This window comes from Polyodon spathula, chromosome 24 (genome assembly GCF_017654505.1).
Source record: "Polyodon spathula isolate WHYD16114869_AA chromosome 24, ASM1765450v1, whole genome shotgun sequence".
Lineage (NCBI taxonomy): Eukaryota > Metazoa > Chordata > Actinopteri > Acipenseriformes > Polyodontidae > Polyodon > Polyodon spathula.
Genome location: NC_054557.1, coordinates 7922971 through 8211328, shown reverse-complemented (window position 1 = coordinate 8211328; position 288358 = coordinate 7922971). Strand labels below are relative to the sequence as shown.

At 37.7% G+C, this 288358-nt stretch overlaps 7 protein-coding genes and 1 long non-coding RNA gene across 18 annotated transcripts in view; 4 read left to right on the top strand and 4 right to left on the bottom strand.

Moving 5' to 3' along the window:
• The window catches only part of vps13c (vacuolar protein sorting 13 homolog C), a 102462-nt gene extending 52898 nt beyond the window's left edge, over positions 1–49564 (bottom strand). Inside the window, 28 exon segments of the mRNA XM_041226200.1 lie at positions 697–756; positions 1572–1651; positions 2921–3071; positions 3482–3597; positions 4945–5035; positions 5712–5844; positions 6149–6266; positions 7797–7929; positions 8307–8443; positions 8672–8786; positions 9385–9577; positions 10930–11072; positions 11217–11311; positions 12120–12258; positions 12599–12661; positions 13335–13506; positions 13797–13903; positions 14824–14951; positions 15874–15931; positions 20905–20985; positions 22012–22071; positions 23352–23411; positions 23990–24099; positions 32267–32368; positions 38650–38745; positions 45974–46016; positions 48147–48190; positions 49383–49564. Coding sequence (XP_041082134.1) covers positions 697–756; positions 1572–1651; positions 2921–3071; positions 3482–3597; positions 4945–5035; positions 5712–5844; positions 6149–6266; positions 7797–7929; positions 8307–8443; positions 8672–8786; positions 9385–9577; positions 10930–11072; positions 11217–11311; positions 12120–12258; positions 12599–12661; positions 13335–13506; positions 13797–13903; positions 14824–14951; positions 15874–15931; positions 20905–20985; positions 22012–22071; positions 23352–23411; positions 23990–24099; positions 32267–32368; positions 38650–38745; positions 45974–46016; positions 48147–48190; positions 49383–49482 — 2928 coding nt within the window. The 5' untranslated portion in view covers positions 49483–49564.
• A 2123-nt stretch (positions 49565–51687) lies between these two features.
• Positions 51688–53510, bottom strand: c2cd4a (C2 calcium dependent domain containing 4A). Its single transcript, XM_041226785.1, has 2 exons — positions 53350–53510; positions 51688–53128 (listed from the first exon to the last, which is right to left on the bottom strand). Exon 2 carries the CDS (start codon positions 53105–53107, stop codon positions 51764–51766), a length of 1344 nt encoding a protein of 447 aa, XP_041082719.1. The 5' UTR covers positions 53108–53128; positions 53350–53510; the 3' UTR covers positions 51688–51763.
• A 9709-nt stretch (positions 53511–63219) lies between these two features.
• Positions 63220–198719, top strand: tln2b (talin 2b). 2 transcript variants are annotated; one of them, XM_041226351.1, is made up of 59 exons: positions 63220–63294; positions 112679–112724; positions 135252–135424; positions 138559–138656; positions 139508–139637; positions 140409–140561; positions 142769–142911; positions 145417–145544; positions 146338–146401; positions 147000–147104; positions 148871–149026; positions 150122–150223; positions 150986–151062; positions 151331–151511; positions 152078–152191; positions 153268–153376; positions 153688–153896; positions 154282–154380; positions 154539–154706; positions 155226–155520; positions 156670–156836; positions 158589–158717; positions 160702–160815; positions 161860–161973; positions 162632–162766; positions 163181–163309; positions 163455–163557; positions 165134–165342; positions 166237–166356; positions 167325–167522; positions 168344–168483; positions 169047–169140; positions 169882–169971; positions 171579–171701; positions 173111–173254; positions 175033–175194; positions 175848–175988; positions 176891–177072; positions 177729–177861; positions 178108–178209; positions 178310–178480; positions 178995–179141; positions 179943–180044; positions 180465–180584; positions 181107–181253; positions 182315–182481; positions 183223–183406; positions 183905–184030; positions 184261–184377; positions 185023–185208; positions 185847–185954; positions 186666–186771; positions 187270–187275; positions 187676–187800; positions 191424–191549; positions 192999–193061; positions 193251–193433; positions 194022–194147; positions 195437–198719. In XM_041226351.1, exons 3-59 carry the CDS (start codon positions 135289–135291, stop codon positions 195563–195565), a joined length of 7635 nt encoding a protein of 2544 aa, XP_041082285.1. In that variant the 5' UTR covers positions 63220–63294; positions 112679–112724; positions 135252–135288; the 3' UTR covers positions 195566–198719. The 2 variants fall into 2 exon arrangements, with proteins under 2 accessions (XP_041082285.1, XP_041082286.1); XM_041226352.1 differs by lacking the exon at positions 187270–187275.
• Positions 198720–228189: 29470 nt separating this feature from the next.
• tpm1 (tropomyosin 1 (alpha)) lies at positions 228190–243006 on the top strand. Of its 9 annotated transcripts, none has more exons than XM_041226176.1 (10): positions 228190–228402; positions 228984–229109; positions 234456–234589; positions 235292–235409; positions 235764–235834; positions 236645–236720; positions 237178–237240; positions 237345–237414; positions 238366–238444; positions 242532–243006. In XM_041226176.1, exons 1-10 carry the CDS (start codon positions 228289–228291, stop codon positions 242548–242550), a joined length of 870 nt encoding a protein of 289 aa, XP_041082110.1. In that variant the 5' UTR covers positions 228190–228288; the 3' UTR covers positions 242551–243006. The 9 variants fall into 9 exon arrangements, with proteins under 9 accessions (XP_041082110.1, XP_041082117.1, XP_041082113.1 ...); XM_041226183.1 differs by lacking the exon at positions 238366–238444 and adding an exon at positions 229278–229403; XM_041226174.1 differs by lacking the exon at positions 228984–229109 and adding an exon at positions 229278–229403 and having other exon boundaries at positions 228197–228402.
• Positions 243007–255139: 12133 nt separating this feature from the next.
• Positions 255140–260540, top strand: lactb (lactamase, beta). Of its 2 annotated transcripts, none has more exons than XM_041225672.1 (6): positions 255140–255683; positions 256677–256743; positions 257488–257678; positions 258236–258593; positions 259368–259533; positions 259788–260540. In XM_041225672.1, exons 1-6 carry the CDS (start codon positions 255276–255278, stop codon positions 260317–260319), a joined length of 1722 nt encoding a protein of 573 aa, XP_041081606.1. In that variant the 5' UTR covers positions 255140–255275; the 3' UTR covers positions 260320–260540. The 2 variants fall into 2 exon arrangements, with proteins under 2 accessions (XP_041081606.1, XP_041081607.1); XM_041225673.1 differs by having other exon boundaries at positions 255644–255727.
• Positions 260541–262101: 1561 nt separating this feature from the next.
• LOC121298548 (beta-1,3-galactosyl-O-glycosyl-glycoprotein beta-1,6-N-acetylglucosaminyltransferase 3-like) lies at positions 262102–263482 on the bottom strand. The gene is given in 1 exon segment (XM_041225674.1): positions 262102–263482. A coding segment is annotated over 1 exon segment (1230 nt). The 5' UTR covers positions 263332–263482.
• Positions 263483–264646: 1164 nt separating this feature from the next.
• On the top strand, positions 264647–267159 carry LOC121299321. The gene is made up of 3 exons (XR_005947383.1): positions 264647–264817; positions 265765–266640; positions 267013–267159. It is a non-coding gene; the product is annotated as an uncharacterized LOC121299321 (long non-coding RNA).
• Positions 267160–267241: 82 nt separating this feature from the next.
• Positions 267242–288125, bottom strand: LOC121299320 (proprotein convertase subtilisin/kexin type 5). The gene is made up of 16 exons (XM_041227003.1): positions 287821–288125; positions 283241–283444; positions 282551–282619; positions 281786–281828; positions 279682–279827; positions 276604–276798; positions 275206–275292; positions 274499–274697; positions 273761–273984; positions 272949–273191; positions 271684–271929; positions 271378–271573; positions 270956–271161; positions 270490–270590; positions 269724–269895; positions 267242–268966 (listed from the first exon to the last, which is right to left on the bottom strand). The coding sequence occupies exons 1-16, from the start codon at positions 287993–287995 to the stop codon at positions 268560–268562; spliced, it is 2913 nt and encodes a 970-aa protein (XP_041082937.1). The 5' UTR covers positions 287996–288125; the 3' UTR covers positions 267242–268559.
• Positions 288126–288358: the final 233 nt, after the last annotated feature.

Here is a 288358-nt window from a genome sequence, read left to right as displayed (position 1 = left end):
TTGTTAAGAATTAAGACTTTCTACTCACACTTAACCAAACTAGAAAAGGTTCATTCATGTTGACTTGATATTTGTTTAAAAAGCTTTTTTTTTTGTTATCCTGAACACTGAGTTCAGTATGGACCTACATTCACAAAGGGAATTAGTTATGTTGTAGGGTATTAGCAACATACAAACTGTTACACAAAACCCACTAACTCCATGATTCTCCTCCACTATCCCCTATGGGATACTAACTTGTCATAAAGATCAACTGGTAATAAGATCAACGTTGGTAAAAAAAAAAAAAAAAAAAAAAAAAAAATAGTCCTTTCTGTCCTTACGGGATTTGGAAATGTTGTATCAAGCCTTTTCAGCGAGATCAATGAGCTAAAACATGGTAGCCTGTTCGGCAATGTGTTTCTTTAACATTAAAAGCATTCAGAAGAAACAGTTTAATCTAAGAGTCATTAATTTCTCAAGTCAATTAAAACATCTCATAAAAGGCACTGGTAATGTTTTAATCATGGAAACACTTTTATTAAAAGCTTCTCTTATCCTTTCCTCACAAAGTTATTACCGGTCGTCATTTTACTGGCACAAAGGGTACGGCACACAGTATTTGTGGGTTTAAAATGTTGGCAGGAAAACAATATGAACCGTATGGCACTGGTTGCCACGGAAAACCAAATATTAACAAACCACAACATTACTCACCTTTAGCGTTTGTTCAGTATTATCGAACGTTGCTTTGAAGTTAGGACCATTGTTATCAGCCTGAAAGTTACAACACAGTGAATATGCATTTACCAGGCAAATAAAATTCTTAGAAAGGCCTGCATTATTGGGGGTCACAGTAGTCATGTCAGCCAAGTTCGAGTAAATGACTTGACTACCTATATAGAAGTCTAGGGTATTTCCAGTTGCTTCAGCACCATTCAAATGTTTTTTAGGCGGGGAGTTTTGGCAGCTCTAAACAGTCTAACATCAAACAGACAACACTATTTTAATACCTGTGGATATATTAGGAGATAGAGGCAGTCAGAAATGGTAAAATTATTTTTCTTTTTCTGCTTGTTGTTCTTAAAATGTATAGCAAATAAAACAGCTCTTCATGAAACCCTGCTAACTTGTGGGGAATGATATGAACTACAGAATGCAATTTGTTTGTAAATAGGGCTGACCCTTCATTGTATACATCTTGGTCCCTTCTGTAGCTATCACATCTTTATGTGGCTGGTCCCTTTATGCTAACATAGCAGTTTTTGTGCACATGAAATGTGTTTAGACAGATAATTATGCCATTTACAAGGCGATTCCTAAACAAGGCATAACAAATAAAACAATATAATAAATTGTTCAAATTGAGTTCAGAGAACGGTCTGGCACATGGCCATTCTTTGACTCCTGTCAGCTGAGCCATTATCTAAATTGTGTGTTGTTGCATTTCCTCATTTGTCTTCACTTTAATGGTATTATTATATTGAAAGAAATAACTGCCAAATTTGTTGCAGCTTCAGTACACAAGGCCTGTGTGTGTTTAATGCATTAGAAACATGAAAACCAAAGATAGCTTCTAAAAAAACACTTACCTTAATGAATTCTACTTTCAAAAGGTCTGAGCCAGGTTTATCTGAAGAACTAATTAAATGAATAGGCTGATTTTGGGGATCTGAAAGAAGCGACGGGATGTTTAGTTTATAAGGGATTTATTTTTGACACATTTATAAATAGACCTAAATAAATGAAAATACACATGAATTTATGATAACAAATATATTAGCTGTGAAAATCCCACTTAAAAAACAGGTTCGCTCGACCCTGAGCTATCGTAACCAACTCATAAGTACCTCTCTCATACAGGCCCAGTCCTTTTGAATTCTAAATAAGACGCCTTGGTGTCTGTTTATGACAGCCTTGTATGCATTCAGCTTCATTAGGAGGACAGCAGGTTTACAGTACAAACAGTACACATTTCAAGGATGACTTTAGCCTCCAAGCTCTTTCAGGTAGATCGTTTTTTTACCATGAAATAAATCTCTTTCAGACAAGCACTAATGCCTGAGCTAAATCAACTTCACTAATCATTACTGTGTTCTCCAGACCCAATAAGGCAGTCTAATTTAGATCATGTGATTTTTCAGTATATGTATGCATGTTTTATCTCTCTCAACTGAAACCACCAAGTAATACATTATACAGTACCCCACATGCTGTACAAACTGCATCACCCAGAACCAACTTCAACAAACAGAATGAAAATAACTGTTGCTTCATGCCTAGTAATATGCAGAGAAACATTACATGCTCGCTCTGGAGTGCACTGTGTGCAGCCTAGCTCTGTTGGTATGACATATTAGTTTATAGATTAATATCCTTTGTATGAAAGGAAAACAAATCTCTGGGGTCTGACCAACAGGGATCATTGTGGCAGAGTAAAGAGAACCAGCCTCAGCCTTCTTTCTGCCCTAGCCTTTGGGAGAATAAAGGCCAGTGCAGCACTCCCTCTGGTCCCCAGCTAAACACTGCAATACTGCAGCATAACCAAGATTTGAACCAGAAAATCTGCTGCATGACCCATGCCACATCCAATAGAGTACAGCAGTACGGTACAGTAGGTTAGCCAATAGTCACATGATATCGGGTTACCCACTATATTATATATATATATATATATATATATATATATATATATATATATATATATATATATATAATACATATATTATATATATATATATATATATATATATAGTATAATATGTCGTGCAATATAGTAACGTATATATATGATATATATATAATATATCTTAATGAGATATATATGATGATATATCTGTCTAATATATAATATATATATATATTGCAATTGTCTTGCAATTCCATACTGCTTCTCCACTTAAAATGTATTATAGTATCACAAGTATCTATTAAGTCGTACCTCTTATTTCACAGTAATCCAAGTTGACTTTCTTTAAATAGGAGGTAACTGTTAAATCATAAGGTCGAAGTTTGACTTCAGTTCCCAGCTGAGCAATGTTCAGAGCCAGCACAGTCTCCTGGCTTTCCTGCTGTGTGAGTTCTACAAGTACCTAAAACACACGAAACAGACAAAGATGGAATACTATTCAATTCAAATCCAGTGTATACAGTTAGAAAACACAGATGCAGAAATGTATAAGCTAACCATATACAGAGATGTATCGGCTGATACCGTCTGAGAAAAGTTCATAGCAACATCTATTCAAAGAAATTATTCTGAATGCTGTCTTTGCATTTAACTGTAGTCGTAATGCTCGATAATGCTTTTCGAAAAGCACTGTAACACAAGGTACTTTGATATTATTGATAAATGTAAGATCTAATTTCAGCCTCAAACATATTGTCAATGTAGACAGACAACAAAACTTGCTTAAGGACAGACCCCTGTGCAGCACCCTATGTAACACAGTTAAATATATACACATAAGTTATATCCATAATTTTATTTTTAAAAAACTACCTCTTTAATTTCAAACTTGAGCTGCAGGTCAGTGAGCTCCACCTGTGCATCACCTCCTGGTAACGCCAGCTGATCATGTCTGCCTGGGGAGTGCCCACTGATATCCTCTTCAGATGCTGAGGAAGCGAACAACGAAACAAATGAACTGTTAGAGGTTCAATCAGCAACCGATATCCTAACCTACAATCAGCACAAAGAAACAAAAAAAAAAAGAGAGACAAATAATGCATTAAGAAAATGTTATTATTCTAAAGCAAGAAGCAAAAAAAACACATGTGTAGACTGACTTTACAAAAGCCTTCAAATACCATACATCTGCAAAAAGTATGTGCATACTAGTATACATACTGTTGTAATATAATATATGCTTTTAGAACTCTTAAAAGCCTTCTAAACACCACTGAAAACATGCATGTGCTAGTATGAGGCTCCTAACAGGTCACTGGGCGATTATTTAATGTTTAATTGAGGCTTGCAAAATAAACGCCTTAGAGATCTACAATTGATTAAATCAAATAATTGTTGCACCTCTAGAAACTGTGAACAGTGAAGAGAAAAGGGGGACTTAATCTATAAAGCTAACCTAAAAACATAAAAAAATAATGAATCTGCATCAATTAGTGAAAAGCACTACATGACTCTGTAATGTAAATCATAATACACTTTATATATTTATTACAAATGCACAGAGACACACAATCTGCAAAGAGCCATGGACTCTTAAACACTGCAGATCTGAACAGAGGTCTAGGAAAAATAACTCCACTAAACACTGGAGTTCTGGAAGTATAGGAAACATAACTCCACTGAACACTGGAGTTCTAGAAGTATAGGGAACATATATCCACTGAATACTGGAGTTCTAGAAGTACAGGGAACATAACTCCACTAAACACTGAAGTGCTAGAAGTATAGGAAACATAACTCCACTAAACACTGGAGTTCTAGAAGTATAGGGAACATAACTCTAATGCAACAGACAATTAAACTAATCTATTATACTAATATGTATCGATTTGCCCAGGGAAACTACCTTTCAGAATCTCACAGTAAATCAAATATATATATATATATATATATATATATATATATATATATATATATATATATATGATATATATATATTTGAACAGTATAGCAATAATAACAGGAAATAATGTGTATGCTTTCCAATTATGACCTACAGCTCTAGTAATAGTTTTACTATAAGAGTCATACATGAACATACTGCATACCACAATCTACAGAGTAGTACATGCTGTTTATGGAGAATACTGTGCACATTTTTATTTATTTTTTTACCGGCATGTCATGTTAGATCAGTTATAAACAAGTCTCATGTGATTTAATCTAACCTGCCAAAACTGATCATAAAACATGGCTTCTGAATAGCCCCAGTGAGTTCTGTTCTGTGATTTATTCTGTCTTACAGTAATGTGTGTTAAGAATAGAAATGTACTAACCTGTATCACCAGCTTCCAGTAGCACTGCGGCATTCAAGCTTTTTTCAAAACGTACTTTGGTTCTACCATCTGCTAAAAAAATAGCTGGTACCTTTAAAAAAAATAGAGGAGTTAGTGACCCTGTAACAAGTTGCCATCTTCAGTTTTATATGAGATTTAAATGGTGTTCCTTGAGACAAAGGGTGCCTATATTAAGCACTAAATACAATAGTAAGAAGACTTCAGCTACAGGGTGCTTTATGAGCCGTGATAATTAATAATCATTAACTTATTATATCAAAGAGCAAGTAGCATCACATTCAACTGTCCCCTTACCTTACGGAGTTTGCAACCATTCCAACTGGTTATTATAGCAATGACTAACGTCTGTGTAATTTATTTTGTCTGTCATTTTAAGATCTGTTCTTCTAATCTAGCCATAGGCTAAAACAGCCAAAGTGTCTTTATATTTGTAAATCGCCAGCACTCTCTTGTGCACAGTAGTGTATTGCCAGCAAGACTAAATGAAACTGCTCCAAACTGGCAGACCACTAGAGGGTGCTCTTTAAAAAGACACTTCGGCCTACGTAACAGCACAAATGCATGCAACTAGAACCGAAGAGCAGCTCCTGAACTCATGTGAAAGTACCTTAATATAGTCCTATAGATAAAATATAGAATTTGAGTAATTACAATATAAAACGTCAGAATCATTGCAAAAAACTCTATCTGACGATGTTGAAAAGGAGTAAGACTTTCAGTATTTGAATGCTATTCAGTGTACCAACCTTCTTAGCTGTGTCAGTCGGGGTAGATGGCCTCTGTGGTAATGGGATGCTTTCAGTCAGCTCCATGACCTCTTTGATTTTTTGATCTGACATCCTCACATGCAACAGAGGAAGTTCTCCTGATACTTTAAATCTGAAAAGAAGATTATAACAGAGCAACAATGCAGACTGTGGGATGGTTTGGTATCACTTTACTTGAATTTGACCTAACATGTTGCCCTAACACATGCTTATGTGACTCGTATTAAACGTGTTGCCTTGATTATAACATATATGGTTTCACAGACCCCGATTAGCACTAATTATGGTCTACCTTAATGATAATCGGGGTCTGTGAAATTGCATAAATACTACAATGAGAAGTCTGTGTCAGTGCCTTTCTTAACGTATACCAGAAAGGGTGAACCGTACATTAACATTAGATAAGGAACTCATACTTAGCCATTCTGGCATCCATGTCGACCATTGACTTAGCCAGCTGCACTTTAATATCCATGGGCTGAAGAATGTGAAGTTTTGAAGACTTCTTGTGACAGGCATCTTTCCAACTCTCTCCTGAAGTGAAAAAAATGATATCCTTTATTGGTGTATTCCTTTGAATTTAAGACGCCCTCGAACTTAAGATGCAGACCAAATTTCTAACCCTCAATTTGAGGAAAAAAGAAATCATCAAATAAATATGCATTTGCAAAAACACAACCTCAGTTACGCATATGGAGGCAGTTTGCGGCCATCTGCTATCACACAGAGCATTACAGTTATGAGCTGCTGCTCATTTCCACTGTTGTTCTCCCTATTTGTGAACTGTGGTATTTTCTTGGCATGTTGAAAAATACAGGGGTCTGACCAGCATTTCCAAGCTGGTACTGTTTGTTAGAAACCCTGAAATTTTAAAAACTTCTCTTTGAATTCCTCAGGAAGTTAATTACGATTCTTTGAAAATGGCTGCCTGTATGTCATGGATGATTCGAGATCAGGCAGTAATGTTTTCGTTCCTCTTTTCTCTGCAGTCAGTCACGTTGCTGCTTGTGTACTCGGGTAGTCATGTCTTTTGTTGGCTATTTTAATACACACTTTACTACTGTACTCGAATTTAAGATGCAGGCTATTTATGAGAAGTAAAATATAGTTCATAAAGTGTGTAACTGTGAAAAACTATAAAACTAACAAATACAGATACAGGTACAACATATATACCACACACTAAGCATGTCTTTAAATCAGTACCAACATTTATATTTAATCCCAGGGTATTCACATTTTAAAATACATCCTTGAAGGTGCTGCCTTTCTCCAAACCCTGACTTGTACACAGCAAGTACAAAATACTAGAAGACCCTTGTACTAAAGCTTGAAAGTACCAGGGTAGGCTTCCTTTTCATGCTCTTTATAGCCAATGCCTAGCCAGGTGACAGTGGCAATATTGTCTACTATGAACAAAAGTACAAGTCAACACATCTTTACATCTCATAGTTAGGCGTAACTCTAAAAATATCAGCCCCAGAGCCACTCGAAATTACTTATTTTGCTAGAAGAAACAGGTTATTTTGGACAAATCAGCAATTGCAGCACATTTGTAATCCCTTTGATGATTAATCAGAAACAAAATAACTGCACTAAGCATTGTGCAATAAATAACAAGCATTCCTTCTCCCCTCGTTCACTATTATCTAAAAAAAAAACTAATTTACATAAAGGTCTGCATGGAAATGCACTCTGTTTCAGATACAAAGGAAAACATGTGAACTGCTAAACTTTAAAGCAGTGATAACCAAGGTTATTTAATCTGTTTTCTCTTATTAGCACTACAGTATATCCACTAGTGTATTCTGTTTAATGCCCTTTTTTGGCAGGACTCCCCCAAATGGTCAAGCTGTGATCAGAGCATGTGACTACTGTATAGCACTGCATTCCAAAAAGAACTGCAAATCTTCAATTTAAAATAAAAAGTGAAGTACTACAGGATTCTCAGGCTGGTAATAGGGTACTGTTAACAAAGCTAAAAAGAGGTAACAGTGTGATTTTTAAAGGACTGGTTATCATTCTTTTCAGGTGTTGCAAGTTTTCTTTTTTTTTTTTAATTACCTGACTTGCAATAAAGAAGTTGGACACTCTGGAGTTCCAAGTCAAACTTTTCATAGGCTCTGTCCATGATTTCTTCTAAAGAGTTGAAGCTGGGGTAAAGAGGCTGCTGCCCACCTTGATCCACACTGTTTAACTGGGGTACAAAAAAGAATACATAACAGAACTGCATATCTGATAAACACAACCTGTCTAAACTTTAAAACAGGAAGACCATCTTCTTATTACTCACAACACCCTCATCATGGCACACTTTAAAACTAGATGAACATCAGTTTTCCCTTAAAAGAAAACTACATGGAAACCCAAATCACCTGAAAAGATGACACTACTATTATTAGACTACTATTTTGCCATGGAAACCACGCCTTTGAAGTTCAAATTCTTTCAGAACAGGTACAATATACACATTTTGTCAGTATTATTTTCTAAGAACTTTGTAAAATTCAGTGAAAAACATTTCGACTATAGGACTACTGGTTTGCAATAAGTGAACTGCTGTAATATACATACCTGCAAACTACCAAAATCCAGAATCAAGAGATTTGATTTCCCATCATAGAAACCAGTTTGCGGCACAAGGAGGTAGGAGGGTTTTAAATTGATCCGGAGGTCAAGAACTTTATGAGTTTCAATAATATGTGAGCGACCTAAAAATAAATAAATAAATAAAAAATGGTAACATATTATTCTGAGGGTTACAAAGGCTTTTTAACCTCACAACCAATGGAATAAAAAAAAAGCAAAAACATCACATAAAACAACCAAAATATGGTTCATGTTGTTGCTTTCAGAACTTCACAAGAATAGTACAGTTTAGAAATGCCTTTCACCTGTGCTCCAGCTGGTTGGTTTCTGATTCCCTGTGCCTTGTTTACCTGTCGCTGTCTTTTCTTTGATTTCTTCCAACTTCATCAACGTTGCAGAAGTCAGCATTTCAAGGTCAATCCCTTCGGCCGACTGGAAAAACTCTGCCAAGCCAATCACTGTTCTCTAAGAACATCAAATGATAATTTTTTCCTTATTGTTTGGCATGGGTCTTTCACACTAGGATTCACAAGATATCTAAAATGTATATTCCTCAGTGACTGTTTGTCCGTAACACCTGCCCCTACAGTATACAATACAATGCTGTGTTTGTTTTATCTATAACATCATAAAAGAAAACTGAAGAACAAGTATATTAATCAAACCCTTATTTTAGCAGAACATAACTGTCTTTTATTACAACACAGGATCATAAAAAAGGAAAGACCAAAGCACTTGTCATACCAGAGTAGCTAATGTATACCTAAAGGATGCATGGCGTGTAAGCGGAGACAATCCCAGTCTCTCCCCTAGTATCCCTCCCCAATATTGAGAAAATGATCCACTTGGTATCCCCTCATATACTTGTATGCCCTGTAGTTTTCTTCTCGTATCTTATATTAGTAGCTGTGTGGTTCACAGGATACTGTGTATAAATAATGGAACGACTGTTAAAAAGATGCTGCATTGTGCAGTACGTAACACAGTATCAATAAACATGTTACAAATGAAATGAAAATGCAGTTTGGGCTAGGCTGGCTGGGGGGTTACCAGATATACTTACGGCATCATAAATAATCTCAACGGGCTGAGACTGGACGACTAGCAGCTGGTCTGCAGTGCTGCCCTCTGGGTTGGTTTCAAACTGGATATGGAGTAAAGACGAAGTGGCACCTCCTACAGAAGCGATGAGAGAAGGAACAGCATCTCTCTGCTGGAGCCCTGTTACATACCAGTGTTCCAGCTTAGCTTCCACTCTGAAAAACACATTCAACAGAAATAACAGTTAATACAATCATAATTGGGACAGGCAGAATAAAAATGCTGCTCTCTGAGTAGGAGTACCCTACTTTCGTTTCATTAATACATGAAATAAATATGGGTTTGTGGTTCAAGGTGGGAAGTAAGGGGATAGTGTGAATTCTGTGTTTTTCTGGGAAATGATGTACAAGTGAACTGAATCAGGTAGTTCCTACAGTATTCTGTTCATTTAACAATATATTGTAAAGCTTTATTTCTTAGAATTACTCTCATTAGGTCAAGCCCCACATCTGCCTAGCAGAACAGCGATATTTACAACAGTTTGAGTCACCCAGTCTTGTTTTGTTGGATTTGAATGAATGCAAGAGTGATTCCAAAATGAGACTATACAAAATACAAAATAAAATAGGTCACGAGGCAGCATTGAATATGAAAACGTTAATGGATGCTAGATCGCTCAACACTGTTTATACAAAGTGGATACTATTGTATGATACTTGCAATTTAGAACAAGCAGGGCTGGCAGAGTTGACAGGTCATATTGTCATATGATTTGAATGGAACGAGGAATGCTAGTCAGCTCAAATACATATGATCTACTGCCCAGCTCAAAGGCACATAATGAATGGAAACAGAAATACAGAAATAAATCAATACATGAATAAATACAAAAGTGTTTTTGTATACTGTATGTATACTTATCTTTTCATTTTTACACCATGTTTTTTTTTTTTTTTTTTTTTTTTTTACAATTCAAAGCATTAATTTAATTTTAACAAAACACAGTTTTCACTTGCGCATTATACAGACTTCCTAGAAAAGGACAGTATACTAAAAAAACAAAAGCGTTCTTAAGCAAATATTTAGCCCTATATGAGGCACATTATACTGAGAGTAATACATGAGTATATGAAGGTCAATTTTCGGTAAAAGCCCTTTTAATTAATCTGATGTTCAGGACAGGATTACTTTAATTTTGTTAAGAGAAAAATGTGCAGTTCAGCACAGAGCATGTGCAGCTGCATATATACTGAGGGCTGGTACCGAAGTGGGGCTGAGACCGCAAGGCTTCACCAGCATACTGTATGTGACTGCTGCCTTGAAGTAATAACATATATATATATATATATATATATATATATATATATATATATATATATATATATATATATATATATATATATATATATATATCTATATATATATTGAAAAGGAACACTAACAAAAATAATAAATAAAACTAAAAAGATTTTATATATTTGAGATGGAAAGACATGTACCATAAGTACTGTTCTACATGTTAAATGACATTACTGTTATAATGATCCAAATGCAAGATTCAACTCACTTCAGTGCCTGTGCTCCTGGCCGCTGGGAGATGCTGGTACTCAAGAAAATCATCTGCACCTTCAGTGTCTCTGGAACACCAGGCTCCTCTCGTACAGTGATGGAGGTGCTTAGCAGCTTAAAGGTCATAATACTGGCAACATACTATATACACAAACAGAGCACAGGGATGACATTAATTTATTATGCTAAATCTGTAGCAGGGGGTGATCATGACATCTATTCTTGTACACATTTGGGGGCACTCACTTTCTTTAATAAAAAAGTAAACATAAAAAAAGTGCAAACCTCTTTGGGCAAAGCGAGATTATGGGAGCTGCCACTATATCCGATTGCAGTGTAGAGTTTAGCCTTCTCTTCTGCAGTCATAAACTCATCAACACCTAAAGAGGGGAGTGAAATACACCTAACTTCACATGCTTTCAGAACACATGCTGTGTCCTGTTGTGTATCACTCTGGCTCCAGACTAAAGTCTAATAAACTAATACTACACATATACAGAATTAGATACTTTATTAAGAAGCATTGCAGTAGTAGAGTATTCCAGCAAAAATAATGACTTAAACTGTTAACATGGAAAAGACCATGCAGAGTCAGAATGCTGTGCTATTGGGAGTCAATGAAGATCAGAGAGTATTTGGAGTATATGATGCCATATATTAAAAACAAGCAAAGCACAAGAAGATCTATAGCTTAGAGCCTTTTTCAGTTTTAACATAAACCCTCCGCTGCATGACATGACAGACACATGCAATGGACCAGTAAAACACAGCTCATAGGTATGAGACTTTAAAGAGATTTGGCAAGCTAGCAGTGGACAAACATGATTAGTGTGCTCTTTGGGATTCTGAACTATTTACAAAAGGTTGAAGCTTTATAATACAAGTATTTTAAGAAAAAAATAAAGGTTGCCAAATAAAAGACAAAATGATCAACTGCAGCAGAAGGGAGGTATACAACTACTCATCCATTGTGGGACAGTGCTGCAACACGTGGTACAATAAGCAAACCAAACTGACATAATGATTACTAAACTAAACTAAACCTGGCACAGTCACGTTTGTATTGAAACGTATTAACATCAGCCTTTCTTTAATACTTTTCTGACTGTTGCTGGTGTCAATCTGGTCACTCTTTCCACTGAAATGGATGATATATACAGTATTTCTGAAAACACAGCAACAACATACTCTCAGGTGCCGATGACTCCTCCTCTTGCACTTTCTTCTTCCCTTCTTTCTTTCCAAAAAAGCCACCGAACCACCCCCCTCCCCGCTTCTCCTTCTGCGTAGTCTTCGTCCCTAACATCTTCAGCCCAGACCTGACCACCTGGAGAAGAAGAGTCAGCCATCAGCTAGGGAAGCACGACCAACTAAGCCAAGAGCAGCACTGGTAAAGCAGTCAACACTTACAATAGCTAAGTCCAGTAAGGGATTTACAGTAGCATACTATCATAATTCCCTGTGTGCAGATTCTCAGTTTCCCCATATCTTTATGTATTTGATTAGTAATAATAAAGAAAAAAAAAACATTCTTTGAATAACTTAAGTTAAAGCGTTGTGAATAGAGCCCATGTAACCCCAGTAAATGCCTACAACAGTAAAGTAATGCTGGGGTGAGCATCAACTCATTAATTCATTTAGCCTTGAAAAGGTTGAAGAATGCAAACCTCCACGTGTGCCTGCTGCCGGGCTAACGTGATATTAAAAACATCAAGGGTTCTTTCCAAGTCCTAGGGGAAGAGAGACATGCAGATTCAAATACAGATTTGAACTACAGGCTACTGACTAAATACAAGTCATAACCTTTTTTTATGATGACTTTATCAGAAACAACCCAAACCAGTTATTATTCAAGCCCAACTAAGAGAAAAAAAAGTAGTTTATTCATATCCAAGACAAATGATTCTACAAAAAAGTCTTCATCAAACACTCCTCTTTAATACATATAAGACATCGTACTGGGGTTCAATGCCTCTGTGACCGAGAGTGGAAATAAGTTTGTACCTTACAGCAACCTATAATTATAAACCTATAATATAATATATATATATATATATATATATATATATATATATATATATATATATATATATATATATATAATAAAAGATAGTTAAAAGAAAAAAAAAAAAAACAGTTTAGCTACAGATACATGTTGACCACTAAACGGTGTGTTCCAAGTTCCAGAAAATTCTGGCTCCTTTCCATGGAAAATGCAAGGCTTGTATTTGGAAATCAAAATATCTGTCTGTACTGCCTGCTATGTATCAGAGAGAATTACTGTAGGTTGGTATATTTCTTGATGACATGCTACACAGTTGGCCAGGATTTTCTGTCTAAATATTTGTCTTAGATTTAACCAGTTTTTTTTTTTTCAATGCTGTTTCTTTTATTGAAACTCACCTGAAGTTGCTTCAGTGTTTCCTCTCCACACTTGCTTTGTGTTAGTTTGGTTTTGTAAGCTGTTTTGTAAGCTCGAAGATGCTGTCTGTGCTTTTTGATGGAGCTCCAGAGCCACATCTGAGTGGGCCTCCTGATGTGGACCTCTAATATGCTAGTAATGGCATAGCCCCACCTGAAACAAAGAACATTTAGAAAAAAGACCTTGTCAAAATCGAAATGCAGGATTAGGACAAGTGGCTTTGAAACGTTCTCAGCCAGTTATAACCTCACCATGCAAATATATTTGCTCTCCTCTGCCAGCTACCACTGCACTTCGTATATTTAAAACATGCATTAGTGTGATGAAGAAACAGAGATTGTTGTACTGTACTGAGACAAGTGCATGAGAGGAGTTAGAAGGAGCAGTTTGTCCAGGGCATTTTTATGCATTTTTTAGAAGGTCAATTTCTTTTACTGACTTACCATTTTCTGGCATTGTTATGGAGTGGTAGCTCTGGTTTGTATTTTCTGTATGGGGCATTTTTGACCATACAATCCACCGATTCAAGAAGGTCCATCATACTGAGGTACTAAAAGAAAGAAAGAACAAGAAAAACACTGCCAGTGATAAAACGTTATGGTTGTCACACAATTACAGCCAATATCAAACCACATGTAGCACAAATATGCGAGTCTGTGGAGGAGATGGGGTATTAGGATTACCTGATATGACCTACCTTTTATGTACCCATTTCCCGAGTGTCAATGTTCCATGGTACTGTAGAAACATAATGGTCTACGAACAGCTACCTGCCATTAAACTGTGTTATTATTTTAAAGAGATCACTCATTTGTTGCTGAATTATAAAAGAAAGAAAGATTAAACTAACCTTTTTGTTTGATGTTCTAAGAGCATGGAAATGGCCCTGTACAGTATGTATGACTATTCACTTACAGCTATGGCCAAAAGTTTTGCATCACCTAGAATTTTAGGATTAAGACTGATTGATTTAAAAATAATAAACTATAGGAACATAATTTAGATATTTTATTTAATATCATGTAAATCGAAGAAAACTACAAAATGATATCGCAAAAGTCTACCGGAAGCCATAACAGTAGTACTAATCCAGGAGTCCTAATAAATGAATAATCTAACTCTTGTTATACACTGAAGTACTGGGGTCATCATTACAATGTCCAGGCTGTACGGATGTGTGTACACAACTGCTTTGAATGTTACACAATGAAGCCCTTCACATTGAAGCCAGTGTCTCATAATCACACAGGAATGGAGTTCTTTTGATGCAGGTGGCATTAGTGAAGACTGTATCTGCCAGTGTTCATTAAAATTCATTAATCTGTGCTTGGAGCAGGGCCCAGCTTGATATCGCATTATCAGAATTAGATTAATTCCAGTCAATTGTCAACTCTTCAGACAACCCCATTCTCTTTCTGACAGACAGGGTTGTGCAAAGGTGAGATGCACCAAGCCTGCACTTTTTCTTACCTGTGGCCTGGTCATCTCTATAGCAATACTCTGGACTTCCATGTCAAGGTACATTTTGGGGGACTTGAGTTCGATCTCAGCATGAGGGTTGATGCAGAGTTTTGCTGAAGCGAATATAGGTCTGAAAACTGAAAAAGAAAAAATAGAAAATATGTATTCAATCTTCTTATTAACCAAGGGAGTGTTGAATCCTTCTTGAAATAATGCACTGTTGCCAGTTTTAAGTTGTTTAGGCCACTTCAGTTCATGCGCATTACTGTGGAACCTATTCTCCAAAACGAAATATTTCTTAACCAACCACACTACTAATGGTTATATAAAACCCATTATATATTCTACCCACCACCTCGCTTTTGCTGTCTCTTAACTTTGATGTTTGGCACAAGTAGTCAGTTACCTCTTCAATATTAGCATTGGCGTGGTAATGGTAAAAAACTACTACAGATATTGCTCTACAGTATATTGCCAATGTGCATATACTGTACATTAAAGCTGTAACAAATTAGTATTTTAATTGCGGGGTAAATGCAGTTCAGACAGTGAAGTCTTATTTCTTTAAAGTTCATAGAGCCAACGTCATGAATCTCACATGTTCCCATGGAAAAGGTGCACACCTTATGTTAAATGTGTATTTAATGCAACTTGCTTCTGGGAGTTAAGATTTCTTGTATTTGCAAGGAGAGATCAATAACTTTTCTTCACTAAGAACTTTCCCATTCTCACTTTCTACCATTCCCATTTACCATAATTTATGCATATTTACTACAGGACAATATGAGATAGTTATGAAATGGTGGCAACGTCTGTTTGGTAAGATTTGCTATAATTATTTTGTTAGCTTTAAGTACTTTAGGCTGAGAAATGCTCCCAAGCTTTAGATGGAACGGACCCACAAAATACCTTTCTATTAAACTGCTACAAAATATGTGTTAAAAGGTATTTTTTGTAGATGTCCAGTGCAATACGAAATTGTGAGTTTGGACTGCTTGTTAGCATTGTTTTGGTTTCCATAGAAACCAGGTGTATGTTTTTGAAATACAGGTTACATACTGTACTGATAATCTTGGGGCTCCTTGACACTTGAAGCAATTCCTTCTTTCAGCAGTCCCTGTAAAGAAATACAGAGCAGATAGGAGATAATTATAAACAAGAGCCAAACTCTTTGATAAGCTCAGGACTCTAGGATGTTCTAGATTCAAGAAACCCTGGACACAATCTTGCAACAAACTTTGTTACAGTTCTTGTGGGTTAATGAGTTGTAATTACCCTTATAAATCAGCACCAGCAATAACAATTACATTGCTAGTGGGTTTTTGGGGGGAAAGAAATGTAAATACAGATCATAATGACATTATTTTAAAGTTGACATGGAGGGTTGTTCTGGCAGACTGTTGGTTTTGTTTAAATGTGCCACAGCGTTTAGTTTTTAGACTACTCCAGAACCCCCTGCCCATAGACAATTGATATTGTATGGCTAGGAACAGTCTTTATTTGAATTTTAATTTCAATTCATATTAGAAATGTAATTGGTAGTACATGGTATATACAAGACTCTCAAAACACAGCAGTTGTTCTCGTAGCCGTGAAGATTTACCACCTGAGCCCCTTGTAAAAGTTATTTTGACTGCAGCTCTGTTTGGTGAGTACTCTCTCAGTTTTAAACTTGCCAGTTACATATTTTAGTTAAAATGTTGCAAACTCGTGCATAACCTCTGTTTCTCCAACACCTCATTTCAAGCACTGCACACAACCACAATAAAAAAAAAAGAATGTCATCCTTCTGAGCAGTTACACATCCTTGCCAGACCAAATAACCTTAACGGTAGTCATAACTGTCAATTGCTAAGCCATATCTAAGCAGAAACAACCACAGCATTGGCTTTCATCATGGAGCAAAGACAGCATTAGATGTGAAAAACAACAACAGATACAAAGTTTACACAAAAAGTAAGTTCAGAACAAAATAGTCATGCATTCACAGCGCTCAAAATAAACCTGACCTTGAGCACTTATTATATCAACACAATAAACAGCAGGAAATCACTGCAGAACAAGTACAGTACGTGCTGTAACATTAAATCAAACTTGTGTAGGCACTGGAAGCCACTGGGTATTATTCATAGTTTACCATAAACATGAACTCAACCTCGTAGCTACAGCAACATAAGAATGAGGAATAATAAGCAGGAGCTTAATGAAATGCATCTACACAGATACCAGGATAACATGAACTTCACTCTAATGAGCACTGCATTATTCAACATATCTCTTTGATGAATCTTGGAACACCGACTTCTTGAAAGGGTTTCTGAGTAAGAAATGAACTGTAAGTTCTTCCCCGATTATTCCACATTTCTGAGATAATGAAGTCTAACAATATACCTGTCATATAAACATTGCTGTTAAAATGATTAAAACAGGGCAATGCCTAACATTTTAATGAGAGACCTATTTTTATTAAATGCTTAGACTCGCCTCCGAGCGGTCAATAGCACCCTCTGACTCCACATCATTATAAACAAAATGGCGGGCCAGACACAGCATCACAGATTTCTCTGAGTGAATACTTTAATAAAGCAGATATCATCTTATAGTGAAAAACTGCTCCCTTTGGATTGAAAGTGACTCCAAAAAGCAACGAAGTTCACTGTTCATCAACCTTGGGATAGGGTTGGACTGTGAGGATATTATCTTCCATTACATCACTCTCCCTAATTAGCAGTCTCTCGCACACTAACTGAAAAGCCGGTATTTAAAAAATATTTAAAAAAATGGGGTAGAGCATCATGAATTGATAGTATTTAGATTGGTTACCATCAAATAAATGTCTGTACATGCCTCTCTAAACCACTTTTATAAAACATTCCTTTTATTTACTTATAGAACTGGACATAAAATATGCAACAATGACACGTCTATCTTTTATCCTGCTTTGGAGTACAAATGGTGATGCAATACCATTAGGCTTGTCAAGCTGGAGAATGATTAACTGGGTAGGTTTTTAAAGAAAAGACTCATTCAATATAACCGGATGGTGGATGGATTTAATCCCACTAATAGAATCACCTGTTTCCCAATACTACTTACTTCTTTGTGACGATCCTTTTCTCCCTTGGCAAACCTGGACATATGGTTTGTATTGACTATTAATTAAGAGCAATGGCTCGTATTCACACAAAACCTAGAGCTTAGGAGAGATGAGTTAAAGACTAACCTTTTTAATTAAGTGGTTTAACTCAGGCACCACTGGCTTGACAGAAAACACGTGGTGTAATATTAAAGTGGTAACAACCCATCATTTTCATTAATGTCAGATATCTACTATTACCTGGTGTTAGCTGAACAGTAAGTCACTGAGAAATTGTGTCTGCAAATGAATAAATTAAACTGAAAAACATATTTCAACACAAGCCTCATTTCCATCGGCACGATGAAACTTAGAAATCTCATTCCAATATCAAACTGGGGATGCAAAAGTATACAAAAGTGATCACATTTTTGTACAATTGTTATTTATGTTGTAATAATTGTACAATTGTTATTTAATTGTTATAAATGATACAAACAACCTCCATCATTTCCCTGACAGTATAAGATAAAATCAACAGAATTTAAGTTCTGCCTACATTTTTTTTTTATTATTTAAAACCTGCCTCTCAGGTCCTTTGCACTGGACACTCATTAGGTAACTTTCACCATCAGCATGTTGCCATGGTTCCAATTGAAATCTATTTAATTTCTGTCTGCTGCCCATGGAAATGAACAATCCTAATTTCAAATTGCTTTCAAGTCCATTTTTTTAAAACTCAATTTGGGTATCTCTGAATCTGGGGCCACAGTCTTATTTAGAAAGGGAAAATATTTTATATTCAGGGATAATACTAAACAAATGGAGGTAAAATGCTGAGAAGCTTTCATGTGTGTATAAATCTCCTTCTATTAGGACAGGTACGAGTCACTCATGCTTCTAGAGGTTTCTGCCCAGCACAAGTGGATTTTGAAGGTTAAGATAAAAGCACATACAGGCCACTAAATCGGATCAGTGGAACAAATGCACATAACCCAATACAAGAGATGCAAGGTGATCACATCAGATTAGCATTCAAGTGCTGGAGTCAGGGCCGTGCATGCAAAATGTATGCATTACTTTAACAATTGGCGACTAGACAGCTGTCTCATTTTTTTTTTCTCTCAACAAAATAAAAAAAAAGGATCCTGTCACTGGCTTCTCAGAGCATGTGTCACTGCAAGAACAGCTCAGGCTCTTGACAGGAGACATGCCGTCAGTCAACTAATTGAACAGGGAGGCTCGGCCAGGGTTTGGCTGAATGGGAATCCCTGATTGGCTGGGAGGAGCGTGCCCCAAGGCACACCCGGCCAATCAAAAACAACAAACCAGTAAACACCTGTGACCCTGTTCATCTGTGCAAACGAAGACTCACTGTGTGTGTAACCGGGACCTGTTATTGCTTGTGGATTAGCGTTTAGTTTAAGGGATCAGAGAATGACCCCCAACCAGTATAGTGAGGGTGTGTAGCGCAGCGGGGCCCTCCTTTTAGAGGAGGTAACGCTCAGCCGCCTGTAGCCAATCTATTTTCTAGCTGTGTTTTCACTGTTTTATTTTTACACTGTTTGCTGCCGTTTTCTCTATACCTTGTTTACACTCCAGTTTGTGTACATGTCCCTGTGACCTTACCCATGCTGGCACAGTCACATGGTTCCCTGCTCTGTCTCACCCCGCACTAGGTATCAACATTGCTGGTACCCTGTGCCTTCAATAAAACCTGTGCGGGATGTCAAACGCAATTTCTGTGTCTGGCTCTTTATACAGTGATCCTCCCTTTCACAATCAGTTCAAATGTTTCCGCTTTTTAATGTTTGCACTGATTAAATTGCACACAAGTTTACACAGCATGCTTCCCAACATGTACACACAGCATGGCAAAATACCACTCAAATCATACAGTGTGAGGAGAACAAGATCCCGGGTGCCTTCATTAGTTTAAGCACTAGACACTTCAACAGAGCAATTCATCTTTGGCTTTGCAGAACACCAATTAAGAGACTGTAGAACAGTCCAGTGATCAAAGCAGGGTAAACAAAATAATGGCTAGCATGAACATAGGGTTTTTGTTTGACAGCTTAGAAGCAGGGTTATCTTCAAAAGACTTCATTTGCTCTTGCAGACACAACGTGTTTCTCCTGTTTTCTATGTCAAGAGCCCCCGACGTCATCTACCACCCCTAAGCTACTTAACTTTTGAAAAGCCCACAGACAGACTGTTACAATCACTTTGTCCAAGCTGAATTCATTACTATCCTCACCAGTTAAAGGATACTACATCAACAAACAAGACATGTCAATAAGATACATACATGTATCCCCTTCAATGCTATATAAATGTTATAGGTGTTAGAATAATTACCTACATGCAAAGCTTATAGAATATTTTAAATGTCCATGCACAGTTTAAATGTTTTTCTATATGTATATCTTTCAATCGTTCTGCCAATCACTGTACAAAAAAGTAGATCACCATGACAGAGTCACTGAGCTACTTTAGCCTTGAACATTTTATATTTAATACAATTTCATATTTTTCTCACTTTTCTGTAAATTAATACTTACTTTTAAACTGCATTTTGTAAAATTGCATTAATGTATTGTTCTTGTTCACTCTAACTCTTAGAATGTTTGATCCCTTTCACGGTATGCAGTATTTTGTTTGCATATGCAAATTATTGTAGTGCAAGAGGTTAGGAGGTAGGATAAAAAATTGCTGCTTTTATTAAATACAATTGTCCCCCAATCTGTAGTAGAGGGTGATTCTTAAAATGTGTCTTTATTAAACTATGCCTTTTAATCAATGTACCCTGATTAATGCACATTTCCTGATATTAAAATACACATTAAATAAGCTACGATGAAACGGTGATGTTCTACGATGTTTCTAATGGTCGAATTGTGTGTGAGGTTTCTTTCACACAGAAGTACCCAATGTACATGTTTTTTTAGGACACAAAATAAAAGAAACATTACTTAGGATAACAATATAAACAAACAAAATAACATATATTTTACCAGTATATCTTCCTGGGAACCACGGTAAAACATTCTGCTCTTCACGTTCCAATAGGCGCACAGGCAGTCCAAACAGACAAGCTGGAATTGATCAAACACAGAGCAGTCAGGCTTCCTCTTATGATGCAGCGTACTGTATAAGCAGGGTTAACACCAAGGTTGCTTGTTTTCGTATCCCAAACAAACCAGTATACATATTATACAGTCCCACTTAATGTGGGACTAAATAATTACATCAAGTTTACATGTTTTGCAACTTGGAAAAGAAACACATGCCATAGCAAGTGTGTATTTTCATAGACAAATTCTACCTGGTATTACACTAGGGTTAAAAAAAAAGATTCACTGTTTTCATTCCTTACTCTCAGGGAATCTTGCACTTTCTAGAACATTTCACTTCTGAAAAGCATGTTACTGGCTGAAAGCATGTCAGTCAATAAGGGAAGCAGATGGTTGGTTAAGGAAATTAGTGGGGACAAATTCACCCTCCAGGTAAAATTACCAAGGAAGTGCAACACTATCTGAAAGCATGGCTCACAAACAGAGATTTCATAACAGTGTAATAAAATAAAAGAGCTTTTAAAGACGTACAGTATTTAACAAAGGGATGTGCACAGATTGATGGAATTATTTTGTTTGCTACAATCACTTCCAACAACCAACAAGCAAAATACAATTTCAGCAAAAAAAAGAAAAGAAAATACTGTTGTAAGATCACAGGATCTACACAAGTGTAATGATTTTAATCCATGACAGCTGATGCATGCATTTACCAGTATGGGTGCTGTATGAACTGACTGTTTAAAGGTGGTTATGATTATTTTTTCAGTTTGTTACTGACCAGAGACACACATGTCTGTTTAATAAAAAATACAACTTTTTTTTTTCAAAGTTTAAGTTTCAATGTGCTTATAAATGTATACAGACTACACCAATAATTCTTTACTAATTACTGATGTATATATATATATATATATATATATATATATATATATATATATATATATATATATATATATATATACCACTGATAAGCTTAGTTAGAATCTAGCTTAAAAGAACACCCATATATACAGCCTATATGTTTTTTTATGTTTGTGAAGTTACCTTGTAGATGATTTTGGCCGCATTGTTTAGTATGCATGGCTTCCAATTTTCATCGGCTGTCTGTAAAGAAAAGAATTTCAAAGTTATCGCTCTGCGGTGGGTTCTCTTCTGTTCATGTTCACAGTAGAGCCTGTGAGTAACTAATTTAACCTTCTAGTATCCAGCTGTGGTGGGACCAGAGTAAGGGCGGACATGTAAAAAGTCGGATGAATGAATCCTGTTTTAAATATCATTATACACAGCTGTAACAATTACGATATTCACACAATTATTGTTTTGAGATTCAGATTTAATTAGGGAGCTCCACTAAATCCCTTGTTTTTAGATATAGGGTATTAACGCTTGTGACAGAGTAGCCATCTGCCGTGTGGGTGCGTGCATTCGCTGCTGAGTGACAGGCAGGAGACGAGACGGAGGTTGAAGTTGATACACCCCGCAGGCGGATATGATTTATTTACATATCAACACACTGAACAGCTCACGTGACACCACCAGCAATGGCTGCTCACAGCGCACATACAACACAGTGTAGAAAAAATTTGGTAGAGACTAATCTTCTCTGTTCAATAATAAACTAACGCTGCTGAAGAGATTGATCATGGCGGATAAACGGTTAGGGCAGATATGTGATGGGCATAAACGCGATGGATTATTGTATTGGGAAATACCTGCAGTGATTTTTATGATACAACTGTCAATCCTGGGCAGGGGTGATACTGTCTGGAGAACTTCTTATTAAATTGTCATGAAGCATGATAGTAAAATGACTTGGCTTAAGTTATTAAGAATATCACATTCTTGAGATATAGGGGAGTGTCTGTCCGTTCATTCATCCACTTGTATGTTCTGCTTATATTTTTGCACTAATCTGGAGTGTGGCTTATCACATTGCGATTAAAGATTGTGTTGCTAATTTGTATTAATGCTATTCTGTAATGATGTTTATACATTCATCAACATTTCCACTATACTGATTGCTGATATTTTGAATCTGGAGCTGCAGAGGGGGGTGTATGTTACTGACATGCTTGTTCTTGCTCAGGAAATCTGCAATAAACAGAAGTAATGAAGAAGTGAGAGCTGAAGACCTGAATGTTTGCTGATACAGAAAACTGACACGTAATTGAATTGCTTAAAAGTTCAGAGTGCTGCACACTGATTAGACCTTTCCCAATGCATTAGGCTGAAAGCTTCCTTAACAGGAACTCAATGTTCTTCTCCCAGGCAACTGAGAAATTGCTACCCGTTTATCCTACAGTTGCAAAACAAGGTCAAGTAGACAACAACAGTGTTTCTGATGTATTAATCACTGAAAAGAGAGAATACAATCAGAGCTTTACCTGTAAACTGAGCTCTTCCAGTGTAACACCTGTTGAGAATGGCTGCTCAGGGTCTGTAATCTGGGAAATAAAAAAAAATAAAAAAAAAAAAATAATATATATATATATATATATATATATATATATATATATATATATATATATATATATATATATATATATATATATATATATATATATATACATATAGTAAACTTTCTCTAAAACTACAAGTGTTTCCCATGATTATCCTTCCAATGTGCTGGTAACATGGCTGATTATTCTATGCGCTCAGAAAGAAACCAACACAATTTGATTAGATTCCCAAGTTTTAGCTATAAGGACACAATATCCTCCATTCCCTTGACTTGATATTTAAGATTTTGAGTTGGATCGTCCCCATAAAGCTACACATCCCCAACAAACACAGTTTAAGACAGCCTTGAACTATTTAAACATTTAAATGCCAAAAGAGCTTCGCAATCACATCACTTCACTTCACTTCTGTGTCCATCGTCTGGCCCAACTGGTCCTTCAAACAGCACCAATGTTAATAGTAAATAATTATGTAATAAAATACTATCCAGTTTCCCTGTCCAACGGGAATGTATACAATAACACAAGCACATCATCATGTGACTCTTTTGAGGTATACTCACATCATCTTCATATCGGATATGAATGTTAGTTATTTTGACCTGCAGATTCTTTATGACCTGAGTCAGTAGCTTTTCTTGAAACGAATCCTTCTTCTCATCTTTAGGATTCTCTAAAAATAAAACATCATCAGACAAAGTACTTTGATTCACCAAAAGTAGTTCAAAATATTGCAAATAATATTAAATTGTTAAACAAATCTGGAATGAACAAATCTAAAGGGTAAAGCCCTCTCACAAGACAGTATAATGCCAGTTTGAGAAGGAGCTATTAAGTACTACAGATACTACATAGATACTGCACATACATACCTTGTTTGTGCTCACGTTGTTTAGATTTCTTAAAGTGTTTTTTATGCTTTTTATGCTTATGTCCTTTTTAAAATGCAAGCATTAGGAAGAAAAAAAAATTAGTAAAGAGGAAAGATGCAGCCAAGCAAACAAGACAAAGGATTACAGAACGAAAAAGATAATGACAACACTACGCATTCGACCACCGAAACGTGAACATCAACACAACAGCATGCCCTGTGCATACTGTTTGGTACATATCCATAGAATGTATAAAAGCGACTTATATTACATTAGAGAAAAAGATCTACATAAAATGTAAATGACTGAGTGCATTCACTTATGTAACCTATTTAAAACCGGAACAAACTCAAATTAATATTTAGAATGTTAAGCAGCATTTTTTATTTTTTTTTTTAATTGCAGTATTTGAGAAGGTTATAGACATCTATTGCGTACACTACCACGCAAGATGTCGGATTAACTGACTTCCCACACTGTAAAGTAACATTTGAATGAAAACAGTGTGCCTAATTATTTATCTGGTTTTATTCCCAAACTTGGAATGTCCAGTTCACCCAAAACACAGCTAATCCCCTCAGCAGCTCTGGAGAGCTGAAGGTCAGTGGGCTTCCTCCGATCCCATGAGCGAGTCAACTGCCTCTTCACACCCAGGAGCTCTACAGCAGGTGTCACCTAACCTGATCTCTGGGAGTCTCTATAGCGCGTTAAGGAGAAACACTCCCATACCCTCCCTGATGAACTCCCAGCAAGGATCAGCAACTTCACACAGCCAGGACACAAACCTGTGCTCCCCTGACTGTATGACTCACCGTACACACCACACGGTTCTGCCTTTACCAAACGAGTCCCTCTGGGTATTATTTAAAAAACAGCAGTGGTGATGAATTATCCCAATCAGTAGAAACAGACTAGGGAAAAAAACACAAACAGGTGTTTCTCATTCATTTGTAGATCTGTATTTGTTTTATCGGAATTGACAATTGTATGGTGCAACAATTTTCCCTAAATGCCAGTGCATAGTAATCATGAAAACCAGACAAAAGGAAAATTCCAATAAAAAATAAAAAACACAATAGCTGGTATATATATATATATATATACCTATATAAATATATAATATATAAAATATATACTAATATATATAAATATAATATATACCTCATGATATATACACGTGTGAGTGGGGCGTGTGACCAGGCAAGGGCAAAATTACAAGCATTATTGCAGAGGGATATTTTTTTGTCAAAAAAAAAAATCAAATTTGGGTGCATAACAGGAAAGCGTATAATCAGTTTCAGATGGTGATAGGCTAATCTATATCTGAACTGAAACCATCATTGTTTCTTCTGGAGTGGGGCGTTGACTCAGGCAAGGGCAAAATTACAAGCATTATTGCAGAGGGAGTATTTTTGTCAAAAAAAAAAAATCAAAAATTGGTGCATAACAGGAAAGCGTAATCAATCAGACTGCGGAGTCTACATCATCTGAACTGAAACCATCATTGTTATCTGAACAGAAGATAACCCAAACCCTGAATCATTCAATGCACACAACAACTACTTCTAGGCAGTTTTTTTTTTCTATTCATGTGAGCCGCTATATTTCCCCTCAGGCACTATTGGCACATGGTTATTAAAAACCTGAAATTAATGGTGAAAAGTTGTCTATAAAAGATGACATCATTCAAGGAGAGTTGCATTGGTTAAACACCAAGGCATCTGTTGTGTACACCATAATAAAACCCAAGTGGCTAATTGGTTTTCAAAATCTGTCTCTTCATCAAATATCATGTTGTGAAAAAACAATACAGCAACAGATCTAAGTGACACCTTCACAAGATGACAATTTTATTATTTGCATATACTGTTTTTGCATTCATGCCTTTGTGGCACAATATTTTGCAGAGAGAAAGGTCAGTGCAGTATAGTAGTCAACCTTGATAACATAATATTTTTTTTTTGTATTTCTCAAATGTGTCCAGTCCATTTTTGGAAATCTTAACAGTTTTTCATTACGTGTGCTAGCGTTCCAATGAGACTGCCTCTTAGAATAAAAATGGTCTCAAATGTGCAGTTTTGAAAGATATGTTTTAGCAAAGAAATATATAGTTTTGTAACTGTGGCAGGGCAGAAGACCTGCTGTTGTAAACAATGTTTGTGGGAATGTAAGATTGCCAGGGATGCGGTTAAATCTATCCCTGCCAGCAATCAAAGGTGTGGCCATTCCCCAATTAGGTAATTGGTGCTAATTTGGGAGTGGCCACATGTATATAAGGAAGGAGAAATCCTTTGTCTGTTGGCGGAGCTTTCTCTGGGTCTCTTTCCTGCTGGTAACAGCCTCGGCAGTGATGCTACCCTGTCACATGACATACACGCCACTGAACTACTGTAGGTGGTCTTGCCTTTGCTCCTGTCATTAACCAACCAGCTGCTTCTCCAGTACCTGGAAGTAATGCATGCCAAGAAAACTGAGAACTTTCTTTAACCTAGTGTAGCATCAGATATCATTCTTTAAAATGAATATACATGTCTGCTGTTACAAGTGTCTCTTTCAAAACTGAACATCTGATACATATATAGCGAATCACGACAGCCTGACATGTAAGAGTTATGGAATTATTTAGCTACAACCACTTTCATCACATTTATTTGTATCAAAACTAAGTATTTATCCAGGGCCAACGTCAAGGGTTTTAAAGGTATTGCAAAAGCCTAGTTTGAAGAGTCTTGATAAATGTTTCAGACTTTTACAAAAAAAAAAAAAAAAACACAACAGACTAGCAATACAGCTGGATTTAAAAAAAATATTAATAAATAAAAAACCCACAATGTATTCGTAGGTATTTATCGTGTTAATACACTACTTGTATGCAGGTCGACTCACATAAATGCTGATAACAGCCTTTGTACCTACCTGGCTTGACATCTTTATACACATAGCTTTCCAAATCGAACAAGAAGTCTCCAGTTTGAGTGCCTTCATCCCACGGTAGCAAAAGGCAAGCAGCAAAAACCATCAAACTCAAGTTATGTTCAAGTTAAGTTTCCCACCAGAAATTCAGATGGGAAGAAGACGGCATGGTGGCAAACGCATGCATCATGCAAAGAAGAAAATAATTGAACTTAATTAACACACCGTAAAAAAGTATGACCTTGAACGCTAGTGTGGTGCGCTTTACAGTATGTTTAAGAACGTCTAGCCTTAATTACAAAAGTTCATCAAATTCAGGCAAATGGGATCTAATGAAATTGTGGTATAAAATCATAGTATAGAACCAAAGAACCCTACCCAAGAAGAGGGCAATTTTATGGACATCCTGAGAGACAGCGGAAGGATGAAGGACAAAATGATGAAACAGGAAATAAAAGGCAGAATTACTGTAAACGTGCCTTTGTATTCCTTGCAGACCTCTGTCAATATGTACACTACGCCTATACTGTACTGTATGATTGGATTGAGCAGAAACAAGAGCAATCTTAACACTGAAATTGATCCTGATAGTAGGACTGCCTTTATCATAAGGTACTTTTTCATTTTTCCTCCCCAAAGACCTGGGTTTTACATACAGTGAACACTATGCCCAGTAGTGAGATCACTTTCTAGAATTAGCCATGTATGTTTTCAAAATGCTGGTTTCCAAACAGTGTAATAATTTCCTGCCAAACAAGGACAATCAAACATTTACCTTGCGGAACTTGATAAAGGATAGTTAAATAAACCATTGTAATAAACTTGAACTGCAGTAATAAACAACGTGATGTAACTGTTTCAGGTCTCCTGTCATTCTAATTTACATGATGAAAGTACATTTTATCAGTCTGTTTAACTTTTTCTCCCAATTTGGATATTACTTGTGGAATTCCTGATGTAATCTGAGCCCAGTACTTCATGTGTTCTGCAGCAAAGCAAACATCCAGTCTCCTGTTTACTTGAAATGATGGCATAATTTGTTTTAAAGGCATTGCAAAAAAAATAAACAGGACCTGTCTTTGGGTTAGTACTGAACTGTTACAGCTAAAATTTAAATCAATAGCACCTTAGATCACAGACACGAATAGCCGTTTAATGACAGTGTAATAACTGGGTAATTACTAATGGTTCCTGACATTGTAAACTACTGTGCAATTACATGGGAATGACCTTGTGAACAACATTACATGATCACACCAAGGCATCTAATTGCATGATCACACACATATATTTCTACCATTTAGGAGCATTAAAGCGGTAGTTGGTAGTTACCCAATGACATGGTATCTAAAGTACGAGGTCCACAAGTGTTTCTCCTTGTAATGGGACAGCATGCTGGCTTAGGATGAAATTAGCTGGGTTGGTTTAGCTCACCATACCACAATGTCACCTACTAATGAGGTTCCATCTTCTGCATAACCTACTGACTCTGTGCCAAGTACACACAGTAACCATCTCTATTCACAACATTTTAATGTAGGAATTATTTAAGACTCCTCTTTTAAAAGTTCTCTGATGCATGACAAAGTGGAGTTAAAATAAAATGATTTCTATGTTGTTTTGTTGCCAGAAGGGGCCACCCTTTATACAGAGAGAATTCTAGTGAATTAAAGAGACATTGCAGGCTCTGAGCACCACTCACCACATAGTAATTACAGCACTTTGTTAAATGACTACACTTAACCATACCCTTTTAAAACAGATTATTAAAAAATTTTCTGTAGCACTACATCAGGCATTATCATCCCGGTTTATCCCAGGTAAAGGGAAGTAGATGAATTGCAGATGCATCAATTAGTTAATGTACTTCAAGAAGTTGGCCTCAATTGTTAATTGTTGTACACCACATACGTGGCCAACTACTGTCCTCCAGCTTTTGGCATATGTATTGTTAAATGTCCTTGAGAATTTTTATATGAAAAATGAGAAAAAGCGTGTTGCCTAGAGGATGTATATTGGACCCTGACGCCACCGTTAAAACGACGGAGAGCTTGTGCAGTATTTGTTAGCCTATTTGTTTTTCTATGAGTCTCTCGCTATATCAGTCTAACAATCTAGTTTAGTGTTGGCGTGCTTGGATGGTAATTAAACTGCCGTCTCATGATATAACCTTCAACCTGCTGACCTGTTTTGTTCTTGACATGTGCCAATGTCATGTAGCAAGTTTTAGAAAAAGATAATCTGCAATATTCTTTGAATGAATAGCTACTCATCTTTGCACAAACGACAAATAAGCAAATGCAAATTCCACATTTCATAAGAAAAAACACCTTTGTCTTTTATCTTGCTTGTCACAGTCAAAGCAACAGGGTTTTTTTTTTTATTATTGATTAAACTAATCACTTTGACCACTGTTAAAGTGTGATTGAAAGTACCAAAACATTTACGTTCCCTAGCAACACAACCATTGTTGATAGTAAGGTATGGTATGCTCATGTAAGGTAATTTTCACTTAGGTACTTTTACTATCAAATCAAAAAAATGTTTCCACTAATGAAGTCTTTATCAACGTAAGCCCACACACAGAGCAATCAGTCACAGTGTTTGTGTACTACAAGTCAGAATACAAATAGAAAAACCTGCTACCTTTAGTAGTTCTGTCATACCGATAACAAAGTAGCAGTTACCACATTGTTATCGACTCCTAATTATACATCTTAAAACATTTTATATTTTACAAATGTGTCAAATTCTTGACTTCTGGGGGTTTCAATAATTTACCTACATAAGGGGAGTTCTAAAACCAAGGTCTGGGTGAGTGTGGATTTCAAACCCTGGTCATTCAGTGATGAAGTTTAGTCATAATAAAAGATTATTACAGAACAGATTGCAAGAATATTGAACAGTTGTGCGGGTCTATTTGAGAGCATATCTTTAACGGAAAGGCACAGTGCTTCCTTCTAAAACATATTTGCCAATAGTTGGCCTCTAATGCCCAGGATACATAAAATGATCCATGAACAGCTTAGGGAAAACTGGCTGTAAAGATTCTTATCTGATGTAACTCTCACTTAGACCACATCACAAAGCCACCACACAACTGGGGGAGTATAAATGTTTTAAATCAAACTGCAGCCATTACAATATAATGTGAAAGCATAGCCACTGTTTTCTGTTCTATTATTGCAGAAATTTATCAAATTAATGTTTATTTCACAACTATACAATTCTTATTAACATCACACCTCTATCACAATGGAAGAATATTCTAAAGCGCGTTTCTCATCTGCAGTGTTAACGACTGGGAAACAAGGAACCTATATCCAGGGCCAATGCTGATAAGGCTCAGAACAACGCAGTACTCAGACAGCAGTATTTACTGTGTTTAAAAATCCTCTGGATTTCCCTCCTAAATAGGCTTGAATCAATGGCTTTATCAAATGAGATGCTGGTACATTGTTCAAACCATTTCTTTGCGTATTCAATCCAAATCCATACATATTAAATAATATATAGAAGCATTGTACGTTATCTAACTGCATGGAAGAAAAACCCCTGCTGTTGTTTATAATCACATTTCCAGGAAAACACAGATAAATCAGCCAAAAGGCTTGTTGTCTTGACTCAGGGACCTATTCTCAAACAGTTTTAGTACAGTCTGTAATTTACTTCCTGTTGGGGAAAAAAAAATATGTAAACATTTGAACAAGCACACACTGAAATGTATTCAGTGGCAAAGATGATGATGACTGTATCAAAAGATTAATTAAGTATTAATACACCAGCAAATTCACAGCACCCCAGTGCAATTACTGGCATGCTAATGGTTTAGGAATATGGCCCATCGGGTAAAGGAAACCAATGCAAACATGTGAAATAAACAACACATGCGTTTGTGTTTTCCTATTTTGTTTATAAGGTAATATGAATGGGCAGCATTTTTAAAAAAGCCATTTGTGATTCTTTGTGTAATACAGTACACTGATGACTCACTGATAGGTACGGATTCACTGGATAAAACCCAAAGCCGGCAGATTTTTATTGATTCTGTCAATGAGTGATGGGGGTGACTTTGTGTCTCATCTTAGTGTGAGTCCAGGAACATTAAGGTAGTTTATTGCTCAGCTAACAGTGGCTGCAGCTGTGAGTTTGCAAGGTGAACAATAAATCAGCTTCAATGAGTTTTGTTAAAAAAATACCAATACTATCAGCTGTGCTGCATTTTCAAAGTGTGTAGGCGATGCAGAAGACGGCATTAATTCAGCATTGAATTCCTGCACCTGACTCTCTATACTAAAAACACTGTGGTATGAAGTACAGAGATCCTTTAGATGAGGGCTGTAACTAGTCTTCTGTGTATACCTGGGATATTTATAGGTGTTCTGTCCAAATTGCTTGCAAGACGTTTTATTTCCAAAACTGTGGTTAAAAAGAGATCTTGCTGGTGGTTTCAACGTCTGACCACTAATACCATTGGATTTAGCTTTACATAGAGAGAATGTCTAAAAAGAAAAAAATGATATTTTGAGCAGTAATCATTCTTCTGTGATTTACAAAAAGCACCACTGCAATCCAAGAGACTTTTCCTTTACAAACCTGTGACAATCTAAAGATATAACGACATGTCAAGATACAACCCCTTTCCATACACCCTGTCTCCCATCCCCAAGATGCAACCATTATAGGCTATTCTCTACAGTAGGATAGTCGGGACAACTGGTTTAAAATGTACAACAGTAAAGACCCTTTATAATCAAAATGTTTTATTACGAATACCAGGACAAAAGAAAGGTGTAGGAATCATTGAAAACAAATCATGAAAGGAAATGGTGAGAGTTGGTATTATGCTGTAGATTTCCCATTGATGTTCCAGTACAGTAATCCCAGTGTTGTGCCTGGTGGTGGTTTAGCTTAATTTATTTTACAAATAATTCACAATGTATAGGTTAAACAATGCATTAACAGCATAGAAAGTTAGACTGACAGGACAGCATTGGAAAAGCTCAAATAGCAGCCATTATATTACATGGTCTACCTTTCAAACGCACAACATACCTCTCTCTGCAGCCATCTGCAGGGTTTCTTCAATGCGCAGCAGTTCCTTCTGTTTGGCCTCCTGCAGGTATTTTTCCTCTTTTGCTGCATCATATTTAATACCTGCCAAAAATAATGATATAGATCATTAACACATAACTTTTATAAAAAAAAAAAAAAAAAAGGCCTGTGTATATATATATATATATATATATATATATATATATATATATATATATATATATATATATATATATATATATATATCTCAAGGGCGGGGAGTTGTTTAATTGTTTAAGTGTAAAGAAAGTACAATAACTAAAAAGAATGATGGGGTGCATTTTAATTATCTAGAGCACCAGAGCTTAATACCATCACTCTTTAACTCTATGTTAACCTTGCCAGGGCCCGTCCCCCCCCTTGTGTAATTTATCGACCGACTGAAGTCAGTTTAAATAATAAATAAATAAATAAATCATCTTTAGATTTTTCAGGATGGCAGTGTTAGATCCAGCACTGCTAATGTCATTATCACAGACCCATATCACATTAAAAAAAAATACACTTTGTATAAAGCCTTAAATAGATACAGTACAAAGGGAACATTAGGAATCGACATTATTCTTTGTACAGAAATATAGGTAAATTATCCCCACGTTAGACATGGGACGGTCTCTGTTCCAGGTTAGGCATGTTCACTGAAATATCAATCCGATTACATTTTTGTAACACCTGTCATGGATGGTACTGGTGCTATGGAAAATGACACCCTCAAATGAACCATGACGAAAGAGACACGATGAGGTCTTTCTAGTTTACTGGAAAAGGACACTTTCTAGAAAAGCGTGTCTGTGTGAATTCAGGAAACAGATACTATAAGGGTGACAGGTTACTGTGAAATGCCGTGTTGTGTGTTAAACTTCATATTGATTCTGCAATAACATGTTTAATATAATCTAGAATTGTTACTCTTAGTCTAGAATTATAATTAAAAAACATAAATATTGTGCATGTTTGTGCATAATTTGGTACATCAAGCTCTTGACGGGTCTTCAGAGTGTTCAAATAGTATTTAATGAATGTTCAAGCATATCTGCAAATGAATACTGAAAGCGTTTTGAATATGTTCATTGTTTTTTTAATTGTCTGCAACTTAAAAGAATGCAGCATTCGTACAATACTCAAGTTCAACCACGACAGATCACAATGCAGCACAGCGACCTGCTGTAGCAACAGCCTGACTGTGTGCAGCATGTTCAATCCTCAACCACATCCCCATATAACTTGACCCTCAGATGATCACTTACAGGAAAGTATAGCAATAAACAAGGCTGAATCTGCAGAGTTGGTAAACTCCTCTCCCTCGCTCTTTTTGAAAAACATGTTTATTTTTCTGGACAAGTCAGCAACTTGCCAAGAGAGTTAATGAGTTAGAGTGAGAAAGCTGAAAGCTAACTGGCTTCTTTGTGTTTGCCAATGGTTGGCTGTCAGTTTACTGTTTGAGTTATTACTTTGTAGTGGAAGAATTTCCCAAAATATCATGAAATATGTTAGCTCTTTATTAACAGTCACATTTTAGCTTTTTATTAACAGCTTGCTGACATGTTTCCTAAAACTGTCCAGTCTAAGACTGTCAGTACTTTTCTGCCTTTGTTTGACCTACCAAGCGACCTTGTGGTTAGCATAAGGGTTGTTTGTTGTTGCCGTTAGCCCACAGATGAGCCTAAAGTGTACAATAACATGTTTTGAAGTATCAAACACAGCACACATTACCACGTGGTATTGGTCACAAGTTACAACCACGCTTTGCTTCAGTAATTTCTTTAACAAATATACTCCAATTTTAAATTACTCCACCAAAGACTGACAGAGCTGTATGTTAATGTTCAAAAAAGCTGCTTTCACACATGCAGATGGGGGTGTTTGTATGTGTGCGAAATGCCAAAAGCCAAAAAATTCCGTACTTTAACGTCAGCTTGATGAGTTTATTAAAGAGTGTGAATTGTTTAAAATAGTAATGTTACCCAGTGAATTGCAGCACTTACCACTGCAAATTATCAAAAAGTGCAAATGAAATGTCACAACAACAAACACCAAACAAGTGTTGCACAATAAAAGAGGTGTGTGGGTTTCCTTAGGCTTCAAAATAAGGCGGAAATGGGAAATGATGCTGTCGCTTTCAACAGTTCATAAACATGTAAATAAACCTCATTGGGAAAACATGAATCCTCTTCATGTGTGTTGTAATTACTAATGTTTCTGATTGAGCTATGGAGCTTTCACAATAGGCTTTGCAAAAGAAGAACAGCCTAATGTAATCTTTTGCTAGGCAACAATTTCAGCTGTCATTAAAATATATAAAGATTAAACCAGAGGCCGAATCTATTGAATACCAATATTTAAAGTGGTGCCCTTCAATTAAATATATGAGTGATGTTAATTTTGCCGTCAAAGGGGTTGCGTAGAGCTCAGCTCATTAACACGCATATACTGTGCTTAGCACACCATCTTCTTGTGTTCAAGGTTATGATGACAACTTAACATGCTTTTTTATTTCACGAAGTGCCTGCAACAATACCTTCACTTCAGTCCACAAAGGGAACTTTAACTATGTATATGTTTTAAAGCTGTGGTATCCACAATCATGCTCAGAATAGGCATGCTGCTACTTACTTGCAGCGGCAGAAGGTTATTAATGACAATATAAACTTGCCCTCTTGCAACACTCTGCCCCTAGTGGATGCAAGAAGGACATAGAACAAATATGACATTTCTTATATCCACTGGGGGCAGTGTCGCAGCAGGACAGGTTAATGGTTACTCGTTTATTAATGAATTAACCATTAAATAAGTATTGTGTAGCAGATTGCTACGCGTGCGGACTGGCAGAGCTAAAATCGTGTTATTTTCTGAGACAGATACCATACAGCTAGTTCCAAAATTGCACGCAAGGGGCTAGAGTGGCAGACTCTGGGCCCACAGTTTACTTGCCTGGCATTTATTGCATTTATTGTAAGCAGGCAATAATTGACTGCAAGTTGCACATTCTTGAGAAAAACGTGAAGATAGCCAAATCCACACATTTGGGCATCGAGCTAACAGCAACTTCTGTTACAAACGATGGATGATGGCTATGGAAACTGAAACACCGAAGCTAGCTAACAACCTAAGAACAACAAGTTCGAAAACAATAATTTTATGCTGAAAAGCAATTTTCAAGCTTACCTCAGCACAGGACACTAGCAAAAAACACAAAAACATTACACACACAGTACTAAGGAAAAGGAACATTGTCCCTGCACTATTGGTTGAGTGCCAGGAACAGGGCAGTGGAAACACCCAGTACAAATTAATGTCTGTAAACTGTAAAACACTTTGAATTTGTTTGGTTCTATATCTGGGACCCGATTCCCTACATGTTAAAATAAACCTTTTATACATATTTATAATGTTTTTATACTTTTAAACATTTATTAAAAAAAACAAAGGACTGTGTTCTTGGTTGTCTTGGCAAGGTTGTGTTCTCAGAACAAGTTAATCTTCAACCAAACAACACATCTATAAAATTATGTTATTACCTTCAGTTGGATTCAATTGATTACTGTATTCATGGAATAGCTGTATACACTTAAAAAAAGGTTTAACATATGCATTTATATTAGAAAAAAATGCACAGCTGTGCAAGGTCATAACAAGCTTTAACAGGCAGCAGAAGAATACTGCATTTACTGTAATCTTCTCAAATGACAAATCAATTCTGTTAAACCACATTTCTGCTGAACAGACAGAAGAACCCATATTGAGGTAAAAAGGGATAGAAACAGGCAAGAAGAAAAACATTTGGGAGAATGCTATAACACTGTGTATACCGTGCAGTATCATTCCATAACCAGAATTCAGAAATAACCAAAGCTTATAAACATTTAGTAATTTCTGTCTGAAAGCTTCAATCAATATATTTGTCGCTGCTGAAAATGAACAGCAAACTGCAAAATTAAGATGCAATAAATAATAAACAAAGGTGGACCAATGTGTCATTTTACAAGAGTACAGGGAAGTGCATTTAGCTGTTTTACATAAATGCGAGTCTGATAAATAGTTTCAAGAAAATCATAAAATGTGTTTTCAGTATAATAATTGAACAGGTTCTTGAGATTTCTGTATGTCTCAAAATCATGTAGCTTTTAGAAATCAGCTCCCCGCCACCCTTTGTATCAAAAACATACACAGAGGTAGGATAAAATGTAAAGTTCCCCTCGTGTATTTATGGCTATGATATGCAAACGTTTTTAGTTGGGTTTTTAATTTAACACTGACTGTAATCGGCATGCATCAGGAGACACAAAAAGCAGAACTGATACCAATAACAAATGTACGTGAAAACAAAACATTTAGTAATTTCTGTATGAAAGCTTCAAATCAACATATTTTTAAAATAGATTACCAGTAAGCTCCCACTGATACAAAACTCACTGAATATGCTAGAGCACACTAAATATACCCTAGACCAGGGTTTCCCAACCCTGGTCCTGGGGACCCACTGTGTCTGCTGGTTTTCATTCCAACTGAGCTCTCAATCACTAAACCAGACCCTTAACTGAACTGATAATTTGCTTAATTAGGCCTTTTTAATTGTTTTCAGCTCTTAAACAGTTGCTTAGTTCAAGTTACTTATAAAATGTTATAGCTGTACATTTACAGTGTTCATATCCATTGGCACTGTAGATCATTAAACTACGGCCTGCTTTTACACTTCTCACCAGCTATAGCACAGTGATTTCTATGACTATTACACGTAGGGTATTCATACCTTCAAACCGCTAAACAATGCTCCACTGTTAACCTGCTGTCAGCTTTGTGGTTAGGAACCACTGACTCTTTAGTAATTACACTCTCTTTGTATATTCACTTCCACCCAGAGTTACTAAAGAGAAAAAAAAAAGCATACTGTCCTTTTGATACCACTATCATTGTGTATTCATTGTATAGAGCCTCAGATGAAGAACACATGGTCTTACTGTATACATATTTTCTGCAAAAACAAAAACTGGATATCTTGTTAAAGCAAATCACCTACTATACTATGTCAAAGTGCTATGCTTTTAATGTTGACTTTGTGTTTGCAGGAAAACTGCACCTCTTGCTTCAAATGCTGAGAAGAGGACAATGCAAAGGGGTTGTAGGGGTTCTGAAGTCACAATGATCAATCTGCTGTACATTAAGATACAATTAAAAGGTTAAGCTTTTATTCATTATGCCAAATCTGTGAATGGTAAATTAAAGTGGACAAATAATAAAGTGGCTAAAGTCTCTAAGTGTGTACTTGTTTAAATGTTGCACCCACACACAACTTGTGTTGTGAAGGATTGCAAAGATTGTAACGGGCACAGGATGCAACAACGGATCTGAAGCTTTAGTACACTGTCATAGCTGACAAAACCTTCCTTTTGTGTTGTTAATTTCCTGTTTTGCCATGGCACCATAGGACACGACTTTATTAACAACGCATTTCTGTGTCCTGTACATTTAAAGCACCCTAAACCCTCAGTTTAGATGCAGATTTGTTGGATAAGCAAATCAGTCTGATAACAGAAAATGTTGGATTTGCCTTGACTCTACCACCTTAAGTACATAATATGTCAGGAAAACTCTTATCTATACCAGTCTCAGCTGAAAAAGACAAAGTCATTAGTAAATCTTACTACTATACTAGTTTACCGTGCAGGACCCCTAAATTTTTAATTAAAGCAATATTTTATGTTATCTTAATTTCCATAATAATTTATTTAGCATCTATTTAATATTATATTCTGTGTGTTCTTCATTCTCTTAGACTATTATTGATCTTTTTGCTAATGCAAGATTATTTTCAACATAAAAACAAAATTATGGTGGTTGGAAACTATGCTGATATCTCAATCCAGTTCTATACAGTTAACAACTACTCTCTCCTGTTCTCCCAAATCTCTCTCGGGGACAGAGCCCTCCACTCTACAAGTTTAATTAAAGAGAGAATCTTCAGGTACCCAGTGTTACCCTGTACTTATGGACTTTGGTTTTTATTATTTATGAGGTGATCTCCATAAACAGTACTGGACAAAAACTTGCATTATGTTTGTAATATAAAAGCTGCATTTCCCTGTTGAAAGGCTGTTTCAGTCACGATGGGGAAGACAGCAGCTCTGACAGTTCTAGAAGATTTCTAAATGTTATCAAAATAATTAGATTTGGTGAGGAATGTTCCCTCCATTCAGAACATCTTCACACTGAATCAGTGCAAATCTGCCTTACACCCCACTGACAGCAGGCTTGTTATTTCTAAAAGGCAATTTTGTTCAGGTCCTCACACAGTAGATGTCACAGTTAGATTGGGGAAGAGAGAAACGTATTAATATTTAACTTACTTGCTCCAGGAACAACAAGAAGATAAAGGCCATCTAAGGTTGCCACTACAGCATCATTGTACAGATTCTTCCACGGGATCTTCAGAATCAGCTTACCTAGAAACACATGATTGAAATAGTTTTTAATACTGTTTTTCAGTGAAGGAGATTACAGGGAGTAAACAGCCTTCATCTGTTAATTTCGTATCAAACAATGTTCCATCTAAAGAAACGAGACACATCTATGTAATGCATGCTAATGGCAGTTGGGTACATGAAGAATGTTATTTTCTTTTTCTTTAAACAGTAATGCATGTGAAACGCTTATAGTGTCTGTTTGTTTGTTTTTTCTATAATTGCAAATGGGACTTCTAAAGCACTGCTTGTCCTGTCAGAGTGGTCAGAAGCAAGGGAAACTAATTCTCTGATTTGATTCCAAAAGATTCTTACTGGACACCCAGAGCTACAGCACATGTGCTGTTTTAGCACATCAATATTATGAACATATCTGTTGTTCCTATTACAAAAAACCACTGTTATTGTACATATCATGACCACTAAGTATTGTGATTATCCCAATACAAAACATTTGGTGTAAACACTTTGCTTGAAATAACCCTCCTTCAGCTAATTTTGTTTTTCAAAGAAACAAGGACACCAGGAAGTACTTCTCCAACCACAAACTAGAAAAACTAAACCCAGTTTGTCATATTTTTAAATGAAGCGTACTACCCAGCCTTGCCAAACTGAATGTCCACATGTGTCAAATACTTTAACAGCGACTTCAGACTTTCAAAATCCAAAGCATTCTTCTCACGTGATTTTCTGTAAAATGAACCGGCATTCAGCATGCTAATTCACTAGTCTCTCATTCGTTTGACCTTTGGAGGCCTTGGGTTGCCAAACTCTCACAAGTCAAATGAGTCTAGCGGTCTCAATCTACTGTAACCCCTAATGACACTGGCAATTTTAAAATACTGTGGGTTTTGTTATGTGGACCAGTCTCTTACCTGAGAGAGTCAGAACTCAATGCTTTAGACCAGTTGATTTCAATCAGTGTACTGTATTGCTGTCCTGAAGGCCTTGAGGTATTGGAAGGGCTGTTTCAACACTACTCTGAATGAATCATCTCAGTACAATTTCCAAAGCAGTAGGCTGGAATAATTCACTGAATAAAAATGATACTGCAGGAAGTGATCCTGCTTGTTAAATAAAAATGAATGAGATTACCAATTACATAATATACTAAAATGTCAGGTGGTTTCATGTGACAAATCACATGTTGAATTTGACCACTAAAACCTGGTAAACAGCCACCTTTAAATGTCACCAGACATACTATCTGAGCAAAAACCTGATTTTATTTATCACTTCTATCCAGCTAATTCATGAAACAACATAAGGAACCATGCCGCTGCAGTGTTTAAAGCATTCTGAATGCAGGGCTTATACTGTATGCCCATTCCTTAATGAATAGTTAATTAATTCTGTAAACTTGTACTCCAAACTCATTCATCTCAAAACCAAAATATTTCTATACTTCACTGCACACAGACTTCAGGGTAGTTCATTTTCTAGCCAATCTGGAAGTAAATGAATCTTCAGCTGCTGCATATGAATGCTGACTCACCTCAAAGTATTTAAGTACGGTGTTAAGCCAAATTTTGCATTACTTTGAGCTGTGTTTTGATGTTTTAAAAGTGCAGCCCCTATATAAGCTTTTATGGTGTCTCTTTCACAGTACCAGATTTTTCTAAAGCAATACTTGTGTGTTAAAACAAGCTTGAAGGATTGGAAGGTAGCCATGGAAATGACAGAAAGTATCCCTAGAACAACACACAGTTTCTCAATTAAGATGTGATATAAAACCAAATACCGCTGAAAGGTTATGACGGGTTGATATGGAGCACAGCTAATGTGAGCAAACAGTGAGGACAGCAGAAGACTAGATCAACAACTACCATCTAAATGTGCAGGCCTCAGCCTGATTGAGTACTGGTTCAAACTGCAATTAATGGGGTTGCCCGGCAACCCCTTCTCTAGCCTTCCCTGTAAACCAACTGAACACTTATCAATTTATAAAGTGTGCGCTAAGCATATTTACTTGCCTTGTTTAATTTCTTTTATTGGTTTGGCAGCCCTGCTTTAGCTGCTTTCAAAACCCATCATCCCTTCTTATCAGGGCAGTTCAGTCTGCCTTTAGGCCAAGCACGCTACTTTTATTGGATTTCGAAGTCATCTATGTTCAACCAGCAGGAGCAGACTGGCTGTCAAAGTCAACAGCTATGAACGTCATACCAATTAGATCATTAAGGCTCTTCAGGCTGTCTTTTGCTCAGAAATAATAAACAAACAAACAAACACAGGGATTAAGAGCAATATGCTTTCCCTTCTCATCTTGTAATTTAGGTTCACTTAATCTTTTACTTTAAAAGTACAGTTTTAAATTAGATCTAACAGTGGAGCTGTGTGTTATTTATACAAACTTACCAGTCTATTTTAAAATTTAAAAAATATAGAAATATTTTGGCGCTCTTGAAAAAAGTTTGGGATAAATGATTCTGGTTAATGTCAAGCATGGTCTACTGTATATTCAAACTGAAGGGAAACCAAGTAGGAGACCCTAGGATCAGGAACGGTTAGTGAATTTCTAGAACTGAAACTCCAAAAGGTGGTATATCCCTTTATGGAAAATTTAAAAATATGTATTATTGTACAGCTTTGGTTTTCACCAATTTTCACTGAAATTAAGCAAACTGGTTACTATGCACTTATGTACTGTGTTTCCTTGAAAAATCTGCAGTTTTCAGAAGATCCAGAGAATTAAGAAACTTTGAATAAAAGTATGAATCAGGCAAAATTAAATACCTAGCCTTCAGAATGCCCAAAGATGACACGTGCAATAGTCACAAGACACCAGTAACTTGACATTTAACAATACACAGGGTCTATATTAAATTGCTTTGAGGTTAGTGAAGCATTCTTTAATATCCAATCCAACACTGGAAGCACATCATTCCCTGAACTGCTGTGATTCAGAATTTTACATGACACATAATTAAAAATTTATTACACAGACTTTGTATTCTCCTATCAGGAGCTAATAGTGAATTGCAGTGGGTCCCTGTGGGGCAGGTGTTAAGTTGAATTAATGACTGAATTGCACAACACATCTAATAATAATGAAAGGTATAAACTGAACCTATTTAAAACATCCCATCCTTTTCTTCCATCTTCATCAGTTTTAAATTAATGCTGGGAAGTAATATTGAATACTCTTTCATTTAGAAAAGGCCGGGAAAACAAACGTGTTAGTCTCACCATATTCTACCAGAGAAACACAGTTCTGTACAGTAGAATCTATACTGTTATATGAACGAATACAACATGGTCAATTTTACCACAGGCTTCTGGGACATGTTGTACAGACCTCTGTTTCTAGTGTTGCTTAAAACATGAAAACAGATTATATATGTCTATTTTAAGTGTAGCACTGTGATCTAAACAGCCAGAATATCAAACTGTATCAGACACCTTGACATACAACTGTCAGAAATCACAGCTGTTACCTTATTAAAGGCAACGTTGTGCATTAGTACAAACCACTAAATAAGACATTTGCGCTGGAGCTAAAAATAAATACATATAGTAAAGTATTTCATTTTAGCATTCAAGTGCTCTCAAGGAAATGAAAAGTTCCAGTTACTGCATGTTTGATACAGTTCATTTCCTACTGGGGCACAGTGACCTTAAGAAGGTGACAATCTTATATAATCTTGTTCTGAACTACTGTACTAAATATGGGCATTACAATCTGTTTGAGCACGCGAGGAGAATGGTACACTGGTTCCACAGAATGCTGTGCCCACCGCTTACACTGGCACGCAAGACTTTTTGGGGAAATCAGTTCTTATCCAGTTCTCAAACAAATACCAGGTGAACTGCCAGTATAGATTAAAAACAGTAAATATTATTTTAAAGTACAAATATTGACGGTTCTTCACATGTGACAAGAAATACTAGTATTATGCCCAGTACAAAACAAGATAATTTCTTTCTGTGAATGAAAACAAAGCATCCAGAATAATGTGAGGATTAATGACATCTCTGTTGGCATATTTCGTAAAGAGATAGTAAAAATACATATTTTTATTATTGACTTTTTTTTTTTCAACTTGAGTCACATGACTATAAGCTAGCCACATAAAGACAGAGGTCAATATCATAGTCTCAGTTTATATAACAACTATGATATGTCCGAGATATGAGTCTTTCACACTTCCAAGGACAGCTTTGGAAAATTACTGACATGCAAGGGTTAATTTTTCTTGGCTGATACACTGAAATTTTACTTCATTTTGTGGAAAACAAAACCAGCTGCGAGACAGTTTATTAAGATACTCTTCGTTGTACTGACTGTGGAATAACTGCCCCCATACTATCACTGCCCCTCCCCCCATGTTGAAGAGCTAGTGGTTCTTTAATTTGGAATAAGCAGAGATTTCAAAGAACACGCTTTAGATAAAAAAGATGCTGCTGGCATCTAATCATTTCACGTTTTCAAACTCACTCCAATGGCCTGGTTTCATTTTATAATATAAAAATTAATTCAGAAGAGTCACAAAAGCTATTGCTTTACTAAATCAATAACTCTGATTACCTGAAAACTCAGCACGTAACTAAAGTTCCCATCCACAGGGTGCAATTAAAATGTCATTAAACTTTCATTCGCTGCCTAAAGGAACACATCCCACACACTATTAGCAGTAATCAAAACAGACAGTACTCATCTATAAAGTATTTTTTTAAATAAAGTGTAAACTACAGCATTCTTATAGTTTTTCCAGGGTTATCTCCAAACAAGAAAAGGGCACCTTGCCCTTGTGTATAGTCTGAGTAAGGCTAAGAGAGAGTATGGGTGCAATTTAACACTTAAAACATACGTGTTTCTTATGAACTAGTGGATTTTGTTTATGATGTTAAGGGGCCTGTAGCTAGATTAAAGATATAGACATTCTGCCCAGGCAATGACACATTTATCAAAGTGCACTTCATCCTACAACGATACAAGAGCGTCTATATTCATAGAAAACTGTAGGAGCCCAAAATTACTGCAGGGAAAACCAATCAAATAGTGTCTCACACAGTTCCAGTTGCTTGTATAGGAATAGGTTAGTGAGACAGGAAAAGTACAAGCCTGCAGACTCCTTGTTAGGCAGACAGTGGATTACCAACACACAAAGGGTAGTGTGCTGGGAAATAGAAAATAATTATACATAATTTCTATGCTCCACTGGCTTTAAAAGACACAAATCCATTGGGAGATGGATGATGACTCAAACACCGCTGGATGTTCAGAGCACTGCCAGGCTTGTGTGGTAATTAATCAGTGGGCAGACTGGGAAGACTGTAGACTAGAGCTAAGCGGTTGATTTGATATGCCACATCTGGGTTTTCTATAAAGCATTTTACATCACTGGAGAATCCCCCTGGATTACAGAAGCCCCTAAGATTCTGATTCTAATATAATGGTCAGTAGCTACTTTATTTGACAGGGACAACGTACAATTTGTAACATTTATGACATGTCACAAGATGTATTACACCCATATTTTGCTATGAGCTAATTTTCATTTGCAGTCGAAAATTGCCAGGCAGGTGTATAGAAAGGAAGAAAATAAACACAATAAATAAATAAACACAAAAGCGAAAAAAGAAAATACTAATTAAGTAACATTTACAGAAGGGAGAAATTTGCAATTGACAGTATAGGCAAATAACTTGAAGTTATCTTTTCAAATGTAATGCAATTATTCCCTCTAAAACAAATAATACTGAACAGAAAACAGCTAAAATTCATAGTACCACAGTAATAATAATTACCCTCCCACCCGATTTTAATAATTGCAGTACAACAATTTCCAAAATCTACTAATATACCAGAGTTAATAATAACTGACTTGAGCCCTTTCCCTGTGTATCTTGTACTCTGTGTGACTTGTATCTCACATTGATTAGCTCCATATACTTTAAAACAACCTCAATTACTGAGTGGCAGCAAATTCCTACATTTTTATTACAGGACTATAACATGCTTCCAAAATTTAAAACAAGATTACAATTAGAAACGGAGGAGTGTTCTTGCTCGTGAGATTTAAAGCTTTATTACAGTTCCAGAGGGAGTATTTACACTCTCATAGAACCTAACCCTAACCCTAAGCACAGAAACCCCAGAAGAATATACCAGTGACCAGAAGGACTTTGTTGTGGAAGACAGCAAAGGAAAGAAGGGACAATTGAAGTGTGCAAGTACTGCTGAGCTACTATACATATTGTGACTGAAAAAACCACCCACGAATTTTGGAAAGTGAACTGGAAACAATAATTTCATACAGGAATATAAAACAAACAAACAATTCACATAAAACTCAAAAATAGCTAAAAAATAAGCACTGAAAAATGAAATAAATAAAAACCGAAAAACAGAAGCCCTACCTATGCTTTATTATATTTTGCTATGTTTTCACTATGGTAAACTTGTATAAGGTGCACTAGATCTTTAAATTAATTACTAACCCACGGCAAAAAAAGTGCCTGCGTTCGTTTTCTTTGGACAATTTGCAGAACAGGTTTCATGGTTTTCTTTGTTAATATAGGTAACTTGCGGGATTAACTACATCGTCCACATTGTTTATAAAACTCAGGAATGCAACAAGTGGCTTGTGATCGTCAGTGCAGATTCATCATCAGTCTTCTTGAATGTTACCTATCTGAGGTTGCCTTTCTCACTAACTGATCAATTCTACTTTGTGCATAGCTGATACTGCAGGGTTCAGTAACAATCCCACTTTCACTACACAGGTTATGGTGGGAAAGTCACAAGCCTCTTATGTTAGGCCAGTGGTCCTCAAAGATTTACATGTGTATTTCTCAAAAGTCTGAAGGAGTGATAATTACCATAACTAACTACTAACTCCAATGAGTAACATAAAATGACACTGAAATATTGAATTATCAAACAGAAGCAGAGGACACAGAATAAGTAAACTAATGACTTTAGTTCCTGTCCCAATACATCAGTAATGTAGTATTCATTATGCTATTTGCTGCTGTCACAGGTCAAACACTGTAAGGAAAGGATTGCATCCATGCTCTTTGATCTCTTGGTGTTTTTTTTTTAGAAATCTTCAAAAAGTGAAGGTGGATGTTTAACACCCTGAAGCCTAAAGAGCACATTGTAACTCACTTGCAGCCTCCCAGGAAGTCATTGCTTAAACTAGGTTATATCTAAAATGGGCCTATAAAAAGCTAAACCTTGGACCAGGACAGATAGATAGGTACTCACCAATCTGCCCTGCCTTTACTTTGAAAGGAACATTGAATTCACTCTGTAAGAAAAAACAAAAATATGTTGGCTGGACAAATCCACCTGTCCAAATGGAAATGTGTATATTTGGTCTTGTTAGTCATATTGCTACTGGCACATACCATTTAAATACTGTAAGGGACTGGGTGTCCAAAGTAAATACAAATCAGAAAGAAATAGGAGGCTGACAACAAAACAAATCTTTTCTAAACCATATGCCTCTCAAATGTGGTTCAACACTTGAGTTTCTCATGTCTGACAAATTGACACCAGTAATGCATTGTAAAGCAGGGCTTGATATGAATCCACTTACCTGCCACATTAGTACAGGCCCAGACACAAGCAAACATAATAACCAGAAATAAGGAATACTTTCTTTAAAAAATTAAATAAATAAAAACAGGGTTATAAATAGAAATGTATGTAGCTCTAGGCTACACAAATTTCAACAATACAACACAATATTCCAACTATTTAAATCCAGCAGTTAGAGACTTAAATAACAATGTCACTCAATAACACACAAATCCCCAGCCAAGACGAGGCTTGTGTACACCTGTCACCATTGCCTTTAATGACATTGACTTTAATGTAGAATAGTATAACAAACTGCTTTAAAATCAAAACCACATATTCCCAAGATGTAGCTTTTCATCCAGGTGTCGGTCCTGTAAAACAAAGTCACTGTGGCCTTCATTTCTTGGGATTAACAGTTGGAACAGGCTTATTAAATACAGAAAAGGCATGAATTGCTCACAGTGAATGCGTGTAGGGTTTTATGGATGGGAAACAAGCTTTTCACTTTTGATTTGTTTTCTTAGGTCTGCTTCCTAGATTCCTTCCTGTTTCTCCTATTCTCCAGAACTCTAGAAAATTAATCCCTTTTAAAGGTATAATGCAACTCTAAGTGATTATATCCAACGGGCATTATCAAGTTTAAAAATAACTAGTCCATAGTCCACCATTTTGTGACACTGGCTTATTCATTTGCAGCTTTTAATGCTTATTAGATAACACAGCTACCGCACCTTTTGTATAGACATTAAGAAATGAAATACATTGTTTTGGCTACTTCCAAGACTATAATGCAGTTATCCACCCTGCCACAACTGTGTGTGAATGAACTTGAACAACATGTGCCACCTTGATCCTTGTGGCGTCCTTGTCACGCAGTGACCAGGCTGTGACCAGGGCAAACGATGCACTACATGAATGTGCTCAATTTAATTCAGTTTTATATCTTATTTTAATGAATCACTAAAACAGGAATGTGTTACAGTACTACAGTAATCCAAAATGGTTAAATTGAATGGGGAAAAAAAAGACCATCCGTAAACAATCACTGAACTCTCTGGCACTGCCAGGTATTGTATAAATAATGACTATGCTGCCTGTATCATACAAAAACACCCACAGCACTGTGCAGCACAAGTAGCCAATCAATCAAAAATATCAGGGTGTCTATTTTATGACAGCATTCTGACAATACGTGCATATGAAGAAGGAATACTGCAAAACAATGTCAGCTTTATTAAGAGTCCAGTCAAAGTCTATTTAGCTGTAGGGATATTTCACTGCATTGCATAGGAGCAATAATGCAATAGTCACATACCAAAGTCTTAACTTTGCCATTGGTCTTTTAGTAAAAGATTGCTTTACAATATTCTCAGCATAGTGGTTTTCAGCTGATCGTTCTGTTTCCAGATCCCAGTTACCCTGCCACAATGCTGGTATGTTTTATTACATGTTAGGGAGCAAACAAGTTAACGACAGGTAAGAAAAATGAAATGAAGGTCTGGAAAACAAAAAAGACCCCACTGAGAATGTCACAGTGGGGTCTATCTGATCAACATATAGCCCACCAGGACAAGCCACAGCTGGATTTTATTAGAGCTTTTTACAGCACTGCCTAATTACCCTGGATTGCATCAACCACCTATCCGTGGTTCTCCCAGAATCACCCCTAAAAGTGATGCAATCCACAGTGAATCCCCAGTCCTGTAAAATTATCTTTAAATCTAACCATTCCTGTGGGGATTGTACAGTTATCATGTTGTGGTACTAGACTCTACAAACATAGTAAATGTGTTACACTAGGGATTTAAATGTATATGTTAACCCTCCCAATTAAAAAAAAAAAGAAGCCACTCACCAATGCATTTTCTTTGACTTTCAAGTTTTCAAGAACTACATTGCCTGTAAGAAGGAAGAAAAGAGCAGCATTAGAAATTCCAGTTTGGCCCTCTTTGCAAACTCATGCTCTCCCACCCTCTCCCTCAAAATACTGGGCAAGTCAGTGGTTTCCATTTTTTCTCAGACTCAATAGCACGTGTGCTGCTTGCCTGCTTGCTTGTTTTACATGACATGGCTGTTTTCAGAGCTTCCAGTGCCACATAGTCAAGAGAGATGTTTGACAGTTTTTCTGGTCAAAGCAAATGGAGTTCCCAGATTCAGAACACTATCACCAATGTGCGTAACGGAAGGCTTAGTTCCCTGCATGTTAAACGCATGCCAGGTCTAGCAAATATTGGACATATAGTCAGCCTAGTTGAAGTGCACGTTTAAGGCATAACCCAACCTGTACTGAGATCTACGAGAGACATGAATGAAACATAGGAAGACTCATAGTTCCCAAATGGCAACGTCACCCTTGATTACTTGGGTAGTTATTTCTGGAGAATGGAAACATGCTTGATTCCAGGTTTTATTCACATTAGGCTCTTTAAAAACATGGGGAACGCTTTGCAAAGAGGCCTGGGGAGGTGCTTGTACACAAAAGTCCAGTCAAGTAACTTCCCAGCTACAGCTGGCAAGGAAAGTGTGATGGCATTTTAGGTTTAAAACATTCTACACACCATCTATGCATACCTTGCATTAATCAACTGGATATTTTTTCTTTAGATAACCGACATGTGTAGAAAGAACATTGTACCAAGAAGTTAAATTTTAACGTGACACACCTGTTTCATTATGATTGAAGGGCTAGACAGCAGTCATTTTCTTTCAAAAAAAATTTAAACAGGATATTCGCCTGGTATATATATATATATATATATATATATATATATATATATATATATATATATATACGAGTCTCAGTGACTCCAGCATCGGTTTAGTGTGTGTTCCAGTGTTGTCAAATGCATGTTTTCATAATGTAAACACAATTGATTATTCCATTCACGTGCACCTTAAAAACAGACAATTTAACGGCAATGCAATGCATTTTAATGTGGTTTCCTTGTTGTGGCTTTACACACTAAGGTGGCGTTATTAGAATATTACACCCGCGTTGCTTCATAAATATCATTAGATGACGCTGGTGATCTTTGCAATACAGCCTGGTTAATATTAACCATCTGATGGAAAATGTGTATAATTCTCTTACCTCCCCAAATGCCAAGCTTGAGTTGGGACTTGTCTAGATTTTCCACATAGTCCCCTATAAACTTGTTAAGAAGGTCTGCGACAAGAGACTCGAACACCATGATTCTAGCTGCATCTAGCCTACTGTAACTGGGTTGTTGTGTTGATTCTGGAGCAGTCCCGTGATCTTCAAGGCTCGCACTAGTGCAGAAACGAAAGCGAATTGTTCTGAGATCAACTCGCCCTGTCTGTGATACTGAGAGCTGTCACACGTGAGCACTGATACCAAGAAAATGCGAGCTGTTGTCACGGTGTCTGTAGTTACCATACAGAACTACAATATTTTATATAGAGCATTAGGAAGAAGTGCTAATAACCCGGTATCTTGAGTGTGGAGAGAACGTGATATCAAGACGTGTACCTGTAGGTTGATAATAATAACAATATCAATGTGTGTTGAAGTAATACTATGAGACTGCGGCTACAAGTAATCCATTCAGTGCACCCATTCAATGCATGAGCGACCAGATGTCCTTTAAATTAAATAGAGTTTACATTGCTGGCAATATTAACAGTGGAAGGGGAGTGGCAGTAGTGCACATCTATTACATTTATGAAGTTATTATTTCAGTACAGTATTTCATTTGGACAGTGCTTTCCAACTGGTTTTAAAAGCGTATCAGAGAGTAAAACAAGAAAGGTCAAGGCTTTGTTTGTTTTATTATTATTATTATTATTATTATTATTATTATTATTATTATTATTATTATTATTATTATCTACTATTAAGGATGCAACCATACATGCTAAGCCATGTTTAGAATGTGTGGCAACTGTGTTACATTAAGGTATTGTTACACAGAGGTAACATTGCAGTCTTTGCACTGGTTATACCTTCATTAACTGTCATATATAGCAACAACCAGTAATCTATGGTAAATACATAGTTCTGGTTTAGAGTGATCATGGTGAAGATTACAGTGTACTATGCTACACTTTTCTATGTATGGTGCACAGGAATTGTGGCATCAGATTCACAGGGTGATAGCAATGTAGAGAAGCCCAGAGCAAGTCACTATCCTGTTTTTCATTTTGCATAGCAGTGTGGGTCCCTTCCTTCATTAGTGAACCAGTTGTGGGTCTTTTTCATGGAAGCTATAAAAGCAAGCTGATAAATGTTTTGAACTTTTGTCACACACACACATGCGCATCAGTGATCTGCTTTGAGAACCGTTCATGTTCATTTTTGCATTAATTTTCCTTATTCATTTTTAAAGATAAATCCTTTGCAATTCAGAGGCATAATGCACAAGCTGTTAGGGGCTAAACTGTTACTCTTATAAAACTAGTAACAAACAATTTAGACAAAAAACTGTGCTAATTGCATTCTGGTGTAAAGAACATGATAAAACGGTCATATTATCTTGGATAAAAATGCACTAATGAGCCTGTACACTTTTAAACCCTGTGTAAGCCACAGTGTATAGGTAAGAATCTCAGGTGAGTCATATTAAACTCATTGTAAAACCAGAAATGGATCCAACTGCTATGTAATGGGAGTCTTATTTCTATAATAAATGCGATGAATGAATGCTAGTAGAGTAGAAGCAGACTCTGGTTTATCAGTTGTTTGTCAGGTGCAGTGAACCAAGTGGTTTTAAAAACATGATAGACATTTAAGAATGTGTTGACTTATAAAAGGTAGAAATACAAGCTCTTGTGATGTTCAGTGTACAATGCTGTTAGCAACAAAGCCGTGTTTAACTTGTGTTTTGTTTGATGGTTTATAACAGAGCTTTGATTTGGCTGTCAGTGCTGGTGATAAGCAAGGTTATAATGGGTGCTAAAACTTGTTGTTATGATTGCAGCAGTGTTAAGCAGCACGGGTATATAAAAAGAATGGGGATTACCAAGGCTGAAATTACAAAACCTTCAGAACACCTATTAAGAAATGTATGAAATCCTCATTGACACAATTATAGAAATTGCCTTACACTTGAGAAAACCTGTACAGAGACAGAGAGACAGAAGAGGTGCACTTGTTAACAGAAGGAACAAAGCCTTTGTGATGAGGTCTATGAGAGCTTCTATTTGCAGGCTGCAATGTAGCATGATTTATACTCCTAATCAAGAGCTCGGCAGCTACACCGGTACTCTAGAGGAACAATGGGGAAACCTTTTGCCCTAAGTTTAGAAATGTCATTGAAGTTTTATAAAGTAATAATTTTTAGTGAACAAAGAAAGCTACTGAATAGTTTTTCATAGTTTTATTATAAATAAAACAGACTTGTGGAGTGTATAAAATTATAAATAAACTCTGCATGAATCTTGTACTCACAAAATAAATATATCATAATTACACACACACACATGCACACACACACACACACACATAGAAAAACATTACTTGGGTAAGATGCTTGTAAGAGGGAGCTCACATTCACCTAAGGCATAGTCTCTTTTCATACTTGACACTTTGTTAACCACTTTCATTCTCAGTGATCTGAAACACAGCTCATGCTCAGAAATCCCATCAAAGAAAAAGTCTTCGTTAAAAATGGGATTCCTGCTTTTCCTAATGACGGTGCTGCGCTGCTTTTGGATTTTCCCCGGCACCAAGGACATGCTGACGCAGCAGTTGATACTTTTGGGGTCCACAGAAGAGTCGTAGAGTCCTTCAGCACTGACCAGGCGCACCCGGAGTCTCTGATTGTCCTGGCAGTACTCAGCAGAAAGTCTTAAGGTACCTTCTCGGCCCACAGAAATTATGTTTTCTTTTATGACTCTGTCCCTGTAGTGCACCAGATCCAAGGGGAAAACGGTTGGAGGCATTAAGCCATAAGCAGAGGGCATAGGCTCCAGCAAGCATTCAGATGTTCTTCTCATGATGTTGGGACTGCTGTCTGTGGAGCTCCCTTCGTCAGTCGACAAAGAGTTGTTCCTTGACACCATTGTTCTTTTTACAGTCCTGGAGAAGAGTTTTTCGTGACTTATTGCTTTGAACAAAGAGGACTTGGGAGGAGATCTGGCAAGAAGCGGGGAGCTGAAGGGAGAAGATTCTGTTGAAGATGCAGTGTCACTGTCCAGGGTGCCTTGCCTGTGCAGGCTGAAGTTTTTGGGAGACAGTCTGGAGGTCAGTGAGTTTAAACTGAATGAGGAGGAGGAGGAAACTCGGGAGTAAGTGTTGGACCTGCTTCTGGGGATCATGATGGGGATGCCACAAGTGTTTGGGTCATTGTGGAAAAGGGACTCTTTCCTTCTTGTATGGGGGCTTTCAAGCAAGGTGCAAAACCCGTAGCTGGTTTGAGCTTTTGGCAAGTGGGGCAAGGAAAGAGCTGCTTGAGATTGGGGATCAGCATTGGTGCTTTCTTCATCACTGTATCCACCATCATAGGGCATCTCATCCACATTTTCCACTTGGATCACATGCATGTTGACCATTTCATGGAAAGTGGATTCCTTTTTGTTAGCAGAGTTTTCTGGTGTGGCGATTTGGATGCTGGGGGAGTGTTTGTTCCTCTCAGGAGTTTTGGGCTCCAGATGAGATGATAACTTGGGCGGTATGCAGAATTCTGGGATTCTGTCCGGGGTGATAATGTTGGGGCACAAAGACATTTTCTTGTGTTTCTCAGACAATGGTCTATCAATGCTAAACATGATGTCCCTGATTTTAAAACTGTATTCTGGGATGGGAAGAGTCAGACTGGTTCTTTCCACAGACACACCGATTGTATCCAACACCCACATAGAAATGTAAAATGCAAAACCCTGTCAAGATAAAGAAAAGGAAAATTAGGATAGAGTTACACTGAAAAAGCAGCACAGTTAGAAATATCACATTAAACCACCAATACCAGACATGTATGAAGCACTTTTGGCAGGTGGCAAGCATTTAAAACTTTGTTTTTTCTACATAGTGAATTAATCTGAAATATTTCAAATGTATATATTATTAAGACTATTAGCTGTTCACATTTTAATACTCTTACCTTCAAAGTCTTCAGAAACTCTTCTGGTTGTCTTCAATTGCGGATTAGGAAGATTGCTCCACAAACAGTCCTGTATGTACCGTACACTTTCTCTGAACGTCTCTCTGTGTCTCTTGTGGACATTACTCCAAGATTCAAACCTTGCCTAGCTTTGTGGTGCTCAAAAAGCTGCCCACTGTTTAAATAGGCTGCTCGATCTAAGAAGGATCCAATCCCCTCAAAGCACACCTCCACTGTCAAAGCAAGACCCTCCCCTTTTCCCTAACAATCTGTTCACATGGAGACGACCACGCGGAGAGAGAAGGAAAAAGGGGATAGAAAAAAGGTTAACCAGATAAGAAGCTGTAAGTAAACTCTGCCATGAAGCAAAACAAAAGTGTATTTGATATTGTAATAAGTGGTAATTAGCGTATTTGTTTTTCCATCTGTAAAGATACAGCAATCTGGGCCAGATTAAGGTAGTGGTTGTGGTTCCCCAGGCAATTGATGCTCTCACTGTGTTCCTTTTGTCCCTGCGTAATCGCCCCACTATTCCTGTGTGTGCTGTATATATGTAAACAAATTAGCAAAGTGAAAACGTGAAGCAGCCTGTGTTTGGTTTTTTTTGTTGTTTTTTTTTTTTTTTTTTTAGAATCAGCCAAGCTGTCTGCAGATCAAGTGAGGCATTCTTTTAGATAAGGTTAAAGCTGGTATGTAGACTGGCACCTCTATAATGGATCATAAAGTGCACTTAAGCACAATTCACGTACATATCAGAGTCCCACTTATATATGTTTAATGGAAGAATATCAGAAAACGTGTTGGCTCCTTAGCAGTATAATGGTATAGTTTTGCACTATAATGTAGAGCTTATCTTCCTGAGCATCTGCTTAATTATGTGGAATGGATATTTGAAATGCTAAAAGTTATTTAATAACTTATTAAATTCAAAAATGTTTTGACGAGAAGACTTCTTCAATGTCTTCTTCAGAAAAACTTTTAGTTGAAACATTGAATTTATCAAGTTACTTTTAGTATTTCTAAGTGTATCAATTTTTATTGGTTTTTCTAAAACTATAACTCACTGTCAAAGTTCTAGAACTCAAAAATAGAAAGAGTAGAAAACTTAACTACTCTCAGACACACCAGGAGCAGACATACTTTAGGAACTCAAAGTATATTTTTGTAGGGTGATGTGTTATACTAATATGTATACCTATGTCCGTTTTTTTTTGTTTTTTTGGGGGTTTTTTTTTTGGTTTTTTTCAAGACACTAAACTGGGTTTAAGTACAGTAGTTACTTGTATCTTAAGGTAGTCTACATGTAACTTACTTAGCGCTTACTTATATTTGGTCTAATTATTCCATTCTGTTGTATGAATAGTTTCTACAGACTGCCAGATTTTTATTTAACCTTTCTTATTGACCTGTATATATTGGGTATAGCAATTCGATTTAGAATCTGTTTTACTGTACTTTGGCTATGCTATATGTGATTCTGTGGAAATGACTCTGAGAATGGGAATTTGTGTGAGTTTAAAAAAAGAAACAGCAGTGCCCTCTTGTGGACAGTAACCGCCATTATTATCTAATGAATTTAATTATGGCAGCGCTATACTTATAGCAGCCTTCAAATAACAAAACCTCTGATACATAGGTGCAATTATTTAATGCTAACACTGCATAAAATGGCAAAAACCATCAAAGTAGTTGCAGTTTTGTTATCTATAATGTAATCTTAGTGTAAGAATAATTTACTGACATCCCATGCTTCGCATGCTCATTTTGTTTAACAAATACTCATTTAGTTCTAGGTATTTTGCTGCAAACATATTATTGTATACACAGTTTGGGCTACCCCTTTTTTACATATAAAGTATGTCTTGTGGAAGTAGAGAAATATAAATTCTTATATGTTGTAATTGATTAATCCCACACTGACAATTCACTTATAACAGAAGGAGTTGTTTTGTTGTTATTGGTGCTACAGGCAACACCACTACAGCTCAGACTGCGATTAGCTTAATCTCAGTTCATTTCTCTTCATGCATTAATATAGAAGGTTTTTTGAAATCATTGTTGTACACATGGGACACTGCAATCTGTACTGCATGTCTTTGCTAATCTAAACTCACATATTAGTCAGGATTTTATTATTTGAAGTGTGATCCTAAAATCCCATCACCCTTTATATTAATCCCATTGGCCATGTCAGCAAGTCTGAATGAGATCCACAGTAGTTTTAGGGAGGCACTGTTTGGCTCACATACCCCACTCTATATAAACACCAATCAATTTCAATACCCTGGGTATTGAATGAATTTCAAATACAGTATGGGTCTTTCTTTGTTTATCTTGACATTATTGATTTTTCAAATAGTATATGAAACAAAAAGCTATCAATCAGCACATAGTATGAAACTTCAGGTGGCAAAATGTCCATGTAACATTATCAACATTTTGTGCACTGCAGTGTAATGATAGCAGCCTGCCTGTTTGTATTATGACTCTGGAGCATCTTCCTAGATACAATAGCATTCCTAAAGTACAGATTCACTCCACAGCACAATTTATACATTAAAGGATATTATTATTTGTTAACTCCACAGCCGGCACTAAAAATCAATGCAAGATTGCATTTTATGGACAAAACATGGAGTCTCTCTATTTAAATACAATCCTATAAGGAAAACCCATTTTTTTTAACCAGCCCATTGCCATAAGCAGACAACTACCCTCCTTTGCTCAATTAGCAACATTCAAATCAACTCTTTCTCATGAGGAAACACTGTGATCCATTAAGAATAAAATAAATCACAGATACAAATTAAAGGTCTATTCAGGCACTATGTGGGGGTCATGGTATCTAATGCACATCATTATTTAAATGCAGAGAAGTATTTACATTCTAAGGTGGCCTGTAGCATTAGGCAAAGATATCTATTCAAAAAGGATGCATTATACGTTGCAATTTAACATCAGTGCCCAATAGTGACAGCTGCTGGAAAAGAAGTGAATGGAACAGCTGCACATTTCCTCAAAGCCAATCACATCTACTCCCTGCTTCTGCCACAGCACGGGAATAATCAAGGGTGACTCTTTCAAGGTTCTATTGCACCACACAAGTATGTGAATGGGCCTGCATTTTCACGGTATAAGATAACATTAGCTATTCTTTGGACGGTATTACAGTAGCATGATTATATCAGTGCACCGTTGAAACTGTAATACTGTGTAACCTAAACTCTGGGAAAACAAGCAAGCCCAGACACTCCATTAGTGAGCTACTGTTTCCTGAGTGTCAATATGGCATTGTGACAGGCTGGCGTTGCGGTGACGTCAGGCCAGATGCAGGAACAGAAAACACATAGGCAGTACTGCAGTTGAACAGACGCGCTGTGCGCCATTTATTTGAATACAAAAATAAAATAAAAAGGTTGAACAAAAAAGATTTGCTCACAGAGCACAAAAGAAAAGGTTTAAACAAAAATAATCACAAACACAAAACAACCCTTAAGGCCCGGGTGGGCAGTAGCCTTCACGGATCCTATAGCGTTGTTTTTTTACTTTAATCTCTGGTTTCACTCTCCCATTCTCCACTTCCGAAAACCCACACCCGGAACTGAGAGTGTTGCTGGTTTTTATCTTGGTGGTCATCTCCCAATTAATAAATTAACCAATTAGACTTGGGAGATGACCACTTTCTGAAAGAGATTTTATCATGGATGGTGCTACCCATCCACACTACAAAACACAGGGCTCTCTTAGTCATATTTACAATAAATCATACAACAAACAAATACAATATAACACAGGGGCAGGGGGGGAAACCCCATTCTAAAATAAACAAATACAAAATAAAAACAAAACAATAACATGGAGGAAGGCACCACACTCCTCCTTCACTTATAAACACTCCTTATAGCTGGACTTTCTACTGCCCTGCCACAGGCATCGTAGAACTTTTCCTGACTTTGTCTGCCAGCAATTTGGATTTCGCCTTTGACCTGGTAGTGGTAATTCGATGCTCATATTAGCTCTCTTCCCCTAATCCATCTTTCTTTCCTCACAAAAGCATTACTACTGTGTGCTTTGTCCTGTAATGTAATCACACTTTTAGTTTTTACTCCCATTATGTATTTAGCTTGCTTTACATAAGTATTGCTCATTCCCGCACTGGAGTGTTTCAATGAATGTGTGTTTAAACCATAATAAATCTTCATTAAGTATTAAGTCTTGTAGTATATTTATATGCATAGTCTTTTTCTTGCATTCTGCTTATCAGACATATTCATCCTACTTCTCTACTCACAGCAGGTCAGACGTAAATTAAATAAACTGTGTCTGGTTACCGATATAAAACCAGGTTAAAAAATCTGCTATTCACAAAGACGCCGGGGGCATGCTCGCCTATCAACAAGTTCTGTAAAAAAAAAAAAAAAATCTTCTTGCCCACTGTTTGGGTGTAGATCTAGAATTAAATTACTGAAAGTCTTAGCAAGATCTAATTTAGGATCAGTAGCATCGCATTACTGTATATCGTAAACACACACATTGAAATGTGATCTTTTAAAGATGCCAGCTCTCGCAGAGCATACGAGTAGAGCACTCGACTCCAATCTGCTGCTGGCTTGAACCTGCTGTCTCTCTCCTTCTTATTCTCTGGATTTCATTCATGTTTTAAGAGTCTAAACTGGTGGCCACCAGCACCTGAATTTGACTTAAGACTTACCGTCATTTATAAGAAATAACCTGTAACAAGAATTGTAGCAAATTTAAATGATTCCAAGTTCTGTTTCCTTAATATTTCAATTTTTTTCCAATCATTCTTTTCTATTACACAATTTAACTGTTGTGCGCCATGTTTTTTTTTTTTTGCTTTCTGTGATACTTCAGAACTCATTTCGTATTGTGACCTTTCAACTCTGCTGGGGAGGGGGAAGAATATATTTAAGTTGCTTTTGTAGTTAAATGTACTTAAATTAATATCAATCAGCCGAAAATGCGAGTAGGATTATACTTGGAAATACAGTTTCCTATGAGAATGCAGTTAATCTTTGTGTTTTGTATACAATCCCTTTTATCTATGTCAAAGGTAGCTCCCAAGGTGCAAATGAAAGATGCTGGTGCTAAAAATTAAATGGTAATCTATAGTATATCTAAAATGCCATTTTAAAGTCATATAGGGTTCTTTTTTTACTTTTTTTCAACTATTTTCTAAATTGGTCCCACATCTTGCATATGCACTGGGGAGTGTGTGGTACATTGTCATGGTAAATAAAGCTCTAAAACCATGCCTGGCTCTTTTGCATATTGTCCTTGTTAGCCAGTTATTATCTAGTCCCTGCCATATTATACATATGTGTCACTGTGTCTCAATGTGTCACTGTGTTACAGTTTCATCATTGGAATCAAAGTTCAAGAGTTCACTCTTTCCAGCTTCCAAGTTCTATTATTTTATCTCTTACGACACAGTGATAATGATGGATGATTATTTATGAAAAACCAAAGAAAGGGTAAATAAACCAAAAAAAAACCCCACCCTGGGCAAATCTCACAATTCAGATTATTTTTACAGTGGCCATGCATGCTAATCATTAAGTGTTTACTTGATTCATTATGAGCGACTTCACTGCACTAAGAGTGATCTTGAGCTGTGTTATCCCTGTGCAGATCTTGAGATACCACTTCAATATAGTGCACATTGTTCAAACCACATTTTGCAAGCTTGCTTTTAAAATTAAAGCTCACTTAAATACACTGAACCTAATTTTAAATACACTGATCTTGTGATAAACTTTGCTTTAACACATGTAACAAACCTTCCCAGAACATCTGTGGTTTTACTGTAAAGATCAGGGCAAAAGATCACCACCTTCAAGTTAGATTTAATCATTTATTTTGTATCAAAGTCAATATACTTTAGAAATGATTCACACATTCATAATTTTGTATGTGAAAGCAAACATGCACTATATTAGGTTAAAGAAAGTTCTCTGTTTGCTTGCCCTACTTTTCAGGACTGGTATGGTTTCACTTCCGAGCTTAATCTCAGCAGTGTCTTTGGGATCAAAGCTTGTTAGTAATACAGGAAGCATCTGGTTAGTTCATGACAGAAAAGAAGGTGTGTGGTTAATTTCACTATCCGGCTGACAGTATAGTGATGTGTGTATTAAAATCATCAACAAAAGACGTGACTACCCGTACACAAACAGCAAAGTGACTGGCAGTGAAGAAAAGAAGAACAAAGACATCACTGCCCGAATACACAAGCAGCAATGTGACTTACTACCGAGAAAAGACGAACCAAAACATTACTGCCCGATCTAAAATCATCCATGACATATCGGCAGGCATTTTCAAAAAAGCATCATTAGCTTCCTGAGGAATTCAAAGAGGAGCTTTTAAAATTTCAGTTTCTAACAAACAGTACCAGCTTGGACAGATCAGAAATGCCGATCAGATCCTTGTATTTTTGAACATGCCAAGCAATGCCACCATTCACAAATTGGGAGAAAAACAGGTGTGAGTAATCACGACTGGAAATGAGAAGCAGCACATAACTGTAATTCAAAGGAATATGGTAATTGGCTTGGTGGTGAGATTGAGAGGACACTCACTGACCTTTAGTTCTCCTGCCGTGAGGGAACATAATTTGATATTTTAAAAACGGGTAAAATAATTAGGCCCTCTAGGTATAGATAGATAATATATATATAATGTTTAATCCCCAGAAGGCTTTTGTGATTTACAAATACTTAGTGCCTCCACTGTCATTGACTTTGTGTGCCTTCCTGTCATTATACATACTGTATTGCATGCTAATTAGCACGGCCCTATGCTTGTGTTTCAATTAATTGTTAATGTACCTGAGACTTTTCTGTACATACACTTAATTCAAGCAATGCAGTTATAACACAAGCCCTTGATGGCTGTACTCTTTTCCATTATAGCTTGAAGGTTTTGATTGCTGTTACAGTATCTCCAAAACTTTTTAAAAAAAGCAATTGCAGTCAATAATTGCCTTGTAAATATAGGTGTGGCATTATATTTTGGCAAGGATATGATAATTAAAAAAAAAACAAAACAGCATTCTTGCAATCACGCTAAAAAAGCCAAATGGATGATCTCTTTTTGGATGTACATGTCAATGATACTGGTGGTGCCTGTCTATCCATACTGTACATCACATTGCATTTCCAGCTTCTTCATGAGCACCAGTCCAATTGTCATAGAAAGTGGTACTGTATGACACAAGCTCCTGAGAGCATTTGAAATGCATGTGGTGACCTACTTTTGTACCTCTTACCCAAATTTTATTCCACATTCACATCACAGTAACACACTTTAATTAGCTGGTATCTGCTTGGCTGAGAAACTGAAGGATATACCTTGGGAACATTAAATCATTTTTACATCTGATAAAAGGTTGCTCCTGTCTGACTAAATGCTACTGTCATTGTAAATAATAGAATGTAACTGCTGGAGTTGAAAGAGTGAGTTAGGAATGCTACCTCTGAAGTGAAATACATTCCTGGACCTGTATCACTGTGTGTTCGAGCAACACATTCCTTCACCATAGCAACAAGTGCTCTATGCTCTGTACCAGTTTCAGGGTCTGTGTTAACAAACATAAAGTAAAAGAAATGTAGAGTAGTCCTACGAGCCAAGACAGGACACAAAATTAAAAACAGACAAGTTTAAAAAAAAAGTAAAAAAGGCAAATCCTCTTACAACACTGTTAATAGGGTTATAGGGTCACCACATATCCAGGTCAATACTCAGTATTCAGTACTCAGTATAACAGTCTGTAGACTGTTAAAATTGTTTTAGAGAGATACGTGACCAATCCTCAACGATTTTCACATCCAATTCCTTTCAGGGAAGTCTTCCCTAGGGAAGCACCATCAAGCCGATTGCCCTCTAACAAAGACTATCAGATCTGTGGCATTGCCAGCTTATTATATCCCCTTCAGTTTTTTTTAGCAATGAAAACCCATGAGTCACATGACCACCATGGAGCCTGAAAGGTATATTCAGTCCAGTAAACACCAACGTGAAAAGTTGGAATCTAGCCAAAGTTGATTTAAACAGGGGGTGAATACACAGACCTTTTTACAGGCAGCTGTATCTACAGTATCTATAGCCCATTGACACAAGGATGTGTGGTATATATTACATAAATCTCCCAGACCAGTTAAACAGGCCTCTAAGCGTTAAAGCAGAGCGTCAAATCTAGGCAACTTGATCTTCATTTAATCTGCTTTAGTTTGTGCCCGACTCGTATTCATAAGAACATAAGAAGATAAAAAAAGTTTACAAACGAGAGGTGGCCATTCGGCCTATCTTTCTCGTTTGGTTGTTAGTAGCTTATTGATCCAAGAATCTCATCAAGCAGCTTCTTGAATGAACACAGGGTGTCAGCTTCATTACCGGGGAGTTGGTTCCAGACCCTCACAATTCTCTGTGTAAAAAAGAGCCTCCTATTTTCTGTTCTAAATGCCTCTTTGTCTAATCTCCATTTGTGACCCCTGGTTTCTTGTTTTGAAGAAGTCCCTTGAGTCGACATTGTTAATACCTTTTAGAATTTTGAATGCTTGAATCAGGTCGCCGTGTAGTCTTCTTTATTCAAGACTGAATAGATTAAATTATTTTAGCCTATCTGCATATGACATGCCTTTTAAACACGGAATAATTCTGGATGCAGCAATATCCTTCTTGTAGCGAGGTGACCAGAACTGAACACAATATTCAAGATGAGGTCTTACTAATGCATTGTACAGTTTTAACATTACTTCTCAATTTAAATTCAACACTTTTCACAATCATCTTATTGGCCTTTTTTATAGCTTCCCCACATTGTCTAGGTAAAGACATTTCTGAGTCAACATAAACTCCTAGCTATTTTTCATAGATTCCTTCATCAATTTCAGTATCTCCCATATGATAATTATAATGCACATTTTTATTGCCTGTGTGCAGTACCTTACACTTTTCTCTATTAAATGTCATTTGCCATGTGTCTGTCCAATTCTGAATCTTGCCTATATCATTTTGAATGACATTTGCTTCTGCAAGTGTTTGCCACTCCTCCTATTTTTGTGTAATTTGCAAATTTAACAAGTTTGCTTACTATACCAGAATCTAACTCATTAATGTAGATTAGGAATAGCAGAGGACCTAATACTGATCCCTGTGGTGCACCACTGGTTACCTCACTCCATTTTGAGGTTTCTCCTCCCTCAGTACTTTCTGATTTCTACATGTTAACCACTCCCTCGGTTTTGTTTCCCTTTTTCTGTATCGGTATTATGTTTGCAATTCTCCAGTAATAATAATAATAATAATAATAATAATAATAATAATACCTAAAGCATAATAATAATAATAATATGCGTATAGCAAAGGGTCCGACCATTTCTTGTCACACATACATCAGGGTCATACTCGTATATATATATATATATATATAATGAGCAAATATATATATATATATATATATATATATATATATATATATATATATATATATATATATATATATATATATATATGTTATCCATATCTATATATATATATATATCTGTATTATATACCCTTAATATTGTAATTAGATATACCCTAACCTGTGGGGGAATGGATAACATTTAACCTAACGAGTGTACTATTTGCACACTTGCGAGGAACATGCAGTATGAACTGAAATAATAACAATAAAACGCCAGAGTATTTATTGTTTATATTTGATTTAGTCCTAAAGTACCTTCTCTCTGGAAAGGCAAAGTAACTGTGTCCCATGAGGTGACACTACTGCTCAAAGTGCGTCCTTCTCCTCTCTCTCTCTCTCTCTCTCTCTCTCTCTCTCTCTCTCTCTCTCTCTCTCTGGGAGGGGTTAGCTAGAGAGGCAGGGACTTGCTGCACATCCCAGCTCTGCCAGATTGCAATGCAACACTAGCTTTTTCACAGGTAAGATTTCATGCATTTCCCGGTTTCCTTACCTGATGCATGGACGTACCTCCATTCAATTTGTCGCTGGCATTTGTGGATTTTGATTTGTACATTCCAAATCTTGCAACGTGCATGAGGCACACCAGAAAGTAATACTATTGCAATTGGATGAATGGAACAGGAGGAAGGATGCCACGAATCTTTGAGTGTCATTTTAGTATTTTGTATTGGTTATTTTAAAAAGTGTCCTGTTTCGAAGGTAAGGGTCATGTGTGTGTTTTTGTTGCTATCACTCCTTTTTTTATTTTATTTTTTTTAAATCTCCATCATATTACAAAAGTACTTTCACTTCTAAATTAGTCCCAAATGTAATTTGCTAAGTGATTTGACTGTTGAGTAATTACATGCGAATGAAACTGACAAAATACATCGATGTGTGTAAAATATTAAAATCATATTGTTAGCTCCTGTCGGGGGGTTAGTGCACTACAAAAAGTCCCAAATTGTAGCATTACGACCGCAAGTAATTGGAAACACATGCGGTTTAATACGAGATAAGGGGGCTTGCTTTGTATCCTTTGTGTTTTAAAGCTAACCAAGTTGATCACAGAAGTAAAACTTATATAGCAAATTAGAATCCCTTTCTCTTTTTCTGTGTGTTTGTCTCATTAATTGTGATGTGCCCTGGTAGTGGTCTAAGTTGAACATCCCCATATAACCATATCAGCGAATAGATTTGAGCCGCCATATTTTAATGGATCTTCCTTAACACATGGGATATCGGTACCTACGGTCATATTTATTGTCTGATGATGTTTGGAATAAACTTCGTGTTCTCTGAGAAGTAAAGATTCTGCATGGCAGAGACTGAGTTTGAATCAGTTTGTAAAAGTGACTAATTTCTAATTTGTAAAAGAGAACGGGGGCATGCAGCAGTTTAATATATTTGACACCCCCTGCGTCGTGGAAATTTTGTTTCTATGACTGATGAAGGAAAAAAAAAAAAAAAAAAAAATCAACCTACTTCTGCTACTGTATAGTTAAGGCATATATAGAGCCTGTACGTGACGTTTTATAATCATCTGGAACTGTGGTGCACATCGTTGTTTTATTTACATTCTTAAGTAAACGGTAATTGTTATGCATTTATTTATGTGATTTGTCAGATGTGTGTGCTATAGGGTCTTTAAAGTGTATGTCTTGGCTTTTGAAGAACAACACATTTAATACATCACGTTTTCTAACATGGGTTATGTTCTCAGTGTTGTGTATTGACAGATGTAATATTTATTTATTTATTTTTATTTATGTATGTATGTATGTATTTTTTTAAATACCGTCTCAAAAACATTTACCCTATGCAATTGCCCAGAACTTTATCTGAGACTCCGATACCTTGTTTCAGTATTGAGACGTTCTTTGCTTGGCACTCTCCTGTCTTTTGTTGCCCAGGTATCTATCTATGTAACATTTAGGAAACGTGGTAGCACTTTTTTTTTCCGATTAGCGGAAATACTGCTGCAATTACCCAGACAGTTAAACATTTGAATGCAGATATGACGACGATCATTAATCACAGAATAGGCGTTTATCCGATATTGTTTTAGGATTATGTTAGTAAGAATCCTTTTCAAATTGAAGGTAAAAATCCTGGTTTACTCGCATTGTTGCATGCCTTTGCGGTGTGTCGCACCCCCCGAGTACTATGGGATTAATTTGTGTTGGGTAATTGCTTACACTAGGATTTGGGAACAAATGACAAAACGCCAATAACGTATAAACAAACCGTATGCATTAATGGGATTAATGCAATTTCCTTGCAAACAATCCTTCAGTGTCACAAGTATAATGCAGTATTTAACAGTACTGTAATTGTACAATGATGTAATATGTCCTACAGTGCACAGTAGGTACTCTGTTTACTGTGCAAAATTGCATATTTCTGTAGAGGATGATGGTGGCTGGTTATAGTTCAGAGGTCGTAGAATGCCCTGTGGAGCTTGTTTTGGTCTCCTGAAGATCTGTTGGCAATGGTACTGTAATTTACAGAGCCATACACAGACTGCATCTCTCAGGATATCTGGAATGAATGACCTGGGTCAAAGGTTAACCCTTTGAGACCGTTAGGAATGATTGAAAGCAGTCTATCGGTAAGATTGGTTAAGGGGGGTGGAAGTAAAGAGCAGTTTTAAATTACTTTCTCCTGAAGAGTTCAACAACTCCTCTGATGTACCCTGTTTAAGATGCACACTCTTGGTCTCTGTAAATGGAAACATGAGTGGCAGTGTTCAAAGAAACCTACAATGCACAGTGTAATTTACATTTCAGACTTTTTACGTTGCTTCATGTCTCTTGGCCTCCAACAATAGTTTTTAAAATTGGTTTATTTTATTACTGTGTTTCCCGTGATGTCAAGCTGGAGAGTGGTGTGTTTTGATATTTGAGACTGAGGTTTAAATATGCATGTTTAAGCTGGGGTTTTGCGATTGCCACATCTGAAGTGTAAAAACCTGAAAACAGCCTTTGCTAAAATTAAAATATGCAAACCCCCCCCCCCCCCCCCCCCCCCCCCCCCCCCCCCCCCCCCCCCCCCCCCCCCCCCCCCCCCCCCCCCCCCCCCCCCCCCCCCCCCCCCCCCCCCCCCCCCCCCCCCCCCCCCCCCCCCCCCCCCCCCCCCCCCCCCCCCCCCCCCCCCCCCCCCCCCCCCCCCCCAAGATTTCCTACCATCACAATTACTAATATTCCTGAATGCAGTTCTACTTTAGAAACAAAGTGGGAAGTGAGCTGAAGTCTACTGGTTCATCATTACCATATCATACGAATTTAATGCATATTTTTTATATTTAAAAATATTGATTGACTGAGCATTTGTAATACTCTAGAGTTTGCATAGGAGATCCAAAGTGAAGAAGGTCAAGAACTAAATTCCCTAGAACCATAGCTTTTTAATCAAGTTCTTGGAATTACCAGCAGTACCTAATTGGTAGACCTCAGAGTCTACCCTTGAGGTTAAGGAAGCCTAAATCAATGTCAGTTTAAATAAATAGTTATTATTTTTTGGAAATGTTAGCATGCTACCTATGGAGGTACATATTTAATAATTGGTCTAGTTGTAGATACAAGTGTTGGCAGGCATGCTGCTATACCAGCTGATAAGCCTGCTATTTTTTGTGTGGCTGTGACAATAATTTCTTGTCTCCTTTATTAGCTGGTTTAATTAAGCTGTTAAATTGAAATGTATTTGGGCTTGATGATCTGTAAGTAGGCTTTAACGCAGAAACTGTTCATATTCCATTAGTACTTAGAATGGCAGGAAGTTGACACTGGATTCAAAGGAAGAAAGGGATGTTTGAAATTGCTGTGCAAGTCACCTTTTGACAGGTTTATGAGGATGCGTAAAGCAGTGGTTATGGATTTCCTGTTTGAACCTTGGTCTATCAGAAAGAGCACCATTCATATACATCTCTAAATGAGCTGTAATTCTAAGTTTTTAAAAAGGACTGTGTTCAAGAACCATTTGGTGCACTACAATGAGGTTTGCATTGCTTTTGGTTATACGTAAATGGATTGTTGACTTTTGGTGGATAAACTAAAGTTAAATAGTCATGAAACTCTGGAAAGATTCAACAATGAATCCATTCATTGATTATTGATTGTCATAGCTTTTATTTTGTGAGAATCAGTTAGTCACTTTGTCTCCCTATTTGGAGACTCGCTTAGCAAGCTACTTTAAGTCTATTCTTGCAGGTTGCTAGACTAAAGCTTATCTGTTTGAATTTGTTTTCTGATGGAAAATGGTAGAATGACACAATCGCCTTTCAGCGTTTCAGTAATAGTTCTCAATGCTTATTATATTATTATCTCTAATAGTCAAATGCATTTTTTAATGTTGTAGTCTTTTTTTGTGAAGTCTACTTTTGAATACTTGTGGCAAAATGCCCTCCAGTGTGTGTATTTTGTGTTATCTGTGTGTGTTAATGTTGGTGTATAGTCATTGGTACACGGGATATAAACGGGTCTGTGTAACACGAGTGTTTAAAATGTATATGTGTATTTAGGCATGAGGATTGCACAGCACTTCACGTGCAAGTAAAAAGTAATAGTATGTGAGCACGGGGAATTGCACTTTATTAATTCACGTGCAGTTGTACCGCGACTCCAATTGAATAATTGATTAGCAATCGAGTCTCGGTACAGCTGCATAAAAGCAACATGTTTTCACCCACTCTGGGTTGTGTGTTCGGTGAGTGGAGAACGGGATTGGAGATAGTAATAATCATAATCATTAAAATATCTGCTCACCGTGTTTTGTCTGTATAGTCCGTTTTGTTTGTCTTTTTATTTTGGCGACAAGTGCCGTGTCCTATATTTTTGTATGTTACAACAGTTTATTTCCTGTCTGTTCTGTTCACTCATTAAATGCTGAGTGAAGCCATTCGCTCAGCTCCACCAAACTCCATCTCTCTTGTTGTTTATTTCCTGCTTCTGGTCTGACGTCACCCACTCCAGCCGTCTTTGTGACAATACTACATTGTTATTTATCAATTATTTGTTTTATTCTCCAGTGGTCTTTTTAGTATTGGTTTGTACTGTTTTTAAATAAACAGGTGTATGTGATTTTTTTTTTTGTAGACATGTTGGTTTCATTAAGTAAAAATATTTAAGTACAAGACAATATTGTGTAGCGAGATATAAAGTAGTATAAAACAAAGCCCAAAACTAATTTGTCTAATGTAAGTATTCGGGTGCCCCTGACTCTGTACTGCTGCTGTTCCATTTTATGTATTTATTTCTAAGTGTTCTGACAGCTTTCAACCATGCGGACAATCAATGTGTTTCGAGTTATACCAATCTTTATAAAATAAATTGAGTGTAGTACCACTTTGGTAGTTTATCCATATGGTCGCCTCTCAAGAACATACACTCAAATTCTCCTTTTTTTAATATAGAACCCTAATGGCACTTCTATAAATTACATGACCCTTGAGAGACTACTAAACCAACAGCTGCTGGTCTTTCAGAGGTTCATGACAAGCATTAAGCTAATTCACTGATCCAGGTTCTCAGAAGCAAAGAAAAACAGATTTTGTTTTTGCTGTAATGATAGGATATATGTTTAAAATAAGTAAGTGGTGGCTGAAGTTGGCATTAAGTGAATGTAATTGTGGTATATGCCGTGTAAAAACAGTGGCCTAGGAGACAGCAGCAGTGTTTTTAAATGGTCAGTCACTGGTAGTTCTCACCCACCAATTACTGTAGTGGTAATTGTGTGTATGTAAGTGTTTTCAACCATTGCCTCAAATGAAAAGTGCAAGTCTAAAACGGCTGCTCTTGGGCATGTTGGCCAGGTGCCAGGAGAGTGTGCAAATTCTACTGTGGGTGGAATAGAAATCAAAATTGCCATGAGAATAGGGTTGTTCCTTTTGACGACTCATCATAGTTTTTGCTAAGCCCTATGTGCACTGAAAGCACAGTTACCAGCAAGTGGATCATGCCGGAAATGCAGTATACATTTATTAAAAGAGCACATGTATTTATTTATTCATTTATCCTATTTTTTTTTTTATCGGTTTGCTTGCCCTACCCATCATTTTCATTCCTACTCAAATATTTAAATTGCTGTCGATAAGGGAATATGCCATGGCCCAACTGAAGATATCGGATATAATTTACAAGTTAGCGTAGCCACAGGTGATGTCATAGAGAGGTTATGGCCTAACAAGTAAAGCAACCGAATGCTTTCGTTTCAGCCGTGGCTACAGTGCTATCATTAATTAAGCAAGTCTGCTGTTACTATGTATAGTGTGTGGCCCAGGCTTATTCTGTTATGTCCACAGAATCTCCCAATATGTGTCACAAGTAACACATTTATTTTTAGATTTATTAATCTTTGTAAAATGTTCACACTTGCAGTGAAAGAACATGAATTATATTTCCTGTATATACATAAGTTATAATACTTGTATTTTTCTATACTAGAAACCCAAATGCTTTTAGCATGTTTTTATAATTAGCATCAGGCTGCACTATTAGTCTGGCAGTTCGCTGAGATATTATGGCATGTAGGCTAGTTGCACAAATTGCCACCTCAGGATTGCAAGGAACTGCTGAGTACCGGCTTGCCAGCATCAACTGATAAAATACTATCCCTCAGCTGTTTACAGAATGAAAATGTACAGTCTACGCTCCACAAGGGTTGCATGAATGATACAGTAAGTACAAACAGTATCAATAGCTGTAATACACTGCCCTGAGCCTACAGTGTGTGGGCAGAATTGGAATATTGAATATTGAAGACTCCACTGTGTTTCAAATTAGAAGTGGCTGGCTGCCAGTGTTGCCTCTCATTGTTACTTGTGCTTGGCAGTGCCATTGTAAAAATATTTGTTGAAATTTGTTACATTGAGGAAGTGGCTTTTTTCTTATGATATGGGTAGGTGGGTACAGCACTGCCATTTGATAAGAGCAGTCAATTAATCCCATGTATATGTATTTTACTGGCCTCTTTTATGCGTTGCCTATGTTGTAAATTCATAGTAGATTACTTCTATTTTACAATGAAGAGCAATGAGACGTTTCTGGAAGAATCCTTTTTTTTTTTTTTTAATTAGGTTCCATACTGTAAAGCTTGCCATCTACAATTGTGGAGTCATTGTGAGCAGCAAGAGTTGGGAATTGGAATTAAATATAGATAACGGGGAGCTTTATAAAATGGTGAACATGTTTACAGACATATTCATTTATTAAGAATGACTTCAGAATTTTGCAGTATAGAGACCAATGATCAATGAATGTTCAGTGCTTAATACATGATTGTTCGATCTAGCATTGTTTTAGTTCATTTAACTAGACAGCCAGCTTGAAGTATGACATCACCGTGACTATAGAACTGCTAGCAGCTGGAAATGTATTGCTGTTCAGCTGGCTGTTTGTCTTAATAGACTCATACAGTTAAACGTTTTTGTCTTTGTTTGTCTCACTTCTCCTTATGTGACCTTGAGTCCTTGCATCAGCAGCATGCTGTTTATATAGGCCTATGTATAGTATTTCTCAATGTTTAAATTGCTTAGGTTCTGGTTGGTAAAATGTTTCTCATTGTACAATTTTACTACTTCATTTGATTACATCTTACTTTTCATAATGTTGTACTGTTGTCATATGTAGTTTTACTCCATGGAATACCTGATTTTTACTTTTTTTTTTTTGGCATAAACTATGATCACTATTTATCATTAAGTGAACACTTTTGTAAAGGAATGCAATGGTGATTTTCACTGTTTCACTATATACAGTGCTGTAGCAGCCCTTTTTCTTAATGATTTTTAATGTATCTAAGTGACCATATCACCGTTGATGTCAGTAGTTTACCAGTACAACTGTCTCCTTGCTTAATTTCATATTGTCTCAGAGAATGGAACCTGCGCTTCTATGTAAGTAAAAGGAATTTGTGCTGATCTGGTGAGTGGCAATGGTGGCTGGGAACATTGGACAGCAGAGTTATTGTATACAACAAGAATACTTAATCTTTACCAGCATGCATAATAACGGCATAAATAAAATCAACATTTTTGCCCTTATTTAGACTGGAAAATAGCTGGACATTTTGCAACTGCTCAGTTATTGAGCTGAAGTTCATATAAGGAACTTCTGTGACTAGCCAAGGACTACACTGGCACAGTGAAAAATGAACACGCATCTTACTGAAAGGTATAGAGCAATGAGTACTAAAGATTAAATATTTACATTTTCTTAATGTATTTGCAGTAGTGGCTGCATTGAGAGTAAGGTTCACATATTAAAACAGCATACCATTATAGTTTTGTCACCAACAGTGATAGCATAGACAGCTATGGTTGACCTAAATAAGCTTGCAAAAGTGTGGTCGGGTCAGTAGCCAGTTGCAACAGTTGCATAGAAATAGTGGAGCCAGACATCGGAAAGCAACAGCCAATACAAGACAGGTTTCCAGGGGAGCAGTCTGAGAAGCAGTGCATATACTTGCTAATTGTGTTGGCTGTCGTTGAATCTGTTGGACAATGCATTGGACTTGAAACTTGGATGGTATGACAACCTCCAATGGGAAATTTGATGCCTGATATGGACTCTGACATCCTATCGAGTATGGCTATCTGGAAACCATCTTGTTGGTTGATCCAAAATGGCTGAAATGAATTTCTTTCAAATTGTATTAGGCAGTGACCCTTCAAATATAGGTGTGCTGATTTAGATTTTGGAAGTGACTGATGGTAATGTTTTACCCCCTACCCTTCAAGTAACTACTAAAGCCATATAGAGGCTGCAACGCATCTCTGCCAGCAGAGACTAGCATTTTCAAAACGGATCATTTTATATAAATCTAGCACTGATAGCGTATGCTTTTGGTAACATTAAGCTGGATAGGGAAATGAAAAAGCTTCCTGGGGTTAAGAAGATGTTACACCACCTCAAAGCCTATGTCTTTGCCAGATTTATTCCGGCATTGCATTCTGTCAGTAGAAAGGATTTTGATATCAAAGGTGTGGTGCTGTGTCACCCTGGAAAGGTGACTGACTATGCAGCTGCCCTTCGTCTGAAACTGCAGAAATAAGATCCCAGATGGCATGCCTTAATGTAGGGCTGTTGAAAAGCATTGTTATCACAGTTCCTGCTCTCTGAGTAGCTCCTGCATGGTAACCCATCTCATCTTTGCCACTAATGATGCTTTACCTTGACTGCAATGTGTGGATAAAGGAGAGCGTGTGACATATGGAAGACAGAGTGTGTGCGCTTAAGTTTGGCTTTTAACAAAATTAGAAATGAACAACCATTTGCTAACCGGGTACTTGTACAGTGGTGCTATATTATACTTTAATAGTAGACATTTCTTGGAAAACACTGGTGGAGAGAAAATCCTTTTAATAACTTCTCCTTACCTAATACAATGTGGTGCTATACCGTGTATAAGTTAATACATTGTGGGTGAGGTTGCTTTTTGTGCAAATTAAAATGTCTTATAAGAGATGCCCTACACATGACATATTGTCAAATTATAAATCATAGAACAAAGAAAAACTGCTATCATGCAAACCTTAACCGTTTTATACTTGATTTTATTATATGCTTTTCAATGTCCTGCATGATGGCAAAAGGTCACATGTTTCTAATGTCTCACAATGACGCAGCAAAGGTAAATGTTTACTGTAAACGATATTGTCAAGTAAAGGAACACCATATTGTAGGAATTTCTTATGATAGCTTAGATATATATATGCACACACACACACACTGAGTGTACAAAACATCAGGAACACCTTCCTAATATTGAGTTGCACCCTCTTTTTCCCTCAGAACAGCCTCAATTAGTTGGAGCATCGACTCTACAAGGTGTCGAGCATTCCACAGGGATGCTGGCCCATGTTGATTCCAGTGCTTCCCACAGTTGTGTCAAGTTGGCTGGTAGTGGATCTCTACTTTGAATAGCTTGTTCAATCTCATACCACAGATGCTCAATTGGATTGAGATCTGGTGACTGGGCAGGCCACAGCAGTAAGCTGAATTCACCGTCATGTTCATGAAACCATTCCTGGACAATCCTAGCCTTGTGGCATGGGGCATTATCCTGCTGAAAACATCCAATAGCAGATGGATACACTGCTGCCATGAAGGGATGCACCTGATTGGCAGTGATGTTCAGATATCCTGTGGCATTCAAACGTTGCTCCAGTTTTATCAAGGGTCCCAATGTGTGCCATGAAAACACACCCCACACCATCAAACCACCACCACCAGCCTGCAGTGTTGACACGCGGCATGATGGATGCATGTACTCATGTAGTTTTCTCCATACCCTAGTCCTCCCATCAGCGTGAAACACCAGGAACTGGGATTCATCAGATCAGGCAATGTTTTTCCAATCCTCCAGTGTTTTTGTTCCTTAGCCCACCTCAACCGCTGTTTCTTGTGTTTTGCTGAAAGAAGTGGAACTATATTAGGTCGTCGGCTGCCATACCCCATTCATGTCAAAGTGCGACGAGTTGTGCATTCTTTTATGGGTCTTTCGGCACCAATGTTGTACTGGACTGTCAGTTGACTAACTGTAGCTGTTGCTCTGCACAATTCGCGTCGGCCTCCTTTGGCCTCTTTCATCAGTGGGATGTTTTCGACCACTGGCCTGCTGTTGGCTGGATGTCCTTTGGATGGTGGACCATCCTTGATGCACATGGGAAACTGCTGAGTGTGAAAAACCCAGCAGCGTTGCAGTTCTTGACACACTCAAACTGACACGCCTGGCACCACTACCATACCCTGTTCAAAGGCACTTAAATCTTTTGTCTTGCCCATTTACCCTCTAAGTGGCACACATGCACAATCCACGTCTCAATTGTGTCAAGGCTTAAAAATACTTCTTTAGCCTGTCTCCCCTTCATCTACACTGAATGAAGTGGATTTAACAGGTACATCAATAAGGGATCATAGCTTTCACCTGGATTCACCTCATCCGTCTATTTCACGGATAGAGCAGGTGTTTTGTACTCTGTGTGTGTGTGTGTGTGTGTATATATATATATATATATATATATATATATATATATATATATATATATATATATATATACACAGTACCAGTAAAAAGTTTGAGTACACTTGCTTGAAACCAGGTTTTTCATGATTATCTATGCTTTTAACTGTATAAACTTGTCTATAAACAATTAATATTTCATTATGTGATACATGTACTTATATAAGCTGATAATCATACGTGAATTGCATTCAAAAGTCTAATTTTTAAATGAAAATGTAAATCTTGTCAATTTCAATGAAATGGTTACCCAAAGCAAGGGGATTTCAGTCTGAAGCCCAAGTCAGTTAAAAGTCTGAAATGTGTATAACACGGTGTTAGAACACTGGCCTAAGTATAAAGATGTCTTTGTTAGATGTTCTCTGAGTTAACTAGCATGTTGCCCAATTAACCTTTTGTCACCAATTATTGTTAACAGGGGAGGGTCCATGATTACTATAAATATAGGTAGCAGAGGCACAAGTTTGTCATTCCTGAATGTAAGGGAGCAGAAAATGGCAAAATACGCTCAGTTAAGCAAAGAATAAATTACTTTAAGAAATGAAGGTCAATCTTCAAGACAAATCGCAAGAACTTTGCAATTATCCATAACTGCTGTGGCCAAGACCATCAAACGATTTGAAGAAACTGGCACTTGTGAGCACTCGTGAGGCCAAGGGTGACCACAGAATCAGAGAACAAGTTCATTCGAGTCACAAGTCTGCAACACTGGCGATTAACTGCCCCTGAAATACAAGCTCAGCTAAATGCTACTAGAAGTACAGATGTTTCAACATCAACTGTTCAGAGGAGATTGTGTGAAGCTGGACTAACTGGAAGAATTGCTGCAAAGAAACCATTGTTACAAGTGCAGAATAAGAGGAAGAGACTTGCCTGGGCCAAAAAACACAGAAACTGGAACGTTTGAGGAGTGGAAGTCCGTCTTATGGACCGATGAGTCAAAATTTGAAATATTTGGGTCCAACCGCCGAGTATTTGTAAGACGCTGAGAGGGTGAGCGCATGAGTTCTGCTGTGTGGTTCCCACTGTCAAGCATGGAGGAGGCAGTGTCGTGGTCTGGGGTTGCTTTGCTGGTGACAGAGTTGGTGATCTTTACCAAGTCCATGGCAAGCTCAACAGCATGGCTATCATAGCATACTTCAGAGGCATGCCATTCCATCAGGATTACGGCTAGTTGGGCAGTCCTTCATTCTTCAGCAAGATAATGACCCGAAACACACCTCAAAGTTGTGCAAGAACTATCTGGCGAAGAAGGAAAGGTGAAGGACAACTCAATCTAATGACCTGGCCTGCCCAGTCTCCAGACCTGAATCCCTTGAACTTGTATGGGGCGAACTGGACAGAAGAGTCAAAGCAAAGCTACCCACAAGTGCCCTACATCTCTGGGAATTTCTGCAGAAGAGCTGGGAAGTAATTTTCAATTTTCTTGAACATTGCTTTGATACTCCTTATGTTTTGTATATTGTAACCTGTGTTTTCATTTTCAAGTATTTACAGTTATGAAAAAAAAACTAGTTTCCAGCAATTGTACTCAAACTTTTGACTGGTGCTGTGTGTGTGTGTATATATATATATATATATATATATATATATATATATATATATATATATATATATATATATACACACACAGTACCAGTCAAAAGTTTGAGTACAATTGCTGGAAACTAGTTTTTTTTTTTCATAACTGTAAATACTTGAAAAAATATATATGTGTGTGTGTATTTAAAGTGGTTTCAAAATTTCAGTTTCATTGGGGGGGTTCTCACATTTTGGACCAGTGTTCTGTTTTCCATGTAAATGTACAGTACACATCCTTTGAATGTCTGTCTGATGTCTTAATCTTTCTTTTTGCATGTTTCCAGTAAGAATTCTGTTGGATTTAATCACAGGACTTGGACGCCAGCTCACATTATCTCTGCTCTCAGTAATTTGAGATTCCCCATTGTGTTGAGGGGGTGAGACTGCTTGCAGATATTGTTTTCTATTATGAGTTTACCCAGTGGGCTTTAGAGGTCCTATACATTGTATAGTAGTACTGTAGGTTCATTAATGGATTCCATTAGTGATTAAACTGGCTCGGTCAGCCTGACCCGCACAGCCGTTGAGGAAGTAGAAGCGTGGGAGCCACAGCAAAATAGAATGTAAGGTACTGAGCCAGCAGCTGGAGAAGGGAGAAGGATGAAGAATGCTCAATACATTTCCTCACTTAGCATTCCCAGAGCCCTTGCACTGCTAGAGGTGACATGAGATGCCTCTTTGTGTCTGGGTCTCCAGTCAGTTCACTCCCTTCATACCCAGCTTGGGTTTAAGGTTTTAGAAAGCAAATAGTGTGAAGTCTCAGTCTGTCTGAAACGATCAAGTAAGCTACTGTCAACAGAAAGCTTGACACACACTGGATCTCGAGAGCCACTTATCCAGTTGATGCGGTTTGGCACATTTTTATCACAAGTTATAGGGGCACCAGCTTCTGGGGGTATATGGTATCTGTCTGTCCATAGGTATGTCGGGTATTTGCTGCCATGCTGGGGGATGGAAGTTACTAATGTTCTTCAAAAATAGTATGTGTGTCTCTCTATCTCCTTTTTTAAATATAAAAATAAACAGCAAGTGATATGATCGCCAAATGATTGAGTAAAAGAAGAAAGGAAATGGTGTAAATAAAATATAAAAGAACTGATTAGAAATATTGGTCAAAAGCAAAAAGGGGAGCGGGTTAGAGAATGAGAATTTGAGGCTTTGGCAACTGTTTCAAAATATTCGTGGCGTGCGTATTACCTTTTCTCCAACATTGCATCCAGTAAAAGTATGAGGATCAGTGTCTTGCCATATGGAATGCTCTGCAACTTGACGTTTACACTGGTTGGTTTAAACAAGCCGGTTGGTTTGGGGTATGGTAAATGCTAGTGTCAATACAGTATATGTGAGTATCGATTGGTCTGTAATCCCAACCCGAGTATGACGCCTGATGGGAGTGTTTTTTTTAATCTTTCTGGTTTTCAAATGATAGTGCTTCTGCTTCCTTAACTATGCATTGACCCTCATGTCAAAGCAAATTAGTGGTTCATCAATGTGTTTCTGTAAGATGTGCTAATCATAGGCCAGAAGTTTAGCAGACAGGCGATTAATGAATGTTCAGTATGGCTGCTTTCCTTTTGCTTTATTCACAAAATGGAGAAAATCCTAGCACATGAAAGACGAAAAAGTGGATTAAATATGCAGATTTCGAAATAGTCGTGCTTGATATCAAAGCAGCTGACCCGTGCTGGGAGAGCGTGAGATTTAATTTTGGTAATCAAGCAGCAGTTGCACCTGGGCTACTCCTTTGCTGTATCTGCCATCGTTTAACCCTTTATCATGTATGAAATAGTATACAGTAACTAGGGCTCTTCTTTTGAGGAGCACACAATAATGTAACGAGTCACTCGCTTAAAATTATCCAAGCAAAGTGCTTCATTGAAACAGTGAAACCTGTTAATTGTCAGGTTTCTCAACTCAAAGCGATATTAGGCAGATATATGTAAACAATAGGGAAGCAAATGACATGGATTGAAAACATATCTGATGATATTTTAATGGTATTATTTGATTAGATGTTTATCGTTCATGTAGAATCAACAAAGGTTTTAAATTGAGTATAACTAATAGAGTAATTATTTTAAAAATAGATTTCAATGTTTCTCGATTTTTGGCACAAATTTTCAATGAAGACCTGTGGGCTTTTTCTTCTCAGATTTGCTATAACGTAATATCCACAAGGCAGGTGTAAGATTTGATCGACGCCCAGCTGGTCTGCTTGTTGTCTTGGGAGTACTTATCAAAAATAAAAAATGAAGACCCCTATTTATAACAGGAGGCTGGAGTACACCTTGCTGCTCTTACTCCTATTGGCTTGGTATGTTTCCTTTTGATAGTTTATCTTTAAGACTCATCTTTTGAGTCTCTTTATTCTGCAGGACTGAGCTTGACAGTCGAGGCCCTGTAAATGAAGACTGATCTTGATAGCTAAATTATGCTTGATTACTCTGTTTGTGCTGAAATTATTTGTACCTGTACACACACATTTTTTGTCAAATAGGGTATTTGGCATTTTTTATCTCTTTTGGAAGTGGGGAGGAGGCTGTAGTGGGTACAGATGTGTTCAATTTCTAGTAGTGTATGCTTACCATTGTGAAACGCATGGTTTCTGGCCTCTCTTCAGTAATGCAATTTAATGAAACTTTTAATTGATTTTAATAATTGTATGATTGTCTGCTGTCCCTAATTTTTTTTTCTGTCAACTGATTTTTGAGCTGTTGTAGTTACTACTGTGCAGTGAAACGACATAAGGCAATTCATTCATTGTTTATTATGGGTGTATTCAGACACCGACAAGCAAGCATCCTATTAAGAAAGCTTCTAAGGGAAATGTAGGCAATGTTTATATGTAATGTAAGTCCTTATGTGGAGAAAAAAAAAACTTTTGCATGCCTTGTACTATATGCAGGTTTGATTAATATGTGTACAGTTAGTGCATTGTGTTCATTTTGTGTAACACGACAGCTGTCATTCTTTACCTTTTCCTTCCATTAAAAGAAAACTAAATTCTGTTTACATGGAGCTTGCATTTTATTTACAGTTGCATACAGTTCATAGAAGAAATGCTAGGAAAACCTTGCGTGAAATGCGAAAGTAGGTCAGTGGATTTCAATTTAAGGCACTGATGCATGGCTGAAGCTTATTGGTACATTAGGTAGAATGGACCACAAAGCCAGGACTGCCAGAGCTTGGTCTATGAGTTTATATAAATGAATGCATATTTGATAAGTCAAAGGTAATAAGCTACCTGCATTTTGCCATACAGTTGGAAGATATTCTACAATACATTTCAAATGTGATTTGATGCACAGATAGTAACAGGCCCCATACATATTACACACTCCCTTAGATAAACAGAGCATACTTATGGCGTTCAATCCCCCTGTTGCTGCAGGTAACTGTAGAAGAAAGGTTTCTGTTTAGGTCAGAGTGATAAAGCATACAGAATGCTTTATGGAAGTTGGTAACGTGTGTGCCTACAGCTAAACCTACTGTAGGCCATGTAAACAAACTGATCAGCCAATAATGACTGCATGTTTCAAATGAAACGGACCGCTAAACTATGGGAGAATGTAAAAATAAATACCCATGAATTATGTTTGAGTGTAAAATTGGCAGACGTCAGCATGCCTATCTGCTTAACAAAGGGAATTGTTTAATATTATTTCACATTATTTGGCAAGGGCAATTTGTTTTCCATTGTAGAATGCTGCCTGGAGTAACTTTTGTAGTTGAGACCATTGCTTGATGAAGCAGTGGATTGATTTTAAAACAATAGGGGCGTTTTCAGACCTGTTTCGGATACACAACAACCCAAGGCTGCCAGCGACAGCTGATGGTTTAACTGTACTGAAGCTGGGAAATAATCTGTAGCTTTTATTTCTAAATGAAGGAACCCAGGGTGAACCCTTCTGTCAAGTTTTATATAAGTGTTGGCCAAAAAAATTCTTATTTATTTAAACACTTGTCCTATTGAGTCAGTGCTGTACTAGATATCCATGGCACCCTATTGACGGTATTATTGCAGTTGTTCAATATCTCATTTAAAACCCATGATATATTAAGCCACCAATGGCAAACGTTTCTACTTAAATGCCTTTCAATATGTGGAGAAAGTCAGTGTGCCAGTGTCTGTAAAAAATGTGTGCATTAGCGACCCCACTTTTAAATATGAATATGTCCTTTTGTGACTGTTCACATATTTGAAACCGTAGACATTTCTGTCTCGTTGGCTGAAACTGACTCGTATAAAATTGCAGTTTAGAATTCTTGACTGCAGGCCATGTCTTTGTCACACACTTTTCAAGTTGTCACAAGAAGTACCCCCCCACAGCTGCTAATTAATCAGTGCATTGTTTGTGGAAGATGGGGTTAAATGGCTGCCTCGCTGAAGAATGACAAACATTTAATTAGACCTGTTGATAGTTTTTCCCCCTAGAGTAGAAGTAATTAGCACTGCACAGTTTTCATTGCACGACACTGGTCAGTCGTGTTAAATAAATAATCAGTTTTGAAAGAGGTTGCTGTGATAGAAATAATGAGGACTGCTGGATGACACATCAACAGATGAGAAAGATTAAACAAGTATGACCTGGGTTTCCATTACTGTAGGTGGTCAAAATCTGCAATTAGGAAGTTAAGGATTCACATTCTATGCTCTTGTTCCTGGGTTTAGCAGGTGAATGTTTTCTTGTCACAGCTCGTCAAAGTGTTACATTATCTGTTGTAGTTTAGGGTTATGTTTTTGGCTTTCAATATACAGAAGTTGTCTGTTACTTGAATTTCAACTATGGTTTCAACCATTAAAAAAGGAGCATTGTAAACACCCAGTTGAAATTGGGTGGAGCTTTGTACTGGCGTTTTTATCAGCCTATTCAGGTTTGAACAATGCATTTTAATTGGGGACCCCTCTCCTCTGTATTTAAAATAGAAGAGGTAGAATGTAGGCAATACAAATATAATTAACTTTTTTTTTTCTGTAAAGACTTTCAGATCTAACTGGTTTAGAATAGGCACTTGCGGGTTTTGTGCTGTGTTATAGGATATAAGTGGTACAATTCACTACAACAGCAAAGTCTGCCTGCACTGTTGATTGGAGGGCTGCTTGGGAGACCAAGCCCAGCAGTTGGATAAACCTTGCTGTTTGACAATATTGGTAAAGGTAAAGACAGTGGATACTAATATGTGGAACTGGAATGAGTCGAGTTAGTCATATAGTGCAGGACATGGTATTGCTGGCACTCTTGTTAACTCTTTTGTCTTGGTGAAATCCCATTGTGGGTCAATATAACTGTGGCTAAATTCCTTCTCCCTTGATTAATCCTCAAACAAACAAGTCTGCCTATTCCCCAAGCCACCATACAAACGAGAACCTCTTGTCAATTTAGCCTACCTGGTTCAATAAATCATTTCCTTTTAATGTGTTTTGAGATCCAGTATTTTGAGTTCCAGCTCAGCTTTTGCGGGTTAGATATTAGTGTGACATGCTGTTTGAAATTTCTTATCACAATGATCATGTTTAAAATAAAGGGGTTGAATTAGTCACTTTCCGGTGCCTGTTTTGTTTTCGTGGTACTGAATCCATACTCCTGGCTTGGTGCCCTGTGTCTTTTTATAGACAAATCAGTGACTGTCAAAGCTAATTATCACCTATTTTAACATGATTATGACAATACGTTTTCAATACAGTTATTAATAAAGACTAAACAATTAAAACATTACTTTAATTGCTGATTAATACAGTCTATCTCAATTTTTTAAATTTTTTAAAAAGTCTTTTATTCCCCCATTTTGAAAACTGAAGAATGGAGAGTCTTTCCCACTTTGAATACATATTTCTGTTTATCAAACAGGCAGCTGTTGCTTGGATAACAGCTGTGGTGCTCTCCCCATGTGTTAATGATTTGATAAGGAGATTTTTTTTTTTCCCCCTGTCCATTTAAAAAAAAAAAAACAAACAAAAAAAACAAAACACATAGTTTCTTTAACTGGAATGTTGTAAATTACGTCTTATCAACAGACATTGGTTTCAATGTAGATTTAGATTTTTTTTCCCTCTTCATCTGAAGATGAACTTAAGTTTTTGAAAAGAAAATAAAGACTTGGAGCTGTAGTTGTCGCTGTTTTCTTTGGAATTCAACTTCAGAATGCTTATGAAGTATTGCTTTCTTATGGTTACTATTTAAGGTGAAGGGAACTTTTATTGAATTTGCAAATCCGCGGCTTCATAGACTAATGCTAATATGTCATAACTTTTTAGTATGCACCTTTCATATTTGTATGAAGTCCCTGATTAGCACTAGTCTCAGACTACCCAATGTTATCAAGTCAGGCTGTCCAAGATTGGTGCTAATCAGAGGCTGTGAAACCAGCTGCAAATGTGTTGGTGATCATGACATTGTGCGCAGACCTAAAATGGCTGCCGTACTTGTTGGGTCATTTGTGTGGGTTTTTTTTTTCTTTAATCCTAGTGATATGAGCACGTCCACAGACACACACATCGCATTTCAAATTGTGTACCGCTGCCACCACAGCCCACTTTAATAAGGTAATAAAATATGACTTAGCTCTATAAACCCAACAAGATTTGTACTGATCCTTTGATGTCTCCCAAAAGGAAATTAAGTTTCTGAAAATTGATACAAAACCAGAAAAGCTATATAAGGTTCTGAAAGCACATCCATTTCCCTAGCCATTCTTTCTAATATGGAGTTATTGTTGTAGCATAAGGGCAGTATATGAACGATGTTCTTATATGATTCCTAAATTGTTGTTTTTTTTCCAATTTTTGTCAGCTTTCATTCCCAAATCATGATGTAGCAACACTAAAATAAACTTTTAACAGGAAGCTGCAGTGCTAAGCACTGCCACAAGGTAGTTAACAGTGGAATATTCAGGTAGAATAAAACATGCATAAAATAACAATAAAGCCACCTGTTTCTTTTTGCAATAAAACCCTAATTATTGGGCAAACCTTGGTAGTTTACCTTGTCAAGTGGTCAGCTACCAGATGGTAAGGCCCTGTAATTGGGGTTCAAGAGCCAAGAGATGCAGAGAAAATTGGGTTAGTTTTAATATCATTTGCAGGCATCCGGTGTTAATATGCATAAAATACTTTGGGTCTGTCGCAGACTGAAGGGAAGAATTGAGATTCTCTGTAGTAGGGTAGCCCATGTGTAAGAAAGCAGTTAGAAAGAAAAGCATTGCAGCGTTAACCAGAGTGGGAGGCTGCCTTATGGTAAATGGGTTTCAATAACAGTGATACTGTAATGAAATATGCTAACATGCACGCTGCTTTCAACTGTGTGGCAGTGTGGAAGGGTTTAGGAAGTCAGTGGAACGGGGGATGAGCTACTTTTCTAGTGGGTGGCATTACTGTATTGTTTTATATCTCGCACTGAAGATTAGTGACTGGGGAATGATGATTATTGAAGCAATAATCTATTACAGTGCAGCCTTTTAGCATATAGACACAATGTTATTGTGTAATACGTGTGGAGTTTTGGGGGTTACGATAGCTAGACCAGCCCATTCCTTTACTTGGACATTACATAATGAAAACTTTTATATTAAACTTGTCCTTGGGACATCAATTACTGTAGCACTTGCACTGTGGTACAGCAGGCAATCCTTTGGTAGATCTTTGTGATTTGATTACTATTCACAAGAAGCACTTTTGTGATTGAAATACTGTAGCTAATAATCCCATTAACTTCTGCTTCACAATAAACATCAATTTATTTTTTTTTGTTTCCCGCAACGATGCTAGTTTAAAGGTGTTACCAAGATTACATGCAGTGTTTAAAATACAAATCTGTTTATTTGTATATTTTGCTTTATTAAATTCTAAATATGTGTTGGGTCGATATAAAAAGCTATCGCAAAAAAAAAAAAAAAAAACTGTCCCTTTTTTGCTTTAAGCTGGCTGTTGATTCAAAGAATGGTGAGCAGGATTCTGGAATATTGACTGTACATAGGGGGAGAGAGCTGTCTGTGCTCTGAAAGCGTCTCGTGTGTCAGAACTCTGCAGTGTTGTCGACGGGATACAGGATCGGCTCTCAAGAAACCTCCCTCTTGGAGAGCTACCCTACGAATGACGTGATCCTTCGTGGTGTTCTTTCATTGACAGCAGAACAGTGCTGACTTCAGCTGGAGCAAGGACAGGACAGGGATAGGCAGGGAGAATGGATAGAATATGGTAAGGGGTAATGGCTTTTCCTGCTGTCTGCGTTGCAGCACTAAAAGGATCCAAATTGATTTATTGGTTAGTAATTAGTTTATGACCCAGGAGAAAGAGATAAGACAAATATGATTGTCATGAAAACGGAGGCTTATCCTCCTGAGCTGCTGTTTACAATGTTACAGTAACATTCGGGTGATTTTGTTTTTGTAAGTAATGCTTGTTGGGGTTGGTGCTGCACGTCTTTAAGTCGCACCAAGACACTGCAGGTACATGCCAATGAAAAAATTTTCTTTTAGCAGCAGCAGACTGCAATGTGTAAAACCTGGGGTAATTGTCCTTTACTATCAGGGCTGGTATTGATAAAGTGAATGTAGTTTAAGTTTGGGTGCAGTTGGAAATGAATTAACCCAATATACCCCATGTGATATTTTCTATCCCTGCTTCACACTGCACATACAGATATTTGCCGTTTACTCCAAAACCATTCCAACACAAACCCAGTTTTTGTCTCAGATTTAAAAAAAAAAAGTGCTGTTAAACATCCATTTAAATAAGAGGCTTATAGTGTCTGCTCTCAGACTGGTCTGAGTGGGATTTCTCTACATCTATTCAGGTGGCAGTCCAATTTACTAATATGGGAATGCAAGCAGACAGTATTTATCCTAATATTTTCTTGCCATTTAAACTGCACTGTATGCAGCTAGTGCTTGAAGTAATCCAATCCATCTGCCTATAAATAGACTATTCAGAAGTGAAACAGGTGCAGGTTCTCTTAAGCACAGACAAGACAAGCCCACGTTATCCAACATGAACGAGCAGCGTTAGTGCTTGTGGATCTAGGAGGAACGAATTTGTGTTTTATACAACTGTTTAGAAGAGGCCACTTCAAAATGAACAGTATATCGGTCTATAATGCATGGGGGATCTGCAAAGTTGTGTTTTTTTTGGAAAAAGGTAAAAAGTTGGCTTTCTCTGCAAGAGGGTTTTTATCAGTTAAAGCAGCAATGCACCTTTTTTTTTTTTTTTTTTTGCTTCCATTACTTCAAACTGTTTTGCTACTTCATGTAGGCACAGCACAACTTGCTTTAGTTACAAACAGGCATGTTTGTACAGAGTACAGTATCTTTGCTATACAAATATCCAGTTCAATACTCGTACCGTAGTTATACATTAGTTAAGGTGCAGTAGTTTTTATATGGTGAGAGTCCAAGTTTTTGAAACTCTACAGGCTTCACTTTTTGGTGTTCCTCAGTAAATTAACACAGTATGACCAGAAGGCAGGGGGCTAGTCTGAGACGTGACAGACTGGGGAGGAAAGCCCAAGGGACAACCATAAAACCCCATAAATGAACATACATTTGGGATAGCTCTTTAGTTTATTGTCCAAAGTGACGTTATTCCTCTTCTGGGTCGGAATATAAACATGTAACTTGAGGGGGTTAGGACCCCTGCGACAGTATCCTTGCCCCTGTTCCACCCGTGTGCCTCGGGAGGTTTTTCATCTGCAAAGCAGGTGATATCTTGGCTTCACTCTGTCCTAAGAATGCCATCTCTTGCTCACATGGCATGGACTCTCCAGTTTGTATTTGTATGTTAAAAAAAGGTTGCTAAAGAATTAGCTGGATTTTAACCTGTAAAGTGAGCTCTATAATAGCTACCAACCCTGTATTATCGACTGTGTTTTAACCCTTTGTGGTCCTATGTTGGACCAGGTCCGACATTACAATTTTTCCATTCCGGTCTGATGTCGGACCCTGTCAGACATCATCAAAAAGATGTCAAGCACGTGTCTCCAGTCGTTTTTTTTCTCCGGGAAAAAGCAGAGAAAACCTTTCATTGGCAGAGTGAGACCAATAGAAGCTGAAAAAAACAAAAAGGGGCGGATCTGAGCAATACACACAGTCTCTGCACCACAGACTTAACATGGACATAAACCGTCAAGATAGCTACTTCTGCGTCCAACGCTCAAAAAATGTCACGGACATTTGCCAAGCTTTTTGAGATGTTACAGTTAATAAAATAATGACTTGGATCGCATTATTGACGAGTTTAGTGAGAAAAAGAGTGATCAAGAGATGATTTGTCAGTATGCATGACTATGAAGAGGTATGTGATCGATACAGCAAACAAGGGGTGGGGCGGGGCTGGCGATGCAGTACTGAGTGTCCTGTTGATATGCAGTGCCTTTTTTTTATACCTGTTTTACTATGAATAAAATTACTTTTAAACAGCATGTGTAAAATAAACAGCGTGTGTGAAAATAAATTGGACCTGACACACCTGACAGGTGATGAATAAATGGACCGCAAAGGGTTAAATATAAAAGGATCCTGGCAGAGAGTTAGGAACCAACTTCATGATCCAGTTGGAATCAGACAGGACTTGAATCAGTCGGTACTGAAGGCAGACCTGAATAATGCTCCCAGATGTAAACCATTCCTTGGTGTTTTGAATGTATAAATTGCCTGTCACAGAATTAGCTCAACAGTTTCCTGGCCCAATACCAAATCTGAGTTTGGGTTTAAGATTGCAGTACACGTAGTGTATCCCATACTGTACATGCCAGAGCTTACAGTACCTGCATAGTGCACATTTGATTAGCTCTTTTGAAATCCTAGCAGTCAAGGATAATTAGTTACCATAATCTCTAATTGCATGAGTTAATTCTGCCTTCATTACTTCGTTCAAAAAGGCTAATTTCCTGGCTGTCGCAGTGTTTGCAATTCCTCCTTTCCTCCTGGTTGATTAGTGAAACTATACTTATTTAAGTGTGCTTCAGTGGGACTGAGGGTCATGTTTTATGGTATCTAACATCAATGTTAAAAGCATTTAACATTTTCTATTTTTCTATACCTGTAGAATGTCCTGCAAAAATTACTTATTTTGGGAAATAACAGCTGTCTTTACAGTACATTAAGGTTGTAGCTAGCATAAAGTGTCATAGTATACTACAATTCTGCAGTCCATCTGTATTTCACCCTGCGTATTTCCACAGGATTTTGGAAGCCTATTGACTATTGACTACTAGACTAGATACGAAGTGGGTCACGACACAGGACTTGAATTTCATTTTTGTGTGCTGGGGGGATTTCCCCCCTATGCTGCAGCTAATGGGGGGGGTGATTCCAAAATTTTAGGGGGGAATGGCAAAAAAAAAGGCGCATATAAAAAAATGTATATATTTTACTGCTTCATCATTCACAATGGTGTTGCTTTAAACTAAGCTGCTTTCAGGAGACCTAACAGCTGTTCATCACTGTGAGACAGAGCACTCTCCTTTTGCTTTTGCCATTGCCTGACTGAAGAATCCCAGGCAAGAGGCAACAGATTCTCCTGATTTTACGTTGCTGCAAAGTCAAAGCTTAAAGCCTCATTCGTACTCTTGAAATGTCAGACTTCACCCATGGCATTGATGGTGTAGGATATGATGTTTTATTTAATTACCCGTACAGTTTTAATTGTCCATGCAAGAGCAGTGTGTCTAGTTAGGGTACCCGAACAAGAACATTTATTACATTTTTTTGGCATAAATATTCTGCTTGTGTACCTTTTATAGAGTAGCACATGATGTGGAATGTTGCCTCAGAATCTGCTTAAGTACATCACATCTCATTAGACCTGGTCTACACTGATACTGTAAGTATTCAGTGCTGTACTAAAAAGAACAAGACACAATGCAGGTGTTTATTAAATGGATTGTTGGAAACAAGCTACTATAGCAGTTGGAGGTTAAAAAAAAAAAAAAGTGATTTAAGTTTGTCTTGGAAACTACTGTACAAGACAAGCACTAATACACATTTTTGACAACAACTTCCAACAAAAAACACCCTCCTATCTTAAACTGTAGTTGTTTTCTTTCTCAGCAGGGTATTGCAGTGAGTCCTAGCAGACCTTAATTGGGACTAAAAGGTTTATTGTAACCCTGTATCCAATGTAAATTTCTCATAAACACACTCAAGCTAAAACTGTCAATACCCTGTTATCTCATGGATGCAATTTCTTCCAGTAAAGGCCTGCGTAAAGAATGATAAAACTACTTCCTGCCTATACAGGGACAGAGCCAGTTCTCTGGCAGTGAGATACAGACATGAACTTGCCACCTGGGTAATACTGTGTGGGACCCCAGGAACCTCTTGACCAACCTGTTTGGTGATGCATTATGTTTTTTTCCCCATAAATCTCCCCTTGCATACTGTAGTGCTGCCACTAAAAAACTTGTATTTGACGGTAACCATGTTATTTTGTGATTGCCACATTTTTTAAGTCTTAAAGCATTAAATAGCTGTACTTCTTCTATTGCAGTATCCTACTGTACCACAATCTAAAACTAGCAGTAATTGAGAAGCATTATGAAAACCCCTCCCTCCACCCCTAAACTGTAGTTTCTTGACACAGTGAGATCCAGATTAAACTTAAAAGCCCTCCATGATTGGTGGTGAAAGTATTTTTTTTTTTCCACTGGGAAACTGTGGAACAAAAGAATTTAAATATTCTATTGCCGTTGTATGCCAGCAAAGAGACAATAGTTCACCTTCCCAAGCTGTCAAGCATCTTGGCTTATTTAAAAAAAACACCTACCTAGTTCTCTAGTGCCAAACTATTTATTTATTTATTTATTTATTTTAAATGTCTTGTGTCACACAAGTAAACCTTGTTTAAAACAATCTTCGGCAGCTGCATGCTGTGCATTCTTACTTTTTGTTCTGCGGGTCATACAGTGGAAGGTTTCTGACTGATGCAATTGCTTGTGTCACGGCCCCTGTTTCGCTGACCCCAGCTTCTGTACGGCATGTCTTTTGATCAGGTCCTGCCTTGAAAAAGTTCCCCATATGAACCCAGCTGACACAGATCGCAACCCTGAACTGCAAACTTCTTTCTCCTCAACAACGACCCTCTCTCTGCAGTTCCCCGACCCCAGATAGTTTAGAATTTCTATTAACAGCAGCTGCAAGGCTATTCGCATATTTTAGTATTTCCATTTTATTGTGGGAATTATTAAAATTTCCCCCAAATCTCTCCGAGCTAAGCCAGTTTTCTGTACAACCTACATGGTGACTGGACTGAGAAAATCAAGATAGACTAAACAAAACGATCTGATAAGAATATGTGTGATAGTTAGTTTAATTTTCAGCCTGCTTTCAGTGGTCTTGATTGTCTTCATTTTAAAGGTTTTTTTACAGACTGGGGAAATAATCATTTGGCAGGTTGCTGTTGAATTTTTAAGTTGTTCAATGTTGTTTTAAGCCATTTTATGAGGCTCTACCAGATTGTGTCAAGGGAAAAAATAACCAAGAAAAAGAATGAATGATTTTGAATGCTTCCATGTTCTGTAGAATCAGCTTTTTTTTGTGAAAAAATCAAATAGTGACAACCATTTTATGATATTTACTGTTACCAAAATGTACCTAAATCAAATGTTCTAGAGACACAAGAAATAAAAAGTGAGCTTGCTCAACTTTTAATTTGCATAAAGAAAACCTTTTCAATAAATGAATATTGATTTTTAGATTTCACTTATAGAACGTTGACCTCTTTTAAAATAAAGTACAGCAGTAGTGTTTCATTCTACCCCTGCCCTTGCTTTCTGTCAAAAGGTCATTCGCCTCAGTGAAGCCAGTGATGTTTAACTCTACAGTAGAGCATCCTGCCAGTTCCCTTGGAGAAGAGCCAGGTAACACATTAATTCCCCACATGAAGGTCAACATGTTCTTGTTGGAACAATAGAGTAGGATGTCTTCATTTTTGGTTTAAGGAAGATCGAGAAAGCCAGGGCTCTTTTTAGAAAATATCAGCAACGTCCTTGCCCTTTTAAAAAGGAGGGAGCTACTTAAAGTACATGGAGAAAGGCTGCTGCTTTTACCCGTTTACGAGATTATAGAAACACTTTCTGTGCCCAGAACCTCAAGGCTCAGTACTGAAATTGATAAGACCCAAACCAGTTTCCTTTTTAGGGTCTTGGTAAAGGTGGGGGTGGATGTCGTACTAGCATTTGGTGACTTCAGACAGGTGGATGAGTCAAGTTATATCCAGCTTAGGTTCCTTGTGGAAGGAGGAATCTCTATCATCAAAGTGAAGGATAAGCCGTGTTTCAGGACCAGCATGCATTTTGGTGTCGTGGAGTTATCTCTTTAGATGGGATGGCGTTTTAGCTCTAGACTGAGGTAAGTGGACAGTTTTTTTTTTTTTTTTGAAGACTGCATTTTTAACTTTACAGTATCTAGGGTGTGCTTAGGTTATTTTTATTGTTTGACTTTTTAGTTACAGGGATATTTTAACAAATATACACAGTACTTTGATTTGTTATCCCTTTTCCCCCCCCTGTGTACTTGAATCTGTTGTCATTCCAGTTTTGGTTTCCACATATCTTTGTATATAAGGGCATATCTTCCTGTAAATGGATCTGGCATAAAAGCGCTTATTTTCTGTTCAAAGTATTTTTTGTTCCCTCGTGGTTTCATGCCTTGTATCTTTTAATGATCTCATACATTCGTTATCCCCTCAGGGTGGAATAGAAGAGGAGAGGGGAGGAGGGTTTCTGCTGTGATAAATTTTTTGACCTCCTTAATCTCAAGTCGTCTTGTTTTGTTCCTCAGATGAATGCATCCATTGATACATTCTCTAAATTCTTCCATGCTTCTAAAATACTCTGAAGAGGTTAGTGCTGCTTGCAGAGGACTATTGTAAAAGGACGACACAGAAATGGAAACTACATAAACTTCCATACTGGGCTACAGTTTACGAACTGAAATTTTCTTGGCCTCATTGTTCTTCGCATACAGTTGACCAGGGGTTCCCAAACTTTCTTTGATAAGGGTCCCACTGACATCAAGCACCCTAATAGAGGAGCCACACCATAGCAATGTCAAATGCTCTGCTTACAATCCCACCCCTTGTTGTGTATGGGGTTCATGAAGTCATGCTTGGAGGACACCATTGCTGCTGTTTCAATTGTACAAACATTGCTTTGTCAGCTATCAGTCTCCTGGATCCCAGTTATTACTCTGGCGACGTCAAGATTCTGCTACAGCGCTTCGTTTTGTTTGTGTAACCTATATCATTATTCATGTCAAGTTAGCTTCATTACAAGATGCTTGTTTTCATTTGTTCTCATTTTGGGGGAGAAGAATGCTTGGAAAATATTCAAGGGCTTGTTGTTCTGCAACCAGTGCCGCTGTGATCTTTAATATCTGCTTGGTAATAATACAGGCATGGCGTTTTTGGGTTTCTCACAGCGAGTTAGTCATATCAGGAGTGCTTCAGTTGTAATCCCATTGGATATGAGGATAAATGACGGCAAGTTCTGGCAGGTTTAGAGTCGCTTCATGTAAATAAAACCAATGAGCCAACATACTGTAGACCTTTACGTCAGTGTTTTGGATAACTTGGATGTGTGTCTGAATATATTTTCAGTAACAGTGAAACACGGAGAGTGCTTTTAATTCTCTCCTCTCCACAACCGTTCTCCACTCACCGAACACATAGCCTCGAATGAGTGAAAACATGCAGCTTTTATGCAGCTGTACTGAGACTTGATTGCTAGTCAGTCATTCAATTGAAGTCTCGGTACAACTGCATGTGAATTAATAAAAGTGCAATTCCCCGTGCTCACATATTATTTTACTTGCACGTGAAGTGCTGTGCAATCCTCGTACCTAAATACAAAATATAGATTTTAAACACTTGTGCTCGCAACCTATATTTATATCCCGTGTATTGTATACCAAAACACCAGCATTAAACACACTACATGCAACAGAAAACACTTATGTACATAAAGGTCCGGGACACTCCGCCACATATGCCCCCCCTTGTGCGCAGCACACCTGGCCTCAATGGCCACCTCCCCCCTCAGTCCCAAAGTCCCGGTTTATAGTCCCGGCCCAGGAACAGAGGTAGCAATCGGTCAAATGTGGTGGCCATGGTGGGAGGTCCTCCTCCCACCCCAACAGCTGTAGCGGCCAGGCCGACTGTACCCACGCAACCCATATTTATAACCCGTGTATTTTATAAACACCAACATTAAACACACTATATACAACAGAAAACACTTATAAACATAAAGGGGCGGGAGACTCTGCCACACCTACACACTGGCTAATCACTCTTGAATTAACACCTGGAATGGGTGAAACTGCTGTTCAATACGAGGCTTACTTCCATCCCTGCAGTGGAATAATTCTATTATGACCACAAAATGGAGTGGGTCTGTAAAAATCCTCTCGTTCCAATATCAAACTAGGGCTGCTGTCTACCATCCAATCTGCAACTGGATATTACATAAATATTATTGCATCGCTGTAACATGCTTTGTATAATAGCCAACTTCCAATATATACTCATCGTATAACTAATAAGCCCCCCTCTGTTCTGCCGAATATAAATCGGATTCAGATCGCTTTCAGCTAAATCCCAGTGGCAGATGGAAACAAGCATTAGAAAGATGGTCTTTATTTATTTGTTTTCTGTTGTACTTCTACATTTGTGCATGTGTGAAAAAACTGAAATCTTATTATCATATAGTTGTACTGTATACAGTGATTTTTCTTAATGCAAAGCAAGATTAATTATTCATGCAGAAACGATGACAGCATTTATTTCTGATTTGACTTGTTAAAAAAAAAAAAAAAAAAAAAAAAAAACGAAAAGAAAATACACAGTACAATTTCTCTGGTGGAGAGCTAAACATATTTTATACATGTTGTGGTCTGCAAGATCAGGTGGCGCTTGCCGAGTCCAAAAATTGAGTCGATTTACATTATCCTTGTCCGATGCCAAGTACAAATAAATAACAGGTTCTGTTAATGGAGTGTTTCAGTGGTGAGCTTGTGCAACATTTGAGAGCTTGTCTGTAGATATTTGCTGAAATAGGTATACTGTACATGGTTTTATAATTTGCTTATGTTGGCTTTATGGTGCAGAAAAAAAGGGTAGTGTACTATGTAATACAAGATGGATATCTCCTTTTCATATTTTTTGTATAAGCAGGTGAAAATAATTGTCTGCTTACTGTGTAAGGGTAGTATTCTTGGACATCCTGAGAACTGTTTAAATCCAGTAACCGCAATGGGAATCTCTGTTGCAACCCAAATGATAAGGAATTAAGAAAAGTAGGCACATTTAATTATACAGGAGTGGAATCATCTTTTTTTATATATATAGAGAAGATGGATAACTGCTGAGTTTTGTAAGTGTTAGATTCAATTTTTAGGGAGTAGGTGTGCAGCGTAGCAGGTAGCACTGAACTTAAACCAGGACTGTCAACTGCTAAGACGTGTGGACTGATAGACCAATCTAGAGCCTTAATAAAAACTGCTAACTATTGATGATTAGTATCTCATTTGTATCATTCTCATCACATAGACATGAACTCCATGGCACTGACAATGCGAAGTGCCCTTAAAGCCAATATTGAGAACATTTAGTCAAAGCTAATTTATACTGCCAGTCTTAATATTCTCATTTCAAAATACTGTAGAAGCATTTTTTTTTTTTTTTTAAAACCTTCTTGCCGAGTCACAAGACAGGTTGTAACTGCATTAATAGATTTATGTCCACTCCATAATTCCTAACAAAATGCATGCAGTCAAGACCTCTTTTTAAAACAACTGTTATAAAAGGCTTGGATAGAAAATTAGAAGCGCCAACAGTTATTCAGGTTATCAGCTGTAGACTTGGAAATTGGCCCTTTTTCTTTTCTGAGGCTGTTCCTCTTGACACATTTGTATTTGTGCAGCAACACCTTCCGAACAAGCACCGGGCCTTATGTTTTTAGTGCAATGAAGAAATACTCCCTCGTGAGCCTGACTGTATAGGACTATTGAAGCTGTTGGATTTTTTTTGGTTCTTTCTCTGCGGTTGTTGTCATAGCCAGCACTTGTTATGATGAATGTGCAGCCAGTTTAGTTTAACAGGGCACTAATACAAAGCATGATTTGGCTCTTCTATTGACTGCTAGAATACAAGTTTTAGTTTGTTGGTGAGCATATTTAATATAGAGCCAAAAACCTTTAAAGAGTGAACCATTATAATTCATATGTTATTGAAGTGCTGTCTGAAACCTTTATAGTTACATGTCTAGCCACTTAAGACCTATGAATGCTGAAGCTTCCTTAAGCATTGTTGCAGGTCAAGCACACCCAATAATGCTGTACTTGTACTCCTGATGGCGATGGCTACTTCCAAGATGGTAATGCACCCATCCACTAGGATGGTGAACGAATGGTTTAAGGAGCATGATAGAGACTCCAGGCATCATCCATCGTCAAGGGAAAGGTATTGGCATCAAATGTGTTACTGTATGTGGAGCAGTCGTAGCTCTGTTTTTTGCTCTGTGTTCTTGCAAGTAAAGTATAACCTTCATGGATTTCCCTTTGCTTATAGCTGATAACCTTTGACACTTCTTGGCAGGCAAACCTAAACTGCATCAGTCATTGTCTTATTTTTACAACTTAAACTGCAATACATTTTAGTTTTATTTTTATGAAATTCCCCTGGCTCTCCTTAGCATATCTCGCACTATTTGAGTGATAAAACCCTGTGAATTGAGCTAAGTTATTACAAGTAAAAAAATATTGCTTGTTAATCTGCTGCTACTGTAGGCATTTCTTTTAATCAGTCTTGGTGTTAAAATTATATATTCACCACCCACTCTATGTCGTGGGTGTCGGGGTCTAATGTAGCCTAAATATAGGGAGACCCATAGAAAAACAAGTAGTCTAACAAATATCTTACAACCACTCTCTCATTTTATCGGGGGCATCATGGTCCAGTATAAATCCTCTACGCAAGCACAGAGCGGGATACCATAGTCAGGTTGCAGTGCACAAACCGCTCATCACACCTGGCAATGCATGTTTGCGAGTCCAGTGGTGCAAAGAGCACAGGCAATGGACTACTGAGCAGAGGAGAAATGTGATATGGTCAGATGAATCATCCTTCACCACGTTCTTGACAAATGGACGAGTGCACATGTGGTGCCAACCTAAAGAACTCTACAGCCCTGAGTGCTTGATTCCAACAGTGAAGGGTTCTGGTGATTCCATAATGTTGTGGGGCGCATTTTCCATGGATTGGGTGCACTCATTCCCTTAGTAGGCAAGGTTAATGCTAATCGCTGCGTAATGGTACTGAGTGATCATCTTCAACCCACGTTGCAGCATTTCTTTCCGGCCGGGGGGGGGGGGAGGATTCCAGTGCCCCCATCCACAGAGCACGTGGTTACTCACGGTTTGATGAGCATGACACTGATGTTATCCATATGTCATGGCCTTTTCAGTCACCAGATCTGAACCCAATCGAGCATTTATGGGATATTCTGGAATGACGCCTGAGACAGTGTTTTCCACCTCCATCAATCAGGCATGAGTTGATGGACCAACACCCTATTAAGTGACTTTACAATTGGTGTTTCCATTTTTTGTCCACTAATACTAATATATATATATATATATATATATATATATATATATATATATATATATGTGTGTGTGTGTGTGTGTGTGTGTGTGATGCAAGTTTTTGTTTTTTACATTTTCATGACAACTGATCTAGTCCAAATGAATAATGCATGCATTAATGAAACTGATAAAAAACAAAATTAGGCTACATTGCAATTTGTGGCAACTGCTTATAAAATATCATCAAGAAGGATGGAGCTAACAGTAACGTGATTTAACAATATGCATACTGTAGAGACAGCCTATTGTATGCTGGATATGTTTTACTGAGAAACAAGTGTTCCTTGTCTCATTACGTTGTTTATTCTTTACTGTGGAAGCCAGTGTCTGGAGAATATGCTATGTGTCTTATTTTAATTGGTGTAAATGAAGAAGACACCACATGGTGAAAGTTGTATATGTTGATTCATTTCCATTGCTATTCTGTGTTTGCAGTCATTGCTTCTGGATTATGTTCCAGTGCTCCAATATACAGTTATAATCTTCCAGTAGATCTGCCTGTTTTTGGCTCAGTCTTGGTTTGAGCTTGTCTGGAGAATCCTAAGTGATGGGACTAAACATATTTGCTCTATCCATTCAAACTGAATGTGTTTTGCAGCTGACTGAGAATGTGGACCATCACCATGGAGACAAACCTGTGATTATGTAACCTTTTCCTAGCATAATTAATGTAGAGCAGGTGGGACTGGCAGAGTTGAAAGGTCACAGTCATGTGATTTGAATGGAATTAGGAATGTTCTGCACCGATGGTTAAAGGCAGATTTAGCTGACTGAATAAGCAAGAGGTAGGGACATTTTCAACAGCTCGAGACCTGACATTCCTGCTCTTGTATATTTATTGAAATACAAATATATATATATATAATTTGCAAATTGTGAAAATTCATGATGAAAACTGAATTTTTAAACTCATTTATTGATACCCTTATATGGATAGCGAACCCTGCCTGCCATCTGCGAGCAATAAATTCAAAACTGGCTGCAAGGAAATCCTGAAGTGTGTGTGTGTGTGTGTTTGTGTTTTGTGTGTTTTTGTAATGTATTGCAGTGTTAATGTACTGTCAGTGTTGTACTGAGCTCCAGCCAAACATTTTTAGCTTTTGAGATGGTTTATCACCTAGCAACCCATAATTCTCTATAAATAATCCAAGCACCTTCCAACAGTATGTAGGCTATTGTAGTTTTTGTTTTTGTGTGATGTGCCTTTTGCTGGTTAATTGAGATGACAGTTTAATTTATCTGCAAGTCCTGTGTCTATCCGCAGAGCAAGTATTGCACTGGCCCAGTAGATGTTCTGTTCTTCATTATGTTTTGGCTTAGCTAGTGTACAGCTCTGTTACACATACACACAGGGAGAGGATCACTAAGGAAGACAGCAGTATTGTGTCATGTGTCGTCCCCCCCCCTCCCCCCTCGTCCAGTACTATGTGATGATTTTTTTTTTTCCCAAACGAAGTTCCAAGCAGCATATGTAATAAACTATAACATTAATTTTATTGTTCAAATGTTTTAAAAAAAATCTTGCTATACAGACGCTACAGACCATCATAAATCGAGGCTACATTTATTGTATTTTGGCAGTATTGCATGTACAGTTGTGTAATTGACCTATAAAATGCAGCGAATTAGCAGTACCGTTATGGGGGAAAACATTTTGCCTCTCCCTGTATAAATAAACAATTTTGCTTCGTAGTCGAATGAAGCCTGCTGAAGTAATGTTACGTTAACATATTGAATTACATACCGCTTTGTAGTTTTCCATACTTTTTTTTTTTTTTGTGGAATCGAAAGTTATTTTTTCTAATTTTCTCCCCAATTTGGAAAGCCCAATTATTTATTTCAACCCAGATCACCACTGCCACCCCTGCGCTGACTCATGAGAGATGAAGACAGACACACGTGTCCTACAAAACCTGTACCGTCGGCCGTCCGCTGCTTTTCGCTCTGCAGGCCCGCCATGCAGCCACCTCAGAGCTGCGTCTGGGTACCACGCAGCTCAACCGGTCTACAGGGGTCACTGGTGCGTGGTGAACCAAGGACACCCTGGCCGAACTAAGCCCTCCCCACCCGGGCGGTTTCTGGCCAGTTGTGTGCCGCCCCAGGGAAATTAGTTTTCCATAATTAAAAAATGTGACATTTCTAAATCCAACATGAAATACTGTACTACTATTACGCTGCCTTTCAGTATACTTTTGTGATATTGTTCTGTAGTTTCTTTGATTACATAGTGTTAAATAAAACATTTTAATGATTTATCTAGTGGTTTCTTTTTTGTTGTTTTTTTTTTTTTTAAGCCAACAAAAAGAAAATGTAGGTAATGTAAAACCTTTGGCCATAGCTGTACCTGAGGGGCTTCACCATGTTTCACCATGTGCAGACCGGGCTGTTCTACCGAACAACATGTCTTACTTAGGAAGGTGGAATGGTTTTGCCAAATCAGATAGTTCTGATCGGTCTCATGAAATTACGCCTTTAGGATCACGTCTCCCAACAGAGCAATCACATGACTTTAACACTGACCTATTGCCAGAGCGCTTGCTGTGTCCCGCCTCCAGATTAACAATCTATCAGCTGTGATTTGCGAATTTGAGTCCACCAATACACCATGCTATTTATTTATTTTTTTATTCTAATGGCAGTAGATTAATTGGCTGAGGGCTGGGTCCGAGTGCAGTTGCACCCCTTGCCAACCAATCCGCCCTCCCCGGAGCCAGCCCTGGCCAATTGCATACCAGTGTTGTCACACATTGTTGCCCTGACTGCATTGCCACTTAGGGATTTGAAGCCAGTCACAAGTGGCCCTTTTAATCATCCTGACCAACCGCTCCTTAGGCAGAATGGCAGATGCCAAATGGAAATGTATAACTATAATGTCCTACGGTGTGTACAACTACTAAAGATGACTTGTTTTGCCCTCCTTTCTTAAAGTTCTATCTTTTAGACAATTCATAAATCACTATATCACCTCCCTCAGTGAAAACTGTACGCTAAACAAACCTTGTATAAATGCATTCTCACTGAGTAGCTTTATCAGTTCATTATTTAGGTGTGCTGTCTGCTGAGGGAATTGTGAATGCTAGTAAAACTAGATTAAAACCAGGCATGTATCACCATGGTGGATTAAATCAGCAGACCTGGTGATATGGGCGGATATCGTACTCAACCTTTGCTGAAATGCACCTGTTGACAGGGTGTCAGAGACCTTTAAATCTCTATGAGCAGCCTTCAACAGTATCATACATGATTATCTTATCAGACTACTGTAAATGGGATTAGGTTGTGTTGTGCTGGTTATCACGTCAGACTTCAGAAGCAAAGTGGGGTTGTAGAAGTGCAAGTGGGATGTGTTAGTATAGTGTTGCTGACATGTCTTGGTTTTTAACACATCCACAACGCTTTGAGGGTGATGAGGGGGAATGGTTCTGTTGGATATTTGCTCCAGCTGGTTTACTTCATGGTATAGAGCTCAGAAAGCAAACCAGATATACTGCAGTACTGTTACGTTAACCGCTATTATATAATAATAATAATATAATATTTTCAAGTAAAGCTGTTATTAAAAATGCACGTTATCTTAACCTATATGTTTTTCTTGTTTAGATCCACTTTGTGTATCTTTTTTCTATCTTCATACCCAGTTTGGCTTTTTAATTCTCCTACAGGTCTTTTCAGCTTAGCTGGTACAAACTACCCCCCAGCAACACTATACAGTAATGGTATTAGGAATTATTAGGTATTAGGAAGCAATATGACAGAACAAATATGACAGAACAAATGTGGTTTCTTGCATCCACGGGACATCTACGGGGCAGTTTTGCTACAAGCTTGATTAATATAAGTAACAAGCTTAGGTGTATCTTATTAAACTTGTGGTAAAACCAGGAATGGCTCAAACTTCTATACAATGGGAGTCTTACTTCCATCCCTGCCTGAACCAAGCTGCTCTTTCAGAAAACTCCCAGTTCCTGCATTCATTGGATAAAACCATGTTCCTCTTTTCCAAAACACTGTTGTGCACCTCCAGACACAAACGAAGACAGCACCTTAACCCTGTCTTAGCTTCATTACAATGGCTGCCTGTTAAGCAGAGAATTGATTTTTAAAGTCCTACTTCTGACCTATAAGGCTTGTAGGGAACTTGGCCCTGATTACATGTGTGAGCTGGTGAAGTTCTCTGCCTTGCTCTACTCTCTGTTCCTTCCTTCCTTCCTTTCTTTCTACTCTCTATGGGTGGAAGAGCTTTTTCTGATCCTGCTCCCAGACTCTTTGAGTTCTTTCCCTGAGAGTATTTGCCTGGCTGACTCTCTTTCGATTTTTAAAAGTACGTTTAAAAATGTCTCTCTGGTTTAGCGTGTTCTTAATTGTTCAGCACTTTATGATAACTGTTTTGAAAGGTGCTGTATAAAACACAATTACAAACTTACAATATTAGCACTTCTTTGGGGATATTTTATTATTAGTTGTATCATTTTTAGTACTGTCTTTCATAAAGTACTTAAGCAAACAAAGAATAATAATGTTGTTGTCTTGGCAGAACTAGCAGCTAAGCATTTGGGTAAGAAATGAATGTTGTTAAAGTATTCAGAAGGCAGGTACTCTTCAGTGTTTGCGCGTTGCAGTTGAAAGAGATGCAATACAGCGGGATCAAACATTTTATTAGATTTTGCTGTAAAGTTACTAAGGGGTGGTGTGGCACAACACACACAGTTTCAAACTGCAGTTAAAGTAAACATGTCATGAAACAGGCTGCACTGTCGACATTTCTATTGCGGAACCCGTAGGTCATTCAGATTTGTTCATCAGAGACAATTCATGGAAATCTTGACTATGCAGTATAACCCTTCAAAAATCCTGCTTGCTGTTTGGTGCAGTTCCAATTATAGGGGAGAATTTAAAATGAAATTTTATGATACTCTAATTAGATTTTAGTTTTTGTTCCCTGAGCTAGCATACCTATTTTTATAACTGCCTTCAGAAGAATGGCAGTTTAGCTGCTAAGTGACATGGCTCAGAGTGATGAAGGTTTTACAGAAGCTTTACAGAAAATGAGCCCATGTAGTTTGCTTCTGCTAACTCAGGCCAGTGATTTATAGTCAGATTTAGGTCAGCTATCTTAATAAAAATGAAGTTTGTTTTGTGTTTTCATTCATGATTTACGATGATGCTATTTTTGTGCATGTCACGCACTATTCATTGATTTACTGATAAACTAACATTTTGGGTCCTGTTTTTTTCCGTGTGGAACATAACAAAATTAAACTTGCATAAAAAGAATTGTTGCAGGGATCATCCATTCCTCTTGAAATTTGCCAAATGTGTTAGAACAAACAGTAAACAAAGTAACTTCTACAAAACTAGGTCAAAGCAACAAAAAACACTGATGTCTTCAGACGGAACTGTTTCACGGCACTCTGCGAAGTACCTGACGGGATGGTCCTCTGGGGGCCTGTAGCTCCTTGGCATCTGCTGTCTAGCTGAGTGTAAAGAAACAATTTGCGTTGCAGTGGGGTCGGACGACACCCACTGAGCTTCAGCTCTCCTGAGCTGTAGTTGCTGCAGTGAGGGAAGAAAATTGCGTGTTGTGTTGGGGTGCAAAACTGGGGCAAAAGAATAGGACTCTCTGAATTTGGTGGTGATTTATATAAATAATTGCTATTTTTGGATCGGTTTGATTTTGAAGTTTGTGTCTCCTCCTGAATGGTGAACACTTCTTCCCTCATATTCCAGCTTTGTTGTAAAACCACCACAATAGCTCTGCTTCCCCAAGGGGAGGTGTTGGGAATGGGTTTTACTTGAATTTGTATGTAAATGTTCAGTATGAGCTTTAATAATAAAGCTTTACTTTTATGAATGCAATTTGCACTGTACTTATTAACCAACTGGGCAAATTCTCAATAGGTTTCAGGTTAACTAGAAGGCAGAAGTGAGATTTCAGAGGATTGATTAGCCAGCCTTCAAGGCAGTAGGAAAAGCCATCTTAATCCCTGTGGATTTATCTTTTAGAATGACCTGGTAAATTACTTTTAAAAAGCTTTTCTAACCTGGCAAGATAAGAACGAGGTTAAAGCTACTCTTCATGAGTGCATTTGTTTGTGCTACTGTGCAGTAAATCTTCACTCCACAACCATGAAGTCATTTGTTTTTAAAAGAAAACCTCAATCGGTTTGTTGTAGTTTGGAATCACATGTGATAATCCTGATGGATCTGTATACCTTTACATAGTAACCTATTGTACTTAACCAGTGAATTGCATCACTTGAATTTTCAGTGACTTGTGGAAAGTAGGTCTTAGAATGTTCGTGTGACCAAAACTGTATATATCCATCAAACACCTACATAATAGCTTCGGTCTCTTTAGAATAATGTGCACCCTTTCACAAGTATTACAAGAGTATGTGCCATTTTCAGGGTGAGTGTTCCATATTAAAAAGTGTAATGGGGTAACACTAAGTAGTCGACCTCAGAAACCTGTAGTTGACATGTTTCCTAATCCTGTTAAAAAAAAAAAAAAAAAAAAAAAAAAAGCTCACAAGATGTATAATCGTGATAAACAACACATTACCACATCGTCGTTTGTTCCCCTAAATGTAATTTTTAATGCAAGTTTTGTTGTTTCCCAATGTCTTTCTGCCTTTCCTTTGTTAACACGTGCATCAGGCAATCCTGGTCACGTCTGCCTTGATAGACTGATGAGAAGGGGATTTATTTATATATATTTATTTATTTTAATTCGGTAGCTGATTCAGCGCAATTACTCTGGAGGCCAGCCTGCTGTTAAGAACACTGTTGCACCACTAAATAGACATCCCAGACAGAGCCCCCTCCCTTAGGAATTGCAGCTTTTTACAGTTATGTAATAAAACGTCTGACACCAGAAGCTCTCTTTTTATTGATTTCCTTCTTTCCTGAAAAGTCATAATTGCAGGACTGTCAGAAGGCTTATGATAGGTTGCCACTGGCCTGCGGTGATGGCAGCGCGTCAGTGACCAGTGCCAGAAAGGAACTTGTGTGTGTCGGTCACAGACATGGCTCAGTGCCACAGTCTTGCATTGTTCTGATAATCTAAAACAGCTAGCTTTCTGCAGTATGGTAATATTCTGAAGGGCCTCACTACACTCTACTTCAATTTGGATAAAGTGAAAAATCATTTATATTTAAGACAGTTGTTGCCTTGTAGTCCGTTCTAAAGCTTAACTAAATGCTTGATGTAGCTGTAATCTCCCTACATTAAATGAAAGTTGACATTTTAATTTTATAAATTCTGTTTTTGGTGCTGGAGCCCAGCATTGTTGAATTCTAGGTCCCTGGACCAAAAAACCTACCTTGTGTGGTTTTATTAAAAAAAAAAAAAAAAAAGTTGGGGATAGAGGTGGATAATATGGCTTGAAAATGTTATTTAAATATATCTAGATTATTGCATTGAGCCAGTGTATTGTAATTTCCATTCATTTGGTGGGCTTTTTCAACCCAAAGATATGGGGTAAAGTTGCAGAAAGTATGTGCTAGCTATTCTTTTGAGGCAGATCCCAATAGTTATTAACTGTACAAGCTGAGTTACAATGATCTGTGCAGTACAGCCACGGTAACAGCCTTAAAGGCCCCAAAAGACAAATGCATCCCTTCGTTCCTGTTAACAAGCTGCCCCAGCATGCAGTTAGTATTCAGCAATACTGAACTCTTGATATGATTTGTGGTCTTACTGGCAATTGGACAGCAAATTACTTTTAATAGAAAAAGCCTGGAGGCCAGTGGAATCTTTTTATGATCTCCTGTGTGGCAGCCCCCTATTAAAAAGCAAACATTTAAGAAACGGCTAAGCAGTTAGTAGTTCTATGACTAAACTATAGAGCATACTGTTTTAAATATAGCACCTCTACTTTTGATTTCATTATTGACATAAGTTTTGTTGTAGCTTGTGTAATTCCTGTTACTTTACTGAAGAATTCGGAGCACAGAGTTCAGTGAGATACAGGATAGAGGGGATGCAGTTGGTTTGCTTTAAGTGCCCCCTCTCCACAATGGCATCAGTAGCAGCTCTGGGGACTGGTCCAGTTACACTGAAGGATTCTTTTCATAACCCACGGCTGCCTTGAATCAGTTACAGTGGTGCCAGTGAATAGGATTCTGTTGATGTCACCAGTCACAGCTGAGACAAAAGTACCCATTATCCACCAAATCTTGGATTTCTGTTGCAAGAGGTCATCTTGTGTGCAGCTATGGCCAAAAGTTTTACTTCACCTAGAATTAAGATTATATATATTATATATATATATATATATATATATATATATATATATATATATATATATATATATATATATATATATATATATAGACAGATAGATAGACACTTTGAAATGCCCAATTATTTATCTCATGTACAGTACTGTGCAGAAGTTTTAGGCAGGTGTGAAAAAATGCTGTGAAGTAAGAATGCTTTCAAAAATAGACATGTTAATAGATTATATTTATCAACTAACAAAATGCAAAGTGGGTGAACAGAAGAAAAATCTACATCAAATCAGTATTTGGTGTGACCACCCTTTGCCTTCAAAACAGCATCAATTCTTCTAGGTACACTTGCACACAGTTTTTGAAGGAACTTGGCAAGTAGGTTGGCCCAAACATCTTGGAGAACTAACCACAGTTCTTCTGTGGATTTAGGCAGCCTCAGTTGCTTCTCTGTCTTCATGTAATCCCAGACAAACTCATTGATGTTGATCAGGGCTCTGTGGGGGCCATACCATCACTTTCAGGACTCCTTGTTCTTCTTTACGCTGAAGATAGTTCTTAGTGACTTTCGTTGTATGTTTGGGGTCGTTGTCATGCTGCAGAATAAATTTGGGGCCAATCAGATGCCTCCCTGATGGTATTGCATCATTGAGGAGACCATTAATTCTGACCAAATCCCCAACTCCATTTGCAGAAATGCGGCCCCAAACCTGCAAGGAACCTCCACCATGCTTCACTGTTTCCTGCAGACACTCATTCCTGTACAGCTCTCCAGCCCTTCGGCGAACAAACTGCCTTCTGCTACAGCCAAATATTTCAAATTTTGACTCATCAGTCCAGAGCACCTGCTGCCATTTTTCTGCACCCCAGTTCCTGTGTTTTCGTGCATAGTTGAGTCGCTTGGCCTTGTTTCCACGTCGGAGGTATGACTTTTTGGCCGCAAGTCTTTCATGAAGGCCACTTCTGACCAGACTTCTCTGGACAGCACATCTGGAAACCCCTGTCTGCCTTGAAATTTCTGCCTGGGAGAGACCTTGCTGATGCAGTATAACTAATTTGTGTCTTGTTGCTGTGCTCAGTCTTGCCATGGTGTATGACTTTTGACAGTAAACTGTCTTCAGCAACCTCACCTTGTTAGCTGAGTTTGGCTGTTCCTCACCCAGTTTTATTCCTCCTACACAGCTGTTTCTGTTTCAGTTAATGATTGTGTTTCAACCTACATATTGAATTGATGATCATTAGCACCTGTTTGGTATAATTGTTTAATCATACACCTGACTATATGCCTACAAAATCCCTGACTTTGTGGAAGTGTACCTAGAAGAATTGATGCTGTTTTGAAGGCAAAGGGTAGTTACACCAAATATGGATTTGATTTAGATTTTTCTTCTGTTCACTCACTTTGCATTTAGTTAATTGATAATATAAATCTATTAACATGTCTATTTTTGAAAGCATTATTACTTTACAGCATTTTTTCACACCTGCCTAAAACTTTTGCACATTACTTTATATATACTTTATGTGTATATACATGTATATAATAGACATAATTTTGGTATTTTCTTTAAGATCGCATAATCCAAATAAACTATAAAATGTTATTGCAAGTACACTGGAAACCAGTACAGCATTTTATTTTACAACTGCAAAGCGATATGTAATTCAAATTTGTTAATGTAACGTTGTTCAGCAGGTTTCCTTCGTTCATTCTATAGGGTGATGCAAAACTTTTGGCCATAGCTGTAGAGTTTTAAAAAAAAAAAAAAAAAAAAAAAGGCATTTTCCACCCAGTTGAATACCATTGGATAAAAGTTGGGTTGGTGAAACAAACCTGATACAAAACAGACACAGTATTCAAGAAAAAAAAAAATATTCAAACATAAAAACATATTTCAACTTGAGAGGCTTTTATGTTGACAAAGTGTTAAAGGTATCTGGAAGCCAGACATATTAGTGGTAGTGTTTCCAGCGAAACTAAAAACTACAATTCCCAGAAATTGCCAGTCTGTGTTCAGTTGCTACACAGGTACGAAGACTGGTGTTGTATTGGACAGACATAAGAAGACAGTCAAGAGAAGCTGCTACATGGGGGATCAAACTCATTACCAAAAAAAATTGTGTATGGTAAACTGGAATTTATTAATCATTATATGTATTTACATGTTTAGTTTTTTTCATTTTTTTTGCCTAATACATCTACACAATATTGTCAGTCTTTGATTGAGCCGCATTCACGAGCTTTTGAATTGTACTATTAGAAATCGTTTATTGTAATTGTATCCTTATGTGAATGCTCCTCCACATGTTTGCATTAGTATTGATGTACCACCTGGTCTCCAAAAGGATTGTGTACAAGAGATGTAGCCTACATTTTGAAACAAGCTTTGGTTTTCATTTAATATAGAAAAAATGTTGCCTTTTTAATATTGGAGCAAGATCAAGTTCCGGTTTACTTTTTAAAGGTGGAATAATCAGGTCCTGATTGTACTGCTATAGATGTTAGTCGTCCTGTGTTGCAGTGAAGTCTGGAATACAAATACATTGCAAGAAAAAAAAAAAAAAGGTATTTGTGCAAATGTTATGCAAGAAAAGCTTTGCTTTGTATAAAAGGGCTTCTGTTGGTCTATTGGTAGGCGAACCTACCCAAGGAGTTGCATTTCCCTACCCTAGGAAGGTGGCACAGCCTCCAGCAGAAGATCAATCCTTTAACCCTCATCCTGATCAATAACTTAATACGCAGCCAGCTAGCCGCTTTAATTAGTAGGAATTCAGAGCTTTGGAAGACAATCACAAAAGAACTACATTGCAGCATTTGAAGGTATCACACTTAGCTTAAGTTATCTGCAATGATAAAGCCCAGCTTTTGTGTAAAATTGCAGTGTAAATGATAGACCGTTGAGGTTTTTTTTATTTTTTTATATCTACGATATATATGATGTAGCGTCATCGAATGTATAGTTTAATACAGTAATATGACCTAAATGACCCAGTGGTAATACAATTGCCTGATATACCGTATTGGTCATTTTTAATTAAACCTGGTCAATACAGCAGCAAATGCACTGGCAGTGTGAAGTTTACAAGGATGTAACCCTGGGAGGGACCTCCAGTCTATTCTTACTCATCTGTGGGGAATGCACTTGACATTGCAGGTACTTCAGGATGATGCAGAAATGGTTTGCTCAAGATGATTCGGTCTAAATACATTCTGTATACAGAAAACGGAGAGGTTGACTTTAAATAGAGAAATATATTGATTGGCATTCTGAGTGACAGTTTTGGTAGGAACAAATGTAAACTGCATATGTGTAATATATATATATATATATAGCAGTTGCTTCTGCATTTGTGGGACATCTTGCTTATTAAAATGTTTTGGTAATTTTTGAAGAGGGGACATCATTTAGTAAACGAGGAGTCTGAGTGGGGTTAATTGGCAAGAAATGCCCCGCCATGTTGTTTTTTCCTGGAATATGGATTTTGGAGAATGAGTGGACTTGTGAGATTAAGATTCTTATTAAAATTGCATATTAATTATTTCTTCCTCAGAGACTATACACACATGTCATTCGGTAGATTGGGATATGCTGTAGATAAAACACAAAACGTACAGATGGCTTCCCATTGGCTCACCTAGTAAACGCTCTGCTGGTTGAAGTGTAGGTTGAGTCATGTGACCGGAACCTTTCTGACAGTGGCTCAGGTTGGTTCAGTCCATCAGGCAGTCGCCTGTCTGGAGGTCTAAGCCATGGAGTGCTTGCTCTGCAATGCTTGTCAGAACATTATGCTGCCAAATGTTGTGGGAATGGAGACTGCACAATGACCTGCTTACAGAGTAGGTGAAAAGTGACAGATGGTTTTCATGACTGGGGAGTTAGAACTTGACTTATAGCAAATCCTAATGCTAATTGGATGACTTTAGAAGGGAGATGTCGGAAGACAAAATGTGTGAAAGTCTTTTAGCAAGGATGAGTAAGATCAGCATTGAGGACTTATGTTATACAGTTGTTTTGAATTGGATGTATAAAAAAGTTTTCAAATATATATTTTTTTCTTTTTTGCCAAGATGTTTTTCTTCAGCCCCCTGCTGCGGCTCTCTCTTCTGCCTGCCTCACTAATTCCCTTTCTCAATTTGCTCTTGATGGTGCTTATTCTGTGACAGTTGCACTGTGCAGAGCTAGGCTGACTGTGCACAAATCAATGCAATAATCAGAAGCTATTGGCTGTTGTCGTAGCAAGAAAACTAGCAGTATGGAAGAAGGGAGACGAGTAAGGAGAAGGGATTAAAGTTTTGTCAAGAGGAAAGATATGATACTAATTTGACTGAAAAATTGACAAAGTAACTATCCTCTTTTTATCATGAAATCCAATCTCGAACTATGCCAAGTCACTATTGGATAAAATCTTATTGCTGGAAATTCACTGTGTTTTTTAACCATGGATACAGGCTGTAGAAGGTCAGATTTCAATTTTCTTATTTATGTACAGTATTTAAATAATATATAACAAATAGTTTGCAGCAGTGCCCAAACTGTGGCTTGTTATGGTTTACCTAAAGTTATGCAAAGGTAAAAGTTCCAGCTCACAGTTGATTGTTCACTGTGCAGTATCTGTAAGGAGTTGCCCCAAGTCCACTGGTACCAAAGAACAGGGACTGATGGGCAGAGGCAACGAGGAGCAGCTGGCTTGAGGAAATGAGTGGTGTACACTGAAATGTAGTATGCTGGTTTTGTTAGTCAGTGTAGTGTCTACATTTAGAATTGTTTTTTTTTTTTGCTCTGTGTGACAGGAATGGCATTGTGGTGATGTCAGGCCAGATGCAGGAAGAATAACACGCAGGCAGTACAGCAGGGCAAAAGGTGCTGCGGCGCCGTTTATTCAAACAACAGTAAAATTAAAGGTTTTAACAAAAACAGTGCTCACAGAGCAAAATAAATAGTTAAACCAAAACAAAATCACAAACACAAAATACAACAGGTCAGGCTGGGCAGATTGCTGTCATTGTTCCTATTCTTTTGCTACGTTTTAAATTTCTCTCCTCTCGCTCTCCTGTACACACCCACCCCCAGTGCTGAGAGCTGCTGGCTTTTATATTAGTGACCGAGGGATTAACTAGCTACCAATTATTTATTCACATTCTGCACAAGTTTTCAAATTACTGGCAGAGGACTAGCTGCCAATCTCGCCTCTGCCAGAACACATTTTAATAAATAAAAACAAAACACATGGTGCTGCGCCGTCATATCTAAATACAATAAATCCACAAACAAACAATAAATAGAATAAATACACAAAATAAGTCTGAATACAAACAAATACAAAACAATATATTGCACAAAAAATAAACAAATAAATGTAGAGGGCTGCTCGCCCTGTTACACTTTGGAACAGGGTTAAAATGTGAAAGACTTTTTTTCCCCAACCGAAAACAGTATTCAAACCCACAGTCAATGTAGCTCAGTGCATTATATTTGTTTCTACTCCTGTGATTTTCTGTTTATTCAGGCCGTATGAGGCATCACTAAGTGAGGTATGTCGCAACAACTAAATTTAATTTGATTGTCTCCATCTGTAGACCAACTAGACTCCAGACTGTTGATTTTTCAGTGAGATGTCCACGCTTATGTCAGAGGCAGTAATAAGGATCTATTCCCTTCTGTTGAGTGAAGTGTGATGAAATGTCTCCTGATTTGAACGGTTCTGTGAACACAGTATCCAATCATAGACTCAAAAGCCATTTTGATACTGTACATTAAATGCATTCAATCAGTTGCTATCCATTTTGGAACAAATATACACAAACAAATCTTGTATGCTCTTCAAAAATAAAAGGTTAAGTGTATGATAGATGTCCAACCCTCCTTGCATTTTAATGCAATTCATTTGGGAGGCCAGATACAGTAAGCCCTGAGACAGAAAGTCTATCCATGTCAACGCTTAGAATTATGGCCTGCATACTACATATGATGTATCTCCTCTATGGCCCTCCTAGTTCTTTCTACAATCCTTAAATTCATCACAGTAATTAATATAATTAATTACTCTGGTCATATCTCATGTCGTAATTTTATAGTTGAATTTCGTGTTGAAAATATTGCACGCACACCATGCCAATTTAATTACAGCTTTTGTTGTCAATATAAATGAGTCTAAGGGTCTGGAAGTACATATGTTAATGTATGAAGTCAAATGAAAGTCTTCAAGATTTAAAATGCAGATATACACATGTTTTGTAAGTGATTAAATTGATTCTGGATAAGCATAAGAGCATTTCTAACCTTTATTCCATGGCAGGTAAACTGTCTGTCTTATTGTAGCAGTAAGCTGCTAGTCCAGATTTGTTTCATTTATTTTAAAATACCTGTTCATGGTTCACCTGCATAGCATACTGACTACCTGTAATGTAGTGTTTTAACCTTAACAGTACAGTATTTACAGTGCATATCTCTATAAACTAAGCAGTGTAGTAGAAATGCTTTTTGAGACTAAATTCAGGGGTACTGCCATTCTTCACCTCTTACTGTTTACCAGTGGGACTGTTGGTTATTCTTGGAACTAGGTCTGCTGAAGCTCGTGATCATGTAAGTTTAGTGGCACGAAGGCTTTAAGGAGGAAGTTTGTGTGCTTGCAGCGGAGACCAACTTGAAACAATGTTAAAAAGACGTTTTGAAAAGTCTGGTTTTGTGAGGAAGTGCACAGAATGGGAAGCTATGGACAATACACTGGATTATTCGATTTCAACACTTTTGAGATGTTATACTTGTAATACTATGTAATTGTGACGGAAAGATGAGTTCTGGTGATGAATCTTCCTCCCAACCTGTGAGGGCGCTAAAGAACGAGAGGAGAAGTATCTGGAAGGGCTGGCCTGATAGTTCGTTTCCGGGTCAGGGAAGTGGGTCAGCCTGGAAAGAAGCGCGACTCTGTTGTAAGACCGTATTGATTTGAAAGGTAAACGAGAGGCAGCTGCAAGTAATAAGGCAGCTGCAACCGTTTACCTAGATATCATGCGGGATTACATATAGGGGCCAGGGTAACGCTGATCTTTTCCTTCGTTTGGGTAACGTGAGGAGAGAAGGACTGAGAGAGGAGCTCTCAGAGTGTATTACGTGTTATGTGTTGTCTTTGTTTGTTTATAGTTGTCTGTCTTTTTCGCACCACTAGACAGTTAACGCACACCTCCGGAGCTGTCGCCACGTAAAGCACTATCTGGAGCACCACTGCACAGAGCACCTGCACGTTTGAATATCACCCAGGACTGGTGACCGTGCCTTTGTTTGTGTGTGAGACTGCACCATGCTCGCCATCCCCGCGCTTTACACATTGTTGTGTACGGCCGGGGATTTATTATTTGACGGTCGCCAGACCTGGAAACAGCACAAATAAACACTTGTTCACTGAATCACTGTTGTCTGTTCATCACTCCTGCATTGCATCACCGCTACACCTGTTCTCCTTACCAACCACTTTGCCACAGTAATACATTTCCATTTCAACTAATATTCATTTACAAATTGCTAACTGTCATTGCTATTCATCCTTTTAGCAGTTACACCACAGTATCCACAAATATTAACAATTTTAACGATATTAATATATGAATAGCAGCTATTGACTGCTGTGTATACCATGACTGGTTTATTTTATAAATCCACAGTTTCTTTGACGATTCCACAGTTGCCTGTTTTCTCTCTGGCGAATCCACACTTCAAAGGATGAAGTCATATAATGCATCGTGTAAGTGTGACTTGGGTTTAGAACTGATTTTCTTTGCCAAAGGATTTTGGCATTTTGTCATAGCCAGTAAATAAGCTGGCCACAATTTAAAGGGAATCAAAAAGTGCTTTAGAACTGTTCTAGAGGTATAATGTAGATACAGCTGGCTGAGCTTATTAGCTTAGCCAGTTATTGATCTTTCCTTCCTGAGCCCTGTGGGCATGATATCTGGTAAGTATAAACCTAGGAATTATACTGCTGGCAGTTAACTGACAAAACATTGTGTTTAAACCCCCAAAGTAGAGAAACAGTAGGATGTTTTTGTTTCCAGTGTTTTTAGAACTGCATTGGATGAACTAGGACTAAGAATCTCCATTTTAAAAAATACAAATTTTTAGTTGAGCAAGATTTTGGCCTCTCTTTATCCCATGCTAGAAATTAATGCCCCACTGTTGGAACATTTTATTTAGATATAAATTAATTTTTGGCCTTAGAATACAACTCACAGAATGGGTTAAAGATTAAGTCAGATTCTGGTTAAATTCCTACTCAGACAGTACAAACTAGAAATAAAATAGGTTTTCTTAGGAAATTACAGTTGATTTTTTGAAGGTTATAAAAACGGGCTACTTTCAAAGATAAACTGGATTGAACCAGATGCTTTGAAGCTATGTTTAGGACAAATGGGCAATTCACCAAGTGAGAAGAGATTTGTGTCTTTCTGATTTGGTTTAAGGAAAAATCATGATGTCATTGAGAGACTGCATTTAATCTGAGAATACTGAAATGTTCTTTGTATTGCTCTGGTCCGTGCTTGGAAAGAGAATACCTGCAACCTGTTGTCACCATGTAACCTTTAAGATGTCTGGTTGTAACTTTTATCTTCACTAAACTATACTTATCTGAAAGCCAAAAGAAGACGCTCACAACTTATCTTTCTCTTTTCCTTTTTTTCTTTTATGCCTTAAATTCTCCTCTGTATGTCACACTTCAATATTTTATATAGATAATTGTTATTCAATTTAGAGGAAATTCTTTTAAGTGTTAAAATGGGTTTCCTTTGACTTCAAGCACTGTAAACCCTTTCAAAACTGTTTTAGCCCACATTTTCTGGTCTAATGCAAAGTGATTGTTTTTGATTTCCTTCTTGACACTCGCTCTGTGTTGGTGAGTCATTCTGATCAAGTACCATAGCAGTTTAGTTAGTGTTGGTTATGGGGTATCTAGGTTACCTGCCCCCCCACTTTCCATTGCTGATGGTGTGTCTCTTGACTTACGTTTTATTGTGTCAGAGGCTATAAAAAGGAAGGGGGCTGATTCATTTGCCGTCTTTAACTAACTACTGTAGCTTACTGTAACTCTTCAAGACATTGTTGTCTGCTGTTAGCTACAGCCCTGGCCATGAGTTTCCATCAGGCATTTTTGAAAAGGTCATGCCACACACTTAGTAATTATAAACACATTGACGCTGTGTACAACCTTTTTAATACAGGCTGACATTTTGGACTGTAAATTTGTGTGTGTGTATGTCAAATGCAAATAATATATTTAATATCTTTTCAGGTGTTGCTAATAGAATACTGTGGTGTTTGTTTATTGTGTATTTCTTTAACCTTAAGCATTGCTGTTATGTACAGTGTTAACCCTTCATTTAAGACTCCTTTTCTTTTCTTTCAGCTGTAAATAACTGCAGAAACCTGTGGCTGATTCTTCCCTGCGTACGGTATGTAAAGTATACAGCATTTATTCATCTGGTTTATTACAGGTTATGTCTTATTAACAGATGTATTTGTATTGAGTTTAAAGGTTTGACATCTTTTTTTTTTTATAGACCTTTTTAGAAATCATTGCAAAGCACTATCCATTATTTAAAACTTAGTTGTAAATGTGGTTTTCCAGTCTTCAGGTAAAAGCTTTTTGCAAATGTTACTATACTATAAATATATTCTGCTCACCTCCTTGTAGTTTTTGTTAACTGATGCCAGAATTTCACTACAAAGGCTTTTCTCAAATTGTGAAGCAACCAGTGCTGTAGAACTCTTTTACCATCAATTAGTAAAGAAGTAATTCTGTCCAGTTTTGTTACTGGCTCTAAAGTATTCAAATTGATGTGACAGAAGCTGCATGTCTGGTAGCCTTCAGCAGAGGCATGTAACAGAGTAACCCTATTGCTGTTCTTGTTCAATAAAAACTGAACTTTTAAGTTGCATCATGAACACAGTCCAGAAGAACAGAGGGCATGTTTTACCCAGTGTCGGGTTTATATAACTGCAAAAGGTTTTTCAAACCTATGGACATCCTGTTAATTTTAAATAGACTTGTTTTGTGATTGCCGGCACACAGTGAGGGTTGGCCCCTCTTCACAGGAACCTGTTTCAGGCAATAGCAGAGGGGAGCTGGCGGCAGTGGTGTTGTTTTCTCTTTTTTGTCTGTCTGATTCAGCAGATTCATCTAAGCTTGTGTAACAGAGACATGATAATTACTGTTGAAAGTGATTAATATCTCATTACAGAGCTAGACAGAATGTGCCATTGTGGCTGCTGGGTTTTATATTTGTTTGTTTAGGCATTGTGTCACCGGCAACTGTAAGAAGGTTACAGGTTATTTTGATCTGCTGCCTGTCCCTAATGAAATAAATTTACCTTTTGATAGAACCAAAAGGAAACATTGCTAGTACTCTCTAAAGTCTGTCTCTGCTGTAGCTATTCAAGGCCTTATTTACACTACATGGATAGCCCTTGGGTTCTTTGCTATACTCTGGGTAACTTGTTCTGCCTCAAAAGACAAACAAGATACCGTGGCTTTTTTGTCTGGTTTAGCAGCTGTAGCTACTGTTCTCTATACTGGAGCACTCAGCTGCCTTCGCTTTTACAGTAAGATGTGGTCATTGGGGGTTTTGTTTGTTTACAGTCCTCATAGCTTTTTTAATATGAAAGAACATCATGTGGAACAGCTTTGTTGCTCTAAACCCCAGCAAGTCTGGTATCAAAAAACATTTAAAACATTCCTGTAGGCTAGTTTTAGATTTCTCCCTCCACTCCCCCTGGCAGTGATACTATACCTGTATCTGAGTGGTGTTGTAAACGTAGGGCCCGTTCAGTCTGTTTGTGATCTTTGTGCAGGCATTGCCTTGGTAGTGCTTTTTAAACAACATTTATTTTGTCAAACTGTTCAGTTTTTTGGATGGATTAAATGACATTTTGTATGCATGAAACATTCTTAGTCTGTTAAACTACAGCCTTATTCATTTTTCATGAATAGCAAACTATTCAGTCTATCAAAACAGATTTCAAAGAAAATATAGTCTTTAAACCATTATTTAAATAATTCCTGAGCTTTGTGAATACTGTGCTATTCTGAGTCAATGAAACCTGACGGAGTTCAATATTCTGTGAAAGGTTCTTGAATACCTGTGGACCAACATGACAGATAAGATTGCTTTCTACAGTATTATGTGTTGTACCTTTTTAAGAGATGTTTCAAAACAAAGTATTTAGTAAACTAAACAATGGCGCTGAAGTTTGTTGATACTGAAACTTAGTGTGTTCACACTGGGTCAGTTTTTAGAGTGTTTGGTCCGTACTCGGTATGTTTTGGTGTGAAGTGTGAACAACAAAGTCCGCTTGGGAAACGAATCGCATAGAGTCCACCTAAAGAGGTGGTCTCGATCCATTTGGATCTGTGTGTGTGTGTATATATTAATTACAAGCATAACATGTTAGTTTATATGTTTTAAATGGTAATAGCTGATCTATTTTTAAGCCTGTCCCTGTACACTTTAACATTTTTGTTGAGTAGATGACAATATAAAGAAAATGAGTTATTTGCAATAAATTCACCCAGTGTTTAATTTTTATTGTGTTACTATATGCTGTTATTTTAATGGCTTCAGATTTTCAACGGCGTCAGTGAATTCAGGAAAAAAATAATTGTTTTTGACTGTAGAATTCTGGACAGTGGGAGAAACTGAAGCTCTGGTAGAAATTTGGTCAGACACCAAAATTCAAGCTGAACTGGACAAAAATCACAAAAATATTGTAGCAATCAGGGCTACTGTATTTGTGTACTGTAATTCCAGCTGTAATTTGTGTTCCCTTCCTGCTCTGTATTTCTCGCTGCTAGTGTGTTTTCCCCTGTCTGTGTCTGTAATCCTAGCCTGTGTGGTGCCTTTTATGTCTCCCCTGTGATTGGCTGTTGTTTTTCTGTCCTTTTTGGCTGTTTAGCTGAGGACCAATGGGATATGTGTAAACTGCGGTACCCTATTTGAATGAAGGGGTGGAACTAAAGTTATAAAAGGTGCTGACCTCCATTTTGTGCTGTTGCTGTTCTGGTTGCCATGGGTTATTGTGTTCCTGTATAAGTGTCTGCTGTGAGGCGGACAGAGCAGTGGTCTCTGGCAGGTAAGAGATAGTGTCTGAAATAAGATTATTGGATCAGAGTACAAAGCGCATTTTCTCCTGTTTTCTGCCTCTGGCAAAACTCTACAGTATATTCAACCTTTTCTTATATTCGGTCCTGTAAAAAAATGTAACGTAACCAAAAAAAACTCACCTTAGCTCGCATCCAAACAAGCTCGGTCTCTTTGATCACATAGAAGTGCGAACGGCAAGCATATTGATCTACAGTATCTAAAGTATTGTCAGATCCTGAACATATGAATTTAGGATGTGAGACTGCATACATTTTATTTAATGTTAAGGTATGTGTTTATCCCTCCTGACTAGATCTATTCTCTGTTTGTGATGGCAGATTATGGATTTGCAATCATATAGATTAAAGAAAAGTTGTATGAAGAGTAAACCTGGGATCTGCAGTACTTGCCATGTAAAGATTATCAAGATCAAACTGCTTATGTAAACCCTGGTAGATCTTCTGGTGGTTTACTGTAGACTGAGCTCTTCTCTCTAAGTAGATTATTGTTGGAAATACCTAAAAGATCCCTGGTCAACACCTACAAATTAGAACTAGATGTTCTACAAGCAGCCAGCAAAAATATATAAATCAGCAGTGTTACTCTTAACATGTAGATGCAGTTCGGCCAGTGTGGAATAGCACTTCCAGTTGGTGCACACCAAATCTGAATCTAATCCACACTTTTTTTTTTTTTTTTTTTCCCCCCCATTTAAGGTAATGGTGGAGTAGACTTTGTATTATCTGTGCTGTTGGATGCAGCGACACTCGGGAGAGGCTAGTTGAAGAGTCTGCAGACAGCCCTGAGGCTAGAGGATTACAATGCCTGCTGATTTTGCAGTTTGACCAGGGCTGTCTTAGCTAAAACAAATGGTTCTCTCATCTACTAAAGGTTGATTTATAACTAAATTCACTTTGGAGATGAGGTGTATTGTCTGTGGTTGAGATTTAAGATCCTGTGCACGTCTGTAGGTTGGTATCTCATAATGATGCTAAGGGGCAATATATGAGTCTTGTAATATGAAATGAACACTTCTTTAGAATAACATGACATTTAAACCACAGGTGGATTTTATTAGACCATTTTACAGGACTGTGGAATCAAGTTTTTATACACCAACTGGAAATCCAACTTTCATTCAAATGCAAGATGGTGGAGTTTATTTTAGTGATCAAAACAGTATCTTTAATACCACTGACCTAACCTTTTAATACCTTGTGTCTTTTATTGTAAATAATGTTAGTAAGTGGGTCTATCTAGCAACCTTAGGGGGGTAAAACCTACAGCTGCATTAATATAAAATATGTAGAGCTGCCCGCTGTTCAGATTATTAAATAGATCCAGGTTACTCAAATTGCACCTTGTTGTGGTGATTTTTATACAGAATGCCCCATACGCATGCTTTGAGAGGAGTGTTGAAAAGGCTACATGGTGTAATCCTCACAAACCTTCTAGAAATGTGTATCCAAGGCAGAGGACACAGAGCTCTTTCAAGAAAAGGTCAGGGAGCGTTGATGTACAGTATCAAATTCACCACAGAATCTCCTGCCCTGTTGGAGATCTTTCTTGTGTGTGTGTGTTTTTTTTTCCCATCATGAAGGCAGAATAGCAGACAGCCTTGAAAACACGAAATAGTCTGCAGCGATGATGATTGTTCAGTCGTAGAAAAACTTGAACAATGGGAACCTTCCAAAGTATTCAATTCGACAGCATGTCTGTACGCAAACTTCTGAAGTTTTGAAAATGAACTATTTCCATTACAAACCTGTGGCAGCCTGGACCCCGACGACACCACAATAGGTGACATCTGTACCCTGTGCTGGTAGAGAAGCTGTGCATAACGCTGGAGTAGGTCCCTGGAACAGAGGCCGGAGCTGCCTCACTGGATGGCAAGTGGAAGTGCCTTTCAGCATAGGCTTTATTTTAAAGAGTCCTTTGGGTGCAGTGCAACACAGTACTGTTGAACGTTTTAGTCTCAAGATGTTTAAATGTGAATGCATGTGTGAAGGACACTTGTATCATATGATGAACTTTATATGCTTGGTAAATTAGTTAAGTTATTGGAATGAGATTGTATTCACTGCAGTAATTTAACTAATACTAGGAACAGTGTGGGGTAGAACTATTTGAAAGACATGGTCTGTTTAATAAGTTACTGTTAGAGTACTGTTTGGCGCCTATACAAGTGGTTCAAACTTTGAAGTATTGTACTACTACAACTACGACTAATAACTGGAACTGCCAGGCAGTTTTACGGTTCCCAAGCCCCAGTATCAGTACCCGTCTAAGCGTGTTTAGTTCTCAATGTGCCAAGTTTAAAATCAGCAACTTCAACAGTTCCACAGAAGATGATTTTGAAAGTTTTTTTTCTGTCATGCGGCCATTTTGTTTAATGCACAAATGCCATTTTTGAAAATGTGAATTGTACCGACACAGGCACGATGGTTTTCAAGTTTGGAGTTAATCAAGTGAACAATTTTTAAACTGAAGAAGTTTTAAATGTAGGAGTGGCAGCCATATTGTTTCATGAAACATAACCATGTTGACATATTTGTGTTCCGCTGTCACCGGAACGATGCCTACCAAGTTTGGAGTCTGTTGGTCAGACAGTTTTGAAATAAAAGCACTTTGCTCTTTAGGGCTCGTTTTGGTAAAATTTGTGGCAGCCATTTTACTATTTAATTGTATCACAGCAACTTCTGCTTTGCAAACAGGTTTGGATGGTGATAATATATGCCAAGTGTCAGACCAATCGCTTCACCGGTTCCCAAAAAGAACATTTTCGAAAGGTTTTATCGAAAAATGCATCACGACGCCAATTGCAGGGATGCAGCAGGACAATTTTTTCAGCATCTGACAGCCAATTTATCCAGCTTGCTACCTGCCAAGTCAGAATCTTATCAGTCACACAGCTTCGAAGCAGCAGCAGTTTGTTTTGGGAAGAAAAAAAAAAAAGTAACAATAGGCTTCCCAGCCTTGCTTGGAAGCCAATAATAATAATAATAATAATAATAATAAATAATAATAATAATAATAAAAAGGTACAGGCACTGATCCAATTGAATTTGGGCACTATATTTGTAGTGAGAGATGTTAGCTTGTGAAAGTACCAACATTAGAATGCCATTTTTTGTGAACATCTTTCAGGTAATTCTGCAGCACAGTTTGTCCAAGCTGTTCCTCTGTTTTAAAATGGCTTTTGCTTTACACACTGACTCTAGCTGACTCAGAAGCTGCATGTTCCATTTATAGCGCCATTCATTGCCAATCTCCCTTCCAACTCTTTAAGACTGCAATATGAAATGTGGGAATTATGAACCAGAAATAGATTCTACAGAATGCATTTGAAACATGTGGCCATTTTCAGAAAGGGAAATGGTTTAATTTGTGTTTTATTTTTGCCAGTATTTCTGGAGCTGTACATAAGCACTCTGCCATCACTAAATACTGTATCAAGGTACAGTTTAGCGTAGTGTTTGTACTGCATTTCACTTATTTTATCTTGACTCTGCTTGACAGTGTCTGACAGCACATTATCCATCAACATGAAATGTATCAGCTAAACCGGCTCTTGGCATCTGCATGTCAATCAATTGCTATAACCACATTATTTTATTATTTTAATTTGTAGTGCAGCAATTATAGAAATATATACTGCAGTTTTGTAATGTAATGCAGGAACCTTAACCTAATTAGTTTGTGCTGCACATCTTGTAACCTTGCTTGAATAATTATCAAAGCTTGAGAACCATGGCAGAGGTTGAAGTTCTTCTAGAAGCTTTTTTTTTTATTTATGACCTACTCTCCTAGCAGAGTCTATAGAGCAAAGACTGAATTTAGTTTAACAAATCCAGACGACGATGGTGCAATACCATTGCAGGTCAGCCTGCATTTTTAGACATTCTGGGTTCTACATGTATGAAGTGAGGAAAAAACATGTCCCTTTTGATAACATTTCCATTGCTTGAAATTGACAGTAAGTTTTGTTTTGTGTATTTAAAAAATGGTTATATAAAACAGCTGACCTTAGTAACCTGTTATTCTGTAAGCACTGATGAGATTGCCTGTAGCTCCTAATGTTTTTCAGTGGTTGTCTTTCCTATGCTACAGAGCGGTCTAGTTTTGATTCTCTTCCACAGAGGAATATAACATTTTTCCCTACTCATTGCTAATCATTTCATGTACTTATTATGGGATGTTTTAAATCTGTGCATTTACTGTGTGATAGTCTTTAAAGACATGATGTTGAAATTTAAATGTCTGTCATATTGTTAGTGGGTTTTACTATGGTTGTTGCTTGCAGGTGTGTCATTTAGCTCAAGTGGACCACATTCTGGGGTGGTACTTCCTCCAGGTGTGATTGGTTGATAGCACATGTGATTGAGAGAGGGGTTCCAGGTCAGATGGGGTTGTGTATATCATGCCTCACATGGTAAGAACATTTCTGAAGGTGGTAAACATGCCCATTTTAAAGCTTGTTTGAATGGCTTTCCAACAAACAAAAAAAAATGACCTGATTCTAAGAGGTCAAGTAATCCGTGTCTGCCCCTTCTTAAGCTAGAAAGACCCGGTTTTCTTTGCAACAAGATGGTGGGTTCAATTCTTCAATTTGTGTTGCAGTCATTTGAGGACAGGTATGCTTGCAGTAAACCTAATTAGACTGTTTATGGTGGCTCTGGCAGTGCCTCATGCAATAGGCATCATTTATTTTTCTTTATTAAATCATTTATTACAAAAACTGTAATTTTATGATGCATAAGTCGTAGTTTGTTTCACTTCCCTTTTAAGGTGAGAAGGTGTCCATGATATTAACTGTACAGTAAATTGTGCTGGTTGATACATCCAAGACCGTTTTCTCTCCTTCCAGTTAAAGCAATGGTATTCCTCCTCTGGTGTAGGCAGTAGCTGTGCTGCTTGTGTCCTGGCGGCAGAATTTTTGTACCAGCAGTTATAATGCACCATTTCATATTTTTCAGATAAACTGTGTTAATTCAGTTCTCTGTCACTGTATACCCATGAGGCATACTTTCTGTGGTGTTACTAATGTTTTCACAAAGTGTTGGTTAAGTTGCACAAAAGATCAATATTGGCCTGCATCCCTAATAGAACAGGTGCTATTTAGTATTGTGCTTGAACAATCCTGTTAGCTTCAAAAATTCTAGGGGTTGGGTTGAGTTAGTCATAAATCATTATTTGAATATTTACATAAATATTCATGACTCCAAACAGGAACATCTTAAGGAGAGTTTAAAATATCCGTCACACCCCTTGGCTCAACCACTGCCTGCAGCAGTAAGTGCTCGCACGTTTGGTATTGTACTAGTATTCATTTCCACAGCCAAAGGGATTAAAAGTTTGTATTGGTAGTAATACTAGTACTGAATTTGGAGTAAATGCCTCCCGCAGGTGAGGTACCTGTTCGGACATATCCCTGTCCTAGGAGTTGACCGAGAGGTCAGGCAGGGGTTCTTGCTTGCTATGCAGCATCATGTCCTGTTCCTATCCAATCCTGTATAATATTAATCTCTAATATCCTGTTGAGAACAAGCAAGCCACAAGTGCTCCATTAATTGTTGTTTAATTGGCATTTTACCGCTTTGTTACCCTTGCTTGTTTTTAACACACAGCCGAGTTTCGAAGCTACGCAGTATTGCAAAATAACTACATCCTGCCAAGCTGAGTTCTCAGTGGTTATACACTTGGCCTGATTTTGTCATGGACCATTTTCATTGACTTAATTAGGTCTCATAATTGAAACTCTAAATCTCCCTGATACAGTAAATGTTCCCATTTACATATTCTGCTTGGGAAGTTTTATTAATAATCTGTAGGATTAAGAAAATATGTATTGTATGAATGGCTAATTGTTAAATAAACCAATATGGACAAATATTTGTGAAAAGATGTGTGTGTACGGTACAGTAACAGTTGGATATAGTTTCTTTTTAATGCATAATTCAATATTGCTTTACATCTTAAGAACAATGCCTGCATATTCTGGATGTTTCTGTACTTGGTGAAATCACTGCCCAGTGATAATATACAAGGACCACAATCATTGGCCACAGAGAACCCTGTAGAATGGCATCTATACATGTACAATGTTGTTTTCTATCTGCGATGTCCACCACTGGTATTGAATGGAGGAGCCTGCTGGGCTTGCTGGGGTGTTGCAGCTGTGAGTTCACCACAGTTCTCCCTGCCTGTCAGTGCACACTCTGGATATCCTACCTCCCTGGAGGTAATAATCCCTGTTTTTGACCTAGCTGGGTGACCACAAAACCATTGTAAATGAGATCCAGATGCTTGCAGTAATCCCCATATGAAGTGTAGCCCCCCCCCCTACTGGTAGAATTCCAGACTTCAGCACTGCAATCGAGCTACAGTATTAATGTAAAGCATTACTGGAAATCTGCAGTGAAGTCTAATCTCTGGAATAGCCCTAGCGGCATCATTTTTTGAGATCTACTGTAACATCACTAATTTAAGCCGTCTTGGATACACAGAAGCACCTGCCCACCGAGTGCCTACCAATACCGTCTACTATCATATACAGTAAATGACTTGCAACAGTGAAACACGGTTTATATATAACAGAATACATGTGATCCATTTATACAACAGTGATATATTTTGCAAGTGTCTCATCTGAGACAGCACCCATTGATGCGGACGGCTCATATCCTGCACAGTGTTAGTTTACAGCCCTTTGTGTGAAATTATCTTGTAACACACGTACTGTGGCAGCAAAAAGTGCCTGTTGGATACCTTGTTTAACAAGAGAAATATTTAAGGGTATGAGGTGTCAGTCTGAAAATGATTGTCTCTGTTAGTGTGTGGCCTTGTTTGTTTGTTTGTTTGTTTGTTCTGACCTGATTTGGAAAGAACGAAACCTGGTGATTTTTTGATGACTACTTCAGCTGTTTGCAGACGACACAAAAGTAGGAGGAGTGGCAAACACTGTTGCAGCAGCAAAGGTCATTCAAAATGATCTAGACAAGATTCAGAACTGGGCAGACACATGGCAAATGACATTTAATAGAGAAAAGTGTAAGATACTGCACGCAGGAAATAAAAATGTACATTATAAATATCTTATGGGAGATACTGAAATTAGAGAAGGAATCTATGAAAAAGACCTAGGAGTTTTTGTTGACTCAGAAATGTCTTCATCTAGACAATGTAGGGAAGCTATAAAAAAAGGCTAACAAGATGCTTGGATACATTGTGAAAAGTGTTGAATTTGAAACAAGGGAAGTAATGTTAAAACTGAACAATGCACTAGTAAGACCTCATCTTGAATATTGTGTGCACTTCTGGTCACCTCGCTATAAAAAAGATATTGCTACTCTAGAAAGAGTGCAAAGAAGAGCGACCAGAATTATTCTAGGCTTAAAAGGCATGTCATATGCAGACAGGCTAAAAGAATTGAATCTGTTCAGTCTTGAACAAAGAAGACTATGTGGCGACCTAATTCAAGCATTCAAAATTCTAACAGGTATTGACAGTGTCGACCCAAGGGACTTTTTCAGCCTGAAAAAAGAAACAAGGACCAGGGGTCACAAATGGAGATTAGACAAAGGGGCATTCAGAACAGAAAATAGGAGGCACTTTTTTACACAGAGAATTGTGAGGGTCTGGAATCAACTCCCCAGTAATGTTGTTGAAGCTGACACCCTGGGATCCTTCAAGAAGCTGCTTGATGAGATTTTGGGATCAATAAACTACTAACAACCAAACGAGCAAGATGGGCCGAATGGCCTCCTCTCGTTTGTAAACTTTCTTATGTTCTTATGTTTTGAGGTTTTGGATCCTAGCAAGACCTCTGTTCTTCTGCAGGTGCGCTTGCAGTTATGGTGCATGTGCACTGTGTCATAGGACTTCATTGCTTTCATTTATATAGGACTGACCTTGAACAATCAAACCTGGAAAGATTAAACCCCAGTAGTCCAAAGGAGAAATTTGATGATATCAATGTGTGTTTTCTAAAACACAATACCACTGACCTTACTGAAATATACTGCTTAAACATTTTACCCTGGCTCTTTTTTTTTTTTTTAATAATTCTGTTTGGCCCCTTGACCTACCCTAACCTGCCTTAACCAGAGGTATATACAGTTTATACTGTATATTGTTGCTTACAGTGTGTTCTATTTTCTAGTGATTTTGTTTGCTAATGTACCAAATTAATTGTGAAACTTGCTTGCATGATACTGAACGTGATGACCAATTGGCTAATTGCAGTCCGCCAAATGGTTCTTGATTGGTGAAGAAATATAAGTGTAATAGCCACAGGTTACTGAATGAAAGGATACCTGGGTTGCAGTTTTCCAGACATTTTTCAAGCCAAAAGCCGAGGGCCAAAAAAAGGTGCTTAATAACCATTTGAGAAACAGTCTGCAGGTTTCCAGTATGAGAGTGTTCCAGAGGCATTAATGGGTTAAATCTCTTCAGTCTGGAAGAGAAGCGTGCCAGTTTGCACATGCCACCTACAGCACTTTGTGTTAATGCTACCAATGATAAATTCCTGCATCCTAATGCATTTCCCTGAAGAGCAGACAATTTTGAGTGAAAGCAAGCTCTGTGTACGTGCGTCTCAATAAACCATTGCAGACAGATGAGGCATGAACAGAACAGTGATGTATTGTACTTCTGTAGCTCTTGTAAAATAAGCGTAGAATATGATTTTTCCTCTCTGTATCTATCGAGGGATCAACATCATGAATCTTTGATTTATTCAGATACAGTATTTAGGTATCTATTTACAGTATATAACGCTTCTTTTATTGCATTATCTACCATTCTCCATTACATAGCATCTGATAGCACAAAGGTGATTTAAGATAGTGCTGTAGTTGATTTGTCATGTTAAGATACTAATGTGTCTTTCTCCTGCCTTTCTCATTTAACTTGAGGGATATTAACTGCTGTGGCAAACAAACCTCTACTGTACTGTGCATTGTTACACAAAGCAGTGTTGCATTACTAAGTAAAGCCTTGCCCAACTGTACATCAATGTTCTCCTTTCATAGTGTACTGTTGTAGCTGTTGAACAGCCTCCTCAAATCAATGCATGGTCCCGAAGCTAAGCCTTGTTAATGTGTGAAGCTCTGAACACGGCCATTCATACCTCCGCTCTCCAGGCTAAGGGGTGACCTTGTCGGAGAGACCCGTGGCCAGCCAGCTGTAGGCAGACGCATCAACATATTGACCACACATAATTAAATCAATAGAGGCTGGGGAATGTCAGATCAAAATAAAAAGACAGGTGGATTAGTATGACACTACATCAGAGAGACCAATGAATTGCAGACAGGAGCAGCAGTGACATTTGCTGGAAGGGTCAGTGCTTGGCAGGGAAAGGTTCGCAGCCATCTATCTTGTTGATCAGAACTGTAGTGTTGCATTATTCCTTTTATTGTACATTAAGATACTCTAAGGATACCTCATTGAATTTGGCCAAGGCATTTTCTCCATGTTCTGATTTAAAATTAGACAAAATGAATACACCTACACAACATTGATGTACCTCAATAACATTTCAGCAGGATAATTACTTTTGCATGTATACAGAAAGTAACTTATTGTTTTGACTGAACTAAAATCATTACAAACAATGTTCCTTTCTACTGCATTGTGAATTTGAATATTGAGCTGTACTGGAGGGTTTAAAAAAAAAAAAAAGTTTTGTTTGGTTTGTGAATACATCATCAATCTTTTGAGATGAGGAAAATGTGTTATCGGTGAAGGCCTCATAATATATGGTCTGTGGTCCCATGATAACTTGGCTTTTTATACCACATGGGGCGATTTGTTCTTTCCACTGTAATACCTTGTGTGGTCTTACACTCGCAGGCCAAAAGAGTGCTTCTGTGAAGCATTATTTCCTTCTAAGGAGAACTTTAACCAATGGTATGATGGCTTTTCTATCTCTACATATCCAGTAACAGTATCTTTTTTCGATATTTTATGAATTATGGTGCCACACAATCTCCCATTTGACATTCTGATTGGACGGCTTACAAAGGAAGGGTCAATCTACTCACTGCTGCACAGTATGTTTTTATTTGCTATGTACACATTTTGAACATTCGCTGTTTCTTTTGTGCACAAAATGAAATCTATCATTCTATCTCGATATGCGCTGTGCCTCCTAGCTTTATATCTTGATATGCACTGTCTCTGTCTTTCTTTCTCATTCATAAAAGTTGCATCTCTCCATGTGCCTTCAGGTATCCTGTTTAGTCTTGCATGACTGAGTCAAAAGCCTTTCCAGGGGTTTGTTGAGACTGGGCTGCGAGTGATTGGGTATTAGCTTGTTTCATTGCATTACAATGCATGTGGAAGGAATTATGTATCTCTGAAGGGCACGTTTTCAAAAACTAACTATTTCTGGGTTTCAAATGAAACAACAATTCTTGGGAACCCAGGTGAGGGTTGCTTTTTCTGTATAGTTCTCCTGCCTCGATTTTTAATACTTTTTTTAAAGACAATTTTGGTTCTGTTTTGAATTTGTTTAAATTCATGGGTAGTTTCATCAATGCAAAATTCAATCTAATAATTGATTCCTCTTTGCATATGATTCCGGAATATTCCGTGGGATTATTATTGAAAATGTGTAAAAATAAGGTCTTCAAAAAAAAAAAAATTCTTGGCTTGTCAAATCTTTTGTTGGTAATGTAAAGTGGTGCCATAGTAACACACAACAGAAATGCCGTTATTACTTAAATAACATACATACTTTTTTCTTTTTTTTTTTTTTTTTTTTACAGGAGAGGTTTCTGATGGACAGCATTAAAAAAGACCCAGTCCCACTTTATCCGTTGTGTCAGAATCCCTTATTTTCAGTAGAGAAGGTTATTTTGTTTTTACATGTCCTTAAGAATTGAGGCATCTGTGGAATTCAAAATATCACAAGGAAAGAGAAATAATTAGGGCAAGGTATCACTTCTTCTGGTACAGCCCCCAAGCATTGCAATAGTTATCCTGTGGTGTTGCTTACTTTGGGGTCATTTAATAATATTTAAATGTTAATAAGAATAAGCCTGCACTAGTTTTGTAATAATTTATAGAAACTATTGAACACTGATATTGTAACTGCAAGAGGTAAACTCCAGATAAAACTCAAAAGGAAAATGGTGTGACAAGTTATGCATCTGTATCAATAAATCTGCTTACATCCTGTCTATAGAAACAACAGCCTTCAACCTTAAAAGAAAATTGCAGCAGTCTGTTTCTTTTTTTCTTTTCTCCTTGCAACTTTCTTTTGCCTCCAGTTAGAGTTTAAAATAATAAAGTGTAAACAATTGAAAACAGTGACATTTCCCAACAATCTCGATGGGTTAGCGTCCTTACATTCAACATAATAGCTTAATGCGATGTTTGTCTGAAATAAACTCTGCAGCTAATGGCTTCATCAGATATGCCACTTGATTTTTTCTTTTTCCGTTCTGTTCCTTCTTTCAACTTTTGTGCTATTTTTAACTCTCTCTCTCTCTCTCTCTCTCTCTCTCTCTCTCTCTCTCTCTCTCTCTCTCTCTCTCTCTCTCTCTCTCTCTCTCTCTCTCTCTCTCCTCGATCTCTCTCTATATATATATATATATATTATATATATATATATATGATATATATATATATAATATATATATAGATTATATTAGGAATCTTGCTATACTATATATAGGCACAATTGCAGCTGGTGGGGTCCAACTTAACAAAGTGACCCAGTTCAAGTATCTAGGCTCATGTGTCAACTCCGACTGCACTACCCTCCAAGATGCCAAGACGCGAGTCAGTGCCACATGGATGAAATGGTGGCAGGTCACTGGAGTACTGTGCAACAAGAAGATCCCTTTGTGGCTAAAATCCAAAGTCTACCGCTCGGTGGTCAGACCAGTGGCTCTATACGGAACTGAATGCTGGCCAGCGACAAAGAAACATGAACAGGCACTCCATACGATGGAAATGAAGATGCTACGATGGACCCTCGGCTTGACAAGGCTTGACCATGTCGAGAATGAAGAGGTGCGAAAAACACTCAGTCTCCCCAATCACTAAGAAAATGAGGGAATCACGCCTACGATGGTATGGACACGTGCTCCGCAGCAATGACATATGAATGGCAAAGACCGCCCTCAAATTGAATGTGGAAGGCCGCCGGCCCCGTGGACGACCATTTACGCACTGGCTGGATCAGCTGGATCGGCTGAAAGGCGACATGTGCCTCGCAAAAGTTACATGCTGAGGTGCCGCAGACCGTACGAAGTGGAGAAATCTGTGCAAACAAGCAGACCCCACATAAGTGGGAAAAATAATAATAATAATATTATGTATCATATATATATAATATATATATATATATATATAATATATATATTATATATATATATCATATATCAGATATATCAGAATTTCCAGGGCTCTACACATCTACCGTATATATGAAAGGTGATTGACAATTGACAAACATCTCTTCAAAGCATTATATATTTACCACAACCTACATATTTCTTATTGCAGAGCTGCTCTGTTTTAAACAGAACATATGCAGAAAAAAATCCTCACCAAGTAATAAAATACATATGAACACTTTATTAATACGGGGAAAGTTATTGTCATTGGTATGCACATTTCACAGTACATACAATGTAATATGTAGGTACGTGCAACTTTTCTACATGCTACTTTTGGATACAAGAATGAAAATGAAACACTGAACAATTAAATCACTAAATGACTGAGAATACAACCAAATTCATTGTACAATAAACACTGCTGTTTTCTCAAGTAGACGGTAAAATGTCTCCATCACAAATGTGTCATTTATAGAGTTTTGAAGCCTACGGTATGTTTGAATGCCTAAAAGCTAAAGAAAATATGACATGGAAGATAGTACAGAGTAGTCAGGAAGATAATAAAACTGGATTTGTAGTCTTTTGCAGCGGTGTGAAAAATCGCAACTGAAATCTTAAACAAAACTGGAGAATTCACACAAGCACAAAGTGGCTATGGTGAAAATATCCAAATGAGTGAGATTTGTGAAATACTCCATTTTAGTGAGACTTGACATGTCGGTAAACAACAATGTTCTCAGTTGGCTAGATTGTGTAGCCACTGTGTCTGTTTGCTGCTCATTGTTTCAACTGAATTATACAAAGGTGATGGTGCATGCCTCATTTAAACTATTCTGTTACATTAACCTTTTGTTCCCTTACTGTCTTGCCAATGGAGGCTTTTCTAGAACAAACCACTGAATAACAAGGGATCTCTCCTTGGCATCCATTTTAACAGACCACATTGCCTTGGACTGAATACAAGCATACAACTGTATTACATGGCTATTGTGCTGTCATACTTTTTAGATGTTATTGTTGTAGATGTCAGGAAAAGTTTCCAATAAGCATTAAAAAAATAAATGGCTGTCATTTTCAAAGGTCATTTGCCTTATGCCAAAGAACTTTGCCTCTAATTGCCTATTTGCGAAGAAAGATACTAGTCTGGAATTTGATAGGATAAGGGGTCTTTTGAAATGTGTCTCTGTACTTCTAAACAAAGCTTTTCTTTGGTGTATAATTGATTGCCATTAAATTATTATACCATTTATATTAACTATATATTAATAAGGGCTTCCATGGCTCAACCATGCTTTTCTGTAGTCCTTTAACGATCATTTGGGAAATCGTGTTGGTTGAAGATGATCTGGGGGCGATGTGCTGTGTTCTGCATGTTCCTGTGCACCACAGTGGCAGGGGCTGGTTTTGTATGGAACCTGTGTTTCCATGAGAACATGAGGTGCAGTTCTTCTGTTGTGTGTCCTGTTAGTGAACAGCTTTCCATGTAATTGTGTTGTCAGATTGGTAGACAGTCGACTGGGCAAAGTGTTGTTTGCAAACCAGTAACGCTGTACAAGGTGTTGGCATTGACTCTAAATCCAATATACCTTCACATGCAATCTGCAACATTTACTGTGGGCGGTGCACTAAATTCAAATAGCTTTTCATTGTTGCCTTATGACAAGATCTGGCATTGTTCAAATCGATTCATTTGATTTAGTTCTTTTATTTGTTTTCTAGTATTGTGTAGATCAAAGAGGTCATAGCGATAATTCCTGCTCGTGGGCGTGCAAATGGAAATTTATGAATGTATTCAAATGTCTACCTTCCCACTTTAAAGATACAGTATCCTACAATCGCGCTACAAAGAATAAATAGTTTCCCCTGGTACCTGTTTTACTACATTCTAAACTTTTTCTATTAACTTGTTGACTGTCCTGTTACCCCACCCAAAATGGTAGTTTAGACTGAACCATTCTTGCTACCCCTGTATATGTTGCTTTATGTGCAATATGTAAAAAGTGAGGCAGTGCAAAATGAGCTCGCAAGCAAGAGAAGTCGAAATTGCCCTGCCTCGGACAAGTGATTACGTTTTAGTTGTGAGTTTATCTAGTTGGTGAGTGATGGAGTTAATTTGATAGTCATACACGTATGGTTAAAAACACCCCCCCCCCAATGGAGACATTATGATAAATAATATAAACAGTAAATGCAGTTCTTTGACCTGTGTATTATACACACTGTCCTTGAGACAGGCCTTTTTGTGTGTGAAGAGTTTCCAAGAACAATACAGTAAGTTAATAGGATTTGATGTAATGTAACTGCAAGCTGAGGCATAATAGCCAGATCCGACACACTGTCATTGCTAACTGCCCTACAATAAAAGCAGCAAGTTTTGTAACTCTTAGGAAAACAATTAACATTTGATTATCGTTTAGAGAAATTTAAGTATAAACCATTACTTCCTGGAACCTTTTTAATTCCTGCATTTGTAGTCCAAGCCTTCGACACATCATGGGAGCAAAGGTGACCTGCAGTAGAGAAAGGGACACATTTTAGTGTTTGAAACATTGGCATTTCCCTTATTAAAACCAAACGTCAAGCTGAAAAAAATAGCACAACAAAAATGGAACCTGTGATAATGATGCTAAAAATGAGTTTTCCAGTAGAAACTGATTGCAGAACCTTGAAGACTATTTACTGCAGATATTTTCCATCTCTTATTGTCTTGAGGTACAACACTGAATACCAACCCTGAGGTAACTCTGAGCTCCACTACATGGTACAATACTTTTATTTGTGTTTGAATGCCCATGGTTTACTGTATAGTATTTGCACATTGTTTTGTTCCTTTTCATGTCCTCTTAATGCTGTCAAGCGTCTGTTTGATTGTTAATTGTAAAGCGCTGACGTGGGTCATGTGAATAGTCGGTGAGTTGCTGCAGGCTCTGTGGATGGTTGGTGAGTGATGCACATGGATCTGTGTGACAATGGCACTGCAGGATTGAAGCACTGAACAGCTATGGGAACACTGTCACCTGGAGACGGTAATTATTTCTTCTGCTTTGTTCTCCTATGGGTTACTGTATAGAGAATGGAATCATAGGGGTTTTATGAAAAACCGCCTGAGAATCAAGCTCGAGGTGAGGTGCAGTCAGGTCCTCATAATTACATTTTTTGCAGGTCGAGATTGGATTGAAGCAGTGTCCTTTCTTACCTAATGTTGACTTAAGCTGACAAATAGTTTTTTTTTTCAGCGTCGGCTATTCTCTTTCAGCAACTTCACCAAAAGACAAGCCTGTTATTACTTCTTAAATAGTGGGTGTCTTAAATGGAAACAGAAATTATACAGGTGTATTGAGTGAGTTATTTCTCCTAGGCGTTTTGGAGTGGAGTTGTTTTCCGTTTACAGGTCTTCAGTGTTGAACGAGCTAAGGCAGGGAAATGGTAGTATTGCACAATCCTGTGAGTATTTTTTTTTTGTGTGTGTGTATAATACACTGGCATTACTAGCATGGCAGTATCTGATAATCCAGATTTCTTTAGACCAGTCAAATGTGAAAAATCACAGGGCTCGTGTAAGGTAGGTTAGGTAGGCACTGCTAAAGCTGTTACTCACTCACAATTTCCCCTGAAGGAAAAAGAAAAGCTGTGTTAAGCTACAGCAGCTGTTTACAAAAGAAGTATGAGGCTAGTTTTGTGAAATGTTACAAAGATATATAGCTGTTAAAGCTATACTTTAACTACTCGCTATTGCGAGTTGTTACTGAAGTTTTATTTGCAACGTTTTATGGAAAAACAAAATTTGTGCCATTGAATTCTTCAGTGGCAGACCAAAATCAAAACCAAAAAATGATTCTGAATGGAATCTGTTGGAGGAGGTTACCTTAAAGTTTACAGTGAAGGAACGGAGAGCTGTTAAATCTTGAACATGTTCTGTTTGGCAGAAATGAGGAATTTAACCATTATACTATTGGGGAGATATGTGAATGAATTTATCACAAGTAAACCCAAATGTGATGCATGTAGATATTGTATATGTGACCTTTTGACCTTTTTTATGTGTTTCCCGTTCCAGACTGCAGATGCTACTGGTGGTTTGCCGATGTGGGATTTGAGTTTTACAGATGGGTTTAATGGTGTAGGTGGCAGAAGTGGCCAGCTACCAGAGTGCCTGCTGGCCCAAAGCCAGATACTTTTATGTTGACATCCCTCCCTTGTGTTTTAAAGTTTGACCAAATTGCTGAGTACCAAAATGTACTCTACTGTCTTTTTCCATTTGCCCTGAGATTTAGTTTTAGTTTAAAGTGATCTGAAATTGACCTGCAATGTTTCCATTGGCAGCAGATCGGTATCAATGTGATCTGATCTGGTATTCTGATAATATTATGGGGAGGACGCTAGATATAGGTTTTTTTAACCAGCATTGCAGAAAGACTTTGTGGGAGTGCTTGACATGTCTCTCAGCACGGTTCCTGACTGCAACCTGTGTCCTCTCACTATATGAGGTACATTTAAAAGAGAATGGCACGTTATACTTTTTTCTTCAATGTAAGCCGACTTTTGTTGGAGACTGACTTCTCGTCTGCACTTCCTGAGATTCAGCTTCATCTTACCTGACAGTTTGTGCATAACGAGCACCTGTCTAAGAGAGCGCGAAACTCTGTTAACGCCTCAGCTGAACCCATTCTCCTCCCTCACAGCAATGTTAAGTCAGGTCAGATTGACAACTAATCCTCTGCTATCCACGCCACTGGAAAGTGCTTTCAGACAACCTCCTTTGTATGGTAGTGGTACATTTTACAGTTCTTTTATTGTTGGCTCCCAAGGATGTTAGTGTTCCATAGGTAGTGCTGTCAAAATGGACAACAGTCAGTTGCTTTGGAAGGATATAAATGGACATTCTTTCTTTTAATTCCTGTCTGTGATCACTGTGTTTTAGTGTAGGGCAATCAAGGCTGTGTTGCGGTGGGTATAAATATTGGATGATGACATAATGAGGTCAACAGAAAATGTATTAAATATAGCCAAAGAATTATTGAGGTGTTATGTTTTGTGATTAAACTGTGCAGCTAGATTTTGCTGCATATCCTCTGTTTGGACAGTGCATACATCATTTTTCTTCTTTTAAATCACCTGCTGTTGGTTGTGGGGAAGGCAATGCTTCCTGTAACCTACATTAGCTTCCTGCTTTGTAATACACTGTTTTACCACTATTTAAAATGCTGTTCTTGTGTCTAGGTGAGCAAAATACCATTCATATAATTACACTGACAGGACCACAAGGCAAAAGGGATTTGTAAGCACCTCCAGTGCATTTTACTGTCTTTCCATACTGTAATATCATGTACTGTAAAGAATTACCATAATAGAGAAGGAGGGTAGAGCAACTTGGCTACATAAAGACTGTGGTCAACAAGTAAGCATGGATACTGTTCTTTATCTGATGATGTGCATCTAATGCCTAAACCTAACAATGAAAAAGCCTGGATGATTAGTGGGGTGTAGATTGCTGTGTTAAGGATCCATAAAGTGACTCTTGGTTCAAGCTGTTGCAGTTACAGATTGCATAAGGTCACCACCCGGCCTAATGGATTCCATTACAAAGCCTCCCCCCCCCCCCCCCCCCCAAACAAAGCTCGAAATTACTTTTTGTGATTTTGGTAATGCTCTCTTCAAAACTGTCATGTTAAATTATTCTGTACTTGGTGATATCAGAATTGAGTCAGCCTGGCCTGTGGTAAAATGAATTCATGTTGGAGAGATGCCCAAGGGATACAAATTATTCATTACCCACTACATTTGTTGTAACAATAGACATTTGAGCCCTGGAATAAAAGTGTAGCTAATTTGAGCTTCCTTGTGAATTGACATACAAACACAGGCATTATGGAGAACTGAGACCCTCAATTTTGTATTTTTTTCTAATATCAAGTAGCTTTTATGATGGAATAAATCTAGTTACAACAGACCCAGCAGTTTGCGGAGCTGCAACAACATGTGAGCTACAACACCATGTGTGACTCGTGATGGTCGTCCTTGAACCTTATTGCCCACTGTCTGATGCTTCTCCTTCTCTACAGTAAATGTTTTCACAGTAAAATTGTCAAGTATTGTACAGTATATAATATAACTGGTACCAAAACCATATGTAGCCTCCTGCAGGAGACAGATTAGAAGATATTGGATATTGGATGTGCCTTTTATTATAATTCAGTTTATTAAAACTTACTAGCGTAAGCTAATAAAATCTGTTTAATCTGTTAATAAAAATCTTCGTTTTAATGATGTTCTACCTCCTTGCCACCCCCAAGCCCTCACCCAAGCTTGCGCACCTCAAGTATGTGTGTAAGTTCAACACCTTTTATATAATCACTGTCAGGCTGGAAAAAAAGAATAAAAAGAACTGCCATGATCAGCAAATCTATTGTACTGTATGTCTCCATGGTCATTGTCCAGATGCTATCCAAACCTGTTGAGCCGGGGTGTGCTGCAAAGCAAAACTGGGAGATGGTTTTTACAGCAGGTGGTTTCACTTTACACATTTGGCAACAGTGCCCTGTTTATACTTTGCAGAAGCAGGAATATAACATCTAAAGCCAAAGCAATAAACAATGAGAAGAATCTCTACCTACTTCAATTCACTTGTCTGGGATACAGTAATTGGAGTAAATCATCTGTACTTTCTGTTTACAAATGATTTAACTGTGGCTAAACAGGACCAAAACCAGATTCTGCTAACTAAATACTGGCAAGTGTGTGTGTGTGTGTGTGTGTGTGTTTTTCTCTATAGTCCAATGGTTGACACTGTGCAGGTTTTTATTTCAACCACAAACGTAGTTTGCTTTGTTTTTTAAGTACACAAAAGACCAGAGTAAAATATTGAGCATTTAAATGTGGAACTGCATTGCTCTATGTGCTTTTAAACAGCTGTACAAAATTTAAAATAAAAGCCTAATCTGTTTCAGTACTTGAGGACCTGGATTGACAACAACTGCGGTTACTGTAGGCTGACCCTTAAAAGAAGGATGTGATGAGTATCTTATTTATTTAATAAAAAAATATATACAGGGTAGATTAGCCTGCTGGGATGTGAATGGGATATAAATTGATAATGATGGTGATAATTACTGGAGACCTCCTCTCTAATGCTCAGCTCTGCATGGAGTATCTCATCATTTGACCTTTTTAATTCTGAACTTTTTCTGTGAGCTTTCGTCATTCACCTCCTCTCCATTCTATATGCTGCAGGCGGCTCTTGTTGAGCAAATGTAATATCTAACGCAGTGTCTGATTCAATTTAAAGTGTGAGTGCGGTAGATTACGGTCTGATATTGTTGGCTCAAAACCAAGAATAATGCTTAAACACAACTCTGTTGAACATTTCTTTTTTGGACCACTGTTTTGTAACTCCTTATCCTCCAAATTACAGAACAGGGTACCTGAAGTGCATTCCCACCAGGTCTGGAAGTGGGTTACTCACATGTATCTTTTCATTGCTCTACAGGTATTTATAAGTAGGAGCTTCCTCACCACCTCTCAAGATGGTGGCCCTGTCCCTGAAGATCTGTGTCCGGCAGTGCAATGTGGTGAAGACCATGCAGTTTGAACCCTCCACTGCAGTGTATGATGCCTGCCGGATAATAAGGGAGCGTGTACCTGAGGCTCAGACTGGACAAGGTAAGAGTTTGTAGGATGGACAATAACCCAAAATACTCTTAATTATTGATGAGTATAGTGTGGCTATGAGGAGCAAAGGGTATGTCATCTTTTTAAAAACCTCAATGCTTTTTTCTTTTAGTCTTACCGTTATGCAATGTCATAAATGATGTAGTGACTATTGATTAATAAAGGAGCAAAGTGAATTAATGGAAATAAATTAGAATTACATTAGTTATTGATTTATTTTCATTTACTAACTTGAAAAATAGAATTGTAACTGTCTGTTCCATCAGGTCAGCCTATACAAAACAGGCTATTCTGACTGCTTTGTAAAATTGTCAACTGTAGACACCAGCTGGTCTACAATGTGTGCCCCCTGCACTGCACAATTATAAAAAATCCCAGACATGCAGTGCCTGTGAAACTTTACCCAATTATGTGAAGAAGCTAGTCATTGCAAAGTACTTTGTTAGTGATTTTCTTTCTTTTTTTTTGTTTTGACTTATCAGTTAAACTGTCAAAATTAATTAAGAATTATAATTGTGTTTTGGAAAAGAAAGGCTGAAGCACAGGAGTTTAACATTAGTTTGATGCTGTGTGAATGGAGTTATACAAACTAAGTTTAAGAAGCACCTCCGTTTGGCTTTTCAGTACTGTAAGATGTTGTTCGTATCTTGGACTCAGAATTGATGTGCATTTAAGTATTATGTGCTTTTGCATTTCTCGATTGTTTCATTTTGTTAGACCTTGTAAACAACGTTATTGGATTAAGTTGAAAATTGTGTTTCTGCCTTCAGAATAGTAGAGGATTGGCACACGAAACCTGCATGCTCTGATTTTAAATACTGTAGCATAATAATTTGAGCGTCAGTGTGATTTTGTCAATCATTCACCACAAAGACAAACATTTGCAAATTAGTTCAATTACTTTGAAAAATGTAAAATACCTTCAGAAATCACAGTATGACATTTGTTGACATTCATCAGAGATGGATCATGATTGATCGTTTACAAGCTTGATTCATAGAAGTAGGTTGACTTCCTGTTTCGTTGTGGAGGTGTCTGGTACAGTAGACTTGAAGAGAGTCGGTCGGGTCACTGGTATTAATTTTCTGCCTCCTGCGAGGCAATTATCAGGAGAAGGACCATCAAACAGATGGTCTGAATAAGAAATTCAATGCCTCCAATAAATCACTGCCTCCACGTAATTCACTAGTTTTACTGGGTGGAGTGTGTCCCGAAGCTGCTGTTGTTGTAGACGATACAGGATTCCGTCTTGAGTCTAACTCATGACACATTTATGATCTTTGAAAATTCAGAAGTACAGTGCCTATAGAAAGTCTACACCCCCTTGAACTTTTTGCACATTTTGTTGTCAGCGCCTCAGAGTTTAATGTATTTAAATGAGGATTTTTCCCCACTTATCTACACACCATACTCCACACTGTTAAGGGGGAAAAAAGTTTTTATTGAGAAAAAAAATTCTATATCAAAAAAACAAAACTGAAAGATCATAATTGGATAAGCTCTGTCAAGTTCCTTGGGGAGCATTGATGGACAGCAATCTTCAAGTCGTGCCACAATTTTTCGATTGGATTTAGTTTAGGGCTCTGACTGGGCCACTCAAGGACATTTACTTTTTGTAACTTAACCACTCCAGTGTAGCTTTGGCTGTGTGCTTTGTGTCATTGTCATGTTGAAAGGTGAACTTCCCTCCCAGTTTCAGCTTTCTTGCAGCGGGCAGCAGGTTTTCCTCAAGAACTTTTCTATACTTTGCTCCCTTCATTTCATTCTCCCTTCTCTCCTGACAAGTGCCCCAGTCCCTGCCGGAGAGAAACCTCCCCGTAACACGATGCTGCCACCACCACCGTGCTTCATAGTAGGGATGGTGTTCTTTGGGTGATGCGCTGTATTGGGTTTGTGCCAAACATAACGCTTTGCATTTAGGCCAAAAAGTTCCATTTTTGTTTTGTCGGACCACAAAACTTTTTGCCACATGGCTACAGAATCTCCTGAGTGTCTTTTTGCATACTTCAAACGGGATTCAATGTGGGCCTTCTTGAGTAATGGCTTCCTTCTTGCCACCTTACCATACAGGCCAGATTTGTAGAGTGCTTATTGTTGTCAGGCAACAAAGGGGGACCATTTTGAAAAGGGGTGTAGACTTTCTAGAGGCACTGTATGTGAATTACAGGAATAAAGAGACGAATTCACTATCGGATAACTATCATTGTACTGGTTACTTGTTCCATTGATTATTCAATTAAGTTTGTGGCCGTATCTCCATATGTACCATGTGTAAAATGTGGTAGTCTTGGGGGGCAAAATGCAAATGTCCTTACTGTACACACTTACAAACTGAAGGGGTGGTGACATTTTTCACTTACACCCATAGGCAGTGCTGTAGCTATGCAAGTAAAGGCATGGACAATAACCCAATAGTGCTATTGTATGTCTGGTTTGTTTGTACGGGGTTGCCTGTTGGTTGTCTGTTCTTTTTCACTGTACTTTTGGTTTTGTTGAAACCACTCTCAGCATGATCGAAGCAAAATGTCTTCATGCTAATTTATTGGCTTAGATAAAATTAAATTTTGCTACACAACACTATTCTGGCTAGTGTCAATACAAATGTATAACACTTATACCTTTTTGTTAAACTGATATCTAATTCGCTTTGACTTGGGGTGCATTTTGCATACTTTTGTATGTTTTATGTTTAGATTTAATCAATAAATGTCAGAAAAGGAGCTACAGTTGCTTTTACTAAATGCAATCTGTATTGAACAGAACTTTGGAAAACCTACATTGTTCAACATCAAGGAGAGAATTGCATTTGGGCTCCAAGGAGAGAATTGCATTTGGGCTCTTGTTAGGAGATTTTCATTTTGATTTAATTTATAGCATACATGAATTGTCTTGTCTAATATTGATCAGAACTATCCCAATACACCTTGTCTACTTTCATTTTTGGTTTATTGTTTATTAATTTCATGTTAAATTCAGTAAAGGTAAAGCTGTCAATGTAATTAAAGAAAGCCCTATGCACTTGATCTCTAAGGGCTACATTGTTAGAAGTACTTGATCTAACTAAATAGACTAGTTCAAGAAATGTGTACTTCCTGTTTATAATAACATATTCCCTTGTTTTGCAGCATCCGATTATGGACTGTTCCTGTCGGATGAGGATCCTCGAAAAGGGATCTGGCTGGACTCTGGGAGGACCCTGGATTATTACATGCTACGAAATGGGGTACAGCTGCTTCTTTTTGTGATGTAAAAGATATTTCCTCCATCCAGGTTCTATTGACATGTTTACAAATAAAACACATTGCTTTACCTTTGCTGTATCCCAAGGGTTTTGTATCCTAGCACTACATTTTTCAAGAAAATCTGGAACTGGAGAATTTACTTTTCAGCTGTTACCTGATAGTGTGCGCCAGGAGAATGCATTTCTCTTTTTTTAAGCATCGTTTTGTATCCATTTTGTATGCTCCCTTGTGCAAAAGTGCTGGTGTTCTGATTGACTGAGTGGCGGATTGTGGGTACAGAAAACGAACATTGCTGTAGGATGGAGCATGTGGGTGGGGGGGGGGGATCAAAGCAATTGAGATTGTGTTGAAAAATATATCCCTGCAACAGAGACAATATGGGTTCCATCAAAGGTAAAGTAATGCCCCTATGTAAACACTGCAGTCCTTTCATTAACACTAATTCATGGAGTGCTGTTCTGTTTTTCATCAACAGTAGTACTCCTTGAAGAATTAGAGTGGCACCGAAAGTGCACAGGAGCTACTGCCCCAAGTCTTTTGGGTTGCAAAAAACTGCTTTCATAAAAAGTGAAGCTGGTGCTTTATTATTTAAAAAAAGTAGCTTTCAGGAATACTGACTTTACTCAGGATCTAGGCCAGATGTTTGGTTCTGTATTGCTAGGGTAGCCTTGTGCATTGTGGGTGTATCTACTGTAGACCAGCAGGTGTCTGGGGTTGACACATCTCAAACATGAAAAACACAAACAATTCAAGCTTGATGCTTCATAAAAGTAGTTGCTGAATAAAAAAACAATATCTATATATTTTATTCTGAACCCTGTTTGCTGTTTAGGATATTCTGGAGTATAAGAAGAAACAGAGGCCTCAGAAGATCAGAATGCTGGATGGTGCAGTTAAAACTGTCATGGTGGACGACTCAAAAACTGTCGGGGAATTGCTTGTTACTATCTGCAGTAGAATAGGTGGGTATTTAAAATTTCAATTGTATATGCTGGAAAGCTTCAACTGGTAAAGAACATTCGGCAGTGTTTACAAGAAACTCATTATTTTACCTCTGCTGTATCCTGTGCTGTCCGTAACAAAGCAATATATCTTTAAACATAATCCTGACCTGTTTTTCATTATTCTTATTGACATGTTGTGGGTCGTAAATCTTATTGGATAGACAGTTCTCAACTTTTACTTTTTTGTCCCGAGAAATTTTATAAACATTGCAGAGTATCCAAATCAGTCTCCCTCCAACAACAATGTTAATTCTCACCCACAATGCACTACTCATTTCAATCTGAGCACCAGCATTGTTGCAGGAGGGAGTGTGATCTGAATGCACAACGTTGTTTAAAGGGGTTTCTCCTGAAATGTGTGTGAATGAATTATCAAAACATTAGGGATTTTGTTAAATGTGTGTTTCCTCAATACTGGCAATATGATGTACATTAAGGGTAAAGTAATGCATTACTTGTAAACACTGTTGGGAGTTTTAGCAACAACGTAAAGAACACCTGTATTTCATTGACCATATTTTTGGAACTTTCACAGGATGTAAATGTTAATGTTGTGCTGAAATGAGCAATGATCAGAAAATCACTGTGTTCTTTTCTGTTGGTTATCCAATTCTGTTTTCTTGCCTAATTCCAATCTGAGTTCCATGAAGGAAAGGCAGCTTTTGTTTGCATTAATTCAAGCTCTGGAGAATCCATAACTCCATGATCCCCCCCCCCTCCTGGTTTCAGGAATAACAAACTACGAAGAGTACTCCTTAATCCAGGAGTTTGCAGAAGAGAAAAAGGAGGAAAGCACAGGCACACTTAAGAAGGACAGAACCCTCTTACGAGATGAAAGAAAGATGGAAAAATTAAAAGCCAAGCTTCACACAGACGATGACTGTAAGTAGTCTGAACGCCCTTCCTGAGACTCCTAACAAGTAAGAACATGGTTAAATCCTGCTAGATAGTGGATGTGCTGTAAGGATAACTTGGTGCTTTTAAAAGGGAGACCTATCCTTTCCATTACATTCAGTTCTATAGATTGCATACGACCCCATTGAACTCTGGCAGTTTCAGTTTACTTTGCTGATTTGGTTATTAAATCTTTAAGGTATTTAAAAGTTTCTTATCGAAATCATTTGGAAATGCAATGGGTTTTTTTAGGGATGTTAATTTGAAGTTTACATTTTGTACAATTGTTACATGTTTGGAATTACTTTAACAATGGCTTTGTTTTGTTCATTCTGACACGTGGGTATCCAAATAAGATGGATAGAAATAATGCCACGAGTCATATTTCAGTTGGGTATGTACTGTATCTACATTTAACACTAATTTGCATTTAGTTTTTTCCTCACAGAATGTAGTAATCAGTCAAAGACTGGATGAAGCATTTTTAAAATGTCACTCAAGGAGTTGAAATTTGTCTACCTAATTAAGATGTTTCTTTAAGCATTTGTTCAGATTTTGTTATTGAATGGGCCATATTTTACTCCAGCCTACTTATGTTTTTTGAAGAGAAAAACACGTGTTAACTTTCCAAAACTATTATCAAACATCTAAGCAATATAATTGAAGGTCTCTTAAGCACTCAATGTGTTTGTTTCTTAGTTTTGTACATTACTGTTTAAAAAAAAAAGTTAATTAAAGACTTGAGTTTTAATGTTTGTTAAGGATGTAGCTTAATGCCTTTTCAGGGAGTAGTTGTATGTTTAATGAGGATTGTTGGCAACCTATGTTGATGAACGTTGAGTACAAATGAGATCACAAAAACTACAATGTTTCTATTTAACATTTTTAATACTGTTAAAACACATAATTAAATGACCACAGTTATATGTGACCTTCATAAGTAGCACCTCAGGGTGTATGACCCCATAATTGACAGTGCCATGAATTATAAATCATTCTTTATTTGAAATGTGCTTATCTCATGTTTCCAATTTATTAATTTTTTTAAACAAGAGAGTGCCTGGTTTTGAAAATCTAATGAATCTAAAAAGTTTCAGATGATGTAATGTTTCCAAAGACTATACATTTCATCAGCACACAGAATATCACATTCCTTTTGTTGAGGTGTTAAATGAAAGAACAGTTTTGAGGATTAAGAGTGTGTGTGTGGGGAGGGTATAATTAAATATGTCTTGGCTAATCATTGCTAATCAATAATATTTTCTATTATTGTATTTAAACGTATGCTATTTGGTGGTAAACTATTTGACAAGGTGATTTTAATAATATCTAAAATTTGCTGAACTGAAAACAAAAATACCTAATTGTATGCTTAGACTATGCAAGTTGTAATTCATTAGGCAATAACGCAGTCATGAGAATACATGCTGCTATTCTGAATACACTTTAAAAAGAGAACTTAAACCCTAAAGTGCATACTGTACTAGACGACACATCGTTACAATTACGGAACATCCTGTGGTCTATAGAAGAAACACAGTACTTTACCTTTGCTGTATTTTACAACATAATCCCAACCTATTTTTGATCTTGGATCATCTAGGGAATGACATCAAAGGCATTGAAAAGAAGCAAAGCTGGTCTTGAGGGTTTTTGGGTAATGCATGTTAAGGAAGCTTAGAAGCAGATGAACTTTACTAGACCTTGATGTCTCCGGTACCCTAAATACAATCCGAAGCTCTGTTCATCAAAGATAACTAATTCCTTATGAAAGCATTTCAAATTGTCGTCTCCAATGGAGCTGTTACCAATTGCACACTGTAAACAATTCACTTGCTTGTTGGAATAAATATTTGGAAATATTGTCTTTTCAAGGGATTAGGATTCGTGCCTGGTTCTGCATCCACTAGAGATGCTGCAAGCTGTTCCCCCTTGACACTACAAAATCATAAGCCAAGAACAAAGCAGGAATCCTTCAAAGTTCCTCTTAAATATGACTGTTAGTTTACTTTTAGGCCTTATGAGCAAATGGGAAAGAATAGGTCCCTGCATTTTAATTTTAAGTACATAGCCAACTTGGCTGCCAGCAAGTTTATCTTCTGTTAACAAAAGTCCCATTAGTAGCATGCTTGAAAGTTAAAGAGCCGCCCTACCTGCTTTGTGTGTCAGATCGCAAGTTTCTTCATGTGTTGCAGTGAACTGGTTGGATCACAGCCGGACCTTCCGAGAACAAGGCGTGGATGAGAATGAGACGTTGTTGCTGAGGCGAAAGTTCTTCTACTCTGATCAGAACGTCGATTCAAGAGACCCTGTCCAGCTCAACCTGCTTTATGTGCAGGTAAAGCCTGACTGGCCAATAAAAAAAAAAGAGAGTGGTGTTTTCTGGAGGTAGTTACTCCAGGAACACCTGGGAGATGGTGTTTATGGACACGTTGGTCAGTGCAGCCACCGAGGGATGAGCAGCTTGCGTGGGAACCTACAACCGTGCCTCTTATGTAGTCAGAGAGCCTTTTGCTTTAGCTAAATTGTTGTGGACAGCTCCAACACAGCTTATATAGGTCTAGTGGATCCAATTCCATGTCACATGACCAAATGTAATGTATAGATTGCAAATGTATTTCCATTTTGTACGTATATTGTCTTATTTGTTTGTTTTATACAGTGTGGAGTGTATTTTGTTTGCTTTAGTAATAGGCTAGCCATTCACCAAAAGTTATTTTGAGCAAGACAGAAATGGTCTTTTCTGTCTTCTCTTCTGTTAAGACCACATACTGGGACCTATTTTGAAGCTAAAATTCACACTTTCACAGAGGTGGGAAAAAACTAGAAAGTAAATATTCCGCCTTTTTTTGCGAGTTCCACTTGTTTTATTGCCAGTGCCAATTGTTCCTCCAAAATGTGCCATTGCACTTCAAAACAGAGTCAAAGAAGTTGAATGCATTTTATTTACCATAAGATCTTTTTTATAGCATCCATCTACATTTGGCTTTCTTATATAGTACATATTATACAACAGAGTAATACACCAAGAGTTATAAACAAAAATCAAAAATGAACTTGACATCCATCTGTGCAAAGTATATATAGGTATGTGTTATATCCTGAAAATTTATAGCAGCCTTATTTAGATTTCTATCAACATCTAAGCCATTGTATTTCCTTTAGTTTTTTTGGTTTGTTTGTTTGGTTTTTTTTTTTTTTTTTTTACTGTTTTTAGATATTGTAGCAGTTTCGGAATGGAGGTCAAGTGTAGCATTCAGTGGCACACACACCCATGACAACCGCTTGCATTCCAGTTCTCCTGCCTTCCCTTTTAATACTACACCATGTGCACTCCTTATAAATTGTTCAAACATTCCTAATCCCAAGGGGTTGGCTAAAAAGCAGCTTGGAAAGATTTACTAGATACCAGGCTCAGTACATAAACATTAGTCTTTCAGCTCCCTTAATGGGACCATAGTCTCTGAAACGAATTGTTTTACAGACACTTACAGTGAACCCGCACTGGAGAGTGATCTGCTGAGACCCCTTAGTTGGACCCTTGTCCTATTTGAATGGAAAGTCTTAAGCATTACATATGTAGCAGTAATAAAGCAAAAAAGCTGCAGCAAAGTGTATTCCCTTTGACTTCAGCTACTGAGAAAACATATTGGAAGTAGTAGGAACCTAGCAGATGGTGGAAGTGCTGTGTTGTCAAGATGTTCCCCCTTATCTAGCAAAGACCCAGTCTGGCAATTGATATAAGGTGGTCCTTAAAATAAAATTACTCCTTTATTAGCCGTACAAAAGGCTTATCTTTGTAGTGTTGGAGAGCAGCTTATAGTATGTATCACAGTTATCTGAAAATCATTCTTAAAAAATTCAAGTAATTTTCTGATGCCTAGTTTAATTATGTGTCACTTGTATGCTTAGACTGTGCCAGCAGTAATTCATCATATAGTAATTGGCAGCATTTGAGCCTCTGCCAGGCAATAATGAAAGTACAGGAGGACAAAAATGAGTAATACCTGTCATAGCCATGACCTTGTCAATAGGGTGCAGGAGTGCTCTCATTCAATGTGAGGAGTCTGCAAGATGTGTAAATGGTTCTCGAGATATACATGACTGTTTCCTCGAAGAATACCACCTTTATTGCCTTCTGGGAGGGAAGGCTTCTCTTTGTAGTGTTGGAGGGCAGCTTACAGTATGTATCGCAGTTATCTGAAAATAATTCTCAAACAATTTTAAATTAATTTTCTGATGCCTAGTTTTGATTATGTGTCACTTAACCCCAGAATCTCGTTAAGTACAAATAAGTTAACTACAGGAAGAGAGAGGAACAAAACAAATTAAGTTTTAGATGAGCCGTAGAAACACAATTTATCACTGGTTTGAAACAATCATCGGTACAATAATTGAGACTTAACAAATTATAGATAATATCATGATAGATTATTGATCCAACCCTACTTACACCTGAAGAAGAGAAATTTCTTGAAGTCTTGAAAGCTAGTTTTGCATATCACTGAATAAATCAGTGGCAAACAAATCTCTTACATTGGTAATTAGTTAAAAAGCATTTTGAGTGCCAAAGACATCCTGCACAAATATATGAACTACTCCTCTCGGGGGGTAAAGTCTTTTACAATGCTCTTGTGTATTGACCTCCCCACTCCCTTTGCAACTAGTATAGTTAAAATGTATTGCTTGTCCTATTGTGAAAGTGCTGGTTTACAACATGAGATGAAGGTGCAAATTTATATTTTTATAGTTTTTTTTTTTTTTATGTGTTTATCAGCATTTTGGGTTTTGGTTTTACATATTTAAACGCTTTTCAAATGCAATGCAATCTGTTTTCTTTCAGGCCCGAGATGATATTCTGAACGGCTCTCATCCTGTATCTTTTGATAAAGCTTGTGAGTTTGGAGGTATCCAGGCCCAGATACAGTTCGGGCCCCATGTTGAGCACAAACACAAGCCAGGATTTCTAGAGTAAGCTCACTTTTAAATGTTGTACATACATAAATTGTTTGCATTATTTTTTATAAATAGAAATATAAGAAGTATAAATGATTCTTTAAAAAAAAAAAAAAATGTAATCTGATGTGATGATTCATTCACAAAGTATATGTTAGGAACCAAGTAAAATTTGGCTTGTACAGAGTAATGTAAGCAATTTGTAATGTACTAAAATGAAATATTCAATTTAATAACAAAACTAATAAATATTGTACTTGGTGAATCTAATGGCTTATGTCTCCATTTCGGGAATGATACAAAGATTTGCAGTAGTAACTTATTTCTTGAAAATTTATGTGCAACACATTATCAATTTGCCAGAACGTCCTGTCGTCTTTGCTTATAATTGTTTAGCACGTATTACTACTAAAGTGTATACACGTATGTATACCAGCTTGCTAGTAATGCAGAGTGCTGGGGTGTAGGTTTATGAGGCGTATTGATTTGAGGTTTATAGTTGCTGAGATATCGTCTGGTGGCATAGTGCCAATTGGGGTGTCTAATCTGTGTAGCTCTCAAAAATGGAATTAATGTTATTCTGCCCCCCATTGTTTACCTGGGTGTAGTCGGTAGTTATTTAAAAACTAAAAGGGAAAGGGCTGGGCAGTTTTTCTATAAAAAGACAAGGAATAGACTATTCTCTTGGCTTTAAACTGCATGGGAAGGGTTTTTTGAGCGCTACTTCTTTCGTAGTAACTGTTTGCTTGTGTGTGTGTGTGTGTGTGTGTGTGTGTGTGTGTGTGTCATTTGTTTATTTTTTCTTTAGTCTAAAGGAGTTCCTGCCTAAAGAATATATAAAGCAGAGAGGAGCTGAAAAGAAAATCTTTCAGGTGCGTCTTTCTTTTTTTTCATTTTCGTTGGAGGGAGGGGGAGGGGAAGGGGGATGGGGGGTCCTCCCAAGGCATGTGTGGCCATAGACGACTATTGTACACAACACAATCCTTTTTCATATTGAAGGCAACATGTTTTGAGAGATGTATGTATGACATTTCATATAGAACCAGAAGATATGTTTCTAGGAAAGAGAATTAAGCCAGGCAGTGACAGTTTAATGCTACCTCAGCAGAAAGGTGATTCTGGAATCCTGAATTGTGTCTATTGAGATTCCATCTGTCTTCTTGAAAGCTTTTACAACTTTATACCATCTGTGGTTACCACAGTAGTACAATAGGTTTATAGGCACCGAAACATAAATGGCTGAATAATTGATTTTAGAGATTATTATCCTCCACTGTGTTAACTTTTTGCGTAGAAATATGAGTGAGTCATTTCTAGCACAACATACAATGGTAGTCAGAGTGATGTTCTTTTGTTTATTATATTGGTATGTCTCTAATGGATAGTTCCTACCTGTATCTCTTCTTTCTAGTGCTTTGTTACAGTATTAAGAGGACCTATGTCTAACATGTTTCTTTGTTTGCTTGTTAGGACCACAAAAACTGTGGAGAAATGACAGAAATAGAAGCAAAAGTCAAGTATGTCAAGTTAGCCCGGTCTCTCAGGACATATGGTGTATCATTCTTTCTAGTAAAGGTAAGGACCATCTCCTTGCTGTACAGTATACTGTTCAATGTATGCATTCAGTATTTCTAATAGACCCCATATGAGAACCATAAACATTATAGTAGTAAAAAGCATCATATTCCCAAATTGATTTATTGCAGCTTACAATTGCTGTAAATAAGTTGTCAATTAACGCATAACCTTCATGCATTTCTGTTTGCAATGAAGCGTATTCCAGTTTTACTGGAATTCAGTAACCTTGTTGCACAGTTGAAATAGAAATTGGTGATTGAACACTTTTGTATGATTCTGTATCCAAATACCATTACGTTTTGGTGGCCTTTTATATTTATCTCAATAAATATTAGATGAAATGTGTATTTTATGTATTAATTTAATTGGAAACTTGGATTTTTAAGCATTCCTTGGTCTTTATAATATGATCTAACACAAGGGTTTGGATGTGCTGTATTAATTCTAGATGAGGGCAAAACAAATTTTACTAGCTTAACGATAATTGCTTTTACAAATCCTCTCAAGTTGCATTAGTGAGTCATTATATAATCCTCTCAGATATGAAAGGAATTTAAATGCATTGCTTGGTGGGGATGAAATAAAGTAAGCAATGAAATCGCTTTGAAAGAATTGTTTTCCACCTGCAGAGCAAACTTAAACCCTTCCAGATGTCACAAAAATGCTTATTTGACATTCAAACTTTTAAAAAAGCGAGCATACCTGAGTTGCTGGCACTCAAAAAGGTTTTCTTCCCTTGGAAAGGCTACGTTTATTAAGCAGCTAATTACAGAACATTAGAAGTACAAAAGCTCATTAAGAGTCAATTAGTGACCGATTTAAAAAGGGGTTGGTAGAAATCTAATTATGTACAGTATTTCACCTGGAGTGTTAATAAAAGCAACAAAGACAGATCTACAAATGTGTCAGATACATTTTGAGTAGTAGCAATTTGTAGGGGGATAAAAAAAAAATCATATGGCTGCCTCCTCTTTATAGAAACCGATTATCTTTTGGTTTCACGTCTTTTAAACCTAAAGCAATACCTCTTCATTTATGATGGGATTAGGGCTTAGATGGATTCCAAATGTTCTGCGCTGAAGACTGAAGACTGTCAGTGATTTTTTACAGGGCAGTGGAAATGCAAACTTCTCTCCTGCCAATTTGCCATTACCCTTGTGTGGAAGTTTGACCCACCAAGCCTAACTCCAGTTTATATATTGGCTTCTCTGAGGGTTGCAACAACTATTACATGTTTATCAGTGCCAGTAGTGAGCTTGTAGTCAACTTGCTGGTATATGTCTATTGAACACTAATTGGAATATTTTATTTATGTTTTAAAAGCATACTTGATTGGTAAGATGGAACATTCCAACTGAGCACATCAGCAGTTTGTAGCACATTTTTTTAAAACACATAATCAGGCAGTGCATATTCTTGTATTATACATAAATCAGGTTGACTAGAGATTTTGGTAGCCAACTACACTACTTCAGTAGCTGTCTGCAGTCGGTGTAGAGATCCTGCCAGTCAACAGGGCTGAAAGTGCATATGATAAGACTAAAGTTGGGTCACCTAAAACTCAGTTTCATTGAGTTCTTCAAATGATTATTGTTTTATGAAAATGCTAGATCATCTTCTCTATCTTATGAGTCTTCCCTCTCCCCCAGGCACTGCTGAGTTACTGTGGAATTGGATCAAGGCTGGTAAATGGAAATGTGCTTTCCAGGTCTATATGTGCACTGCATGTGTAAATATTATGTTGTGTTTTTTTTCTTTTAAAGGAAAAAATGAAAAGCAAGAATAAGCTAGTCCCCCGCTTGCTGGGTATTACCAAAGACTCAGTGATGCGTGTAGAAGAGAGGACCAAAGATGTGGTACAGGAGTGGCCATTGACCACAGTGAAGAGATGGGCAGCTTCTCCCAAGAGCTTCACTCTGGTACGCCAACATGACACTTATTGACATTTATTGTCCTGAATTGTTTAGCCAGAATGAGAACACATTGATATCTGCATTGCATTTCCATGTGGGATTCTCAATTCTGTGTTAATAGGTAGTGTGTAGGGTATCTCTTGTTGTTTAAAAGTTGTTATCTTGTACAGTTTCAGGATGTTCAAACTGTGAAATGATGCTCTTTATAAGAGACTCGCCACATACATATAAATGTATTCTAAACCAAGTATCTATGAGAAGTCTTTAGAATTATGCTGTATCTTCTGTGCATGAGATGGCATCAGTACACAGGATAAGATGCATTAGAATAGTTAAATGATTTCTCATACATGATTTATATTTCAAATGAGAAATTAATGTGTGTGTATCTCTTCTCTCGCACTCTCCAACTCTCTCTCTCAATATATCTGGGTTTCCAATGCTCTGTACCCTAAACTTGTTGTCTGCAGTTTCCCACATTAGAAAATGCAAGTTAGATACAGCAAAGTCAGGGAAGGGTGGCTATTAGAAGAGGAAGAGGGTGTTTGTTTATTTAACGCTGGAGACCAGCCCTTATTGAAAATTATGAAAATGTACGTTTAATTTCCTGTCCAACACCTATAAAACTGTATAATCTGTTTTAATAGCTTCCCTTGCTGATTTATGGCTTGGACAGAGAAATCCATGTTGTAAGATTCAACAAGAACATGCTTATCAGTGCAATCTCATTTTAGTCCTACACCAGTGAATGTGAGATTTAAATAAAATGATTAAAATGATCAGAAATATTTACCATTTCAATGTTTACTAAAATACCTCGAAATATTCTGGAGGTGAATTTTCAGATATGATTAGAAAATGTACTTCACTGCCATACAAATACAGTAAATTGCAGTAACTATTGTAATGGTTATTTTGTAATCTTACATATGGCTTCACAGACCTTGATTATCACTAGTACCTAAGATCACCTGTATGTGCACGGAATATTGACTTGAAGCTTTTATGGAAAGTGTGTGTGTGTTTGTGTTTGTGTAAGGAGGATGAAAAGACTGACTTCGTTGTGTTAGAAAGGGCTGAAACATGCTTTGTGTGTTCTAGGATTTTGGGGAATACCAGGAGAGTTACTACTCAGTGCAGACCACTGAAGGTGAACAGATCTCCCAACTCATTGCTGGATACATTGACATCATCCTGAAAAAGGTCAGTGTGCTTTGACCTTTTACTGAAACATGTCAGTAAAAGATGCTTACAAAATGGAAGAACCCTGACAAGGAGCTGAACCTTGTAGTACGGACACCAGTCTAGCCCACTGTAATTCTTAAACCATGCTTAAAGGAGTAAATATCTGTGGCAATGGCTTTCTTTAATCCTTCATGAGTCTGATGTGCAAATAACTGAGATGCCCCAGTCCCCAGTGCACATTAGTCCACATCACAAAACCACTGCACAGCTCAGTAGCAGTCGTGCTTGTGAGAGGCCCAGAACTGCATTGCAGAGGGTTTCTTGTTGTGATGAGTTGTTAGTAAACTCTTTCATAAAGATCTCTCATTTAAAACCTGTGAAAATGCAGTTATCCACTGAAATCTTCAATGTATTCAATAAATGTGGACCCATAATATAGCTGCCTTTACCTTTTTTAGAAGCAGTTTTCTTGTATAAATCAGATCTTGTAATTTTACTAGCTAAAAATGGATGACATTTGATTGAACACCCATTGATCTCTGTGATAATACACCATTGAATTAGCCATCCCGGTTTACAGTAGTTACAATGGTAGGCGGGCAGCTCAAACTGTCCTTGCCTATAAACCCTTTGAAGGAGAATGTCAAGTCTTTAAATAGAGCCTACAGGATATATACTTTGTTTTCATTTGTAGTTGCAAAACATTTTTCTTTTTTACCTCATGGTGTTTTTGGAAGGTTAGACATTGCCATGACTTTCTTCTTTTTTTCATTTATATAGAAACAAAGTAAGGACAGGTTTGGGTTGGAAGGTGATGAGGAATCCACTATGCTGGAGGAGTCTGTGTCCCCTAAGAAGTAAGTCTAACCTCTCTTAGCTCCCTACACCGTGCACATACATTTGCACCACACAATGTTCATGCTCCTAGTTTCAATAGACACACTTCTATAGTAGATATTACAGTTGGGTTCAATTGAATAATGGGTTTATGTGATCACCTGTCTGCTAGGAACTGGGCTGAGGCCAACAGAAATAATCCCAAAGTGGCCTTCTGAGTGTCTAGTAAATCAAAGACCTCCACTGCCTCAGCTGTATTAAGGGGATCTTGTTCTGCTTGCTCGACAGGTCAACGATTTTGCAGCAGCAGTTTAACCGGGTTGGCCGCGTGGAACACGGGTGCGTGGCATTGCCGGCGGTGATGCGTTCAGGCTCGGGTGGACCGGAGACCTTTAACATGGGCAGCATGCCATCTGCACAGCAACATGTTATGACAGGGCAGATGCACAGAGGTCACATGCCCCCACTGGTAAGAAGATGCAATGCAGAGCCTTGCTCGGGCCAGTGCTTATTATGCTTTCCTTCAGAGCTGCTGTTGCAGTTGCATACAGAACATACATTTTGCACTGCAAAACATAAAACTGACCCATGCGAAACCACTAGAGAGAACATTTAGTAGCAAGAGGTTGTTTTCCAGGCAGTAAAAAGTGACCTAGAATGCTAAACATTGTTCTCGGCCAGCATTATAAACACAGTTCTGCATTAGTTTTTCGAATAAAAACACCCAATTTAAAGTTTCCATAAATTGGAATATGTAGATGTCCCTTTTTTAATACAAATTTATTAAAATTGCATTTGATTGTAAAAACGTATTAAACTAAATTGTTAATTTAGGCCAACCAGGGAAGCTCAAGATTAAAAACAAAGGCCATCAGTATATAGTTTTTTTTTTTTCTTTTACCACACAGATTCAAACTTTTCAAAGACAGCTCCCTGGTTTCTTACCAAGCTGGAGCAGTGCTTTTGGGGTATTTCCGGTGTGTACTTGGTGTAATGTGTCATTCATATTATTTGAACTTCTCTTCTTTTTAATAGAGCTCTGCACAGCAAGCTCTAATGGGGACCATTAACACCAGCATGCAGGCAGTTCAACAGGCCCAGACTGACCTTGGGGAAGTCGGGGACCTGCCACCACTGGGACAGGACATGGTGAGTTCACAGAATACAATGTTAGGAGGCTTGGAAAGATGCAGGGTTGAGCATGGCACTATAGAGTAGTGTTAAGTACTGCTGTTGGGCACGCTGAAGAGTTCTCACTGCTAACTGTTGCAAACACCATAGGGACTGTTGTGTCCTTGTTTAATCTAGCAGGGGGTTCCCTGCCCAAGTGGGCAGCATCCACTGAAGAACTACAGAAACTTTACACAGAAGAGCACATCAAAATAATGAGTTGTCCTGATATTGTGTGTAATGATAATGGCCCAGGGCATGTGAATACAATCACATCTGGTTTTAAAAGCAAATTTGCAGCAGTGCTATGGACACGGGACGCAATAACACAAGTAGAAAGACTATTACAGAAAATTAAAGATGCATGTCTCAAGATGATGTTACTGTACGAGGGGAGCCTCACTACATGACCACTTGTGCCAGGAACTGTAATTGAAGCAGGTGTTGGGTGGGTGGGAGAGGGGTATGATTTAACTGCTCCAATAACACATTTCTCATTTTAGATGGGGTGGCATTTGAAGGGTAGACAAGACGACCAAATTGTGCAACTTTTAAGTTGTTGTTGGTTCATAGTCCCAAGGACAGACAACCTTAAAATGCAGCAAAGGCTTTTTAAAAAAAATAAAAATAAATACCAGTGACACCAGCCACATTACTGTATATGATTTAATGTCTACTAGGAGGGGGACTTTAAATAGCAAATCCTTGCTTGCAATGCTAACATGCTGTGTCTTCGTTGTGAGGTTGTCTCTATGCATGCTATCACTGTACATTGAGATACCTGAGGAAGGCTAAGCACCTGGGGGTGATGTAGACCAGAGCTTCACCTTCATGTGTAAACAGACCAGTAAAAAAATGTAAAACACAGTTTTAAGCTCCATGATAATATTAAACCGTCAATGTCTCTCTCTCTTGTAATTGTCCTCAAAGTGCTGCAATTCCAAATCCACATAATTGAACAAAACAGAAGTGTCCTGCTGCGGACCTGCTCGAATTCAGCCAAGGCCTTTCATTTTATCCCTTTTGAGATCTAATTTGTTGCTTTTCTTGTTTAGGCATCAAGAGTTTGGGTTCAGAACAAAGTGGATGAGTCGAAACATGAAATTCACTCCCAGGTCGACGCTATCACGGCTGGCACTGCTTCAGTTGTGAACCTTACAGCTGGTGAGCGACTCAGGGTGATGAGTACAGGATCACTAATGCTGTATGGCAAGGGAATTAAACATTTAGAAATGTTTTGCAATATCATTTACAAACAATAACAGACTACCTCTGTTCCACTGTCAGGCCAATATATAGTCTGTTATACTGTGTAAATTAAGAGAAAGTGGAGAAATTTGGATGTTACTTTCGCTAACACCATTCATTTTACCACAGCAGGTTTGGGGTAAACATTTCGCTGCACTTTAGTTGGAGAAATTGCGTTGCGCCAGTGATTTTTGAAAGGTTAGCCTCTAGTTTTTGTGCAATCACAGGAGACCCAGCAGACACGGATTACACTGCTGTGGGCTGTGCCATCACCACTATCTCTTCCAACCTGACGGAGATGTCCAAGGGGGTGAAGCTGCTGGCTGCCTTTATGGATGACGATGTGGGCAGCGGGCAAGACCTGATGAAAGCAGCCCGCACTCTGGCTGGCGCGGTGTCGGACCTGCTCAAAGCAGTGGAGCCGGCTTCAGGAGAGGTGAGGCAGCCTGGACCCTGGCACACTACTGTGGTAGAAAAAGGCATATGGTGGAGGAGCTGCCAGTGGCATAGTTAGCAGCAGGAAAACATTTGGGCATAACCAAATATTTCTTCACTAAAACATGCTGCAGAAATATTTTAAATATGTATGTTTTTTAAGATTGAATCGTCCTTGTGGTTTTTTTTTTTATTTTTTTTGTCTTTGTCATTGTCATTTTTAGATTAGATTAGGGTTATCTTTTTATCCCTGTCCTTTTAGAAATAGTTGCAATATACTGTAAGTGCCTCTTGATCTTGGGTCTGGGAAGACCCCATATATACAGAAGCATGACAAGAGCATCCAGGGGAAGAATGTTCTTTTGACTGGTGCTTTGGTTTTGCAGCCCAGACAGACTGTACTGACAGCAGCTGGAAGTATTGGACAGGCCAGTGGGGATCTACTGAGACACATTGGAGAGAGCGAAGCCGATGAAAGATTTCAGGTGAGAGAACACACGGCTCCATCAACGAGCCTGGATGTCTGTCTGCACTCCATTCTCTCATGGAACACTATAAGCTGCTTTGGCAATACAGAGAATTTCATAACTGCTGATACTGTTACATTTTGTTTGTTTTTTCAAATTTCTTTTGATTATTTTAGGAAGTGTTAATGAATTTGGCCAAAGCTGTAGCCAATGCGGCTGCCATGATGGTCCTGAAAGCCAAAAACGTAGCCCAGGTGGCAGAGGACACTGTCCTTCAGAACCGAGTAATCGCTGCTGCCACACAGTGTGCCCTCTCCACGTCCCAGCTCGTCGCCTGCGCCAAGGTAGGACCCAGAACACAAACGCCAGGACAGTGCCCACACATTATACTGGATGGTGTAAACACCTGTAGTGTGGACAAGTAGTTTGACAGAAGGACTGGGGGACCTGTTTAATGTCAGTCCTCTGTGGACAGCAATGCATTGTGGTAGAGTTCCAAAGCTAAGTAGAAATAGTTCAGTTTCTCTGCACTGGTAATGATTTGTCAAATAACTAAAAGAATGGTAATATTACTGTTCAATATCTTTTCAGAAATTGAGCCGATTTTATACAGGGCTGGTTGAGAGTGGCACTGTAATTCGCCCGCCTTTTTGCCTTTCACCTTGGTTCTGATGTGATGTTTCAATGGTAATTAGTAAAATAAAATAACACCCCCCTATTTTTTACATTTGGCAGTCTCTGCATGAGTGAGTCCCAGGGTTTAAAGGCAGGGAGTACTGTCAGAATTGAGATGCCCTTGCAGACATCTGAGAGTAGCTCTTGGGGCACAGGAAATAAACCATACTGGCTTTGCTCTTCTGCAGGTGGTGAGCCCCACCATCAGTTCTCCAGTGTGCCAGGAACAGCTCATCGAGGCTGGGAAGCTGGTGGACCGCTCTGTCGAAGGTTGTGTCAAGGCCTGTCTTTCCGCCACGGATGACAATGAGCTCCTGAAGCAGGTGAGCGCTGCAGCCATCGTGGTCAGCCAGGCCCTCAACGACCTGCTCCAGCACGTCCGTCACTATGCCAGCCGAGGGGAGCCCATCGGGCGCTACGACCAGGCCACCGACACCATCATGACAGTCACCGAGAGCATCTTCAGTTCCATGGGGGACGCCGGTAAGTGTTGACGATGGAATCCCTCTATTCAGACCTACAGAATGGTTCTAATTGAAGATCTGTAAAACACAAGTGGTTTCTAATGTCATTTTTAAAATTTTCTTTATTACGTTTCCCTAAATCTTTCATGGGCTTTAAAGTCATTGAATGGTTCTCTGTTCTGTTGCGCCAATATTGAGTTAATTTACCATTTTTCATTGTCATCTTTTACCTGGGTGTGAACTTGCGTTGAGCTTGTCTAGGCAAGTGCTGGGACGGAGCAGCCTTCCATATTCCATTAACATCATGTGATAAATTAACCTTTCAACTCTGCAAGCCCCACCTATTCTCTGTCTGTATACAGGTACAGTAGGTGGGGTTTGCAGAAGTCACATTGTGTCACGATTTGAACAGAATAAGGATGTTCCAGCACTTCCTCAGACAAGCTCAAAGTATGTTTTAAAAGCCGACAATGATAACTTAATATGGGAGCAACAGAACTCGGATCCACCCTGAATCATTGCAGACAGCATACATACAAAGTGATGGACATGTTAAAATATAATGCAATGATATGTAAACTACTTATTCTTAAACTAGAATGAGCCATACGTTACCCATATGTATTTTGAAGCAGTGCAAAGGCACGTCTTTTGTGAGGAATAAAATAGCTAATAAGTGTACCACAAAGTCAGTCATCTCAGAAGCTGCAGTGTTAATAATCTATAGTCCTCCTGAATAATGGGCATCATTTTACATTGCATTTCACTACACCTACTGTTGCCAAGTACACCTGATCCACTTCTTAAGCAACTTCAAACAGTCTGTGAGCCTTTCCAGTGGTGGCGATACAGGTCGGGAATTCTTCAGAAGATCGACCTTAGCAAGGCTTTGAAGCTAACAAACAGAGCTATATTTAATAAAGACTTGCCTTATTCGGCTGATGTTTTTTCAGACCATGTTCTACAAAAAGAAACCAAGACGATTTAAGATCTGAACAGATTGAGAACAAACACAGCAGTTATAGAAAATTGTTACTTGTTGTTTTTTTGTTTGTTTTCTTTTTCCTGGGATTGGTAACTGATACTATATTGAACACACAGCATTTTTAATTGATTTGAATTTATTTTTCTGTGAGATTTATTTGATGTCCTCCTTTTGTATGCACAGGTGAAATGGTACGGCAAGCAAGAGTCCTGGCCCAGGCGACCTCTGATCTCGTTAACGCTATGAGATCTGATGCTGAGGCCGAAATCGATGTAGACAACTCTAAGAAGCTGCTGGCAGCTGCTAAGCTATTGGCCGATGCTACAGCCCGCATGGTAGAAGCTGCAAAGGTAACACAAGTCTGTTCCTCCCACAATAATGTACCCTCTTATAAAATGTTTCAAGGAGGCCCACTTAAGTGTGTTCTTGAAAGAGAAGATCGGGTATGATGTTGCCAGTTGTAGCCTCGCTTCAATTCGCAATTATGTTGATTATAAAGTGATAATGAATATGATCTTTGTTACGGTTGGCTAACGCTAGGTTCTGGTGTAGAAATGTCTATGTACACCAAACGCAGTGAGCCCTATTTTGAAGCAAATTTTCAGTTAACTACTCATAACAATAATTTATGTTCCTTCTGCAACTAAGGTGCTTCTTGCTAGTTTGATACCGTTACAGCCTTTTATCCTCTCTTGCAAAATGGAGCCTTTAAGGTACACGTGTATGAGCTTTCTGGCTTTGTTTTAAATGATGTGCATTGTGGTATTATCTTTAACTGCAAGATAACCTTTCAAACGCAAGAACAAGTAAAAATAGGCCCGACAACCCCAGAGGTAACTTTTGTCTGTGCCTTTGAATGGCAGAATGATGAAAGAGTGTATGTATAGAGTTTGCCTATTTTTCAGGTTTTTTTTTTTTTTTTTTTTTTTTAACTTGGTAACCGTCTGCTGTTTCCACTGCTGGAGTCATGCCTTTCAGTCTGCTTCGGGTGAAATTAATTAGATGGATTTAGATTTTTTCCCAAGCAACAGTGGACCATGTCCACAAAGCATTTGCCACTATACTACACTATGTTTGTGACATTTGAAAAAGAAAGTGTGCCAGAACTAGCAGGAAACATCTATAGTAAGTTTGTGTGTTCTTGCAGCTGAGTCCGTCTTGTAAATGAAGCATTAAGAATGGGTGCTTATTGGACCATGTCAGTTGAGTTTAGGGAGGGTTGAATCCTGGCTTCGTTGTCAAAATGTATGTTAAGCCTTAGAAGTTGCTTCTACTCACCAGCCATCATCCCAGACAATAAATGGCTCAGATATTATTAAAGCAGAAAACCTAGTCTCCTGGAATTATTTCTGATCCCCTGTTTAGATGTGAGTGACCTGTGACACATTCATCATGGTTTCTAGGGCTTTATCGAGGGATACATACATTTTGGACTTATGGTTTCCTTGGTAACTGTCGGAAGGTAACAAGACACATATTTGCATGTGCCTTATTTTAAAGTCAAACACAATCCTACCAAAAGAATTGCAGTGTATATGTGACATGAAGCCATTCTGTTTGTGAACAGAGAACAACTTCAATTTCTTTTTTTTTGTATTGCTGGCAACACAGGGTGAATGTTCACAAGCTGGTGCGCTGTCTTACTACTTTTTAAGATGCACTGCCTGGTCTTGCCCGTGTGGCAGGCAAGAGTTGAAAGAAGCTTCTTGGTCCTTTTTAATGTTTCTATTTATAAATAAAATAAATCTCGTTAAATAATAACATGATTATTATAGTTTTGCCTCATACGTAACACAGCACTAATGAAGGCATGAGCAAACATTTGTCTTTTTAAATTTGTTATAGTTTAGCTCCTGATTTGTGACCTTATCGCACAGTTCTGAAGAAGACATTAGCAGAAAGATTCTCATTGTCTGACCTCCACAATTTATCATCGTTTTGACATTGCAGATAAAAAGTGCATTTTCAGTGTCAGTTGTGCCGTGAAACATTTCTAAAATGCATAAACACTTTTAATGCCTCACTGGACTGTATGTATCCTTGTAAGTTAGTGTTCGGCTCTGCGCTGTACAGCTGGCTAACGTGGCTGCTCTGGTACACAGGGGGCTGCAGCTAACCCAGAAAATGAAGACCAACAGCAGAGACTGAGAGAGGCAGCGGAGGGACTGAGGGTTGCCACTAACGCAGCTGCTCAGAATGCCATCAAGAAAAAGTTGATCAACAGACTGGAGGTAAGCTGGAGCAGCCAAATGCCCAGGTGCAGCGATAGTTTAAGAAGGGACCAGGATGGGGCAATAAAGCCTCGGCAATTCAGCAAGTATTATTTTAAATACTGCTTAGAGACCAACTAATTCCAAAAGTGCTTAAGCTACAAACTGTTTCATTCCATTATTGTCGAGTCATTATTTAGCAACAGCTGCTTTTTAGTCTCTCTCTCTCTCTCTCTCTCTCTCTCTCTCTCTCTCTCTCTCTCTCTCTCTCTCTCTCTCTCTCTCTCTCTCTCTCTCTCTCTCTCTCTCTCTCTCTCTATATATATATATATATATATATATATATATATATATATATATATATATATATATATATAATATATATATATATATATACTGTAGTTAACGTATTAAAACTGCTGTTTAACAGTCTTTCATGTGAGGCTTCAGCAGTCCTTCAAACAAGCTTCCTGTTCTGCCTCATACAGTAGATTTGCCATAGATTTCAAATCCAAACTGCCACATGCTTCTATTGCGCATATTTGAACTGAATGTTCAAATTGGTGGTACACATTAGTGAGAATGAGGGCTGATTGGAGTCATTATGAAGCTGGAATTAACGGGGTTCTTGGTAGGAATGTGCATGTATTGGATGTGCAGTGGACTCTCACTAATCAGAACCAGTTAAGAGCAGATGCTGTTCAGATTAATGATCTGCTTAGAGTCTGAACAATCTCAAACATGCCTTGTCTAGTCTTTTTGTTTTACTTTTTTATACAAAGACAGATGTAGATAGTTTTAGATACTCGTATGAATGGTGATCCTGCTGTCAGCATGTTTTTTCATTATGGTAGGATGGTCAAATGGGACCATCAGGGTTTGGATTCGCGACAGACTACTGTATCAGTGTGTTTAATTCGTGTGCCATGCTAAATTTACCCCAACTTTTGTTTTTGTCCGTTTCCTGAGAATATATGTTATTTTGACAATGCCCACAATAGCATATATACAGTAAAATCTGTATTTCCAGTCAATAGCTTTCCTGCAAAGAACACCCCCAGTGAGATGAAGTGTTAATATGACTAGAACACAGCTGGTAGGAAGCAATTGCCTTTTAAAGTTTGTTTAAGCAGCTTTAGCAATTGTTTTCAGCTCATTTCCAACCCCCTTTCAACAGGAGAGCAGCTATGAGCAGTTTCAAATAAATGGTCTGAAATTCCTGGCATTACTGAAGATAAAGAATACAGCAAGAATAAAAGCAACCAGAAACAAACCAAATACATGTGGCGGTGGCGGGGGGGGGATATACAGACTTGCACCGCCCCCAGCAGGGGGGACTAACATTATAAAGTTAAGGACTCTCTGGTTGCTCATCAGAGATACTGTAGATGAAGGCCAACTGAGCACAGTTTGCTAGCTAAACTGTTCATTCACCCCAACCTTTAATCAAAAGGTCAAAAGCTTTCTGACATCTCCCCTGGGGGTGAAAATCTTAATGCAGGTTATAAAATTATTAGCAATGCAGTTCTGTCAATAGACAGGAAAATAGCCAACTACATGATTTTCAGATTGAAATAAATATAGATGTAGCCTATCATTAGAATTTACATTTGAAATCATACAGAATGCATACATAAGAATGACAATAACAGCTGTATATACATTCAAAACCTGTACATTTTAATAATTAAAAAGCAATTAGTACTGTTGCTTAGTTTAGAAGATAGTATAAGACTGTTCTTACAAGATCGAGAAGTCACAGCTGCTCTGTGGATGTTAAAAAAATCCTAGTGCACTTGTAGATGAAGGCAAGGGAAGCTGACCCTTGAGCCCAAGTAATATTCCCCTGAAAAGCTTCATTTCAGCACCTCAGCAGGATACTGGCAGTTTGATGAAAAGTGCTGATACTGCTAAAGACCTGCTCTCTATGAATATTTTCAAGTGGGATTTTACCAGCAGTTTTTTTTTTCTATTCCTCTTTTCTTGTTATTGCCACTTCTGATAGAATGCAGCTAAACAGGCTGCAGCTGCTGCTACCCAGACCATCGCCGCATCCCAGAATGCAGCAGCATCCAACAAGAACACCGCGGCGCACCAACAGCTCGTACAGAGTTGCAAGGTACTGAATTCACATAGCAGAGACCTTTGCCTCCTACATTATTAACTTAGATGGTTGCAATTAATTTTCTTTGTTTTAATTCGCATCATGTTCCTTAACACATTGAAATATAATTTTCTTCAAACCATTGGTAAATTGTATTTCATTAGTTTTAAATAAATGTAATTTACCAGTAATTAAAAAAAAAAAAAAATAGACATTACTGAAGCTTTTTTTAAAAAACAATTGAACTCATCTGTGTATACTGAATGTGTGGTAACCACTTGTGACAGGTAATATTGAATCAATGTAGTAAATGTTGAGAGAGACTTACAAAAACGCAAACACCTCTATATCTAAGGAGAATCGGTATCCAGCAAGATGTTCATCAATCATTACAAATACTTAATGAAGAAGAAACGGATTGAGAAAGTGAAAACTCACTATTTTAATAATTAGCAACAACATTCCGGCTTCCTCTGTAGAAATGTTGTAGCTTATAAGTAAATGTCTTCCTAGCTATTTCTACCATTCTATCTGAAGAAGGCAGAAGTTAAAATGTTGTAGCTAATGATTAAAATAGTGAGTTTTCATATTCATATATATATATATATATATATATATATATATATATATATATATATATATATATATATATATATATATATATATATATATATACATACATACACACACACACACACACACACACACACACACACACACACACACACACACACACACACTAGTAATAATGAGTATGGCTCTATTTTTAACTGGGAACAGCTGTTACTTTGAAAGGGGAGATGTTTCTTTTTAGTTGAAGAGGTTTCAAAGGATACATTAAAATGTGTTTGTAAAGCTAGCCATGCTTTTATAGTATAATGAACTATATGTAAAAGTCCTCCCAGGTTATTTTACGATTCAAAAATTCACAAATTACTAAACTAAATCTATGGCGCTTCACTAATTTAACACATGCTTTGGATGCGCAGGTCAGGTAGCAGAGTACTTGTTGTTGTTTTGTTTTTGAAGCTCTTGTGAAGAGTCTTTTTGTTTCTGCAGGCTGTTGCTGACTATATTCCCCAGCTGGTGCAAGGGGTTAGAGGAAGCCAGGCCCAGCCAGAGGATCTAAGTGCCCAGCTCGCTCTTATTATTGCCAGCCAAAACTTTCTCCAGGTACATGCTATACCACCAGAAACGTCTTCAAGTATTTGAACTACAAAACGACATTACTGTTCATTTATGAACGCGGGTGGTTACATGTGTGAAAGCGTGTCTCCTTTAGTAGTGCCAGTTGCCGCTACTCCTGTTACTGTTCATAAAGGCGTTGCTTATATTCTGCTAATGCTTTTCTTTACAAAGTGGCCAACTGGTGCTCAGTATATACAGTGCTTATCAATGCACAGCTCTTGATTTGAAATGATTAAAATATATTAGCAGATGTAAAAGTTTTGCATTGAATAGTTTACAATGATTTACTTACTTCGTCCTTGTTCACTTCTTTTCATATGTGTTAAACACTACTTTTTAACACCACCTCCTTAGTAACCATTTGACATAGACTTCTTGTAGGCAGAGTTATATTAAAATAATGGTCGAAATCGGCTGACTAGTGTTTTAGCTCTCATAACAATTATGACCCACACACTGAAACCAGAAGATGGGCATTTAACATGTAATAGGGTTACACCTGTAACCATGACAAATACTATTCTCCTGACCGTGTTGCTGTAACGAGAATTCCAAGTAGTGATTTTAATAATCCTCATAACATTTCCAGTTAAATTTAAAACAATTGTATTCAATTACTTTTTTTTTTTTTTTTTTTTTCAAGCCGGGAAGTAAAATGGTGACCTCTGCAAAGTCAGCTGTCCCAACGGTTACTGACCAGGCGTCTGCCATGCAACTCGGGCAGTGTGCCAAGAACCTCGCCACTAGCCTGGCAGAACTGAGGAGCGCAGCACAGCAGGTAGGGGTGGGGGCAGACTGTGCTGTTTCTATTGAGTTACTGGCTGTATATTTACTTGACTTCAGATTGCGTTTGAACCCAGAGTTCATAAAAGGTGGTATATTGCAGTAATACTTACTGACACCAGAGCTTAAGATGTACATTATTGGGTAAATATTCACCAATAATAAGTAAATCTAAACATTAGAATCTCGAGTAGAGGGAATTGTTGTTTACTAGTTGACCACGTCAGGTTTTTATAGTGATTTCATAATTTTTACCTATTATCGTTCTTTAAAAATAAAAAAAATAAAAAAATAGTAATCAGTACAGTAGTTTTTTTTCACTTGTGGTCTGTATCATAAACAGTTTCTAAATGTTTGCTGCAGTAGACCTGTGGCGTTTCCATTACTTTTTATTTCTTATTTTGAAAAGGCGCATGAAGCCTGTGGACCTATGGAGATTGACTCTGCCCTCACTGCAGTGCAGACTTTAAAAAATGAACTTCAGGATGCCAAGATGGCTGCAGCTGAAGGACAACTCAAGCCATTACCAGGGGAGTCTGTAAGTATTGCTATTTGAAAATTTAAAATCTGGTTTCTTAGACTTCACTAGACTCCAGTGACTTCTGCATTGTAAACAGCTTGTTTTTGTGTTGCTCTTGTAAATGGATATTCCTACACAGCTGATGTATTTCTCTTTTCTGCAGCTCGAGAAGTGTGCACAGGATTTGGGAAGCACTTCCAAGGCAGTGGGGTCTTCAATGGCTCAGCTGTTGACCTGTGCAGCTCAGGGCAACGAGCACTATACAGGTGGGCTATTCAAGTAGTATAATGTTATACACTGGACCAGATCATGAGAGATCAATTCCCATTCTGTATCAAATGTACGTCTTACTTTAAAAATCAGTTTGCATGTGGATGAGTCATTATTTCCTTTTTATGATGTACGTGAAATGGGATCGTAAAATGTGAGTGTTGCTATTTGTGAAATGCGTTGCCAAGCTACAGCAGCCAATTCTTTTCATTCTTGGTTTTGATTTCTCCTGCTGTCTGGTCAAATACGAATGAACTTGCATGAAATATTTGTCTAATCAAAACATTTTTCGGAGGTTTTTGTTTACAGTTAAACATTGTGATGTAAGTGTTTCCAGACACATGGAATGTGGAGACAGACACGCTGTCTGAAAGGGTTAGTTGGGTTAGTGAAGTTAGCTAGTTGATTAATTTGTTCAATGACTGAGCCTGTTTTGTGTCATTTTTTGCCTGACCATTTTAGTTTGTTTCAGTAACCATTTATTTTCTAGGGTGGGAGATGTTTGTTTGTTTACACAGAGTGGGATGAGGGTATGCAATATTGTTGATGCTAAATCATTGGAGTCCTTTATTAGTAAGACCCGACGAGAAAGTTTTGAGATCAATCAGTTTCTCAGAACTGGATAAGCATTGATTTGCTCAATGGCCTCTTCTTGTTTTGTTAACTTTCTTTTGTTCTTTCATCTGTTATTAAACAGACCCTGTAGCTGCCACACAAGTCAGGTTTTTCTTTACTCTTCAGCAAGCCTTTACCATGCACCTTTACAAATTGAAGCCTGTAGTAAACTGGATTCAGAAAAGGAACACAAACATGCAGAGCTTTTTTTTTTCCTCTTAGTCTTTATTTTCAGTATACTTCTACTGACGCCAGGAGGGGCTTCATTTCTGCTGGATAATGAAATGTGCCGATTTCTCTCTGTTGTATCTAGAAAGGCAATACCCCTAAGTGGTGATGCATTATACTGTGAGACTTGCTCATAAATTGAGTCCTTATTGAGATTCTGCTTTATTGAAGCAAAAAAAAAAATGTTTGTCTTTACAAACCCATTTTGTTCATCCTTTTCAAACCGCAGCAAAGTGTCTTCCCTTTCAAAGTAACTGCTGTTCCCAGATCCGTCAAAGTTGCTCTACGATCCATGCTTGTGTTTACTGGTATTTCATGAGGAAATGTTTCCTGGCTTTAAGCAAAAGGTTAAATCCAAAGTGACACTGATTAATTATATTATACTATAATTGTATTATTCTGTAACAAAGATGATTAAGATGATTAATGATTAAGCTTGCCCTCTGCTTGTGCAAACCATCATATGTCAGGTCTGTGGTATACTTAAACTCATTATGAATCTAAACCAATTTTATTTGTGTAACTTGAAAACCATAAGCTATCCAGATATTACTCCTATGAAAGTTCTGCAAGAATTCAAACTAACCCACAGCTGTTATTTTAAAGTGTTACCTAAATAACTGAAGACTGTAAACTGCCCGGCTTTAAAACACATAGATATAATACATGTAGATTGCTTGTCTGCCTATTGAAATGTGTTTTTTTTTTTTTTTTTTTTTACCCATTTAGGGGTTGCAGCCAGAGAGACTGCCCAAGCTCTGAAGACGCTAGCCCAGGCAGCCCGAGGGGTAGCCGCCGCCACCACTGACCCACAGTCTGCTGGCGCCATGCTGGATTCAGCCCGTGATGTTATGGAGGGGTCAGCCATTCTGATCTATGAGGCCAAGGAGGCACTGGTCTGCCCTGGAGATGCTGAGAGCCAGCAGAGGCTAGCACAGGTCAGGGACTGGTTACTAACTCAATGTCTTGTTACTAAGAGATAGTTTCAATTAAAAAATACTTTCTCGCTTTATGACTTATTTTCCTATATCTTGATTTGCTGTACATGCATCTACACATGCAGTACATGATAGTTAGAAGAAAAAGAAAAAAAAACTTGGAGTATCAAAATATTTTTAAGAAACAAAGGTTTAATAATTAAAATACATGTCAAGTCTAACTGAATGTCATTTTAATTTGTAAAAACTGAAACTTTCCAAATCTCACAGAGCTCTTACTCTGTGATTTAATTTTCACTCTAATTCAGTCCTTTAGGGATAATCACATATTGGGTTACAAAGGAGTATAAACAAGGACAATTTGTGATAGTGATTTGCGTTTTTTATTTCTTTGGATTCTGGGTCTTTGTAATTCTTTAAGATAATTTATTAACAGACTGAAGATTTCAATATTACAGACGAATGTCCTTGACCCATTTTTGGCTATTATAAAACGTGTTTATATTCCCAGTGGAAATACAACAACCACGACTAAAGAAAGTTGCTGTGGAAGATATTTTTGCATTTAAGGATTAAAAAGCAATAACACAAGTGGCAGATTATTATACAAGTTACTGGCGACATGGCTGGAAGTTGAAGAAAACAAAGTGGAGTGGCACAGTCATCTTAAACAGATTTGCACTGGGAATCTACTAGATGGGCCTGGGGATTGCGCATTATTAATTCCTTATGACTGTCTCTACATTTCCATAAATGTTTATGGTTTGATTCCCGTTTGTGTCGATTTCTTTTCCAAATGATAACACTTTGTACGTGAGCTGTACATTCACAAGCATATGTAATTTGTGTATGAATACAGGACCCCCTATGACAAGCCTTTATCTGCTTTTTAAGGTGGCAAAGGCAGTATCCCATTCCCTGAATAACTGTGTAAACTGCCTGCCTGGACAAAAGGATGTGGACATGGCCTTGAAGAGCATTGGGGAAGCCAGCAAGAAACTCCTCGTTGATTCTGTGAGTTCACCAGCCTCTCTCTTCACTGTGTAGAAGTTGCAGGGTCACTGTGTTGATGGTTCTTTAATTCGCTAAAGAGACCTTATAAAATGAAACAAGCTAAATGATGCTCACAGATACTTTTTAGCATAATGTATTGCATTGGGCAGGTATTGTACCTGCATCTAATTTACTTATGATAAGTGCATGTTGTTTTCTGTAAATGCCCTCTCACATAAGCAAGCTTATATTTCTCCATAGCTTCTAAAACATTGGATTTTAAAATGTATAACGATGTAGGACTTATAAACTGAAGTACAGATGTGGTGGTGTTGGAGCAATGGCTGTTAGTATTTTTTGTGAAAATCCAATATTTGTTGTTGGGAATGTTAAGTGCAGTAGTGACTGAGCTGTTTTAATGAATTAATAAAGCTGTGATTTCGTCAGTGAATAAAAATGCTGACTCCTAAAAGATGAACTTCCCCCTAGTGATAAACAACAGATTTTGAGTCACATCTTAATGTTTTATGGCCATCATTTTGTTTTATTCAAGTCTGTTTTTATTAACTGCATCATAAAAATTAAATATATCAATTGACAAATCCACATTTAAGAAAGGGAGACTGGAATTGGAAACACAGCCAGTCACACCACTGTGCAAATGATAATGCTCCGAGGTCTGTTAAGTCATTGTGTGGGTTTCTGGGGTCATTTTGTCCTTTCATTCTCTTTATCATTTACAAAGCTGTATACATGTTTTCAAAACACCTCAACAAGCCATTCACAAGTTATATGCCTTACAAGCTTGTATAAGGGCTACCAGACTCTATATAATCTCCCAGTGTCTGATGATCTGGGTTTTATTGCATTTTTAAACAGTTTTTTTTTTTTTTCCTTTTTGATGAATGGCAGCATAATTCTGGTAGAGACATACTGATATTCAACCTGAGAACTTAAAATAAGACTCCCTTCTCCTTGAAAACTTGTAGCTACCTCCAAGCAGCAAGTCTTTCCAGGAGGCCCAGAGCGAGCTGAACCAGGCCGCAGCTGGCCTGAACCAGTCCGCTGGGGAAGTGGTCCACGCATCCAGGGGCACGAGTAGTCAGCTGGCCGTTGCATCTGGAAAGTTCAGCGAAGACTTTGACGAGTTCCTTGATGCTGGTATTGAAATGGCTGGCCAGACACAGGTACCTTTACAGGGACGTTTTATGCCACCTGCTTTTTTTAATACCTCTCTATCTCTCTCATGCTGTCAGACTGACAGCAAACTAGTGCATTTTTATCCTCATACTGGGATACTTGCCAAAAATAGAGATACGATTGACCACCTGACATCTTTTTTCCAAGGCAACTTGCACACAGTTGACATCTGGAAGCTAGAGTTTCCAACTCCATTCCAGCACGTGGCCCACTGATAATGATGTGATATCGTGGGCTAAATTGAAGAATTTCGGAAATGTGTAATGCTGCTCTGCTAATCAAACAATATAGAATCTCTTTATCTGTAAGATTTCACAAGGGCAAAGAGGGTTTTGAGTTTAATATTGGTTTGATACAGTGCTTAAAATATTAAAGCTTAAAAGTCTGTGGAATAATTCCAGGCATAAGTAGATGTTTTATAAAATAAATCTGAAAAACTGGCAAAGGTGACAGATGTCTCTGTAGTTGATACAGTTTAGAGGAACAATAGATTACTTGAGGAGAACATTTAAAAAATCAACTGAACATCTGGGCAGTTCAAATAGATGGGATCCAGATGCCAGGCACTGAAGGCAGATCAGCTTTGATAAAGGACCGTTTTCACAACAGAAATATTCTCGTAAAATGCAATTTTCTGTGGTCCATGTGACCCAGGCATTGTTGGAACAGTCTTCCAAATTGGATTCTGCTTCAAATTAGATAATAATGGCCTCAGTCATTGAGACTACAAGTTAAATGATGTGCTTTACAAGTGCTTTGTAAGAAAATGGACAGTTTCCACACTAGGCATGTACTTTTGTCCTCCCAGTGCAAGGAAGACCAAATCCAGGTCATTGGAAACCTCAAGAACATTTCTATGTCCTCCAGCAAGTTGCTCTTGGCTGCCAAGTCTCTCTCTGTTGATCCTGGAGCACCAAATGCCAAAAATCTCTTAGCGGCAGCTGCGAGGTAGGAATCTCAATTATTCTGTAGCCTTAGTGTTGAGGAACCTGTATGGAGGTCAGAACAATCTTCAGGTTTGGAGGCTGAGATACTGAAGAAGGTCATAGGCTCAGAAGCTACTGAGAGAGAAGGCTGATTGAATAGTTTTATTAATGAACTTGAGTTCAGCCTTTAGACAATTAGATTTATTCTTTTTAAAATGACTTGTGTGTCAGAATAATTAATGGTAGTACCTTTACATGAACATGTTGGTTTTTATTATCTGAGCAAAGCATCAGATATCCGCATTTTCAATGGAACATAAATAAATAGACCAATAAAAGCATTATTTTAAAACCAAACCTCAGCAATGAAATGGGCCATACAATTAAGCAATGAAAAATGTTTATTACCCAAGTGGTGTTTTTACTTATACACTATGCTCTACAAACTTTGGTTCAATTTACTCATGAGAAGGTCCACTTTGCTTTGAATTGAATTATTTGAGAGTAACAGCAAACAGGGATAAGTTTGAAGGAAATATTGAGTCTTGAGGGTTTTGAAACCCAGGCATTCCCTTTGTATTTCAGAGCTGTGACAGAGAGCATCAACCAACTGATCACACTGTGTACCCAGCAGGCACCGGGACAGAAGGAGTGTGACAATGCATTGCGAGAGCTGGAGGTACCTGTTCTATAAAACCTGCAAGTCCATTCATACATTGCAGTTCTGTGCACGTACCCCGGTCATTTCTTTGAATTAAACTACATGTAATGAGATTTATAAATTTAATGTGAAAGACATTAAAGCTGATCTATGTCTTACTAGTCTAGACAGCAGGTCCTGAATAAACCAGTCACCAAACGGAATTTAATCAAGGTGCCTTTTCCAATTTTTTAAAAAATAAAGAAATATTTTCTGGGGTTTACTGGTTGTTGAAAACAGATAACAGGTTAGTTTGGGTCACACAAAAACACAGTACCATGCTGCATATTTACAGTATAAGGGTGTGAGTGCATTTTCATGTTTTCTTTTTCACTGCAGGCCCCCATGGTACCATGCAGTCTTAGAAGTACTTAGTGTCCCCGTGGCCCATTTCTACTTTCCATTTCCTGACCTTAGCTCGACTGCATAGCTAGCAATAAGTGATATAGGAGTGTTGTTTTCCTTCGTACCCACTTACTCTGCTGAGGAGTGCTCTGCAGTAAATGTGGTCAAGGTACCTGCAAACATTTCTATGCGGACTGATTCTTGACTGACACACCTGGAATCCCAACTCTCAGCCTTTACCAAAACCAATAGTACACTTTTTTGCAGTTAGTGTTTCTGTGTTGGATAGAGATGCTACACCAGATCTTTTCAATTTTGCATTATGTGATTAGAAAAGTCAGTAACTCCACAGTAGCTTGCTTTTTCTCTGTACAGACTGTGAAAGGAATGCTGGATAACCCCAATGAGCCAGTCAGTGATCTCTCCTACTTTGACTGCATTGAAAGTGTGATGGAGAATTCTAAGGTAATAAATCATAATGTTTTGGAAAGGGGTGGGGGTTGGGGTGGGGGCATGGATATATTGGCTGCTGTTGGGAATTCTGTTTCAAACATCTTGATTTCTTTCCCTTCTGTCATGCGTATTTACGTTGTATATCTAGGATTTATGTCAGAACTATGTCCTCGCCAATTACCATTAAAGAATATACCCGTTGTAGCTCAAAAGGTAATTATTAACCATAATAAACACAATACCTCAATAACAACTAGCGATTTTGGCATAGTTATCCCTAGATTCATGATGAAAAGAGATTAACAATTAATATTATGTATGTTTAAGTATTTCAAATCAATCAAAAATGTGTATTTGTTATAAGACAAAAAGAAACCGAACAATCCAAATTATTATTAGTTATTCATATTCTCAAAGGAAGAAGAATAAAAGTTAGGCTTCATAGTTAAAAACATTTGTATAAAAAAGAAACATTCAACATTCAAGTAAAAGTAATGTATTGTTAAATGTTCATAATTAATCCTTAATAATGTGCTCTCTGGTCATAGAGTTTTGCATTAGTGAAGCAGTCTTTAATTCAGTTTAACTTTTAATAGTCTTCAGTTCAGTTACTTGTAAACACAGTTTGATACATATTCTGTTGGTGCGTTGTTTAAAACAAAGTCTTCTAAACAAAGTCATCCTCTCTGTAGAAGTTAGTTGTGCAGCAGCACAGTGCACTATCTCCGTGAAGTGTGCAGGCAAAATCTTTCATCGTTCCGGAGATGGGGCAGCTTTGAAGATTACATAGTCGCGTCTTCGTTGAAGAACTTCGGAGTTTTGAGTTGAGAGTGATGGTGTTTTGAAGAAAGAGTGAATCTAGAGAAAAGCAAATCCAGCGAGAAAGAAAATCCTTTTTTTGAGTTTAAATAGCATGATGTATAGACGTTCCATTGTACTGTAAACAAGTTGTTGTCGGTCCTTCCATTGGTTTGCAGTATTTGATAGACAGTTGCGTGTCACACAAAAAGGGTATGTTAGAAATGGAATGTATTCACCTATTTTGTTATCAAAGGATTTTACATTTATCATTTAAACCTCCTATTCAATATAACTTTAGAAGCATATTAATTTGTTTCATTCTCTATACAAAATTACAATTACAAGTATATAAAACACATCATAATATAATCCAAGGATAATATTTAAAAATAGTTATTAGTTTATAATAATCATTTAAAACACAATAAACCCTTCAGGTTTTTTGGGAAACATACTTAAAATAACTATTAAACTTGTGCCTACAAGTTCTGTAATTAAAAATGATTCTTAAAGCATTTTAACTAACTTTTAACACAGTAATGGTACAACTGCATAGTCACTCTAGCTTCCCTTGGTAAGTTTTATGAGACGTTAGGAGGTCAGACAATCAGATATCATTTTGGAAGGCGAGGTTCAAAGAGTTAATACAGTTTGTGGCCTGTGCCTTGGTCTAATCGACACACTTTGAAGCAGACCTGGTTAAGAATGTTCTGGAATCTGTGTTAACAACCCAACCACCACAGCATAAATATCTGGAAAATTATTTATTAGCTTATATTAAAATGAATTTAACCATGAATTTCCTTGACACTTCCCAGGTTCTGGGAGAGTCGATGGCAGGAATTTCTCACAATTGCAAGACTGGTGAATTACCAGCTTTTGGTGATTGTGTGAGCGTTGCTTCCAAGGCTTTGTGTGGGCTGACAGAAGCTGCAGGCCAGGTAAGCACAGGGGATTTCATTCCACACATCATAGTATGTTTTCCCAAGTGCACTGTGGATATTTCAGTGCAGTTTTAAGGCTTTTGTACCAGGAAGGAACCTGGTCAGTAGGCATCAAGAAAGGCAGTTGAAATCATTGGAAAAATGACACTGCCTGCGCAAAGATGAAATAATTAATGAGTGGTGTGGGTGAGATTGTGAGCACCCCTGTGGACTTTACTCTTGTAGCCCCGTTTCATATCTAACTCTGTCCGTCTGTTGTTTTGAACTCCTGGGGATTAGGACAACATGCTTCTGAAATGCATTATTTGCTTGCAGCTTCTAAAGCATCTGTTTAGATTTCAGTTTGGAACTTCACATTTGCATCACTGTTCTCCCCATTCTTACCATAGTGCGTTTTCTGTTGGAAAATAAGCACAATAAATATAATAACATATATTGTACATCACTCTGGTCAGGGTTGCCAACTGGCTCCAGAATTTAAAGATGCTTTAAGCCAGGTCCAGTTTTTTAACTCTCCTCTCTAACTGCAAATTAATTGATTCTGTTGAGCATGTAACATGAAAAATTGCAGAAATTGCGTGAGCTGTCGCTAAAGGAATGTAATTGTTTTGCTAACTATTACTAAAAGCACACACCTGTCTGGGGGCGGGAATTACTTCCTGTGAGGATCGTTTCCATCAATCAGACCTATATAGCTTGCTGATTTGCTGTATTTGTCTGGTTGGGGCAGGACTGTGCGAAGCAGAAATAAGTTACATTAAAAGAAACATAACCACAAGGTTAAATGAGAACGAGAGTGCATTTGAGTGCATAATTCTCTAACAATGGAATTGCATTACTTTGTTTACCGTATAACATTTCAAGCAATATGATTTTAATACATGTTATGGTGCTGTCTGGATAGAATTGCCACCGCAATCAAACAATTATTTAGTCAAGCCGCTTGTGCAATTCACACCCATTTTACTTGTTGATTTAAAATCAATTCATTTGTGGTTTAGTGGCAATTTAAAAAAACCTGACCTGGCTTAACGTGTCCATGAATTCTGAAGCCAGTTGGCAGCCATGACTCGAATACAAGACAAACACTTCAGATGCCATTTTGAGATGAAAATTGTCAGTGAACTTGTATTGCTTATTATCATTTTCTGTTTTTAATACAGTAACAGGTTTTTAATATAAAGAATGAATATGTATTGTGTTTACTATAAGATATCCCAAACACCCAAAACCCAAGTTCAACTAATGCTAGAAATTACAATGATCCCCTTTATACTTCCATTGGCCCCATAATGCCATTACAACAGCACGGCCTCTATAACTGTGGCTCCCAAGTGCAGCGTTATAAAAGGGAACCACTATAAAACAAAACATACTTGACTGTTGCACATCCAATTTCTTTTTAGGCTTCCTATCTGGTTGGTGTGTCTGATCCAAACAGCCAGGCAGGTCAACAAGGGCTGGTGGATCCCATCCAGTTTGCCAGAGCCAATCAAGCAATCCAGATGGCCTGTCAGAACCTTGTGGACCCTGCAAGCAGCCCATCTCAGGTAAGAGGTTTTTTTTTTTTTTTTTTTGGTAATCCTTCCAAAGTACGTTTTGAACCAGGTATACCAGGAGGGGAAGGAAATGTAAACAGGGTTGGGATCAATTCCTCACTTTTCAATTCCAATTCCTTTTTAAAAAAATCTATTCACATTTCCAATTTCCATTCCCTTTTTTAATTCCAATTCCTTTTGTAGGAATTCATTTAAAGAACATGGAATTGAAATTGATTAAAAGGGGGAAGTGGAATTTGGGGGGGGGGGGGGGATTGACCCGAACCCTGGACATGAGAAGATGTAATTTGGGCAGTTCCTGATGCTTAATGAAATTCACTTCCATCTCAAGCAAGAAATGCAGTTTAAGCTCACATCTGACCTCTGTCTGTCCTAGTTTGTAACCTCTAGCAGATGTTCTGTGCAGCAGGTCTGTTTTATTCTACCCTTGATAACGTATGTGCTGCTGTGAATCAGATCAAAAGCTTAACCAGCAGAAATAAGTGTGTGTGTGTGTAATATATGTATATATATATATATATATATATATATATATATATATATATATATGCATTTACCTTTTTGTTCCTTAGCCACTCCAGTGTAGCTTTGGCTGTGTGCTTTAGGTCGTTTTCATGCTGACAGGTGAACTTCCGACCCAGTTTCAGCTTTCTTGCAGAGGGCAGCAGGTTTTCCTTAAGGACTTCTCTGTACTTTGCTCCGTTCATTTCATTATCCCTTCTATCCTGACAAGTCCCAGTCCCTGCTGATGAGAAACCTCTCCGTGACATGATGCTGCCACCACCGTGCTTCACAGTAGGGTTGGTGTTCTTTGGGTGATGCGCTATGTTGGGTTTGCACCAAACATAACACTTTGCATTTAGGCCAAAAGGTTTTGTTTTAGTTTTGTCAGAACACAGAACTTTTTGCTACATGGCTACAGAATCTCTTGATTTTTTACATACTTCAAATGCGATTCAAGGTGGACTTTCTTGAGTAATGGCTTCCTTCTTGCCACCCTACCATACAGGCCAGATTTGTTTAGTGCTTGGGATATTATTGTCACAAGCACACTTTGACCAGTCTTGGCCATAAAAACCTATAACTCTTGCAAAGTTGCCATTGGCCTGTTAGTAGCCTCTCTGATCAGTCTCCTTCTTGCTTGTTCATCCAGTTTGGAGGGACGGCATGATCTAGGCAGTGTCTTGGTGGTGCCATATACCTTCTACTTCTTAATAATTGTCTTGTCCTTGCTCAAAGAGATATTCAAGGCCTTTTGATATTTTTTCTACCCATTCCCTGATCTGTGCCATTCACCAACTTTGTACCAGAGTTTCTTTGAAAGCGCCTTGGTGGTCATGGTTGACTCTGCTTTGAAATGCACTACCCAGCAGAGGAAACCTACAGAAATTGCTGAATTTATCCTGAAATCATGTGAATCGCTACAATTTAACGCAGGTGGAGGCCACTTAACTTGGTGTGTGCTTTTGAAGGTGATTGGTTACACCTGAGCTAATTTAGGATTGCTATTACAAGGGGGGTGGACACTTTTCCAACCAAACTATTTCAGTTTTTATTTAATTAATTTTTTACAAATTTCTAGACTATTTTTTCACTTGGAAGTTGTGGGGTAGGATTTGTAAATAAATGAAAAAAAAGCTATTTTAATTCCAGTCTATAAGGCAACAAAAGGTGTGAATTTTGAAAGGGGGTGCAGGTTTTTCCCCCTAAAATAAACAACCAGTATTTTTATTTATTTATTTATTTATTTATTTATTTTTTAACTTCAGGTGTTGTCGGCTGCCACTATTGTAGCCAAACACACCTCATCTTTGTGCAACGCCTGCCGCATCGCCTCCTCCAAAACAGGAAACCCTGTTGCTAAGAGACACTTTGTGCAGTCGGCTAAAGAGGTCGCAAACAGCACTGCCAGCCTGGTCAAGACAATTAAGGTAAAGTGGGCTTTAATAATCAGACAGTATGGAGATCTTTAACTTTGGTAACCTTGGAAGGACGCTGGCAGAGTGCAAGGTTGCTGGTAAATCAAATTAGATATGATTTAAACTTTTAAATGCAATAATGAAACTTAATCACAAAATGATGATTTTGTAAGTTAGTGTTCCTGTACGCTATACACTGTGCTTCTGGTGCAGATAAGTGTCAATCTATGCAACTACTTTAGATCCAGCATAGGGGTTATGACCAGGGTGCCTCTGTTTAGAGGAATGAAGTGATCAGTTAGAGATGTTTCTTTTTATTAAGGAATGGGTTTGCCCCAGTAGATTTTCTTATGTCTTATCCAGAGGTTAAGGTTAAATGCAAGAAGTCAATTTACAGTAAACCGTTTAGTCAGAAAAATTGCCGAAACTGATCTATGACACATTCTCTGTACTGCATGTCTAGTTTGCCAATTTACCTTGTCAAACTTGGCCCTGTTAATGGTCCTTCAAGGTGTAGGAGCAGCTACATGTTACAGATCCCAGCAAGCTACAGTAAATGCACCTCTCTGTTTTAAGGCCATTAAGATGAAGGTTACACAAGTGTGATCTTGGTGAAAAGGTCACCCTGATAACTGTTAATGGAGCTTTGGTTTTCTTTTCCCTAGGCATTGGATGGAGATTTTTCCAAAGAGAACCGTGACAAGTGTAGAGTTGCCACCTCGCCCCTTATAGAAGCAGTGGAGAATCTCGCAGCGTTTGCCTCTAACCCAGAATTTGTCAGCATTCCTGCTCAGATTAGCAGAGAGGTACCTTTTTCAGAAGCTGTTTACAATTTAGAATGCGGATCCATTTCTTAACAGGTTCTTCCATAGCTGTTGGGATTTAACATTGCCTGTGTAGGTTTATCAATTCATTGCCTTCAACTTGCTTTGGTTCAAACTAATAGACAATTTTTGTGGCTCCTTCTCTTTGAGCAGTAATAATAATTTATTAAAGGATAAACACTTTTCTCACTATGGACATCCCCTGGCGTTCATTAGCTTGCCAATGCAGACAGTGGTTGCATGTTGCCTGGAAACAAAAAATAAACAAAACCCCTTAATTTTAACCTTCAGCCACGGTATGCCCATCTCGGAGAATGGACAGCATGCAACGCAGAGGAAGTCATTTCTGCCCACCCAGGATGCACCTGGGGTGGTGCGTGTGCACTTTGAGTAGGGTTTAACAGTTTAGAATGTAAACATTAATTAGGATTGTGTGATGTTAAAAATATGCATGTAAAATAAAGATGAAAGTACCTTTTACTGTAAGTTTTAAATGTACATTGTAATGCAAATATATTTCATATTTAAACACTTAACAGTTGTCGATTTGCACATACATTTTGAAGTAATGCCCAGCAGAGAGAAAGAAGCAGCACTTTAATAGAAAGCTTCTTATGTTCAAACCTTTTTATACAGAATGTCTTCTCTCTGATAGAGGTTATCATATTATGCATAACAGTTTCACCTTTACTATAGGAGACTCCAGTTTAAAGTAGTTGTTCTGAAAAGACATTTTTCCCTACATGAAATATTCATTTATTCTGAAGGTGCTTTTGGTTTGTGCTAATACTTGTAAGATGGTGTGGTTTGAAATTATGGGATGCTTTTTGCAAAATAGTATGTATACAAATGTTTCTAGTGGTTTCTTCTGGTGTTGTCTACAGGGGTCTGCCGCCCAGGAACCAATCCTGCACTCTGCAAGAGCCATGCTGGACAGTTCATCTCTCCTCATTAAAACAGCTCGTTCATTGGTTATCAATCCCAAGGACCCTCCTACCTGGTCTATATTGGCTGGCCATTCACGCACAGTGTCAGACTCTATCAAGAGCCTTATCACATCAATCAGGTAGGTGATTAATAAGAACATTCTTAAATCAAAAGAATCAAATGAGAAATTGTATTTAACATAAGTTTTAAATTGTGTAATGCAATGGGAAGCCAGCCAGGAGAAGACAGATAGACAGTAACAGAGTAGCTGTACTGTTTTGTCTGACAGTTTTGGTGTAAGTTATATGAACAGGTGTATTTTGAAGGCTTGGTAGCTGGTGAACTAGGAAGTGGCTGGTAGAAGTAGTTTGATCTGTCACTTTCTATTTTGTGCAACTAAAATGCATGCTGTAGGAAAGTTTTGCTTTTTTTAAGAAATCCAAGTTGGGCAGAGTAGACTGATGCTGAAGTGAGCGAGACGTTTATTATTATCTGATGGAAAATAATTTCCTTTATTGTGGTGCCGTACAAGATAGTGGTGGTGAGAGGTTGATTGTACTGGGTTATACGGTAACAGCTTTACCTGTAATCTGAGCTGGAATCCATATCTGCTTTAAAGACACATTTAACAAAGGTTTTAACTGTTTCCTCTCAGATTCGCTGCAGGACTGCGTCTTGCTGTTTTATTTTACACAGAAATAGAATTCCTTGCCGTCTGTTTCTCTTTGTAACAGGTAGTTCCCCAGTAAACATTTGATATCATGTAATAACACCACCACCTTGTTCTTCAATTAGGGACAAGGCTCCTGGCCAGAGGGAGTGTGACTATTCCATCGACGACATTAACAGATGTATCCGGGGCATTGAACAGGCTTCACTTGCAGCTGTCAGCCAAAACCTGCCATCGAGGGATGACATATCACTAGAGGTAAAACGCACAAGCAGCCAGGGTTTCAGTCTTTGCCATAAATAGCTAATGTTATACCACTGCATCTATGCAGGTGCCAAACAAATACAAAATACTGCATTTGCATTATTAACTGTAAGACATTAGAGACGAGTAGCTTCAGGTGCCATTTCAATGTGTTTTGGAAGTGTAAAATTGCAAATTAAATGTAAGAGACAGCAACAAATGGTCAAGGTGCCAAAGTGAAAGAACTTGCTTTCCCACCAGGCTTTGCAGGAGCAGCTGACCTCTGTGGTACAAGAGATTGGCCATCTCATTGATCCCATTTCATATGCAGCCAGAGGAGAGGCAGCCCAGCTGGGACACAAGGTACATTCCAACTGATCAGGTTTGATTTGAATTGATTTGTCCCCTCTTTGTATTTATTTTTATTCTTTTAATACATATATATATATATTCTTCACAACAGGTTACACAGCTGGCTAGCTACTTTGAGCCTCTCATTCTTGCCTCTGTTGGAGTTGCATCTAAACGTCTGGATCACCAGCAACAGATGATTGTGTTGGACCAGACCAAGACACTGGCAGAGTCTGCCCTTCAGATGCTCTATGCAGCCAAAGAAGGAGGTGGTAACCCTAAGGTACTGTACTGTACCATAATCACACACCCATACTTAAATTGATGCAGTATCTCTAAATTCAACAGTACTGTATTTTGTTTCAACTGAAATTACATATTTCCCAGGTAGACAGCTTAAGACACTTCAAAGTTTTAGTAAAATAATTTTGTTGTGTGCTTGCACATCAAATATATTGGATGGCTTATCTTTTAGCATTGTGGATTAATAGAAATGCATAATGTTATGGTAGACTACTTAAAATAATTGTCTCCCTGAATTTGCCTGTGTCAGTATCCCAATCTTGCAGCTAAGTTCAGGAAGGTCTGTAATGCTCATTGAGTAGGCAGGGTGTTTTATTTGTGTGTGAGAAGGTAACCCTACCATGCTAGTCTAGAGTGCTGGTAGATGGTGAAGGACCAGATTATCTAGCATGTTGCTCATTGACAGTCCAGAAATGAGTGTGCTAATATCAGAACTGCCCTCACTGATGTTAATCTGTGTTGTGTCCTGTTCTATTGCATTCCTGTTCATGCAGGCTGCCCACACTCATGACGCTATTGCAGAAGCTGCCCAGCTGATGAAGGAGGCAGTGGACGACATCATGGTCACAATGAACGAAGCGGCCAGTGAAGTGGGCATGGTTGGGGGCATGGTGGACTCCATTGCTGAGGCCATGGGCAGTGTAAGTATTCTTTTTGTTTTTTTACAAAATACAGTAGCAGTTGGTGTTTTATATCCTGAAGATAACACTACTGAGTGTTATGACTCTCCACCCACAACTCCAGGAGACTTTTGCAACATGGCTGTCTGGAAAGTCACTTTTCCCTCAGTGGTACAAGCAAAGGAATTTTAAAATCACATAAACAAAAGATGATATTGTTGTACAGTAACAGCGAATGATATAGCTTCCGTAGCATATTTTTAAAGAGGAGAAGATGATCTATTCAGGGATACCAAGATATTTAGTAAGTAAAGGGTATGAATGAGGAAACATGGGCAATACAATACCCCCACCCCCCACCCCCTGTCTTGCCACAAATTATCTGTTGTTGCCATAATGTGTGCTGGTACAGCAAGTCAAATAGAAGTATAAAATGCCTGTCAGAAATACTCAGTTGTTAATGTGTTTTTTAAACCAGTTATTAAAAGTCTTCTGGTTTCAATCATAACCAATTTAAAGGCCAACTGGCCAAGCTTGGGAATTCACCTGCCAGATATTAAACAATTAGATCAGATAGAGTCGAGTAGCTATTGTAACAACAACATGCTGTTGAGGTCAGCTTTTGGCTTCGGACCAAATATCTCTTCATGCCACCTGCTGTCATGGGTTTCATGTTTGCAATTAGTAAAAGTGATGCTTTAACATGTTAATTTGATCTATCTTCGGTTCTGTAATGAGCACCGAGGCATTTTTTTGTTTGTTTCAAAGCATCTAGGATGTAAAGCTTCTATACTTAAACCTTCTGTTGGTTTTCTTTCCCAGTTGGATGAAGGCACTCCTCCAGAACCAGAAGGTTCATTTGTAGATTATCAGACAACCATGGTCAAATATTCTAAGGCCATTGCAGTAACCGCCCAGGAAATGGTAGGTAAAACCCAGCGTGATTAAAATAGACTAGAAAATGGATTGTCTATTGTATTTGCCTATTTCTACTTTTGTGGACATTTTTGGTTATTGGCCATTACAATTTTTTATTTTTTTTTTGTATTTAAAATGCATTCTTTTTGCAACTTTTGCTACTTTGTTTTGTAATCAAAACGTAAGCATTACGAGTTTAAATAAATAAAAGTAAATACATTTTTTAAATTATTTTAAGACAAGATTGATTCTTCCATTTTCACAAAGCACATTTCGCTTCCCTTGTGTGTATTTTGAATCTCAAAGGAAGCTGATTTGGGCTGCGGTTCACAACATTTTGTTATATCTTAAAGCTGGTGAGATTACAAATATTGCTTGTTGAGGATGTTTGGTAATAGTTTTTAAGAATCGTTTTCCTTTCTCAAGATGACAAAATCTGTGACCAGTCCGGAGGAGTTGGGAGGCCTAGCTTCTCAGGTCACCATAGACTATGGGCATCTGGCTCACCAGGGCCGACTGGCAGCAGCTACAGCCGAACCTGAGGAGGTGAGTGCACTGTGTGCCCTGCTGCTCGGGGCTCTTCACAGGCAACCACTGCTCCAGCAGCGAGTCTCTCCTTTTATTTTTAGGATCAGGATAATACAGGAGTTCTGGCTTCTCATGAACATTTCTTAGAATCATTTTTATAGGTCAAGAAGCCTAACTGGCTGAGCTACAGTATCAATGGCTACATCTTGTCCAGTTTAAAACGGTATTTCCTTTTACTTGCACATGCAGCCAGATCATTTTTTGCATAGTGGTTAAGATGCTCACCTACTGTTTTTGTTACATAATGCAGGTGAGGTTATACAGCTTTTAACGTTGCAGGTAACGACCGTGCATCACATAACATTCCCTGTTACTCTTGGGCATGCTGTGGATGTATATAAGGATAAAAACACCTGGAACGTATTATATGAAAGCAAGACCAAATACATTTGCCGCTTTGCTCATCTTAACAGATTGTAAAAAGTTGTGTTTATGTGTGTACCCTCACTAAGACATTTGCTCTAATTGCTGCTGTTTCAGATTGGGTTCCAGATAAAAACCAGAGTCCAGGAGCTGGGTCATGGCTGTATCTTCCTGGTTCAGAAAGCTGGAGCTCTGCAGATCACCCCCACAGACAGCTTCACCAAGAGAGAGCTGATCGAGTGTGCCCGAGCAGTAACTGAAAAGGTAAATGTAGTGTTTCGTGTACTGATGTTCTGTTATTGATCCCCTGTTTTTGTACTTTGGTCATGTATTTAGCCAGGAACTTGTTTATCCTATTTGACAAGCCTCTTTTACAAGGCTGTTTCTAGATACAACTTTTGCGGCGCTTACCAGTTTTTATATTTGTTTTCAAACCAGGAACTACAATCAGTTTCTATGCCTGTGGATTTGAAAATCAAGAACAAGCTGTTTTTTCCTTAAGATGTTCCACCCCAACAATGTTATAGTTTGTATGTTTTGCTTGCCACAGTAACAGTGGTCTCATTGAAAAAGTGATTCCAGATGGCAGGATTCTGTAAGGTCATTCATATTTAATTCCGGGGAGAGGGCTAACTTTCTGAGTTTAAGCATGGGAAGGATTTAAAATGTGTGGTTAAGGCAAAGGGGCCATTTGTCTTTTGTTTTATGTATTTTAATTTCACCTTTTCAACCCCCCACTACAGTTTCCATTTTGCTGATGATCTAGCGGAGTAGATTGCATATCAGTAGAACTCTTTCCTGCTCGGCCTACTTCTGATCACTGATAGTCCACTTAAAAGGGATGCCATTTACTTAAACTAAATAGTGTTCAGTGTTGCCCTACAATACTAGGCTGCACTTACCACATTCTCCAGTTTATCTTCTGTGCACGCCACAAGACCTTTTTGCCAAAAGTGACGCAATGTTGAAATCGTGTTGTGGTGGTGGTGGTGTGTTGGTTTTTTTTTTTTTCTGACCAGCTTTGAATCGGATGCACTTCATTGTTTCTGTAACTAGGTGGCAGACAAAACTGAACTACACATTAAAAGCAATAAGCAGGGTAGCGTTTGGACTTCCATTAAGACGTAGAATTTTTCCTTGGTGCAGGAAATCTTAACTCTAGGGGGCAGTGAGTGTAAATAGGTTCTTTATAGCAGGCTACAAAAAGAAGAAATTCGTGTAAGTCATTATCAGAGCGCACCTGAGAAAACGGGTCTAAGGAGTGAGCAAGCACATCTTTTCTGAAGTGTCCTGAAAAGTACTTCTTTTTTTTTTATTGTTTGTAGGTTTCTATGGTTCTGTCTGCACTTCAGGCTGGAAATAAAGGAACTCAGGCCTGCATCACTGCAGCCTCCGCGGTGTCCGGCATCATCGCGGATCTCGACACCACCATCATGTTTGCTTCGTCAGGCACCCTCAACGCAGAGAATGAGGAGTCGTTTGCCGATCACAGGTCAGAGACTCAAAGCCTTTTTACTACCTACAGGTCCTTCTCTTTACATAGAGAATAATTATTCAATTGTGATTTTAACTTGGAAGAATCTTTTAGTTATGGGGTGTATCGGAATATGGAGGTACACGGTGGCATCTGCCAGACACAATTTCCATGATCATATGGACGTGTTTGGAAAATCTACTTTTTCATGTCTCTGAGGTCTAAATGTATATGTACAGCTGATGTAGGTCACTGACGATCTTGTTTCTTCCTTTTCTCTACAGACCCTAATATTACCTGTATCATTAATACTCATGTGTTTCTAAACCTCCATTCACTTAATTACCTGCACCAAATAGATTGCAGTAATCCTCAGCTTTGGGCTGTTTTGAGAAAACAGTTGAGAAGATGTTCATGTAATTATCTTAAAAGCCACACAGCAAATGTGAAGATGAATTTTGGCCATTAACATAAATGTATGCAGCAGAAGCGATGAAACTTTCTGTTACTTTTTATCTTAGTTTCAGAAAATTCCATATTAGATTAGGTGTAGGCTATGGGCAATTATAGTAGAATGACACTAAGTTTTATTATGAACTGCCTTTGTATAAAAGACGTCTTGGTTTTTCTCTATTACAGTCTTATACAATGGTTTTATTTTCATGTGGAAAGAGCACAGCGCTGGCTATAATGTGTGGGAGCTGTGCATGAAAAGGGATTTGAGTAACCATGGATATTGTATCCTTGCCTCTCTGACAGGGAGAATATATTGAAGACTGCTAAGGCCTTAGTTGAGGACACAAAGATGCTGGTATCGGGTGCTGCTTCCAGCCAGGACAAACTGGCCCAGGCTGCCCATTCTTCTGCTAATACCATCACCCAGCTGACTGACGTGGTGAAGCTGGGAGCCACCAGCATTGGATCAGATGACCCGGAAACTCAGGTAAACCTGAATAAGAGCAGAGAACACTGTGGGTCAGCACCGTGTCTTTCATTTACTATGCGTCTCGGTCAGCCTGTAACCTAAGAAGGCGTGAGGAGCATCATCAGGATGCTAAGGCATGGACCCTTAGCACTAATCCTTCAAAATGTTGTCCCTCCGCAGGCACATGCAATACAGACATAATGAAGCATTTGTAAATGTATTTGTGAATATATTGATGTTCTATAGTTTTTGCTTGTGATTTCAAGACTTCTCGGTTCCTGCACTGTTGATTTGGAAACCTGTTGCACTGTTACCACACAGTTAAGCGTTGAGAGTCCAGAGGATGTAAAGCCACTCTTTTCAAATCTACAGCCTGTGATACAACACTACTGCTATACAGTGTATACTGATTTTAAATGATTTCCAAGCATGAAAGCTATTTTTCTAAAATGTATTTCCAGCAGCTGCAGTGTGAAAAATTAGTGCTGTTTTACAAAGAGGTTGATGTTTCTATAGGTTGTGCTGATCAATGCCGTGAAAGATGTTGCCAAGGCTCTGGCTGAATTGATCGGGGCCACGAAGTGTGCTTCAGGAAAGCCTGCTGACGACCCTTCCATGTACCAGCTTAAGAGTGCTGCCAAGGTAAGGAGCAGTCCTGTCGTGGCAGATGGCTTCCGACAAGCTTCTCAGGTTGGGCTCTTGCCTTCTGGGTTCAGGTGCTGGGTAACACATCCGATTGGCTTGATCAGTAAGTGGCTTGCAGCGGTGAGCCAATGTTCGAATGGGGGGGGGGTACGGGTAGACTGTGTCGTTTGTGTTAGGTCTCCTCTCTGGATCAACATGTGAATAAAATGCCTCTTTTACACCTTTAGGTCATGGTGACCAATGTCACATCGCTTTTGAAGACTGTGAAAGCTGTGGAGGATGAAGCCACTCGAGGGACCAGAGCACTTGAAGCCACAATCGAGTGCATCAAACAGGAGCTGACGGTAAAGAAATGAGCTGAGAGTGTTTCTGCACTAGTGATGCTTGCCAGGTCCAGGAGACAGCTATACCATCTTTATTTAGCTTTTTAAACAATGTTGTGCTGTAACTGATGTACTGTGAACTGGCACTATTGCTTGATGTGGATGATTTATCTGCAGTGTGTTTCATCCCCCTTTTGTGTAAACTTTCTATAATACAATGGAAATATTAGTTGGTATTTTCAAGTGTATGTTAATACAATTGGGGATGTATAAAATATATGCTTTAAATGCATTGAATCTATTTATTAACACTGAAAATGTATAACATTATAAGGTAAGGAAACCTGCAATTGTCTTCTTTCCTAACATTTTAATTAAGAATCCCTTGAAGGGGGTTATACAATGCTGAATATTTTGGCCATACTGCACCTATTTACTTGTCAATGTATCTAACTTCTTGTATTAGTATTATTGGTAACTTATTTAAACCACAGTTTGCTAGAGGAACTTAAGCCCTAATGACTTCAGTTTGAAAATAAACATTTGAGACTACATGATTAAATACAAAATACAAAACAAAAAAATAAAACCCCTTTTTGGAATGCAATAGCTTTTAAGACAAACTATCCGAGTCAAACTGTTCAAATCTGTTGATCTTCTTCCCAGGTGTTCCAGTCAAAGCAGGTGCCGGACAGGGTATCTACACCTGAAGAATTCATCCGGATGACTAAAGGCATCACCATGGCAACTGCCAAAGCTGTGGCAGCTGGCAACTCTGCGAGACAGGAGGACGTGATTGCAACAGCCAACCTCAGCCGCAAAGCCATTAGTGACATGCTGACGACCTGCAAGGTAGAAGAAAACATGAAGCACAACAGGAGTCAATTTTGCAGGAAAAGTTTCAAACATGCAATTGTGTTCTTCCACCACTAGGTGGAGTTGTTTAATCTGTGAATTGGAACACACACGTTTAAAGTTATCTCTGACTTTCTAACCTTAGTTTTGTATTACAGTTTAAATTTCATAGAATTATAACACAAAGGTTAAGCTTTGTCTTGATGATGTATTTATTTTGAAGTATTTTCCATCTAGTAAATGTATGTTTTTTCTTTAATACTGGAAGTGGTTTCATTTTCCTGTACAAAAATGTAGTGCTTTGTAGCATCAGTAGGCCCAAAAACAGTTGATAAAGAGCCAACGGCCATTTCCTAAAACAAACGAAATGTGAGCTAGCATGTCTGCTTGAAAGTCACTGCACTATAAAACAGATTGTATTCCATGCAACAGCTGTTTTAGATCGTTCAAACCTGACAAAGAACTGGAATGCAGTCCAGAATGCTGGTTTAATATTAAATGTGGTCAAAATATTTTTTCTTTTTTTTTTTTCTTTTTTTTTTAATAAGAACTATTCACATTTCAGTAGTGTAAGCGAAAGGATGTGGGCATGCAAATGCAAACCTTTGATCCCCACTTCTTTCCTCTACATTTAGCAAGCTGCTTATCACCAGGAAGTGGGTGACGATGTGCGAATCCGTGCCCTGCGTTTTGGGGCGGAGTGTACCATTGGCTACACTGAGCTGCTGGAACACGTTCTATTGGTAGGTTGATTTCCACATGGATTGTTGCCTCATGGCAGTTGTAGATTTGCACCAAAACCCTAGCTTTTGTTTTGTGTTCAATGTTAAATTGACGAAATTTCATTTTTATTAGTGCCTTTCAGGGTAAGTCCTCCCAAGGTGTTTAATAATAATAATAATAATAATAATAATTATAATAATAATAATAATAATAATAATAATAATAATAATAATATTATTATTATTATAAACAGATGATATTCACACATGCCAACATTGCAGTTAGTTGTTTTATTACAAAAAAAACCAATTTGTGATTTTTCTTTTCAAATGGGAAAATGATGCTATGGCCCAGCTTTTTGTGTCTCAAATGTTGCCAGGAATACATATTGCTATCCAATAGCTGTCTTGTTTGGGATCCAGCCCAAGAGTCCAACTGCTGCATTTCTGTGGCTCTGGGGTTGTAATATGTATTGAAATATATCAGTGGCTGGCAGTTGTTGGGTTTTTTTTTTTTTTTTTTTTTTTAGGATGTGAGCTAAGTGAAGACCAAATTTAAACAAACAAAATCTGAGCTGCTGCATTTCATCTGTAATTTGAGAAGCCAGCAAACTGGGACATGTTTCTTAAAGTTTTAACCTGCACCAATTGAGTGTTTTTGAAGTTCTGTTGCAGGATACCATATCCAAACATAGGACATATTGTACCTAACGTTTGAGTTCCTTAATGCAGGTTCTTCAGAAACCAACTCCTGAACTGAAGCAGCAGTTAGCTGGGTTCTCGAAACGTGTGGCGGGGGCTGTCACAGAGCTCATTCAGTCAGCTGAAGCCATGAAAGGTGAGGCAAAGCAGCTCATACTTTGATAGACATTTGGGCCCTTTAGCAAGAACACACAGTGTCCCTTAGAAATACAGGCCATTGATAGTTCGTCATAGTATTCTCACTTAAACTACTTACTGTATAAAACATCCAAGTGTGTAGCTGAATTCTGGTGTCTTTCATATGACACCATCCCCCCCTTTTTGTCTTCTGTAAAGCCAATGCCATCCACAAATCCTTTAATTTTCTGAGTATGGCAGAGAGACAGGATGCAGTCTTCAAATATAACTGAAGTCTATACTATACAAATTAATATAACTTGGAAATATGCTTAAATAGTTTCATGCTTTATCACTAAATCCCATTCATTTGTCATTAGCACGTATACATGTATTCCGTCCTGAATCCATCTGTCTAACTAAAAGTAATACAACCGGATATGTATTCCCACCTTCCTCTTTTAACTGTTCAAGAGTTCACTGTATTAATGCACATTGCTTTTTCCTTTTGCCTCAGATGGAGGTAAGTTTGAATCCTGCTGTGTCATTTTTGTGGGTAACTTTTTTTTTTTGGGGGGGGGTCGGTACCTTGATAGACAAGAGCTAGAATATCAAACATCAGCACTAAATTAGATCTCATGCTAAAAATGTACTTGAGTGAAGTAATGAGTATTTTAATGTTACAGTATGATATTTGTTTAAAACTTTAGAAAGTTTCAATAGTATGATATATATATATATATATATATATATATATTTATATATTATATATATATATATATATAGTAGTCCAGTATAGTCCATGTGAAAAACAGATTGAAATGTAAAAATACAACATGCATAGTAAGGGTGCTCCTTGAACTCCAAACTGTGCTACAGTGTGCTGTAAGAGGTTCTCAGTGTTCTTTGTGGCATGCTTTAAGGTAACGAATGGGTAGATCCTGAAGATCCTACAGTCATTGCGGAGACAGAACTGCTGGGAGCTGCAGCGTCCATAGAGGCTGCAGCCAAGAAACTGGAACAGCTGAAACCAAGAGCCAAGCCAAAGGTATGTGCACAGGAGGAATGGCTCCGATAAAAGACAAGCACAACAATACCATGCAGAGATTGCACAAACAGGTAGAAACATCTGCAGCTACACGGTCAGTGGGTTGATTATAGAGCCGCCATGGCACGCCCGATGGCAGTGAGTTGGCATAAGTACACAAGGTGTGCCAATTGTTAGGGATTGTGTGAGCATTCCTCAATGAATAATGTGCAATTAAACTAGAATGAGTTCCTCCTGAAACGTTGTTGCAGGGATGGAAATAAGACTCCTATTACGTAGCAGTTTTCCCCATTCCATGTTTTGAAATGAGCCTGATTTAGCCACAGTTTTTAGGTAACAATCTCAGCTGTGTCTTATTAAACGCATGGTAAAACCAGGCATGGATCAAACTGCTATGCAAAGAGAGTCTAATTTCCTTCCATGTATTGGCAATACAGAAGCACCTACTAAGTGAGGTGCTGTCTTTCCCATTGTGGCTGAAACTGATTTGCAGAGGCAGCTTTTATATTTTCCTGAATATATGTCAAGGGCTGCTGTTTGTATAGCAAATGAATAATGCAGGTCCGACGAGTCCATTCACACAAAAGTGTGTCCTGAAAATAGCAGGTGTTCTATAGTTTTTTCAGCCCCCTGTGTATTTCTGGAACACCCATCATGGCAAATATCTCAAAGCAGTTGTTAGCTATCTAGTCAAGAAGTTGAGATTTACAGTACATTTGTACAATGAGAGATCACTCGGTCGGTCAGACCTAGGCATTCAGTTCAGACAGGATATAATGGCCAAGAATGTGCTGTGTGCTCTTTCTCATGACTCCCCTGTCTGTTTGCAGCCCCTGTGAGTAATTCATAACCAGCACATGTGGGAACACAATGTACGAAAATTGTATGGCTAAGAATTGGAACACATACATAAGAAGTGCTGTTTACTGAACGCTGCCATCACATCTGTAGGTTTCTAGTAGTAACAAGCCTGAATAAATTGTTCTTCATTTTCTTTGTGTGTTTCATTAGAAGTCCACCCTTTATCTGTCTGTGTGAATATTAAAGTCTGTACTGCTTGTAGCTGACAGCCAGAAAGTCTTGGGGGGAAAAAAATAGACAGGACGTGATATTAAAGTAGCCACTTATAATTGTCTTGTAAGATTCCCTCGTGAGATTTATGCCTGTCTGTCTGTTGATTTGGATAAACATGACTGCTCAGTATGAAGAGATGGGGTGTATGAAATAAAATGGAGATTGAGCTTCCAGGCAGTTTTTAAAAAATTTTTACACTAAATACCCCTGCAGCAGTAGTTGGTTTTCACAAGGATACAACTCGGTTGATAGTTCTGATAACGCCATTTATCTGATGGTTGCTCCACTCTTACAAAATAGTAGCTACATTTAGTAACACCAGCTACACCTATAGAGGCATCTAGAATAACATGATCTAAGCTGCGGAGTCCAACAATCCATATTCAGTTTCAGATACAAATAAAATGTATTGCTGTGTACTTCTTCCAGAGTTTAACGTTTTTTGCATTGTACTCTACCAGAAAGCATGCTTTTTGTTGACAGTCAAAAAAAGGTAGCTTTTAGGTAGCTCCCTCCTTGAAACACAACTGTCCTTTGCTTTCCTTTGTTAGCCAGTTTCTCAGCACATTTTCTAGTTCTGCTATTGCCCAGAAACACAAATTAATAAAGGGGAATGCCATTTTTTCCAAATTGTGAAAAAGTAGAATTTGTCATAATTACGTACTCAGTATTCCACATGGGTTTAACACAACTGAAAATAAGTAAAATGGCTGTTGCTGTCATGTTAGGGTGGCATGCAAATGGATACATAATTATGGCCTACTCTGTACTTTTAGCTAGTGCTTGGCTTAACTATGGTATGATGGAGAGGCTGTCCTGTTTGCTGATTTAAGGACTGTGTCTGAAACACAATCCACAAAGTCAAGGAAGACCCCCCCATCCCGTCAGTCCTCTGCACCCTCCCTTCCCAGTTCTCCTGTCTCCCCCTGCCCCACCTCTTATCCACAGCATATTAGACGGTGTGTTTTCACTAGTGGTAACTGTCTCGAGCCGATATCAAACCTGAAAGCCTGCTCTGCAGGACTCTGTGTGATATGTTTGATATATTAGGTTGTTATTCAATCCAACTATATATCAAACATATTCCTACAGTGTCCTGCCCTGTCTCCGGATGTTTATGCTTTGTGTGTTCTGTTGTAAAGTGCTTCATGCTGATGGTCTTGTGTGTCAGAGCCAAAGTAGCGGTGTTAGCTTTTCTCCTGCTGTTCTGTTTGGATTTCCTAAGAGAGTCTCATAACGTGATGACATTCTGTTACCTTGGCAAGTGCAGAAGAGAAGCTTTTTAAATTTTATTTTGCTTGATCTTAGCCTTAGAAAGCTCATGTCGTATTGGTGTCTGTTTTGTAGGGCATCTTCTTTCTAAGGTCAAAAAAGTATCATGCACATGAAGCAATGATTTTAGTGGTTGCCGTATAACCCATCCGCCTCCTCGTGTTGTGATTTGTAGGTTGCAATATTGGAGATGAAATTGTAAAGAGGCATGTAAAGTGCCAATGTTGTCTTGATCATACTTGTCAACCCAGGAGCAGGTACTGGAGCTGAAAATCCAGGCACTGCAGTCCCTCCTGTCTCCAGAAGGTGTCGCCATTAGGAAGGGTGTCCAGCAATTTTTTTTTATTTTTTTTTTCTTTAATCAAATGGTTTTTATATTTGTGGCCTGAATATACATCTGTAGTTTTATTTGCTGTTTTTCTAAAAACAATCTCCAATATCAGAAATACCGATCAATAAATAAATGAATCCTTCCAGAGGTTCTTTCCATGGGTACTGATTTAAAACTGAACTGTGAACTATGATCTTAGCTTGTAATAAGCCCTTTAGCAAGCATTGAAAGAAAGTGGACCTATAGAACGCAGTGGTCAAGAGAGGTAGGCAGTGGATCGTGATGACAAATGCATCATTCAAGTTAATCCTAAGCATGCTCCACTTGATTTTGTTCTGCACATTGTGGTGGCCTTGGAAGATCCCAAACAATTCATACACACACACACCTCTAGCAGAGTGGATGGTACTTTATAAATGAGTCTTTCAGAGTAACCAATATCATGCCTCACACCAATTGTAGATGGGTTTTAGTGAAGTGGCCTGGTAGTGTATGGCACTGAAGCTGGAGAGGAGTGTTTAAGTGTATATGCTAAGTATATGCTAAAGGTAGATTTAAACAGACTTTGTGTTAGCGTGGCTTCTAACAAATACACATGTAACTTTCCAGGGTTATTCAAACACATCACACACATGTAGAAACAGCTTTTGCGGTTTGTGCTTCCAAAGTTATTAAGCTGTAATGTGGCAGACAATTTTTATGGCAACATAATATTTTTGTTCTTGCATGATGGCATTTTAAAAAATGTCATGTGTAATTGTATATAAAAATAAAAACACAATAAATCCACATTCATTCATTTTGAGGAAAATCTCAAAGTACATGTAAAACTTAGTAGCTCTTTGTAACTGGATCAAAAACTACATTTAATTGCTGGCAATAGTGATCCTGGTGGCTTTCTTTGCCAGTTCTGGATGCATATATTGTCATTTTGTTTTGCTTTCAGCAAGCAGATGAAAGCCTGGACTTTGAGGAGCAGATCTTGGAGGCGGCCAAATCCATCGCTGCGGCAACCAGCGCTCTGGTGAAATCAGCCTCGGCAGCACAGAGAGAGCTAGTGGCACAGGGAAAGGTGAGTACAGAGGAGACCATACAGCATGTGTATATAAACTGCTTAATCTCCAGGTACTTCGTACAGTTGCTTTCCCAAGCGAGATAGTGCCTTGGTTCAGTCTGATAAAACCTTATCTTTTTTATTATTATTATTACTATTATTATTTGCTACAAATGTCGACTTTTTACTTATGTTTGTAATTTTGCTTTATACTTTTTAGTTTTTAAAATGACCCCTAAAACATAAGCTGGTTGCTTTTTTTTCTGAATGGTTTATCACACCCAGTTGGAGCCCTCAAAGCAAAAACAGGTCATCTTTTTGTTTTTGTTATGAGAAACCAATTTAAAGTCTTTGACATTGTTTCATGTTAATGATTTCCTTTTTAAGAAACTGTTTGGGACTTTGGTTTGAAAAAGCCTTTTTTATCAGTTTCCTGAGCTTCAGCAGAGGAAATGTTTACTGATTTTATGTATTTTATTTTATTTTTCTCTATCAAATAGATACAGCATTATGTTACCACTGACAGATGAATATCCATGCTGAACTGTATATAATGTGAGGAAAAATGAACCCAAAGCAACCAGAAATTTTGAATACTGTTTTAAATTAGAAATACTGTTTTGTAAGACACAGCTAATTGTTACTGATCTCCACGACAGTGTGAATTGCAGTTGCTTGAAAAGCTGTTTTCTTTAATATTTGTGGCTCGTTAAGCTGGAAAAGCTCTTGGCTGCCTCAGCAATGACTGGAATTAGAGCCAGACTCCTTTCCAGACTTCGAGTTTGCTTTGACTGAAGGAGTGCTTGACAATACTGAAAGCATTCTCCACTGGGGCGGGCCATTTTATATAAATTAAAATAGGAGTAAAAAGATGAATCCTTTTTGTCTGCAAACAAGGAGACAGACATCTTGCATTGCAGCATAAAATCACATGAGAAAGTGTAGGGTTTATCAGACATTGCCATTAAAATATGCCTAAGAAGTAATGATATGAACTATTATTATTATTATGGGTGTATGGTATATACATAATATAATAATAATAATATAATATAATATTATAATAGTAATAATCATGTTTAGTTTTGTTTCAAAACAAAGAGTTTACAATGTTTACCAACCAGTGACATCTCGTTTATATTATTATTATATTATTATTATTATTATTATTATTATTATTATTATTATTATTATTATTATTCACTTAACTGTAGAATATCTGTGTACAAGTATGGAGAGCACTCTCTTTTTAAAAGTTACCTTAATTTTAATTACTGGTTGAAAAATAAATGCAGATTGATCAATTAATAGTCTGATATGACGTTGTTAAATTTGAATTAACCCATAATTTTTAGGTCACTAAACGGTAATTACTGTGCAAGTCAATTTAAAGCATTTTTATTCGCTGCCTTTCAAGAGCTGTGTTCCACCTCTAGCTGCTCTGAACCATGTGTTTTCATGCCACAGGTTGGATCTATTCCTGCCAATGCTGTAGACGATGGTCAGTGGTCACAAGGTCTTATATCTGCTGTGAGTATCATCTTTTCATGTTGCTTCTGTGCGTGGCTTCAAATTACTTGCTCCACATCATACCTGGCTTTTTAATGAGTTAATGCAAAGGAGCTGATTTCCTTTGTTCCCAGTTTGATACAATCTGCATTCTGCTCATTATTTGTATTTAGTGCATTTACCAGTCCTTGTGTTCTGTATTCATTTTAGGCTCGTATGGTGGCGGCTGCTACCAGCAATCTTTGTGAGGCAGCCAATGCATCTGTCCAGGGCCATGCCAGCGAGGAGAAACTAATCTCCTCTGCCAAACAAGTGGCTGCATCGACAGCACAACTACTAGTAGCCTGTAAAGTGAAGGCAGACCAGGACTCTGAGGCAATGAGGAGACTACAGGTAGGTAACCCTTTACACACAGAAGGCATTCCAGCATGTTATAGAGGTTCTTCAGAAAGTGCCTGAGCTAGCAGAAGCAAAGTAGAGCTTTCTTTTAAAAATAAATCTTTGGAGAAAGTGGATATTTTTGTGCCAGTGGTGCCTTATTCAAAATTTATATATTTCAAGCTGTGGCACACACAATTTATGAAGAGAGTAAGAAAAAAAAAAAAATCCTTTTACAAAATACAGTGCATTCCTCCAGACCACACTTTTAACTAGAGGGAAGGGAAAATGGTTTACAGGGCTTTAAAGCACTGCTGTGTCCACAACATATTTTCCTTGTTTATATTAACAAATGTGGCTGCTTTTTTGTTTCTCTCTTTTTTTACTAGTTTTTAAAGCATTAACAATACCCCTCTTTCTATCTACTGTTTCAGACTCTTTTATTCATTCTGTATGTTCATGGCCAGGGGATATTGTTCGCTAACACACTGATGTTTCTTCCAAGTACATTCTAGTTCACAGAAGTCAATTAAAGTCTATACAAAGTGTTTATCAGCAGTACAGCTTCCTTTCTTAGTGGTGCAACTGTTTTCCCTCTCAAAGGCTGCTGGGAATGCTGTGAAGCGAGCGTCGGATAACCTGGTCAGAGCGGCTCAGAAGACTGCGTTCGACAAGAATGATGCTGCTGACGTGGTGGTCAAAACGAAATTTGTTGGCGGAATAGCACAGGTATGGATTCCATGCTGGTTAGTGGTCTTGCACCTTTGTCAGGGTAGCGACAGACCACATTTCTCATTGACATGAGTTTGGATCCTTCAAACATTCTAGAATAGTTTTGTACTTGAATTATTAACTTTAAGGAATGTTTTTTTTAAAGGCTGCTTTTTTAAACTGTGAATTAAACTTCTAACCTTCTCTAATATAGTTTTAAGAGGGGTTTGTGAACTGCAAACTTAATTTAATTAAGCAAAATTGGGTCTAAAAAGTATTTTTTTCTGTCCTACAGATATATTGTTCCTTGCGAGTTTTCATATAGCTAGTGCGGTAGAGCGGTCACTTATCTTGCATTTGACCATTTAAGAAAACCAGCGCTTCTGTCTAAACTCCCTGAACGTATCTACTGTACTGTAGGTCCTACAGTGTTTATTGTCAGCATATCCCAGACTCCAAGTGCCCTGTAGATTTGGACTGTGTTTAAACTTGAATCCTCAATGCTCTACAGTAATTTCCACTCATGCAGCAGATATAGAATTCCATAAACCAATTACGGTTGAAAAAGGGTAGAGCTCGTTGCCAGATTTAAAAAAAAAACACATCTGTTTCAACAGTGGATTTTTGAAGTGGACAAATAATATGTACTTGACTGCAGCTTTCTTCCAAAAGGGAAACATGAACAGCTCATTTTAATTTGTTGCAAGTACAGTAAATAAAGCATGGGACTGCAGATGTTTAATTCACATCACCCCACTAAAACCAAATGACAGTTTGTTTACTCTGCTTTGTATTTTAGAAGTAGCCAACCCCCAACCCATTTTAATGGGATGTTTTACTTCTGGATATATACAAACTTTGTTTACAAAATCCGTTTTGTATTGGACGCTCATTAGGGGAATGAACTACACAACGATTAGTCATATTGTAAAGCAAGGGCTTTCCAACTTAAAAAAAAAATAATAATAAAATCATTGACGCAAAGGGTCGAACAACACTTGGTAGATTTATAAGCTTGACAAGTACTGGTCCACATATCCACAATGATTCAGTATTCTTTGTAATTGTTATTATTTTTTAATCTGGCTAGTGTAACAGGCAGTGTTTTATGAAACACTGCTGTTATGGATTTTGTGCCCAGCCTCTGCCCTGTTACATTAGTGAAAAAAGTAGACAGATAAGAACTAGGATACCTAATATTCCATCCCTTTAGTTCACAGTCAAAGCGAGCGTACATACTGTGAATAATGTGAGTGCGCTGTACATGGAGTGACGGACCTCTGACTGACCTGTGCTCTCTGATGCAGATCATTGCCGCGCAGGAGGACATGTTAAGGAAAGAGAGGGAGCTGGAGGAGGCGAGGAAGAAACTGGCGCAGATCCGGCAGCAGCAGTACAAGTTCCTGCCCACAGAACTGAGGGAGGACGAGAGCTAAACAAAGGAACTTTGCAATTTCTTAATCTTTACCATTCGAAGGGACAGTATACCTGTAACCAGTACAGTAGCTGACAGCAAGGTGTCTGTATATTGTCTACATATGCTTCACTGTACAGTAGATAAGCAACATTTCTAGTGCCCAGCCGATAACACGCTACAGTAACCGCAATAAAAATCTGTTCTGTAAAGCAGATTATGAATATACGATTTGTTACATCTGCAAAGGAATTTTCGGAAATTGCTTTCAGTGCACTTCTACAAACTGCGTGCAAATCGAACATCGCAGTTTGTGATACTTTTGTTACTGTGTATATCTATGCATACACCAGTACAGCTGTTGTAGACTGAGAAATGCTTTTCCTTTCCATGGCATGCATTTGTGCAGGACAGGCATATAACATTTATTTGACAGTTTACACAGAAAATAGTACATCTATTAATGATTGCAGGTTTTTACAGTGCTACTGATTTAACTTTGCATTTAAGATTAAGTCGATTCACCTTTTTATATATGTGATGCAACCCAAGTTGTTAATGAATTTATAGTGAGGTACGATTGCCATAGAGAACACTAAATGGTGCGTGATGACAAGTGGATGCTGGTGGGTGATTGTAACAATATTTATATAACCATAATCATTATAATTGATTCTTTAGGACGCTACTTCAGAAAGCTTAAAAATGCAGATATTGGCTTTTTTTTTCCTTAACTCGCCATCCATTTAGCAACACAGATGCAGCTGCTTAAATGAAAAACCTATTTGTGTTTTGTGAGCTTTGTGGAGTTTTAAAAAGTTGCAATGAACTGCAAAGTTGATGTACTTGGAGAGGTACACAAAAACGAATATTATAATGGCATCGCCCTACAAATATTAATATAGTTGTTGTTTCAATAATAACAGTTTTCCAGCTGTTGTTGTCTTGTTCTTTTAACCGAAAATTCCATGCACACATTTGTATGTTTACTAACAAAAATGCTGCTGTACTGTTTTTAAATCTAATTAAAATACATTAAATAAAGCCACTCCACCTTCATTTGTAGGGATAAAATAACACGTAAATAAGGCTAATGTGCACCTCATTATTATAAGAAACACGCACTGCTTGTCCTGTGGTTTGTCAGGTGGAGTGGAAGGGTATATACTGTCCCTTGTGAAATATATCTACCTACTACAATACTGTAATTGAGCCAAACCTGTTCAGAAGTGCCTACCTATCAAACATGGCCGTGTAATCGATCTAATATTGCACTGGGAAGTAGACTGTTTGAAGAGGTAGGTTAGAACAAGATAGATGGATAGTTTTAACTTCCCAAATCCCCTCCACCCTGCCTTGCATGCACTACCTATCCAGTACATATCAGGGAAGTTTATAGACCACTAGTAGTTAATGTGACTAGGACACACTAAGTACGAAACAAAAAAATGCGGTTTTTTCCCCTCCCCAACTAAAGGTTGAATTAGTTTATTCTGAAATAATAAATAAATAACACCTGTGGCTGTTCCCATGCAATGACGTTCAGAGATTATGTCAATTACATTTTTATTATAGCTCAGTAATATAGATTACTTTCTAAAGTTAGTGAAGTATTTCAGTCAGTAGGCCTGGTTTCTTATTGCAACAAACTGTTCTTCCATGTGTACGAGTGCAGAGAGAATGCATTTGGTCTTACCACTGTGTTGCAAGCTGCGTAGTTTGTGGAAAACTTTTAGGGTCTTTTCAGAAATATAACGGAGTGAAATGTGAACAGAGGATACTTTGCATTCAAATGCTGACAGCATTATTTGAGTCATGCCAGCTTTGCATGTTTGGCACACATGGGCAATTTTAGTCAGAAGACTAGCAAAAATTAAGAAAGAGCTACAGGATGCAGCCAGCTCTTGTTTCAAGTGGTCACATGACAGTGTCCTATTCATGTGTTACAACTGAAATGGCACTGTTATAACAGTATTAGAAGTAGGCATTGGCTACTCCTGCATAATCTTAAATGTCCTTTGTTTTTAAATACAGTATGTGAACCATGTGAAAATGTAGTTTAATTCATTGTCACTGTATGTTTTGAATATGTGGCCCATTTCAAAATGCACTGCTGCAAACAATAGAGATATCCTTAAATTCAAGGATTTAAGGTATTTTCCAACCGTATGCATCTTGCAGCCAGAGTTTACAGTATTCCCAGTTGGTTCAGCTGACCATTTTTACAATGGGCCATATTCTCAAAACAGAGCTATGTATTTGTATGGGTATATACGGTCAGTTTGCCTATGGTGCCAGAAAGCCTACTTCTGACACTATGTACATGACTTTACGCTACAGAAAACACTGACATTGAAGCGCTGCACACAATGAAGTTGCATTATTATTCATGCTATTGTTGCAAACAACAAGGAATTCAGACAGGGCAGTGTCTAACGGGATAGCTTTGTTGTTGAGTCACGAGATGCTGCTTGGTTTGTTAACACTGGGTCTCTCTTTGCTGTTTTGTATGGTCTGTGTAGCTTTTTAGTGCCTTAGTCTAATCACACTTACATAGCCTCTATCTGCTATAAAGAAGGCAGCCTCCACGCACAGCCCTACTCATTCAGACCTCTGATTCTGTTCAGCAATTCTGCAATGACCCACACAGGTTGTACCATACTTGTCTCGCCTCCTCGCATGAGCCTCCTAGTAATATGCCTTGTTTCTTTGTTTGCAAGTTAACCAGGTGTCTTTCGGTAGAAAATAAGACTTGCTGGAGTAAACCTCTCTGTGTACAGCATTCCATTAGCATGTGCCAAGATGCATTATAACTTAAGTAAGGCAGGCAGCCTAGGGCAAACTGTACTGTCTGCTTAGTTCTTGTATGTTACTAGTTTTTTTGTCTGTTACACAACTTCCTCGATTTTTCTTTTTTCTCTTGAGCTACTATGAATGGTGTTGGAAAACAATAAATGTGATGACATTACTAAACTATATGAATCTGTTTGGTATGATGTATTTTAAAACAAACGAAACAAATCGTCATACCTTTTAATTTTCATGTGTCGTTTCTTGAATAGACAAAATGAAAAATATTAACCAGAACTACAAATAGACTATAAACATGTTGTAATGCTCTATGTGTACTATTTATCTGGCCACAAAAAAATATTTTTTTGTATTCACCAAAATAAAGAGGTTTCAAAGAAAATGTCTGTTTATTTTATTATGTCACTTTTGGCATTTTTGCAAAGCAGGCCATACAGTACCGTGAAAAAGTATTTGCCTCCTGTCTGATTTTGTGCATTTCCTCCCTATATACTACTTCTTCAAACAACGAAAAGATCTGACCAAATTCAATGTGAAAAATGTGCAAAAATGCAGAAAATCAGACAGGGGGGAAACACTTTTTCACTGCACTGTATATACTCTGTCAAGGTCGCACAAAAACAGCAAATTGTGCACCTTCATTTAGTCAAACAATGCCTGTCCACAGTCCATGCAAGCCTTCTCATTCCTGACTTGAACACCCTCACGTAGGCTTTTCTCAGGCTAGATGTATTGTGTTGATTGTGCGATGAGGCTTAACCCATTTAGTACCATTGTTCTCATTTGAGGTCAGGGTACTTTCATAGTTTTTAGATCATTTTTAACTGGCATCTATCTGGTTGTTTTAATGTTCTCTTTACCTACAATTATGTTAACTTACTCTAATTCTGTTAACCACAGAAGTCTAAATGTAACTTAATTCTGCAAATATTGCCTTTCAGGTGCTTTTATAACGGTATAAAATAAGAAAATGATAATTTTCTTGGTCTTTTACTATCCACAGTGATGATAAAGCTCTATTTTCTGTGTGCTGAGCTTCATAGCCAGTGTGAAATTTCATTGGTATGATTATGGGCATGTCTAACTTGACTGTCCTTAAAAATAGAACACAGCAGTTTGTGGCCAAAACTGAGGATTTTTTTTTTTTCTCTCTCTGAAGAAACGATGATTTAATATGTATCAAATTACAGAAACAGTTCAGATTTCTTCAAAGAGCGAGTGCAAATATTATAATGAGATGTAAGGATTTTGCCTTGCACTTGGCAACTGTGACCCTCTAAAAACCTTGTACCTCCTCTTACAGGGTGCAAACCATTGTAGAAGTGAGTAATTAAGAACTGCATAAAACCACACACCTTCAGAGACCTGTCATTGGCCTCAAGATGGCTGCTGTGGTACACTTCCTGATGCAGCTACGCTTGGCTCTTGTTGAGGACAGGCAGGGAAACCTTCGCAGGAGAAGGGCAAGACGGAGAAGACTCTGCATATTCAAACCCAGGGTCACTATGTTTGGGATGCAGTGGAAAGGGATTATTGTCTCACTCCTCAGGTCATCCTAGACCTCTCTGAATTTCACCTTTGCACCACCTGGTTGATTGTCCTCCTGGTAACACTGACAGAATTGGCTTTCTCCACTAAGGAGGACCATATGGCCTCTTTGGTAGTATATGGCCTCTTTGGTAGTATAACTGATGTTAGCTGAGGCTTTTCCAAATAACTCAATTTCATGCTGGGACCTCAGCCGTAAGGATTCCCACCTCAGCAAACGTTTATTTTCTTTTCTGTGCCCCAAGAGGACTTTACTGCTTCCTCTGACGTATTTTTATGTTTGGTTTAACTGTTCTCCTAACTCGTCTGTACTCCTGTTTGACTGTACTTCTAACTCGTCTGTACTCCTGTTTGACTATACTGCTCTCACCTAGCTCATTAAGACCCTCACTGTTATGACTGCAGCTCATTATTTGTACGTATTGAGTAGTTTGGATTGATCTTACACGTACACAGGCCACAGTGCAACTTAATTGCCTGGCCGCTAGGCAATTTGGCTTTTGCAGCCGCAATTATTTGCACTACGTCTATCCTTACATCGACCCCATATACTCCAGCCAAACAAAATAAATCCCTGGCACGGTTGCCCAGTCCTATGTTAGAGCAATGCATTTTAACACTTGGCATTTCCTTTACACAGAAATAGCTGGGTGGTCCACTCTCGCCTTATGATATTTCATTCTCAGTGGTGGATCAGTTTTTCCTTCTCTTGGGGCCTAACTTGTTTAGGAGACACAGTGTAGCCTTTAAATGTAATTTAGCATTTTTAGGGGGCTTGTAGCTGAATTTGAAAATTCTGTATATAGCTAAGTGTGTATTTCAAGTTGCCATGCAATGTAGCCTCACGTTAATTAACAGCCTGCCTACTGACTGTTCAAGGCTAAAAGTATTGTGGGGAAAAACTATTGACTCTTGCATAACCTTTAAACAAAAAGGCAGCCCTCAATTCATTTTCACCCACCCTCCGCCCTGTTTTCCATGGAAACCGTGAAGAATGTGTAAAGTATACAGTACAACTTAATATGTAAACAGTTTATTTCCAACTACAAATTGACCTTTGACTTTAAAAATATACAAACAATAAGCATTACCGTCAACTCCAAGCAGACAGAAAAAAACAGTTTACCAAAAGAGTTCCCAGACAGGTATAAGGACCAAACATTCCTTCAAGCACTAGTATTAGTTTTTATCACATCTCTAATGAGTAGATACAAGGGATATTTGAATGCCCTTTTAATTCACAGACACTAAATAATGGCTTCTAATCTGCTGAACGAGGCTGGTTCGTTGATGTTTAATAAACACAGCTTTGAGTGAAATGCTTATTTTAATGAGTGCATTTCCACAACATTAAACCAGAAAAAAAGCTGTTTGTAACATTCTTTTTCAACTTAAGGCAAACATATTTTAGATGTCCATTTACATTCTTGACAGAAGGTGGCACCACAATACGTTAAACAGGAGTTTTGTGCTGCCTTTAAATGACTGATTTTGCACTGTGAGGTCCTAATATACTTTCCATGCTTAATGTATAGAGCTGCAGATTCCAACATGGAGCTATTGAATAACAGAAGTTTGGTATCTTTGTTTTTGAATGACAGAGAACCAAATGTGCTAAAAAGCACGTCACTCCTCCAGGCTAAACATTCATACATGGTGATGAAAACTTATGAGCAAGACTCTCAAAATGTATTTCATATCAGCTTAACTTTTTTATAAAGCTACCCAATTTTGTTATTGCAGATTAACTCAAGCTATACTGGGAATTTCTGAAAGTACCCAACACTCAAATTCAGTCAAGATAGTAAATGGGCTAATATTGATGGCAGACTATGGCCGTATGTACAACTCTGGACAAGACGGACATTCACAGGAGTATCTAAATGTTTTTGTACAGTTCATTTCCAGGAAATGTAATGTGGATATTTAGTAGACTAGCTACTCAAATTGATCTTGAGATTTTTACTCCAAACTGCCGAAACTGCCTGTAAACTCTGACAGTGAAACTTTAAAATTAAAATTAAAATTAAATTAAAATGACTAGATTAGTGTTTGAGTGAAATCTGCCTAATAAGAAAATGGCATAATTACGAGGAAACGTTGCACGGGGAGGCTACCAGCAAATTGGCAGCATTTAGTTAAGCATGCAGTTCAATTAAAGAACCTGTTGGTCCCAGTGGAAACAGAACCGTACAGAGAAATAAAACTTATTAATAATCTCACTGTGGCACTTCAGAATTACAGACAGACAGTTCAGACAATAACTATACTCATAACCCTACATGTTCATTGAAAGCTACCATAAATAAATATACACATAGAGAACAAGATTTACCAGAAAATGTTTGCTTTTTTACCATAAAACATATTCCATTCAGCATAAGTACTGCTACAGTAGTTCTCTCGTAATAGAAGTGCAGTTTCCTGAAGTTCAGCTTTGATTGAAAGCTGTATAGTTGCTTTAATCGTTGGAAACGCTTCATGGTTTAAGAGAAGGAAGAGCACAGAAAAGCTTTCAAGAGATCCTGACCACATTATGAACTCCCTGTCTGCACCTGAACTGGTGTTTCACATGCAGGAGCAAGCAGACTTTCCAAGTCCTTTAACTAAGCCCATATTTGGCCATCTCTCTCAAGTTTTCTGATCTGTCACTGGTAACTCCTTGGCAGCCCCTGTATTGCAAGTTAACCCTGTAGCATGTTTTACTAAACCCATATGTACACCAAGGAATTCAGTCCACCAGTTGCTGAATTAATATATATATATATATATATATATATATATATATATATATATATATATATATATATATATATATATATATATGTATGTATGTATGAGGAGTCCCTTTGTATTGCAATTGTAATTTACTAGACACAACCTTTTTTTTTTATTAACTGAACTTTTACTCTGGTTCACACATATGGATCAGAAATATTCCCAGTACTGTTTAGTGAACAAGGGATGCAAGTGGGGTAAAATAGGAAAGAAATACCACATCCCCCTGGCGTTCTGAATGACTGACCTTGTACTGTCACGACAGTGGAATGTGCAGGGCAAGTCATGCAGTCAAGACAGCACAGGTTCGCATCCTGAGAGTGCCAAGTTGCTAATCTTCACTGGGTATCCCACAGTTAGTGTCACACGGGCCTGGTGCTCCCCACGGTTGGGGAGGAAAACCTGACAGGAACATCAGCCACTTCCAGCAAGGTGAGTTTTAGTGGACACTTGCAGGGTCAGTGTTTGTCCTGCAGGGGCTGGCAACAGTGATTTCCATTGTTGATCTGCTGATGAAAATAGTGGTTTGACAGTGGGATCAGACGGTGCCCATAAACCTTCAATTCTCTTAGGCTGCTGTAGAAATATAATGGGGTACCACTGCACTTGTGAAATAGTTTGCTTATTATTATCTTGTGTCTGTATTTGAGGAGATGATTATCTATTTATTTAGTAGGCATGGAGTTTCAGTGAGGTAAAAAAAAAAAAACACTGCAACAAGTGCCCCATCCCCAGTTGTTCTGCATTGAGCATCTCTCTCAATACTTGTTGGAAGGTAGACTAAGTCAAAAATGCCATTCGGAGTGTAAGAAAGGAATACACTCATTCTTTTTGGGCCCCAAATGAAAGCATTTTTGTAAAATTGCTTTCACTAGCAAAGATATAGAAAACAGCTGCACCTTGGCTGATCCCTTTGAAGTGTATAATATAGAAATCAAATAAATTCCTGTTGAATAAAACACTCACATTTGTGAAATGTATAGTACCCGTTGTAATAAATGTAAACAAGACTTATACCACCGTCGACCCTCACACTTCCAAATGTGTTGAATTAAGTTAATAACGCTTAAATCCCTCCGCTTCAAAAATTCTTCTGATTCCTCATTGCTCTAAAAATAAAATGAAATAAATGCACTGCACAGATCCACATCAAAATGATGGTTGGGGTTTCTGCTTGTGCCATAGATTCCTGCCAACCTTGTAAGTGTTAATTGAGTGGCAGAGTCATTCGATGTGCTAAACCCACATGAAAGAAAGGGAAGGCCGCCTCACAATTTAATCCTTGCCAAGTGGAATAAGTCAAGAGTTATCATATTTCACAAACATTCAGTAGAGAGGCCAAAAAGGTCTATACATACCAAAGAATATTATCAATATCAATGGAATTTTTAAATGCAAACATTTAATTGGGTTAAACCTATTTTAAAAAGAAAATTCTTAAAAGGATGCAAAAGCTGAGTTTCCTTACAATGGACAAGCCAGCTAAAGCAGGAGGAGTTGTTTCCAGATCTGCTCTTGTGGGTTGGGTCAACTTAAGCTGCCAACTATTACCAGTAGGTGTCGCTAGTAGAAGCCACACGATAGCACACCCTCAGACTGTCTAATCAAAAAAGACAGCTATGCAAAGCAATGAAGCAATTTGGACACCCGCTGAAGCTTTACCCTATACGATTTCAACTTTTATTTTTACTAGTGTATATTCACCTCTTATTTGTGTATACACACACACACACACACACACACACACACACACACATATATATATATATATATATATATATATATATATATATATATATATATATATATGTGTGTGTGTGTGTGTGTGTGTGTGTATGTTAGTTAAAGGGACAGATCAATTTGTATAAGCAGGATTTTCAATTAAGTCTTAATAGCATGTAATAGGGTCTGGAGTAACTTCATTCCAGTCTGGTTTCTTCAGACTTCTCCTACTTTTCTACAAGAAGCGATTCCAAGATAAGTAAGTGCTGAGACTGGACTGAGCTCAGATAACATCATATTCTTTTCTCATTAATTTCCTTACAAATACCCAAGGCTGGTTCAGAGACTATTTATACTCGTCAAGCAGCAATTTGAGAATGAGAGCAGGAATGTGTGGAGGAACTGCCAGGGTGGCAGGAAGGGGAAGGATCTGTCAAGACTGGCATTGCACTTTGGATTCTGCCATTCAGTCACAAAACTTCCTCTGCCGTTTTGTGCTTCCTTCACTCTCTAGGTTTGTGAAAACCAGGTCTTCTTTTTTTAAAGAAATAAAAATGTTACAAAAACAGTAGAAAACAATTTAGGTGCAGTTGGATGCTTGAGTTAATGGAAGTGTTTCTTACGCATTTTGTAATATCATGGTAGGATTACTGTAAGAAATTCTGTAAATGGATCAAATAATAGATAAAGAAATGGATACATACTTCTTTCTGAAATGTTTGTTATAATATTTTACTAAGTTTCATTAGGGTGGGAACTTCCTGTCAGACAGAAAAATGGTGCTCCTGAACAAAAAAGAAAAAACGCTGGTTGTCCAGTAATTGTTCTTTTCCTTTAGAAAGATGTATGTCATGCCACTGAGGGGCACAATAAGACTTGGAACCAAAAGGATAAGGGCGTGCTGGCAGTGAATGGACTGTACTCTACGTGCTAAATATGGGCAGCAGCCACACTCAAACTCAGCTTCTCAGCTTTTCTGGTGTTCATTCTCATATTTACTCTAGCAGGAAGCTGTTTTCACTTTAGTGCTTACAGGAAACCCCTTGACAGCTGGTATGTCTGCAATAGCTTATTAAATTTTTTTTTTTTTTTTTAAAAGAATACCAGTGTAAAGCCCTTTATTTATTTTTTTACTGAGAAATTCTCAGCGAAATTTATAATTTTTTTGAAATTTCAGTTTTTAAAGATTTTCTCCCACAATTCAGTCTGCTGAAATACAATCAAATAGCCTTTTAATCCAAGCAAATCCATACCATATCTGTAGATTTAAATTTATTTAGTAGGCATCCTACACACACAGTAGGCACAGTAGTATTGCCTAGATTATTTTGAAAATATAGGGTTTTTTCCTAATATCCCCTCAATATCAATTATCTGCAAGGAATTTCATTTAAAATGTGACTAAATCATTAAAACGGTAATTTCAGACAGGCTGCTGAGTTTTGTTAAAAGGTCTAATATACTGAGGTACTGTGCTGCTGTATAAGAAATATGTGCCTATACCTCACTTTCCTTCATGCATTCTCACCCATACTCAACAGGAGATGTTTCCACTGCTCATTTAATCTCTCAGAATGCAGGCTATTCAACAGTGAATGGGGTATGTGCTTGCGTTGACTAAAGCAAACACAATTGATTGCTGTGCTGTCATCTTTGTGTCCTGTTTCCATGTGTTGTCAGAGGGCAAAACAGAACTCTTATATTCCGATGTGCATGCTGAGCACACAACGTCAGATTACCTTGGTAATAAATGAAAGCTTTGAAAGACTGAGTCCATAGCACTGTTAACAGGGGTGGAGTGTGCCAAGAATGGCCCCTCGACGTATGGTGTAAACATCGTACCTCCATCTTATATACAAAGCGATTATCTTCTCTTCGGGATAAACCAACATGACCGACATAAATGGCTATGTGTAGACTATTGCCTTCTGCAGTATTGTACATTACTATTTTAAGGAGATGAGCCAGATTATCCACTTTGCATAGCAATGATGTCAGTCTTAATTTACTTTTACAGAATACTGTGCCCGTATTTGTGGTGAAAGGAGGCCAGACATTGTTCTACAATTCTTACAGCTGTTATACATCTTTCCAAATGTGGTTTTGCTGCTTCAATTAACTCATTCCAGTAAGAAGATTAGCCTAATTTTTTTTTTAACCCCTAACCAGTTAGGTACAGTACCGAGAAAAAGTTTGACAATTATGGAAATTCCATAGTTTTACCATGATAGCCTTGAATCAAACTCAGTCTTTTCTTAAATATCAGATTGGGTTTATATTAACCAATGCTGTGTCTTTTGAAACAAAATGTTGTATGAATTAGACAAACAAGGAGTAATTAAGCAAGTGAACCCCTGGTTTTATCAGCTCAATTTGGGGGATAATTAGAATCAGGTGTTTAAATAATTAGGTAGATCTTCAGGGGTGAGTTTGGGAAGCCCCACCCTATATAAAGATCAGAAACTTTGTAAGTTTGGTCTTCACTATACAGGTGTGTGGAAACACATCATGCCACGATCAAAAGAAATCTCTGAGAACCTCAGAAAAACAGTTATTGATGCTCATCAGTCTAGAAAGGGTTACAAAACCATTTCTAAGGATTTGGGGCTCCACCAATCCACTGTCAGACAGTCTACAAATGGAGAAAGTTTAAGACCACAGTAACTCTACCCAGGAGCTGTCGTCCTACCGAAATCTCTCCAAGAACAAACCAGAAAATCATCAAGGAAGTCACAAAGAACCCCAGAGTAACATTCAATGATCTGCAGGCCACTCTAGCCTTGGCTAATGTGAAAGGACAGCCAGGAGGAAACCACTGCTCTCTAAAAAGAACACTGCTGCCTGTCTGAATTTCGCCAAAGAGCACAAAAATGATCCACAAGACTTCTAGAACAATGTTCTCTGGACAGACAAGTCAAAGGTAAAACTTGGCCTCAATGAGAAACATTATATTTGGCGAAAACCAAACACTGTTTTCGAACAGAAGAACCTCATGCCAACCGTCAAGCATGGTGGTGGAAGTGTGATGGTTTGGAGCTGCTATGCTGCCTCAGGACCTGGACAGCTTGCCATCATTGAAACAACCATGAATTCTGCATTGTATCAGAAGATTCTAGAGGATAATGTCAGGCCCTCTGTCCGTGAGTTGAAGCTGAACCGAAAGTGGATCATGCAGCAAGACAATGATCCTAAACATACAAGCAGATCTACAAAAGAATGGCTGCAGAAGAAGAAATTCCACGTTTTAGAATGGCCTAGTCAAAGTCCGGACCTAAACCCCATCGAAATGTTGTGGCAGGACCTGAAGCGAGCTGTCCATGCAAGGAAGCCCTTAAATGTCACCGAGTTGAAGCAGTTCTGTAAGGAGGAATGGGCCAAAATTCCTCAAAACCGATGTAAGAGACTGACCAACAGTTACATGAAACGCTTAGTTGAAGTCATTGCTGCTCAAGGGGGTGACACCAGTTACTGAATCTAAAGGTTCACATGGATATTGAATGTGGAATCATTTGTAGATAAATAAATGTTGAAAAAGTATCATGTTTGTGTGTCAATTGTTTAATCAAAGTTTAATCTTTATCTGTTATTAGGACTTAGATTAAGAACTAATAACATTTTAGAATTGAAATATGTGAAATATGTCAAAATCCTAAGGGGTTCACAAACTTTTTCTCGGCACCGTAGGTATATCCACCAGGTGGGTACTAAGCATATTGACTAGTTCTTATTTGTCAGTGCAATGTGAAGCTATTGGGGGTCATTTTTTCATAAAGCTCACTTCCACCTGCTTAACGTTTTCTCTGGCGTAGTAAATTATATTTTGTAATATGATAATAAGAGATAATTGGTTATCACGTCTTAATGGCCACCATCTGCATCCAAGAGGGATTCCATTATTATAAGACATTCTCAAGTAGACACAAAACATCTCTTTACAAATGGAATACTTCACTTTGGTTTAATGAATGAGTTTACTTTATAGTAGCCAGAGGCAAAGAGTCAGGTAACAAAACCAATCCAACATCCCCTGAGTCTTCCCTGTCCTGTATTTCTGTCAGTGAGTCACTCACTGCCCCACCCTGTGGCTCTGTCATCAATTACACCTTTGCGGTGTTTCACATTTTAACCTCAGCCTCAGTTCAAATGCTATTGAGGTTTTATAAATGGAATATTTCCATGCATCTGCTAAGCAACAGTCATTGCAACAGCAGTCATCTTGGGCCAAATGTGGTAAAGTAATTGTGATTAAGGTATAGAAGCAGCTTACAGATTTAAGTCAGACATTGTGTTCATTTTAAGTGTCAAAGTGAAGTTGTGGTCATGCATTGAAGGGCACAATAAGACCTGGAACTGTGAATGTTTAATAAAAATCTGAAATTGCTGGTTTGTCTGGACTTTAAGTTGTGCAGTAATTTGCATTCCTCGTGTAGGAAATAAATACCAGGCAATTACTGCTGGTTTAAACTGGTTCACATCCCAACTATACTTGGTGAACTTCTATTGCAGTTGATATTGTATTTAGAAAAAGTGATAGTGATAGTTATAGAAACTGTAGGAATAAAATTGGAGCCCCTCTCACACTGTTATTTGCATTGGAAACTAAGCAAAGCATATCAATGGTAAATGGAAAAGTGCTTGTTTAAAGTCCCAATGGTTTAAATCAGGAGTGTCAAACTCACTTTTAACTCACAGAATTCATACCCCTTTTATTATTTCTATCGTAAAGAAAATATATTTACATTGGATTTGATAGACTATCTAATTTTAACAAGCATCCTGTCACAGCAGGGAGATCAACATGCAATAGTTGAAATCAGGACATCTAGTAGAGCTAGAGTAAAGACTAAATAAAGATAAGTTCCTAATGTTTGGAAAGAACTAGGTAATGCATTCCAAAGACCTGGAGCTTGGTATTAGAGAGCATTCATTATACAAACATGTTGATGACTAAGCTTAGCGAGAGATCTGGACATTGACCTACACAGTGCCCCCTTCTTATTTCATGATGCAATATTTATTAGGCATAAGCTGATGGTAGTTTACGGTGTGCTAAATCATTGCCCTCAATATTTCAAGAAGTCTGTACTGTATACAAAAAGAGTTATAAACATGTATTTATACACAGGGTGATTCATACGTATTGATCCATGTAAGCTAGGATATTGTCTAGAATGTTGGGTGTAATTCAGCTATGTTTTTAAGTATACACTACTGACTACTTGAGTAATCAAAGGGCCTCAAGGCCAACCTGTGACCTATCAATGGACGGTGGTGTATTGTTCATGAATCAATCTGAAAATGGAAATATGTTCAAAGATTCAAAGATAACGCTAATTTAAAGATGACCTATTGTAGCACGAATCGTGCATGACGAATGCAATCGTTGCCTGTCCATCATCTTCACACAAACTGCAAACTGTGGAAAAGGGTTTGTTTTGTGTGCTTTCTGGAGTTGTTATGTTTGATCAAATGATTGTTTATGGATGGGCGCTCGATTGGGACTTGCTGCCCTCTGTGCATTACCATCATTGGTAGCATCACATGACCCATTTTTTTACTTTCTGTTTTGTGTTTAATAAATCCTGCATGCCTGTGCCGGGGTTTCAACTCCGATTCCCATGTGTCTCTATTTTGCAATTCGGTTACCCACACATGTGACTCGAGTAACTTGTCACAATACCCTTTAAATGTTGATAAAAGTGCTATATATTGAGTTAAAAGGAGGGGGGGATTAAGACACTTTAGATGTTATCCTAAAAAAGATTTAAAAAAAAAAAAAACTAGAAGAACATGGGAAAACAAGAAAATATGGCAAGCAACTATTTTTTTGTACTGGAGAACTGCAAAGGTTTAGAATAATACTGACAGCTTGCTATGTATCCCCTTATCAATGTTTAACTGCCGTTCATTCTTACTGCAGCCCATGTCTTGCTTCGCTGAGGGTAAGGCCACTTTAAGTCATTCTTTGTATCAGTTTGGTGTAACTGAGAGAAGAGGAGGTATTTCTGAGTCAGCACTGAGTGCTGAGCTATATTGAGCCTCTGCTTGTAGCCCAGCCTAATTTTGGATAGGTCTTGATTTAAAACTCTGAGGCACTCTGTTACATAGTGAATTACATGGCCACAGCTGCATATCTTGTTAAAAAAAAAAAACACAAAAAAACCCCACCAAACTTATAGTTTTATTATCCTGTGACGTGATTTACTCCATTTGTCTCTTCTTTGTAATAAATCAGCCAATTCTTGAAGTGCTACGATATAGAAAGTGACTTCAGACAAACTGGTGCTGTACAGTAAATTGGCAGTCTCACTAAATTGAATTCTGCTGAGGCCTCTGCTTTGAGTGCCGAGGGATCAGGACTGTCTGCAATGTAATGCAATGCTTAGCTGTAATTCTCCTAACAATTTTTTTCACAAATAAAAATGAAACACTGACATCAGTGATAAGATGCTGGTATGCGATGTGTCGCAGGCTTGCTTTTTTATAACTAAAGGAAGTGTATGTGGATATGACATTTTCTTATTTATTTTAATACGGTTTAAGAGAAAACAAATCTGCAACTGCAAGACACAGTAAATAGACAAAATCAAAAACAATCAAAACCCACGATTTTCATCTAGAAGTCATTGGTATGCCATTGTCAATATCAAAATTAATTAAAAGCAGAAAAGGTTTGATTTATATATATATATATATATATATATATATATATATATATATATATATATATATATAATATTATAAATACTTCCATGTACATGTTAATTCCGGTTTTCAAACATATAGTTGGGGGGGGTAATTTTGCTTCATAGTCGAATGAAATATGTTGATAATGTTAATAATTATTTTTATTTATTTAATTTTTTTAAATTATGTCTCAATCCTAAAATTCTAGATCAGTGGTCAGCAAATGGCAGCCCGTGGGCCAAATCCGGCCCAAGGACAGGTGTCGTCTGGCCTGCGGATGCCTCCTGGCAGGGCTGAATCAAGGCCTGAGCGAGAGTGGAACTTCATATTAATATTACCACAAGGAGGCTGTCATGGGGGATTCTCTGTATAACCTTGTGGCAATGTTGCCCCGCCCCTGTGTTTATTTCGGTGTTGGTGTATAGTCATTGGTACACAGGATATAATATGGGTTATGCGCACAAGTGTTTAAAATGTAATATGTAAGCACGGGGAATTGCACTTTATTAATTCACGTGCAGTTGTACCGCGACTCCAATTGAATGACTGATTAGCAATCGAGTCTTGGGACAGCTGCATGAAAGCAACATGTTTTCACTCACTCGGGGTTGTGTTTTTGGTGAGTGGAGAACAGTTGTGGAGAGGAGAAAGTAAAACGTAAAGTAAATTATAATATCAGCTCACCGTGTTTGTCTGTGTAGTCCATTTTGTTTGTATATGTATTTTGGCTAAAGTGCCGTGTCCTGTGTTTTGTTTGTCTTTCAACCTTTTTTCTGCTTGTGTAATCATTAACTCCACTCATTGTGTAATCAAAACTCCACGTCTCTCTGTCTATTGTGTGTTGGTTCCTGGTTCTCATCTGACGTCACCCACTTGTGTGTTAGTTCCTGATTCTCATCTGACGTCACCCTCATATATTTCTTGTGAAAAAGCAAAAAATTAAGTGTGTAGAGAAAGGGTACTTTCCTACATAAACAGGAATGCAGAATAACATAAAATACAATTCAAAAGTAGCATACATTTTTATTTTAAATTCTTCATTACGTTATGACAGATTTAATGAGAAAAATCGCACTTTCGTTCTGCGATCAGCTTTAGAACACCAGGTGTGATACAAGTGCCAGCGATACGTAGGCAATCCTCTAAAGATTCCTGTGTCAGCCTGCTTTGTGCATCTGTTTTTTAATATTGCATTCATTGTGAAATAAGCCACTTTACATGTGTAAGTAGATCCAAACATGGAAAGCACAAACAGAGCCAGCGGTAGTTGTCTGCACATATATAGGCAGACAACTGTATAGGTAAGTGACCCGCTCATTTGGTCCGCTGTCAAACTTAATTACCGACCACTGTTCTACGTGATGCAACATTTTTGGACATAGCTGTACATTCCAAAAATATGTATGCAAGACGATTTTATGCTGTTAGGCATAAAGCGACACAGTTTGAGAGAAAAAAAGAAGCTTGTTGGCATTCTTAAACAAACATTTTCAGTTATTACAATTATTTTTTAAAAGCAGACTACAATTTTATGTTTGTTTGCCAGATGAGGTTATTCATAGGAATCAGTTTGACATTGTGATATTTAAAAGGGGGAAGTTCATAATAGCTTACTGCCAGGTATCTACAGAAGCAGAGAGTATTAAAGGGGATGAGCGCCTCCACATCATAAACCATGCAGTGCTTCATGTGGAATTGAACGTATGTCTTTAGAACATGTCACAGAGCACAGGATGTGGGAAAAAGGAAAATGCTTTAATGAAAAGACAGTGGGTGTAGCAGCAACTCATGGTGTGCTTTGAATTAGGTTCTGGAAAGCCATCATCAACTTTCCCTTTAACCTTTTGTATGGTTTATTTTTACTGCATAGTTTTATTTCACTTTGAAGCAGATGCTGGAGTTTTCATAATTGGATTTTATAGAAATGTTAAGGTCCAACACAGTCCTCTAAAGTAAACCTTTTGTCAATTCAATTTACACACTTCTGGTGCGATGAGATAAATTACATTAAAGAAGCTGTAGGTACAGATTAAACATAGCATTATCATAGAAGAGGCACTGGAGATGAGGTAGCGTCAGGACCTGCAACTATTCTTAAATACATTTAAAAACACATTCATCATTAACCCTTAATTATCCTTATCGACTTCAAGAAATATTAGTGCTAAGTACCAATTATCCACAAGGTATCTAAAAATACCTCTCAATACCTACTGACAAAGGTACAACTATAGCAGCAATGAGCTCTTGTCTGGAATCTGCTTCAGATTTACTGGAAGTGCAACCTGAAAGCTCAAGTTTATGTTGTCCTTCTCTTGGGGGTAGCTGGTGTTGCTTGTGTTTCAAAGCAGTCAGTGACAAACTGAACATGGACAGATATGTAATTTAAATGCGGTTAGCAAGTCACTGGTACAGTGCAGAAACTGGGATAACAAAACAAAACATTCTGCAGGTTTTACTTGAGGCTGGCAGGGCATCTGTGTAAACAGAAAGCCCAGGTCACTGTGAAGTCACATTTTATGTAACTGGGGTAGCACAGAGTTACAGCAAAGCCATTAAAACACGGTATCATATAAAACACAGGCCGTGGGTTTAATAAACATTCCTTCGCCTGCTTACATAGAAGTCCTTTGAATAGATGTCTGTAAGGAGGCTTGTTCACAGAGATAGCAAATGTCAAGCGCAATCTGGAAAAACTCTCCGTCTTTATCGTTTTTGTTCTATGAGTGCTGACTTTGTGAAAATAATACATAACTGTGATCCACACATCTCTGATCATTGCCTTTAAATAGAGACTGAACTTCTCTATTTAAGAAGGTCAGTAGTGGCATGAACAAATGGGTCAACAAGTTTCCTCAGACTGTTTTGTTAAGGTGATAAAATTCGACCCAATCGTATCCTATCCCACTCCAAAAGGAGAAAGACTAGTGCAGTATCTGTGCCTGTTCAATTCCTAGACACAGAAAATTGAAAATATTTCAATAGCTGCCAATTATTACATGTTTTGCGGTGGTCACATTTGAATTTTTTTATTCTTTGTGGTATGTTATATCCCCAAGCCCTTCTCCTAATGTGCCCAAAAGACCAAACCAACCTGGGATCAAATTCCTCAGGAAAGAATTAAGAGTCACAAAGCCTTTTAAATCTGTAATACTAACATAAGAAACACATCCAGTGTAATCATTTTCTTTGTCATGTGCTGTCAACTAAAATGCCAAAGCCTTTTGGCTCCTGCAAAGACTGCCACTATTCAAGTTATGTGACTGTCAAAATGTATGACTGTATCAAACTACTTGTGCCATTGAATACTACTGTATGTACAGTTCTGCATATGCCATGGGTAGCTGCCATTTCCCACAAATAGCGCACAAAAGTGAATTTACAATTGCAGTTTAATAAATCCACATCACATTGGAATGTCCCTCCCCAGCATTGTTTGAGCTTCAGTACACAAAGGCACATCATATACAAAGGCTTGTAGTTCTTCTACACCGCATATGCTAACTGTGAATAGTATTCATCTGGGTTAGAGTCAAGCCTGAACCCACATTTGTATTAGTACTTCTAAAGAACTTGGCCTTTAATATTCACATTTTGCCAGAATCAGTAAAAACACAAAAAACACTACTAGTCAAGTCTGTATTTCTTATAAGGGTGCTGGTATATGCGGTTCACACTCTTCAAGTGATGCAGATAAATAGCAAAACCATGGATAGCAGGTTGTGGAAATGCAAGTGTCAATTAGGATGGGATCCTGTGTCCCTGTAGCCAAAACTACAGCTAAGGAATAATATGGCTGCTATGTACGATAGGAATTACATTGCATTATACCAGGTACTCAACTCTGGCTCTTGAGATCAAATCCAGTCCAGGTTTTTACTCCAAGCAGGTTCTAATATAGTTAGTTGAAGCTTCTAAGAAGCAATTAACTAATTTAGGACCTGGTTGGAATAAAGATCAGGACTAAAATTGATCTCAAGGGCCAAATTTGAGTACCACTGTTTAAGTATTCAGTTAAATCAAACATGATTGCTGGACACTCACCTTATCCCACACACTTTAGCCCTACCTTATCTAAAGTCAAAGAAAAGAAAATATACTATATGTCAGGGTTGGGGGGGGGGGGGGGTCTATTCCTGTTTTTCCATTCCAATTCCTTTTTTAAAATTCAGTTCTTTGTACAGCTTTGTGGAACAATTAGAAAGCTTTCAGTTCAGCCTGTATCATGCTGGAATTGTCTTTGCAGAGCCATATTGATATTGATGGCTCTTACTGCTGCTGCACAACACAAATTACATACAGTGATTTTCACTGGAAGTATTTGTATGAGGAACTATGGAAACAATTTAAATTACTTGTTGATTAGGTCCTGTTGAAGATAAAATACCAAAACTTCAAAGCTTGAAGGGGTTTTTGATTATGAGTGAAGATTTGAGACTCCTATGACGCTAAAGCACTGTTGATATTGTTGAGGCATTGATGTTTTCTAAGATTCATAGCTTGCCAGAATAAACTCTTGGGTTGAAACAGCTTGTTAGAAACATCTCATATAACATAGTAGAAATTCACAAAATTCACAGTAAAGCAAGGCAAATCTCAGAATGCATATGCTTAGTTAGTGTTTACTGCATGTAAAACATAACAATGTTTAGACTAAAAGTTTTTTTTAATTATTCAATTCAGTTGAGTGTTTTTTAGTTATGGATAAATACAATAAATACACAGAAATAGAAATACATAAAAAAAAAAAAAAAAAAAAAACACACGTTATATAAATTAGTATGATACTGTAGGGTATTTGTTTCTAGTTTTGTAAAATAAAGAGTTTTTGTACTTTTTTGAAAACAGTCAAGTATTATAATTCAGGATCTCTTACTTTGTTGTTTTTTTAGGGTGTTAATTAAAAATATGCCTTGTGTGTTTATGATAATTTTATTTAACCAAAAAAAGAGACAAAACACAGTAAATCAGAAGACAATGATGGCTTCTGGAAAGTCACAGGAGCCTGGGAAGATGTCCCCTGTTAGCAATGTAGGAAGCTGTTTATTATCAGATGGGGGCTTCCTTCTCCGGAACAGTTTTTAAGGGAAATAATTACAATGGATAACTCTTAAGTGCTCAAAAGGCATGTCTTATCTGTGCTTATCTCTGATACAAAGTACACATAGCAGCCAGAATAATCTTCTGGGAAGTGAACAGACACCAGTGTATTAAATGCCTCTGGAAAAGCAGCCTGCTGTGCATTAAGTCTTCCTCACACATTAAAATGGCTCCTCAACCACAGGACAAGGAAATACCTCCCAGAATGTGTTTCACTTGAGCTAAAATGACCCCCTAATTTAAGCTTAAGAAGTGTGCTGCAGTTTGACATGTAGGATAAGATATAATGGAATTTTGATATATCTGCAACTGATTTCTTATAATTGGTTTATAATTTTGCATACCTACCAAATTTGCACTATGGTGTGCACAATACTTATTCTGTGGCAAATACATGAACTTGTCCATTGACTTATGTAAATCGTAATAATTTAGTAACCACATTTAAAAGACAGACAGAAAACACACCATCAAAATTCCAGCACATTTTTCTTCATAGCAACAAGCTATATGTATCACTGATGCTGAAAAAAAAAGACAGCAATATTTCTTCAGCTGTGCATAAGAAAAACAAATCCAAACATGTGGGGAGGAGCCACTAAATGCAATTTCAAAAATGTACAATTATTGCAACAGACCACAGACCACTAGAAATAAAAAAAAGACTCATTCACGAAACACAACATATTTCTTGTAAATGCACCCTTTAATTTGTCACAAAATTGATCTTCTACCATGTCATTTTAAAGTGCAGAAATACGTACCTTATATAATTCAACAGCAGTATTTGTACTTTGTTACTACATGGTGACATGCCTATGCATCCTGCTGAAGGTTTGTCAGAGCAATACAAGGTGGGTGAATGCACTGTAGCGAAGCTGCTTTAGGGAAAACACAAAAGCAGGCCTGGCCTAAATTGGCAGCAGTTTAGTACTCAATGGCCAACTTGCCCATAAAAGGCAATTAGCACTAGCTTTCGTCTGGGAATTTTCCAGAACTCTCACTGCTGCTTCTGTCTAAGTGAATCCATTTCAATGAACAGTTAACAGTATAGTACGCTCACAGAAAGAACACTGATGTTTATAAAATACAAAGCTATGGATTTATCTTCAACCAACAACCCATACAGAACAGGCATACAGTACAGTATGAGCCTCACATATGAGACGGTATGACTTGCATGTATTACAGATTACTGTCTCTATCCATATATTAAATCAGCCACAAGTGTAAGTAATGAGCAATGAGTGTGACATATCTCAATATCTATAACATGTACAGTATGCATGTAACGGATATATGAGTGGGACTTTACCTTATATTAGTTCATTTAAGGCAAAATACTAGAAGAACAATACTCAGCATTGGTAAGTATTGGTATGGATGACTATAGGAAGAACAGCCAGGGGTTGAAAACTATAAATTCTCATTTGAGTATAATTTTCTATTCTAATTGCAATACTTAAGTCTCCAATGTTAATGGTTAATATAAAGTTTCTAATAAGGCTGTCGAAATATATAAAATACAAACTGAAAAACTAAGACTGCTTTAGTAATAATCGTAAAAAGACCAGACTGACTTCACTTCAAATTCCCTAATGCTTCTTTTAATATTTTATATAGATAGTAAACTTTCTTGACAGATAACTATATTTCTATAGATACACCCTCCCCTTCAACAGTTGTGATAGCAGACATTCACAAAAAAATCTGGACCTCTTACTGTGTCATTATGTAGAGCATACAGTATTTAATTAATCCTGTCCTACAGCAATGCATTGTCTTGCAGGTTGACACAGGACCCCTCTGACGCAGTTTAAAGAGTAAAGCTCACATTTCACAGAGGGTAAGATTGCAGTGTAAGCCACTCTCTGCATTTACTGTCATAAATGAATATGCCCATGATTGGTGCTGTCTGATCTGTAAATAGATGTGCAGGTCTTGTGTGGCTATATATACATATGCTCAGTGTCTGCAGAAAACGGCAGATGGTATGCAAGGGAGCTTTCCGACACTCCCCTCCCTGACTAACCCAGTCAGCTGAAGCAATGCAGTGTTGCAGGGTTGCTGCCCTGTGCTCCGGTCACACACAGTAGAGGAAAGGCTATAGAGAAGTACCAGTCATTTAGAAAGGGGTCTCTCCTTGCTCAGGAAAGAAACACACATGAGAGTTCAAGTACATGGTAATAAACATGGTGCCATTGAACTCTGCCTGTGGGACCATGCAGCTGCGTTGTGAAAACACGGAAGATAAATATGTGCTCAGATTTGTACCTTATATTGTGCCTTATAATGGCTCTTATCTATAATGTGATATTTTGTAATGTGATACTTTGCACAGTTATATTTCGTAACAGTTGTAAGTTACTGGCTCTAAAATGTATTCTGTTACATATACTGATTCATTTCTTAAAGAAGAAATATATTACTGATTACTTTTGTTCATAATAATAATAATAATAATAATAATAACATTATAGATATAGGTATGAAATGTTTTTAGTTTAACTCTTAGTTTGCTGCACAATTTCAACAAAAGTAACTCATCTCCATTCCTTGTGGCCCTGAAATGTAATCTGCTTGTCAATATTATAATTTTAAAAAAATAATTTGCTATACCCTAAATTAATTAATTGGAACAGTTAAGCTTCTAATAAGCACTTACATGTTCCAATTAATTAATTTAGGGTATAGTTGGAACAAAAACCACCCTGCAGGACCAGGATTGCCCACTAGATTGGTCGAGATCAGGGATTCTAAAACTGGGGACCCCCTCTGTCTGCTGGTTTTCATTCCAACCGAACTCTCAATTACTTAACTACACCCCAGGACCAAGTTTGAGAACACATGGTCTGGATCAGGGGCCCAATTCTGGTCCTGGAGAGGTTGATGTCCCTCCTGGTTTTTGTTCCAACTGTACACTAAATTGTTTAATTGGGCCAATTAAGCTTCTAATAAGTGCTTGATTGGTCCAATTAAGTAATTTAGGGGACAGTTGGAACAAAAGCCAGGAGGACACCAGCCCTCCAGGACCAGGATTGGGCACCCCTGGTCTAGATCAACTAAATAGGTACATTGCGGTTCTTGTGTGTTTTGTTTGTTTGCCAGCTATACTGAATACATGTTATCTAATGCGGTACATTACTAAATTATACTCAGGCAAGGTCACATTTCAATGCACGCCTTACTCTCTATAAAAAATACCAGGTACAGTTTTTTCAGCCAACTTATTTATAGTCTATAAATCATCCAAATTGAAAGCAGCTGTGCAACTACAAGAAAGCAACTAGAATTGGATGACACTGAATAGCCTAAAACTAAAGCATGCACTGTTTGGCATTTCTAGGGTTAATTATTTAATACCTTTAATGATATGTTTTTAAAGGCATGATAAATACTGAGCAGCCTAGAGGGTATAACAAAAGATAAATAATTGTGAGAGTTCTTAATCTGGTTGACCAACATCAGTTAAAGAATGGCACAGTATAAAGTTACACCCAAAACTTAAAAGTGAAAAGGGGCAGATTTTTCAAGTCCTTCAGTGTTTGCAGCATTTTTGTAGTGCAAATACCAGTGTTAAATGGGCAGTAAATCATAAAATAAAACTTTAAACACTGTCATTATTAGTTTGTCTGCAGAAGAACGTATTTAAATGATTCATATATGATAATTGACAAATGCTGCTAAACTGTTAGTGCTAAACATTTGGAACGTGTATCAAAGAAATGCAAAAGAAATACCCGATAGCTTCGGTAATACTGCCAGACAACTCCTGGGAGTGAAGACTGTGTGAAGAATCCTGTTTTCTTAATCCTGAAGAAAAAAAAAAAGACTGTGGAATTTTAAACTTTTAAAATGGTAAATAAGAACAAAAAACCCAAACTTGCATGTTTTATGAGGAGCATGCATTGACAATTACCTTTTAAGTTTTTTGTTTTGTTTTGTTTTGTTTTTTAATTTACGGTATCCTGATATATTGTAAACCACTGTAATTGAAAATGATTGTGGAATAAATAAATATAAAAATATAAATATGACTATAATTGCTAATTCCAGTCTACTTTTTTAATACCAAATATATACAATAAATTAGACTTTTTTTTTTTTTACAAAGGATTACAATGTTTAATCTTTTAAACATATATTTATAGTCTAACTAGAAATAACACCACAATAATGATAGATATGTCAATGTTACAGAAAAAGTATGTAAAGCATTAGTTTTTTTACCTTAATAAATTAAAGCCATGCCTTTCCATGTCCAGTTAGCAATTTGTATTTAGTATATAAATCAACATTAAAAATAACTTAAAACTTATTCTAAATTGAGTCTGTAGCTAGGCTACAAATTGAGCTTCAACTTTAACTCCATCTGCCCTATTCTAAAAGATAAGGCCTTTTTTCTGTCCACAACTGGCTTGAAAAATGACCTTTCTGGAAAAATGGTTATATCAATTGAGAGTTGACAATTCCCCCTTCATAGAGTATAAGCATTGGATTCATGTCTACAGTTATTTTGTGTTGCGTTGCACTTTAAACTTGGCTAGACAATCTGGCTTTAACTGATTCTATAGGAAAAGCGGCTTGAACTTGAAAATATCCTCCGTGGAAATTTAGATATTTCCTCAGCCAGACCGTTTTCCCAACAGAACCAATGTAAAAGCCAGCTTGGGTAGCAAAGTTTCAAGTAAAGTGCTACCACCTTTTACTTCAAAATGTCTGTGTACATATGTGATAAACAAAGCAAGATTACAGTTTCCATGCAACAGTTGCAGTAGAAAAACTAAATGCACAAAAAGCTTAATAGAAATAACTAGAGCAAAACCCACTGTGTTTTAGTCAGAAATAAACAAGCAGGAAAAAGAGGGCAAGGCCATGCAAGTCTTCAAAAAAATGCTTTGGTGGTTTTTACAGACATTCCATAAACACAGGAAGCAATGGCTCTGTCTATGCCAGATAGGGAGGCTTGACATTTCATCTGCAGTATGCTGGGAAGAGATAGATATATAGAACACAGGAAAACAAAACTAGTGCTCTTCAAAAAGCTGGGCACTAAAACTAGGAAACAAAGCAAGCAGAAACTGTATAGTTTGGTTTTTTATTTTTATTTTTTTATAGCAGCTGGGTTTAACCACAATAGACTGTGCAGTACAGAACAAGAGATTTGACAAAAAAAAATAGTGATGGCTCTATGGGACCTGACCAGATTTTTGCTGCAGATTTCAACCCACAGCTTCCCTGAAGGCAATGGTAATCACTGAGGAATGATCATGTAACCCCCTGGATGAGATACTGGGGACTCCCACACGTTTTAGTTTTTGTTGCCCATCCCCTGTATCCGAGGTAGACAGCACTACATGTGTAATCTCTAGCTTTCCTGTGATGACATGGCAGTAATTTGAGGTTGAGCTTTTATAATCGTAATAAATGTGAAGCATTTCACATCATGTTGGAGCTGGAAACAGTCCCAAATCCAATGACAGTGTGGGATCAGAAATGAAAAGTTGACAATTCCAAACCTAATGCCTTTATGGCTCATAGCCCAGGTGGATTCACATCAATCAAGAATGCATTATAATTCATCTATACAATCACATATTTCACAAGGATTAGGCTTTAAAAAAAAAAAAAAAAAAAAAAAAAAAAAAAACCTGTCCTATCTTTTTCATAAAATGTACCCAATTTGGATCTCTGGTTTATGAAGCACCAAGGGAATCTTTGGTTCATCCAGATTATTTTCATCACAAGCACAATGTAAGTTTTTCAGGGAGTGAATACATTTCTGGTGCTTATTATCTGTGAAATTAAACAAGAGATAGAGACTGTATTCAAACAAGTAACATGTTTCTAAAACCTATGGTGTAATCACTTGATACCTGTAAAATATGCAAACTGGGAACATTAATGGGTTAAAGCCATGGCAAAGCAACCTCATTTGAATTAACCTGTAATTACTGCCGTTGCAGTGAACAAATGGTTAATATTGTGCACTGTAGCTCAGTAAAAAAGACCAATTATGCATCTCTTTTGAACACGTACAATTTGACAAATTCAATGCTATTGAAAAATCCCCTATATCTGAGATTTAAAGCAACTCAGTACCATTTTGAAGTAATTCTCTGCTTATGTTTAGCCAAGGGAGATTGCTATATTTCAACCCAGATTTTGAGCACAGGTATTTGATATATAGAAAAAAACATACACGGTACAGATAATTATAAAATTACATTTGCATGCACATCATATTTCACCTAATTATGCCTCCAAGAAAGATGCTACTGATAGTTTATTTCATTTTAGAGTCTGAGACACAGGCATTCTTCATTATTATAACCCACCAGTAAAAATCAGCTGATAGTCCATGAGTATTAGAGACTATTAAATGTTGTTTAAGTCTGGTAATAACAAAATAATGCAAGGCTTTAGTACAAAAAAAAAAAAAAAAGATTTGGGTTTAAATCCAGCAAGGTTACAATGAGTTTGGTGGTCTCAGCTTAACCCAAGTGAGAAAGACCCTGGACGGAATGGCAGGGAATGTTCAGGTCAAGATTGAGGTGTGCTTACAGGGTTGTGACAGTAGCCATAGTCCCTCCTCTTTCATGGACACTAAATTCACAAGCACCAACGATAAAAAATAAAATATACAGTTTGGGGTTGGGAATTTACAAATTTGGCACCCATATTTAATTATTTCATCTTTCAAAACCAATTACAGTGTGTAGACTTTTGAAAGGATGAATTTGGAGTGTCTGTTGCAACTAAACTTGTCAATGTCTCATCATTCGTAATGACAGCTGAGACCTGCTATGCCGCATGGACCTGCACAGACATTACTCAGATTCAGAGCCCATTAGGAGCTGTGAACTTCGGTTCATGTTACAGCACACAATAAGCCTTTGAGCTTTATCAGCATGGAGAGCATGTGGCTTAAACACAACAGGCCTTTGAAAAAAGTGTAAACACTGTCCTTCCAGCTGATAAGTGTTTTCCTATGGAGATAACTAGGATTGATTCACCGCATAGGCAGAGCTAGCTCAAAACAATACCTCCTTCCACACAAACACCTTCATTTTGCTGTTTTATTTTTGTATTAACTCTCTAAATATATTCAGTAGCATGTACGCAACTGCATTTAACTTTGCATGCCACCCCTTGCTTAAATTACTATGTTGGTAAAACTGAAAACTGCAATTTAGATGTACAGTAAAGTTGAGTCTCTCTGTTATGACCACCAAAACCACTACGAAGAAACTATCTTAATTAATACAGCATGGTCTTATTGGGAAGCTGGTCTTTATAAGGAGCTGGTCACTGCTTAAAGAGAATAACTAGAATAAGTAACTGATTTTCAGGAGACATTTTTTTCCAAATTCGTGTGAATGCTTTTTTAAAAATCGGGTAGAATTATTTATTGAAAAACCTGTTGAAATCGGGTGAATTTTTTAATGTATAATCAAGAAAGAATAAATATTTGGGTACATATCGGGTTTTATTTGGAAAGAAATAAACAAATGTTTAAGCACAAAGTGTTGACAGCAAAGTTGTCGTCAACAGTTTAAATTCCCAACATATATTTCCACGCATTGGGGTATGCAAACCTTGACTACATCTTTGATGACTCTCTGTCTTCTCTCTCTCACACACATACATACTGTATATGGAGGCGTTTCTCCGTTCCTTTCCAGTTTTATTTTGTAGTGGAGTTGCAAGTATAATTGCACACAGAGCACATGGGAAAACTAAACAACTTTACTCCATGCTGTTTTACAAAGAGAAATAATCGACTGTTACATCTAAACATTCTTGGCTTAAACACACACTCATAAAACAAATAACTGGGAAGAACAGTATGTAAAAAAAAAAAAAAAAAAAAAAAAAAAACCTTAAAGATCTATTGGTGTAATTTTGAAAAATCTAAATCTATATGACATTAAGAAGCCACATTTTTCTAATAAATCAGCTTACCGTTGAGCATGTGTTTATTGAAATACAGTATGTGCCTATTCAGGGAGTTTTCAGGTTTAGATGCCCTAAGTATAATCCATCACTCATAAGTATAACAACATTCTGTTAATGTTTTGCAGACTTTTACAGACTTTATTTTTACTATACATCACACCAGCACAATATAAATTCACTTCCTGTGCAATAAGTACCCATTTGTTAGAAAATGCTAATTGAGAAGATTACTTTTTAACTATGGCTTGTGTTTGCCCATTAGGTAACGGGATACTATTAACTGTACTCTGTACACTGACATTACTAAAGCCCTACTGATTGATTACTGTCTTGCTGGTTTCAAAGACAATGGCTGCTACCATACCTTTAGAAGTGTAACAGTAGGACAGTGGTAGTTAGTTAACAGTACCAGTGACATGTAAAGATTGTTAAATTCAAAAAGGTCATCAATAATAGACTACTGGCAAAACTCTGTGTATTAGGATACACCACAAAAATCACATGAGGGCCATATGTCTGATATTGATGACTTATCAGTCCATCAGATGCAGCTCTTTTTTAATGGAATGGCCCAGTACCATAATGTTTTATGACATCAATATAAAGTGATGAGAAACTAAGATTGAAACCTGCCAAACAAAAAAAAAAACAATCCGTTCCATTCAAAGACAGGATTGCCGTGCGTTCAAGAAGACAGATAACAATTAGGATCACCACAAGAATAAAATGCTGATAGGAGCTTAAAGAAACACTATCAGGATTCATTTTCAAACTCCCATATCATAATCGCTAAATACCTCACCCCCTCTGTCAAGTCAGATAAGCTCATAATGTGCTTTATAGTGTTAATTTATCACTGTTGATGAATATACCTCAAACGTTCATTATTAATAATCTCTATATTTTACACATACAGGGTAGGTAAAGCAACTGCAGTGAGGCATTCAGACACCCCTGCAAAATAGGAGTTCAGCTACAAAAGTGTGCTTTGTGTATGGTTAGAGTCCCTGTCTGCTACCTGATTTCTAAATGATACGTTCAGATGAACACATTTTTTTTTCCATATTTATTTTATTTTATTTTTATAATTGTTGTCTTATGAGCCAATGGTGAAAATATGAACGCTGTTGGCATTTCCTATAAATATTCTGAACATAACAAAAATAAGTAGAAAGAATGTTTGTTTTGTTTCATGCTTCAAGTTTATTTAATAACATGTATTGAACTGTCAGCATGTCCAGTTGTTTTTGGCCAAAGAAAGTGGCATAAAAAACTATGAATGTAAACAAAGTCCATCTTCTGATACAGTAGAGCTCACAGAATAATAAGCTCCTAAACAGAGACCAACTAATCATCTTTTATTATAATGGGACACTGCTGTAGTGATTGACATCACTTGTAAATAATACTAAATTTTAAACTTTCATTTTGACTAAGGCAGTAATTAAATCCACAATTAAAACACCTCTACAGATATGACAGCCCTATGGTGCTGTTCCATAAGCTTGCTTTTAGAGACAGCAACATGGCTATATTGCCAGTGCTACCAGTGTGCTTTAGTCCATCTGACAAATAAATCATAAATCTTAACTTTAGAGCACAGCCGTTCCCAAGGTCCCACATTTTGAAGCTTAAATGAAACATACATGGTCTTCTTTTTCTCTGAAAAGAAAAAGAAAAAGAAACTCTAATTTAATATTCAATACATTCATAAACATGTACAGTATATGAATACGAACATGAGAACATCGAGCACCTAGTTTGATGCCAACATGTTACATTTTGTGGACAGGCTGTGTCTGCAATGTTTCACTCAGCCAATATGCGTTTGATGGGTGGAAATGTTTTATGTCATAAGTGAATCCAGTACACAGTTAATCTAGGATATATCTACATTTTGTATCTATATTTATATATTTATAATTTACCACAGGTATCGCACATTTAGCAGTGCTGCTGTTTATGTAAATTACCCATGGAATGATAATAAACTAATAAACAAAAATACATAAATAATCAATTAAAAACATGAACTCAACTAGTTTGAAGATAACAGGTTCTGTTGATTTATTTTAAGGAACTACCTCATAGTTTGAGACCCGGGCCACTTGGTGCTAGATCCTTACTGATAAAGGCAGGTGCTAGGCACTAAAAATACCCCGAAGTAACTGCAGCGCGAAGGAACTGACTGGCAGCTGACTGCAAAGAAAAGCCAGACAGCAGCCGTCAAAACGAGGATGCTATCTTACAAGCGCAATACAACGTACTGTAGCATTCTCTAACGCCTTACTTTGGCAATACGGGTCCATTGGAACAATGCAACAGGAATCAGTCGGATAGAAGAGAGAGAGCACCACCAAGCAAACTAAGGGAAGCTGTGCGTTCTTTAGAATATCCAGCCATAAAGTAAACACAGCATTATTGATATAATTCCCCAGACTCGATGTATCTGTTTAAATTACTGTCTTTCAGTACATAACTTAAGTGTTTGTTGGTGAACAGCTAGCATTTAGGGGAAGGCATCATATCCGACACCATCAGTCAAAAATACGATTTAAAAAATGCAATATAAAATCCAATTAATTAAATAAAAACGAACTTCTTCTAACTTAAAAGACTATCGTTATTTAATTGGGTTTTCATTTTCTGTTTAACTTACTGAAAAGATCTTTATTAAATATAGCCAATATTGAGGCTAGCGGTAGTATTTACTATATTGACCACTTCAATATTGCCTTGTGCAATGCCCAATACTTGTTTTAGTTATCTTAGCTATACAAAAAAAATATATAGCTATGTGTAAGAAATGCTTTTAATTATGAGGGTTTTAAACAGAATGGAGCATCATTTTTTTTCACTGTTGTTGTGTCAGTGTGTATGACAGCTGTTTCATGGTGTCCCTCTCGAAGCTGTCATCCCGTGCACTGTTAAAATTCTGAAGTACTTGTTTCTCCCCGAGAGATTGATTTAATACAGATCTCCCAGCCACTTACAAATTACAGAGAAGGCGGATGAGTTTAATAATACTGTCAGAGGAATACACTCATATCTTATGTTATACAAATTGCAAACAAATCTGCCAAGGCTGTCAACATGATTATCTGCTTGACATACAAGACTTATATCGCTTACAGTGTCAGCAACTTGGCTACACGGAATGTGGGCTCTCAGGAGTACACTAATTGTTAATGGGTTTAAGTACTAGTTTACAATGTTCTGACAAAGCATTATTGAGCTGGGAAAATACACACATATCACATTACTGTACTGATAATGACTTCTAAGGTGCCGTTCTGTGGTTGTTAATGTGTTGTGTCTAGGCTTAGATCATTTGGAAATATTGTGACGAAAAAAAGTTCATTTAATAAAAACATGCTATACACCGGCCTGGGCTCGGACACAATTAAAAATAAATAAATAAATAAATAAATAAAAACATAAAACAAACCGTTATTTTATTATTAGTTTAAATTAAAATAATACAAATTAAAGTGTAATAGTCGATAAAGATAACATTTCGTAAATTCATATAAACAGTACCTTAGTAATAATAATAATAATAATAATAATAATAATAATAATAATAATAATAATAATAATAACTGTTTATGTATACAGGATTAACCAAATAAGAAATGATTTATTGGTCCTAACCAGTTAAATGGCAGCTATCAAAAAAATCTGCTAAATCTAACCCCCTTAAAAAAAAACTTTTCTTAATCCTTAACTTCAACGCCTTGATATCTCCCACTGCAATGTCTTCCAGCGGCTTAATTTTGTTTCTGTGTTTAGAAATAGGAACCTACTTCTTAGTGAGGGTTGCCTACTTGCCCCTCGGATCCCATATATAGTCCTAACAGCGGTCAAATGTTTGGGAACAGCGAATCGCCTGACAGATCCATAAAAAAGACAGGGCTTGGGGTAGGGGCAAGGAGAAACCGCTTCCAAAAAAGTATTGGATGTCCAAAGGAATTCAATCATACCCCAGCGAAAGTACATATTTGAGAGGGTACAGCCACAGCCAGCTTGCACTTCAGCTCAGCGTTCAGTACAGCACGGTCGCTCTTAGCCTCTCTCCGGCCACCCTCTTCATTTTAGTTTCTTTTGGAGGCACTTTGTGCACACAAACACTAAACCGCCATGGATGCCATCAAGAAGAAGATGCAGATGCTCAAGCTCGACAAGGAAAATGCCTTGGACAGAGCTGAGCAGGCTGAGTCAGACAAGAAGGCAGCCGAGGACAGGAGCAAACAGGTCTGCCGTTAAAAAAAAATATATATTAAAAAAAAAAAAAAAAAAAAAAACCGCACCCCGGTGTTTTGAAACAGTGCTTAAGTCCTAATGGAGCAGCTCTGCAATATGGATTAATAGTACAGTATTCCGAAGACCTTGATACACAAATTAAGGAAGCGTGCAATATGATTTGTTTTAAATAATCTAAAGAGATTTTGGTTATATACTTTCTCATATATGGAGTATTTTAAAGGAAGTTTTAATGGATGCAACCTGTAGATTTAAATAAAGGCAACAGGAAAAGAATAAGGAGTGAATGAATGAGTTTTTTGCAGTTGTATGGCAATCAGACACAAGTGAACTCAGAAAACATTTGTAACCGTATAAGAAAAATATCTTTAAGGCATCTAGTCTGTAGGGATAGCACTGTTGAATTGTATTACCAATGAGTTTACATGATGTGCGTTTCGGTAAATTAATACATTTGGACAGAGTTGATTTCAATATGTTAGTAGACAACCTGTTAACTAATCATAATGATTATTATTCATGATTCCTGTATAATTGTCTGAGCAAGTCTTTCATTTTATATACATATCTAGTTAGAGGATGAAATTAGTGAATTGGAAAAGAAATTACGTGTTACCGAAGACGACAGGGATAGACTGCTCGAGGGGTTCCAGTCTGCTGAAGAAAAGCTGCTAAGTTCTGATGAAAACGCTACAAAGGTATTTGGTTATCCAGAAACATCTTTTCTAACTGCTTGTCTTTTTCTTTCTCTTTTCTCCGTGCCTCTGTGCGCTCTCTCTCTGTGCGCGCTCACGCTCCCTGTATCCTGCTGCACACCCTTCATCTTTATTGAACCTCTTAAAAAACAAATAATAATAATAATTCAGCTTGACGATGAGCTGGTGGCTCTGCAGAAAAAGCTCAAGGGAACCGAGGATGAGCTGGACAAGTACTCCGAGGCATTGAAAGATGCCCAGGAGAAACTGGAACTGGCCGAGAAGAAAGCCACCGATGTAAGTACAGGCACTCACACCCTCTTTCATGCTTTTCACTACTTCCCAGCAAACCTGTAACACCTGCACGCCATTTTATTGGCATGTCTGTCGAATTCACCTGGTTAAACTGGTCCTGAAAGGATTTTGTTTTGATATGTCTTAAATTGAGAGGCTGTCATTTTAAATCAAGTTTCACTCACAAATGAGAAGAATGTGACAAATAATTCGGTGTGTCCCGTCCCCCCCCCGTCCCCCGTCCCCCCTTATTAATAACCCCCCGGAATTGGTTTCCTTCCAATACTATACGCTTGTATTCATGCATGCCAAGTAAAGGATACATCTCCAAAACACAGAGCCAGGCTGAAAGATGAAATCTGCTGGACGTGCAGTTTCAGAGCAGCGCGAGCCGGTGGTTATATATAGCTCAGTGCTTTATATGGTAAAGTTAGAGCGCCCCCTTGCCTTCTGCTTCCAATAATTTAAGACGCACTGCAGTTAAAAAGGAGTGTCCCTCAAGTTTAACATTTAAACCTCGACCCCTGTTAATTTCCTTGCAATTGAAGAAGCATATGTCATCATTGAGATATTCCATTCAAATTAGAAATATTTTAATATCCGTTTTTGAAATATAATTTAAAAAATGGTATGCGTCATAACATAACACGGTGCGTTATAGGGGTACTGTTTTATTGGGCTGCTAAACTGTTAACCTGTGAATACTTGACAGATCACGTGATCGTTGATGTATTCTGCAATAATTTCAGAATCGGACATACACAGTAGTACTAACTTCCAATTGGCTAAATCATACCATCTGCCATATGTAGAATGGGAGGTCTGTAGCTCAGTATAAGATGTTCCTTATAAGGAAAACTATGCTAACTATTTATGTATAGGGTTGACATAGGAAAACAGAATTCAGAATGTACGTTTGTAGACATAATAATTGTAGTGTTCATAGCCATTTCCATCAGAATAATAATAATTGCACTATACATGTACAAGGCGTTGTAACTAGAAACTGCCTGCGGTCTATTAATATACAGGGTTTTTTTTGTTTGTTTGCTTGTTTGTTTGTTTTTTTTAAATACAATGAAACTGAGTTTTGCTTTTCACAGCTATAGTTTTTTTTTTAGACTGTTTTCCCTAACGCTGACAAGAATTTTGTGGTTTCATCCTTAGAAAAATAGCAGTCTCAACAAGACGTGTTAATCAGTTGTCAGGAGCAGGTTTCTGTAAAGTCTTCAAATACTTGAGGGTCCTACTGTTGCTGTCGCAGACTCACCTGTTACTGTAGCATTCATGTTCCCTGCATGAGAGAGTTCTGTTCTATAGCGCAGCAAATCTTGCTGGCAGATCAAATAATGTGTCCCAACCCTTCACCGTATTTCCATGTGATTTCTTAGCTTCTTATTTGTTTTGGTTTCTAGGCTACTTGTATTTTGATTCAAACGATATCGACAATAATAATCATAATAATAATAATAATAATAATAATAATAATAATAATAATAATAATAATAATAATAATAATAATAATAATCCCATACTATACAACTAATGGGTAGCATAAAACTTTTGTTTTTATAGTGTTAAACGGTATATGCAGTAAAATGCATTTTCAGTAATATCGAAATAACCCAAGTAAAGGTAAAGGTAGAATTTAAAAGTAATAGCTTAACTTTTCTGATTGGCTGTTTAGTTATGGAGTAATGCTTCACGTGTGCCAGCAGGTGGCAGTCAATACTTAGACACTGAAATGCGCTGTAGGGATGTAAATAACTAGGCGTGGCCATTATTTTATTTCTTTTACTTTTATTATCAGACGCTTATGAACCCAGCTTACAAACGTGGAGATGACGTTATCGGAAAATGGCAAAGTGCCATGACAAAGTTGCCAGCATACATTTTTTTTCCTCGCCAAATCTCTGTAATGAAATCAAGGTTACTTCCGGTACCAAGAGCGGCGCAGATGTTCTGTGCGTCTCACTGCACAGATCCAGGCAGCTGTAGCAACTGAATCACGTCAGGGCGTTACTACGTACGCTCTGTGTCTTAAAAATTGATTCTTAACTAGCATAGATTATCGAATACACCGCTATTACAATTATGTCTGGTTTAACGTCCCTTGAAGCTGTAAAAAGGAAAATAAAGAGCCTGCAGGGACAAGCAGATTCTGCAGAAGACAAAGCAGAGAGGCTGCAGAAAGAGCTGGATTTGGAAAGAAAAGCCCGAGAGTCTGTAAGCTTGTGTGTTTGAGTTAAATTAGGACGGGTTTGGCTATGTATGGATGACAATGTAAACTATGATCATATTATTACAGGCAATATTTGTTTATGTTGATGCTTTTGTTTTAAGACGGGCTTTTTTTGTGTATATCAAAAAGTGCTATTATGACAACTGTCATACTTAGATAAAATAGAACAGCAAATGTATTTAACCTAAGTTAAAGCAGTATCAGCATTATTATTATTATAATAATAATAATAATAATAATAATAATAATAATAATAATAATAATAATAATAATATAAGTCGTATTAGCAGCAGGTGGACAATTACATTATGCCTGGTATGATGTACAGTTGCCCATCTCACTGTCATCAAACTATTTTCTTTGTCCTTGGTGCAAGCTTTGGCAAACAGAAAGCAACATTTTGACTGTAAACAGCGAACAGGAAACTAGCTTGTTACCTCTGTCTAGGCCTTCTCACCTAGGACAAGGTGATTCTTATGCACACACAGATTTTGTTTTGGCTAGCTTTCAAAGGAGGCCTGCTACATAGTCAGTTAATCATATTCTGGGTACCGCTACACAGATATAGACACAGATTTTGGAATTTAAAAGTGTGTGTTTTAGTAGGAAATAAGACAAAAAAACTGTGACAGGTTACGCACATATCACTGTATTACATGTACGTTTTTGGGTTTTTTTTTTTGCCTTTAGCACAGTCAAGGTCTGACAGATGTACTGGTATCTGTTCGGCATTTCAGGAATTTTGTATAATTATTTGTTAAGCTGGTTTTATCAGTTGATAACAGGGACAATATTGTTCCTGATTTTGATGAGCCAGTGCCTCGGAGGTAATTCCGTTCACTGTGTGATGTGGTATTTGTTAGGCAGCAGTCAGGAAATCTACATTTAATCATTTTGGATTGTAAAACCCTTCACCCAGCGTTCACTCTGGGTGTTACAAAGGAAGGGCAGTTTGCATACTTCATGCATGACAAATACTACTACAGAAATGTGAAGATTACCTCCTTGTAAGGCATGTGCAAGTCATGGGTGATGGAATGAATGTTTTTTTGTCTTCATCATTCCTGTGATGCTTAAATCATGACGTGCAACCACTACTTTATTGAACACAACCACACAATGAAATGTGCTGATTTCACAAATTAATTACATCAATGCAAATCCCAACTGCAGTGATAGACAGACTCTAAACAATGGACAGCTAACATATTGCGTCTTTATGAAGAATGACAAGAGTTATGAAAGTAGCTTCTGGAGGGAACTCTGAGATAGGGATGCTGCACCCTGACACACAGCTTTATATGTAAGAAAAGTCTGTTTATCTTAGAACAGGGAGCCACTTGATGTCCACTACTGCTTTTTTAAATTGCCTTATAAGGAAATAAAGTGCTTGGTGAAGGAGCGTTGTATGGGTAGTGCAGCTAGGGTGAACGAGCCAAACATTATAGTTTAGCAGAGTTAGTGAAACAGGAAATACTAGCTTGACCTTTACTCATTATTAGTCCTTTCGGTTATAGGCATCTATATTTCAGTTGTCATGCGTCATGCTTGTAAAACAAACAAAAATGTCACAAAACCTTGTTTGCTTATTTGATACTGTAGCAAAGCATCAGTCTAGTGCTGTACAAAGCTGTCTTTTTGTTTCCTAGCTACTAAAAATAAACCATCAGACTAGTTTTAGTTTTGTTCGAGTCATTTACTTCACTAGCCTAAAGTCAAATTCTACAATATGTACATTGGCCACTCATTTGTTAGTTTCAGACTTTTTAAAATTTATACAAAGAATACTGAACTTTTACTCTTCAAGGGAAATTTGGTTAAAATGCAAGTTAAAATTAAGACTAAAGAACAGTGTAGCTTCTCTGTAAAGACCTGCAGAAGTCAATAAATATATTTTTATTTCAGAAAAGTCTACATCTGGGCAGAATTATACTAGTCAAGTACACTCTCACTTTCAGGAAAGGACTAGGAGTTTGGAATCCCTTTCTCTGATTTAGGGGCGATTTGCTTTACTTACAGTAAAACATGTTTTTGGTTTCTATGCTTTCTGGACTCACTAGATTTTTCTTTGAGAAGCTAAGCAAAACTAAAGTATGCCAGCACACAAACCAGTAGCCCTATGTTTTGCATATATGTAAAAAGGGTTATGAATCTGACTGCTTAGATTCATTTTTGTGAAAAATAAGAATAGGATGGATTCTGTATATCTTTCTGTATATGTACATCATTATGCACATCAGTTTCGGTCCATGCATTCATAATAGTCATCCAGTGTACCATAACTTTTCATTCCAGTGCACCTGAGTTGTACCATTAACAGACCACATTACCTTTTTTTAATTCATTAAACAAATTAGATGTGTTTTTGTATGGAAAGTAATGCACAGTCTACCTTGAAATCTGTTTCTCGTTCTCATTTGGAAACCGCTGTTTGATGAAGCCTTTTGGAAGTGGGTGAGGAAACTTAACTTTCCATAAACAAATTAGGGATCTCTCCAGATGAAAAGTCCAAAATGATCTGTATTCTTGACAAACAGGAAAAGTGTGTACGGAAATTACGGTTTGTTTTGCTTTTATATCTACCGGAGTTTGCAAAGACAAATAGTTTGTCAATATACTGTAGATCAGTTTCTGACTTATTTCCACCAATTTGTATTGCTCAGAGATGTGTTTCCAGATACGCCAAAACTTACCATACTTGAGGATGATCTGATGTATTTAACATGTACAATGTGACAAGAGAGCAGAGGAAGCTGGTGACAAATCGAGCACGGCGGGAGCTTTATGCGGTGCTTCTTCTCTTCTTGGTCTAGGCTGAGGCTGATGTAGCTTCCCTGAACAGACGCATCCAGCTGGTTGAGGAGGAGTTGGATCGTGCTCAGGAGCGTCTGGCCACTGCCCTGCAGAAGCTGGAGGAGGCTGAGAAGGCAGCTGATGAGAGCGAGAGGTGTGTAAGGAGAAATCCCTTCCTCTACGTTTACCCTGATAGCTCTGTCTGTCCGTGATGGGGTGACATAGAGTGCAGCAGCTGGTGTCTATCAGTGATAGTGCTTATCATCAGCGCAGTTTCATTGTAAGGGTGTTACCACTGTACAGGGGGATTACAAAGTTAGTGTGCCACTTTGCCCCTGTGAACCTGCAGCATTCTGATGTTTTTAATGTTGACAGTGGTGCCCAATACAAAGGAGGTAGTGCAACCCTTCTATCGGCTGACAACTAGTGCTCATTACAGCATTGCCTAGTGGCAAAATGACTGAATAATTTTCTTTTATATACACAGTTTATAACACCCCTGCCTATGATACATGGAGTGAAAAATATAATGACAAAACTCCTAAGTGTCATTTGCAATGATAAAAATAAATGTATAAACTGCTTTTCTTGTGATGCTGTTGTAGAAAGAAGCCACTTCAATTTTTGACTCTTTGCAGCAATAATTAAATCGTTTCAAGGTATTTTTTATACTGAAAATAAATACTAGAATGTGTAGTTTAGTTTACTGAGTTATCTATCTTATACCTGTATATAGGTCTGCAGTGTTGAGAGCAATGTTTTGGTAGCTTGTGCTATGCATTTAGTGATCAAGTGATTTTGTTGTGTAACCGTTTGTAACCTAGCCGTCCTAACTTTGCTGCTTTCTTTATTATAGAGGCATGAAGGTTATTGAGAACAGAGCCTTGAAGGATGAGGAGAAGATGGAGCTGCAGGAGATCCAGCTTAAAGAGGCCAAGCACATTGCTGAGGAGGCTGACCGCAAATATGAAGAGGCAAGTTTTTATCATGTGGCTGGCTGACTGATCTTCTCTTATATGGGGAAATCAAAAATTAAATTTTAAAACTTGACAAAAGCTTTTGGATCTCTGCTTAGATCTAGTCTCCCAAATTAGATTTTGGGGTGTACACAGACCCCACCAAATCAATAAATAAGCGACACTTTTAGACATTTAAAAATGCAGCAAATAGCAAATTGCTGTCTCTTTTAATATGTATCATTTGGATCGATTAAATTCTTTCTGCTGAGTGATTGGCATGTTTCCATTTCTAGTAGCCCATGTTCAAGTAGAATGTGGTGACAGTAATCCTTGCTATAAAGCTGTCCTTTGCCTGTGCTTTACCTAAAGGTTGCACGTAAGCTGGTGATCATTGAGAGTGATCTGGAGCGTACCGAGGAGCGTGCTGAGCTGTCAGAAGGGTAAGAGCTCTTTTTTTTTTCAACACAAAGCTTTTATGTTTGGCTAAATAATATCAAGCATGTCTAATATTGCAATTCACCCACATAATGTTTGTTTGCATTTCTATGGTATATTTATACACACAAATAATATGTTTCTCAGATTACATTTTAAACACTGTCGTTTGACATACAGTTGCACTTTGTTTTAACTGCATGTGTGTGTGTGTGTGTGTGTGTGTGTGTGTGTGTGTGTGTGTGTGTGTGTGTGTGTGTGTATATGTATATATATATATATATATATATATTTAAAAAATTGTTGCATGCTCATTTTTTTTCTTTTGTATGGCCTTGTGCATTGCATATATTCACTAACAGCCGAGTCAAGATTGTGGACCAAGAGCTAAGAATACTCGAACATATCTTTAAGTCAAAAATTGCTGGGGAGGAAAAGGTACAATTACTAATGAAAGCTGTCCATCCTAACTGCATCAACACTTTCACATTTTGGATGAATCTTCACTGCTTCCTGTCCTGCTCACACCTTAATTTCAATTGTTTGTTTTCCTCTCTAAATGGTAATTTGCCTGAACTAGGATCTGTAAAATCAAACCGATTGATTTGAATGAACAGGATTGTCAGAACCTTGCTGCAGTCCACTACTTTCAGGTGTCCTCTTGTTCCCTGTATTTTTAGTAAAATTTTTTCCCCTCCTTTTTTTCTCTCTTCCACTTTTCCTGTTTCTGTTTTGTGCATTCTGTGTCTGTCTTTCCAATCATTCTCTACTTTTGCCGCCATCCGTCCCTCTTCAATCTGTTTCTAAAATAACAGCAAATGTGCTGAGCTTGAAGAAGAATTGAAAACTGTGACCAACAACCTGAAGTCACTGGAGGCACAGGCCGAGAAGGTAGGCCAGTGACCCATTCAACCAGCCTGATACCAAGAAGCTACATCTCTGTTTTGATAATCTAAACGATGACAGATTTAAATAATTCTATAATATTACAATACTGCAGGTTTTCCCCACTAGTGGTTTATTGAACTGCTAATTAAAATTGCTAAACCACAATGGGAAATAGTTAAGTTGTGTCTTTTAAAGATCTGACACACTTTAGACAATTAAAACTGACCACACATTCATAAGTAAGTTAAGGTAATCATATCGTTTTAGCAGTTATTTATTAAGCTGGTTTTACAGAATGCGATCTGCACAGATGTTTCCGAATAGTACAGCTAATAAGAGGGGAAAAAAAAACCTAGCTAGTTCCAAAAAAAGTTAATCCGATCAACACCCTAGTTGTAGTAGTTGTTTGAAGCACCGGTTTGTGCCTAATTCTAAAGTGTCTTATGCAATCTACCCACAGTACTCACAGAAGGAAGACAAGTATGAGGAGGAGATCAAAGTCCTCACTGACAAACTGAAGGAGGTGAGTGATGGATAGCGCAGCATTCACATTTCATTAGTAGTTCTCTTTATTTTGCTTTGTGTCATTGTGAAGGGGCCAATACTCAAGCCTCTCTACCATTGCAGGCTGAGACACGTGCTGAGTTCGCTGAGAGGACTGTTGCCAAGCTTGAGAAGAGCATTGATGACTTGGAAGGTACGACTTTTACATTGCTTTCTTTTTTAAACTGTTTTAAATGATCAAATGCATCATTTTATAAAACCAGTGTTCTTGCCTGTTCAAACCAGACCAGTACTTCTATTTACCTTTCCTTTCCTGTTTCCACTTCAAAATAAGCAAGCTATCCCAAATTGTCATTATTTAATGCCTTTTGTTTGCAGAGGTGTTCATTTAGCAATTAAATCTAAATATATAAATGGCACATATTCAAATGAGATGAGCACCTTCTGTGGACTATGACTTGAACCACTGATGTCAAACTGTAATGGATAGGGCAGCAATGACAATTTAATTGTATGTGTACGATTCGGTTTGTGCCTTGGACATTGTGGCTAACAGAAAACATTTCATGAGATGCCTAACCAGTTGCTGTTTGTGGCTTATTTCAGCCAGTCGTACACTTCTCGAATGCGTTTTCTATTTAGTGTTCATCACAAGTCTGAAGTAACCTCCATAGCTTTAGGTGTGTTCTAGTTAAGGGCTTACTGTACTGTACTATGTTGAGAGGTCTTAGCTGGCTGGATAAGTCACTCAAAAGTCGATAATTCTGGCCGATGTGCTGATTCTTGTTGCCATTCTATTGCCTGTTTTTTTTTTAGGCTTGTCTAGAAAATGTTCTATGTAAAGATCCATGTTTAGATCTATTTAAGAAGCTTCTGATCAGTTAAAAAAAGTGGTGGTGTGTGGAGCATTCCAAGGATAACCTTATACTGTACTAAGCTCCATTCGGTTCCCTGTTAATTGTTTGCCCTTTTTTTTTCTTTCCTTTTTCTCCGCTATTTTCTGGTTGGCTGTCACCTTTTCCTGTTGTGCTTTGTCACACTTCCTGCTGGGTTGGGTGGTCTGTCACTGCCTTCATCCTCCATCACCTGATCACTCCATCTCCCTCCTCTTCTCACCCTCTGCCTTGCGCTGCACCCCCCGTAGATGAGCTGTACGCTCAGAAACTGAAGTACAAAGCAATCAGCGAGGAGCTGGACCACGCTCTCAACGACATGACTTCAATGTAAATCTCCTACTGCTGTGTGCCTGCTTGCTTCTGTACCTTCATGTCCTCCTGTACTACCTTGCACATGCCTTCACCATCGTATCTATATCCTTATTTTCACTTCTGTTTATACAACATCTAATGGACCATTGTTTTTGGTTTGCATTTGGGAGAACTGGAAATATCTTTCGTTTGCTGCACTTTTTTTTTCGTATGGAAGGAAAGTACAGCAGAGTATTTCACAGTATCGAATAACCTCTGTTTGGTGGACTATATGGAACAATAATGCTGGAGAACAAATATGATAACTTGGGTAATTATTTTTGCTCTCCGTATTATTTTGCCAAATACTATCACTTCAATAGAGACTATTACTGCAGTTATGCCATACCCTGCTACAGTAAGATTTTTTTTTTTTTTTTTTTTTTTTTTTTTTTTTTTTTTCCTCCAATATGGTAATAATGAGTTTTGGAATAAGATATTGAAAAAAAATATAGACAATTACTTCACATATTTTGTATTTCTTTTTTCTCTTCTACTGCCCATAAAGCCTTATGGCAGTATTTGGACTATCAAGTGAAATGATTGATACACAAATGGGTATGGCATACGCATTGGTTCCATTATATGGTAAACAAAAGTCAAATGGGCTAGAATTATTTTCTAACTTTTGTATAATTATCAAATGGCTAATTGCTTTATTTGCCCAAAAAATCCAGTTTGTTTGTATTGTGGAACTGTTCACTCTGGTACTTCGAGGAGGGAAATAAAACTTTGTGATCTTTTTAAAGTTTGCCTAGTCCGCAGTAGTGGCACCTGTATTCACTCAAACTTTTATTCCCATCCTTGATTGCTTTAGAAAATAACCTCTTTTTTTAAAGCTATTGGGTTGTCTCTCTTCAGAACCCTGCATGCTAAAAAGAGACCCCACCTACAGATGGTAACCCATTAAATGCACGAATGAAAGACATTTTAAACGGGTTCATAACTTGTTTCTATCTCTTTACCCTCTGCAATATGTTCCCCTTTTCTTTGACCTTTTAACAGAATTGACTTGTTTATTCCACTAACTGTTACCCACAAGGGCTGGTTGATCGAAGCCTTCGGTTTCCCAGATCTGGAGAGCAAAGTAAAGCCTCCTGCAGAGTTGCATGCGTTAAGCCACTGCTTGGTTTTCTTTTTTTGTGTTCTGCTGTTATGCCTTTTCCTGTGAATACTTCAGCTGATTGGAGCACCCAAGTAATGGTGATTTGGTCAAGTTTAAGTTGTTATAAGTTCAGCCCCCCCCCCCCCAGCCTAAATCTAAAAATGTAGGCAGGGCTGCCCCTATTTGTCCCGAGCCAGTGTCCATTTGTTCTGTCCTACTTGAAGAGAGACACATCCCGCCAGCATCATTAGAAAGATGAGTCTTTGCATGCAGAGCTGTACTGAAAACCCTGCATCCCTAAACGATACAGGAATAGGCAGAAAGAAAAGTGATCGGATAGAAACTGATTGGCAATGCAATATCATTACAAAGTTAAAGAATTTGGTGACTCCCTCAGATTTTCCAGCACAATAGGAATGAATCACTGCGCTTTCTTACCATGATAGATTGTTATTTAATTTAGCAATGCCCTGCTTTGGTTCTATGCTATTGGTCAGTTGCTTTGCTTTGTTATTTTTATTTATTTATTTATTTATTTTTTGCTTCATGCTTTTGTTCACCTTATTTTTCGTACAGATAAATTGTTTCCCCTGCAAAACATCAAAGACGTCTCCAGCCGGCAGAATAGCCCTCATTCTGCTCTCTCCAGCGTTTCTCAAGTTCTTAACCCCTTTCTCCATCCTTTCTGTGCTTTTACCCATGTTAGCACCCTTATTCACAATTTAGCAGTCATTGTCACGTATCCCTTCTCTTGTACAGACCCTGTGAAATCATTTTGCTCTATGTAAAATAAACTTCCTTCTATCTATGAACTCTGTATCTGTTGTTTTCTCTCTCTATCTTGCTCTGTCTCTCTCTGCTACATTATTGTTAAGATGCTCTAATAAACTAAGAACCTATGCTTTCAGAATCTTCAGGGATTATTCTTTTGGCTAACTCATTCTGTCTTGTGGGTTATGGATAGGATTCAGCAATGGTGGTTATGATGTGTAGACAGAGTCTTTATTTATTTATTTATTTATGTGTGAATTTTGTATTTTACACACAAACCCCAGGTACCCATAGTCACATATCCTCAGTAGATTTGCATTCAAAATTTGCAAAGTGAAACAGGTAGTGAAATTTGCCTTTCTTTGGACTGCTCGACAGTAACAAGCAGGAAATTATAGAGCTTTGGTGCGCAATATCTAGTCTGTTTGGCTTTCAGACCTTGTAAGGCCATGTTGAATAAACAAGATCTGTCGATGTTTCTTGTGAAATATTATTAGTTTAAACAAACCATCTACTACTTCCAATAGTATGTGCTTTTTCAGAGTGGCAAGCTAGCAAACAGATTTCAAGGGGCAAGGACTTGTTGTCCCTTCAGTTTTCTCTGAGTAATGCAAACAAACTGGACTGTCAACAAATTTAGATCCTACAAGGCTGTGGGAGAATGCAGTAGCCCAACACCAAGGGAATATATTTCTGTGTAAAATTCAACTTGATTGTGGTGCTTAAAACTCAAAGGGAAACTGTTTCTTGTGTACACAAGACCTTACAGAAAAACTGCCCTTTATCTTGATTCAATTATCCACAAATGATGTGTTGCCAAACAGCAACTGGGATTGGTTTGGACTGGTATTGCTTCTTTTATCCTGAGTTTATCTCTAGTTTAATGCAGGTTTGTAAAGCTGTCATCCATGCTCTTCCACCCAGTACTGGAAACATCCTTACATTGTTTGAACAATTGTATTTTATAAAAGTTTTTATTTTGCTGCAAGTTGCCATATTTAACTTGAGGTTTGCCGTTTATACATACTGTAAATGCATTGATACATAGTGCACGTCAGTTCAGATTAAAGCAATCAGCTCCAACAGGTTATCTCTGCTAGGTGTAATTTATTCATTTAGTTTGTTGAAGTGAAGTTCTATTTCCATACTGTAATGGTTGAGACCTAATATTGCTTAGAATATGCTATGTGAGTGCTAGAAAGATAATGGGGTCTGCATTCTGAATCTAGTTTGACCTTGGTTATCTAAAATAAAAAAGCTGAAGTTACCAGACCACCCATTCTTCTCTGGACTGCTATTCCTTTGCAAAAAGGTGCAGTATGGCTTTTCAACTGTTATTGGTTTGCAGTGAGTCTTAACAGTTTCTCCAGTTGCATGCTATTGTGTCTTTTGCTTAACACTTCCTGATTCTTTTTCTCTCTTCTTTTAACCTGCTTACCGACTGTGCAGATCGACTCTACCAGCAACTTGAGAAAAATCGTGTTCTTACTAATGAACTAAAACTGGCCTTGAATGAGGATTAAGAATAGCCTGGTTATATTTAGCTTGCATTTGTTGTACAATGTATTACCTTGAGTTAACGTGACCACTAATGTGAAGTAAAAAAAATATATATTATAAACATACCATTATCACAACTGAATACTACATAATGAACTGAGTAGTTGGAGAGCACTGTAGAAAACCAAAAAAGCCTTCAAAATGTTGTACAATCAGAGCTTTATAATTAGCTAGCAAAATTGAATACCAACTAATAATGTCTTAACAAATGTCAGGATTTGAATTCTGCATGTCTAACCGATTTGAACTGGTCGTAGGTCTGAAATTATACAGTAATGTATGTTTGTGTGTGTTATATTGAATGATTCTGGGTTATGAATGCACCAGAATAGATGTTACTCAAAGTGTATGTTCATGGTATTCCTTTATTAAGTGTGCATGTAAAATATGATATAGTTAATTGAGAAAAAAATGATGTTATACTGGCAGAAAACACCCATTGTTTTAATTGTAGCCAATTGACTGAAGACTGCTGTAAATTGAACGTATCAGGAGACATGAGCCCTGAATGCTTTTTGGTTCTTAGACGCCTTTTCAAGGCAGCTAGTACAGTTGTTACTGTTGTTTGTGTGTGTGTGTGTGTGTGTCCCAGTTGATTATAACATGTCTTACTTGCTGATCTAACAGAGAAACTGGCACAGGCTAAAGAAGAGAACCTCAATATGCACCAGATGCTGGATCAGACTCTTCTGGAACTGAACAATCTGTGAAAGCTTGTGTTCACTCCCACTATTGCACCTCGCTTGCCATGAACCCCCTGGAAAAGACAGAAAAGCCTTTTAAATTGCATCATATTACACCATTCCATGTTCTCTGGATCTCAGACACAGGACAGAGGCCCGGGGATAGGGGCAGCTCTTCCTACGGCAAGCCAAATGAGAGGAACACTAGCATAGATACAAACTGATATTTAAATTTAATGCTGTCTACATTTTGTATTGGGTTTTTTTGCAACATAGGATATGATGTTGTTTATTATTTTTTGTTATAATTCAGATTTTTTTTGCTCTAGTACAAATATTTGCACCTTTTATTTGCAATAAAAAAGAATCTGTTCATGTTGCATTCCTAGAAATAAATGCTTAGGCTGTGCATTTTTAAAGAGACTCTTTATTTCTGAATAGTTTTGAGAAAAAAAAAGAGCAAATTTGTCACTGTATATTAACAAGCATTGTTTCTTTGAACCCAGTGAATGACTGAAGGAAGGGTTTAAAGTTTAACACTGTAGCTTTTATACATTTTGTGGGTGGGAAGGAGGGTATTTTTTTTTTTTTTTTTTTTTTTTTTTGCATGTAAGATGACAAACTTCAGGTTATACAGGTGCTACTGTAAAAAAAAAAAAAAACAAGATTCAAAGAAAATGTAAGATACATATCATAGGCAGTAGGTATCTCTTTCTATTATGCAGGCAGTAGCAATTTGTGAAATAGCAGAATGCCAGTATTTTGCCATATTTAGAATGGGATTATTTTCACTATAATATATTTATTTTGCAAGCCTAAAGCTCTTTACAAAATGTGTGGCAACATTAGCTTTAATTTTTTTTTTTAAACCGAAGGTTTGAAAAGCTCAATGATCAATGAACCTTGGAGAGATTATTGCATTATGTATTTTATTTTGTTTTAAAGTTATATTACATTTGGTTGTGCCTCATTTATTTTACGCATTTTATTTTGAGAGGCGTTAAATATATACCTTATATAAAACAAAATAAAACATTGTATAATGATAATAAATATAAAATAAAAGCGCACTTTTTTGGGGGGAAAATTTTCTAAAATTTTGTCTATTGTGGTTTTCTTTTTGTTTTTTTTTACTATGACAGATGCTCAGTATTTTGTTTAGATGAAGGTAAAATCATGAAAAATTGGTTTTGCTACAGTGTACTAAATTTGCTAAACTACCCTATCAGTCATAATTTAAAGTTGCTCAAAATCATGTTCATTTTCACACTAAAATATGATTCCTGGGTGATACTACACTCTTTCATCATTGTTTGTGTGGTGTAACCAGTTAATGTTGGCTGGCCAGTGGTCTACATTGCTGTAGGTAGTTTTAGCTGCTTTCTGGTCAGAGAACTAAATGGTCTATTATTACGGGCAGTTGCCAAAGTATACGTGCCAAATGTAAGCGATATTCTAGTTTAGGAAACACAAGAAATGTTCTAATTGTAATCTTTATAAAACATTTAATCATTCTGTATTTAACCTGTAATGGAGTATCATAATGACATTTTCATCAGTCTATTTAATGAACCATGTAATTAGATTCTTTTGAGCCCCCTTTCTGAACTAATCCACATTTATTACGGTAATCTAAACTTACAATTTCTGAGTTATCTGAGGGGCAGCTGAATTTTGCATGTCTTTCATAATAATGTACAAGAGCTACCCTACTTGAGTTTTAAACCTTACCGATTGCATTGTGGATCCAGAATGTCACAATAATAATTCTATTCATTCTTTACATTTGGCAGTATTCATTAGCTGTGTGAGTAGAGCGGTTAACATGTCCATGTGTTAGCGTTAATCCCCCAAGAACAGTATCAGGATGTTTTACAAACAAGTATTTGTACAAGATGCAATTGAATTGCCCTTGGCAGAAGAAAGCACACTTTTAGCTAGAAGCACAGCGCTTTTGGAGAAATGGCAATCTGCCCATCTTGCCACATTGTAAGATTTCCTTTTAGCTGAGGCCTGGCTTTCGCAAGTTAGGAAAATATATGTCGTCGTGAGCGTGCCTTTGACTTTGTTTCAGGCACTGTCATGGTTGACATTCAAAACAGATATGCCTGCTTGGTAAAACACAGTGAAAAATGCTTATCTAAAACTAGGATGAAGCTAATTAATAGCATCTCCTATCTTGGTTTATCTCTCAGGGCAGATTCTGTGTATTGGTAAATTAAAGGTATGACAAAAAAAACAAATATACACAAGTATACCTGATTTAGAGTAGTGCTTTTAAGAAGGTTAAAGAGTTGAGAAACCACTGAGGTTACTAAACCCTAAAAGTCATCAGTGAAGTGTTTTGCATCAGTCAAAGTCACCTCTGGCATGTGGGACATTGTTTTGGTCCCGAGGTGGAGCATTTTCCTGCTTTGTTTTCCCACCACACTGAAGGAAGGTAGTGATAAAAACTACATTGTTCACTTTGGTGACCCCACATTTTTTACATAAATGACAAGAATACTATACAATATTTAATAGACATTTCTGATACACTTCAAAATCCAGATACATGAAGCACACTTTAGTTATACTGTCATTACATTATTTAGTGCATGGACTTACAACAGAATGATATGGTCAGGTAAATAACTTTGCTATATACATGCTGTTAATGTGTGCTGTTCCATCCTCACAATCACTGACTAATGCAGTTAATGTACCTGTATTTGGAAGTGTAATTTCAATGTATTTTGCTAAAAGCATATCATACAGCAGTGTCTGTGAGAAACCTGACATTGAGTCAAATGCAGCCATTAGATCACATTTTAAAAATGTCTTCATGCACAAACACAATTGTTCATTCTCTAGTCAATTTTACCATATTGAACAAGCGGTATATTTTGTAGCTTTTTTTTTTTTTTTTTAGACAATAATAGAATGGAATGTGTTTTATAGTGTAAATATTATTATGGTTTAGAGGTTCTATTGACCCTTTGTAAGTGTTTGTAAAATTCAGCATTGAAACATCCTTTGACATGCACTGCAGAATGTGTTAATACCGGTATGTTTCTCCATGCTCACAAGAAGTGCTATTTTTTGAGAGGATGTAAGTAAGCCAAGTTGTTTGTGTGGTTGCGGGGGTGTGCTTATATGACAGTTTATAAATATCACACAGCAACAGCTATTTGCTTGCACCTTTTAAAATGACGTGAGATTGAAATACAAAGAGAGTACCATTATTGTTACTTCTTCACAGTGCAACCCGCAGTCTATTGAAGAGGCTATCGAATGATTTTGGCTTGCGTTCTTTGAAACGTAGCACGCACATATTTAACAAAAAGGAATAAGTAAAGGAGTAACTGGCTCAGTGGGTGAATGCAACAAAGGTTACAAGCCATCCGTGTGCAGTACATTATACCATTAAACGATTCGACACATTTGGCATTACACAAAAACAGACCAAGGATGAGGCCTGCTCGCAGGAGACGGCTTCAATCACCTCACTTTACGCACTGTTCAAAAAATTCCAAAACTGAAGATTTAAAAATGATTTATAATAATTACACACATTAAAAAAACAATAAAACACTAGAAAAAAACAAAATGTTGTTTGTTACCAATGGGTCTCGCATACAAAATGAATTGAAAAAACAAGTGACCCCTTGTTTGTTGTTTACTGGCTGGTGAGAGTTGTATTTAAACAAACCTGGAAGCACACTTTTACCCAAACTCATGTTTCACCCCCCCAGCAACTAAGAGTCAATGTCTATGTCAACAGGAGATGCATTAGCAGGCGTATCTCAAGGTCAAATTAACTTCTGTGATAAGTATTTTAAAATACACATTTAAATAACAGTGGCTGGCTCATTACCCCAGCTGGCTCACCCTGGGCCCTACAGAAAGATGTTTTAATAGAGCCACTTGCCTTGAAGTGTTTATTAACTGCCTTTCAGCAATTTGGCTTTCACTTAGTTCTGTGGGGTTTAATCAGCGACACTGCCTTTAATCAACAAGCTGCTTTTCCCTCTGGGCTGGGCTTTTATAGGAGAGAGAAAATGTACTGAGATAGAAGACTTTGTTTCCTGTCTTGGGAGATATTCATCTGGATAAGTATGCTACTTAATGTAGTTGAGTAGGTTTTTGTTTTGTGTGTTGTCCACCGCAGAACTTCACTTGCATGCTTTATTTCATGGTCACAGTGTTAATTGTATTTCATGACAACAGCATGCTAATGAAGATGCTCAATCTCCCACTGTTTACTTAACTGCACAAAATCTCAGCGGGTATGAATCAAACTGAATGGATCTTTTAAAAAGCATAAGTAGTTCTTTAGGGCTTTTCAGATAGATTCCCTTCAAGTTGCTAAATCCTCAGTTGAACTCTCCCGGACCTTTCAAATATCTTGAGATTGTTTGGATAACTCCATTGTATGTTGGTCGCTCTGTGTTGTTAACACCAAGTCATAAGTAATCATAATCATAATATTTAAATTACTTTATTATTTTTACAATAAGAGCACTTAGGACCCCTTTTATTTTTGGCTCTACTGACTACCCATTGAAAAGCCACTATTGTAATACCTTTATAAAAGCTGAATGTGTTTGGGGGAGGGGGGAGACATTGGGATACAGAGACAGCATCATTACAGCTTTACAAAGTATTTCTGACAGTGGCTCATTCTTACAATTTCAAAATAGTTATTGAACAATCAGAAGATGAATAAATGTAGTTTGAATGTACACAATTATACAGTACCAAAATTATTAATTAATTATACATTTTAAATAATTAAATATGTATTTACATAAACATTAACTAAAATAATCATACTGTTATGGCTGCAGGTGCCAAAAAGTAATTTGCTTGCAAGTGCATAAACTTTCTGACAGTATGCTGCTGTAATGTATGTGACTACAGCTGCAAACAATGTAAATGGTCTTGAATATTTGACTGAAGCTCCAGTCTCAACTTTGTTTTTTACAGCTAAGCACCATGCATACCTAGGTCAGAAAATCAACGCACTTTGCAGGAACTTTTTTCATTGCATTGGACCGACATTGAAAATTAGAGGGAAGTGATTTTCAAGAGCACAACTTTCTGTTTCTAGCACATTGTTGTGTGTATGTGTTTTTTTTTTTTTTTTTTTTAATACAGTGTCTATTTATATTCAAAGACATAGTTTATAATAAAAGCAATGTCCAAAACATAAAAAATAAGCCCTCAGAACTGGGTCGATCCAGGGAAAACAGGGACAGATGGCAACCGTACCCCCAACGTGTATTTCACAGAAGGCTGCCAAATTTGTCTCATACACATTAAGTGCTCTATTCACAAAACTTGAAGGACTGTTTTAAGGAATGTTTTGTTAAACAGAGTTTGATATTTTATTGGGAAATTGGTTACTGATTACAGAGAAAGGCTCCATCCAAAACATTTTTGAGAGTTGCTCAAACCACCACCTCATTTTGCCACCTCATTTTCCCAGGGTTATTTATTGCCAAGCTTCCACTATACATTTGCTATACTCTATCCAATGTTGCAATTCTCTTACCATGTTATTCTGCAGCAAAGACTTGTAAGAGGAATTTTGTGGAAGTAAATCCATATCTCAGCTATAAACAACATGATGATGATGGATAGCAGTTACTAGTTAGTTGTTTCAAATTGCTTCTTTCTTACAGTGTAGCAATCTGCCATACACTGCAATTTGTCACAGTGGGAAATGTAGGCCATGAGTTTCGACAATTCGTGGGTGTGTTTGTGTGCTGAAGCTTGACAGATTAGAGCCATAGAAACTAGGGATAATGCTGCTCATAGTTATAGCAGGGCTGTTGTTTCCGTTGCTTAGTGGAATTTGTAATATTGTTTTTTGTTGACATACAATATAATTAGCCAAAAATGACAACCTTTGTCCACAACTGCTGTTTGGTTAAATGCAAATAAATTTTAGGTGTTTTAAATTAAGCTTTATTATCACCTTTTAAAACAACCAACAATCATTCTAATACATTTATTTAAAACAAAAATAATTTTAGTCAACTGTTTTTTAATATAAGGCTTTAATTCTAGAATTAATGTATCAACGCATCTGTGAAAAGGTCTATTTACCATTTAAACTTTTGTATTTAATTCAAATTATATATTCACATTCAATTACACTTGTTTACGATGCATAAAGATACTATAAAATGATGAAAAAATCAACCAAAGATCCTCTCAAGACAGGTTCAGTTAAATGTTTTGTGAAAACAATGTTTAGGATTCGTTTATAGGTATCAGTATCGTCCATTAACAGCCTTAATTGAAAGTGTTTTTTGCAAGAAACTTTTGATGTCTAAGTTAGGTTTATTTAATGAATATACTATATACATATGTAATAGTGGTATAGTGTAGAAAGTCTAGCTTTACATAGAAACGCATGTGTACATTAGTCACACCTATGAGACCTCATTTACAGCACTTTTAAACAGTGTGCAAATCTACACTTTTTCTGCAAGGGGACACACATTGAAACCATCAGTGCCAGTACAGTCCAGTTATCAAAGTCACTGTCTGTAGAACTAACATTTTGTGTGTCAAGGTATCAAGCCCCTCCAGCCAAGCCTCCTGTATGGTATCTAATCATAGCAAAAACAGTTAAGTCCTATTACAATCACAGCTATCCAGAAGCTGAAGGCACATTTTTCTTCTTTACTGAGAAATTGCTCAAAGCTGTGCTCTAATCTTTAAATTCACGGAAAAGAGGAAAGATAACTAAATATGAACTATTTTATATTAAATAGATTTCAAGTTTAAAGAACCTGTGACCCCAACAGAGCTCTCAGAATGATGTCATGTATTAACGTGTCCCTCTGTACTCTACTGCCTCTTGTGGATGTAAGAAATTCATCTGTAAGGACTATCCCATTGAACAACTGTGGCATATTCTACATCTGCTAGAGACAGAGTGCAGGGTGCGGATTAGCTCCACTCTGGTGTACCAGGTGTACTTGGAGGTTAGACATGTTTATGATAGCTCTATTGTGAAGCCCAGTTCTCCTGTCACAATGCTTTAAGTTCACCCTCTGCACTACAGGCAATAGCAACCAATCTGTGTACCATGCTTTCCATAGGAAGCTATGTATAATCAGCATGGGTCCAATGACCTATAACACAGGAAGTGAATGAGGATTGTAGCAAGCAGGCAATGTTGACATGAGTCAAAATGAAAATAGTGTTGAAATGGACAAATAAGTGTGCAAATGTAATTACGCTAATGGCAAGTGGAAATGTCATTGTTTTATTTAGGAGAAACCTGTGCCAGCTGGCTATTTCTAAATACCCTTATACAGGATGCTATCACCTTGTGAATCTTGATTAACAGTGGGCTCGGCTTTTAGCACCTGCATGACTTGGTTCCCGGTGATTGATAGTTCCAGGAGTCAGTTTTAAGGTATTTACTCCTTTCATGAACATGGTCCTGATTGATACCAAGGATTCCAAAACAACAGCTGTGTACCATGTTAGAACAGGTAGGACCAGAGACATCAGACCAGGAAAACAAAGGAAGGATTCTGTTATCTGACCACAGTCTGTAAAATCTGTTGTCTTGCTGTCCCATCGTGACTGATAATGGCAATAATGAGATCCAGCTTTCCTATACAAAGAATCAGTGGAAATAGAAAGGAGAGCATATTTAGACAGAAATGGGCTACATATGGCAGGTTTTTTCCTTTATTTGCCAGATATATCTTGGGAACCAAGGAACCTTTGAGTTGTAGATGATACTTCATTATTATGTTTGATCTCTGTATCCTTCTTGACATTAAGCATTTAATGTCTAAATTACTCAGTCTTTCAATAGCTTTAGGAACAGTCGTTAAACTAAATCTATTTATCTTGTCAGACAGTCTTTTGCAGCATATTTCATTTCTCACAGGCCTGATCCCTAGGGTGCAAAGGTTAGGAAATTTTCTTGGAAATAATGTTTTCCAGGGCACAGGGTCAACAGTCTTGTGGAATTCATTTTTTTGGTGAGAATTTGAATGCAGGAAACTGAGAATCATCTTTCGTTTATGCCCGGGACTGGCACAGCAAGCTTTCACACACTGTTTTAAAAGGGGGGGTGGGTGGTGGAATATGCCATACACTCCCAAATATTGTTTTGGTGCTTGTGAATGTCGTGTTCATGATAGTCAGTGGAAGGCTAATAGCGCTGGGTACAGTTAAGCACGGAGCCAGCAGGCTTCATGAGAGCTTCCACTAGAGAGGGCCTCTCAGTGCTGACTGGAACACCACTGTCCTAGTCATTCAGACTGCTACTTGTGTCTATTGTAAGTGTGTAAAAATAGGTGCCTGTTTTGTGATGTGGACCTTAGATTCTTCTTTCATTTTCACAGTATTCAGTAAAGTAATCTGTATTTACTGAAAATGTGCCGTATTTTTAATACAGTTTATTTGACTGTTTTAAGTCAAACAAGAAGCAGTCAAGGATAAACCCAGGGGCTGGTTTTTCAAAATTTGTAACCCGGATCAAAGCGATCCGGCCTTTTTTAATTTAATTTCGTAATCGTAGTTATTTATAATCTGGATAAATGTAATCCAGCAGTGACATTTTCTGAAAACCAGATTACAAAACGACCCAGATAAAAATAATCTCAATCACAAAATATAGGATTACAAAATCCGATCACTGTTATCCAGATTATACATTTTGAAAAACAGGCCCCAGGATATGTTGTGTTTTAATCTCAGTTTATTGTGTGACTGTGTGAGCTTTTTGCAAATCACTTCCCACAAGCTGTGACTGAAGCAGTACCCTAATGCAAGATATATGTCACAGTTAGAAGTAAGGAAACGATAGTAGTCCATCCTTTACATAATCATGTCACATTAAAAAGGGGTTTGCAGCTGCTTACTGTGTAACAGCATGTGTAATATTACTATCACTGGACACTATTATTGCACATGTTATCGACTATAGTAGTTTATTTACATTGTAATTAATGTACAATTACAGTGGGATTATTACCACTTAATGTAACATGATTAAGGGCTTTTTTAAATGTGAAGTGCTATTGGAATTTTGAATGCAGACATATATTCTTCAGCAATCTCACAGTCCAGTTATGCAAGTAAAAAAGACCTGCTGTTTCAAACAAGTTACCAAGTATTGTGCAAGAAAGCTTGAAACAAATATTGGTAATCAGAAACAAGAGATTCATCTAAAATATTCATTACACTTTATTTTCATTCTTGCATGGTTTCCATATAACAAGAGACAGGAATGTGTTTCTTGAAAATTGAATGTCAAAGGTCAAAGTTCCTTGTAACCCCTGGCATTCAGGATATGAACCAGTCCAGTGGTGTTTTTATTGCTTCCCAAAAGGCAATCTAGCTGTGGGACATTGTCTTTTAAAACCCCATTGGGTCAGCAAATAAGGGGTACATTTGTAAAGTTTTTAATTAGTTAATTATGTCAGGTATTGTGTCCTCATATCATTTTAAAAATATTACTGAGGTACAGCGAACCTTGGATATTTTGTCCATACCCTCCCATCACTGCAAGTTATAGACAGGGTGATTCAAACAGCACTGAAATAATTGACCATTTTGAACAGTATCTGTAACTTCTTTGTGCAACTATTATTATAACACAGTCAAATGGACTGGTCTACTTACTTTTATAGGGATTCCAAGATGATATACCCTGTGATATAGTACAGAATGGGTATATCCTGTGATAAACCCAACATCATAAGTGAGTCTGCTTGTTTCCACTTAACCAGGCTCAAATGAATAAGTAGGTTTTGAATAGTAATAGCATGCTGATAAAAAAAACAATGAGTACAGAAGGCTACACAAAGGCATAAGCATGGCGCAAATACATGTTTTCTTTCCATATAAAGGGGCGTACTTTTGGTTCATTGAAGTTTTAATGTTTTGACATGCATTGCTTGTACACTAGCTGGAAATACAAAGGTCTGCCCCTGTTGTTTTACAACTAAATACGCAAGAGCTTTCTCCCATGTACACAATCACAAGCCATGGTTGTAATGCTAAATACATTTGTGAAACAAAGGGTCAATTGTATGTGAAAATGCATCAGCACCTGATAGGTCTACACAAGTGGAACTGTGACATCTCAATTAAGGTACATGCATTCTGCATCAATGCAGCCAAGTGAACTGCCTCGGGAACCAATTACCTTTCAATGCCAAATTGGGGAGGCCTGGTGCTTGGAATCAGAAAATGCTCTAAACAAGGCAATATACCACAACACTGAACTGGTTTTACATCTTATTTAAATGCATCACTTTGGATACTTTACAAGTATATTAGAAGAAAGAGTTTAGTAATCTGTGGCATTCCTGGAAACCTATAATACTGGAGAAGCCTGCAGTTTTGAATGGAGACATATCTTTCCTGGAGACATTTATATCGGTCTGCAGTGCTGAAAAGAATTATAAAAGCTGTATACGTTTTTAATATAACAATATAACACATTTTCTTCCTGATGACGAAGCCTTTTAGAAGTGGGAATACATAATCGTAATGGATCACTCATTTTAACTGTGTATACAAAAAGGCATGTGCTGGAGCCAATGAGAAACATGGTTACAGCACATTGTGTAGCCAATCGGTAACTTTTTTGAGAGTGTGTTCAGCGAGATGCTGCTAATACACTCACTTGAATTATTATATCAGCTAGCTAGTATCCTAGCTTAGTCAATTGGAGGCCTGTACAAAGTATCCTGGAATGCTATGTGTGCCAGTGGTACTGGAATCAGAATGTATTAAACAACATGTCTGACTAGTTGCAGTATCATACTTTGCATTTATGCTTGTGTATTTTTTAAATCTTTAAATAAATTGTACATTCCAGGTCAAAGGTTCCCTTGGTTATTTGGATCATATTCTGTACAGTTTATGGTATAATTACTGCAGGCATTCCGAGTGGGTTTTTCACATGGCTATGAGTGAATTCTAAATTGGTGATAGTTACCACATTGACTGGAGTGTTTAGTGCTGTGCTGCTCAGTCAAGAGATTCCTCCGTGCTTAGCAGCGTGTTTGAATTTGTGGCAGTCCTCAGCGATGCATGCTGCTGTCTATCTGCTGGAACACAGCAGTTATTAACACCAGCAGCAGCACATTGAGAAAAACCTATCAGTATGCATGTATTATTCCCAATAGCATTCCCACAGCACGGCTGTATTTCAGCTTGGACCAATGAAATGCATCTCTGTTTCAAGAGATGTCAAATATACAGTATACAACAGACCTGAGCTTTTCACTGTTGTGGAATGTGTTGACCGCAGAACACATTTTTAGTATGATACCACAATCCACAGTGTCTGGCAGTGCTGGACTTGCTTTTAGGGCTTCGCACCAAACCATATTTCTAACAAAAGGGGTCTGGTGTCTAAGAAAAAATACATAATGGGTCTATGTGATAAATTTGACTTTCCTTCTCTCAATGGTGGAGAGAAATCTGACAAGAGACTGGTTTTAGTTATATGATTTGACTTATCTTCAAAGGTGATTGTTGTGAAGGAGCGACACCCAGAGGATTTTTTCCACTTAGCGTTCAATATTTTTTTTGTTATGCGTTTTCTCAGTAGCATAAAGTACAGAACAGTCTGCGGGTTTAAGTCTCCCTCTAGTGCCTGATAATAATTACTGCAGATTAAAAAAAAAAAGTAAATGAGGACAGAAAAACAGGACAGAAAGCAAACCAGTCACATAGCGCAGACCTCAGTTTCACTGAGCATTTGTGGGATTATTTGGAGAAAGACCAATACACGGTTTACATGAATATTTCATAACTGTGGTGACCATTCTCAATCATTGTCTTTGATATGAATGTATATTGGTTTCCTGTTTATAAAGAATCATCCATTGAGTCAAGACCCATGTTATTACAGGTTTAAACTTTGATTAAAGTTAGGCTTAATAAGACTTTTATCGTTACATATGTTTTTACTGTATGGATGCAACAAGAAAGATACGGTGATAATGCATATGAATCACCTGTACAAATACATTTTTAGAATAAATATGAATTATATAAATATGTAAATGTAATAAATATAACACATTTTTTAAGAAGGAAAAGGAAATAAGTGCAATATAGAAATATGAATTGTATACAGCATGCAATATCAGTTTGTCATTATTTGTATACTTGAATAAACTGGAATAAATACAATAAAATAGGTGAATTTGGTAAATGGGGAGTCTGGCTGTCTATTATATTTGCAAACTTCATCATGTTTTCATTAATAATATGGAGTCTATGGAGATTATAATTACGTTTGTACTTCTCCACGGTTCATACTAAATGCTAACTTTTTAAATGGAATGTATATATATATATATATATATATATATATATATATATATATATATATATATATATATATATATATATATATATATATATATAAACACAGTGTACAAAATTGAAGGCATATAAAAAAAGGTTTTTAAAAAATGTACACAAGGGTTAGGCGTACCACATTGTGACGATGTATTGTACCACTTTCTGGCGCTAGATCTGTAATGTTTAAACATCCTAACTTCTACATTCAACATGTGATGTCTGAATCGTGGATTGATTTTTACTGCCTGTGTAGTTTTGGCACCGAGTAAAGCCCTAGTTGACAGCCTCAGGAGTTTTTTTTTTTTAAATATATCGTATATATTTTTAATATTTGTCTAAGATGTCACGGTTATTTTACGATGCGTTTAAACGTCTGTCATTCGCAAGGCAGAGATATTTAGGAAAATTGCGTTCCTACTGGACAGCAGAAGCGAGAAAACAAACTCGTCAAGATAATAACATCAGTTATCAGACACTGCCTGGTGGATCTCCTGTGGCTAACCAAAGCCGGACATTTCGATATTACCATGGCTGTCATTCCCGTTACAATGTATTCAGGCGGCCCAGAGTTTGGTTTTTCGGATTCGGTGTTGGACTGGCGGTCGTTTTTGGGATGAAAGAGATTGTGTTTGTTGTTAACAAATCGAAATGTCAAGAAGAGGAAGATGTGGCCGATGAAGGAACAAAAGATAAAGGCAGATATGCAGACGCGATAGGTGTCAGCTACGATTTACTTCAAAGGATAAAGGTATTGAGCACATGTTGTGGAGTCTGTTATGAATGTTAACACAGGTGAGCCTGAACGGGTATCGGTTACATTGTAGTGTATGCTTGCTTGCCTCACGAATTCTTTTAACAGGACTGGAAACTATAGGGGTGCAATAGTGACATGTGATATTTTGGCACCAACGTGTAGACCTACATTTATTTTATTTATCTTTCTAGATCTACAAAAAGTGAGCGTCATTGCCAGAGCAGACCTAAAGTAAATTTAAAAAATGTGAGCATATGATACTAATTTAATGTTAACGATGTACATGCTTTGCTATTAATCCTGTGTTGAAGCGGATTCAGACGACCTAGGCATTGCTGTTCTCTTTAAAAAAAAAAAATAGCAAAGTGGTCAGTGGCAGACCAGTACAGTTTGGATGTGGTCAACTAAAGCACAGTTGCTTGAAACAACGCAGAGTCCAGTATTGCAGCTGTAAAAACTTGAAGCCCTTGGTAATAAATTAACATGCCTGTGTATTTGTCTGAATAACCTTTAGTACCAAACACAATACCAACCCCCCTAAATCTATACCTCTGGCAGTATGCTTTAATTAGCAGCAGGCCCACAGCCTTTGTGTTAAGCTACTTATGTGATTCTGGTTTAGGTGGTTCAAATGTGTCTGGCAGGCATTTCATTTCAATATGTAATGTCCTGATCTGCTACATTGGAGCATGCCCCTGCAATGAAATATGTTGCTGAACTTGACAATGAGGTAATTTGACTTGTTTTAGTTTCTTGGGTATGCTATACAGAGAGTCTGCTGAGTTATTGCCTTTTAACATTTTGTGCACAGCTGTATTCTATGGTTCCCTGAGATCCATGCGCCTCAAAGCAATCATTGTCAGTACACGAGTAGGAGATGGTCACATTATGTTCTTAAAGTCTCCAGCCCATAAAGCAAGGTGTTTTCAGTACCATTAATCGATGAAGAGTATCTGACTGCTTTTCTTTCAATCCTCCTGTGTGTAGGATGAAGTAGGAGCTCCAGGGGTAGTTGTTGGGGTCTCTGTGGATGGAAAGCAGGTCTGGACTGAAGGTCAGTACAAATTAGTGTGCAGCTGTTATAAAGTTAAACCTGTATTACTACCTGATGCCTTTTATATTGTTGTATTTTCGATAAAATCCACAAACCTGTGGTGCTGTAGTAAGCCAATGTTACCATAGTGACCAAACCAAAGGATGCTGGAGGCTAAAAATGAGTCTTTAACAAATCATACAGGACAAGGGAAGTTTGAAACACCTGCCACATGTAGCACGCTCTTTTGGTTTAAATAGGCTGATCTCCGTCATTCTGTAATATGTTACAACTGGCTGATCAAGGGCAAATCCATGATCGCACAAATTAGTATTGTTTTATAAGGAACCGTTTTAAATATGTGCCTTGCTGTCATGAATAAGCAGGTGTAGTCTGTCAGTCTCTGTGCTTTAATTGTTATCGTTTACATGGGCCATTCTACAGTTAGATAATCATCTTTCTTCTAATCTGGTACAATGAACATATCCAGTACACACATTTCTGCCATGCTTGCTATTTCCTATACACAAATATTATGTTTATTCACATATAGCCACATTTTCAACATAATGGGTTCACCTTGCAGTTTTGTTAAATCAGTGTTGCCCTGACTGCTCATGGAGGCATCTTGTTATTTTGTCCTGTAAGGGGAAAAAAATCTAAAAACTGATATCACCTGTTTGCCTGCTACAAGCAAGGGCACCTGATAGTTCTTAGACGGTTCTTATTACATGTTGGCTCAAGTCAGGGTGTTCTTTCATTCAGGACTAGGCTATGCCGATGTGGAGAACCGTGTGCCGTGCAAACCGGAGACAGTGATGCGAATTGCCAGTATCAGCAAGTCGCTCACCATGGCTGCTGTGGCCAAGCTGTGGGAGGAAGGCAAGCTGGAACTTGATGCCCCAGTGCAGAAATATGTTCCAGAATTTCCTGAGAAAGAGTATGAGGGTGAACCTGTAAGTCAATTTTGGTCAACAAAGAACAATGCAAAATGATATTTTAGCTCTTTGCTCAAAGTCTTTCTTTGGGCCATAGCTGGCTTAAATATTATGGCTTAAACTAATATTTGACAATGTGCACTTCACAAATCTTTTAATGCGCGTGTACTGCTTGTTTATGTGGCATTGTGCATGAAATTTGAATAGGCAACCTGGTTTTTACATTGGTTCAATGGCCTAATAAGAGAGATGACAAAAATGTGTTATCCATGAAGAACATATTTAAATCTTGAGTTGTAACCAGCTGTTTATAAAGTATCTATGCATTATAAAGTATTTTATATTTAAGCTTCTGGAGTGGTGTCAGAGTTTCCCATTATAAGCAATGTCATGTCTGGTATCTGTAGGGATGCAGGAACAGCAGTATTCCTGTGAGATGTTTTTTCCTTTCCTACCAACAGGCGTTACTATAGTGTAGGTGTTGTGCTAGCACTACTATATATTTTTCCAAAAAAAAGTTTACAAACAACTAAATTCTAACACACCCACACATCTTTGCTGTTTCTACATGTCAGGTGACAGTAACAACAAAAATGTTGGTGTCGCATTTAAGTGGAATCCGCCACTATGAGAAGGATCCTAAGAAAGTGAAAAACGAAAAGGAAAAAAAACTCAACAAAGACTTGATGGCGGATAAGAAAATCGGAACTACAGGTTCTGAAGAGAAAGAAGTCGAGGATGAGGAGAAGGATAAACAGCCTGGGACGAGGCAAAGCGGTACAGCCAAACCAGAAGACTTGAAATGCAGCAACGCAAAAAAACCTGCAAAGAAAAAGGAGTTTGAGCAGGAGGAGTACTACCTGAAAGTCAAGTTTGAAAATGTAATCCAGGCCCTGAATCTGTTCAAAAAAGATCCTCTGATCTTTAAACCAGGTTAGCTGAAATTACACCTGCCTTATTTTGGATATGTACTTAGTAAGTTTATTTTAAAATACTTGTGGTTATTATTGTCTGTTATGTCTGGGTTCTGTAGCTCTTAGATGGGAATTTTGTCTATAAGTGGCGGCCAAAAATGAAATATTTAATATAGGAGTTGTTTCACCATTTTACTATCATAGAGTCTGCTCATAGGAATTCACTTGTCTATTACCACATTCTTATTTTTTTATCGTGTGCGTCAATGGAATTTTATACTCGCATTAATTTACGTGAGTGCTTTCGTTTAAAAATGGACAAAAAAATGACCTTTAAAATACACAAATCAGCCTACATAGGATTCAATACACATGGGGGAAAAAAGAAAGACTTTGCAGAAACAACTTATATAATAAATATTTAATTTTTTGGCCATCACTTGTAGGCAAAATTCCCACAACACAGACTGGACAGACATTTTTTGTATGTTACAGATTGAAATGAGTACTCCTGTCAAATCCAAGCTGGTTTGGACTAGCAAGTCTATTGGTCCAAGAAAAATACCAGTTTGGAACATTTATAAATCTACATACTGCACCCAAAATGTATTTATTTATATACAAATGCATTGTCAATGAAGAATTTGCGTCAAGCTAACTGTATACAAAAAAAGCATTTTACAGTACATAAAATAGACAGCATTATGTAATCTTGTACTATATATAACTGACTTGCGTAATGGGCTGTTTGTTATACTAAGAGCTGAAGCAAAGTGTGTTTTTTGTTTTTAAGGAAGCCAGTTCTTATACTCTACCCATGCCTTCACCCTTCTTAGCGCTGTAGTGGAGAGAGCTTCGGGACAGAAATTCCTGGATCACATGATGAAGCTGTTCCGGGAACTGGGAATGTTGAATACGGTGCCGGATCAAAATGACCCCATTATATACAACAGATCAAGGTAAATGCCTGACAGTGCTTACAGAATTCAGGGTCTACTCATTTGATCTAAACCGTGATCTTAATAACATTCTTATTACAAAAAACTTTAAATACATCTGACAGTGCAAGTTCTTTACAACACTACAGATACAAATTCAGGGAGTATGTTTAATTACTGAATTGATCTGCCATAGTTTATAAGTTATAAACAAAGCTATAGTCTGAAAGATATGTAAGAACAGAGTTTATTTTTTATTTTTTTTATTCTTTCAGGTTTTATGCTTTTAATAAAAGAGGTCGTCTAGTAAACTGCCCTTATGTTGACAACTCCTACAAGTGGGCTGGAGGTGGCTTCTTGTCCACAGTGGGCGACCTGCTTCTGTTTGGAAACGCCATGCTTTACAGCTATCAAGCTCTGCACGTGAAGGACAGGGCCAAGAGCACCCTGCTCCCAGGCTACCTCCAACCAGACACCGTCAAGACCATGTGGACTCCGGTGGACAAAACCGAGATGTCCTGGGACAAGGATGGCAAATACGGCATGGGCTGGGCGGTTGTAGAGAAGAAGCAACAGTGTGGACAGTGCCGGAGCCTGCGCCACTACGTCTCACACACAGGGGGCGCTGTGGGAGCCAGCAGCGTACTGCTTGTGCTTCCTGAATTCAGCGAGAGGGCAGCAGTTTCCACCGGGGGGTCCCCACCAAGAGGAGTGGTGGTCACCATTATATGCAACATGCAGTCAGCCGGCCTCAACAGCACTGCCCTGAAGATTGCACTAGAGTTTGAAAAAGCCAAAACCATGTGAATGTATGTATGTATGTATGTTGCAGAGCAGATGCTCTGCACGTGTGTGTGTGTGTGTGTGTGTGTGTGTGTGTGTGTGTGTGTTAGAGAGAAAGAGAAAGAGAGAGAGAGAGTTCCCCGGATAGCTGTAGCTTGGGTGCGGTTTTGTAGTGTTTTTGTTTAAAACCCTTTGTTGTTGTTGCTTTGGTATAATAAAAGTGCGCAAGTAAGCGTTGAACTGCAGTTTCCATGTTTGGGTCTACTAATTCAATGGCCAGCCTAAACCAGCAGCTACAAAACATGGTGTCAAGGTGGGATAGCAACCCCTACTGACCCAGCTGGAAACTGTCTCTATTGCTCCTACTGTTCAGGCCGTGCAAAAGTGGCCATCTTGGCCCCAAGCTGTCCCTTCACTCCAGAGCCAAGATGGCCACCAGTCACCAAACAAAAACACACACACACACCCGCGCGCAGATCCTCTGCTGTATCACACTATGATTGTTTCAGCAGTACAATATATTTGTGTATAATCTGTTCAATTGCGTTTCCTGTGAAAGAAAAAAAAATTGCATATGTTTTGCATCTGTAAACATTTTCTGGTTGATTGCAGTAGAGCTGTTTTCTCATCTCTTTTTATTGGAGCTCCTGGGTGATGTCAGCTGCACCTCCATTCAAAGGGCTTGGTCAAGCCACGCCCACGCAATGGTACCCTTGAGATCCTAAGGGTGACTGACTAGCAGTTGGATGGGAGAAACATTTCCCAAAATACAAAATAGTATAGTGCACTCCATTTATAAGAATGACTGACATAAGAATCAACCGCACCGACAAAATCATTCCTATACTAACCATGCTAAAATACTCTGCTTCTAAGAATCAAGCAATCCACTTATAAGAATCATTTCGGGGCAAACTGGCTGCATATAATACGATACTGTATCAAGTGCAAGGCTGTGTACAGCCAATAATGCTGTTTTTGAATTTGAGTTTGATCACATCTCGCGTGATTAGGCAGTGTATTCCCTGCAAATATGTGCAGCACCTACCAGTAGAAATAAAGCAAGTCATGTTTATGTGTGAGTTGAAATGGCAGGCAGGCAGGCATTTTTTTTTTCTCTGTTAGTGAAAGTGGGTTTTAACAAAGTGAATACACATTCATTGAATACATACTGAGTACAGCAGTGTTATTGTGTGATATGCATGAATTTCAGATGTCGCAGATGCTTAAATTCAGTGGTAGTCCTGACAATAAAATACTGTCATTTTAAATCACAAAGCACAGCAGTTAAACTAGGCACCCTCACGAAATGATCACTTCTCAAGTATACTGTAGTAAAATAGGATTCTGCAGCCGTGATCATATAATAAGTTGCTTATTCACAAGGACTTGTTTTGATTGTTTTGATGTACTGTCCTCAGTGATTGAGCACCATTGGCATTTGTATACTGTACTTAAACTGCTGATGCTCAGAGGCACACTTTTGCTAATTTTAATCATATCGGTCCGCTTTTAAGAATCAACCGCTTACAAGAATCAAACAAGACCTACCAAGAGAAAATTACTTAACTAAACATAAATTAATAATAATAAAAAAAACTTGCAGTAATATGTAGCAACAAGCATTACATTATTAGAAATGTAAGCCATACATACCATTATCTCTTACTATATTTAGTATCATTTTAAAGGATACTACTGTTGTAATTATTAATATAAAACATATACACTTCCATTATCACTTTAATAATAAACCTCTCCTCGTTTATATAATTCTGAAGTCCCAGTTCAGGCTAATCACAGTGTCTATAACCCTTCTCCGTAAATAGCCTTGTGTCTGAGATGCTCTTCAAGACACTGGATTGCAATATCATCAACTTCAGGGTCAAATTTATTGCCAAAGAGATGTCGTTGTCTAAGTATCCACTGAAGATCCCCAGAGCCGTAGACGCAAACTGATCTTCGATGAGTCCCAGTGCAGCGTGGATAGGGAGCCCCTTTACTGACATCTCCTTCCAAGTATGACCATTTTACTAGCCGGGCAATGGAGCTCATATCTGAGGTATGGAATTTTTCATTTGGTGGGTTGGAGCCTGGTACCCCAGGCATTCTTTGGAGAGTGGCCCAGAGGTGTTCATCAGGGCTGTAGGTGTCCTTTTCCCATTCAATAAGTTTCTGTGCTTCATGGTTTTCAAACAGGTACTCCACAAACTCCCTGGAGACAACAAAGTAAGCACTGCCTGAGAACATTGGGGAGCTAATAGGAGGTGGGCTCTTCTTTGTATCAGTCCTGCTTATGGAATCCGTGACCTCGTAATGGTACATCCAACAGGTTTTCTTATTCTCTGAGGTAGTTTCAGACTCTAAGCTGTTCTTGCCGTTCAGCACTTTGAGGGATCGGACTATCTCAGCATTGGTCTTGATAAGAAAGTCAGTCCCGCAGGTGTTCAGAAGATACCTCCATTGGACATCTGCTGCAAGAAGATCCTTCATACAGTTCAGATCAGCCTGCACTCATGACCAAGAAGCATAGACCACTTTCTCCAGCTTACTGGCCACAAAGACATTCGGCAAGCAGGACACGATGGCTCTCACAGCCTTGATGAAGTTCTCTGGAGACTTCTGGTCTACATGGACACAGTATACATTCTGAGGATTGTAAATGGCCCTCAGAAGCCTTTCAAACATCTCAATTTTCTCATGCACCACAAGGGAGTAGGCGATTGGGAAGTCTCTTTCCTCCTGGCTGAGTGGGAAGGTAAGGAATCTTCTGTTTTTTACAAAGGCAGGGCAATCCACAGTCATGTTCAAATAGTCATTCTCAGTTAAAGGCTTTTTCTTATTTGCAATAAGTAACTGGCTCAAGAGTGCCTGCTCATTGGCTTCCACGTCCCCTTTGATGATTCCGGAGCAGTTACTGAGAAAATCCCGATTATTTCCACTGAGCAGATGAGACGATCTCTCTGCAATGTCAGTGGGCTTGCAGGGCTGCCTCCCAGATTGCAGCTGCATGACCATGAATAAAAAGATCAACATGAATAAATAAGACTTCTTTATATATGGGTTAAATTGAAGTCTACCTTAAGCCAGTTACCTTTCCAGGAACAGATGCATTGGACTGAATTCCTTTGGGCTGTGATACTTGATTTAACTTACTCAAATAAGGAAGTTTTAAAAGAATATTTATTTCATCATCATGCACACATCTTAGACAGCCTAATCTGGACAGAATAATTGGCTCAGTTGGCCTTTGCGCAGGTAGCCATCGGGCACCCAAGGACGAGGCCTCTGGCCAATGTTATCTCGCAATTGTGGGGTGGGTTCATTATTTAATATTCTCCACTCATGGTTTGGTGGTCTTGTCTTTTGGGGGGAGGTGGCTCATAGCCACATCCTATCTGCAGCACTGGTATGCATGTATCTGTTCGTGTATTTCCAGCCGGCCTCGCGCAGGTAGCCGTCGGGCACCCACGGACGAGACCTCCGGCCAAATATATATTTCACTCGGGCACTGAGTGCCCTCCACAGTCATAAATCATCTGCAATTGCAATCGCTATCATCATCATTCATTAACTGCCATTCATTTAAGTGGATTCTCCGTGCTGAAAACCCAGTTTACGGCTTCCATGGTGAGAGTTGTAGAATCAATAATGGATGCCCCTGATGTTCGATCAAGAGAAGGCCCTAATGTCCTAAGAAAACCTTTCTGAGTTATTTAAATTTTTCTCCAAATAAATGAATCTTTCTTAACTATCTGTACACAAGGACAGAAATAAGAATCCCATTACATAGCAGTTTGATCCATTCTTGGTTTTACACACATGAGCAAGTTACCTATTCACTATATCAAATCTGCAATGCATGAGTCTTATTTAGATTTGGTTTCCTCACTCATTGGTGACTAAGACCTCAAGCACCCAACTACGCTGCCCCAGAAGTGCAAGCAGCATTGATAAAAAAAAAAAAAAAAAAAAAAAAAAAATCCCTGGTCTGGGGAGCATTGCTTTACTGTCCTCCTCCCATCATCTTAAGGCCATACAAAACAATTATCATATTAACATAAAAAGGCAAAAGACTGGTATGATTGCTGGTATGAATCAAACTAGAATGTTTGAAAACCATAAATGAAATACGTCGTTTCAATTTACCGCACTGCTTTGTTAAATGTACTTTATAGCCCTTAAAAATTGAAGATAATGTTTTATTACAGCATAATAAGGATTCTTTAGATAAAGCTCACTGACACTTAAAGACCACGCAAAGCCCACCTGACTCAGTGCTGTGTTACCTGTTTTTTTTTTTTTTTTTTTTTTTTTTTTTTTACTTCCTGTTCAGCGGACAGAATTCACCTTTAGCAGCGTCTGGTTGAGATAAGAAAAACAAAAACAGAGATGATTAAAAACACAATCCTCAGAAGCTTCTCTTCTCCGACATCTTCCAGGAAACACTTGCCTTATTGCTGTAAAGGAGAGGTAGTGAAGGGGTTTGGGAAGGGAAGCTGAGAACTTCAAATCCCTACAGGTACTCCTAAAGCTGTTGCGATCTCTGTCTAGAAAGGCTCGTTATGCTAGTAGTAATATTAATATGATAGTATGGACTGCATGAGAATGTGGTTATACCTTATAATACAAATATCATAATACATTTAGGAACACTACAAAGTTTTATTTCTGGAACACAAATAAAGTATATCCAGGCAGCATGAATTTACACTACTATTGTAGAATTTATTTTCCTTGCCTTGTTTGTACACATGCTGTAGTTGTACTTTGTATTTGTAAAGGAGCATATTTAACTTGTACAGAGAAACGGCGTGCAAGAGTTAAAAAATAAAAGAATAATAATCTAGTGACTTTCTTACCCCACCGCTTGTAATAAAATTCTGTCACATCAATACCGTGAACAAATGTCGCCAAAGCTGTATGCATATGAAGAAAATATAAGTGTGACGTATACGTTTTTGTAAGTTGTGCTAAAGAATGATACTGTAAAGAAAAGCGTTTTGCTAAATCTTTGTAAAAATGTTACATACAAACAGCCTCCATTTTCACAGATTACAATACACACAGTAACTTGGCTAGGGAAAGTCTTAAGAAAGTGTATTGGTTGGTTCTCTTCGTATTTGAACAAGTGTAATTGTGGCGTACGTACGGACAAACAGACAGTCATCTTGTATGTAGTATTCACAGGTTCTTAACTATGTCTTTCATTAAAATTGGAAAAGCAGTTAGAGGTAAAATAAATGGTTATTTACCATGGCTAGTGCTATACTAATAGAGCAACAACATCAATTATGATTTGAGAAACATGGAGGGGATTGTGTTTTGTGGCCTCACAAAGCTTGGCCTAGGTTACAGTGGTAAGCCATTGATGGTGGGCCACATTGTCAATTAACATTTATTTGAAGATCCAGATTCATTCTTCGTTTTGAGTGTTTGTGCTGTAATGTGTACCTTTCTTTCTATCAGTAAATCTTGCCGATAATGTTGTGGAGAAGCTCCCACCTGAGATTCAGCAAGGTGTTTACTTTGGGTGGGCTGTGATAAACCATGGAGAGGCACAGAAGATGGTTATGAGTATCGTCTGGAACCCTTTCTACGACAATATAACGAAGAACATGGTATTGCTTGAAATAGATTCCTCTTCATAAACTGATCAACCTCTTAACAGCTGTTAACCCTACGGGGAAAGCATGTCGTGTGTGTGCGCATGTACACATATCTGCAGAATGTACAGTATAAAGGATACACAATGAACATGAAGTACTGTGGGTTATTCCATGAATGAGGCTGTCCAGATAAGCCCAGAATCCTCTCAGCAGTGAAAACACAGCACTGCAGAAACGCCAATGGTGTGGTTCTGTTTAGATAGCAAGTGCAATTTAAGGAAAAGAAAATCTCTTAAACAGCTGAATTCCGAAAATTTCTTTCCTTGGATCAAGCTCTGCCCGTGCTTAGCAACAAGGTGTAATTTGGCACAGAGCAATCTTCCCAGTCATTTTGTTGTTGGATTTGAATGAATGCAAGATCAATTCCAGAATTGAAACAGGTCAAACAAATATCCACTCTCTATCGCTGCAAACAAAAAAGTTAAACACAAGAATTCCGAGACTCGCAGTAATCTGTATGGCTGCCTGTATATCTGAAAACTGCTGTAAATGAACAAAGTGGAATTATTTAAAAAATGTTTTTCAGTTGTTTTTCTTCACCTAGTAGAGTTGGCCATTACTTTTATCTTGTTGCTTGTTTTTAGGAAGTAGACGTTTAACAAAGATTTTTATGGAAAAGAGCTTAGTATTGTTATTCTGGGATTCATCAGACCACAAAGGGATTTTAATTCACTTGGTAAGTGTCACGTTTGCTTTGTACATCGTTTTATTTGTTATTCTGGGTATTTTTTGTATTGTCTACTTTTAAAATCTTACTACAAGGAAAAAGGAAAGCAAAGATGGTAAAGAAGAGAAAAGCACCTCATGGTATCATGCAGTTAGTTTTTAGCAGGACATTTCACAATACAGAGAACTGATTAAGGAGAAAGGGTAAAGTCTGCACATATATTGAGTTTACCCTTTCATTTTATGTCACTTTTGGCTTTGATGTAGAACCAGTTCAATGGAACTCTTATGCAGGAACTATGCAGTTCTAATGAAAACAGACAGCTATTAGATGGTATTTGTTAAAGAGAACACTGTGGCTAATGCTTGTTTCCTTAAACAGACGAATTGACTGCAGCCATTCATTCAGACATAGCTACTGCTAGGGAGAAACTTGATGAAAGTGAATACAAACAGTACAAAGAACTTGTTCAAAGGGGAACCGAACTGCTGCAACAAACTGGAACCTGAAGTCAGCCCTCTGAAACAGCAAGATCCAGAGCAACACCCCAGTCACGATGCCTTAAACCTACAAATAGACCAATGTACTGCAATACTGTCAGTTGCTCTTCAATAACATTTAAAAAAAAAAAAAAAAAAAAAAAAAAGAAAAAGTATTTGTGTGTGGTTATATCAATGATGACCTGGGCAAAAATAATTGAGTGTAGAATTGAATAGTATTTTGCAACCATGTACCAAGTGATCCTTGCAAGGTATAAGGACACAGTCGCACTGTAGGATGAAACATTTCACACAAATGGAAATGTTTTTTTTTTTATAATTGCTTTATATTTCATCTAAATGAGTGTAGGTACACAGTAGTCTCCTGTTTGGTTTGCAAACCGCCTGCTCCACTGAAACACCCAGTCACTTTCAACAAGGGTAAAAAATCGTCAGGTGAAATTCTAATGCTGTATCTCTTGTACATTATTGGGGTTTATTTGAAATTATTGTAGTACCTGGAATGTATAGATATTGTACAAAACAAAGTAATTGTGTCCTGTAAATATACATGTGATATATTTAGAAAGGTTATTTAATGCTTACCAGCCATGTCTGGTCTGTACAGTGTTGTGCATTGTGGTCAGAGGGCTGGTTTCTGCACACAGCATGTGTTGTTAAATGCTTTAAATTTCTACTTCCTCGTTAACCATCAAGCACAGTTTTACAGAATATAATCAAATTCTTGTATTCTGCAAAGGTTGTAAAATCAATTATAAGTTGATTTCAGTATTCAAAAATGGTGTAATTTTTTCCCCCAGAACATTTTTAGACAACAGCCATACAAGGATCTTTGTAGAGGGAGGTGATTACTTGAGTATGCATTAGTAATAATTAATTGATAAAATGTATATAACTGTTATTGTCAACAGTGCTTTTAAACATAATAATAATACTAATTATACTGTATGGAAGACTGTACATTACCATTACATACTTTCAAAGCCTGAAATTTCTCTTCATCAGTGCTTTCTGAATCTGGCAGACACACAAGTTCCACCAACTGCGACGTGCACACAGACAAAAAATAGAGTTATGAAGGCTGCCTTGCAAAATGGGCAAGTGAAACAGCTAATAAGCAGTAGTGTTTAAAGGCAAAGTAATGAGCAAATGAAATTATTAAAATTGTAAAATGAAACGTAGAAATTAGGGATAACATAATGCAGTCAAAACAAGTGATTATCTTATAAACTCATGCTGTACAACTCGAAACATCTGGTTTAGAATCTTTCATATTACCATGATCATAAACGACATGGGATAGTCGTAGAGCCAATGCAATTGTTTGCCAACACCAAAACTCAAATTATAAACCCAGGCATTTGTGAATTAAGGCACACGTTCAGAGGTTAAAATATTTGAGATGGACATTGGTTATGCCAAGATGATCTAACACCTTGCGTTGTTTAAATAAGCAGTCTGATGTTCATGTTCCTCTGCCTCCTCATCCTGAGCCTTTATGAAGTTGTATTGGCGGTACACTGTGCCGTCACTGCTGGTGTAGACCACATCGGCCTCGTCAGCACTGTCATCAGGATCCGGAACGCCGTGCAGCATGTCGCGTCGGTATGAAGCATTGGACTCAGCACTGCCGCTCAGCCGCTCGTAATTCAATTTCCAGCACAGCTTTTTCCTGGCCCGAGCCTGGTACAGACCAAACACGGCCAATGTGATCACCAGAACCAGCATTACCAGAGCAGGCACTGTAGCAGACACATGGGAGCTCACCAGTGAGTTCGTGTTCTCCGACATCAGCCTCCTCTCCGGCTCAGGATGTGGACGCTCTACACACAGAGCTGGCAAACAGAAAATAAGAGTTACTGCTTATGTGGATGACAAACAAAAGGATGCTTTGCATACTGATCCATTGTAGTCTGCATTAGCCATCACAGCTTTATAGACAAAATGTAAGTTAAATAAATGCGAACAGCACCTTCTTTAACATCTCTTTAAACAATTGCTTCACTGACCAACTCATTTTTTAAATGAATATACCTTTTGAAGACTACTTGGAAAATTCTGGTTCTTAGTTAACTCCGTGGATAAACAAAAGTACTGTATTAACAGACTGATGTTATTGGCAAGCTGAAGTTGTTCTTGGTGCCATGCTTTAGCTGCTTACCCATACCAAAAAAACATACATGCAGTGCAATGCTTTGATGATGTAAGTCATGCATAATCACACAAAGCATTTGTAAGGTATGAAAAAAAAAATACTGCAAGGATTATATTTTGTACAAGGGTGTCCTTGTATCTTTTTTGCACAGTTTTTTTCTTTAAATAGTCTCTGTGTTTTAATTGGAATGGGTAGCAGCACACTCAATCTAAAAGCTCAAACTAGTGATTATTACACAAGGAAGTGTCTGGAGGGAATGACTCACTGAGGCAATGCTTCACATGACACAAGTCCAGTAAATAATGAACAGGATATGATGCACATTGACTACATTGAAAACAGCCGATTGATTAAACTTCCTTTACCTTTGCTTGCAAGCAAACATTGTAAGAAAATGCATTGCCTGTTGATTTTGTGATTCACACATGCTTCTTTACCTGAGTTAGTAGTGCAAAGACAGCAGTCAGTCTGATTCCCCTCAGACTCACAGCACTCTCTACATTTTTTTTCAGTTGGGTGCAGAGCGAAGTTCGGTTTGCAACTCACACACTGATTGGGGCCTGGACCAGAACAGTGTCTGCAGGAGCTGTCACAAAGTTTGCAGACCTCCTAGCGGGTAAATAGAAACAGAACAAGCATGTTAGTAATGCATCCCTGCAATGCTTGAAAATGATAAATTATAACCATCGGTTAAAGGACCTTCCTCCACCATATGAACATGGTGGAAAACTGTGACATATGTAGTTACGGGTGCCTTCATGGCCTTGTCAATCTAATATACAGTAAATTATAAAAGCACCAACCAAATAAGATGTAAAAGCCAAACCTGTAACTTACAAAGTATCTACTGTTATCAGGTTTAGCTAAATATTAATCAGTATATTTCCTTATCACTGAAACAAATATTGCAAAACAGGTCATGTTGTTACAGATATACAGCAGATGCCATAGTATCTGTCCAGCCAGTTAACAACTGCTATTGAAAGTGTACAACCTTATCCTAAACCACCGTCACAATTACACTACTTGGGATTACAAATCAGTTTGGTAAGGAACAAAGCAGACCACTTTCAAAGCTGTCAACCCCTTTGCCTTTCACATACAATACAGTCACTGCATCTAACCCCAGATTTTATTTGGGCCATTTTATTATTTTTTTGGATTGGCAGGCTGGGTTTGGCTGCTGTTGTCTGTGTTACTTACATCCTCTGAGAGGTAGCGCTGTTCCTCACAGCGAGGGTAGCAGATCCCGTTCTGTAATGTACTTCCCCAGTCACAGGTCAGACAGCCCTGTGGTGTGTAGTCTATATGGGCAAATAGAGACACCCAAACAACAAAATGACTAACTTTGTACTGTTCAATTGTTATTACAAACACTACCAAAATATCCTGCTGGTACTAACTTGCACCCAGAATATAGAAAAAAAAGTTTTTACTGTGGCTGACTGCATATTCTCAGAAATCCTAAGAAACCTACTGTTTGAAAACCCCCTCCCCCAAGAAATTATATCCAGTTAAGCATCAATACCATATATAAACAATATCACTACACAAGCAATATACAGTACAGTATACAAATAAATGTACATATTAATGTATTTGGTCCTTTTCCTTGACTGTAAACTGCTTATATAGTTATGTAAAAAAAAAATAGCAAAAGCTGTATTACCTTTACATGTTTTGCAGCTTGAGTGGCACTGTTTGCACTTGTAGTTCTCCTGGTAAAATCTCTCTGGGCAGTGCTCCACACACTGCCTAGTCCCGTCCAGCTGCAGCATGTGGGGAGGACAGGACAGGCAAGCCTGAGGCCCGGGGCCTGAGCACAGCCGGCATGACGGGTCACATTTCTCACAGCGGGTAGTCCCGCGATAATACCTACAATTGAAAGCAGTTATTTATTAAAGTCTCATCCCAAGACTGGCAACAGTTAAAGACAATGTCTGTGATGTGTCATCTGTTACAACATTTAGCTCCCTTCTAAAAACAAGAACTTTTGAACACAGCCCTGCATTTGTAAAAAGGCTACAAACAAAATAATGTGGCTTATGCTTTTTCCCAACTTGTTTAGATGTATATTAGATGGCACAATACCCAGCTGGACAGTGTAAAATGCAGAGATGCATGAATCTGAAATAGCCTGAAGAACATGTTGTACAGTCTTTAGGGGAGGCTCCTGTACAAGTGGCACAGACATGGTCACAAGCAGAACAGAAACCCAGCCCAACACCATCAGCTTCTTCACTGGACTCGAATGTGCCAGCTGGGCAGATCCTTAGACACGTGCCATCTGGAGGAAAGGAAAAGAAGACATATCATGGTTATAATTATATCTGTACTCATCTTTTAAGGGGGGTGCAATGATAAACAACTGGTCCAAGAATAGATCAGCATGCTTACTGTAAAGGTAGTTGGGTAAAGCGCAGGTCTGGCAGTCGTTGGCATTGGGTCCATTGCAGGACTTGCACTGCTTGTGGCAGGCCACGCAGGTGAACTGGTTATCATGCAGGAACGTTTTAGGAGGGCAGTTGGAATCCCCAGTCACCCCACACATCATCGTATCAGGATCCAGGGCAAGCCCCTTCTTACACTTTGTACAGTCTGTCAGCTCTGGTCCAGTACAACTAGCACAAGTCCTGTCACATTCTGAAAGGCAGACCTCGAGTTAGTTTTCATGGATGAACAGTTGTACATCTCAGATTAGATTGCAAGTACAGTACCATACATCCCTTGATTATAAACCACTGGATTATAAATTATTTGAATTGTTCTAATGATTAATAGTAAGTGATATGCAAAGTAGGTGGAATCAAAAACCAGACATCTTAATACCTGATTTCCATTTTTCTGTGTACTGTCTGTACTGTGTGCTGGCAAACAGCAGGGGTGTGTAATTGTAATGATTAAGAATCTGGGTTGTTTTTAAATGGGGGCGGTCTACAGAAGATCTCATGATTTTCAAAGCTCTGCTAGAACAGAAACAGCTTGAAAAACAGGACCGCGGCTTTAAATCATTCATACAACTGATTGTAGATGTCTGAACCTGGGAAGGATTGAAAACTGGAATTGGTTTACTGTGAAATTACGTTCTACATTTTTCATTCACAGAGACATAAAACAACAACCTTAATGATCTCATTGTTATTCATTATAAAAAAAAATTAATACAAAATATTTTATATTGACTGTATGAAGCAAGTTATGTTCTATCCTAAAATTAAACTCAAAAGGATTGAAATAAACGCCAGAGCTTAGAAGCAAAACAAAAAATGTTATCAATAGCATTCCTATAAACACAATAGGCACTAGTTCTTATTTTATAATATACTTCAGCAATTATCATTGATACAAGTAAATCAAACCCAGGAAAATGAAATGTCCTAGTTTTGGAAATGTTTTGCATTTGTGACTCATCTTCCAATAAAAGTAAATGCATTCACACTGAACAGGTTTTTTTTTTTTTTTTTTTTTTTATCAGCTTGTCATGTTTAATCCATTGCTAGAGATGTGGTTTGAGATGAGATCTAAAAAAAATATACAGATTTTATTTCTGCACAGCACACAGTGCCATCTAGTCTCACTACATGTTAACTGAGTATTACAGTACATTCAATCATTTACTCTCCTGTTGCTTGCACTGTTTATGCACTGTGTAATGGCCTTACCCTGGCATTCGTTGGCTGACGACTCATAGTAAGTTCCAGCAGGGCATTCCATGAAGCACTGCCCCTCGTACAGCCTCGGAAACTGGGAGGAGCAGCTGTCACAGTCGTCATGCTGTGTCCCCGAGCAGCTTGCACAGGTAGAGTGGCACAGGATGCACTTTCCCTGGTCCAAGTCCTCAAAATACCCTTTAGGACAAGTGGCCTTGCAAACGCCATTGAGAAGCAGGTACAGATAGCTGCACGCTGCAGAGGAACATTATCAACACGTCACAAAATATGAATTTGCCAGGTATGACCTATTTCTGATAGAAATAAATCATACTGCAGCCTGAGCGCATACATCTGCCTGTCTACTTCTCAGAGCAGGACCGCATAACCCAAATAACAGAATGAATTTATTTATGTCTAAGTGGTTCCCCTTGGAAGGCCAGACTTGAAGACTAAGTAGCTTCACATTTTGCTTAATTGCTTTTTTTTTTATATCCCACATGCAATAATTCCGAGTGTTTCTGTTCCTCGAATATTTATATATTATAATTTTTCTTTAGCTCTGCCTTTACCTGCCTCACAGCATGTCTGCTGTACACAAGTGCTGTGATTGAATAGCCTTCTTTATTCCATTTAAATCAATCAATAAAACAGTAAGTAAAATCCATCCTTGTTAGTTTGACATCTCATGTAGAGTGGCTGGTAGCTTGAGCTAAAGCAGTCTACAGCAGATCATCTTTAGAAAGATTTTACAATAAATAACATGTGGGTGACTGATCCAGATGCTGGTGAGCACCCAGAGTCAATAATAACCAAATGTGTACCTTTACAGTTTTTCCCATCGGTGCAGGTGTCACAGTGTGCCGAGCATCGTCTGCAGGTCCTGTCCACGTCAGGGTAGTACTTGACTGAGCAGTTAGGACTGCAGCTCCCATTCTCCAGGTACAGCCCCTCAGCACATGACATGCAGTTACTTTTATTCTCATCACAGCTCAGGCAAAGGCTGTCGCAGGCTTCACATGTGCCCTCTGCACTTTCAAAGTAACCCCTACAGAAAGATATTAAAGTACTACAGTATAAGTAGACCTCTCTGTATCCAAACTACAGGGCCATGGAAACAATCTAGAGTGTATGCAAATGGAAAGACTGCCACAGCTGTGACTGGCCAGAACAGTTTGACTGGACACAAACTGTTTTCAACTTGGCAATCATAGGACCCATAATTAAGCACCTACTCTGCGCGCCACCAATTGTAGAACTCCATTGCTGCAGTGACTCCTGCTGGGGAGAATCAGAACTGCAGCAACTGCGAGTACCACACAAGCAGACCAACGCTGTACACCGTACAGGATTAAAAAGAGGCTTTTGGAAAAGAATAAAGGATTTCAATAGAAAAAAAAATGAAAAAGACAATTTACTGTAAGCGCAATCACTGGAAAACAAACTATACCTCTGGCAATTACAAATCAGCATGTTTGTTTCTATTCAAGGATATTTGGCTAATTAGAGAATGACCTTGATTTGAGACACAGTGTAATATTTCGAAATGGAAGATCGCTCACTCTGGGCAGTTAGACCAGCAATTCCCCTGATGAAGGAAGAGACTGAATGGTCCCTTCTTGCAGCTGAGGCACTTCTTAGCGCCCCCCTCGCAGCTCTCACAGTTTGCAGAGCACGCTTCACACAGCTGGGTGGCAGGGTTGATGAAGTAGCCCATGGGGCAATGCTCCACACAGGCCCCCTCCTGGTCAAGGAAATAACCTGGAAAAAAAGAAACAATATAGAAAACAACTCCCTTCGGTTTTTATGATAAGAACCCCATAAAGGTTTAAAAACAGATTACTTGTTAAATAAGTCTTTTTTCTTACACACCCTCGTTAAATGCTGTACGGGTTTATTGAAAAACAGGATAAGGAAGAAGGTAAAAGAAAATCCCCATTTGTTTCCCTTACTAACAGCAATGTGTTTATTGCCTGTTTAATTCAGTGGCATTAATTCAAAAGCATTTTTATAACACTTTTTTCCGAGAAAGCAATTTGTTTTTGATGTCATTACCACAGTTGGAATATTGGAAACAGGCATCAATAGCATGAGGGTACGCACATTCAGAGCCATTTCACTGAATTGAAAAGTTAAGTAAATCATTTAATAATTGATGAAAGAAAAAAACCACTGTCCGAATGAGCGTTCTTGTGAGACGTGGCAGTCTCACACAGGGGTTACAGTTTTAGGTTTTTTGTTTGTTGTTTTGTTTTTTAAACAGGCTTACCAGTACAACACGAGGAACAGTCCAGTGCCTGAGGTCCGAAGCAGGTCTTGCATGAGACATCACAGCTGTAACACTTACTGTCAGCAGCTAGGAAGATGAGAGCGGGCGGTGAGAACAGTACACACTCATCACAAACTTATATTGAATTGTGAATTTGGCATGAAACTAAAACCAGCAATTTTAGTTGTTCATTTTATTATTTATAGCATTAAAATTGCATCAGAATCTCTTCACAGATTCCATTGCTTTTGATTACACTGGCAAAGTCTCAGCCCTTAATTACAATCTGGTTGGGTTTGATTTGTTTTACACATTTAAATAATTTTTACTTTACAAATCACAGCGGAGTTCCAGAATTTAAATTGAGATATACCGGTGTCTTAGGGAAAAACTAGACTGGGGAAAAAGTAGATCACGCAAGCGCAGTAAGGTAAAAGGAAGGCGCGGCGGCTATTTGATTAAAGGGGAAGTTAACTGCGCTCAGCATTTTCTGTCTGATAATTTTATTTGCCAACGTGTTCACACACGTCTTTCTTGGTTTTACTTATTTATTTTCTGTCTGTAAATTATGTGTGATACAAAGTTTTCTCTTATGTCTTTATACTCGGACTAAAGTGTTAAACGTTTGTCAACTTTTTCTGCCGGTGTGTATTTAAAAATGTCGCTGTTAGGCATTAGTTGATGTGTGATCGCAAATATTTATTTACTGTACATTATTATTAAAAGGTTTTTAAACGTCATCTTTAAAATTAAAATGTTTTAATAATATATTGTAATGGCATCTAATCATACAGTATTATTAGTATTAATGTATTATTTTGTCAGTAGGCCTAGCGGTAACTATCACAGTTTACAAAGACTAAACGTTATCACCCTAGTTTTAAAGAAAAGTGAAAGACTAAAACTAGAGTATTTATTGTTAATGTATGTTACAGCATTCTCTTATCTATCGTTATACTGTCGAATACGCCCGGTCTACTTATTTGTGTAAATTTATACTTACAAAATCCATTTAAAAGTATTTATTTTTTGTTAATATATCCGATCTACTAATTCCCCAGACGTAGCACTAGTACAGCCATCTATGCGTAACCCTTAGGAACAATGGAACCTCCCCGGTCCACTTTTTCCTCAGGACACCTGCCCTGTAGATTATTTTTCTATTTGTGTCCAGTTGAGGGCAGTGTTGTGTTTAGAGTGGCGTAATCCATGTATTCTATAAATAATTGAAAAAAGATTATGGTGCATGCACAGAAGCATCATTAAGAAACATGCTAATGGAGAAGAAAGAAAGAAATTAATAGCAATGCTTGTGCAGACTACAACATACTGTGCATAAATTAGAAGACAGTATGCATATTGGGAGGGACATAGCATAATCAAAGGAGTCAGATTTACCATCCATATACTGGCCCTCCACACAGCTGATAGTGGGGCACTGCCCGTATATAGGCAGGTTCCCGTGAGGGCAGGAATCGCAGTTCTTAGGCAGAGACCCGTGGCAGGTCTCGCAGGAGCCGTGACAGGATTCGCAGCGCCAGCTGTTTGGTTCGCCGTAGGTGCCATCCGGGCATTGCTTTACACAAGATCCATCTGTGGGCGAGGCATATGACATGAGTTCCTGCAATACTATTAGCTCACCTCTCTCTGGAGTCCACACTGCATGCCTGCTCTCGGAGTGTCTCACAGGGAGTGCGGGGCTATGAGGTCAAAACACCCTGAAGTAATTTGAGCAATTGTGACACCCCCCCACCCCACCCCCCAAAAAAGAGGGTATTAGATATTTATAAATACGGGTTCTTATTCTTAAACCGGTCTGATCTACACTCCCAACATTTTTGGATTTAGGTTAAACCTGATTTCATCTCAAAATGTTGTACAATTATTAACAAAAAAATATATATTAATATTGTGTAACCGTCATAATCTTTTTTTTTTTTCAATTACTATATTAAATGAAAGTATATTAAAAGCTTTAATTTTTTTTTTTTCTTGTCAAATAGTAAACTGATTATGTTGAAAATACGTTATACATTTGACATATAGTTATCACTGATGGCTGCAAAGATTTTGCATCACTATAAGTTCTCATAGTTTACCTGAGGGTATTCATGATCCAACCATCTAAGTTTGGAACTGGGTACCAAATATATTTGTGTTCTTTCTTAACTAGAAACCGCAGCGTCCAAGTGCTGTTGTCGATCTTGGCGACACAAAATGGGAATTTAAACTGGAAGTGGCCACTCCAATCTTTTGCCTTTTTTTCTGCATCAGTAATAACAACTAGGATTCAAGTTTTTAAACCTTAATTGCAATTAGCCATTCTCTATATTAGTATAATAACTGTCACTCCTCGGACAGTTCATTGGCTTGTAGAATTCAGGAGTTCTGGGTGGCTCCTTATTGCACCACAAGCATGCTGCTGGATGGAACATTAAGACATATCTGTTTCTTTAGTTTTCTTTAAGCGCTTGTGAAAAGTGCTTAGATCAAAGCACTTGATCAAAACTCCCTTTCAGTATTAACCCACATTCTAGGTACTCTGCACTCCTCTATATGCCAGTCAGACATGCAAACATCAAAAACACTCAGTCACCAGAAAAAACAGAATATATAGTATTAACATGAATGTATAATTTGTTGAAAAATACTTTTTGTGTTTGCAGGTCAGCTTTCAAAGCCTTTCTGTATTTCTTACCTGGCTTTCCCTCACTGAAAGTAAACAAGGCAGTGATTATTTTTTGTGTTCCCTTGAACAAGTCAGCCAAGAAATTGTGACCTAAATCTCTTGGAAATTAATCTTAGAATCAGTGTGTTAGAAACAGCTTGTTTTTGAGAGAGTGGATGGAAGAGAACAACCCACTTTAACTTTTACTTCCAAACAACAAAACTGCTGCAATTTGTTCCAATATCAACGTGGGGCTGCTGTTTATTCCATTCTCAGTCAAGGGTTAAACAGAGGTGAAGATTCCCTGCATGCTGAAAGGTATAGGCCCAACACTATAGGGACGTTCATCCTTCTGTCTGCCAATTTTTTAACATTGCACCACACCCCACAGTTAGATTTCATTAGACTGCCTGTTGCTTGATATTTGGTACCTGCCTCTGCATTAATTACATACTTTCTTTGTTTTGCTTCCTCTAGCAAAGCAAATAGAGCCTGCAATCTTAATGGAGTCCCAAATCAAGCTTGGTTTTATATTGGTCTGCTTCCCCCTGGAAACAAGGCACTCATTTTCAAATAACTGGCAGATGGAAACCATGCTCAACAGCTGCAGGCACACACAGGTCCTCTCAGTATGTGGAAACTTCTGATAGGGAGATTCAAATTGATAAGAAAAATATTCCGGCAGTGATTGGAATAATGGTAACCATATACTGCAATTTTGAAATACACAGTAAAACAGTCTAATCCAGCATCGCTTGGGACCAGAAAATGGTTTACAGTGGTACTGTAAAATCTAATACTTTACTTAGAAAAAAAACAAACTATTTCAACACTTTAAAAAACGAAATGACAGTACATGCAGTAGAAGAATTGCTGTCTAGGTCTGCAATGATTTTCAAATATTGTTTTCATTTCAATGTTACATTCTTCATTATGTAAACAAGGGTTTTACTCTAGATCTATAATACCTGCGAGACATACAAGTATTCACACAATATACCGTACTACATTTAGAGAAGAAATCATATGACCTGGTGTCAGATTTACACTGATTCGAGACAAGTCAAACACATCATGCCTGAGTCAAGAATACACAGGTTCTGAATTGAAGAGGTTATCACACCACTCATTTCAAATGTGATTTGGATGGGACCTGAAAATGATGCCAGTTCAACAGAATCACGATTTGTAGAGGAGCTGGATGAGAATGATTGTACTGTTTACTGTCTGCATGTACATCAGGTAACTTGCTGTCACTGTAAAATGCTTTGAAAATACTATGCACAATAATCAAACTCGAGTCCATGCAAATCTACTTGGCAATACTTATGAAGTTTAAAAAATCAAAACTATTAGGTATCTGAGTACGATGTACATTCAGAATCCAGGCTATTTCCAAGCAAAACTGAGAAACAGCTTGTCGGATGTCAGATGACCCAAGGAAATAATTTCATAGTTCCTGGCACCATCATTTGCATCAGTTTGGTTTGCATAGTGTATGGTGTCCTGTTCCCCCACACAGCTGTGATTTGCCATACAAATTGGAAGTTGTTGTAGAAACTCAAGTAAAATATCAGGGTAACAACATTATGGTTCAGAGAGAAAGTGTGCCAGCAGAGGGGAGCGCTTTCAAATATAACACCTTAAAGGTGCAGTACAGCTGGACATCATTACAAGGTGTACTTTAAATCATTAAGATTTCAAAGGGCGGGATTTCAGGCAGATGGTCTTTCATCATGCAGAAGGCGTCTGAGGAAATGTATTGTATATGGAGCTTGTTGGGAGTCATTTATGGATGTCTTTCTTACCACTTAAATAATGGCCAGCCTGGCAGGACAGGCACAGGCTGTCGCTCCTGCAGTCAATACAGGGAGTTGGACAGGCAAAGCACATCTTCCTGCCCTCATCCCCATAAGTCTTTTGCGGGCAGCCCTTGCGACACTGGTGTCTGTACCTAGGAAAAAAAAGACAGACGAGAAAGGGTAAATGCCAATTTTACTCAGCAGTCTGTTGCTTCCCCGAATATAAATTCACAATTAATTAACTTGAGGTAATTAAAGAATCTTTATGAAAACAAGTTTAATATATAGGATACTGTTTTCATGATTAATAAATGTTATGCGTTTCAATAAAAGGTAAACAAAAGGCCAGATTTTCTACGCTCTTTTTCCAAATAGTAATTTTTCAGAAAAAAAAACACCCAATAAGGGTACAAAGCCAAAAATAAACAACTCAGACATTTCATTAATGGGTTTGTAATTTGACAGTCCTCTATTTAGTAAATTTTTAGCATATTCCGTTCAAAAGAGATGACCCTACGTCAGTCATAATTCTTTTAGTCTGTCAACACGAAAAACAAGTCTATGATATAACAAAAAATCTGAGATGTCTTTAAAATCTAGAACTCAAGATCAAGATCAAAGACCTTATTACAAAAGACGCTTAATCATGTCTCATTTTCCAGCTTTGAAAACACGCCTATAGCCTCTGGCCACCTTTCAATAGAGACATCACAATAGCATCCAGGTAACATTAGAGCTGGAAACACACCCTATCATATAAACCAGTGCCTGGAGAGCTGGAGAAACAGGTGAATGCTTTCTGTGTCCCATGATGCTGACTGGAAGACAGGCACTCAGAGAACACCTGTTGCATTGTTCAAGCATTGAGATCACTATCATTTAATTGCAGAACACCATTTAACATTAATAACCTGTTTTATATATTTTAAAATACTTGCACGCTTGGTAAAGAATTCTACTTAAAATAACTAAGCTAACTGCATTTCTTTTTTTTTGTTTGTTTAGAGCATGTCCTTCATTTGAGGTTTAACAACGTGTTATTTTAAAGGGTACGACATATCAAGAAGGGTTTTTTCTTCATATTTTCTAGTTCTGGTCTGAGCCAAGGGCTGCTTATTTAAAACTAGCTGTGATCTTGCACGGCTATCTGCTAGAGCATTTATCAGCCCTATGGGCACAGACGGCAATAATTAACATACCGATACAGCTTATTGGGTTTTGGCTTGAACTCAGCAGTCTGCTGTATGTAGTATGCTCCCTTCCATTCATTTTGAGAATACTAATAGGACAGGCCTCTGAGAACACATGGTGTTTACAGAGAGCTGCAATTTATTTGAAGTCAAGCAGGCTTTACACCACGGCACAAAGTCTTCAATAAAACAACTTTAAGAATGGTTCAATACAAACTCAAAACCTGTAATAACCAGCCACCAAACCCACAGAACCTTTGTGGGTTCAAAGCAGCCTGAATTAGCAATGAGTGTGGCCCCTCTTTCTCTCTACCAACAAGAATAAAAATTAGACGGTCAAATCACGGTCACGCTTTGTTTAAGAGGCACTTTGTAGTTTATTAACTGTTTAATAACTAACTGCCTTTTTTACAAACACATTAGCAAATGCTAATTATTTGCGAATCGTAAGTTCACATATAGCAATCTATTTTTAAAGTAATACAAAGGTTAGCTATAACTGTTCCAGCCCTTATTTAGGGATTATCAATTCCAAGTTAATCGTACCATTGAAATGGGGATAAATTTAAGGAAATCAACAAAGAGAAAGATTTATACATTAGCGACATCTAATATTAAATTCGTTTATTAAATAATATAAGTACTAATAATAATACCATATATATATATATATATATATATATATATATATAAATATTAATATATATTATTGTTTTATCAAGCATCATTTTAGAAGTAAACTAGCATTTTAACAGTTAAAAAACTAAGAAAAGTATGTCTTAAAATAACAATTCAGAAAAACAAGTCATTAGTAGGGTACTTTAAGGTAACCTGATATTCAGGAGAATGATCTACCAAAAAGACTTCAACAATAGCCCGTCAGTACTAAATGCTAAGGTAGATAATGCAAAATTACTTACAAGAAATAGCCTTCCATGCAACTTTTACAAAATTCTGGGTCATCTGTGTGAGAGGAAAAATGATATTTAAAAGCTGCAGTGAACCATAATCAAGCTCAGCACTAAAATCTAATACTTTGGGTTATTGCTTATTGCATTGTTTTATAGTCCACCCTTCTGCTGCTGCAGACATACAAGCTTTCTCCTTGCAGGTTATGACTGTCATCTACCAATTTAACTGCAGCCGAGGGAGCTAAATTATTTTTGTTACAATGGAAATACTTTACAGGGAACACCATTAGAGTTGATATTTTTAACAAGGTAACAAACAGTCTTTTCAGGTCCTGAAAAAAAGTCAAGGATCTTATTTTCAACCCCTGTAATAATAATAAAAAAATGCTCTCATTAGCTCCCACGAATTGAATCAGCTACAATGAACTATTGTCCCACTGACAACTTTTGTCCCACTGACAGACTTTTGGCAAACAAGAATTTATTAAAATGCTGAACATACTGGCAACTGTAGTATAATGGAATTATTTGTTTATTAGGCTATGATTAAAGTTATCCTTTAAAATCGCAAAGATTCAAAAGATACACCTTTCCAATGTCTTGTAGGTTATGATTCAGTTCCTGACATCAGTGTATGTGCACATGTGCTGAAGCATTACCATTCTTCTTGATATGTTGCCAAGTGCAGATTTTTATTCCAGTTCGATTAATACATTGATAAGTACTTTAAACGAGATCAGGTTTAAAGGGTATACTGATCAAACGCATGCCTACCTGCAGAGCACGTTTCACATCCAGTTTCACAGTCAATGCATTCTCCGGTTTCAGGATCTTCCACCTGCCCTGTAACAGTAACACAGCCATTAAAGCACCGATCTGGCCCTGAACACCGGACAGACCATTTCAGCAAACCCTGCTCTTTAATGGAAGCCGAGTAGCTGTTTCAGCTGTTTCTAGATTGATAACCCTACTTAATTGCATCAAATAAAGAAAGCTGTCATAACGTACATGCATTTTCATATTTCAAAATGTGCATGCATTTTCGTTTTTGGTAAATATATTACATAAGATATTCCATTCAAAACAAATCCTTAGGAATGTTTTTAAGTGTACATTTTAGTTTCATTGTTCGTATTTCCATGCCCATTTTATGGTGCAGTCAGTGTTTTTTGGGTTCTTCTGTTACTCCGATATTGAGTTGAAAAGTCCAACTGTCACATGATTTAAATAGTGTAGCATGAGGCCAATTGCAAACACTGTTAAAAGGTAAGGGAAATGTTAAATAATAATAATAATAAAAATAATAATAATAATAATAATAATAATAATAATAATAATAATAATAATAATAAAATGACAGCTGAGGTAACATACTCTTTATTTTAGTAAAACATTTATACAAAACTGGATCACAAAGGCTTGCCCAATCAGCTCTCACTGTTGTAGAAATGAACCCTGGTCTACCTTCTTTGCATTCTGTGGTGTGGCAGACTCCACTTTGAAGCTTGTAGTTTCCTGTGCACTTGGCACACACCTTGGGGTCGGTGCACAGCTCACAGTTTACCATGCAGGGCTCGCAGGTGAACAGGTCCTGCTCAGGGTAGAACCCTCTGGGACAGTGCAGCCGGCAGCGACCTCGGTGGAAAAAGCGCTCCTGCCCGTCTTCATCTGGAAAAAAGACACAAAACAAAGAATTCTGGAAATGGATTGACAAGCCTGGAGCTGCTTTAAGAGACTATAATTCTGATACAAAGTGGCCCAAAACCCTGCTTGGTTGTATACCAACATATATTTCTCAGGTGTCTGCTTACTATAGTCTTATCAGATTTATTGAATCAACCACCTTGTGTGTTAAAAAAAAACACTGGCCACCTTTGAACAGAGACATCACAATAGCATTCAGGTAACATTAGAGCTGGAGACACACCCTATCATATATTTAAAAAAAAAAAAAAAAAAAAAAAAGAAAACACTGAATTGCAGCTTTAGGGATTAATTGTGGTTTTCCAACACTGACCACTGACAAATAATAAGCTGTTGGTAGAAAACCTTAATAATTGCAGCCTAGGCCATGGCTCTGTCTGTTACTTAGTTGTCACTTCAGTAAACAGTTAATAAGAGGAGCCATTTTCTGTCAAACTCCTCTTGATAGAGAAAGTGCCATACAAAGGATCAATGACCTGGGGTGAGGGGTTTAGTTTTATTTAAACACACACACACACACACACACACACACACACACACACACACACAGAAGCGTTATTCCTTGTTTTCAATGTAGTGATACCTTTAAGGATTGCCAAGGACAAAAAGGCTGTTCACAGTAGAATTCAGTGGTTATCGTGATGTGTTCTCTAACCCTGCCTTTATCTGGTTTTGAGCTCTGTCTGGAGAATATAGAGAGTAGATGGGACTGGCAGAGTTGAAAGGTCACATTATCACATGACCCGAATAGAATAAGGAAGGCTGTTGAGTGCTGGCACTTAGGATTCTTCAGGTAAGCTCAAAGCCAGCTGAGGACCAGATTTAGAAAAACAAGGATAACTCAATATTGGAACTACAAAACACAGAACCCCTCAGAAAGGTGGCAAACACCTCACAATAGTAAGAGAAATGGAAAAAAAAGCAATTCAAATTTGAAGCTACTTACTCTCTAAATATGTGCTTATGTTTGCACCACTTGCACTATACATGTATTAAACTATATCAAGTCGCACTATTGTAAAGATGATGCCCTTCTCTACATATTATTACCTTTGTCTGAGCTTCATTATGCTGTATTTACAGTACCTTGCGGGCAAAGACTCAATTCATTTCAACAATGCCAACATCCACACTAGAGGTGAGTGTTTAAAAGGACCATGCCCACAACTGAGCAGTTAAAAATGTCCAAACTCTACAGACTAATTGGAATCACCCGCTGTCTTCCAAAAAAGGAATGTTCAGGAATGGGTTCCATTCTCCTTAAAATTCCAGTTTAAAAAAAAAAAAAAAAAAAAAAAAAAAAGCTCCACAATGCCGTCTGTAACATTACTGGTGTTTCACTCTCACTCATATTTCTGTAAAAAATCAGTTATTATTTATTTTAAAATGTACAGACCTCACCCAAATCCTTAAAATGCATATTAGTATGCATAGTACAAGAATATTCTTAAAAAGCAAGAAGCTTTCTATAAAGTAGACTTCACAAAAGCCTTCAAATAAAATTTAAAACATCCATGGCCAATGAATCAATGTTTAGTTGCGAGACATGTTTATTATTTAGGATATTTGAACTAGATGATGCTAAGGGATGTTGATGTTTATCCATGGTTTTCTTGTTCAGATCTCACTTCTAAAAGAGATTTCTAATCTCGGGTGACTTCCTGGCGGAATTTTAAAAATAAAGCTGTCTTGGATATTTTTGTGGTGTGCAGCCACTGAGAGAGGTGTTCCGCAATCAGAAGGGGGAACAGGCATTCTTTGTATTGTTTCGTTAACAGAAAAGGCTATGAGAGGGAGCACTGAGCAAAAGGTATCAGATACCTAGGGAAAGACTTTGCTTGCGGGCTTGGTGCCAGGGCTATCAGATTACAAGAGTGTGGTTCTGAATCCACATTAAGGAAAGGTCAGAGTATGCCTCCTTTTGGCTTTTCTGTCATGCAGAAGCATGTCCCATTACAAAGTTCTTAGTCACTGGAGAGAACTGCTACCCAATTTTCACTGGTGGTGCTATCAGAGGGGCACTGGTGAGAACATAGATAACTGCTCTTTCTAGTTCTCTTTTTAATGTCAGGCCTATAAGATACATAGGCTCCGATAAGCTACTTGCTCTAGCTTTAGTAAATACTGGGATAAAGAAGTTTAAATCCAGGGCTGGAAGTGAAGAATTTTCAGGACTGCAGTAGGCTTTTTTTTCCCCATCCAGATTCTGTCTGTGCATCAGGCTACTGTATTAATTGACCTAGGCATATTATAAGGCAAGTCAGTATTTAGTTAGGTATTTTCACAATACTGTTGAAATAACATTTTGGCATAAATATATTCAATTGTTTTTATAAAGCGTGAATGTTATTCATGTATTATTAAAGTACATTAAAAGACTCTTTGCTTTATAAATTATCCTAGCTTGACTTCCACAGAAAGGAGGCAAACTTCTATTAAACTATGCCTCTCAGCAATTGTTTGAAAGCAGGAAACAAAAGCAGCTATCCAGGCATTTTATTAAGTGGCTGTGACTGCAATACAATCAGCCAACCCCTGCAGGATAACACTGCAACCACTGCCCTAAACACAGTAGCTGGATTACCTTAGGGAAGTGGAAAGAAACAGTGTTGATATTTCACTTTCCATAGAGAAGGCTTTATGTAAATTTTATGCTGGAAAGAAAGCCACAACTACCCCGTCTGGTTCTACATAACAAAACAAATCTTGCAAAGATCACCTGTGAAAGGCTTTTTTTTTCCATACACAAGTTTCAATGGGGTGCTGTTCAAAGCAATGCACAATTAAAGACCCCCTCCCAATGTATAGCAATTTGAGCCATTGCAGCTTTTTGTGTGATATTACTTACACATAACTGCTTCATTTGACGCTGCACCTACATTTTGCTTGTGTAACTTAAAATGAATGACATTAAAACAAAGATTTTGGGCTACAGCTGTAAATGATTACAGCTATGGCACCGCCATTATTTTGACTTAATCAAGGCTGAGAAAATGGTATGGCTCTGCTCTATAAGAGTCTTATATGGTTCCTTGCCTGGCACTGTTTGTTTGTGAATTAAGTAGCAAACAAAAAAATACTGTGTAAAATAAAGTGTTTTGCTAAATTTGAAATAGGCTGTAGCAACTTGTTAGATAGTATTTACCTTAATTAATTAAATGTACTTGTACATCTCCAGGAAGTGTACATGCTGCTTTTTCTTAGGGGCATTTAGGCAAACATGTCTAACCTCAGAAATCAGACAGACTACCCCTTTAAGAAGAAAAATAATCTCCCAGCCAAGTTAAAACAAGAATGCATTTCAGAATTATCAAGCCATCAATCATTTTTATTTTAAAAGTTTGAATTAAATTTCTGGCCCTGATCTCATATCAAAAGCTTATTATTTTGTATGCAGATAAAGTAAGGTGTGCCTTTTTTGTCAGACTTTTAGCAGCTGTGCATACAAATTGGTAGCCAAGTTCTTTCACGTTCATTACCTCCTCCCATTTACTTTTGTGTGTGTGTGTGTGTGTGTGTGTTTTAATTTAAAAGGATGCTGGATTCATCTCAGAAACTCACTCCTCCAATTCAATGTTAATTTACTATATTGCATATATCTAAAAATATAGTTGACATTATTGAATTAGAAAAAAAAATACAATCATAAATGCACAGGAAAAACAATTTTATGATTGTTTACTTGACTAAGGTTGAATGTTTTTTTCAACATATTTACTCCAGTCTTTAACTCCAGTTTTTTGAAAGGAGAAAATACCTGTTGGTTTTCCAAAACTAGCCAAGTAATATAAACTGAGGCCTCTACTGTACTCTTAACTTTCTTTCTTATAAATATTTGTATCATATAGTATATATATATATATATATATATATATATATATATATATATATACACACACACACACACACACACATACATATATATATATATATATATATATATATATATATACACACACACACACACACACACATATATATATATATATATATATATATATATATATATATATATATATATATATATATATATACACACACACACACACACACACACTCGCGCGCACGCACGCAGTAGATGTTTCCCGAAAGTATTTTTGCTTAATACAGTGAAACCTAAATTAACTGGTTACCATAGGGACTCGTAAGTTGCGGCTGCTTAATCGTTTACTTGTATTGGAACCCTCTCTGGAGTTTACTGGCTGGTTAATTAATTGGTTAATTAATTCACCGCCAATTGCCTATTGTTCAATTTTTTTTTTAATTGCTAGCGTCTCAGGAAAACAAACAAAAACGACATCCCTGTTACAGACCCACACAAGCACACCTGAGATACTTACCGACGCCACATTTCGTGCATTCAAACAGCTCGTGTCCGTTGCATTCCCAACAGGTAGGATGGCAGCCAACACACTGGTGCTTCAGAGCAAATTGTCCGCTCGGGCAAAAGAGAGCAAGTGTATTTTGCACGTATCCAAAGCAAAGAGCAAAACATACCGCTTGAAAACGTTTCATTTTTCTGAGCCTCCACCGTGGAACAAATTACCAGCAAGAGGATAAAATAACTAAACCGAGGTTGATGCTTGCAGGTGCACACCGCAGCACCCAGCTCTTCAGTAAAGTGGTTTAGCGCTTGGTATTCAGACCTCAGACAGGTCTGACTAGTTTGTTTATGGGGGTTGGTGAATGGAACTGACTTGAATGACCAAATTGTTCACTTTTGGAAAAAAATAGAGGTGCTGTTCTTAAATAAATAGCTAGGTAATTGAGAACGCTCACCGTTGTCACTGGCATTTCAAGTTAAGATTTACCTTGACTGATACTTTTAATGAGTCAAAAATCCAATGAATAAAATCCATAGCATTAAATATAAACACG

What these genes read in the sequence shown, in the direction of transcription:
- c2cd4a (XM_041226785.1), bottom strand. Translation starts at nt 53,107, where the DNA reads ATGTGGGTGTTGGATACAATCGGTGTGTCTGTGGAAAGAACCAGTCTG.
- tln2b (XM_041226351.1), top strand. Translation starts at nt 135,289, where the DNA reads ATGGTGGCCCTGTCCCTGAAGATCTGTGTCCGGCAGTGCAATGTGGTG. An exon ending in TTGACATCATCCTGAAAAAG is followed by an intron (nt 150,224 to 150,985) that starts GTCAGTGTGCTT and finishes TCATTTATATAG; the next exon opens with AAACAAAGTAAGGACAGGTT. An exon ending in AGCTAGTGGCACAGGGAAAG is followed by an intron (nt 191,550 to 192,998) that starts GTGAGTACAGAG and finishes TTCATGCCACAG; the next exon opens with GTTGGATCTATTCCTGCCAA.
- tpm1 (XM_041226183.1), top strand. Translation starts at nt 228,289, where the DNA reads ATGGATGCCATCAAGAAGAAGATGCAGATGCTCAAGCTCGACAAGGAA. An exon ending in CCGAGGACAGGAGCAAACAG is followed by an intron (nt 228,403 to 228,983) that starts GTCTGCCGTTAA and finishes ATACATATCTAG; the next exon opens with TTAGAGGATGAAATTAGTGA. An exon ending in CGTGCTGAGCTGTCAGAAGG is followed by an intron (nt 235,835 to 236,644) that starts GTAAGAGCTCTT and finishes CTAAAATAACAG; the next exon opens with CAAATGTGCTGAGCTTGAAG.
- lactb (XM_041225672.1), top strand. Translation starts at nt 255,276, where the DNA reads ATGTCACGGTTATTTTACGATGCGTTTAAACGTCTGTCATTCGCAAGG. An exon ending in ATTTACTTCAAAGGATAAAG is followed by an intron (nt 255,684 to 256,676) that starts GTATTGAGCACA and finishes TCCTGTGTGTAG; the next exon opens with GATGAAGTAGGAGCTCCAGG. An exon ending in ATTATATACAACAGATCAAG is followed by an intron (nt 259,534 to 259,787) that starts GTAAATGCCTGA and finishes TTATTCTTTCAG; the next exon opens with GTTTTATGCTTTTAATAAAA.
- LOC121299320 (XM_041227003.1), bottom strand. Translation starts at nt 287,995, where the DNA reads ATGAAACGTTTTCAAGCGGTATGTTTTGCTCTTTGCTTTGGATACGTG. An exon ending in ATGCACGAAATGTGGCGTCG is followed by an intron (nt 283,445 to 287,820) that starts GTAAGTATCTCA and finishes TCTTTTTTCCAG; the next exon opens with ATGAAGACGGGCAGGAGCGC. An exon ending in GGAGGGCCAGTATATGGATG is followed by an intron (nt 275,293 to 276,603) that starts GTAAATCTGACT and finishes TCATCTTCCTAG; the next exon opens with CTGCTGACAGTAAGTGTTAC.